Source organism: Rhinoraja longicauda, chromosome 36, assembly GCF_053455715.1.
Source record: "Rhinoraja longicauda isolate Sanriku21f chromosome 36, sRhiLon1.1, whole genome shotgun sequence".
In the NCBI taxonomy this organism is placed as follows: domain Eukaryota; kingdom Metazoa; phylum Chordata; class Chondrichthyes; order Rajiformes; family Arhynchobatidae; genus Rhinoraja; species Rhinoraja longicauda.
The window spans coordinates 19243949-19493287 of record NC_135988.1 but is presented as its reverse complement, the minus strand read 5'-3'; the positions used below and the strand labels follow the sequence as shown (position 1 = coordinate 19493287).

At 46.4% G+C, this 249339-nt stretch overlaps 7 protein-coding genes, 1 long non-coding RNA gene and 1 pseudogene across 10 annotated transcripts; 3 read left to right on the top strand and 6 right to left on the bottom strand.

The window, feature by feature from the left end:
- The first annotated feature begins 15186 nt into the window (after nt 1-15186).
- Nucleotides 15187-20772, top strand: LOC144610189 (heparan sulfate glucosamine 3-O-sulfotransferase 1-like). The gene is made up of 3 exons (XM_078428754.1): nt 15187-15247; nt 18890-19136; nt 20008-20772. The coding sequence occupies exons 2-3, from the start codon at nt 18993-18995 to the stop codon at nt 20770-20772; spliced, it is 909 nt and encodes a 302-aa protein (XP_078284880.1). The 5' UTR covers nt 15187-15247; nt 18890-18992.
- Nucleotides 20773-36652: 15880 nt separating this feature from the next.
- Nucleotides 36653-48835, bottom strand: LOC144610340 (histone H2A.V). Of its 2 annotated transcripts, XM_078428961.1 has the most exons (5): nt 48738-48831; nt 46496-46573; nt 41314-41427; nt 40132-40261; nt 36668-37023 (listed from the first exon to the last, which is right to left on the bottom strand). In XM_078428961.1, exons 1-5 carry the CDS (start codon nt 48738-48740, stop codon nt 36962-36964), a joined length of 387 nt encoding a protein of 128 aa, XP_078285087.1. In that variant the 5' UTR covers nt 48741-48831; the 3' UTR covers nt 36668-36961. The 2 variants fall into 2 exon arrangements, with proteins under 2 accessions (XP_078285088.1, XP_078285087.1); XM_078428962.1 differs by lacking the exon at nt 40132-40261 and having other exon boundaries at nt 36653-37023; nt 48738-48835.
- Nucleotides 48739-62719, top strand: LOC144610398 (uncharacterized). Its single transcript, XM_078429032.1, has 3 exons — nt 48739-48754; nt 48787-49008; nt 61768-62719. Exons 1-3 carry the CDS (start codon nt 48739-48741, stop codon nt 62337-62339), a joined length of 810 nt encoding a protein of 269 aa, XP_078285158.1. The 3' UTR covers nt 62340-62719.
- Nucleotides 62720-69497: 6778 nt separating this feature from the next.
- LOC144610316 (U5 small nuclear ribonucleoprotein 40 kDa protein-like) lies at nt 69498-76247 on the bottom strand (annotated as a pseudogene).
- A 102-nt stretch (nt 76248-76349) lies between these two features.
- LOC144610341 (uncharacterized) lies at nt 76350-199485 on the bottom strand. The gene is made up of 3 exons (XR_013549407.1): nt 199426-199485; nt 88411-88534; nt 76350-76453 (listed from the first exon to the last, which is right to left on the bottom strand). It is a non-coding gene; the product is annotated as an uncharacterized LOC144610341 (long non-coding RNA).
- On the bottom strand, nt 127375-137244 carry LOC144610354 (transcriptional regulator protein Pur-beta-like). The gene has a single exon (XM_078428978.1). The coding sequence runs from the start codon at nt 137242-137244 to the stop codon at nt 136369-136371; it is 876 nt and encodes a 291-aa protein (XP_078285104.1). The 3' UTR covers nt 127375-136368.
- LOC144610339 (uncharacterized) lies at nt 195133-203825 on the top strand. 2 transcript variants are annotated; one of them, XM_078428959.1, is made up of 5 exons: nt 195133-195178; nt 195447-195672; nt 200593-200719; nt 202882-203000; nt 203350-203825. In XM_078428959.1, exons 3-5 carry the CDS (start codon nt 200611-200613, stop codon nt 203542-203544), a joined length of 423 nt encoding a protein of 140 aa, XP_078285085.1. In that variant the 5' UTR covers nt 195133-195178; nt 195447-195672; nt 200593-200610; the 3' UTR covers nt 203545-203825. The 2 variants fall into 2 exon arrangements, with proteins under 2 accessions (XP_078285085.1, XP_078285086.1); XM_078428960.1 differs by lacking the exons at nt 195133-195178; nt 195447-195672 and adding an exon at nt 198259-198629.
- A 2483-nt stretch (nt 203826-206308) lies between these two features.
- ckap2l (cytoskeleton associated protein 2-like) lies at nt 206309-222558 on the bottom strand. Its single transcript, XM_078428753.1, has 9 exons — nt 222367-222558; nt 216002-216074; nt 215524-215590; nt 213040-214394; nt 209031-209229; nt 208440-208598; nt 208233-208305; nt 207627-207774; nt 206309-207058 (listed from the first exon to the last, which is right to left on the bottom strand). Exons 1-9 carry the CDS (start codon nt 222410-222412, stop codon nt 206842-206844), a joined length of 2337 nt encoding a protein of 778 aa, XP_078284879.1. The 5' UTR covers nt 222413-222558; the 3' UTR covers nt 206309-206841.
- A 9997-nt stretch (nt 222559-232555) lies between these two features.
- il1b (interleukin 1, beta) lies at nt 232556-236425 on the bottom strand. Its single transcript, XM_078428986.1, has 6 exons — nt 236312-236425; nt 235648-235714; nt 235048-235318; nt 234508-234672; nt 233913-234046; nt 232556-232908 (listed from the first exon to the last, which is right to left on the bottom strand). Exons 1-6 carry the CDS (start codon nt 236365-236367, stop codon nt 232696-232698), a joined length of 906 nt encoding a protein of 301 aa, XP_078285112.1. The 5' UTR covers nt 236368-236425; the 3' UTR covers nt 232556-232695.
- Between the last annotated feature and the right edge of the window lie 12914 nt (nt 236426-249339).

The following is a 249339-nucleotide window of genomic DNA, read 5'->3' as shown; positions in this document are numbered from 1 at the left end:
ATGACCCAGTGCCATCACCAGGACATGGGCCTTTACGACCGAGGTAAGACTCAATATTTTTAAGAACTGGAGGTGTGAAAGGTGCAAAATGCAGCAGAATGATGGAATGACCTCCACAGGAACGTATCGTTACACACCAGTCCTTCCAGTCTCATGTCTGATGGTGATCATGTTCACCATGATGTGCAAAACACAGAACGTCACTGTCTCCAGGTACATGTGACATCAAAGAATGGTGGTCTGTTAACTATCGGCCTGTCCATCCCCTCCCTCCACAGACACTGCCCGGCCCGCTGAGTTCCTCCAGCACTTTGTGTTTGGCCCATGGTTCCAGCGCCTGCAGTTCCTCCTGACTCCACCTGTGAACAATATTTGCTGAAACTTCAGTTTCACTTTCAGATTCCTGGGGAGTTTTTGTTGCGTGCCAAGACCAGGCCACAGAGTACTTTCAGTTTAGTTTATTGCCATGTTTACCAAGGCACAGTGAAAAGGTTTTGTTCCGTGCTATCCAGTCAGTGGAAAGACAATATGTGATTGCAATCGAGCCATTCACAGTGTACAGAATACAGGATAAAGGTCAGGATGGGGGGACCAGGTAGAGTGCAAGGTAAAGCCAGTAAAGTCCAATCAAAGATACTTTGAGGGTCACCAATGAGGTAGATAGCAGTTCAGGACTGCACTCTGGTTGTGGTAGGATGGTTCAGTTGCCTTATAACAGCTGGGAAGAAACTGTTCCAACTACAAGTGGAGACACAAGGAACTGCAGATGCTGGAATCTAGAGCAAAACACAAAGTGCTGGAGGAACTCAGCGGGCCAGGCAGCGTCTGTGGAGGGGGAAACCGTGGTGGCCTTTCAGGTCGTTGAGTGGGGTTCCTCACCAGCTGAATGTTTCTAGGGTTAATGCCTGGGTTTCAGCATCCTCACCCCCACCCCCCGTTCTTCACCGTCCACAGCTAAGTCAGGGTGTGAGCAACCTGGTGGCGTAGCGGGTAGAGCTGCTGCCTCACGGCGCCGGAGACCCGGTTCGATCCTGACCTCGGGTGCTGTCTGTGAGTTCTCCCGGACTTTCCCTCCGATCCCCCCCACACCCCACAGGTTGGCAGGTGTCTGTGGGCGTGAGTGAGAGAGTCTGGGGTGGTGATGAGAATGTAGAGTGAGGTGTTTGATGATGGGCCAAAGGGCCTGTTTCCATGCTGCCTATCTCTATGACCTGCTGTGCTCCATGGCCTTAAGATCCCAGCTTCACCTCCTTTATAAAAAGCTGACAACCCCAACTTCTCTCCACTCTACCTGGTCCCCCCTTCTTGACCTTCGTCCATTCTGGGCCCAAGTTTCCAAGGCCATCCGTCTTCTTTGGCCAGCGATGGCCCTTCAAAGGCACATCCCAAGTTGCCAGTCTCACCTCCACCCAAGAACGTCTTGGACAGGTCGCCAGTTGCTTTTCCCACCAAATCCTCTCCCCTAACTTCACAACCCGCCCTCCTCACCAGTATTTGAGTTACCACAAGTGGGCAGCACAGTGGCAGAGTTGCTGCCTCACAGTCCCAGAGACTCTGGTTCGATCCTCACTAGAGCCCTGTCTGTAAAGAGTTTGTATGTTCTCATTGTGACCGCGTGGGCTTTCTCTGGGTGCTCCGGTTTCCTCCCACACTCCAAAGACGTTCAGATTTGTAGGTTAGTTGGCTTCTGTAAATTGTCCCTGGTGTTTAGGATGAAGGTAGTGTACGGGAGATCGCTGGTCAGCATGGACTCGGTGGGCCGTTTCCACACTGTATCACAAAACTCAACTAAACTCAACTCAACAAAGACGTACAGGTATGTAGGTTAATTGGCTGGGTAAATGTAAAAATTGTCCCTAGTGGGTGTAGGATAGTGTTAATGTGCGGGGATCACTGGGCGGCACGGACTTGGTGGGCCGAAAAGGCCTGTTTCCGGCTGTATATATATGATATGATATGATAAACTAAGCTGCTTTCTGATTGGCAGCAACCCCAATGTTGTGAATCCCCAGCAAACACCGGCAGCTCCAGCGAGCGGAATGGGTAATGTTACACTGTACATAAAACACACACGCGTGTCGCACAGGAACAGGCCCTTCGGCCCACAATGTCCGTGCCAAACATGAAGCCAAGTTAAACTAGCCCTCTCTGCCTGCAGGTGATTCATGTCCCTCCATTCCCTGCATATCCATGTGCCCATCTAAAAGCCTCTAAAACACCACTATCGTATCTGCCTCCACCCCCACCCCTGGCAGCGCCTTCCAGCCCCACCACCCTCTGTGTAAACAACCTGCCCAGCACATCTCCTTTAAACTTTGCCCCTTTCACCTTAAAGCCACGGCCTCTAGACTTTGACATTTCCATCCCTTGGGAAAAGGTTCTGAATGTCTACCCTATCTGTGCATTTTACAATTTTATCAGCTTCCATCAGGTCTCCCCCCAACCTCTGGCGCTCCAGAGAAAACCCACTGATCCAGGCAGCGCTCTGGTAAACCTCCTCTGCCCCCTCTCCACAAAGCCTCCACATCCTTGGGATGTAATGGGATCCAGAACAATACACAATACTCTAAATGCAGCCTGACCAAAGGCCTACAAAGCTGCATCATGACTTCCTTCCACTCAATGCCCCGACGATGAAGACAAGCCTCCCGCCACACCCTGTCTACCTGTGCCACACCACCTCTGTGAAGTAAATAACCAATAATAAACCTCTGTTGCTATAGAGACCAGGAAAGCCCCATGAGTTTAAAGGGACAGCCCGGCTTTGAACCGTGTCATTCCTGTATTTGGAAATGCCCAAAATTTCCCAACAATATCACACGTGCGATCCAGCTCTGGAGACTAATCATCACCAGTTAATCCTTCCCTGACACGCACACGTAAGCACACGGACACACACGTATGCATACACACATACGCACGCACACACACACGCATCCACACTCACACACACTGGGGGAGGGAGTGGGGGATGGGGTGAGTGGGGGGTGAGTGGGGGAGGGAGTGGGGGATGGGGTGAGTGGGGGGTGAGTGGGGGTGAGTGGGGGAGGGAGTGGGGGATGGGGTGAGTGGGGGTGAGTGGGGGATGGGGTGAGTGGGGGAGGGAGTGGGGGATGGGGTGAGTGGGGGAGGGAGTGGGGGATGGGGCGAGTGGGGGTGGGGGATATACAGGTGTGTGTGGACAGAGTGGGTCCAGGGTTGGAGAGGGCAGGGGGTTTCCCTGAGATTAGATCATTCAGTGTCCGTGCCTTTGGCTGGAGACGGACACATGGAACATGCGGCGCTGCTCCACTGGTTTGCGAGTGGCCTCTCTGACTGTGTTTGGTTTTAACGTCCCACAGAGTTAGTTACACGGTGGCTTTAAATCCAGGTGTGGGTTTCAGGGGGGCTGAGCCGCAGTACCAGCCCCCGCCACAGGAGGGGAGCCACGACCGTGAGCTGGGACTTTGTACAGAGGATGGAGAGACACAGAGTGCAGGAGTAACTCAGTGGGTCAGGCAGCATCTGTGGAGAACATGGATAGGTGACGTTTAGGGTCGGGATCCTTCTTCAGACAGGGACAGAGGATGGAGTCTGAATCAATTTACCCAAACTGCAGGCTGCACATTAACTGTGTGCGTTTGAATGATTGCGGTAAATGTAAATTTAAGCCCAGATCAGGAGTGGCAGAAAATTCTGGGAATTACAGACGAATGAACCTTGCGTCAACAGTGAGCGAAATGTTGGAATCAATTATGAAAGTTGCAATAACAGCACTCTTGGAATGTATGTGCAGCGTTGTGCAGTTGTGCAGTGTTCCAGACCTGATGGTTGCTGGGAAGAAGCTGTTCTTGAACCTGGACATCACGGTTTTCAGGCTCCTGTACCTTCTTCCCGGTGGTAGCAGTGAGATGAGAGTGTGGCCAGGGTGGTGTGGGTCAGGGAGAGTGTGGCCAGGGTGGTGTGGGTCAGTGTGTGGCCAGGGTGGTGTGGGTCAGTGCGTGGCCAGGGTGGCGTGGGTCAGGGAGAGTGTGGCCAGGGTGGTGTGGGTCAGTGAGAGTGTGGCCAGGGTGGTGTGGGTCAGTGAGAGTGTGGCCAGGGTGGTGTGGGTCAGGGAGAGTGTGGCCAGGGTGATGTGGGTCAGTGAGTGTGTGGCCAGGGTGGTGTGGGTCAGTGAGAGTGTGACCAGGGTGGTGTGGGTCAGGGAGAGTGTGGCCAGGGTGGTGTGGGTCAGGAAGAGTGTGGCCAGGGTGGTGTGGGTCAGGGAGAGTGTGGCCAGGGTGGTGTGGGTCAGTGTGTGGCCAGGGTGGTGTGGGTCAGTGCGTGGCCAGGGTGGCGTGGGTCAGGGAGAGTGTGGCCAGGGTGGTGTGGGTCAGTGAGAGTGTGGCCAGGGTGGTGTGGGTCAGTGTGTGGCCAGGGTGGTGTGGGTCAGGGAGAGTGTGGCCAGGGTGGTGTGGGTCAGTGAGTGTGTGGCCAGGGTGGTGTGGGTCAGTGAGAGTGTGACCAGGGTGGTGTGGGTCAGGGAGAGTGTGGCCAGGGTGGTGTGGGTCAGGGAGAGTGTGGCCAGGGTGGTGTGGGTCAGGGAGAGTGTGGCCAGGGTGGTGTGGGTCTCTGATGATGCTGGCTGCCTTCTTGAGGCAGCGCCTCCTGTAGATCCCTTCGATGGTGGGGAGGTCAGTACTATGATGGACCTTCGATGGCCACCACTCTGTGCAACACTCTCCACCCCAGGTCCCCGATGTAAAAGGGGAGGATTTCCTTATAGAGAGACCTCCGCTGGGGACCGTCCCACCCTCAGGTGTAACACAGACCCCCAGGGCGGGTCCAGACGGAAGATGAGGGTGAGGAATTATTTGATGATGGAATTGGTAGAATGGATGAGGGAGAACTGGTACAATTGATCGAATTGGACTTTCAGAAAGCTTTTGCAGAATGGTAGCATTCGAAATTAAAACACGTAGGTGTGTAAAAAGGAACTGCAGATGCTGGTTTCAACCAAAGATAGATACAAAAAGCTGGAGCAACTCAGCGGGACAGGCAGCATCTCTGGAGAGAAGGAATGGGTGGCATTTCAGGTCGAGACCATCAAGGGCCTGCCTGTCCCACTGAGTGGATGTAATACACTAGTCTGGGATGTGTGTGCGTGTCTGCAGTACTGGCAGCAGCCACAGGAGGGGGCCATGAGCTGTGAGTAATGACCACAGTGGTCAGTGCTGACCATCACGGTCTGATGGTCTGGGCAACACCGTCCTGCAATGCTGCTCCCCATGGGAGAACTACGATGCAGTAACAGCAGGGACGGAAATCTCGATAAGGAGCAGTTCACAGTGGGTTGTTTAGTTTACTTTAGTTTAGTTTAGAGATACAGAGCGGAAACAGGCCCTTCGGCCCATCGAGTCCGCACCGTCCAGCGATCCCCGCACACTAACACTATCCTACGCACACTAGAGACAGATTTTACATTTATACCCAGCCAATTAACCTACAAACCTGCACGTCTTTGGAGTGTGGGAGGAAACTGAAGATCTCAGAGAAAACCCACGCAGGTCACGAGGAGAACGTACAAACTCCGTACAGACAGCACCGGTAGTCAGGATGGAACCCGGGTCTCTGGCGCTACGAGGCAGCAGCTCTACCCGCTGCATCACCGTGTCACCTGTCGTAGTTATGGAGAGTTGTTTACTGAACTGGATGAAATGTTTCTTTCCCTCTGGTCAGTACCAGCAACAACATGTAATCTATGAACTGGACTTGACTTGAGTTCAGACACAACCTGGGATTGTTTCTTCCCTGCTGTTATCAGACAACTGAACAGTCCCCTGTAAACTACGGCTTGGTCCCAATCTCCCAGCCTACCTCATTGCAGACCTTGCACTTTCTCTGCAACTGCAGCAGCATAACAGTGTTTTCTACACTCTGGTATTTTTCTCATTGCACCACCTATTGCTGTAAGTTGGCACAGTAATGCCCATTTAACTATACCCACAGTGCTGTTTCAGTCGACTAAAAGTGTGGCCGAATGCACATCATGCAGAGGTAGGAGAGCAGTAGGGTTCAGGGGGCAAAGGAACTGGGGGAGTATTCGAGGGGAGGTGGTCAAGATTGTATTTTGCAACAACAGAGCCAGGATTTTATGGTCCTACATCCTAAAATGGAACAGTGAAATTCTTACACAACAGCACAATAGATATGTAAAGATAGTACTCAGAAGGGACCATAGTAAACAACAAAATGTGGATCAATAAATTAAGAAAAACACAATATAATGCAAACAAACAAAATCAAAGCCCAAAGTGCCTCATGCAATGAAGGAGGTTTGTAGTTTAGTTGGAGTTTGTCGTGTTTAATACTCTCTACCTTGTGGGGAGAAGCTGCTCCTGAACCTGGACGTCACTGATTTCAGGCTCCTGTATCTTCTTCCCGATGGCAGGAGTGAGATAAAAGCGTGGCCAGGGTGGTGTGGGTCTCTGATGATGCTGGCTGCCGTTACGAGGCAGCGACTCCCTTTGATAAATCCCTTTGATGTACTTGGGGAGGTCAGAACCCGCGATGGACCAGGCAGTGTCCACCACTCTCTGTAGATCCCTTCCATGGTGGGGAGGTCAGTACCTGTGATGGACCTTCGATGGTGGGAGGTCAATACCTGTGATGGGCCTTCGATGGGGGGAGGTCAGTACCATGATGGACATTTGATGGGGGAGGTCAGTACCTGTGATGGACCTTCGATGGTGGGAGGTCAGTACCTGTGATGGGCCTTCGATGGGGGGAGGTCAGTACCGTGATGGGCCTTCGATGGTGGGGAGGTCAGTACCATGATGGACATTTGATGGGGGAGGTTAGTACCTGTGATGGGCCTTCGATGGTGGGGAGGTCAGTACCATGATGGACATTTGATGGGGGAGGTTAGTACCTGTGATGGACCTTCGATGGTGGGAGGTCAGTACCCGTGATGGGCCTTCGATGGTGGGGAGGTCAGTACCTGTGGTGAACTGAGCAGGTGTGGAGCTATGGGACAGGGACTGGAAGAGATGTATTTCAGTAGCTCCAGTACTTGTGCTGTGTTGAGGAGTGGTCACTGGCATCCAGGAAGTGGAGCAGGAGACTGATCTCTCCCTGTTTAAATCACAAAGTGCTGGACAATCATTCCAGGCAGAACTATTCATCATGCAGTGCCTCCACTCCAGAGTGACTGTATGCCCTTTAACACACATTGATCTATCAGCAACTTAAAAACAAATTAGTTTCACAAAAAAAGTAGGTGACTGCTACTCTTGTTATTGAAATGGGTAAGTGCAGATTAATATTCCATATGCCTCTCTGTCTGACCCTTATATTTAATATTAATGACAGAATTTATTCAGAAAGCATACAGCTTTTGTAAAGTACAAATTGAAATTTGGCTTTTATTTGACCTTTCACAGCGCGAACATTTCCCTTGATTTAATGATGACTATGACAACTTTGAATATTTTGAAGCAACTATTTTATCCCCTGTAATGTCAACGGACATCATGGGATGGAAACGTTTTCAAGATATGACTGACGGTTGCAGGATATTGGTGTTGCTAACCTATTTTGTTGTATTCACTTATCTTTCTAATTCTCTAGTTACCCTTTCCCCTGACTCTCAGTTTGAAGAAGTGTCTTGACCTGAAACGTCACCCATTCCTTCTCTCCAGAGATGCTGCCTGTCCTGTTCATGCAAGTATGAGTTTAATTGTTCTGTTTCGGTACATTTCAAACACTTTGGTTGTAATCTTCCCCACCCTCGCCCTGGTTCACCATTACACAAACCCACCTCCCCGATCTACCCTGGCCCTGCACTGAACACCTGCCACGCAGGTCGACACTTGCTACATCGTCCCCTCTACCAGAGAGGCACCTCCTCACCTCCATCTTAAAGGGTGCTCCTTAATTCTGAAGCTCTGCCCCGTTTCAGTCTCGTCTGGGAGGCAGCATGCTGTCCCCTGGAATCCTGACCAAAACACAGCGGGTAGTTACTGCCTCACAGCGCCAGAGACCAGCTTTGACCCTGAACTCAGGTGCTGTCTGTGTGGAGTTTGCTCGTTCTCCTTGTGACCGTGTGGGTTTTCTCCGGGTGCTCCGGTTTCCTCCCAAGGCCCAAAGACGTGTGGATTTTTAGGTTAATCGGCCCTCTGTGAATTGCACCTGGTGTGTGGGGAGTGGATGAGAAAGTGGGATAATGCCGAACTAATGTTAATGGGTGATCGTTGGTCGGCACGGACAGTGGGCCGAAGGGCCTGTGGCCGTGCTGTATCTTTCAAACAATCCCTTCAATCAGCCACCTTAATGGAAAGGTCTGCTAGCAGTGGAAGGATGCAGATGACGATGTGGGAAGTGAGATTTTGACTACTGAAACATTTATGATCATTTCTATTTCATGAGAAGTGCTGAAGCCTTTATTAATTGACCAGGTCTCGGCTTCTCTGCTTGTGTGGAGTCAGCAGGGACACTGGTCCATGAATCATCCTACGGGAGTGATGGGGCAGGAACAGAGTGCCAGAGAACCAGGTGGTTTGTGTTAAACTCCCTGAGCCCACAGGTTATAGCAGTAGAATTAGGCCATTCGGCCCATCGAGTCTACTCCACCATTCAATCATACCTGATCTCTGCCTCCTAATCCCATTTTCCTGCCTTCTCCCCATAACCCTTGACACCCGTTCTAATCAAAAATGAATCTATCTCTCCCTTAAAAAAATATCCACTGACTTGGCCTCCACAGCCCTCTGTGGCATTGAGTTCCACAGATTAACTACCCTCTGACTAAAGAAGTTCTTCCTCTCTAAAAGAGTGCCCTTTAATTCTGAGTCTGTGACCTCTGGTCCTAGACCCTGCCACCAGTGGAAACATCCTCTCCACATCCACTCTATCTATGTCTTTCATTATTCCGTAAGTTTCAATGAGGGCCACCCTGAACCTTCTAAACTCCAGCGAGTACAGGCCTAGTGCCGACAAACACTCATCATGTGCTATCCCACTCATTCCTGGAATCATTCTTGTAAACCTCCTCTGGACCCTCTCCAGAGCCAGCACACCCTTCCTCAGATATGGGGCCCAAATTTGCTCACAGTACTCAAAAAGAGGCCTGACCAGCGCCTTACAGAGTCTCGGCTCTGAGGACAGGCTCCCAGCTCACAACCACCTCCGCTGGTCAGATCCAGCAAGAAGGCTGATGGCAAGAGTTCTCATTGTCCCTCGCTCTGGTTTCCAATCTCATTTGCTCCTAACATTCTGCTGATTGCTGAATCAGCACATCCTTCCTCAGATATGGTGCCTAAAATTGCTCACAATATTCCAAATGTGGCCTTACCAGCACCTTATAGAGCCTCAGCATTACATTCCTGTTTTTGTATACAAGCCCTCTCGAAATAAATGCTAGCATTTCCTCCCACATCCCAAAAACGACATGAGGTTGTTGTGTGAATCTGCCGCTGTAGACTATCCCAGAACGTTGGAGTCGTGCAGTTACTGGGCCATTGCGGCACTTGGGCCACCTGCCCACATGGGAAGGGTGCGGAGGAGGTTTACAGAACAAGGCCAGAGGTTGTGGGGACCTGATGGAAGTGAATAAATTCATGCGAGGCGTGGATAACGTCGTAACATGCCGTAACATGTTTCCCACGATGCAAAAATCAAATGCCAGAGGGCACAGCTTCACGGTGAGAGGGGCTGGTTTAAAGGAGATGTGCTGGGCAGGTTGTTTACACAGAGGGTGGTGGGTGGGTGCCTGGAACGCGCTGCCAGGGGTGGTGGTGGAGGCAGATACGATAGTGGCGTTTTAAGAGACTTTTGGACAGGCACACGGATATGCAGGGAATTGAGGTATATGTGTTATGAGCAGGTAGCTAAGAGATGGCCTTTACATCATGTTTGGTACAGGCATTGTGGGTCAAAGGGCCTGTTCTTGTGCTGTACTGTTCTATGTTCTACGTGCTATGTTTATGTTCCATGTTCCATGTTCTAGATCGACAGTAACCATTAGGTTTCCAGTTGAATACAGATCCAAACTTCTGTTTAACCCTTTGATTAATTTTTGATTGATTGTTTTCCAAGGTACTGGGGCATTAATCTCTACGTTCCTGCTTGTTCTGACCCTGCTACTGTTGTGTTCAATGCCAGCAGGCTCAGCGCTGCACTGGGAGCTAGTGATGGGAGATGTTAGACTTTATTGGAACAAACTCTCAAAGTGAGGATCAATAATTCAAAAGGTTGAGCTGCACTCTGGGGAGGGTCAGATGGAGTGTAAGGCCGGGGTCACCAGCAAAGCTCCAGCCTTCTGGCAGCCAGCCCCAGGGCACAGAACAAGCACATCCCCACCAAGTTACGAAACCCGCACTGACTGCACCTATAGTTTAATTGATCGAACCAAGAACAGTAAAACTCTGATAATCCAGTGTATTTTGGCCTTTGGTAGAGTGGGACCATGTGACAGCCTGTTAATATTCAACACGTTTTCTTATGTGTCTGAAGGGTCTCGGCCCGAAACGTCACCTATCCATGTTCTCCACAGATGCTGCCTGACCCGCTGAGTTACTCCAGCACTCTGTGAAACATCACCTATCCATGTTCTCCACAGATGCTGCCTGACACACTGAGTTACTCCAGCACTCTGTGAAACATCACCTATCCATGTTCTCCACAGATGCTGCCTGACCCACTGAGTTACTCCAGCACTCTGTGAAACGTCACCTATCCATGTTCTCCACAGATGCTGCCTGACCCAATGAGTTACTCCAGCACTCTGTGTCTTTTTATGTAGTTCCTTGTTTTTTTAATACTTTTTTTAGATGTTATGCATTATTACAATAAAGTTTGCAGTAAATGTGGTAAATGTAAAGAGAGGGCAGGAACCAGAGGCCTGGAGAGTTGGATGGGAACTGGGCCTTGGACCGTGATAAACAAGCACAATGAACAGTACATTGTGGGCAGGTTTGGGCCCCATATCTGAGACTGGCGTTGAAGAGGGTCCAGAGGAAGTTTACGAGAACGATCCCAGGAATGAGTGGGTTAAGGTCGGACGAGTGTTTGATGGCACTGTCCTGTACTCGCTGGAGTTTGGAAGAATGAGAGGGGACCTCATTGAAACGTACCCATATAGTGAAAGGCCTGGATAGAGTGGATGTGGAGAGGATGTTTCCACAAGTGGGAGAGTCTAGTACCAGCGGGCACAACGTTAGAATAAAAGGACGTACCTTTAGAAACGAGATGATGTAACATTTATTTAGTCAGGGGTGGTGAATCTGTGGAATTCTTTGCCATAGAAGGCTGTGGAGGCCAAGTCATTGGGTATTTTAAAACAAAGATTGACAGATGGTTAGTATAGTTGTGGGGAGAAGGCAGAATGGGGTTGAGAGGGAGAGATGGATCAGCCATGATTGAATGGTGGAGTAGACTTGATGGATCGAATGGCCTAATTCTGCTCCTATGAAATGAACATTACCTGGTGAGGCATGGAGGATTTCTGACTTTTTTTTCCAGATTATCAGAATTGAACAGCGTCCTTCTAATCGAAGGTCTGAAGAAGGGTCTCGACCTGAAACGTCACCCATTCCTTCTCTCCTGAGATGCTGCCTGACCCGCTGAGTTACTCCAGCATTTTGTGAATAAATACCTTCGATTTGTACCAGCATCTGCAGTTATTTTCTTACGCAAAATGCTGGAGTAACTCAGCAGGTCAGGCAGCATCTTGGAGAGAAGGAATGGGTGACGTTTCAGGTCGAGGCCCTTCTTCAGACTGATCCTTCTAGTGATAACATCTCTTGGTGAGTTAGGAAAGAGGTACAAATGTGATGGCAAGTGTGGTGCAGCGGGTAGAGCTGCTGCCTCCCAGTGCCAAGGACCCAGGGTGAATGCTGACCATAGCTATTGCCTGTGTGCAGTTTACACCGCTCTGTCTCTGCCTCTCCCCCCCCCCCCCCCACCTGCCTACCTCCTCTCCATCTCCTTCCCTGCTTGATCCTCCCTGGCCCTCAACTCCCCATTCTCCATCCCCTCCTCCTATCCCAGTCTCCAAACTCCAAACATGCTCCAGCACTTTATATCTTTTTTTGTAAAGCAGCATTAGCACTTCCTTGTGTTTCCATTGGCTCTGCATCATCTCTGCTGCCCTGTCTCCTCTGTCCACCACCCTCTCCCTCCTCTGTGCACGGCGGTCAGTGGGACAGTGACTGACCCATGGGTTTCTGTGAGAGCTGTGGCCATGACAGAAGAGGATGTTATCAGCAAACCATCACTGACATTGAGCGGTGCTGTGGGAAGGTGAGCCATTAAATACTGATGTAGTTATTCACGTTTTAATGGTGATGTTTTTATTGCCTTTGATTTATGGGCTTGCTGTTTGTCCACTGGCCAGTGGGTTGTATAGCTGGAGATGTGGATTAGGGGGTAACCCATCCACATTAACCCTTTGTTAACCCAGGCCCCAACTTGCCCATGCCACCCAAGATGCCCACATTTAGCCCAAATCCTTCTAAACCTTTACTGAACTTTACCTTGCACTAGGTATTTATTAAACGTATCACTAGAGTCATAGAGTGATAGAGTGTGGAAACAGGCCCTTCAGCCCAACCTGCCCACACCAGCCAACATGTCCCAGCTACACTAGTCATAGAGTGATACAGTTTGGAAACAGGCCCTTCAGCCCAACCAACCAACATGTCCCAGCTACACTAGTCATAGAGTGATTCAGTTTGGAAACAGGCCCTTCAGCCCAACCTGCCCACACCGGCCAACATGTCCCAGCAACACGTTCCGGTGCTGCCTCGAAGGGCCGAGTGGCCTCCTCCTGCACCTATTGTCTATTCCACCTGCCCGCGTTTGGCCCATATCCCTCCAAACCTGTCCTGTCCGTGTACCTGTCTGTTTCTTAAATGTTGAGATAGTCCCTGCATCAACGACCTCCTCTGGCAGCTCGATCCGTACTAATCACTAACTGATTCAACAGCCAGAATCCCATTTCCCTGCGTTTCTTCCTGTAGGCAACGCTATTCTCTATCACTCTCCAGAGATGCTGCCTGTCCCGCTGAGTTACTCCAGCATTTTGTTTATGTTCGGGGTAAACCAGCATCTGCAGTTACCTCCTGACCGCGGTTCTCTTGTAGCTGGCTGTTTCTGGCAGTGCGTGGGAGGTAGGCGATGACCATGTGTGTGTGTGTGTGTACCTGTGTGTGTGTGTGTACCTGTGTGTGTGTACCTGTGTGTGTACCTGTGTGTGTGTACCTGTGTGTGGGTGTGTGTGTGTGTATGTACCTGAGTGTGGGTGTACCTGTGTGTGGGTACCTGTGTGTGTGTGTGTGTACCTGTGTGTGTGTGTGGGTACCTGTGTGTGTGTGTGTGTGTGTACCTGTGTGTGTGTGTACCTGAGTGTGGGTGTGTGTGTGTATGTACCTGAGTGTGGGTGTACCTGTGTGTGGGTACCTGTGTGTGTGTGTGTGTACCTGTGTGTGCCTGTATCTGTGTGTGGGTACGTGTGTGTGTGTGTGTGTGTGTGTACCTGTGTGTGTGTGTACCTGTGTGTGGGTGTACCTGTGTGTGTGTCCCTGTGTGTGTGTATGTACCTGAGTGTGGGTGTACCTGTGTGTGTGTCCCTGTGTGTGTGTGTGTACCTGTGTGTGTGTGTACCTGTGTGTGGGTGTACCTGTGTGTGTGTACATGTGTGTGGGTGTACCTGTGTGTGTGTACCTGTGTGTGTGTACCTGAGTGTGGGTGTGTGTGTGTGTATGTACCTGTGTGTGGGTACCTGTGTGTATGTACCTGTGTGTGTGTGTGTGTGTACCTGTGTGTGTGTACCTGTGTGTGTGTGTACCTGTGTGGGTACCTGTGTGTGTGTGTGTACCTGAGTGTGGGTGTCCCTGTATGTGTACCTGTGTGTGTGTGTACCTGTGTGTGTGTCCCTGTGTGTGTACCTGTGTGTGTGTACCTGTGTGTGTGTATGTACCTGAGTGTGGGTGTACCTGTGTGTGTGTACCTGTGTGTGTGTACCTGAGTGTGGGTGTGTGTGTGTGTATGTACCTGTGTGTGGGTACCTGTGTGTATGTACCTGTGTGTGTGTGTGTACCTGTGTGTGTGTTTGTACCTGAGTGTGTGTGTGTGTACCTGAGTGTGTGTGTGGGTGTACCCGTGTGTGTGTGTACCTGTGTGTGTGTGTGTGTGTGTACCCGTGTGGGTGTATGTACCTGAGTGTGTGTGTGTGTGTGTGTGTATGTACCTGTGTGTGGGTACCTGTGTGTATGTACCTGTGTGTGTGTGTGTGTGTGTACCTGTGTGTGTGTACCTGTGTGTGTGTGTACCTGTGTGTGTGTACATGTGTGTGGGTGTACCTGTGTGTGTGTACCTGTGTGTGTGTACCTGAGTGTGGGTGTGTGTGTGTGTATGTACCTGTGTGTGGGTACCTGTGTGTATGTACCTGTGTGTGTGTGTGTACCTGTGTGTGTGTACCTGTGTGTGTGTGTACCTGTGTGGGTACCTGTGTGTGTGTGTGTACCTGAGTGTGGGTGTCCCTGTATGTGTACCTGTGTGTGTGTGTACCTGTGTGTGTGTCCCTGTGTGTGTACCTGTGTGTGTGTATGTACCTGAGTGTGGGTGTACCTGTGTGTGTGTACCTGTGTGTGTGTACCTGAGTGTGGGTGTGTGTGTGTGTGTATGTACCTGTGTGTGGGTACCTGTGTGTATGTACCTGTGTGTGTGTGTGTACCTGTGTGTGTGTTTGTACCTGAGTGTGTGTGTGTGTACCTGAGTGTGTGTGTGGGTGTACCCGTGTGTGTGTGTACCTGTGTGTGTGTGTGTGTGTGTGTGTGTGTGTACCCGTGTGGGTGTATGTACCTGAGTGTGTGTGTGTGTGTGTACCTGTGTGTGGGTAGCGACAAAGTGCTGGAGTAACTCAGCGGGTCAGGCAGCGTCTCTGGAGAGGAGTGGGTGACGTTTCGGGTCAAGGAGGGTCTCGACCAGAAACGTCGCCCATTCCTTCTCTCCAGAGACGCTGCCTGTCCCGCTGAGTTACTCCAGCTTTGTGTCTATCTTCGGTTCAAACCAGCATCTGCAGTTCTTTCCCACACGCTGTGTGTGAGAGGGGTTACCCTGCATTAAATCATCACAAACCAGGAGGGAGCGCTGTGTGTGTGGAGGCTGCACCTGATGTTGGGGATGTAGGGGATGTGTTTGTCTGTCAGGAGCCTCACTCACTCCGTGTCCGCGGGTCCCGGGAACGGCGCTCAAACTGCTGGCGGCAGATTCCAGCTCCGCGACACAGGTACCTGCACCCCCCACCCCCCTAACCCCACCCCCGTCTCTCCCCCCCCTACCCCCCACCCCCCTAACCCCACCCCACCCCCGTCTCTCCCCCCTAGCCCCACCCCCGTCTCTCCCCCCCTACCCCCCACCCCCACCCACCCCCCTCTCTCCCCCCCTACCCCCCTCTCTCCCCCCCCCTACCCCCCCCACCCCCCTAGCCCCCCCCCCCCCCCGTCCCTACCCCCCACTCCCACCCCACCCCCCTCTCTCCCCCCCCCCTACCCCCCCTCCCATCCTCACCATCTCCCCCCCTCTCCCCCTCACCTGCACCTCACTCCTCTCCCAACATCCCCCCCTCTCACACCCACCCCTTTACCATGTCCTTTCCTCCCCCCCCCCCCCCCCCCCCCCCGGTGCGGCTGCGGTGGGGGGGAGGGAGGGAGGGGGTTGGGGTGGGGGGGGGGGGGGGGTTGAGCATGGAAACAGGCTCTTCGACCCCACTTGCCCACACAGGCTAACCTGTCCCATCTACACTAGACCCATCTGCCCCCAAACATGTCCTATCCATGTACCTATCGAAATGTTTCCTAAATGTTGCCTCAACTACCTCCTCTGGCAGCTCGTTCTATACACCCACCACGCTTTGTCTAATAATGTTACCCCTCAGGTTCCTATTAAATCTTTCCCCCTACACCTTAAAAAGAAAATTTAACCGTTGTGATTTTCTTCCAGTTGTGTTTACAAAAACCTGCCAGATCGCTGTGCAGAGGTGGTGCTGTTGGTTGTAAGGGCTCTTGTGGAGAGGTCAGTGTGCTAGAGTCACTGTCTCACAGAACTGGAGACCTGGGTTCAATCCTGACCTCGGGTGCTGTCTGTGTGGGGTCTGTACATTCTCCCCGTGACCGTGTGGGTTTCCTCTGGGAGCTCTGGTTCACCGCATATCGGCCCTGGTGAAGCACGGCAGGCACAGATTCACCACTTTGTGCCAAATAAATCAGCCTGTGTGTGCCCCCCCCCACCAGTGTGCCCCCCCACCAGTGTGCCCCCCCTCACCAGTGTGCCCCCCCCTCACCAGTGTGTCCCCCCTCACCAGTGTGCCCCCCCTCACCAGTGTGCCCCCCCCTCACCAGTGGCCCCCCTCACTAGTGTGCCCCCCCCTCACCAGTGTGGCCTCCCTCACCAATGTGGCCCCCTCACCAGAGCGGCCCCCTCACCAGTGTCCCCCCCCTCACCAGTGTGCCCCCCCTCACCAGTGTGCCCCCCCCTCACCAGTGTGCCCCCCCTCACCAGTGTGCCCCCCCTCACCAGTGTGCCCCCCCACCAGTGTGCCCCCCCCTCACCAGTGTGCCCCCCCCTCACCAGTGTGCCCCTCCCCTCACCAGTGTGCCCCCTCACCAGTGTGCCCCCCCCTCACCAGTGTGTCCCTCCTCACCAGTGTGCCCCCCCTCACCAGTGTGGCTTCCCTCACCAGTGTGCCCCTCCCCTCACCAGTGCCCCCCTTCACCAGAGTGGCCCCTCCCTCACCAGTGTGCCCCCCCCTCACCAGTGTGGCCTCCCTCACCAGAGTGCCCCCCCCTCACCAGTGTGCCCCCCCTCACCAGAGTGCCCCCCCCTCACCAGTGTGCCCCTCCCCTCACCAGTGCCCCCCCTCACCAGAGTGGCCCCTCCCTCACCAGTGTGCCCCCCCCCTTCACCAGTGTGCCCCCCCCCTCACCCAGAACAATTTCAGCTTCTTCTCCCTTCCTCTGAGCACAAAAGCAACATCTGGATCTCCAGTTAATGAGGAATGACCAGCCTTTTAGTCTGTGTGTAAATGATTTATGGAGTGATGTTGAGAGCCCCCTTCCCTCCATGTGACAGGGAATCTCCCCCGTGGGGCTGCATTACTGTTGCCAGTCTGGTTGAGGATCTATCTCGTGGGGTGCAGGTACACTGTCGTGTGTTGTGGGGCTGCATTACTGTTGCCAGTCTGGTTGAGGCTCTATCTCGTGAGCTACACTGTCGTGTGCTGCTTCCACCACATCACTCAGGGGCATGGCCTGTAGTGGTCGTGTGTGTGTGGTATCAGTGAGTGGCGATGGAGATACCGGCCCCAGTCACGTTAAACACACACATGTGGTGAGTTAGTGTGAAACGACTGCCACCTCTGCTCATTGCTGGCTCTTGGAGGTCTCCAAGGTCGATAATGTTAGGGGAGCCATCTAGGAACAAGTAAGTGATCAGTGATAGACACAAAAAGCTGGAGTAACTCAGCGGGACAGGTAGCATCTCCAGAGAGAAGGAATGGGTGACGTTTCGGGTCGAGACCCGGTCCAAAACGTCACCCATTCCTTCTCTCCAGAGATGCTGCCTGTCCCGCTGAGTTACTCCAGCTTTTTGTGTCTATCTTCGGTTTAAACAGCATCTGCAGTTCCTTCCTACACAAGTGATCAGTGATATCCTTCTGTGGGTGGAGAGAAAGTAAACAGGAAACTTACCAACCTGACCAGACATTGGAAACATTCAGAATAGACTGGGGGAGATACAGCATGGAAACAGGACCTTCGGCCCACTGAGTCGACCCCGACCATCCGTTCACACTAGTTTTGTTTTCTCAAGTCTTGAAGTCACACCAAGGAACCAGCAAACCCATCAATAGTATGTTTAGCTTAGATTACTTTAGCTTATTCTCAGTTGTACATTGTACATTGTCCCTAGTGTGTAGGATACTGCTGGTCAGCATGGACTCCGTGAGGCTGAAGGGCCTGTTTCCACACTGTATCTCTAAACTCAACTGTTTTTCATTGATCTATCTGCCGTTGTAAATGAGCTGTGGGATTGCAACAAGCTTTGTTCCCCAGCTATATGCTGTTGTCTTCACCAGCCTAAGCAACAGGCTGTGGATTACTTTAAAATGATGTTGTAGAGACCTCTAGGGACCATTCCCCACAAATCCCGACTGAGACCAACGATGATGGAATTATCCAGGGTGTTAATTAAGGGGCAGGTAGCAGGAAGTTCTCTTGTGATAATGAATGATCATGGAGAAAGGACCAATTAAGACCACGAATCATTTCCAAATCCCTGATGCAGTCAACATAATGACATCATAGCTTTTCTAGTGAGGAACAAATTAATCTCCTGTTTACTCAAAAGGACACAAAGTGCTGGAGTAACTCAGCGGGTCAGGCAGCATTTCTGGAGAACATGCATAGGTGACGTTTCACAGAGTGCTGGAGTAACTCAGCGGGTCAGGCAGCATCTCTGGAGAACAAGGATAGGTGACGTTTCACAGAGTGCTGGAGTAACTCAGCGGGTCAGGCAGCATCTCTGGAGAACATGGATAGGTTAAAGTTTCGGCTCAGGACCCTTCTTCAGACATCAAACCCAAAGTGTCACCTCTCCATGATCACCAGAGATGCTGCCTGACCTGCTGAGTTACTCCAGCACTCTGTCCTTGTGTTTTAACCAGCATCTGCCGTTCCTTGTTTATCCAGAAAACCTGTGATCTTGGGTTTGAAATAGCAGCTACAAGTTCACAAAGACACACCATTGTGAGCCTCCAAATTTATAAATAGAAACACTCCAACTCTAGAATTGTAGTTATATGCACGAGTGTAGTTCAGACATTTAACGGAAAGCACATCCATTAACTTGTCATTTTAACTATTACCTTTGACAGATGAGACTCAACTCTGTTGTGTCACCAGGAGTGTGATGTGTTTGGGTGGTGAGACCATGATCTTGTTTGGAGCTGCTCTGTGCTGACGTGAAGGTTTGTCCCAATGTCGTCGGGACTGACTGGAGTCCTCCTCCTTCTACTGGAAGTCCCCCTGTTCCTTTCCAACGCACGGGACTCAGGTCTCTGGCTGCAGGGAGCAGTTCAGAGAAAGAACCTTCCGGCCTTGGGTGTTGATGCCACTCGCAAGGTACGTCCCTGTTCTCCAGTTTGGCCCGTGAAGCATCTACACTGTTGGCCTCCTGAACCACCTGCGACCGGGTCTGCTTTCTTATCACTCTTGTGATAATCACGCATTCCCAATCTCGTTGTACCCCTGTACAATGACAATAAAGATATATTGTATTGTATTGATGAATTTGCAATGATCAAATTTTATCCTTCAACTAGAGTTTGAACTAAAATTTACTACCACTTGGTTGGAAATCATTTATACTGGGTTCACTGTCTGTTTAGTTCATTATTATCACATGTACAGTGAAAAATTTCCATAAGGTCCCACACAGGAGGTTGGTGCATAGATGTACATCGTTGAGGTCAATGTTGGGTATTGTTCAAGATGGTTGTTGGGAAGAAGCCATTTTTTAATCCATTTTCACACTCCTGCACCTTCTTAGTTTAGTTTAGAGATACAGCGTGGAAACAGGACATTCGGCCCAACAAGTCCGTGCCGAACATCAGTCACATTATCCCACATTCGCATCCTAAACATTAGGAGCAATTGACAGAAACCAATTAACCTACAGACATGTATATGTTTGAAATATCAGAGGAAACAGGAGCACCCGGAGAAAACCCATGGAGTCTCGGGGAGAATGTGCTAGCTCCATACAGACAGCACAAGTAGTCAGGTCTCTGGCACTGTGCTACTGTGATGGAAGGAATGAAATGAGAGCGCGGCCAGGGTGATGTTTGTCTCTGACACTGGCTGCCTTTTGGAGGCACTGTCTCCTATAGAAAGAGTACTTATCTCTGTGGTTGGTACAGACACCACCCACAATTTTCATGTGCTGTGTGCTTTAGTGTCGGTGCTCTAACTTTGCTCACACCATTTGTTACAGGTTCCACAGGCCATCATCATTGGCGTTCGGAAAGGAGGCACCAGAGCTCTACTGGAGATGCTGAACCTCCACCCTGATGTGGTGGTGGCCAGGGTAGAGGTCCACTTCTTCGACTGGGATGAGAATTACCGCAAGGGCTTGGACTGGTACCGCCAGCAGATGCCAGTGTCCTTGCCCCACCAACTGACTGTGGAGAAGACCCCCGGCTACTTCACTGCGCCAAAGGCGGCCGAGAGAGTCCACTCCATGAGCAACTCGACCAGGCTGCTGCTGATCGTTCGGGATCCGGCTGAGAGGGTCATCTCGGACTACACGCAAGTGTTGTATAACAGGAAGGAGCACCACAAGAGTTACCGGCCCGTAGAGGAAATCCTGGTGCGCAACGGACAGTTAAACGACAAGTACAAGGCCGTCCAGCGCAGTCTGTACCATGTCCACATGGAGCGGTGGCTCAGGCACTTCCCACTCCACCACATCCACCTGGTGGATGGTGACGTCTTGGTCAAGGATCCTCTCTCACAGCTGCAGGAGGTGGAGAGGTTTCTCCACCTTCCGCCCCACATCAAATCCTCCAACTTCTACTTCAACCACACCAAAGGTTTCTACTGTCTGCACGCGGTGGGCCGCGAGAGGTGCCTTGACCAGTCGAAGGGACGGCCTCACCCCTCAGTGAATCAAACTGTGCTGCATCAACTGTGCCGTTACTTCAGGGAACACAACAAGAACTTCTTCAGAATGGTGGGGAGGACATTTAACTGGTGCTGATGACCCACCTCCCCACCTCCCCACCGGAGTTTAGAAACAAGGAACTGGAGCAAAAAAAAAGTTGCTGGAGGAACTCAACGGTTCGGGCAGTGTCTGTGGACGAGATGGACAAACAACATTTCTGGTCTTAAGACTGAACTACTAGATATCTTTAAAAAAAGACACCAAGTGTTGGAGGAACTCAGCAGACCAGGCAGCATCTGTGGAGGGAAAAGCACAGGTGTTTTGGGTTGGGACTTTTCTCTCTGTTATTGTACTCAATAACTGCATCTGGAAAATGCCGCTGGACAAATGCCTTGACAGGCCACAACATTCCACAAGGAACTGCAGGTGCTGGAATCTTGAGCACAACACAAAGTGCTGGAGGAACTTAGCGGGTCAGGTGACATGTGTGGAGGGAATGTATAGGTGACGTTTAGGGTCGGGGCCCTTTTCAAACCAGACCCTGGAAGGGATGTTGTGCTATTTATTATATACTTTTATCAGCGAAACCTGGGTCTGATCTTTACATACTTTTCTATGAAGACTATTTGCAGATTTTGTAGACTATAGATAGTAAATCACTTTCCATGAATAAAGGCGAAAAGCCGTTTTGTTAACGTGAATAAAATCACAGAGTAAGATGTAATGATTGAATCATTTGGAAAATTTCTGAACAAGTCAGTTGATAATGTGATTGTTATGTAGTTGTCGATATCTTAGCTGAGGTTGAACACGTTGAAATCACATTGCACTTCCACACAGTTACTGTCAGGCATTCCGAGTGACTGTAGTTACAGCTCAGTTACATTCAATAAAACCTGTATCTATGTGTATCTTAAAAACAGTAACCACATAAAAATGTTTGATATGGTGAATTAAAAGATACTGGTGTCTCTTGTCTTGTTGTGTTAGAGAGTGGGGCCTGCCTCGGCATAAAGTTGCCAAGATACAAGGGGATCCCAATCTAGATGACTAATTTGCGCTCTGTCCTCGATGCCTGAGCTCCCACCTCCAGGCCCCTTCCCATTTCAATTCCCACACCGACCTGCATGTCAACGCCCTTAACTACTGCCGGGGTCAGGCCCAATATAAACCAGATTCCTGCACAATCGCTCCACTTTTAAAAATCTTTATTTTGGTAAATGTTATCCCCTTTATCTGTTCACTGTGAGGAACCATGTATAGTCTTGTCGCTGACTGGATTGCACACAACAAAAAAGTGTTCGTCCGTACACGTGACAAAAATAAACAAAATACCTTTTACCTCCACAGATGCTGCTCGACTTGCTGAGTTCTTCCAGCATTCTGGGTTTTTGTCGTTGCTGGCACACAGGACCCCATATCTCCCCACCCTGCACCCCTCAGCACGCACCTCCCACCCACACTGTCCCACTGTACCTCCCACCCACTGTGGCCCACCTGTACCTCCCACCCACACTGTCCCACCTGTACCTCCCACCCACACTGTCCCACCTGTACCTCCCACCCACACTGTCCCACCTGTACCTCCCACCCACACTGTCCCACTGTACCTCCCACCCACTGTCCCACTGTACCTCCCACCCACTGTCCCACTGTACCTCCCACCCACTGTCCCACTGTACCTCCCACCCACTGTCCCACTGTACCTCCCACCCACTGTCCCACTGTACCTCCCACCCACTGTCCCACTGTACCTCCCACCCACTGTGGCCCACCTGTACCTCCCACCCACACTGTCCCACCTGTACCTCCCACCCACACTGTCCCACCTGTACCTCCCACCCACTGTCCCACCTGTACCTCCCACCCACACTGTCCCACCTGTGTCTCTCCGCCCCTCCCTATGCCCTACCTGGCCATGCCACCCACCCCCGCCCCCCGGGATGGGCCCGTTATCACCGGCTCCAGTTCGCGCCGCGATGTCCCGGGGACGCGGATCTCCCGCTCCGGCCACGGTTCAAACTGCGTCCAACCCGGGCCCGGCCTCAGCGTCCAACCCGGGCCCGGCCTCAGCGTCCAACCCGGGCCCGGCCTCAGCGTCCAACCCGGGCCCGGCCTCAGCGTCTCACCGGGGCGCGAAATGGCGGCCCGGCGGCCATTTTGTGTGAGCAGCGGGAAGGAGGGTTGGGCCTAGGGGACAGGCTCCGGCCCGGGATGTGGCCTGGGGGGGGGGGGGGGCTGAGGCGGGGGGGGGGTCAGGCCTGTGGAGGGAGGGGGGGTGAGGCCTGGGGGCGGGTGAGGCCTGTGGGGGAGCGGGTGAGGCCTGGGGGCGGGTGAGGCCTGGGGGGGGGTGAGGCCTGGGGGCGGGTGAGGCCTGGGGGCGGGTGAGGCCTGTGGGGGGGGGCGGGTGAGGCCTGGGGGCGGGGTGAGGCCTGGGGGCGGGGGTGAGGCCTGGGGGCGGGTGAGGCCTGGGGGCGGGTGAGGCCTGGGGGCGGGGTGAGGCCTGGGGGCGGGGTGAGGCCTGGGGGCGGGGGTGAGGCCTGGGGGCGGGTGAGGCCTGTGGGGGGGGGGGGTGAGGCCTGGGGGCGGGGTGAGGCCTGGGGGCGGGGGTGAGGCCTGGGGGCGGGTGAGGCCTGGGGGCGGGTGAGGCCTGGGGGCGGGGTGAGGCCTGGGGGCGGGGTGAGGCCTGGGGGCGGGGGTGAGGCCTGGGGGCGGGTGAGGCCTGGGGGCGGGTGAGGCCTGGGGGGGGGGTGAGGCCTGGGGGCGGGGGTGAGGCCTGTGGGGGGGGGTGAGGCCTGGGGGCGGGTGAGGCCTGGGGGCGGGTGAGGCCTGCGGGCGGGTGAGGCCTGGGGGCGGGTGAGGCCTGTGGGGGGGCGGGTGAGGCCTGGGGGCGGGTGAGGCCTGGGGGCGGGTGAGGCCTGTGGGGGGGGGGGTGAGGCCTGGGGGCGGGTGAGGCCTGTGGGTGGGGGGGGGGGGGGGGGTGGGGCTTGGGGCTGCCCCCCACATCTACCCTATGGTCCAGGCATTGACATAACCAGTGGCCCAGGCTGGCAACACAACAACTCAGCTGCAAAGTGCTGGAATAACCCAGTAGGCGAGGCAACATTTGTGAGGAGAAAGCTGTAAAGAGTGCAGAGAAGATTTACAAGGATGTTGCCAGGACTCCGGGGGGGGGGGGGGGGGGGGGGAGAGGATGAGGGGAGCTCTTAATGATAGCGGAGTCAGGGGATATGGGGAGAAGACAGGAACGGGGTACTGATTGTGAATGATCAGCCATGATCACATTGAATGGCGGTGCTGGCTCGAAGGGCCGAATGGCCTACTCCTGCACCTATTGTCTATTATAGAGAGAGGTGCACACGTTCATGATGGGAATAGATATAGTAAATGATAGTCTTTTACCCAGAGAAGGGGGAATCCCTTCAGATCCCTTTGCAACCTCTTCGGTCCCTAGATTTCTCCTCCATCACTACGTAACGTTCAGTACGTATATAAAATTCTGAAAGGTGTAGATAGGGTAGACAGAATATTTTTTCCAGGATGAAAAAATCAACCACTAAAGGGCATAGGTTTAAAGTGAGAGGAGCAAAGTTCTTGATTGTGCATGTCTATTTTGGTCATGCTCCCTCTTTGCTTTGTTAATTTCACCCTGCTCTTCCTCTGCACTTCTCAGCTCTTGGTATCTGCCATGAACTCCTCTTTTTGCCCATTTCCACCCTGTACGTTCCTCAACAGTCAGAGGGCTCTCTCGTAAAGGCTCAATGAAGGAAGGTCGGGACTACACCTATAGCTTATGGGAGGACCATTTAGTGGTCTGTTAACAGTGGGGAGAAGCTGTTAGACCTACAGCTTGGATGAAGGGGTTGACAGGTGGACACAGGTTGAGTAGGTCCACTCTGTACTCAGTGGAGTGAGGTAGAATGAAAGGTGATCTTATTGATCTGAGAGGTTGGTTGTCGGGAGGATGTTTTTCTCGGGGAGTCTACAACTGGGCATTGTTGCAGAATAAGGGGGTCACCCATTTAAGACAGAGGAGGAGGAATTTCTTATCTTCGGGGCTGTTTGGAGTTGTCTTGCCCCGGAGAGCCGTGTATGGACACACAGCCAGGGACAACTCCTATGGCCACTCTGAGTGCTGGTCCCACAGGAGAATCTAATCTCATCCATTACAATCTCCCCACTCCTAAATCTCTTTCCACTTGTAAAACTAACAATGCTGAGAACTATATTGTACACATTATATCTTACTCCTCACTTTACCTATTCTAATTGAGTTTGGCTTGATTGTATTCATGACTCCGATGACGTACCTACCCTCCCTTTCACCACACCGATCCCACTGCCGACCACAGGGATTGAAACATCAAGTCCTATTAGCTCTAATGTATAGGGCCGTACAGTGGCCCAACAGTAGAGTTGCTGCCTCACAGCACCAAAGACCCGGGTTTGATCCTAACCATGGGTGCTGTCTATACGGAGTTTGCATGTTCTCCCTGTGACCATGTGGGTTTTCTTCGGGTGCTCTGGTTTCCTCCCACATTCCAAAGACATACAGGTTTGTAAGTTAATTGGATTCTGCAAATTGTCCCGTGTGTGTAGGATAGAACTAGTGTATGTGTGATCGATTTTTGACGTGGATTCAGTGGTCCGAAGGACCTTTCTCCATGCTGTATCTCTAAATTAAATGAAAATAGTATTATCTGATTTGAGTAGCTAGCATGTAAACAAAGCTTTTCCCTGTACTTTGGTACACATGACAATAATGAACTCAACCATTATCCAAGTCACAGAAGGATTCCAACTGAAGAGAGCCGACCTAAATCATCACCTATCCATGTTCTCCACAGATGCTGCCTGACCCGCTGAGTTACTCCAGCACTCTGTGAAACGTCACCTATCCATGTTCTCCACAGATGCCGCCTGACCCGCTGGGTTACTCCAGCACTTTGTGTTTTATTTTAATATTTCCCCAAGCATCGTACATTTGCAATGTTTTCTCCATTCCCCTTTAAATAACAAGCAATTTTTGCTTTGCTCCGTTTGTATCCCATCCTTCATTTTATTCCTTAATCTGTGAGGATCACTCATACAATGTTCACAGACCCTTGGCGTCCCGAAATCTGTGGACTGAAATCTGTCAGCAGGAAGGCAAAGGGCTTGGAAGTGGCTGAGGCGAGAAGGGTGTGTATATCGTGGTAAAACCTGACACCTGCTGGTCACTGGAAGTAGTGGTCAGATCTGATGGACCTTGGGCTTTAAGAGGTCAAGAGTGTTTCATTGTCTTATGTACTAACAATTTACTTGCAGCAGCATAGCATGCTTGTAAACACAATACATTTAGATAATATATAACACAAAAATTCAATAAATTAATAACCCCAATACTAGTTCAAAAAACACCCCACAGTTTATTTATTTATTCACTTCCCTATGTTCTCTAAATCCCTGTAAAGCGTCTTTGAGTATATGAAAAGCGCTATATAAATGTAATGCATTATTATTATTATTATTACAGTCCTCATGTAAAAACAAAGAACTGCAGATGCTGGTTAATGCATGAAAGGACAGAGTGCTGGAGTAAATCAACGGGGCAGGCAGCATCTCTGGAGAACATGTGTTGAGGTGGATAGAGAATTGGTTGGCGGACAGGAAGCAAAGAGTAGGAATAAACGGGTCCTTTTTGGAATGGCAGGCAGTGACTAGTGGGGTACCGCAAGGCTCAGTGCTGGGACCCCAGTTATTTACAATATATATTAATGAATTGGACAAGGGAATTGAATGCAACATCTCTACGTTTGCGGATGACACGAAGCTGGGTGGCTGTGTTAGCTGCGAGGAGGATGCTAGGAGGCTGCAGAGTGACTTGGATAGATTAGGAGAGTGGGCAAATGCATGGCAGATGCAATATAATGTGGATAAATGTGAGAATATCCACTTTGGCGGCAAGAACAGGAAAGCAGAGTATTACCTGAATGGTGGCCAATTAGGAAAAGGGGAGATGCAATGTGACCTGGGTGTCATGGTGCACCAGTCATTGAAAGCAAGCGTGCAGGTGCAGCAGGCGGTGAAGAAAGCGAATGGTATGTTAGCATTCATGGCAAGAGGATTTGAGTATAGGAGCAGGGAGGTTCTGCTGCAGGGAGGTCCGGTCGCAGGGCCTGGACTTACCATCTCTGAGGCTTCGGCCGTGGGCCCTGCAGACCGCAACATCGGGAGTTCGCAGGTCCCTGGCTGGCGACCGGCTTTTGGGAGCTCCAGCCACCGCAGCTTCGACCGCCCCGAAGCGCGAGGTACGATCGACCCGCCCGCAGGCCCTTCATCGCCCTGCGTGGCTCGGCCGCAGCACTTTCCATCGCCCGGTGGGGGCTCAGGACTTTCATCGGCCTGCTCGGCTCGGCCCTGGGACTTTCCATCGCCCGGTGGGGGCTCAGGACTTTCATCGGCCTGCTCGGCTCGGCCCTGGGACTTTCCATCGCCCGGTGGGGGCTTCAAAAAGTTGGGAGCCTCGATCACCTCGTGGCACCACGGGAGAAGAATGAGGAGGAGATAAGACTTTGCCTTCCATCACAGTGAGGGTATGCCTAGAGCAATCACTGTGATGGCTGTTTGTGTAAAAAATTATATCTGTGTATCTTGTGCTTTTTAATGTCTACTGCCGGACCCTGACGTGAGAGGACGCTGGCGTTGTGTATTCGCCGCTTTTCCGTCAGGATAGTTTGTCTGTTTGTTTCTATGTTAATTGTTTTTGTAAAGCGCTTTGAGCATGCGATAAGGCGCTATATAAAATAAATGAATTATTATTATTATTATTACAGGGCCTTGGTGAGACCGCACCTGGAGTATTGTGTACAGTTTTGGTCTCCTAATTTGAGGAAAGACATTCTAGCCTTAGAGGGAGTACAGAGAAGGTTCACCAGATTGATCCCTGGGATGGCAGGACTTTCATATGAAGAAAGACTGGATAGACTAGGCTTATACTCGCTGGAATTTAGAAGACTGAGGGGGGATCTTATTGAAACATATAAAATTCTTAAGGGGTTGGAGAGGCTAGATGCGGGAAGATTGTTCCCGATGTTGGGGAAGTCCAGAACCAGGGGTCACAGCTTAAGGATAAGGGGGAAGTCTTTTAGAACCGAGAAAACATTTCTTCACACAGAGAGTGATGAGTCTGTGGAATTCTCTGCCACAGAAGGTAGTTGAGGCCAGTTCATTGGCTATATTTAAGAGGGAGTTAGATGTGGCCCTTATGGCTAAAGGGTTCAGGGGGTATGGAGAGAAGGCAGGTACAGGTTACTGAGCTGGATGATCAGCCATGATCATATTGAATGGCGGTGCAGGCTCGAAGGGCCGAATGGCCTACTCCTGCACCTATTTTCTATGTGACGTTTATATGGATAAAGGACAGGAGCAGGCACAAACTAAACTTTTTAGTTAAGTATATTTCTATCCATTTCTCCAAGCTTAATTTCCTTACTAAATGAATTGTCTCACCCATTTTCAGATTTCCTTTTCGAGTCTTTGTTAAGCTTCCCACCCCCACTAGTTTCTCAAACCATCCTTACTAACATTAGCAGTCCTATCTGTGAGGGCATTTGAACAAGCATTTGAGTTTGGGGGGGCCACTGTCTTAAACGAAACAAAATTAACTTGAGGCAAATACAGAGGCCAATATCCTCACTTTCATTTGGAACCTGAGCCAAAGATTCAGCAACAAGAAGGGTCTTGATCCGAAACGTCACCCGTTCCATGTCTCCCAAGATGGCTGCCTGACCCGCTGAGTTACTCCAGCATTTTGTGTCTACCTTCGATTCAGCAACAATCCAGTGAATTTAAGAGGATTTTGTTTAGCTTCAGAAACCAGTTTCAATAAAAGTACCCAACTTCTTAAATAAATTCTTTATTTTTTAGGAAGACACTCCTGTCCTTCAAAAATGCGTTTCCTTATAATGGTTGACACCTAGGTTCTAACCACACTTTGACATGCCCTGAACATTATATTGAGTAGAAGTTACCTGAAACCAGACAGAGCATTGATAGCAATGATATCAAGTGGCAGTTTAATGTTGATCGTGCCAGCCATTTGTGTGAATACATCAGTATTTGGTAAGAAACTATAGCTGCACATCATAATGGAGCGGTCGGTGTGTGTATTGCAGGGTCCACCATTGTGTGTTTGCTCCAGATGTTCCAGTTTCCTCACACATCCCCAAATAGGAGTGGTTGGTGAATGAGCCCTTTGATATCCGGTTAAAATCCAACAAGATGGGGTGGAAGATAAGTTAGTGTAAAAATGTGGAGAATAGCAATCATTAGTGCATGATAGTTGGCACAGTGCACTGATGGTCTGATTTCCACACTATATCCCTTTATCAAGCTATTGTAGTGAGTCCAAAACGAGCGTTATTGTTCAAAGGTCTTTATTCGTAGGTAACCGTAACAAACTGCAACAGCTTACTTTGGACACACACTACTTAACTAGCCAATACAATCTAATCTCATCTCTCCAGCTTGGCGCCAGACACAACTATACCTCGCGCTCCCGCATCTCGTGACTCGTTAGCCCAACCGAGGGTTCGAGACCCCCCCGCTAATCCGTATGTCCCTACATAACCCCCCCCCAGAACCCTCGAAACCGTACCTCATGGGTGCCCGAACCTCCCTCCCTTACTAAAGGGAAACCGATACCGCCAATGCGACGGGAGGCAGGGAGGTCGCCGCCGCCGGAGGTGATGGAGGGGCCCCGGAAGCAGAGGGCGTAGGCGACGGAGAGCGCTTGATCGGGAACGGGGGCCCGGGCCCAACCTTAGGCGGCGGGGGGCTGAGGGGTGGCAAACAAGGCGCCGCTGGCGGCACCAGGGGGGCGGCCATAGGCCGGCCCCTGCGCGGCGGCTGGGCCACCGACACAGGGAGGTCCTGGTCCAAATGGGCCGGCTTGAGCCGGGATACGGAAACGAGTTCCTGGCGATTACCCACCTGTAAGGTAAAAGTGACAGCCCCTCTCTTCAGTACCTGAAACGGGCCCTGATAAACCGGCTGAAGAGGGGGGTGGTGGGAATCTTTACGCAGGAACACAAAATCACAGTCCCGCAAGTCCAACGGGACGTGGACCACCGCGCTTCCGTGCCAGGAGGTCGGGACTGGAGCCAGAGAACCTACCCGTGCCCGGAGGGAACCCAACACCGACGTAACGGGTGGTGGCAAAGCGGGGACGGAAGGGAGGATGTCACCTGGTACCCGCAGGGGTGAACCGTAGACGAGCTCGGCCGAGGATGTGCCTAACTCGGCCTTTGGGGCCGTACGAATGCCGAGGAGGACCCAAGGCAGCTGGTCAGCCCAATCGTGGCCGGTCAGTCGGGCACAGAGGGATGCCTTACGCTGCCGATGGAAGCGCTCAACCATCCCGTTGGATTGGGGATGGTAGGCGGTGGTCTGCTGTAAGCGAGACCCATACAACTGTGCCAGCGCGGCCCAGAGGGAGGAGGTGAACTGGGCTCCCCGATCTGTGGTGATGATAGCCGGTACGCCGAAACGGGCCACCCAATGCAACGCCAGGGCCCGTGCACAGGAGGCCGCCGAGGTGTCCGACAATAGGAGCGCCTCCGGCCAATGTGTAAACCGATCCACCACCGTCAGGAAATGAGTATAACCCCTGGAATAAGGCAATGGACCCACCAAATCCACGTGGATGTGGAAAAAACGGACTGGGGGAACCTCGAAACTCTGGTATGGGGGCTGGACATGGCGATGAACTTTGGAGGTTTGGCACGGAATACAGGCCTGTGCCCAGGCCGCCACCTGCTTCCGCAGGCCGTGCCAGACAAACCGGGCGGCCACCATGGCTGAAGTCGCCCTGATGGACGGATGTGCCAGGCCGTGAATGGCCTCAAAAACCTCACGTCGGGGTCACCAATGTAGTGAGTCCAAAACGAGCGTTATTGTTCAAAGGTCTTTATTCGTAGGCAACCGTAACAAACTGCAACAGCTTACTTTGGACACACACTACTTAACTAGCCAATACAATCTAATCTCATCTCTCCAGCTGGGCGCCAGACACAACTATACCTCGCGCTCCCGCATCTCGTGACTCGTTAGCCCAACCGAGGGTTCGAGACCCCCCCCCCCGCTAATCCGTACGTCCCTACACTATCATTTTATGCGCAGGAGAAACTTGTTGCATATCAGTAAATTAGGGTTCTGCATCTATAGCCTATCACAGATGAGATTTAAAAAATCATTCATTTGGCATGTCAGAATTGACAATTTGTACCAGAGGAAAAATAATAAATGTGTTAAAAAAACACGGATTCAGGAAATAAAACAAATACAAGTTTTAGTTTTAATATTTGAGATGCAACATGGAAACATGCCCGTCGGCCCACTGAATACGCGCAGACCAACAATCCCCTGTACACTAATCCTACCCTGCACACTAGGGACAATATACATAAGCCAATTAACCTACGAACCTGCAAGTCTTTGGAGTGTGGGAGGAAACCGGAGAAAACCCACGCGGTCACGGGGTGAACGTGCAAACTCCGTTCAGACAGCACCCATAGTCTGGATCAAACCCGGGTCTCTGGTGCTGTTAGGCAGTAACTCTACCGCTGCGCCACTATGCTGCCCCACATCATAATTTCGTTGGGCAAATAGTTGCTTCATCCTGCTATAGTGAAGAAAAATCAGGAAAGATAGCCTGCACTCGCATAATGGGGAACCGATATCATGATATTGCGTCTTGATACGTCCGGGTGACAGAGGCTATGGGAAGAAGGCAGGAGAATAGGTTTAGGAGGGAGAAATAGATGCTCCTACTCTTATGAAACAGTCTTTATTCTTCCCAGACCAATAATTGTTTTTCTGTAATCTGCAAATTTGGCTCCAAATTCCTTAGATTTGCAATACATTTGAACTATTCCCAATGTAGGAGACATTTATTTTTCATTCACAATGCTGAATTAGAACTTATTTCATACTATAACCCAATAGATTGTAATAGTAAGTTGTACCTAACAAAATCTTAACCAGGTATAAAATAAACAGTCCAAATGTCTTTTTAGATGTGTGACAAGTTAATTCAAGTGAAAATAGGCTATCATTTGAAAGTTGCAATGGTGTGAAAATTCCAAAAGCCCTAGTTCCTATTGCAATTTAGTTTCAGATACCGATTCTGGAAGAACTCAATTGCAAGTTTTCTAATTGTAATAAATTCTTCCATCAGTATTGGTTCTTGAGGCAGCCACGTGAACCTCCATCTTAAAACTGCAGCACTTTTGGAGTGCTGCATCCTGTCCTTATATGCTCACAATTCTAAGGGGACTTGACAAGATCCTGAACCATCCTACCGCAACTAGAGAGCAGTCCTCTACTATCTGCTTCATTGGTGACCCTCAGAGTATCTTTGATTGGACTTTACTGGCTTTACCTTGCACTAAATGTTATTCCCTTATCATGTATCGTCGGTACACTGCAAATGGCTCAATTGTAATCATGTATTGTCTTTCCGCTGGTTGGTTAGCATGCAACAAAAGCTTTTCACTGTACTTCGGTACACGTGACAATAAACTAAACTGAGTCACATTCAAACCTAGCACAATTACTTACGCAATCAATAAATTCCTTCATCTCTATTCTGCACTCATGACATGCATCACAAGGCTCCTCTTTCAATGGCAATAAGTATGCTTTTATTCTCATTAATTCTTTCCTTAAAATAAAAACTGTAAAACTATTAAATGTGCTTTCAGGTGCTGTTCAATTGAATTTAACATTTCAAGGACTCATTTAATTTTCCAATTTCTGTTTTTGATAATTCTTCCGTAACTGTTGCCAAATACATATATTTATGAAAGTTGTCTATTGTAAAGCTTATTTTTTAAAGTTGTCAATTTTTAACTCAGTTTATTTTTGCGGACATGCTCAAACTGTTAAGCATATTTAAAAAAACATAATTCTTAAACATAAACTGAGAATTAACATTAAAATGGCAAGGATGACTTGATGGCTCAGGAGAAAATCAGATAAAACTCAATCTAACAAAAGCCTAAACTAGAAAGTCAAAATTAAAAGAATCTGCTGCCAAACAACTAATCCACATTTTCCTAACTAAATTTTGAAAGATGTCTTGAGACTTCAGGTATTTCAGTAATTACAAGTTACAGGAAAATATATGCAGGAAGTCCATAAGACGCAGAGTCAGGCCATTCAGCCCATCGCATCTACTTCATTAGATCGTGGCTGATCTATTTTTCCCTCAACCCCATTCTCCTGCCTTCTCCCCATAACCTACAATTCCCTTGCTATTCAGTCCGCAGGTTGCAAAAGGGTTCCATTCCTGAGAACTGTTTGTAACCTGATTTTTTTTTGTTAGTTAGAAATCAAATATGGGAAAGGATCACAGAAACACCAGTAACAAGAGAGCCAGTCGGCCTCATTGACTCAGAGTAAGCCAATGTGTTTGATCAGCTCTCCCATCTGCCATCCCCAATTGTTGTTGAAGACAGGCAGATATACCATGTTTCCATCTGGCAGAAGATGCATTTCCATCCATCACACTGGTCTCCCAAATGCCCAGGGAAGTACCCACTTGACTCCAAAGACTGCCTACAACCCTACAGCGGTCAGTAAATCCATCCTTATACTTGTCCAAACAGTGCACATCAGCTCAAATCACGTTTGAAGCTGTGCTATAAAGTTAGGAAAGGTTAATGTTTCAGAATATGTCTTCAAAATTAATCGGGTAACTTCAAGTCAAAAATTCATAAATCATGACTTTTATAACCCAGACTACTCCCGCTAACACCCAATCCTGGAACTACTCAATGGTTAAATTATTTTACCTTTACAGACAAGGCTTTTGCTCAAGAAACTGAAAATGAAGGGGCATCAACTTGTTTATTCCCCTCTCCACTGTTATTTGAATTAGGGGAGCCAATTCAACTAGTAAAAACACAGTGATGGCTTCTACTCAGGGTTTGGAAGGCAGCAAATGGCATCGCATTGCAACCACTGACTTTGACCTATGGGGCATACAGGGAGGAGAGATTGTTTGTAAGACAGCTCACTCCTTCCACTACTACCAATGTACTGCGTCGAGCCACATCACACCTTTACCAATGACTCTCTACTTTGAGCAGAGTTTGTCAATGGACACATTGCTTTCAGCAAATCTTTTTCACTGTCCACCTGGTAACCTCTGAGCTCAAAGCATGTTTCAGAAATTGTGCGAAAGATGTGGTCTACACACTGTGGTTGACAGAGTAATGAGGGGCTCCATACTGGGGATGTCCAAGCAGTGAGGGGAAATTGGCATTACAACTGCTTGTTGTTCCAGCAAACAAATATACATCTGTAGCAATTGCTTATGCAATCTGAGCAGAGGTTTGCACAGCTAAGAATATACTTGAGCATTACTAAGCAGGACACAGGCTCCCCAAAGCAACAATTAGGTTGTTGCATAATTCAGGAGTCCAGCGTGCATTTAAATCATAGACCATGCAACCCCTGCAAAGAGATTGTTGTGAGCTCAAAGCTAACCACAAACCATGTTAAGCAACCACAGTGCCAGAGACCTGGGGTTTGATCCTGACTACAGGTACTATCTGTACAGTTCGTATGTTTTCACATGCATTTTCTGAGTGCTCCAGTTTCTTCCCACAATCCAGACGTACAGGTTTGTAGGTTGATTGGCTTCGGTAAAATTGTCCTTAGTGTGTAGAATAGTGCTAGCGTACGGGGTGACCGCTGCTCAATGTGGACTCGATGGGCCAAAGGGCCCGTTTCCACACAGCATCTCTAAATTAAACCAGCAGCATAAAAGGCAGAGCGTAACTTAGGTGTTGTGTTGATTTGTGTCAAATACTGGAAAAATGACGAGCGAGAATTGAATGTACATTGATGCTTGCAACGAATATGATACAAAGGTAGACACAAAATGCTGGAGTAACTCTGTGGGATAAGCAGCATCTCTGCAGAGAAGGAATGGGTGACTTTTCAGGTCGAGACTCTTCTTCAGACTGATATCAGGGGAGTGGGTAGGACAGAGATAGAATGTAGTCAGAGACAGTAAGACTGGTGGGAGAACTGGGAAGGGGAAGAGAGGGAAAGCAAGGGCTATTTGAAGTTAGAGAAGTCAGCGTTCATACTGCTAGGGTGTAAGCTACCCATGCGAAATATGAGGTGCTGTTCCTCCAATTTGCTCTGGGCCTCACTCTGACAATGGAGGCAGCCCAGGACAGGTCATATTAGGAATGAGAGGGGGAGTTAAAGTGCTGAGCAACTTGGAGATCAGGTAGGTTAGGGCAGACTGAGTGGAGGCACTCAGAGAAACGATCACCAAGCCTGTGCTTGGTCTCGCCGATGTACAGAAGTTGACACCTGGAACAGCAGATGAGGTTGGAGGAGGTGCAAGTGAACCTCTGCCACATCTGAAAGACTGTCAGGGTCCTTGGATGGATGGAGGGGGGCGATGACGAGTGTTGCATCTCCTGCGGTTGCTGGGAAAAGTACCTGGGGAGGGGGTGGTTTGGGTGGGAAGGGACAAATTGACCAGGGAGTTACAGAGGGAACAGTCTCTGCAGAAAGGGGTGGAGATGGGAAGCTGTGGCCAGTAGTGTTGGAGGATTATATGCTGTATGCGACGGCTGATGGGGTAGAAGGCGAAGACAAGGGGGACTCTGCCCTTGTTGCTAATGGGGGGGGGAAAGCAAGAGTGGAGCTGCGGGATATCGGTGAGAGCCTCATCTGTAATGGAAGGGAACCCCCGTTCCCTAAAGAATGAGGACATCTCTGATGATCTAGCATGGAAAACCTCATCCTGGGTGCATCTACGCCGCATTCGCGGCCAGGATGAGGTTTTCCGTACTAGATCATTGAAGATATCCTCATTCTTTAGGAAACAGGGGTTCCCCTCTTCCATTTATAGACAAGGCTCTCACTAGAGTCTCCGATATCCCGCAGCTCTGCTCTTGTTCCCCCTCCCCCCATTCACAAGGACAAAGTCCCCCTTCCACCCCATTAGCTGTCGCATACAGCATATAATCCTCCAGTGGGATCCCACTACTGGCCACATCTTCCCATTTCTACCCCTTTCTGCTTTCCGCAGACCGTTCCCTCTGCAACTCCCTGGTCTACTCGTCCCTTTCCACTCAAACCACCCCCCAGGTACTTTCCCCTGCAACCGCAGGAGAGGCAACGCCTGTCCCTTTACATTTCCCCCCTCGACTCCATCCAAGGACCCAGACAGTCTTTGCAGATGAGGCAGAGGTTCACTTGCACCTCCTCTAACCTCATCTATTGTATTCTAGGTGTCAACTTCTGTACATTGGCGAGACCAAGTACAGGCTCGGCAATCGTTTCGCTGAACACCCGCGCTCAGTCCACATTAACCTACATGATTTCCCGTTGCTCAGCACTTTAACTCCTCCCCCCCCCATTCCCAATCTGATCTTTCGGTCCTGGGCCTCCTACATTGTCAGAGTGAGGCCTAGTGTGAATTGGAGGAACAGCACCTCATATTTTGCTTGGGTAGCTTGCACCCCAGCAGTATGAACATTGACTTCTTTAACTTCAAATACCCCATGCTTTCCCTCTCTCTCTCCATCCCTTCCCCCACCAGTCTTACTGTCTCCGACTACATTCTATCTCTGTCCCGCTCCTGACATTAGTCTGAAGGGTTTCGACCTGAAACGTCACCCATTCCTTCTCTCCAGAGATGCTGCTGAGTTACTCCAGCTTTTTTGTGTCTACCTTCGATTGAAACCAGCATCTGCAGTTCTTTCCTTCACATGAATATGATACATCCAGTTATCACATTAGCTGCTTTGCAGGGGCATTCATCTCCAAATAGGATAAAAGGGAAGAAACCAGAAAGGAAAAAGCACATTTGTTTTGTTCAACCAAAGGAATAGAAAACATCAATCGAGAATAATTAGACAACCCACATTGGTTTACACAACTTCAATAATCTTTTGAAAGAAGATGCAGCAAACACAATATTTTTATAAAATGGTTTTATGAATTGTTTTATTGTATAAAACACACTTATGTAACCTAATTGTTGACAAACAGCTGTATTTTCTAGTTATATTTTCATACAGCTTCAAATCTAAACTGTCGGACATACAAACAGATCTTTCAGATTATATTGAACACTAAATTTATCTGCTAAAACTCTCCCATTTCATTTTAACTACTCTTTTAAAAAAAATATGCCAAGTATCCCCAGGTTTCTTCTGTCCAAATTACAGTACGACAGCAGGGAGGAAGAGGGTAGGTTCAAAACTGAGCTTTATGCAGTTTTCTGCTGGCCCTTCTTTCCAATCAGAGACTTGTGAATGTGAGGGATCACACCTGTAACAGAAAACAAAATAACGTACAAATGCAACAGCTTAAAGCACATAGTTAACTACTTTATGAACTGCATTTAATTGAAAATGGTCTGTCCATCTTGTGAGATACCAGCCCAATGTATTGCAGTAAAAATTGGACACTGAACAGTGTAGGTGGGTGTCTGGAGAATGGGGAGCGGCAAGTGTAGTTGATGGGCAAACGACAGAATAGATGAGAGGGAACAGGACTGATGGTAATGCTCCAAGACACAGTATAGTTTCACTGGGCCACTACAGTGCTATGCCGTACAAAAATGGGACGACTTGATTCGAAGCGTTCCTGGAATTGTTTAATTTTGTCCTCGTTATAGGGATAAATCAGTAGGCGTGATGTTTTTCCAATGACCCTTCTCTCCAACAACCAGTGCAAAATCAAAACCCAGCAAAGCAGTTATAGAAATTGTACTTCTATTCCAATGCTGGAGTTACCAGGAATCCTGAAGTCCTCTGCACATTCCTTTCTTAAATTAAGAAACTTCAGTACTGCATTTCACATTCTTAATGGTAACTAATTATCTACAACCAGGGGTGACTAACGAGCCATGGACAATTTAAATACAAAATGGTATTAAGTTACATTAGAAGGAAATGCAAAAACTCAAACTATAAAAATATCTTGGCATTCTACAACTGGTATTTTAAATGTCATTTTCAAGAGTTATTTTTTGGTGCAAAGGAAGGAATGGTAATAAAATTATGAGGAAGCAGTGACATTTTGTATTTGGAAAGATCAGGTGTCAATGTGCAACAGAGACAAAGGGCATGCAACCAGTTGACATACTGGGCTTGGCCCATGGCCCACACCGCTCTAAACCCTTCCTATCCCTATATCTATCCAAATCTTTTTTGAAAGTAGTAATTGTATCTGCTTCAATAGCTTCACCAGGGAGTTTATTCCTGATACAGACTACCTTCTGAGTGAAGGAGATACTCCCAGGGTTCTCTTTAATCCCTCCCCTCAAACCGATTCCCTCAGTTTTATAATCTTCTGCTCTGGGGAAAAGTCAGTGTTTGCTTTATCATTAAGCTCCTCATAATCTTGTATATTTCAATTACATCACCCCCATAGGCTCCTACAACTCTTGTACAAGTTCAGATTAACATCCTAGTTCATGTCCCTTTGCACCTATTCCAACTTAATAACATCCTTCTTGTAGCCAAGTAATCAGAACCGTACACGGTACTCCAGTGTGGTCACACCAACATGTACAGCTGTATCATGATATCCCAATGTTTGTACACATTATCGTTCCCTATAAAAAGTGTGCCTAACCATATTCACCTTCCTGCCCACCCGAATCACAACTTTCAGAGAACCATATACCTGTACTCCCAAATCTATTGGGAATCACTCCAGGGTTTTAGCTTTTATTGTACAATGCCTGGTCTGGTTTGACATACTAAAGTATATCACCTCTTACTTGCCAGAGTTAAATTCTATTTGCTTTTCCTTGGCACACCTTCCCAACTGATCTAGACCCTACTGTAGACTTAAATATCTTTCCTCACTAACCACTATACCGCCAATTTTGGCATCACCTACAAATCTACATGCAATGTTAACTACATTGGCATCCAAATCATTAATGTGGATAACAAACAGTGGACATAGTACTACCCTCTGCAGCACATCACTGACCAGACATCCAATCAGAGAAACAATCCTCCAAAGGACCCCTTGATTGCTCCCTCCATGTGATATGGATAGAAACACCAGCAACAGTTTCAGCCCCTGAACTTCTGCTCCAGCACAAAGGTTTGGGCATTCATAATCTGCATGCTAAATGGATGAACATATAGAAATAGAAGTCACACTGCTCCGACTGACGAGGCAAAGGTCCAGATTCAGAGCCATTAGCATTGTACCCTTATTACATTTTTGGATGAGCATGCAGAGGCTTGGATCTTTAGAGATATTCCAAACCTACTAATTGCAATGTGACATTTAGTTCAATTAATGTCTGTAATAAAAGGTGTAAATGTTGACCATTATAAAACGGACTAGCCTACATGACACAATCCACTAACGCCATTTGTCTTAACTACTTTTAACAACTGCACCAATTTCTTGTATTCTTGCAGTCATCTTTTCATCGACAGGTAGAATGTGTGTTACTTATCTACAAATTATATTTTTCTGTGTAGCCCGAGATTAAGTGCCTATGAGGTTACTGCTGCAAGTTTTTCATTGTACCTGTACCTTACCATGCTTGTGTAAGACAAGCTTGACTTGACTACTTCAGTTCAGCAACAGCTGGGAATTGGCAATCAACTGACCATACCAATGATTTTTGTGTCCTATGCATGAACTGAAGTAGTCAGAGGAGTCTTTCAACTGCTACACTCAATAAGCTGATCAAATGATACAACCTTGTTCTTTCAGTACCAAGATAAAACCTGGCACTTCAAATTTCTAATGCTTTTCCAACCCCCAAAACTTCAATTGAATGGTATCCAATAGAAGAGATATGCTCTAAATAAGATCTATCCAAAAGAGCACAGCACGCTGCTTGTAAGCGTCAAAGCTTTCAGTTGAAGGACACTGGACACCTCACTTGGAGTTGTATGGAAACCAAAAGCTGGATTCACATTTGAGGCCAGCTCAAGAGCAACAGAACATCTACTTAAAAGAGGATACAATAAGGACGCTTTAAGTGCAGAATAATTTTTAACGAATATTTTTCCATTTGATCAACATGAAGCCAAGTTTAGCAATGGATTAAAAAAATTACCTCCACCCATCCCTAATAATTCCAACACTGCAGACAATATCTTAAAAGTAAACAGCAGAACTTATATCTTCTCTAATACAATACAACAGTAAGAGTCAGGTAATGGCTTCAAAGTATGCAGTGTGCACCACCTTGTCCATTCTCCTGACCAAGCTTACAGATCTTAAGAGCACGTACCCTCAAGTTGTACTAGCAGCTTCATTTACATTAATTTATACTTGCAAACTATACAATTAATCTAGGAAGCAATGGTTTATCCAAATCAAATGCGCATCCCACTCTTATTCTGGCAAACAATTGCTTTCCTGAAGAACAATTACTGTTGCATCAATACATACCACCACCAGCAATGGTTGCCTTGATCAGTGAATCCAGCTCTTCATCACCTCGGATGGCCAACTGCAAGTGACGTGGCGTAATACGCTTTACTTTCAGATCCTTAGATGCATTTCCTGCCAACTCCAATACCTGGAGAATATCAACAAAATTCTATCTAACTTTTGAAGGTACAAATTAAGCAATTTTCAGCTTTGTTAAATGTCATGGTGAATATGATAAAACGTCCAATATTGTGAAATTTTCACTTTTTGGAAGGACTGGAATGGAAAGAAAAAACCCAACATCAGGCACTCAATCTCCTCAAATCCCAATCTCTCCACTCACAATGAATCATTTGTTTTCAAATCTTTTCTAGCCTCATATCGAAGCTGCATCTGTGCACAAACTATTTTGCTTTCAGTCACCAGACTTTAAATCTGGAATTCTCCAATCAGATCCCTCCCCATCGTTCCTTTTGAGTAATACAGCGTGGAAACAGGCTGTTTGGCCCAACATGACCACACCAACCACCATGCCCCATCTACACCAGACCCACCTGCCTGTGCCTGGCCCATACCCCCAAAAACCAACCCTATCCATGTACTAGTCTTTACAATGTTGACATGTTTTCGTCTATTGAATTGAAATAATCTAAATATCTCACACTCAGTATAAAAAGTGATAGTTATAACATTGATTTAAAAACCTCAAATTCCTTCCTTTATATATAAATATCTGCAGAAACAATGGTTGCTCCTAAGAGTGCAAGAGACTGTTGGCAAGCAGCCATTAAGCTGCCATCTGGAATTGTTTGTTGAATTATTTCTGCTTCGCAGTACCTGGGTTCATAAAAGTCCCTCTTATAGCCTGTCATTCCCCAGCCTTAATTTTAGCCAACTCTGATGAAATGTCATCAACCAAAAGCATCAATAATTCTTTCCCAGATGCTGCTTGACCGATCGAGTATCTCCAGTTTTTTTGCTCATCAATTTCTCCCTAGTCTTTGTCATCCTCAATGAAAAACCACTAATTCTCCGTGCATGCTATAGAAATAGTGTTTGAGAGAAAAAAAAGAATCACATGGAGCAGTTTAGATCAAGAGAGCTAAAATCATCTAGATAAAAGAGTGAACTAGACTTTATTCATACTTATCCCAATTCAAAGGTATTTGTGATAAAACACTTATCAATCGCATGACCTACCTCAGCAGTGAGATACTCCAAGATCGCTGCACTGTACACGGCAGCTGTAGCACCCACCCGTCCATGGCTGGTAGTGCGAGTCTTCAAATGCCTATGAATACGACCTACAGGAAACTAGAAGAATACCAAGCGCCAACTGTCAACATGGTCCAAAAAAAAATCAAGAATCCTATTGGTAAGCTAATATTGTTACTTTATATATTCATACTCCTCCAGTCCTGTTAAAATATAGGATTTTTTTAAAGAGCATATTAGCTGATGAGATCCATGCCTTTCCCTTGAAAGAAGCTTCTAAATTCAACCATTTATCTCCAGCTTCCTCGCTTAAATCTCATGTCCTCAAGTTTCTTTCCTGGAGATAACTCATGCTACAATAATTGTTCAGTAGACTTCACTGCTGAATTTCATCTCATATCTTTGTGCTACCCTCCATAAAGTTAATCATTCAAATCAAAGTTAACAATGCAACAAAAATTCAAACATAAGCTGACTACAAAAAAGTCCCATTTATAGCTTTGAGCAGTCCAAAAATGTCTTCAAAAAAATATATTTGTTAGTTTAAAACTACCATATAATGGATTTTCTTCCGTGCAAAATCCCTTGCACTCAATGGCACAGAAAAAAACAAAACTTGCTTGCTCTCAGCTGAACTACAGCCCCCAATCCCCAACAACTGCTAGGAATGATGGCAAGAAGGTATTGCAGATGTTCTACCAATCGGTGGTAACCAGTGCCACCTTCTTCACCGTTGTGTGCTAGGGCAGCAGGGCGAAGGCCGCCAATATGATTGACAAACTCATCAAGAAAGGCGGCTCCGTCCTGGGGGCGGAGCTGGTTTCATGGGAGGTGGTCTTGGAGGGGAGGATGCTCTGCAGTTTGAGGAGCATCTTGGACAATACAGCTCATCCCCTCCATGACACACATGTAAACCTGAGGAGTGCCTTTAGCAACAGACTGGTTCCACCAAGATGCAGCACCGAACGCCACAGGAGATCCTTCTTACCTGTGGCTATCAAAGTGTATAACTCCTCCCCCTTCTGTTGTGGGGTAGACAACCCCCCCCCCCCCCCCAAATCTCTGCACATCCCCAGTCATTTTTTCTCATCACTTTAATTTTATGTTTCATGAATTTTGTGTTTTATGACTGTTGGAAGATCAATTTCCCTCCTGGGATAAATAAAGTTCTATCGTATCATAAGATCCTAAAGAATGATGACACCATCATGAGGAACCAGCCATAAAGTTAGAATTCTTACATATCTTATAAAGCTAGAATTCTCCTTTGAGAAGGTTAAGGGGTGCTGTACAAAATTTCGAAATTTTGATAAAGCACACAGGGAGAAACAGCTTCGATTTACGACAAAGGCAGCAACCTGGTCACGTTTATAAAAATAATCAGCGAAAAGGTCGCAAATAAGAACCCGAATTACAATCTAGAATCTACCGCAGAAAGATTGGTGGAAACAAATTGCAACTTCCAAAGGAACTGACAAAATAAAGTTTAAGGACAGCCAAGAAACAACGGATGGGATTACTTCAAGAGATCAACACACAATTAAGATACATAACCCTCCTGTACTGTATGCTTCACCAATTCTATAATTATAGAATTCTTCCCTTTTGTCAACTAAAGTTTACGAAAATCATTTTGTCCATTATGGACAAAGGGAGATAACTAGAAAGGGGTGACAGATCAGTCATGCTTGAAGTGAATGCCAGATTGAGTCAAGATAATGCATTACCCAGTCTTGCTCCTGAAGGATTCATACCCTAGGATTTCCCAAAATTAACCTGTTTAAAACTGTATTATCCTACTGAGAGTTTAAGGGCAAAAGACAGTAACCCTGTTATAACCAGAGGCTATGAGATTCAATGTAACTCACTAAAATATTGGGGGGAAAATAGTGCTGAAAGTTTCCAACATATCCTATTGCACACTGAAGAGATATTAAAGCAGGTAGACACAAAATGCTGGAGTAACTCAGCGGGACTGGCAGCATCTCTGGAGAGAAGGAATGGGTGACGTCTCGACCCGAAACTTCACATTCCTTCCTCTTCAAAGAAACTGCCTGTCCCGCTGAGTTACTCCAGCATTTTGTGCCTACCTTCGATTTTAACCAGCATCTGCAGTTCTTTCCTACAGATATTAAAGCAGTCTGGCTTCTAGTATAAATTTACATTTTAAAAATCTTGTCATAAATCTGGTTGTGTATTTGGATTTTTTAAAAACACTCAAGGAAATAATCTTGTAGCCATGCAAGGGAAAAGCAGGAAAGATTAATAATTCTAAATTGAACAAGCAATTCAACAAAATTAAATCTCACCCAAATCGTTAAGAATCCCCACAAAGTTTAAGAAGCTGTTTCTGAACACAATAACTTATTTGTATTTTCCCTTTAGTCCATACCAGGATATCTGATCCACAATTATCGTTACTGAATAGAAGACTGACAAAATTATTTGAAAACGCACAGACCGTGGCGAGATGTTAAGTTTCAAATTGACACTAGATGACACCCACAATGCCTTTCAATGTTGCGTAATTTAGCTCACTTAATTTAACCGCTGCTTCCTGGAGGATTTTCAGAACCTTTAGACTTCAGAAAGGAGTAAACCACGGAATTCTGCCAACTTCTCTAGTACGTTTCCCAAAACCCCAGGATTGTAATGAACTTTCTTGCAAGAATTGAGCCAACCTTCAGAGCGGGTGAGAAATAGTTCAGCCTAGAGCAACCATACCCCAGATCCAAAGTCACTAGAAGCTGCATGCAAACGGCAATATGCAGATGATCAGTATGTTTGTGCTTCGCGCGTGGAGGCAGATTTCCAAGACATTATTGACTTGCTCACTGAAACATGCAAGGCATTGGGCTTTATACCTAAGAATTAAATGCCCACAGTCCCCTACTGACCTGCCATGCCTACAAAACACTGCCTTCCAACTATGAAGGTTCACTTTGAAATCTCGGCAAGCACAACCCACATCTTGGGAACCACTGCTCAGCAAAGGCAGACACCACTGCCATTGGTCAATGTGGAAAGGGGCATTTGAAAATCAAAACTTCAACTAGACAAAATAATCTACTGGGCAGCATGAATCCCTACCCTAATTTCTGGGAGCTTGACAACAGGCATCTCAATGCACGACAAAAACAAATCCACGACTGTCTCTACCAAATTCTCAAGTTCAGTGGAATAAGCAGGCCAGATTCCCAGGTAGTCTAGGCCAGCTACACTGGGCTAATCACATTTCTGTTACTCCTTAAAGAGACAATACCCAAGCTGTTATGTGAGATTACCAGGCAGACAGAATTCAAGAATGTGCTCAAAGCTTCCTCAAAACCTCAAAATCCATTTGAACACTTGGGAAGCTCTGGGCCATAACCCCTCAAAAGAGGAAGAGCATTCAGGATAGGGCTGAAAATTATGCACCAGTAACACAGTCCAGCATCAGCACACACTACACCTTTCATAAACTACTGAACATAAGTCCCCATTTGTGGAGGAGTCTGCAGTTCCCACGTTGGCCTCATAACTGCCTTACTTTCAAAACAAATTCAGTTATCCTCAATCGCAAGGAACTGCCTAAAAAGACATTGTGATGATGCTCCTGCTCTACAACGAAGGTATTCTGCATTGCATAGTGGCACCAATTGTGGTAAACTGAACAAAATAGAGGACTGATCTAGTAGCCCACAAGCTCAACAAGAAATCAGAGGTGTAGGAAGGAACTCAGATACACACAAAATGCTGGAGTAACTCAGCGGGACAGGCAGCATCTCTGAATAGAAGGAATGGCCGATGTTTTGGGTTGACACCCTTCTTCAGACCTTAAGGTTTTTTAAGATATCAGAGGATTCTTCACTAATTCATGGGGAGAGTAGAAGGTTACATCAAAAACATTAAGCATATCTGAAGTGAATACCATTCTAATGAATTAATAGCATCAAAGGATATTTAGCAAGCAATATGCAAGCAAGCATATTTAGCTAAAACTAGTCAGTGAACAATTTTTAAAAATCTCCTTCCTTCTAGGTTGCAAATTCCAGAAAATCATTTGACTGACATTGAGCAGCCAGCTGGAGCACTCACCAAGAAGAATTTGGGTTGAAGCATTACTATTACAGGAATATTAATATCCTTTATGGGAAGAAATTTGTCGACCTTCCCAGGTCTAGTTTATATGCAATTCTCAAATGCCTCTGACATAGCGAGCAGAAGACTTAGCTCAAGGACAATAAATGTGGCCTTACTAGTAGTGTCCAGTCCTATAGAATAATTAAAATAGATCTACTGGTCGTCTTTTTAGAATGAAAATGAACACAAAATATATCCAAGATGGTAAATCCACAATCCATCTTTCTCCATTCACATTTTCCTCTCCTTATATTTTCATCAGCCACGTCCTTGTCCATTAACCAAGCTTGTTTGTATCCAATTGCAGCCTCTGTGTTCTTCCCATAACTCACACACATCAGCAGCAAGCTTGTATTATGGCATATTTGGTGTCCTTGTCCAAAATCACTCAATATCTGCAGCTTAAGGTCTGATCTTTGTAACACCTAATTAGCTATAGACTCCCATCCTCAAAAAAAGCTTTCCTGTCTGTTAACAATCCTCACTCCAAACCAATATTGTCCTAATCTCATGTGGTCTCATTTCATTAATTTACGTGGGACATCTTAAAGCCCTTCTGAAAAGTTAAAACACATCACACCCAATGGTCCACCTTTTTGATTTCTGCTAGTAACCTCAAAATTAAATGCATCTTTTGCATAAATCTACGTGAACATTGCCCTATTCTATTATAATTTTCTCAGCATCTTACCACATTCAATCCTGATGTGAACTGGGGTACAAAAACAGCCTGTCGTAAATAACACAGCATCAGAGCCTCTGCAAAACAGATAGAAAGAAACCAGTGACTGTTGACACTCCTGACACATAAAGTAGTTATTTGTTGGAGGCCAATCATTGAAGTCCAGGAACTGTTGCAAGTTCCTCTGGAAAAAGCCCAAATTATCTTCAGCTGCTCCAAGTAGGGCTGTTCATTGACGATTTCAAAATAAAGCCTCATAAGAAACATTTTTCTCATACTATAAGTAACAACTCAATTATTTGGAAATGTACCCAGTTCTGAAAAACTATTTTGTTATATCCTATTTTTAACAAAAAGGCATACCTGTAATCCTGCTCTTTGAGAGCGGGAAACTGCTTTAGCTTTAGCCTTTCCCGAATCCTTCCCAGCTTTCCCGCCAGCCTGTCAAAGAAAGAGGGGAAGATGAGAACACCAAAGTTCCCCCCATACCAATACAATGCCTGCAGAATTAAAGGCTAACTGTACCAAAATGTTTGTGGCAGTTAATAGTTAATGCAGATTTCCTCTTGCACTTATTTGATTATCAAATACATTGTCTCATGATATTGTACCCTTTGCCGAACGTAGTACGATGAAGTTGTACATGCTGAAATTAAGAACATGCCGATTTAATGATATTTAAATAGATCATTGGCGAATTTAAATTGAGACATTATGAAGAGTTTAAAAGAGGAGCATTTAAATTATTGCTTGTGACATCACATGGAAATTGAACACTAACTAAAGTAGCACCAAGAAACCAAACTGGAAAGCATATGTGGTCACTGTTACTACACAATTAGGCATATGATACATGTGCCTGGTCTTCCAAATTAGGTATTCAAGATATATATGTATGAATCTTTCTCAAATTTGCATTTAATTCATTCTTGAATTTATTGTAACTAATTGTATTTGATCCACACTATGATGATGCACTTTCACCCAAATGATGTTGTTTTGGTTAAAAATCAATCCCTTGCTCAAAATATTCTGAACTTGGTTTCTGAACCCTACTGTGTTCTACATAACAACAATGACTATAGTTTCAAGTACTTTAGCCTACATATTGTTTTGAGACACCAAGATTAATAAATATTATGTGCAAGATTTCCCATTGATTCAATCCTTTGCCTCAAAAGTTAGCTCACAATCTCATCATGTATGGATTGCAAACACTAAGATGTTAAATATTGAATAAAATATTGATCTTGTCACACATTTGTTCTGGGTTGTCAGCCTTCACTAAAGATGCTACAAAATATTTATTTCCAAATAGTAAAATTTGTTCCATGTCCAGACTAAGTTTAATACTGGATTAACTTTTGTTTTAAGAGTATTCTGGCAGTAAATCCAAATAAATAAAGCCAACTAAATGTATTGTTGTTGATGCTCTTCACTAATCATTTAGCATTAATCCAGACCCACACTCCACCATGAGCCAATGCCATCCTCCAAGTGCACAGCAGTAAATCTGGAAATGGGACAATTTAATTCAGCTGCTTAAATTCATCACCATTAAATGATTTAACAAAAGAGCATCAGTTCCATACGTCAATGTGTCCTGGAACAATTCACAAACATTGACAAGTAAAAGCAATTTATCCTCTCATAGTAATCCCTTGAGTGACATACCTAAAATTGCAGATTGCCATCCATTCCCACAAGTTACCACTGATATTTAAATTCTAATTTATGATGTCTGGTTTATTAATCTCAAAAACATGAAACATATGGCAGTACAATTTATAGGCAAAATAGTCGAACACTCGATACTTTGCAACACCCATTTTAATCTCACTGAAACCAAAAGAACATCTTTATTGAATCTGTGTAAAAAAATTGTGATTGCGCTACGACTTAATTCTTGCCAAATATTCTGCAAATTGTTTAGGACGTTCACAGCAAATATAGAAAACACTTTTTTAACTACAAAGCGAGATGTGCACGCTGAAATGTACACCCCAAACTCGGGGCGAGTTGCTAAAGTTGGGCTGCAGATCTGCACAGCCCGCTCTCTGGACAGCGTTTCCCGCCACTCAGCTGTCACTCAGCCCCGGGCACGGGAAAGCCCTGGGGCTGGGGGAGACGCCCCTTCGGCCCTTCTCCCCGCCGGGTGTCCCTCCACCCACCCCCTCGGGTATCCCTCCTCCTCCCCTCCCGCCGGGCATGCCCCAGCTCTCCCCCTAGATGGTCGGGAGCAATGCCACACATCCCGCGCTCGGGGGGAATTGACGCCGCGGTGGGAGAGAGATCGGATCCGGTTAAATATACTCTTTCCCCTCCCGCCGCCCCGGCCGAATCCAAGCCCGGAGATAAAGGCAGCGGCGTGAAGGAAACCAATGCACGGACGCTGACCCGAGCGGCGGCTGTGGGTGCCCGGGGAGCGGCGGCGGCCGGGCTGCTTCGCTAAACGCGCGCCTTCTTTCCTCCCTTCAGCCGCCCCGCCAAAAAAAACCCAACGTGCCCGACAGGAGGGCGCAGGTGGTGGATGCGGTGGCGCGGCGGTATATGTGTGTGTTTGTGTGTGGGGGGAGGGAGGGAGATGGCGGGCGGGAGCACTCACCATGTCCGCTGCTGTCCGCTCGCTCGCTCTCTCTCGCGCCCACTCTCAGCTCAAACAATAACCGTCGCCCCGCCGCCGCGCGCCCGCGCCCCGCCAATCGCCGCCGCGCTTGCTCATTCAAACCCGCCGGCCGCCCAATCACCGCCGCGCTTCTTCCCACGTCCCGCCCCCCGTCCAACGGCTGTCGGGCCCCCGTTGGCGCGCGGAGGCGTCCACTCGCCCGCCCGCCCGCTCACTCACTTGCCGGCCGGCGACGGCTGCAGCGGCTCAGGTAAATCTCCTCATACATACACACACGATGACTACACTCTTCTCTTCTTTTTTTCCCCCCCCAAACAAACCACGACTAAATAAATGCCCGTGTGAAGTGCCGCCAATTAGACCAGGCCGTGCACACTTGTCCCGCCCACTCAGCGCTCTTTACCAGTTACTGATGACACGGGGTGTGCAGTGCTCGCTTAAACTAGCCGACTTCGTCGATCTCATCCCGTTTTTGTGAAGTTGGGAGGTCAAGTTACTTCAGTGAAACGGTTTGGCGGGAGAGGAGGTGCGAGGGGCAGCCCGGCGGCGGGGGCCGCTGATTGACAACAGCACCAGCCAGTGCAAAGCAGAATTAAATCATCATCGCAGTTTGAAACTCATTTTTGAAAAACAACAATATGTGCATCCTTCCATTCGCGTTGCATGCTGCATATTTTCAGGTTTCTTTCAAATCTGGCCATGTCATTCCCCCAGCAATGATCGCTACGTATTACTTAATATGTTAACTGTTTATAAAGTTGACCAGCTTATTAGCCTTAGGAAGATTGATTTTAAAATTAGTGTACGACAGTTTTGATGGCATATTTTTTTAATTGGATTTGCATTAACTTCATATGCATAAAGCAAACATTTGGCCCCCTCAACAGGTTGTCTTAGACAGTTTGTACCATCTGGTCCTCCCAGTTGGGAGCTGTGTACATTAAGCATAAGGTTTTCAAATTGCGCCATAACCACACATTTTCCAAAGGCAGGGACTGGTGAACTGCTTAACGCGTTTAAACGTGATTTCTTGAAAGTTGCATTGGCACTTTTATTCTGTTTTTAATTTCCTGTTTGCATCTCAAAATAAAAGTTTCCCATGAACCTTCCTGTAGCTTCTATCAATTACTGCAGTCAGATCTATGCCTCTGCTTACCTGCCTTTGCTCCATTCCCTTGACGAAACATGATCTATCAATTGCAGTTTGGAAAGTTTTAACTAAACCAGCACTTGGGAAGAGAGTAATAATTTCTACTAAAGAGTGAACGAGTGTTTTCTGATTTGACCCCTGGCTAGCCTGGGTAACATTTTAAGATTCTGTTATCTTTTGGGGGATTTCTGTCACCACAGAACATAATTCCTCTACATCTTTCCGATTTAATAATTTCATTGTTTCAAACACCACTGTTAACAGATTGTTAGCCTGATTTAATCCTCTACTGCAGGGTGTATCAGACAAGTGCATCCACCTGAAATTCAGAGGTTGCAACTCTGATCACTTGCTCCCTCCAACTGTCTGGATTGGGCCCCAGTCCAGAACTTTACATTGTACAGGCTCCTTGATCGCTTCTTGGGCTGGATGTAGTATGAAGCAACACAAACCAGCATTCCCATACTGGAGCCCTGAGGTAGCTAATCATAACAATAACAGTAATAAAGGTCCAATACATGACTTAAATGGCCTTACACAAGTAAACCAAATTTGTCCTTGTTATTCCTGCAGAAAAAGCACCTCAACGATATGGTACATCACTAAATACATGTCAGATATGTAGAACCGCTTAAAAAGATTGATTTTAAATTAGCATAAGTTGTTTTTTTGGTTATATTTTGCATATTTACATTAACATCATGTACACAAAGTAAGGATATGGCCCCTTAAATCAGGAGTTCCCAACCTTTTTCATCCCATTTACCCCTGGCAACTTTTTGAAAGTAAATTTACCTCCACCCTGTTTTGTTCAGTAATTTGAGTTTACACTTCTACCATAATAACACAACCGACAAAGGGGAAATTTTAAAATACTTTTTAAAACTATTATTTTGTTCAAATTTACCTCCTGGGTAGGTGAAATTTACCCCCTGGGGGTAAATTTACCTCAGGCTGGGAACCCTTGCCTTAACTGGTTGTCTTTTAGACAGTTTGCACTGCCTTTGGGCCCAAAGACTTAATAAAAGTCAAGTCAAGAATCCTGGGACTGGAAAAATGAAATTCTTACTTGCTGTAACTTTACACATTAAATGCAACAATTCAGCAAATGAATATTCTGTGTTATACAACATAAACAAAGTCACAATAGTGCAAGCCAACATACGTGGTGCAACCTCATACTGAGTCCATCATAGTTTGGTGCTGAGGTTGGGTTGCAGTTAGGGATGCACAGGGTGGTTCAAGAGCCTGATGGTTACCCATGGTATTCCAGCAGACATTTAACACTAAATTGTTAACCAGCAGAGGCTTGTTACTCTGAGAAATATAGTCAAGGACTATAAACATTCAAGGACTAAATATTCAAGGACTTTAAACATCGCTACTGAATCTGCTCGAGGATGTATGCTGAAATTAACAAATACTCGCCAAATTTTGAATATAATTGAAACAACAAATGCTGCAGGCAAGGGAGGACCTTGTGAGCACTTCTATTGTGAAGGAAATAAGCAATATGGAAACATGGAGATGCTGATCGTACAAGCCAACCATGTCTTCCCCAGGCTCATCAGTTTACCAGGATTACCTGGGAGCATCACTACTGCAAATAACTGATCAACTGCTAGTAGAGATAAAAAGAAGTTGAGTTGACGTTGTTCAGACCTTGGTCAGACTGTCTGAGTAGCTCCATGGTTTATGTCGATCCTTTTCCCCTGAACAACAAAAAAAAAACTTTCTTTAAGTCTTCATTCAATCTTCAATCTTCTTTTCATACAAAACTTTAATTTTCTTACAGGGAGACAACAAAAGCTCTGGCTTTTGATCACTGAATTGGTTCATGTGAGTGGCATCTTATTCGTTATTCACAGTAGGCATCACAGATGGAATCAGATGACCTTTGTCCTCAATCATATTTCTTGGCATAAGCAACAACAAATGTAGTATAAATTTATACAGCACAGAAATTATCATCCCATCAAATCCAAGATGACCATCAGTCACCCAATCTTTACACTAATTTTACTTCATCTGTTTTGTTCTCTATACATTCCCATCAACTGCCCCACCCATCCCCCACTCAAGATAGACACAAAAAGCTTGAGTAACTTAGTGGGACAGGCAGCATCTCTGGTGAGAAAGAATGGGTGACGTTTCGGGTTGAGACACTTCTTCAGACTAGAGACCCTTTGGGTTGAGACCCTTACCTTAGTTCCTACCACCCTTCTACACACAAGGACCAATTTACAGCAGCCAATTAACCTACCAACCCATATATCTTTGGGGTGTAGGAGGAAACCCACACGACCTTAGGGAGAATGTGCACACTCCACTTAGACAGCACTCCCGGTCAAGATCAAACCTGTTCCACTTATGAGGCAGCATGTCTACTAGCTGTGACACTGCATTAGTTTATTATAGTCATGTGTACCAAGATCCAGTGAAATACTTTGCATGTTATCCAGTCAAATCATACCAGGTACGAGTACAATCAAACCATGCATGACTGCAGAAAGAGAAAGGAGACAGAGTGCAGAATATAATGTTATAGCTGCAGAGAAAGTACAGTTAAAAAGTATCTTTAATTGCCACCTGAACCTGGGAAAGCAGTTCATTTGCCACAATTTTTTTTCCTTAATAAGGAGGTTTTATTCAAATAATCACAGTTCCAAAATACTGGAACGATCAAAACTACCCAGCAGTTTGCAAGCATCTATTAATCAATCATCAAATTACATCATCATCCTTATCCATAATAATAATAATAATACATTTTATTTATATAGCGCTTTTCATATACTCAAAGACGCTTTACAGAGATTTTGAGAACATAAGGAAATTAATAAATAGATAAATAAGTAAATAAATAAATGAACAGAGAAAGGAGACAGTAGGTGAGGTGACCTTCAGTGGTTGAAGGCAGTGCTGAACAGGTGAGACTTCAGCGATGTTTTGAATGTGGTGAGTGTGGGGGAGTCTCTAACGGTTTGGGGTAGTGAGTTCCATAGGGTGGGAGCAGCGATGGAGAAAGCCCTGTCCCCCCAGGATCTGAGTTTAGTCCGGATGTGGGGGGATAGGAGATTGGCAGCGGCAGAGCGGAGGGTGCAGGTGGGAGTGTGCCTGTGGAGGAGGTCGGTCAGGTAGGATGGGGCCAGGTTATGGAGGGCTTTGTAGGTTATGAGGAGGATTTTGTACTGGATTCTCTGGGGGATGGGGAGCCAGTGGAGTTTATAAAGGACGGGGGTGATATGGTCACGGATCGAGGTGTGTGTGAGTAGACGGGCAGCGGAGTTTTGAATATTGAAGTTTATTGATGATTTTTGAGGGTGCGCCATAGAGGAGGCTGTTGCAGTAGTCCAGACGGGAGGTGATGAAGGCGTGGATGAGGGTTTCTGCAGCTGTGGAGGAGAGGGATGGACGGAGACGGGCAATGTTTTTGAGGTGGAAGAAGGCTGTCTTTGTGATGTGTTTGATGTGTTTGTCGAAGGAGAGGGTTTGATCAAGGATGATTCCAAGATTCCGGATGTGAGGTGAGGTGGATACTGGGAGACCATCAATGTTGAGGATGAAGTTTTGGGTGGATTTGGTGAGCATTTTTGGACCAATGATGATGATTTCAGATTTGTTGCAATTGAGTTTGAGGAAGTTTGATTGAAGCCAAGATTTTATTTCAGTAATGCAGTTTGTCAGTGTAGAGTGTGTGGTGGAGGAGATTGACTTGGTGGAGATGAGGAGCTGGATATCATCGGCGAAGCAGTGGAAGTTGAGACCATGACGGCGGATTAATTGACCAAGGGGGAACAGGTAGAGGATGAAGAGGAGGGGGCCAAGGACTGAGCCTTGGGGGACACCTTGGGGGAGGGGAGCGGTGGGGGATTTACAGTTGTTAATGGAGATGAACTGGTGTCTGTCAGAGAGGTAAGATTTAAACCAGGATAGGGCTGTGCCGGTGATGTTAAGGGAGGTTTCAAGTCGGGTGAGGAGAATGGAGTGATTTATGGTGTCAAAGGCGGCGCTGAGGTCAAGTAGGATGAGGATGTTGAGGTTGCCAGCGTCGGAGGAGAGGAGAATGTCGTTTGTGATTTTGAGGAGCGCAGTTTCAGTACAGTGGTTTGAGCGGAATCCAGATTGGAAAGTTTCATACAGGTTATCCATGACACATTCAATCCCCTACGACGACCGGTGTTCACAGAAGGCTTCCAGAGTCCCCGTGGATATCGCGTGTTCCCTCTCCAGGGACATGCGAGCACGGACATAAGCCTGAGAGAGGGGCAGGCAGTTGACTCGGCAGAACCCTTGACTGCCTGCTACCTGGACCCCTGAAAGATCTTCTTGGCCCTCCCCAACCAACCAAGGGCGGCACGGTGGCGCAGCGGTAGAGTTGCTGCCTTACAGCGAATGCAGCGCCGGAGACTCAGGTTCGATCCTGACTACGGGCGCCGTCTGTATGGAGTTTGTACGTTCTCCCCGTGACCTGCGTGGGTTTTCTCCGAGATCTTCGGTTTCCTCCCACACTCCAAAGACGTGCAGGTTTGTAGGTTAATTGACTGGGTAAATGTGAAAATTGTCCCTGGTGTGTGTAGGATAGTGTTAATGTGCGGGGATCACTGGGCGGCGCGGACTTGGTGGGCCGAAAGGGCCTGTTTCCGCGCTGTAGAATCTAAATCTAAAATCTAAACCTTGCCCCCTCCGTACCGGGTGACCAAAGACCAAAAGCGTGGGGTTGAAATGCAGCTAAAACTTGAGTAGCAGCCCCTTCAGATATTTAAATAGGGGCTGCAATCTCTCACACTCCATAATTTGCCACAGTAGACAGGGCAACAAAGCGGTGGATTACTGAAAATAGCTGGGGCAGTGGAATGAATGTCCCATACATTTCACTGACTTTATAATTTGTAAATTCTGTTACATTGGAGAGATCGAGGTTTTCCAGCCAAAATACACTGGCTAACAATAAGAAAACAGGAATCTGGTTAGTTATACCCTCTTTAATCCAGTAGAGGGTGATGATAGAAATATAATGTAGCATTCCCAATTCTTGCACCGATCAGAGTTCATTCAACTGTAACACATTGGTCTCCTTCCACAATACACATATATGTGTGTGTGTATTTATATATATATATATAGCCTATCCCCAGAGGTAATCAGTTTTTTGCAGGCATTTTTGTCTCAGTGACAAGGAATTGCCACAAGTTTAACGTTAATCTTTAGTTTTTTAGAAATACAGCTTGGAAACAGGCATTTGACAGCACTGGGCTTGTACTCGCTGGAGTTTAGAAGGATGAAGGGGGACCTCATTGAAACTTGGATAGAGTGGATGTGGAGAGTCTAGTGCTAAGAGGTCATAGCCTCAGAATTAAAGGACTTTCCTCTAGGAAGGAGATGAGGAGGAATTTCTTTAGTCAGAGGGTGGTGAACTTGTGGAATTCTTCGCCAAACAAGGCTGTGGAGGCCAAGTCAATCGGGATATTTTTAAGGCAGTGATAGATAAATTCTTGATTAGTATGGGTTTTGGGGTTATGGGGAGAAGGCAGGAGAATGGGGTTAGGAGGGAGAGATAGATCAGCCATGATTGAATGGCGGAGTAGACTGGATGAGCCAAATGGCCTAATTCTGCTTCTATCACTTATGAACAGGCCCTTTGGCCCACCAAGTCCATGCTGAACATTGTTAGCCTGTTTAAAAGTTCAATGCTATCCCACTTTCGCATCTTACATACTAGGGACAATTTTAGAGAAGCTTATTAACTTACAAACCTGCACGTCTTTGGAATATGGGAGGAAACCCATGCGGTCACAGGGAAAAGGTAGAAACTCTGCGCAGACAGCACCTGTAGTCACGATTGAACCTGGGGCTCTGGCACTGTAAGGTAGCAGCTCTACCACTGTGTACCACTCCTAATGTCCATAATCTCTCCATATTGTCCATCCATAACTTTGATGGTAAGTGGTAGACAGTATTTCTGCCCAAAAGAGACAAAGATCTTACTAAATACAATCTGTAGATACAGGTTCTTTTTAAATTTTGATTTGATTCCCCAGACTCTCAGCGGAATCCTGTGATGCATGGACAAACTTGTTGCACAATTTTTTTTTCTCTGGCCTGTACACCTCATTTATGTTCAGCCCTGCTTCCCGAGACTGCACCCCACAATTGGTTTGCCTATCAGATCACTGGTAGCTCTTCAGTAAGATCGAGATAAGGATTTACCACACGATAAGAATCTGATCCTCAATAGTGCCAGGCCATTACAATGGATAACTCCCACTCACAGCACTATTGAGAAATCAGGATGAGCCAAAGTGGCTTAATGAGGACAGTGATCTGTCTGCATATTCATCCTATCATGTGCAGCCCCTTTATTCTGCACACTACTTCCCCACTTACTTTCCAACTGAAAACTAACGCATTTTGTTTTTTTCCCAGTTCTGATGGGTCAACAACCCAAAATGTTGACACTTTCTCAATAGAGGCTGCCTTACCTGCTGACATATTACAGAAGTTTCTGTCTTTCTTTCAGATTTCCAGCATCTACAGTTTGATTTTGAAAGAGTGAGAAATCTCCCTCCTGATGCCTGTATAACACCAGTATAACATCTTTGGTTAGGGGATTAGCTCAACCATTTATGGCATAGCCTGAGTCCTCTACCCTTTCTTGGCAACATACATAGGGTTTGCTGTACAAATAGGTTGGCAAGGAAAGACACTCAAGTAGCAATGGATTATGAGGGATTACACAGTGGAATAAAATATGAGAGGCCGCAGTTGAATGAGAAGGGAGAGTGTATTTTCCTCAGCAGAGAGGTCAATAAATACAGGACATATCTATATAGGGTAAGAACATAGAAACTAAGAACTGCGGATGCTGGAGTAACTCAGTGGGTCATGCAGCATCTATGGAGTACATGGATAGGTGACGTTTGGGATCGAGACCCTTTTTCAGACCTTTATCTTTATATATAAGGTAACTTGCTAACAGAATTAGAGGAAAGTGCAGGAACAAATATTTTTCATCCAATGAGTTTGGACTCTGGCACTTACATTTAAAAAGAACGCTGATTGGAAGAATAAATACAATTAAAATGAACATTTTGCCCAAATTCCTGTTTCTGTTCCAATGTCTCCCCCTTTTCTTGTCGAAAAGTTTATTTAAAACGATTAAACAAGCTATTTCTTCTTTTTTATGGAGTGGAAAGGTACCCAGAATCCGTAAATCTGTACTTCAGAGATGCAAATTCAATGGCGGATTATCTCTTCCCAAATTTCCAATTGAATTATTGGGCAGCACACATCCACAAAATTTTGTTTTAGTTGAAATCCATGGATCCACCATGGTGTAAGTTAGAGGCACAATCATGTGTTTCATCTTCCCTAATGGCTCTCCTTCTTCTATTCCAACTAACCCCTCTGGCTTTACAAATAACCAAGTGGTAAGTTCCACTCTTAAAATCTGGTACCAATTCAGGAAGCATTTTAATCTTATTTCACCATCTACTTTAGCCCCTTTACTGAGGAATCATTTATTTAAACCTATGTTTATAGACTCCACCTTTTTTGATTGGCACGATAAGGAGGGCGGCACGGTAGCGCAGCGGTAGAGTTGCTGCTTTACAGCGAATGCAGCGTCGGAGACTCAGGTTCGATCCTGACTACGGGTGCTGCACTGTAAGGAGTTTGTACGTTCTCCCCGTGACCTGCGTGGGTTTTCTCCGAGATCTTCGGTTTCCTCCCACACTCCAAAGACGTACAGGTATGTAGGTTAATTGGCTGGGTAAATGTAAAAATTGTCCCTAGTGGGTGTAGGATAGTGTTAATGTACGGGGATCGCTGGGCGGCACGGACTTGGAGGGCCGAAAAGGCCTGTTTCCGGCTGTATATATATGATATGATATGATATGACCTGAAATATTTTAAGGACCTGTATAAGGATGGCATTTTTCGTAGCTTTGCAGACTTGTCAAGTGAATTTCATCTCCCACCGTCGCATCTCTTTCAATATTTTCAAATTAGACATTGCGTTAAATCTTTGTTTCCATCTTTTCCTTCCTCAACTGTGGGATGAGTTTCTCACTTTTGACCCCTTTCAAAAGTCACTCAACGGTTTACCAGCTACCAAAGTCGAGACTGCCTGGGAGCATGAAATGGGGTTGAACCTGGAGGATAACTGGTGGGACGCTGCTCTTAATAAAATTCACACAAGCTCGACTTGCGCTCGTCTCACTCGCATACAGTTTAAGGTACTCTTTAGAATTCATTTTTCCAAAGCTCGACTCACAAATTTCTCCCAATATCACCGTAGGCTGTGACAGATGTCACGCTTCATCCTGCAATTTAACCCATATGTTCTATTCTTGTCCATTATTACTTTGCTTTTGGCAGAACTATTTCAATACTATGTCAAAAATACTTTCGATAACTATAAACATCTCTTCCCATATTGCCATATTTGGGCTTCCAGAAGACTACAACCGTTACACCTCCATGCAATTAGACATTCTTGCTTTCACTTCCCTACTGGCAAGACGGCATCTTCTTCACTGGAAGTCTACCAAAGCTCCCTCCAGCTCTCAGTGGATCAGTGATATCATGTCCTTTCTAAAGTTAGAGAAGATTAGATATTCACTGAGTGGCAATTCTGATAAATTTTATAATAAGTGGCAATCTTTTTTAACGTTTTTCCACTCTCTGCAATCTCTGTCTCCTGACTAACGGATCACCCCTTCCCCCCCTTTTTTGTATTTTGTTTTGCTTTGTTTTGTTTTATTATATCTTTGAAACACAGAAAGTATGACTAGTTTTTATTTCAATCTATTGAGATACACAGTACTTTGATTGTAGTATTGCCACTTTTGTTTCTATCCTTTGACTGTGATTCTCATCATTGAACTGACAATGTTTTTCATTTTCATGTGTCATATTTCTTAATAAAAATATTTAAAAAAAAAAAAAAGAACCTCGAGAATATGGTTGATGTTTTATATTCAGCATGGTTAGAGAGTGCAATCACAGGAAGTCCCTTGGTTACACCAGGGTTCTATTCCTGTGAACTGTTCGTAACCATAGTTTTTCATGTTGGAAATGAACGAGAACAGTGTGCGGAGAGAGATCACAGAAACAGCTGTAATGGGAGAGCAACCAGACGCGGGAAGAGCGGCCATTAACCAGCCTCACTGACTCATTGAAAGAGTCAGCTCAGCGTTCCCAGCGCTGCTCGGCTTATCCCAGACCTTGATCATTGCAGCTCGGTGAGAGACGGCAAGCGGAGATGCTTGGCAGAGGATGCCAGCAGCTCCGCAGCAGCCAGCCAATCCATCCTTATCCATTGCACCTTCCCTCTATTATCAAACCTGAACGGTCCTGCCATAGGCTGGGGGACTGTTCGATTCACCACTACCCCAATGAGGACATTGAACTTTGTCTAAGGAACTGATGCGTTACAATGCTGAGAACTATATTCTGCACTCTGCTTCTTCACTTTCCTCTATATATTGAGTTTGAATTGATTGTACAGTATATCTGATATGTTCCTATAACATGCAAAACAATGGTTTTCACTGTACCTCGGTACATGTGACAATAATAAACCTAAATCTAAGAGTCACATGTGAGCCAGTATGGAATTTTGTTCTCTGAGAGACTTTTTATTTTCATTCATGGGGTGTTGATGCTGCTCGCTGTGCTGATATTTATTTCTTACCCCCAATTGCTGCACTCTGTATCTTCCCCTTTGGTCTCTATATATTATACTTGAGTTTGAATTCATTGCATCTATGTATGGTATAGGTAGAAATCTCCATGTCTTTTGAAAGCCTTCAGGAAACAGGTAAGAGACAACCACATTGATAGGTCTAGAGAGTCGCATACTTACCAGACACATAAAGACAGCAGGTTTTCCTCTCTAAAGAAAATCAATGACGTAGAGTAAAACACAAAGTGCTGGGGTACTCTATTGGGTCAGGCAGCATCTCTGGACCACCTGGATAGGCGATGTTTCGGACTGGGACCCTTCTTCAGAATGATTGTGCTTGGAAAATAATTTGAGCAGAACAAAGCCTGGGTTTGATTGGCAGATGATTCTGCCTCGTCCATGCCTTCAATCAACATTTCTCATCTGCCAATCAGTTCCCCATCGCCTGTATCCACCTATCACATGCAAGGGTTTGTTCAGTCCCCACCTCTGGCTGGTATGTGACTGTGACTACCCTGGTCATTCATTATCACAGCCATCTTCTGTCTCAATGCAACACTCCTGAATAGGTTCCCAAATTCTTAACATTTCATCCAAGTGTGGTTTGCGGCGATCACAACTGCACACAATATTCTTAAGTATAGTCCAACCAATGCTTTATGAAGACGTACTGTGATTTCCCAGTCTTAAATTATAAGCCACGTTCAATGGAGCCAAGCATCCGAAATGCCTTCCTCACGATCCTATAGTTGCATCTGCTGTGGCTCTAGGTGTGTCACAAATATCTGCCTCTAACCAGTTATCCACTGCTCCCCAGCTTACTCCAGCCATTTCAGACATTTGAAAACCCTATTTCCAGCCTGCTCTCCAGTGTAGTACTCACCACATTTGGAAAACTTGGTGCAGATTAGTGTTGGAGTGTGCACCCAACCAGCAAATGCCCATACAGAGGTCATGCCCACGGTACCATGAACTGAATAGGAAGATTCCAATCCGGCACAACCCAGTTCGTGGATGTCAGGCTAGAAAGGATGCAGAGAAGATTTACAAAGATGTTGCCAGGACTCAAGGGCCTGTGCTATACGGAGAGGTTGAGCAGGCTAGGACAGGCTGCATTCCTTGGAGTGCAGGTGAAGAAGAGGTGATCTTATGGAGGTGTACAAAAACATGAGAGGAATAGATAGGGTAAATGTACAAATTCTTGGCCCAGAGTAGGGGAATCGTGAACCAGAGAACATAGGTTTGAGGTGAGAGGGGAATGATTTCAAAGGAACCTAAGGGATAACTTTTTCATACAAAGGGCGATGGGTGTATGGAATGAGCAGCTGGAGAAGGTAGTTGAGGCAGATACTATCATAACATTGATGAGATATTTGGAAAGGTAAATGGATAGGATGTTTAAAGGGGTTATAGGCCAATCGCAGGCAGGTGGAACTAGTATAGATGGGGTGTAGTGGTTGGCGTAGGCAAGTTGGGTCGAAAGGCCTGTTTTCACAGATTATACTGTAACTATGAATAGACTTCCTACATTCTTCAATGCACTGCAATCTCTGAATAGCAAGGCAAGAAATTTCCAAGCAAGATTTCAGTGAGAAATATAGGAAGTTGTAGATTGAACTCATTCTGAGTTCATTCTGAGCTGCCTCAGGCCCCATTAAACATTGATTCATTTGAGAAAAGGATTGATTTAAAGTGCATCGTCTTGTACACAAAAGGGGCACTGTTGCCCAACACACAAACAATAAATTTTAAGAGCATCCAAAAAGCTCAGACCATATGTGATCTGGCCCAGTAGATACTGTTCATTGCTCACGGCTTTGGACAGGGTTGATGCAGATTCTGAGCAATTCTGAAAATGTGGATCATACTAAAAATAGTTCAACATATACTGCTGAAGAAACAGCAAAATCAAACTACATTTTCAATCAATATTTCTCCTATTACAATGAGCCTCTTATAGAATAAATCAGCAATTTTCACTTAACTCAATCTTTTTCATCCAAAACCTTTGCTGACTTTATCTGGACACATAAATTCCTGTGATCATCACTAACTTTCAAGCATTTTCAGTAAAAATTCTCACCTTTATTATCAAATCCTTCCAATACTTGAACTTTCTCTATCTCCACAAACTTCCTAGCCTATAATAGTTGATCCCTCTGTTCCTCCAGTTCTAGAAACCTGTGCATCCCTGATTTTCCTCGCTGCCAACAGAGTGCAGGCCTCGCTGCCAACAGAGTCCAAACTCAAGCTTCGCATCGTGCCCATGAGAAGACACCAAGGTCAGAAGACTGTAAAGAGGCTCAACGTCTCCAAGCTGAAGAGCAACAAAGTTGCAGAAGAAATCTCCAGAGACCTTGATGGCAAGCTGGTGGACACACCCCATGATGACCAGGACAGCACTGACGAACAGTGGGTGGCCTTCAGAGATGCAGTCTACTCCATTGCCCTCAAACACCTTGGGCCAGCACCCCGCAGAAACCAGGACTGGTTCGACGAGAACGATGAAGAGATACAGGCACTGCTATCAGAGAAACATCAACTGTTCAGAGCACACCAGAACGACCTCACATCACAAGCGAAGAAAGATGCCTTTGCCAGTGCAAGACAAAAAGTACAGAAGAAACTCCGTGAGATGCAGGACGCATGGTATAGCAAGAAGGCCGATGAAATCCAAGGCTACGCAGACAGTCACGACACCAAGCGTTTCTACGACGCATTGAAGGCTGTGTATGGACCCTAGTCCTCTTGCTCCTCAGTGCAGACGGGACCCAGTTGCTGACAAGAAGCAGATTCTGGAGAGATGGGCTGAACATTTCAACCAGTTCCTCAATCGCCCTGCTAATATCAATGATGAGGCCATCACTCGCCTACCTCAGATGGAGATCAACCAGACCTTGACAATGTCCCGACAGAAGAAGTCACAAAGGCCATCAAGCAACTTTCCCGTGGCAAAGCACCAGGATCAGATGCAATTCATGCTGAAGTGTACAAAGCAGGAGGCCCTGTCATGATGCAGAAGCTGACTGAACTCTTCCAGTCCATGTGGAATGAAGGGAAGGTCCCACAACAGCTGAAAGAGGCCAGCACAGTCCAAGAGGTAGTGTAAGAAAATAACTGCAGATGCTGGTACAAATCAAAGGTATTTATTCACAAAATGCTGGAGTAACTCAGCAGGTCAGGCAGCATCTCAGGAGAGAAGGAATGGGTGACTTTTCAGGTCGAGACCCTTCAGACTGAAGAAGGGTCTTGCTCGACCCAAAACGTTACCCATTCCTTCTCTCCTGAGATGCTGCCTGACCTGCTGAGTTACTCCAGCATTTTGTGAATAAATACCAGCATAGTCCACAGCTACAAAGGAAAGGCAACCGCCAGTCTTGCGACAATCATCGAGGCATCTCCCTCCTGTCCATAGCTGGGAAGATCTTGGCTCGCATCCTTCTCAACCGTCTCATTCAAGACCTTTCTCCTTCCAGAAAGCCAGTGCGGTTTCCGTGCTGGACGTGGAACTGTCGACATGATATTTGCTGCACGCCAACTCCAGGAAAAATGCCAAGAGCAGCACAGCGACCTGTTCGTGACCTTCGTCGGTCTGACAAAGGCCTTCGACACTGTCAGCAGAGATGGCTTGTGGAAGATAATGCAGAAGTTTGGCTGTCCCAGCAAGTTCATCATGATTGTCCGTCAGTTCCATGACGGCATGATGGTGAAAGTGCCAGATGATGGAGACGAGTCGGAAGCCTTTCCAGTGACAAACGGCGTGAAGCAAGGTTGTGTTCTTGCCCCTACACTCTTCAGCATGGTCTTCTCTGCCATGCTGACTGATGCCTTCCATGACTGCCAGGATGGAATACACATCAGGTACAGGACTGACAGCAGGCTGTTCAACCTCAGGTGCCTGCAAGCTGTTACAAAGGTGAAGGAGACCATCATCAGAGATTTCTTGTTTGCTGATGACTGCGCCTTCAACGCCAGCACAGAGCAGAAGATGCAGCATGAAATGGACTGCTTCTCACAGGCCTGTGACAACTTTTGGTCTCTCCATTAGCACCAAAAAGTCTGAAGTTATGTACCAGCCTATGCCTGGAAAGCCCTACCAGGAACCACACATCACGGTGAAGGTGCAGAATCTACAGACAGTCGATAGCTTTACCTATCTGGGTAGTACACTCTCGCGAGTGGTGAACATTGATGCTGAGGTCAACAACAGGATTGCCAAGGTCAGCGCTGCCTTTGGGCGACTCCGTGAGAATGTTTGGGAGCGGAGAGGACTCAGCCTTACCACCAAGCTAAAGGTCTACCGTGCAGTGGTACTCACCACTCTTCTCTATGCCAGTGAGACCTGGACTGTCTACAGCAGATATGCCAAACAGCTCAACCACTTTCACTTGAGCTGCCTACGCAGATTCCTTCACATCAGGTGGCAGGACAAAATTCCCGACACAGAGATCTTGGAACGGGCCGGAATCCCCAGCGTCCACACCCTCCTACGGAAAGCCCAAGCCAGATGGGCAGGCCATGTCATCAGAATGCCCGATAGTCGACTGCCAAAACAGCTTCTGTATGGAGAACTGTGTCAGGGCAAGCGCTCAGTAGGAGGACAGAAGAAACGGTTTAAGGACTGCCTCAAAGTGTCCCTCAAAGACTTGGACATCAACCTCAGCACTTGGGAGTCTCTTGCTCTGGACCGTCCAACCTGGCGTAGCAAGCTCACCACAGGAGCCCGTGCAGCAGAGAACAGATGCATTGCAGAGGCCCAGAGGAAATGCACCGCGCGCAAGGCCCGGGCTAACTCCACTTCCACTGCAGCACCCATCCACTTGTGTCCTACGTGTGGGCGTGCCTTCTGGGCCCGGATTGGCTTCACCAGTCACTTCCGGACCCACAGTCACCAATCCTCCAACTGAAAGTGAAGTCATGGTCATCTTCGAACCCGAAGGACGAACAACAACAATCAGCTGTTTATAATCTACATTAATGACTGATGGTAAAGTGGTTCTGGTGATGCATATGTTGATGGGTAAGTGAGGAGAGGAATACAAAGGCCGAAAACATGCTCCAATCTTTTTTTGGAATTAAAATAACATTGAGGGTCACCCTTTTACTATTTGTGAATGTTGCGTAAAGAGTAAGATTTGCAGAGCAGCAATGTCAAGTTTCCCTGTGCAAGGTTGGACCCTCATTGGCATTGCTGGCTTCCGTATCAGTATGTTGCATGCTCTCACATCTTTCACTAATTAACTCAGCAAATCTGAGTTAACCACTTAACCTTTGACACCCTTACTAATCAAGAATCTGTCAATCTTCATTTTAAAAATACCCAATGACTTAGCTTCCACAGCTGTCTGTGGCAATGAATTCCACAGATTCATCACCCTGTGACTAAAGAAATTCTTCCTCATCTCCTTTCAAAAGAAACATCCTTTTATTCTGAGGCTGTGACCTCTGGTACCAGACTCTCCCACTAGTGGAAACATCCTCTCCACATCCACTCTATCCAGGCCTTTCACTATTCAGTAAGTTTCAATGAGGTCCCCCCTCATCCTTCTAAACTCCAGCGAGTACAGGCCCTGTGCTGCCAAACGCTCATCATACGTTAACCCAATCATTCCTGTGATCATTCTCATAAACCTCCTCTGGGCAATCCCCAACACCAGCACATCCCTCCTCAGATAAGGGGTCCGAAACTGCTCACAATGCTCCAAAAACAGTCTGGCCAGTGCTGTATAATGCGTCAGCATTACATTCCTGTTTTTATATTCTAGTCCCCTCAAAATAACTGTTAACATTGCATTTGTCTTTCTTACTATCAATTCAACTTGCAAATTAACCTTTTGGAAATCCTGCACCAGCACTCCTAAGTCCCTTTGCATTTCCAATTTCCGAAATTCTCCCTTGGAAGGATGAGAGAAGATCTTATCGAAACGTATAAGATTATTAAGGGGTTGGACATGTTAGAGGCAGGAAACATGTTCCCAATGTTGGGGGAGTCCAGAACAAAAACTTTTTCAGTCAGAGAGTTGTGAATCTGTGGAATTCTCTGCCTCAGAAGGCAGTGGAGGCCAATTCTCTGAATGCATTCAAGAGAGAGCTGGATAGAGCTCTTAAGGATAGCGGAGTCAGGGGGTATGGGGAGAAGGCAGAAACGGGGTACTGATTGAGAATGATCAGCCATGATCACATTGAATGGCGTTGCTGGCTCGAAGGGCCGAATGGCCTCTTCCTGCACCTAATGTCTTGTCTATTAGTTATTTCAACATTTATTTATTTCAACTACCAAACTGCATGACTCCACACTTTGCTACACTGTATTCCATATGCCACTTCTTTGCCCATTCTCTTAACCTGTCCAAGTCCTTCTGCAGACTCTTTATTTCCTCCACACTACCTGCCCCTCTACCTATCTTCGGATCATCTGCAAACTTGGCCACAAAGCTTTCAATTCCCTCATTCAAATCATTGATATACAACGTGAAGAGTAGCGGCCCCAACACCAACCCCTGCGGAACACCACTAGTCACAGACAGCCAACCAGAAAAAGCTCTCTTTATTGCCACTCTTTGTCTTCCACCACTCAGCTAAACTTCTGGTATCTTCCCACTGATTCCATGGGCTCTTATCATCTTTAGCAGCCTAAAGAAGGGTGCTCCGGTTTCCAAAGACATGCTGGTTTGTAGGTTAATTAGCTTCTGTAAAATTGCCTCTAAAGTGCAAGGAATGAATAATAAAGTGGGATAACATAGAACTAGTATGTATGGATGATCGATGTTTGCCGTGGACTCGGTGGGCTGGAAGGCCTGTTTCTATGCCATATCTCTAAAATTAACAAAAACCTAAAACCTCTGAATGCAGGAGAGGCTGGGGAGAGGAACATGAGAGGAAGGTACATACAGATATGTTATCCTCATGGGCAATTGGTGTGTGGCACTTGAAACCCTGATGTACTGCACCTTATTCTCCAGTATTCTCCAGGTGATGGGGCTAGTGAGCTCAGTCGCAGCTTCCTGTCTAGGCTAATCCAGTTACTTCTAGCTTCTGCAAGAGAGATGGGTGTTAATGGGCGTTACAATGTTCTTGCACGGTGTGCCTGCATATCTGGATTAAATATCTGGAAATAACAAAGGTGTTAGCACGTGGGGTTTTCACTTTTTCCCTGGCGTGTCAGAGGGAGCGCAAGAACAGGAGCCCCTGTGTTTTAAGAGCGCTGGAATCAGGACCAGTAACAAAGCATCAGGATTTGCAAACAGCGGGAAAGTGGATTACAGTGACAAGTTTATGAGAAAGCCATTGTGATCGGTGTCACAGAGGCACACAGAATTGACACAAGGTATAGGCATGTAAATCATGTATTAATGACACAGGATTAAACTGACCTCAGATCCTTGTACATTGCCATTTTACTACAGGTATAATGGGCAATTGAATTTCTGGTACAGTGTTTGAGCCCGACGTTCTAACTTGAAGAACATTGGGATCACTCAATCTTGATCCTGTGTTCAGTCAATATATACCAGCAGGGGATACTGGTTAATGATGAGAGCCTTTCCAATAAGGGCACCAAGTACCGAATGCTTGGTGATAATCAGTTGATAGATATGCCATGCCTTTATCACTCAGAGTAGAATCAATAGCACACCTAGGACTTGTTTTAACTCATCGCTGACTGGAGCCTTAGAGGCATCATGAGCAGATAGGACCATCCAAGGACCCAAACAGTCTTTCCAGGTGAGACAGAGGTTCACCTGCACCTCCTCCAACCTCATCTATTGCATCCGCTGCTCTAGATGTCAATTTCTTTACATCGGCAAAACCAAACGCAGGCTCGGCGATCGCTTCGCTCAACACCTGCGCTCAGTCTTTTTTTAAATTTTTAAAAAAAAATTTAAACCTTTTTTTTAAATATTAAAAAATACTTTATTCAAGTAATAAATATTTACAAAACATCTTCTTTTCAAAAACCTCATCCGACATTTCCAGAGGTTACACGTTCAATGCAGATATTCATTTCCAAATTTACACAGAATCCCTTATTTGGAGGGGCGTCTCCACCACACCCTGCCCCCCAGCGGAAGGACCCTAGACTGTGGTCCTCCTCCACAGAGCCTTGGAGTTGGCTGCACCGAGCTTCAGTGCGTCCCTCAGCACGTACTCCTGCAGTCTGCAGCGGGCCAGTCGGCAACATTCCCCGACGAACAGCTCGCTCCGCTGGGAGGTCAACAAAGCTCGGGCAGACCAAAGAGCGTCTTTCACCAAGTTGATGACTTTCCAGCAGCACTCGATGTTAGTCTCTGAATGCGTCCCTGGAAACAGTCTGTAGATCACAGAGTCCTCTGTGACGGAGCTGCTCGGAATAAATCGTGACAGGGACCCCTGCAAACCTCTCTTGGCAAATCCACACTCTGTGAAGAGGTGGGCAACCGTCTCCTCTCCATAGCAGCCGTCCCGAGGACAGCGTGCGCTGGTAGTGAGGTTCCGGCGGTGCAGGAAGGATATGACTGGGAGGGCTCCCCTCACCGCCAGCCAAGCCAGGTCTTGGTGCTTGTTGGTGAGTTCTGGCGATGAGGCATTTTGCCAGACAAGCTGGGCAGTCTGCTCTGGGAACCACGCCACAGGATCCATGGAGTCATTTCCCTGCAGTGCCTGCAGGACGTTCCGTGCTGACCATTGCCCGATGGACGTGGTCAAAGGTGTTGGTCCGGAAGAACCTTTCCACGAGCGACAGATGGTGCGACAATGTCCAGCTGACTGGCACATTGCGTGGCATCTGCGCCAGGCCCATCCTTCGCAACACTGGGGACAAGTAGAACCTCAGCAGGTAGTGGCCCTTGGTGCCCACGTGCCTTGGCTCTACGCTCCGCCTGATGCAGCCACACACGAAGGTGGCCATCAGGATGAGGGCGACGTTGGGCACGCTTTTACCCCCGTTGTCTGCCGACTTGTGCATTGTGGCCCGTCGCACCCGGTCCATCATCGACCCCCGGATGAAGCGGATGACGGCCCGGGTGATCCCCGTGGCGTAAGAGGGAGGGACGGGCCACACTTGCGCCAAGTACAGCAGCCCCGAGAGCACCTCACACCTGATGACCAGATTTTTCCCTGTGAAGGAGAGGGAGCGCTGTTTCCACACCTCCAGCTTCTTCCCCACCTTGGCTATCCGCTTCAGCCAATTCCTGTCACAAGCCTCAGCCTACCCGAACCAGATGCCCAGCACCTTCAAGAAGTCAGGCTTGATGGTGAAGGGGATGGAAGATCGGTCGGGCCAGTTGCCAAACACCTCCGCTCAGTCCGCCTTAACCAACCTGATCTCCCGGTGGCTGACCACTTCAACACCCTCTCCCACTCCCAGTCTGACATTTCTGTCATGGGCCTCCTCCAGTGCCATAGTGAGGCCCACCGGAAATTGGAGGAACAGCACCTCATTTTTCGCCTGGGCAGCTTGCAGCCCAGCAGTATGAACATAGACTTCTACAACTTTAGATAGTTCTTCTGTCCCTCTCTTCCCCTCCCCCTTCCCAGATCTCCCATTGTCTTCCTGTCTCTACCTATATCCTTTGTCCCGCCCCCCTGACATCAGTCTGAAGAAGGGTCTCGACCCGAAAGGTCACCCATTCCTTCTCTCTTGAGATGCTGCCTGACCTGCTAAGTTACTCCAGCATTTTGTGAATAAATACCTTCGATTTGTACCAGCATCTGCAGTTATTTTCTTACACAGATAGATCACAGTGGTGCAAAACAATTCACCCACAAATCAATTAGAAAAAGACATTGAGGTTTGTTGCAAGGGAACAAGTTCAAGGATCTGACTAGTAGAACAGAAAAAGGCTCACTCGTCTGTTTAGTTACAAATCAGTTTTATTGGCAAGAGAGAACAAAAACAATACTTGTCTTGGTATGCGCGGGGTCCGGTTTACAGCAGCACACCTCTCTCTCTCTCCATGCGTCCCTCAGCCCCTCGGTGAACCCCCTCTCATACATGAACACATCAGATTTATTGGCAAGAGAGAGAACAAAAATAATACTTGTCTTGTTACACGCAGGGTCCATTTTACAGCAGCATACCTCTCTCTCTGCCTCCGTCCGCGGCGCTGATCGCGACTCAGCCCGTCGGTGAACCCTTCTCATGCACACACTTACTTCTGGCTTACTGGCGCCTGCCTTAGTACAAGTAAATCAGCTGTTGAAATAACCGCCGGTATGTCTGGCCAATAGCGTTGCTCCCAAATGCAAACTATAACCAATGGTAGGGGATTGCATCCAAGCGAGCCCCCCCCCCCCCTCCTTTGGGAACACAGAGCTATCAGCTGCAGACTGGCGCGTAAAGCAATACAAAGCGCTACAGACGCGCAAAGGTTTAAACAGCCCTGTCGGCTTAGTGTGTGGGAATTTAAACAAAGCATTGTCGGCTGCAGCGCTATGGGTTCTAAATATAGCGCTACTGGCTACAGCGCTATGGGTCACAGACTGTTCGGAAAAAATAACATTCCACTCCTCGAACAGTGGTTACCGTCACATCCGACCCGCAGGCATTACCTCATTACATCCGGCCCGCAGGCTGTAGTAAAGTTTACGCGGTTGTGATGCCAATCCGCACATAAATTTGTAATATTATGGCCAACAAGATTGTCCCAATGGTCTGTCCCCAGTGCACCACTGTTGTTCACCTTCCTCCCGAGGGATTGTAGTCGTGGTACTGTTCTCCGACCCTTCGAATCTTCACTAAGGCTTCCTGGATGTGGTGAGTGAGGTTGGTGATGTTCTCTTTTATCCCACTCAGGATCAAACCAGTCACTGAGTCTGTATGACCGCGCATGGTACAAATTAACATGTTTTGTCGGAGGTCCCAAACCTTAATGCTGTCATCAATACCACCAGAGATAACCTGATCCCGAGTCATTAAGCGTTGCTGCCAGTACTTGGTACGTGTTTTCAAACGTATGGATTGCAGGCTTCTTCCTAATGTCCCATAGTTTCACTGTTTCGTCGTCGCTTCCTGGACAGACCAACTGTGGTCCCCGTTGGGCTGGATAACATGAATTCACAAAGGATGTGTGACCTTTAAGTCTCTTGATTTTTTCACCCGTTTCACTGTCCCTAACTGCTACAGTTTTGTCTGTTGATGCTGGAAAAAACATGCTGCTATGGCGAGTCCGAAACTTGTTGGTTGTAGACGAAGTTTATTGCAGCCGCAATACACGAATACAGAGTTAAACAACAAGGTACAGGACAACCAATACAAACTTACTGTCTTCCTTGAAGACTTCGCCGAACTGACTAAAACGGGCGCCAAACGCGCACATAATAATAATAATAATACATTTTATTTATATAGCGCTTTTCATATACTCAAAGACGCTTTACAGAGATTTTGAGAACATAGGGAAATTAATAAATAGATAAATAAGTAAATAAATAAATGAACAGAGAAAGGAGACAGTAGGTGAGGTGACCTTCAGTGGTTGAAGGCAGTACTGAACAGGTGAGACTTCAGCGATGTTTTGAATGTGGTGAGTGTGGGGGAGTCTCTAACGGTTTGGGGTAGTGAGTTCCATAGGGTGGGAGCAGCGATGGAGAAAGCCCTGTCCCCCCAGGATCTGAGTTTAGTCCGGATGTGGGGGGATAGGAGATTGGCAGCGGCAGAGCGGAGGGTGCAGGTGGGAGTGTGCCTGTGGAGGAGGTCGGTCAGGTAGGATGGGGCCAGGTTATGGAGGGCTTTGTAGGTTATGAGGAGGATTTTGTACTGGATTCTCTGGGGGATGGGGAGCCAGTGGAGTTTATAAAGGACGGGGGTGATATGGTCACGGATCGAGGTGTGTGTGAGTAGACATGACATCGCTGGCCAATCAGCGATGTCGTTCCCTGGACCAATCCTCATGGTCGCGTTCCCACGTGACCTCGCTGGCCAATCCGAGGGTTCGACGACCTGGACCATTCTCTATGGTCGCTACATGACCCCCCCCAGAACCCGAGGTGCGGAACCTAGCTGGGAGCCGGATTTCGCGACCATAACGAGTACGGAGAGGGACAGCCTGAACCACAGGAGCCGGAGGTTCCGGACTTGGTGGAACAGCCGGAACGAGAGGTTCTGGAGGAACTACCGGCACGGGGGGTCCTGGAGGAACTGCCGAAACGGGGGGTCCTGGAGGAACTGTCGGAACGGGGGTTTCTGGACTGGGCGGAACTAACGGAGGTCGGCCTCTCCTAGGGGTTTGACCGACCAGGACTGGTTGATCCGGGTCCAAATGGGCAGGTTTGAGCCGGGACACCGAGACGAGTTCACTCTTGCCGCTCATGTCTAAGGTGAAAGTAGCCGTTCCCTTACGTAAAACCCGGAACGGCCCTTGATAGACCCTCTGCAACGGGGCGCGATGGGCATCTTTACGCAGAAAAACAAACTCACAGTCCTTCAGGGAAGACGGTTCATGTACCATGGGACACCCATGACGTGAAGTCGGCACTGGAGCCAGGGAGCCCACCCGTTCCCGGAGAGATGCTAACGCTGATGGGAATGTAGGGAGCAGGGCTGAAGGGTCCGGAAACAGATCTCCGGGTACTCGAAGTGTCGAGCCATATACTAGCTCTGCGGACGACGCACCGAGATCTGGCTTAGGAGCAGTCCGGATGCCCAAAAGAACCCAAGGGAGTTGGTCTACCCAGTCCGGGCCTTCAAGCCTTGCACTGAGGGACGCCTTAAGTTGGCGGTGGAACCTTTCTACGAGTCCATTTGCCTGGGGGTGATATGCAGTTGTGGGTTGTAACTTGGACCCGTACAGTTCCGCCAGCGCGGCCCAGAGGGACGAAGTGAACTGTGGCCCTCTGTCAGTTGTAATAACTGCCGGGACCCCGAAACGAGCTACCCAATGAAGGGCCAAAGTCCTAGCACAAGACGCTGACGAGATATCAAACAATGGGAAAGCCTCTGGCCACCGGGTGAACCGATCCACCACCGTGAGGAGGTGGGTGTAGCCCCGGGAGGAAGGCAAAGGCCCGACCAAATCCACGTGGATGTGGAAAAAATGAAAAGCCGGGACCTCGAAATCCTGTACGGGGGGCTGGACGTGGCGCTGGACTTTAGCGGTCTGACAGGGCACGCAGGAACGTGCCCACCCCGCTACCTGTTTCCGCAGGCCATGCCAGACAAACCTCGCTGCTACCAAGGCAGAGGTGGAGCGGATGGACGGGTGCGCCAGCCCATGAATGGCATCGAAAACCCGGCGCTGAAGGGAGGGCGGTACTACCAGCCTGGGACGAGGAAGAGAAACATCGCACCAGACTTTCGTGCCCTCCGACCCACAAGCTACCTGGGCCAACTTCAATCCCGAAGTGGTGGACTGGTAAGCCGAAACGGTATCCGCTAGGAGCTGTGCCTCCGCGAGCTCCTGGGGATCCACTTCGCAGTCCACCGCCGAAATAGGGGGAAAAGCAGGTCTAGACTGGGCGTCAGCAACGGCATTAAGCTTACCCGCGATATGACGGACATCTGTGGTAAATTCGGAGATAGCAGTCAGGTGCCGCTGCTGGCGGGCCGACCATGGGTCAGACAATTTCAAAAAAGCAAATGTTAATGGCTTGTGGTCCGTAAATGCCACGAATGGGCGGCCCTCGAGGAAATACCTGAAATGACGGACAGCTAAATAGAGAGCTAGAAGCTCTCGGTAAAATGCGCTATATTTCAGCTCGGCCGAATTTAGTTGCCGGCTGAAAAACGCTAAAGGCTGCCAACGGCCACCGACCTGTTGCTCCAGAACCCCACCCACCGCCACGTCAGAGGCGTCAACCGTCAGGGCCGTGGGGGCGGAGGGGCTCGGATGGACCAACATGGTGGCGTCTGCCAAGGCTGCCTTAGCTGCCGTAAAAGCCGACTCTGCGGTCGGGGACCACAACAACTCTACCGGATTCCCTGCAAGGCATTGGAAAAGCGGGCGCAGGACTCGCGCCGCTGCCGGAACGAATCTATGGTAGAAATTAACCATGCCTACGAACTCCTGCAGCCCTTTTACTGTGGTGGGCCTGGGAAAAGCCCGGATAGCTTCCACCTTCTCGGGCAAAGGGGCGGCGCCGGCAGGAGTAATTCTGTGCCCTAGAAAATCGAGGGCAGGCAGGCCGAATTGACATTTGGAGGGTTGGATAATGAGCCCGTGGTCTTGGAGCCGCTGGAACACAGTCCGCAAATGGGCCTGGTGTTCCTGCACTGAGGGGCTGGCTACCAGGATGTCGTCTAAATAAATAAACAAAAAGGGTAAACCCCGGCCCACGCGGTCCATCAGTCGCTGGAAAGCCTGTGCCGCGTTCTTTAAACCGAAAGGCATACGCAACCATTCAAACAACCCGAACGGAGTAATAGTTGCAGTTTTTTGTATGTCCTCCGGTCGCACCGGAATCTGATGGTATCCTCGCACCAAATCGATTTTGGAAAACACCACCGCTCCTTCCAGCCCAGATGAAAAGTCCTGTAGGTGCGGTATGGGGTAGCGATCAGCCGTGGTGACAGCATTGAGACGCCGATAATCGCCACATGGCCTCCACCCCCCAGATGCCTTGGAGACCATGTGTAACGGCGAGGCCCACGGGCTGTCAGACTGACGGACAATTCCCATTTCCTCCATCTTCCTGAACTCCGCCCTTGCCACCACCAGTTTGTCTGGCGGTAGTCTCCTGGCCCGAGCGAAAACGGGAGGGCCTTCGGTGCGGATGTGATGGACCACACCGTGCTTAGCCGAAGGTGCGTCAAAACGTTGGACGAGCAGCTCTGGGAACTCTGCCAGAATCGCAGCATACGAGTCGGGGGCCGCGACGACGGCCTGGACAGTAGGGCTGGGCGAGGAGGCGATTGTCGGAGCGACGTGCTCATCTTCGGCGGAGGGTCGGAGGTCGTTACCGCGGACATCAGGAACCAGTGAAAAAGCCCAGAGAAAATCTGCGCCCAGGATCGCTTGTTTGACGTCGGCTATGATGAATGGCCATTCGTACGTGCGGAGGCCTAACACAAGGGACATCTTCCGTGTACCGAAAGTGCGAATTGGGCTGCCATTAACCGCGATGAGGGTGGGACCTGTCTTACCCGATCTGGTTTCGAGGTCGGTCGGCGGCACTATGCTGACGATGGCTCCCGTGTCTACCAAAAATTCTGTGTCCGTGAATCGATCATGGACATAGAGGCGCCGGTTCTGGCCAATCGTAACTGCCCCTATGTACGATCGGCCGAGGCATTTCCCGCGAAGGTACAAGGCAAACGACAGTTGCGGGATTCGTTACCCCATCGTAGGTGATAATAGCACCAGCCGCGCTTGTGCGGATCTTTTTGGCGGGCTTTCGGAGAATTGGCGGGAGACGTGGCGCCATCTTGCCGTCGCTGTGGCGTGGTCACCGATGTCGAGACTTTGTTGATTGAACCACTTGCCTTGTTTTTTGCCGCTATGAGCGCGTCCGCTTTCGCTGCATATGCTTCGGGGTCCTTAAAAGAACAATCCGTAAGCAGCAGTCGGACATCCTCGGGAAGTTTCTCGCGGAATGCCTGTTCAAACATCGGGCAATCCGTATGCTCACCGGCTAGCATCATCATTTCGGCCATGAGGACGGAAGGCAGTTGGTCTCCAAGATCCGGTAGGTGCAGAAGTTTTGCCGCACCACCATGCTTATTCAACCCGAAGGTTCGCAGTAATACCTTCTTCATGGCCTCGTACTTGTCTTCCGCAGGTGAATTTACGATGAACCGCATCACGCGCTTGGTTGTGTCCGGCGATAGAGCGCTGACGAGGTAGAAGTACTTCGTGGACTCGTCCGACACCTTCTTTATATGGAATTGAGCCTCGGCGTGGATAAACCAAGTTTGCGGTGCGTACGTCCAAAATAACGGAAGATGAACGCCTGCCGCGCTTGACTCCGGTGTGCCCTGCTCGGTCATCGTCAACGAGGCGTCGGGTTCCTGCTCAGTCGGTGATCGTCCAGATCACGTCGGGGTCACCAATATGGCGAGTCCGAAACTTGTTGGTTGTAGACGAAGTTTATTGCAGCCGCAATACACGAATACAGAGTTAAACAACAAGGTACAGGACAACCAATACAAACTTACTGTCTTCCTTGAAGACTTCGCCGAACTGACTAAAACGGGCGCCAAACGCGCACATGACATCGCTGGCCAATCAGCGATGTCGTTCCCTGGACCAATCCCCATGGTCGCGTTCCCACGTGACCTCGCTGGCCAATCCGAGGGTTCGACGACCTGGACCATTCTCTATGGTCGCTACACTGCCATCTGTGTTGTAATGCAATTCCATCACTGCTCCACTGTGACCTTCCAATGTAGCATAATTATCGCAGTTGCCATATATATTCCAAACCAATACGAATCGATCAAATCCTGCAGTTGCCAGTGTTGATCCTTTCGAGTGAAATTTACAACAATAAACTTCTCCCTCATGACTCGTTAAAAGCATTAGAGCAGCTTTAAGACTCAAGGTCCCACCGGTAGCAGGGCCTGCTGCGGGCTCTCTACCCTGGGGCGGCAGCTTGTTGCAGGGGTGCTTGGCCTGCACCAGCGCCATCTCATTTGAATATTTATTTTTACCAAACATTTTCTATTCTATTCGTCAGATCCTGCCGACTACGCCAAATGTTGCAAGGGAACGGGTTCAAGGGTTGACTAGTAGAACAGAAAAAGGCTCACTCGTCTGTTTAGTTACAAATCAGTTTTATTGGCAAGAGGGAACAAAAACAATACTTGCCTTGGTATGCGCGGGGTCCGGTTTAGAGCAGCACACTTCCCTCTGTCTCGGCCTCTGTCCGCGGCGCTGATCACGACTCAGCCCGTCGGTGAACCCCTCTCGTGCATAAACTAACTTCTGGCTTACTGGCGCCTGCCTTTATACAGGAAAGAAATCAGCTGTTGAAATAACCGCTGGTAAGTCCTGGCCAATAACGCTGTTCCCAAATTCAAACTATAATGGTAGGGGACCGCATCCGCGCGAGCCCCCCCTTTTGGGAACTAAGCGCTATCAGCCCCAAACTGGCGCATAAAGCAATACATAGCACTACAGACTTGGTGTGCAAATCAATGCAGACAGCGCTACAGACATGGCCCTTAAAGGTAAGACACACAGCGCTGCTGGTTTGGCGCACAAAGGTTTAAACAGTGCTGTCGGCTTAGTGCGTGGGAATTTAAACAAAGCGTTGTCGGCTGCAGCGCTATTGCTTCTAAATATAGCGCTACCAGCCGCAGCGCAATGGACTTCGGGAAAATTTCTCGTATAACAAGGTCTCAACTGAAACCCCAGCATGTTTATCAGAGACAGAAATGCAGCCACAAGATACGATAAATATAACTAATGGTGGGCAGGGGCCATTTTAAAATGCACTCTTCTGTGGTTAGCAGCTGTTGGGAATCTTTCAGATTTAAAATCTCTTTTTGCTGAAATAATAACATATGAAATATTTATACTTCAGTAAATTTTAAAGGATTAATGTGCCATCAGAAAACAAATGTGTATTAGCTGAGATAAGGAAATGTTTGTTTGGGAGCCTTGCACAGAACAGGTGCGGGTGAAAGTCGTTGCAGAGGAGCCTTTTCTACCGATGCCTCTCCAAACAGGCGTCTGTGCATCTGCCATCAAAACTCGAACTCCCAAAGAGCCAGGGCGGATCGTGCCACAGAGGTCAGCCGCAGCCAGGCATAACACAACTACACAATATAACATAAGAATAAAATGGTGTTAAAAGCCATAAAGAGCATGGAAACAGCCCCTTTGGCCCAACTTGCCCATGCCGACCAAGATGCCCCGTCTATACTAGTTCCATCTGCTCATGTTTGGCCCATCCCCCTCTAAACCTTAGATAGACATAAAATGATGGTGTAACTCCGTGAACCAGGCAGTATCTCTGGAAAAAATGAATAGGTGACATTTCAGGTTCAAAGTCAGTTTATTGTCACCAATTAAGGTACAGTGAAATTCAAATTACCTTGAAATTACATGTACCTGTCCAAATGTCTTTTAAATGTTATTTTAGTAGCTGCCTCAACTACCTCCTCTGGCAGCTCCTTTCATACACCCACCACCTTCTGTGTGAAAAAGTTGCCCCTCAAGTTCCTAACCTTTCCTCTCAACTTAAACCGTATACATGGTAGGTATAGATGCTGGCATGGAACCCACTGCCTGTCAGGGTGACAGGAACAGTCTGGGCGTGCAAATTTGACCCTGATAGGCGCACCGGGGAAGTAACACAGTGTTGATGGAAGGGGCAGGAGAAGGGAATCCATATGGTTCTCTTACGGAAACCAGTCTATTCAATGAGCTAATTGGTCTCTATCAATGCTGCAACAATTCTACAATTCTTAAGCTAATACATAGAAGGTAGAACATAGCACAGAACTAGCACAGGCCCTTTGGTCCACAATGTCTGTGCCAAACATGATGCAAAAACAATCTCTTATCTACCTGCTCATAATGCATATATCCATTCCCTGCATATCCATATGCCTATCCAAAAGCCTCTTAAAACTCCACTATCATATGTACATCAACCATCAGCACCTTCAGCACGTTCCAGGCACCCATCACCCACTGTGTAAAAAAGTTGCCCTGCATATCATCTTTAAACTTTGCCCCTCTCACAAAGTTATACCTTCTAGTATTTGATTTTTCCATGCTGGGAATAAGGTCTGAATGTTGACCCTATCTACACCTCTCATAACTTTATATACTTCTATCAAGACTGCACACAACTTCCAGTGTTCCAGAGAAAACAATCCAAATCTGTCCAACTCTCTCTGTAGCTAATACCCTCCAACGCAGGCATCATTCTGATAAACCTCCTACGCACCCTTTCCAAAGCCTTCTAATCCTTCCTGTAACGTGGTGACCAGAACTGCCCATAATACTCGAAATACAGCCTAACCAAAGTCCTATGAAGCTGTATTTTGACTTCCTAACTCTTATACCTAATACCCTGAACTATGAAAACAAGCAAAGCAAATGCATTCTTTACCACTCTGTCTACTTGTATTGCCACTTTCAAGAAGTTATGGCCTTGAACACCAAGATCCCCCTGTACATCAATGCTGTTAAGGGTTATGCTATTAATTGTATATTTTCCTTTTACATTTGACCTCCCAAAGTGCAGCACCTCACACATGCTTGGATTAAACTCCCTCTGCCATTTCTCTGTTCATTTCTTAGCTGATCTACATCCTGCTGTATACCTTGACAGCCTTCTTCACTGCCCACAATCCCAGTAATTTTGGTGTCATCTGCAAACTTACTAACCAATCTGTTGATGTTTACATCCAAGTCATTTATATATATCACAAACAGCAAAGGCCCCAGCACAGATCCCTGTTGAACTTTGTGTAAGAAGGAACTTTGTGTAAGAGTGGCACGGTGGTGCAGCGGTAGAGTTGCTGCCTTACAGCGAATGCAGCGCCGGAGACTTGGGTTCGATCCTGACTATGGGCGCCATCTGTACGGAGTTTATACGTTCTCCCCGTGACCTGCGTTAGTTTTCTCCGAGATCTTCGGTTTCCTCCCACACTCCAAAGACGTACAGGTATGTAGGTTAATTGGCTGGGCAAATGTAAAAATTGTCCCTAGTGGGTGTAGGATAGTGTTAGTGTGCAGGCATCGCAGGGTGGCGCGGACCCGGTGGGCCGAAGGGCCTGTTTCTGTGCTGTATCTCTAAATCTTAAAAAATCTAAATAAACTGCGCCAGGTGCAACGAGATGGGGCTCCTAAGGGACCATATTAGGAACCTGGAGCGGCAGATTGATGACCTCCGTCTGGTCAGGGAGAGTGAGGAGGTTATAGAGAGGAGTTATAAAGCGGTGGTCACTCCAAGACCAAGGGAGGTAGACCAGTGGGTCACGGTTAGGGGGGGCAAGGAGCAGAGGCAGGGACTAGAGAGTACCCTAGTGGATGTACCCCTTGGCAATAAATACTCCTGTTTAGGTACTGTTGGGGAGTACAGCCTACCTGGGGGCACGGAGTCCGGCCCTGTTGCTCAGAAGGGTAGGGAAAGGAAGAAGAGAGCGATAGTGATAGGGGACTCTATAGTGAGGGGGTCAGATAGGCGATTCTGTGGACACAGTTGGGAGACCTGGATGGTCTGTTGCCTCCCTGGTGCCAGGGTCAAGGATGTCAGGGAACGGCTGCAGGGCATCCTGAAGGGGGAGGGGAACCAGTCAGAGGTCATTGTACACATTGGAACCAACGACATTGGTAAAACGAGGGATGAGGTCCTGAAACAAGAATTTAGGGAGCTAGGTAGAGGATTGAAGTGCAGGACCTCTAAGGTTGTAATCTCTGGATTGCTCCCTGTGCCACGAGCTAGTGAGTATAGAAATAGGAGGATAGAGCAGCTTAATGCGTGGCTCAGGAGATGGAGCAGGGGGGAGGGATTCATTTTTCTGGATAATTGGGCCTGTTTCTGGGAAAGGTGGGAACGGTATAGGCCGGACGGTCTCCACCTTAATCAGAGGCGGACCAATATCCTGGCGGGGAGGTTTGCTAGCACTGTTGGGAGGGTTTAAACTAATTTGACAGGGGTTGAGATACAGCATGGAGCTAGTATAGGGGGTGAGGAGAAGGTAAATATAGAGGAAAAAAATGGTCAGATTGGGAGGCAGAACAAGAATGCCCCAGCACAATGGGGTAGGGCAAGTCTGAACGGCATTTATTTTAATGCAAGGAGTATTGGAAGCAAGGGGGATGAATTGAAGGTGTTACTGAACACATGGGAGTACGACATTGTTGCCATTACGGAAACATGGTTGAAGGAAGGGCAGGACTGGCAGCTCAATATTCCAGGATATAGAATCTTCAGGAGAGACAGAGAGCAGGGAAAAAGGGGAGGGGGTGTTGCAGTATTAATCAAAGAATCTATTTCTGCTGTAAGAAGGGATGACATATTAGCGGGTTCCTCAAATGAGGCTATTTGGGTGGAATTGAGAAATAGAAAAGGGGCATGCACCTTACTGGGTGTTTACTACAGACCCCCAAACAGTCAGAGGGAAATAGAAGAACATATTTGTAGGCAAATCTCGGGGGGGGAGGGGGGGGGGTGGGGTGAAAACAACAGGGTAGTAATAGTAGGGGATTTCAACTTCCTGAATATTGATTGGGATAGCCAAAGTGTCAAGGGCCCAGAGGGTGCAGAGTTCCTAAGGGTCATCCAGGAGGGCTTTTTGAGCCAATATGTTGAAAGTCCAACAAGGGAGGGGGCGGTATTGGACTTAATCTTGGGAAATGAGGCCGGACAGGTGGCTGAAGTGTCAGTAGCAGAGCACTTTGGTGACAGTGATCACAATTCAGTGATATTTAAGGTGGGAATGGAAAAGGATAAAGAGGTACCAGAGGGAAAATTTCTAAATTGGGGGAAGGCCGATTTTAATCTGATAAGGCAGAAGTTGGCCCTGGTGGACTGGGGTCAGCTTCTCGTGGGGAGGACCGCATCAGAACAGTGGGAGTTATTCAAAGGAATAATTGAAAAAGTACAGAGGAAGCATGTTCTCCTAAAGTTTAAGGGTGGGACAAACAAGTCCAAAGATCCTTGGATGTCGAACGATATAGTAGGATTGATTCGAAAAAAAGGGGGGCTTTTGGAAGGAATAAAGAACTTAAGGCACAGGCATCATTAGAGGAATACAGAAGGTGTAGGGCGGTTCTTAAAAAAGAAATTAGGAGAGCAAAAAGGGGCCATGAGATAGCACTAGCGGGCAAAATAAAAGAAAATCCCAAAGTGTTCTATAAGTATATCAAGGGTAAGAGGATAACGAGGGAAAGAGTGGGGCCCATCAGGGACCATAGTGGAAAGCTGTGTGTGGAGCCAGAGGATGTAGGAGATGTTTTAAATGATTTTTTTGCATCTGTTTTTACGAGGGAGGAGGGCGATGCGGACTTAGAAATGGAGCAGGAGGGTTGTGATGTTCTTGAGCATATTGCTATTGACAGGGAGGCTGTGCTAGAGGCTCTGGCAAGCTTAAAAGTGGATAAATCTCCGGGCCCTGACGAGATGGATCCCAGGATGCTGAGAGAGGCAAGGGAGGAGATTGCGGGGGCTCTGGCACAAATATTCAGAGCCTCTCTTGCAACAGGGGATGTACCGGAGGACTGGAGGATAGCTAATGTGGTGCCATTATTTAAAAAGGGCAGTAGGGATAAACCTGGGAACTACAGACCGGTGAGTCTGACATCGGTGGTGGGGAAGCTACTAGAAAAGATTCTGAGGGACAGAATCAGTCTTCACTTGGAGGATCGAGGGTTAATTAAAGATAGTCAACATGGCTTTGTTAATGGAAGGTCGTGTCTGACTAATTTGATTGAATTTTTTGAAGGGGTGACCAAGGAGGTAGATGGGGGTAGTGCAGTGGATGTGGTATACATGGATTTCAGTAAGGCTTTTGACAAGGGTCCCACACAGGAGACTAGTCAAGAAGGTAAGAGCCCATGGGATCCAGGGCACCTTGGCAAAATGTATAAAAAACTGGCTTAGTGACAGAAGGCAGAGGGTGATGGTAGAAGGTTGCTTCTGTGACTGGAGGCCGGTGTCCAGTGGAGTGCCGCAGGGATCGGTGTTGGGTCCCTTACTGTTTGTAATCTACATTAATGATCTGGATGTCAACGTACAGAGCATGATCAGCAAGTTTGCAGATGACACAAAGTTAGGGGGGTTGGTGAATAGCGAGGAAGGGATCTGCAAGCTGCAGGAAGATATAGATGAGATGGGCGGAGCAGTGGCAGATGGAATTTAATCCTGAAAAGTGCGAGGTGATGCACTTTGGCAGAAATAACTTGGAGAGGGAGTACACCATGAATGGAAGGACCCTAGGGAAGACAGGGGTACAGAGGGACCTTGGAGTACAGGTACACAAGTCCTTGAAGGCAGCAGGACAGGTGGACAGGGTGGTCAAAAAGGCATATGGGTTACTGGCCTTCATTAGCCGGGGCATCGAATATAAAAGTAGGGGGGTAATGATGGAATTGTACAGAACACTGGTGAGGCCGCAGCTGGAGTATTGTGTACAGTTCTGGTCACCACAGTATAGAAAGGATGTGATAGCTTTGGAGAGGGTGCAGAGGAGATTCACCAGGATGCTGCCAGGGATGAAGGGCCTCGGCTATGAGGAGAGACTGAGCAGACTGGGGTTGTTTTCCCTGGAGCAGAGAAGGCTGAGAGGGGACATGATCGAGGTGTACAAGATCATGAGGGGCATAGATAAGGTAGATGGCGGGGAACTTCTTCCACTGGTGGAAGGTTCAACAACGAGGGGACATAGATACAGGGTAAGGGGAGGGAGGTTTCGGGGGGATGTGAGAAAGAGCTTTTTCACCCAGAGGGTGGTTGGAGTCTGGAACTCACTGCCTGGGGTGGTGGTGGAGGCGGGAACACTCACAACGTTTAAGAGGCATTTGGATGGGCACTTGAAATGCTACAACATTCAGGGCTACGGTCCAAATGCGGGAAAATGGGATTAAAATTAGACTGTGTTTGGTAACGGGCGGCGCGGACATGATGGGCCGAAGGGCCTCTTTCTGTGCTGTAGGAATCTATGACTCTATGCTCGTTTAAACCGAAGATAGACACAAACAGCTGGAGTAATTCAGAGGGACAGGCAGTATCTCTGGAGAGAAGGAATGGGTGACGTTTCGGGTCGAGACCCTTCTTAATTCCAGAGTAGCTGCCTCCATGAGTCTCCCTGTTGAACTTCACTGGTCACAGACCTCCAGCCTGAATATTGTCCTTCCACCATAACTCTCTTCGATCAGTAAGCCAGTTCTGAATCCATACGACCAAGTCACTGTTAATCCACAGCATCTTAATATTCTGGATCAGCCTACTATTGGGGACATTATCAAATGCCTTACTTAAGCCCATGTACCCAATCCTCATCGATCATCTTCATCACCTACTCAAAAAAACTCAATCAAGTTAGTAAGAAATTACCTGCTGCAGGCTGTCACTAATTAACCCATTCCCTTCCAAAGGGGAGTAAAACCTATCCCGAAGAATCCTCCACAATAGCTTCCCTACCACTAACGGGGGAATCACCAGCATAAAATTCCCTGGATTCTTTCTACTTCCTTTCTTAAATAAAGGAACAAAATTAGTTACTCATGATCAACATTCTGGTCACCACCCTTGAGGTTCACTTTGTTGGCACAGCAGCGCTTATTTATATCTGGTTGCATGAAACACTTCTATGAAATGTTTTCAAATATTTCACTCAGTTAAGGGTGTCATAGAAATGCAAGCCATTGTTGTTGGGATACTAAAAACCACTCCAATTATGCCCACACACTGACATCTTTTGAAAGGAGTTACCAAAACAAAATTAAATGAATTGTTCCACCTTATGCAGTAACTCTGAGATCAGTGGTGGTGTCCCTGCCTGAGCCTTTATCTGCTGGAGGATTATAAGCTTATGTGAGCAAACGCACCAATCCGGGGAAGTGGAACAGTTGGCCAGAGCAGAATTCCAGCTGTGGAGTGGTTTGGAGTCGTATTGCATTGTTTGATAACGAGGCACCAGCTTAATGCTCCAGATATAATCAGATATAATGACAGAGGAGTGCAGAGACTGATGTCTCATTAATAATGCACTCACAATACAGCCCTAACAGGTGCCCATCCCAAACCCTCCTGGGTATGCTCCCAACGGGAAATATGGTGTGTAAAAAATGTGAACTAAGAAGATAGTAGCTTGGAAACCAAAACAATGAGGAATCACTAGACTAATTGGTTCAATCAAATAGAAGCAGGAGCAGATCATTCAGCCAGAGCCTTCTCTACCGTGCAATGTGATCATGGGCTAATTCAGTAGTCTGTACCAGCTTCCTCCCTTTAACCCTTGATCCCTCTAGATCTGAGAAACACATCTAATTCCTTTGTAAATGTGTTTAATGATTGACTTTAACTGATTTCTGTGGTAGAGTTCCACAGGTTCACCACTCTTTGGCAGAAGACATTTCTCCTTATTTCCACTAGGAAATGAGGAACTCCTAAAGGACACAAAGTGCTGGAGTAACTGAGCTGGTCAGACAGCATCTCTGGAGCACATGGATAGGTGATGTTTCGGGTCAGGACCTTCGGACTGATTAAGGGGTGTGGGTGTGGGTGTGGGGGTGGGGGGGGAGAGAGAAAACTGGAAGAGAGGCAGGCAAAGCATAGCAGGTAATAGGTGGTGACAGGCGAGGGCGGGTTTGATAGGCAGATGGTTGCCACAAAGGCCAGAGATTAAAACAGAAGGTATGAGATAGGATTGAAGAGTTTTATGATGCGAATTATAAAGCCAGAGAAAGGAATGTAGGGGGAGAGGGAGGAGAGAAATTGTTGGGAGTCCAGGAGGTGCACAAGCTGGGGGTGGGGGCCACATTGGGGGGGAAATGGGAGGGAGGGGTTGTTAGAGGTTCCCGAAAATTGGAGAATTCCCGAAAATTGGAGAATTGAATGTTTATTCTTTTGGGTTGCAAGCGATCCAAGCGGAATAAGATGTGTTCCTGTAGTTTGTGTTTGACCTCACTCTTTCAATGGGGGAGGCCCAAGACAGAAAGCTCAGTATGGGAATGGGAAGGTGAGTTAAAATGGTTGGCAACCAGGAGATCCAGTAGCCTTGCCGGACTGAGCACAATTGTTTAGTAAAATGGTCATGGAGTCTCTGCTTAGTCTCATATAAGAGGCCACATCGGGAACACTGGATGTAATAGAAGAGGTTAGAGGAATTGGATGTGAACCCCTGTCTCACCTAGAAGGACTGCTGGGTGCCTGGATGGAGTTGAGGGAGGAGGTATAGGGGCAGGTGTTACATCTCCTGTGGTTGCAGGGAAAAGTACCTGGGGAGGGAGTGGTTCGGGTGGGAAGGAATGTTTGAACCAAGTAGTTGCGGAGAGAGTGGTTTCTGCAGAAGGCGGAAAGGGGTAGAGATGGGAAGACGTGACTGGTGGTGAGATCACGTTGGAGGTGATGGAAATGTCGGAGGATGATGTGTTGGATGCAGAGGCTGATTTGGTGATAGGTGAGATGAAGAGGAACATTATCCTTGTTTCGACTGGGGGGAGTGGGAGCGAGAGCAGAACTACGGGACATAAAGGAGACGTGGGTGAGGGATCCTCGTGTCTTTATCCTCAGATTGTGACCCCAGGTCTTGGATTCATGGACAATCAGGAACGTCCTTCCTGCATCTTAGTCAAGTCCTGTTCGAATTTTGTAGGTCTCTATGAAATGCCCTTCTCATTCTTCTAAACACGAGCTAACATAAGCCTAACTGACCCATTCTCTCTTCACGTGTCAGCCCTGCTGTCCCAGGAATCATCAACGTTCGTTAAACTGCTTCCAGAGCAAGACTTCCTTGCTCAGATATGGAGACTGGAATCGTATGATACTCAAGGTGTGACCTCCCTCAGGCCCTGTACAATTACATTAGACAAGGCAAGGCTGTGTATTCCTATATCACGGTTTTCAGTTTACTGGTTCTTCTTGCATGTGTGAGAGCCTTATACAGAGAGAAAAGAAGAGGCCTTTGTACCTGTTCTGCTGCTCAATGAAATGGTTCATCTCTGACTCAGCCCTATAAAGTCATTGTGGCTCTGTTACCCTCTTTAACAAAAATCATTCAAGTCGGAGGAGGGAGTTGGGCAGGAACAATAACAATATTTTAAAGACATTTGGACAGGTACATGGATAGGAACAGTTCAGAGGGATATGGGGCAAACATGGGGAGGTGGCACTAGCTTGGTTGGGGCATCTTGGTCAGCATGGATAAGTTGAGCCAAAGGGCTTATTTTCATGCTGTGACATGATGACTATATTTAAAATGAATAATTCCTAGTGCTAGTTGCTGTTTGCAGAAGAGAGTTCCACCATCTACCATCCTTGCACAGAGAAATGTTTCCTATCTTAATTCTTGAAAAGCTAGGCTTTAAATGTTTGACTATTCCTCTCTCGGCATCTTAAAATCTTTGATCAAACCATCCTTAACCTTCTAGCCTACAGGCAATGTAGCTCGAGAACAAGAAAATAGGAGCAAGGAAACTACCAACTGTACAAGCCTCCCCTCCATTCAATGTAATCATAGCTGATCTGCCCCAGGCTTCAACTCCTCTTCTGTGCCAGTTCCCCATACCCCTCAATTACCTGATCTTTGAAAAACACATCTACCCAGCTTCATCAAATACTTATGACCTAGTCTCCACAACTATACGATAGGAAATTGCAGAGATTCTGTGGTACAGAGTTCAACAGGTAGGTTCACCGCTCCTTGGGAATACATTTTTATGCACCTCTGTTTTAAATGATGGGCTTCTTATTGTGAAATTATTTTCCCTGTTCAAAATTCTCCCACTAGCAGAAGCATTTCAACATCTATCCTGTCACACCGCTTAAGATATTACATGTTTCAATATGACCAGCCCTCATTTTCTTCCCAGGAATAGCCAGGTGAATCTCATTTGCACAGCTTCCAATCCTACAGCATGCTGTCTCAGGTCAGGGGACTAAATCCATGTACAATATGCTTGGTGTGACCTTGCCAACATCCTGTACAACAGAAAAAAAATCTCCCTATTTTTTTTAGGTAAAGACCAATATAACATTTGCCTTCTTAATTACTTGCAGCAACTGCCAGCTAGCTTTTGTGATTCATGCACTTGAACACCTAGACCCCTCTGAACTCACTCGTATTTGCTCTCCATTTAGATAATAATCTATCTTTTGATTCCGAAGTGCATGACCTCACTTTCCCACATTATGCTGCATTTGCCAAGGTTTTGCTCGATTGCTGAAACTACTCATACACTCATTACATCCTCATTGAGCAAGTACTTCTACCTACCTTCCTGTCATCTGAAAACTTGGATACCTTACATTCTGTCCCCTCTTCCAGATAACGTCTTATACTTTATTTCTGAAGTGCAGATTATCTTTCTGACCCCAAGGCCAATATATCTTTCCTCATAGACACAAAACGCTGGGGTTACTCAGCGGGTCAGGCTGTACCTTCGGAGATGCAGCCTGACCGGCTGAGTTATTCCAGCATTTTGTGTCTATCTTCAGTGTAAACCAGCACCTGCAGATCCTTCCTACACAACTCTTTCTACAGCTGTATGTCAGAACTGTTCAGAGTGCTCCAGATTTAACTTGGAGAAAAATACGCGTGTGGCCTCACTGGCAATGGAAGAGGCCCAGGACAGAAAAGTCAGTGTGGGAATGGAAGGGGAGTTCCAACCCAACTCAGTACAACCCAACGCTAGGAATATTGAATTCTCCGATTTTAAGTTCGAACTCACAAACAGCCCCCTTCCCCCTCCCCTTTCACCCCATGACACCCCCCCCCCCCTGCTTCCCCCATCCCTTCCCCTGAACTCTAGCTAACCTTACGCTGGTTTCTCCCCTCCCCCTGCATCCCATCCACCAGCTTCACAATTTGCTACTTTTCTATCCTTGAGCTTTACAATTCACAACTCATAATCCTTTTGGGCTCACACCTGTCTTTTCATCTCTGGCCTTTGTCCAACAATCTGCCTATCAACCCCCCCCCCCCCCCCCCCCCCCCCCCCCCGCCCCGCGCGGCCTGTGTTCACCTATTTCCAGTCATGTTCTGTCCTGCCCTTCCTTTCAGCTTTCTTTCCCATCTTCCCCGTAGTTAGTCTGAAGAAGGGTCCTGACCCAAAACGTCACCTATCCATGTTCTCCAGAGATGCTGCCAGACCCGCTCCAGGTTTAACAAGGGCTTTGTATAGTTTTGTTGTATGCAGTCCATTGTAAGTGAAGGCTGTGTGTGATGCGAACACATTCATGTGTACGCGGCGGAGAACAAAGAATAATTGTTTACTAACCAAGCCGACCATTAAGATCATAACTCCGAAACATCTTCAGATTTCACTTCCGAGTTCCAAGCACAGGCTGGCTGACCGGATTAGGTGTGTCACATGACTCTCTCCTCCAAGGAGAGCAGTTTGTCTGCAGAGGGAAAGACCACAAAAGTCAGCATTTCATTCAGCTTTTCATTTTCTTTCTGCCCTTAGAACAAATATGTGAAACACAGGACACACACAGACTGACAGCAGTCAGCATGTAACACATCTCTGGAGCGTTGCCAGGAGTAATCTGCTGTGTTTATTTTTGGTTTAGGCACTTTCCCAGCCTCTCACAGGGAAGCATCTTACATACAGTTCCATTCAATGCAGCTGCACGCTTTAAAGTGCCATCCACATGACTAACACTGCTGCTCGAAAACACTAGAGATAGCCTGACCTTTCTGGAGGCTGCCACAAATTACTGGGCTCTTTCCCTTCTCTACTTAGATTTCTTCTCTACCCCTGTACAATGACAATAAAGATATATTGAATTGTATATTGTATTTTCTGTACTTGTAAATAAGGCAATGCATTTGACTTGGCTTGGACCACAATAGAAATACTGGAGCACCATCTTGCCCCAGCATTTCCACACTGCTGCCAAGTCAAGCCAAATTTATTGTCATGTGCACAGGTACAGTAAGGTACAGGCACAATGCAGCAGTATCACAGGCACACAGGCTCAGACAACACACAAAGACACAAATTAGATATATAAATAACACATTAATTCTACAAGACTGACAAAGGAAAAGGCTGTATAAAACAAAAGAAAACAAGTTCACAGGAGTGCAAGAAGTGGCCTGTTGTGTTCCATTGCCAGGGCAGCATTGCAGTGTGCAGGTCGGTTCAAGAATATGATAGTTGTGGGAAGGTAATTGTTCTAGAACCTGGTGATGCGAGGCTTCAGGCTTCTGCACCTCCTGCATGATGATAGATAGACGCTGCCTTCGTGAGACAGCATCTCACTTGCACACGTCGATCATGGGGAGGGAAGAGCTTGAGCTTATACTGTACATCCCTTTGACTATCTGACTATCTCCCTGTCAGTCTGAAGAAGGGTCTTGACCCGAAACGTCACCCATTCCCCCTCGCCTAGATGCTGCCTGACCTGCTGAGTTACTCCAGCATTTTGTGATACCTGACTATCTCCCCACTTCTCTTTCAGTCCAGATGAAGGGTTCCAACCCAAAGAGTCATCTGTCCATTTACCTCTGCAGATGCTGCCTAACCCGCTGAGTTCCTCTCGCATTTTATATTTTGTACATGGTTTGAGATCATGTGATAATACAGTGTAAATATAGCTTTACATTTTATCTTAACTAAACCATAACTGCCCTGGGAGTGTTTGCCAGGATAGTGTAAACACAGCTTTATTCTCCCTCTAACCTGCTCTACAACTGCCCTGGGAGTGTTTGATAGGGCAGCTTCACCCTCTGTGTAACATGGGCTGCACCTAGAAATGTTCAATGGGCCAGTATTGGATACGCTTTACTTTGGGAGGCAGCACCTGCTAAAATGGAAGGCTCTATTCTCCACTCCTGACACCTGTTTGCTTTGAGCACAAAAGTCACACATCATTAATTGCATCATTAGTTGCACAGATCCTCTCTGAGTGCTTGCTTTACTAATCTCACCATTCTCTATTTTAAATTAGCCAATGATTTAATGTGAAACCTCAATAATGACTCATTTGTATTCTCAGCCTCAAAATTCCTCAGAGTTTTGAATTATCACACAGTCCCCCAACCTTTATACATTTGCTGAGATTGGTTTCCTCTGGTCTCACTTTTCAACTGGGGGTAGGGGGGAGGAGGAGGGCCAGAGGGCCAAAGGGCCAAAGGGCTGGTCACAACTTTGTCACCTGTCCTGCTGCACTTGGCTGCTGTGCTTTATGATTGGTCAATTAAGTCATCCTCTGGCCTCCACCAATCACAGCAATGTGCCTGCAGTTCCTTTAACTTAGCAAAATAGTTCAACACCTTTCAATGTTGTGTAAAGTTGGGGAGGGAGTTCCAAAGCTTCAGGTTGGTAAAGCTGAAGGCACAGCTTCTAATAATAGGGGGAAGGAAATGGACCATGGCCAATAATGGAGGAAGAACGAGTTCTTGGAGGATTGTAGAAGCAGAGATTACGAGGATGGGGATGACAAGGTCACACAGGCAACTACTGGCAAGAAAGGGAGGTTTGACTTGTAGCCATTGGTGGCCAGATAGAGAGCCAGGACATGTCAGTGAACACCAAAAGGAAATGAGCATTTAAATGCCAATGCTTGCTGTTCCTAAGGGAATACTGTCAGCCACCTGGAAAATAACTCGAAGATGGTGTTGACAATGAGTTTGTCATTGGTGTGGAGTAAGTACTTCTCTTTGGCCTGATATAAATCTTCCTTCGCACCATGTCCTATCCACCACGCTCCCATGGCAATCCGTCTAACCCTCACAATGTTCCCAGTTTCAACAAACAAAATCACAGAGCAACTATCCTGACCATTGACCTGTTCATGGGAACCTCTCTTTCATCTCCTCACCCTTGTGAACCCCCAAGTTCCTCTGCCGTGTTAAAAACCTCTGTACCTTCACAGGAGATAAATATCCTATCCCAACCTAAACCTTTCAGGAAACCTATCCTCAGTTTCTCCTTAGCTAGCTAGATAGAGCTCTTAAAGATAGCGGAGTCAGAGGGTATGGGGAAAAGGCAGGAATGGGTAATGATTGTGAATGATCAGCCATGATCACATTGAATGGCAGTGCTGGCTCGAAGGGTTGAATAGCCTACTCCTACACCTATTGTCTATTGTCAATTAAGTGGACTTTCTTTGCCCAGTATCTGCCCAGTAACTTTGAGGGTACGAGAGTAACTTTGAGGGTATGAGACGTGAATTGGCCAAGATAGACTGGCAATTGATTCTTAAAGGGTTGACGGTGAATATGCAATGGAAGGCATTTAAAGCCCGCATGGATGAACTACAACAATTGTTCATCCCAGTTTGGCAAAAGAATAAATCAGGGAAGGTAGTGCATCCGTGGCTAACAAGGGAAATTAGGGATAGACTGGGAGAAATTCAGAGTCCAGCAGAGGAGGACAAAGGGCTTAATTAGGAAAGGAAAAATAGATTATGAAAGAAAACTGGCAGGGAACATAAAAACTGACTGCAAAAGCTTTTATAGATATGTGAAGAGAAAAAGATTAGTTAAAACAAATGTAGGTCCCTTGCAGTCAGAAACAGGTGAATTGATCATGGGGAACAAGGACACGGCAGACCAATTGAATAACTACTTTGGTTCTGTCTTCACTAAGGAAGACATAAATAATCTGCCGGAAATAGCAGGGGACCGGGGGTCAAATGAGATGGAGGAACTGAGTGAAATCCAGGTTTGTCGGGAAGTGGTGTTAGGTAAATTGAATGAATTAAAGGCCGATAAATCCCCAGGGCCAGATAGGCTGCATCCCAGAGTGCTTAAGGAGGTAGCCCCAGAAATAGTGGATGCATTAGTGATAATTTTTCAAAACTCTTTAGATTCTGGAGTAGTTCCTGAGGATTGGAGGGTAGCTAATGTAACCCCACTTTTCAAAAAGGGAGGGAGAGAGAAAACGGGGAATTACAGACCAGTTAGTCTAACATCGGTAGTGGGGAAAATGCAAGAGTCAGTTATTAAAGATGGGATAGCAGCACATTTGGAAAGTGGTGAAATCATTGGACAAAGTCAGCATGGATTTATGAAAGGTAAATCATGTCCGACGAATCTTATAGAATTTTTCGAGGATGTAACTAGTAGAGTGGATAAGGGAGAACCAGTGGATGTGTTATATCTGGACTTCCAGAAGGCTTTCGACAAGGTCCCACATAAGAGATTAGTATGCAAACTTAAAGCAGACGGTATTGTGGGTTCAGTATTGATGTGGATAGAGAACTGGCTGGCAGACAGGAAGCAAAGAGTAGGAATAAACGGGTCCTTTTCAGAATGGCAGGTAGTGACAAGTGGGGTACCGCAAGGCTCAGTGCTGGGACCCCAGCTATTTACAATATATATTAATGATTTGGACGAGGGAATTGAATGCAACATCTCTAAGTTTGCAGATGACACGAAGCTGGGGGGCAGTGTTAGCTGTGAGGAGGATGCTAGGAGGCTGCAACGTGACTTGGATAGGTTAGGTGAGTGGGCAAATGCATGGCAGATGCAGTATAATGTGGATAAATGTGAGGTTATCCACTTTGGTGGCAAGAACAGGAAAGCAGACTATTATCTGAATGGTGGCCGATTAGGAGAAGGGGAGATGCAACGAGACCTGGGTGTCGTGGTACACCAGTCATTGAAAGTAGGCATGCAGGTGCAGCAGGCAGTGAAGAAAGCGAATGGTATGTTGGCATTCATAGCGAGGGGATTTGAGTATAGGAGCAGGGAGGTTCTGCTGCAGTTGTACAGGGCATTGGTGAGACCACACCTGGAGTATTGCGTACAGTTTTGGTCTCCTAATCTGAGGAAAGACATTCTTGCCATAGAGAGAGTACAGAGAAGGTTCACCAGATTGATTCCTGGGATGGCAGGACTTTCATATGAAGAAAGACTGGATAGACTAGGCTTGTACTCGCTGGAATTTAGAAGATTGAGGGGGGATCTTATAGAAACTTACAAAATTCTTAAGGGGTTGGACAGGCTAGATGCAGGAAGATTGTTCCCGATGTTGGGGAAGTCCAGAACAAGGGGTCACAGTTTAAGGATAAGGGGGAAGTCTTTTAGGACCGAGATGAGAGAGTTTTTTTTCACACAGAGAGTGGTGAATCTGTGGAATTCTCTGCCACAGAGGGTAGTTGAGGCCAGTTCATTGGCTATAATTAAGAGGGAGTTAGATGTGGCCCTTGTGGCTAAAGGGATCAGGGGGTATGGAGAGAAGGCAGGTACAGGATACTGAGTTGGATGATCAGCCATGATCATATTGAATGGCGGTGCAGGCTCGAAGGGCCGAATGGCCTACTCCTGCACCTATTTTCTATGTTTCTATGTATCAGTTAACATCAGTTGTTCGCTTGACATAAAGTACCAGCTCACCCAGTCGGTAGCAGAGATCTCATAGCATCAATGGGTGATTAGTTTAAGTACAGATTGCAGACTGATTTGTGAATGTGGTTTAGCATTGTGGCAATGCAAAAGCAGGAGTACTATATTCAAAGTACACCCGGAGTATAACATTCAATGTCTGGTGTGTAATCTCTGAACTGGACTGTCACGGACTGTCTGTGGCCGATATTTACAGAGGATGTCTGGTTTATTCACATTAAAAGGGAATATGTCAGACTCTGGCAGTGCAGTATGTTAACACACAATGCTCAGAGCTGGAGGCACAAAGAGACAAATGGGAGCACCGTGCTGTGACGTAGCTCGAATCAGTAAAGGATTGGGTACCAGATATCACAAGATACAAAGTGTTCACGAATGGTCGGGGAGGAAAGAGGATGCTGCAGCAGCATTGATGAAGGTGAACGCTTTTCATTGGAAAGGGAGGATGTCCTTGAGGGGTCATGGATAAAATTCACGCGACTCAGAGTTCAACTGCAACATGGGTGCCAGCAATTGGGTGGAGACAGGAGTGAAATATTTAATTAGTACTTTGCATAGACTGCTAGCGAGGAACAGGAAGCTGCTAAAATCTCAGCAGTCGGGAAGGTATAAATGATAATAGAATTATAGTCATAGAGCATAGAAACAGGCCCTTCAGCCCACTGAATGCATGCCGACCAGCAACCACTCAGCCACAGTAATCCTACATTAATTCCACTTTTTATTCTACCTACATACCTTTTGATTGGCCGATTCTACCACTTCTTTACACACTCAGTGTTCTGTACAACGGCCAATTAACTTACCAATCCACACATCTTTGGGATGTGGGAGGAAAGCGGAGCAGCTGGGGAAACCAAAGCAGTCACAGGGAGAACATACAAACACCACACAGCACTAGTGGTCGAGATTGTACCCGGTCCAGACACCATTCATTCTGGGCTGTTGGGAGAGGGGGGGACGATGATTACAGAATGGTTTGCCAGCATCTTCCTCTTCTCCCCGAGATCCAGGAGAGATGCAATGGGAAAGGAGAATTCCAAAGGGAGAGGGGGGGAGGGAGAGGGGGGGGGAGGGAGAGGTGGGGGGGAGGGAGAGGTGGGGGGGAGGGAGAGGGGGGGGGGAGGGAGGGGGGGAGGGAGAGGGGGGGGGGAGGGAGAGGGGGGGGAGAGAGCAGCCCCTGCAAGTGGCGGCGCCCTTTCACCGGACCCTCTGACACCGACACCCTCCCCGTGCTCCCGCTCTCACCCGCTGCTCCCTCTACCCCGACTATCTCCCCCTCTCTCTCTCTCTCTCTTGTCCCGGCTCTGGGTCGGTGGCGATCCGCTCTCCGGTGAACCTTCGCCGGCAGCTTGTGCCTCCAGTCCCCGCCACTGCAGTCACGGTTCCACGGCTCCGGGTCAAGTTAAAGAGTCGGGGAGAGTTGAGGGGAACTCGCCGCATAAAGCAAAAAAACTTACGAAATCATCGTAGTTTTTACTAATTAACCGTATAATCACCAAATTAACAGTTTTGAAAACAGTATTTTCTTACCTATACGGAGAAAAACTGGAAAAACCCATCATTGTTTGCTGGATTTTGGTCCTTGAAAATGGGATTTTTGGACCTTGAAAAGTCCTTGAATTTTTTGCTGTTCCAAGTGTACGAACCCTGCTCCCAAATCCCAAAGACGTGCAGGTTTGTAAGTTAATTGGCTTCTGCACGGTGTCCCTAGTCAAGTCAAGTCAAGTCCATTTTATTTGTATAGCACATTTAAAAACAACCCACGTTGACCAAAGTGCTGCACATCTGATTAAGAAAAAGAAAGAAACATACAGTAGCAGGCAGCCAAACACAACGGCGTGGCCATCTTGAACAAATTGTGTTTAGGATTTTTTTCAGTGCCCCGCTCACGCACTCCTTTCCCTCCTCAATCCCCCTTAACTCCCCCAAACCTGTGCTGCATTAATTTAAATTGGCTTCAGGCTTTTTTAAGAGCCGCACTCACCCACTCCATCCACACCCCCTCAACCCCACTTATCATCCCCCACACAACCCACAAGCACCCGTAGTCAGGATTGAACCTGGGTCTCTGGCCTGCAAAGCAGCACTGTGCCACTGTGCCGCCCTGAATAGGCTGGTAAAATAGATCAGCCTGCAAAATTGTTAGTTGCAAGCTGTGCTTTTTGTTTCCTCGTTTGCTGCCTGTGAGAGCTCTTTAATGTGATGGGTGCCATTGATGCCAGATGCCAGGGATCACAAGAACCAGATCACAAGATCACAAGATTCTTGGGGGTGGAAGAATCCTTGCGCAAGAGACAGCTAGATATCTTAGCCAAGTTCAAGCACTGGGTAGGATAGTGTCGTGTACGGGTGATTGTTGGTCGGTGTGGGCTTGGTGTGCTGAAGGCTATGTTTCCGCGTTGTACCTCTAAACTAAACCAAAAAAATCATGGCTCACAGTGCGTTTCTGAGCCTCCTGTGCTCCTTGCTTAGTTCCTAGGTCTTCTGTTGGACCTCTGTGTTTAGGTGCCTGCAAAACTGGTGGATGGATGGGCTTTTAACCTGGAATGCCGAACATCTGTGGTTATTCAGCCCCTCGATATCCTGGTCATTCCCAGCTCTTCCTGTAGTGAAGCCAAGAGCATCTTGGCAGGAGTAACATGTCTGTCATACTACCAGCTGCACCCTTTACTGTGACCTCATTCACCATCTTCTGCACTGTTTACCATACTTGGCATTGTCTGCAAACTTTGGAGTAGTGCAGGTCCAGGTCTTTATATAAACATTGAAAGAAGCAGCAATTTAGCTCCAGCCTTTGGGGAGCACCACAACATAATGCAGCACAGGAACAGATCCTTGAGCCCATAATGTCTGTGCATGGTAGGGTCACAAAACAGCAGTGTGAAATGGCAGGATAATTAAGGGATATGCATTGGTCATAACGACATGGTCTAAACTGTCGAGTAACATGAAGAGAAGCTTCACGTTGATAAGACATGGACACTTACCTATGTCCCAGAGCTGCCCAATCGCCTGCCTATCCTTTGCACAAATATAAACCAATTGCCAAAAGAAATAATTACTTTTATTAAACATGAGCAGCAAGTAACGCAGGCAGGTAGTGTGAGTGAGCGCGGGATGGTGCAGGAATTCATTTACCCCAGACCGCGATGACTGCTCAGAGTGGCTCATATCTTCTTCCAATAAGTAACTATGCACCTTGTTGTAGCCTTCTATCCCTTAAATCGTCAAAAATCATTCATTAATTCTGCCTCCCTCCTAACCCTCTGGATTCCGCCCAACAAAGGTGTATCCTTATCTGAACAATAATGCGGAGATAGGTAAGTGCAGACCTGTGTCTGATACTTTAACAGGAATTCAACCTTCTGAATTCCTTACTGATTTATTGCACTTCTGCTGCCAAGTACACCTTCAACTCATTCCCAGCACCAAACCCAGTCATGCAGTTCAGCAATTTGAAGGAGAAAGTGAACAAATGGTCACAGAGTCAATACTTCATCGCCTCGGCTGCTTTTGAAAAGTATGAAAATAATTCAGCCAGTTTTGGGGCAGAACAGTGCAAAGCCCAGGCCACTGTTCTGAGAATGACAAGGAGATCACCGCAGGGATTTGACATTACGCAAATAGTCAGCATTGCGTGGGGTATTGGTTGGGGAGATTCGTGTGATAATATTGTTTCTAACATTGCTAGAAACCTACAGCGTATCCAGAGGGACACAAGAGACTGAATCCTGAACATAACACAAAGTGCTGGAGGAACACCGTGGGCCAGGTAGCATCTGTGGAAGAAAATGGATAGACAAGATTTTGAGTCAGGACCCTTCAGATTGAGTAAAGGAGAGATGACTAGTAGAGAGAGGAGTGAGGGGAAGAGGTTGGGCAAGAACTGACAAGGGATAGGTGGATTCAGGAGAGGAGGTGAGTCAGGTGAGGGAGATAGAGATGGGTGGAAGTGGTGGAGGCTGCACCAACAGCAGTAGGTTGACTCGCGACCAGGGGGATGACTATGATCCTGACAGACTCGCTTGCCTGCGTGAAGATGCCTGATCACCGTCAACTGCTCTCTGATCCCACCTCCCCCATGGTTGGAGATCATGCGATGGTCTGCAGAGACCCAGTGAAAAGGAAACAATGAGCAACCTGGGAGGAGCAAGACACCAATAGGCAGAGGGCACTTTGTCTTTGAAGCTGTAAAGAGAGAACAGGGAGTTGTTCCCAGACTGCGGGCATCTTACATGCCAGGGGACCTCTGCATCTCGACAGCAACGTAGTGGTTTCAGGATCAATGTTTCATAACTCTCGAGATCACCGTTGAATCAATGGATCGACAGCAAAGAGAAGAAATCAAAAAGCCCTGCCAATGCAAAAATGTCACCCCTTTGCCTGATTAAGCTGATCCTGTTTCACTTGTTGTAAAATCAAATCGACATGAATGAATCTTGTATGAGATGTGGGTCAGAGTGCTTGAATTCTGTAACCTCGTTTCTGAGCAGTCCGTCGATTCACAATTGAACGACGTAGCATTTTTTAAGTGCTCTGGAACTGAGCTGTGTGTAAAATCTAGCGTGCACTCCCTTGGCAAAATGAAGCACATGCATTACCTGCAAGCACCTGAAGCAGGGATGACGTCAATGCACACTTGATACTTTGTGAAACTGATACTCGTGTGCACTAAAGCGCATGGAAAGCAGGTCAGGCAACAGAGGAAGAAACCCAGCACCTGTGCTGTTTAATGCTACAATCCACACACGTTGGTTCAGCACATAGGCCACCATCTCTGGCAATTTCAGTACACCTGCGAGACAAAGCCTATTTTCTCAAAGCAATAAGAGATGCTATTTGGCCCATCAAGTCCATGTTAGCTCCGTATTGAACAAACCCATTCCCTGCTGGTTCCCTGTGGCATTGAGAATTTGGCCATGTTTCTACTGGACTTTCAGGCTGATTAGGAGCAGCAGGTCAACGGCAAGTGTGATTGTTGAAGATGTACTCGGGCAGGGAGAAGAGTTCTGGCCAAGAAATGCTACTCTGGCTGTCAGGTCAGCAGTGGCACAACACTCCCTCCAGGCATTTCTGCTCTGACTTCCTTTGCCACTGGATCATCCCAGAGAGTGTAGCATAGCAACTCAATTCACTCAACCAATTTAGGCCTTATTCTTGTGATTTGACTTCCTTTTCCCTGTGGCTTCCTGCTGTGTAATCTACGCACATGGGTATGTGCTTCACAACGGTGTCGGTGGTGGCACTGATGTAACCACTGCCTGTTCATGTGTGTATTTATGATGCTCATGTACAAGCCATTACCCAGTGTTTAAGTTTGCAATGAACTGTTCCACATTGCAATCCCCTCAGCCATGTCCCCTACTCTTTCCGCAGAGCCCTGTAAATTGGATTTCCTTAAGTGTCTGTCCAATTTTGAAAGCCCTATTTGCCTATTTCCACAGGCAGATCATACGTACTCTCTACAGAACCACTTCTCCTGTATCTGCCAGCCCCTCCCTCCCCTGCCCCTATCACACTTGGTTCTTGGTCCTCCAAAATATTCCAAATGGAATTTAAACTGGAGGTGGGCCTCTTGCTCATGACAACAGTTCCCCTCTATGCCTTCTATTCCAATCAGTTCTGATGTGACACGTCTATTAAACCTTCTCCGTTTTCTTTGCTCCAAGGAACAATCACATCTTCTCTGGCCTATCCTTGTGGCTGCATCTCTCACCCCTTCAATCATTCAAATAAATCCTCATTCCACCCTCACTAGGCTGACAATTCTTCCAGAATTAGATGCAATGCTCCATTTGTGTCTTGCCAGCGTTTTATAAAGACCCATTGGATCTTTTATTTAATTTAAACGTATGCCTCGAAGAAAGTGGAGCCCATGTCCGGGGCTCTGGGTGGGCCCGATCCATCCGCCGAACAACCTCACCACAAAACATGCCCCGGTCGCCCCGACTCCCCCCCACAGGCCTCCCAGGGGACTGCAGTGAAGCCGGGCGGCGAGGTCTGTCTGGGCCGAAGGAGCCTCTGAGGTGACGGTGATGGGAGCCTCGACGACAGTGGGAGCCTCGGCGACAGTGGGAGCCTCGGCGACAGCGGTGGGGCCTCGGCGGTGGTGGGCCCTCGGCGGCGTTGGGGCCTCGGCGGCGGTGGGGCCTCGGCGGCGGTGGGGCCTCGGCGGTGGTGGGGCCTCGCGGTCGGTGGGGCCTCGCGGTCGGTGGGGCCTCGGCGGCGGTGGGGCCTCGGCGGCGGTGGGGCCTCGGCGGCGGTGGGGCCTCGGCGGCGGTGGGGCCTCGCGGTCGGTGGGGCCTCGGCGGCGGTGGGGCCTCGGCGGCGGTGGGGCCTCGGCGGCGGTGGAGCCTCGGCTGTGGTGGGGCCTCAGCGGCGGTGGGGCCTCGCGGTCGGTGGGGCCTCGCGGTCGGTGGGGCCTCGCGGTCGGTGGAGCCTCGGCTGTGGTGGGGCCTCAGCGGCGGTGGGGCCTCGCGGTCGGTGGGGTCTCGGCGGCGGTGGGGCCTCACGGTCGGTGGGGCCTCACGGTCGGTGGGGCCTCGGCGGTGGTGGGGCCTCAGCGGTGGTGGGGCCTCGCGGTCGGTGGGGCCTCGGCGGTGGTGGTGCCTCGGCGGTGGTGGGGCCTCGCGGTCGGTGGGGCCTCGGCGGTGGTGGGGCCTCGGCGGTGGTGGGGCCTCGGCGGTGGTGGGGCATCGCAGTCGGTGGGGCCTCAGCGGTGGTGGGGCCTCGCGGTCGGTGGGGCCTCACGGTCGGTGAGCGTGAGGGGGGATGGGAAGACAATGGGGACCCGGCTTGGGGGGGCCCAGTGTGGGGAAACACTCTAGTTTAGAATCCTCTGCATAGGGGATAAGTCGGCGTTCGTTCGTTCGTTTGTTTGTTTATTCATTTGTTCCGGTGAAGGCACTGTACACACGGCAGCCAGCCAACAGTCGCTTGTCTTTTTAATTTTGTTTTCACTTTTAATTTCAGGTTTCTGTGTACCTTGTGTGGTGTGATTGTCAGCAGACCAATTTCCCTCCGGGGATGAATCAAGTTTTATCATATCGTATCGTATATTCTGGATTAACCAATTCACCAAAAACCTGTACATCTTTGGATGTGGGAGGAAAACAGAGCACCTGGGGAAAACCCACGCGGTCACAAGGAGAACATATAACAACAACTACAGCATGGAAACAGGCCTGTCCGGCCCTACCAGTCCACGCCGACCATTCTCCCTGACCTAGTCTCATCTACCTGCACTCAGACCATAACCCTCCAATCCCCTCTTATCCATATACCTATCCAATTTACTCTTAAATAATAAAATCGAGCCAGCCTCCACCACTTCCACCGGAAGCCCATTCCATACAGCCACAACCCTCTGAGTAAAGAAGTTCCCCCTCATGTTACCCCTAAACCTTTGTCCCTCAATTCTGAAGCTATGTCCCCTTGTTGGAATCTTCCCCACTCTCAAAGGGAAAAGCCTACCCACGTCAACTCTGTCCGTCCCTCTCAAAATTTTAAAAACCTCTATCAAGTCCCCCCTCAACCTTCTACGCTCCAAAGAATAAAGACCCAACCTATTCAACCTCTCTCTGTAGCCTAAGTGCTGAAACCCAGGCAACATTCTAGTGAATCTCCTCTGTACCCTCTCCATTCTGTCGACATCCTTCCTATAATTTGGCGACCAGAACTGCACACCATACTCCAGAACGTACAAACTCCGCACAGACGGCACCCGTAGTCAGGATCAAAGCCAGGTCTCTGGAGCTGTGAGGCAGCAACTCTACTCCTGCGCCACTGTGCCGCCCACCACCGGCTCATCGGATTTCTCCACAGAAAACTGCCGGGGATATGATCTTCCCTCTGTGCTGTCAGGAACCATCAGTGCAATGCTGAGAAACGATCTTAGCTTGTCAATGATAATGATGTAGAATTAGAATCAGTTTGGGCCAAGGAACAAATGGCAAAGGCATTGTGAGAAGCTATTTATAGTCAACTAAACAGTAGCTGTAATATTGGGCACGTTATACATCAAGAAATTGGAGGTATGCCTAGTCATTATGGGAGCGTTTAATCCAAATACCTCCCTCCAACAAATCCATGCTGATTCTCCCTGATCAATCTGTGCCTTTCCACAGAAAGATTTATAATGAACCTCCGAACGGATTCCAAAAGAATGCCTGCCACTGTCATGGTCAGTTTCTCTCTTCCTCACCAGCAGCCAGGGAGCTCAGAGACTTTGCAATTTCCGCTCTTCCCTCAATCTTGACATTCTTTGATTCTCATCGAGGCTTTTCACAAGCGCCCTGCATGTAACAGCTGCTGCTGATATCTGACGACACTGCAATCCTGACAGCAGCCGACTGCTTCTTCCCGTTGCTAAAGAAAGTTCCCTCTGTGTCCTCCCCACAGCCAGTCTATTCCCCGAGTCCAAAGGGATCAGCCTCCTGACCTGGAACACATTTTGAGCATCTGCTGTCTCTCTCATAGCAACATTTGATACCCATCACATTCTCTACCACATCCGTTTACTGGTGAAATTCATCCTCTGCCGACCAATCATGGCCACAGGCTGTGGAGGCGAAGCCAATGGATATTTTTAAGGCAGAGATACATAGATTCTTGATTAGTACGGGTGTCAGGGGTTATGGAGACAAGGCAGGAGAATTGGGTTAGGAGGGAGAGATAGATCGGCCACGATTGAATGGCGGGGTAGACTTGATGGGCCGAAAAACATTTCTATCACCTGCTTCTTTCCTGGTATTTTAATTCACGGGGCTCCTGTTGTACAGCTTCAGCTGGCCACGGGCAGTATTAGAGAGAGGCACCTCTGTAGCTGCGCCTCTCCACTCCCATGTGTCGCCTGGTTTCAGAACGAGTCTATTAACTCTGTGCCAAGTTGGCCCAGGAGATGGATGAATGAATGAGATTCATTGACCAGGAGCTGTAAGGATTGTTTGCAAGTCAGAGTTCAATCTTATCAGCTAAACATTAACAGAAAGGAGTGGCTTTTAGGCATTCAATAAAATTCCTCAGTTCATGTTCTCAGTTCTCAGCATTTTTAGCTGAGGTTTCTCCAGGACGTTTTCAGAGACTGTTTTTCCAACTATCGGGTGCATGGGACTGAGGAGGATGATGGGTGCAGTGAGGATGCCATCTCTCTGGCTCTTCACACTGTCCTGACTCACCTAGAGAGACAGGGCACGTACGTGAGGATGCTATTCATAGACTATAGCTCCGCCTTCAACACGGTCATCCCCTCCAAGCTCATCACCAAACTCCACCAGCTAGGCCTCAGCTCATCATTATGTGACTGGATCCTGGACTTCCTGCTGGAGCGACCGCAGGCAGTGAGAATGGGCCCGCACCTGTCCTCCACTATCACCCTGAGTACCGGCACACCACAGGGCTGTGTTCTGAGCCCCATGCTCTACTCCCTCTTCACACACGACTGTGTTCCTGCATTCGACACCAACACCATTGTCAAGTTTGCAGACGACACAACGGTGATCGGGCTTATCACCAACGGGGATGAAACAAACTATAGAGCGGAGGTGCAGAACCTGGCGGACTGGTGCTCGGATAACAACCTATCCCTAAATACCACCAAGACCAAGGAGCTGATCATCAACTTCCGTAGGTCACATAACGGGGAATATGCCCCGATCTCTATCAACGGGGACAGTGTGGAGAGAGTGGCCAGCTTCAAGTTTCTGGGCACTCACATTTCGGAGGACCTAACATGGTCCAATAACACTGCTGCGCTGGTCAAGAAGGCACAACAAAGACTGTTCTACTTAAGAACACTGAAAAAGTCTGGTCTACCCCAACAGCTGCTGACGACCTTCTACCGCTGCACCATAGAGAGCATCCTAACGCATGGCATCCCTGTGTGGTACCTCAGCTGCACAGAGGCAGAAAGGAAAGCTCTACAGCGGGTAGTCCATAGAGCTCAGAGGGCCATCGGAACACAGCTACCAGACTTGGAGGGCATCTACAACACACGATGCCTCAGAAAAGCCACCAGCATCCACAAAGACTCTTCACACCCCTGCAACAGTCTGTTCGAACTCCTTCCATCGGGCAGACGATACAAGGCCTTCTATGCCCGCACCTCCAGACTCAGGAACAGCTTCATCCCCAGGGCCATAGCTGCTATGAACCGGTCCTGCTGAGCAGGATGGTCACAACGCATAGATCAACTTGCACTTTACCCTGTCTAAACCTGTTACATTTGTTTCGTTGGGTTGCTGTTGTCTAAATTACTTAAATTATTGCATCATATGGGAGGCGCATTCCCAATCTCGTTGTACCCCTGGGTACAATGACAATAAAGATATATTGTATTGTATTGTATTGTATTGTATGAGCGGAGATTCAGGAGGAATATTCACAAAATGCTGGAGTAACTCAGCAGGTCAGGCAGCATCTCGGGAGAGAAGGAATGGGTGACGTTTCGGGTCGAGACCCTTCTTCAGACTGATGTCAGGGGGCCTGGACAAAGGAAGGATATAGGTGGAGACAGGAAGATAGAGGGAGATCTGGGAAGGAGGAGGGGAAGGGAGGGACAGAGGAGCTATCTGAAGTTGGAGAAGTCGACGTTCATACCACCGGGCTGCAAACTGCCCAGGCGAAATATGAGGTGCTGCTCCTCCAATTTCCGGCGGGCCTCACTATGGCACTGGAGGAGGCCCATGACAGAGAGGTCAGACTGGGAATGGGAGGGGGAGTTAAAGTGCTGGGCCACGGGGAGATCAGTTTTGTTAATGCGGACCGAGCGCAGGTGTTCAGCGAAGCGATCACCGAGCCTGCGCTTGGTTTCGCCGATATAAATAAGTTGACATCTAGAGTAGCGGATGCAATAGATGAGGTTGGAGGAGGTGCAGGTGAACCTCTGTCTCATCTGGAAAGACTGTTTGGGTCCTTTGATGGATTTGAGGGGGGAGGGGTAAAGGGACAGGTGTTGCATCTTGTGCGGTTGCAAGGGAAGGTGCCCGGGGTTGGGGTGGTTTTGGTAGGAAGGGACGAGTGGACCAGGGAGTTACGGAGGGAACAGTCTCTGCGGAACGCAGAGAGGGGAGGGGATGGGAAGATATGGCCAGTGGTGGGGTCCCGTTGTAGGTGACGGAAATGTTGGTGGATGATATGTTGGATCCGCTGGCTGGTGGGGTGGAAGGTGAGAACGAGGGGGATCCTGTCCTTGTTGCGAGTGGGGGGAGGGGGAGCAAGAGCGGAGCTGCGGGATGTAGAAGAGACCCTAGTGAGAGCCTCATCTATAATGGAGGAGGGGAAGCCCCGTTTTCTGAAGAACGAGGACATCTCGGAAGCCCTAGTGTGAAACACCTCATCCCGGGCGCAGATGCGGCGTAGACGGAGGAATTGGGAGTAGGGGATAGACTTTTTGCAGGGGACCAGGTGGGAAGAAGTGTAGTCCAGATAGCTGTGCGAGTCGGTGGGTTTGTAGTAAATGTCCGTCACTAGTCTGTCTCCTGTGATGGAGATGGTGAGGTCCAGAAACGGGAGGGAGATGTCAGAGATAGTCCAGGTATATTTAAGGGCAGGATGGAAATTGGAGGTGAAGTGTATGAAGTCAGTGAGTTCTGCATGGGTGCAAGAGGTAGCACCAATGCAGTCGTCGATGTAGCGGAGGTAGAGTTCGGGGATGGGGCCAGTGTACGTCTGGAACAGGGATTGTTCGACGTACCCGACAAAGAGGCAGGCGTAGCTAGGGCCCATGCGAGTGCCCATAGCTACGCCTCTGGTTTGGAGGAAGTGGGAGGAGTCAAAGGAGAAGTTGTTGAGGGTAAGAACCAGCTCTGCTAGGCAGTGGAGAGTGTTTGTCGATGGGGATTGGCTGGTTCTACGGTCGAGGAAGAAACGGAGGGCTTCGAGACCATCCTTGTGGGGGATGGAAGTGTAGAGTGACTGGACATCCATGGTGAAGATGAGGGAGTGGGGGCCTGGGAACCGGAAGTTATCCAGGAGATGGAGAGCGTGTGAGGTGTCTTGGGCATAGGTGGGGAGGGATTTAACCAGGAGGGATAGGATGGAATCGAGGTAGGTAGAGATAAGTTCGGTGGGGCATGAGCAGGCAGAGACAATGGGTCTGCCGGGACAGTTGTGTTTGTGGATTTTGGGTAGGAGGTAGAATCGGGCCGTGCGGGGCTGGGGAACTATGAGATTGGAGGCACTGGGGGGTAGATCGCCGGAGATGATGAGGTCAGTGATGGTGCTGCTGATAAAGGTCTGGTGTTTATCGGTGGGGTCATGGTCCAGGGATAGGTAGGAAGAGGTGTCTGATAGTTGTCGTCTGGCCTCGGTCCGGTAGAGGTCAGCACGCCAGACTACCACAGCCCCTCCCTTGTCAGCGGGTTTAATGATTAAGTCCGGGTTGTTGCGGAGTGAGTGGAGGGCTGCACGTTCAGGAGGGGAGAGGTTGGAGTTAGTCAGGGGAGTGGAGAATTGGAGGCGGCTGATGTCACGCCGGCAGTTTGAGATAAAAAGTTCTAGTGAAGGTAGTTGGCCACACGGGGGGGGGGGGGGTCCAAGAGGAGGGGGTCCATTGGAGACGGGAGAAGGGGTCATCAGTGGGGGGTCGGGACTCCTTACCATGGTAAAAGGCTCGGAGGCGGAGGCGGCGGAAGAAGAGCTCCACGTCATGGCGGACGCGGAACTCGTTGATGTGGGGGCGGAGGGGAACAAAGGTAAGGCCTCTGCTGAGGACAGACCGTTTGGTGTCTGAAAGGGGGAGGTCAGGGGGGATGGTGAACACCCGGCAATGGTGGGGGTTGGGGTCGGATGGAGGCAGGTGGAGGGGATGTATGGTGGGGGGGTGGTGGGTTAGCATGGCAGAGGGGGGCATAAGGACCGATGAGGGGAGTACTTGGGGTCAACTGGAATATGCTGGCCCAAGGATTGCTGCTGATCAGCTCATGGCACAAGCAGTGTGGAGCTGCCAGCTTCAAGGCAAGGCTCCACCCACTGCCCACCCCCCCCCCACACATACCCACACCCTCTCCCCACCCCACACATACCCAACACCCTCTCCCCACCCCACACATACCCAACACCCTCTCCCCACCCCACACATACCCACACCCTCTCCCCACCCCACACATACCCAACACCCTCTCCCCACCCCACACATACCCACACCCTCTCCCCACCCCACACATACCCACACCCACTCCCCACCCCATCACATGCCCACACCCTCTCCCCACCCCACACATACCCACACCCACTCCCCACCCCACCCCACACATACCCACACCCACTCCCCACCCCATCACATACCCACACCCACTCCCCACCCCACACATACCCAACACCCTCTCCCCATCCCACCCCACACATACCCACACCCTCTCCCCACCCCACACATACCCACACCCACTCCCCACCCCATCACATGCCCACACCCTCTCCCACCCCACACATACCCACACCCACTCCCCACCCCATCACATGCCCACACCCTCTCCCCACCCCACCCCACACATACCCACACCCACTCCCCACCCCACACATACCCAACACCCTCTCCCCATCCCACCCCACACATATCCACACCCTCTCCCCACCCCACACATACCCTCACCCACTCCCCGCCCCATCACATGCCCACACCCTCTCCCCACCCCACACATACCCAACACCCTCTCCCCACCCCACACATACCCACACCCTCTCCCCACCCCGCACATACCCACACCCTCTGCACCCACTCCCCTCTCCACACCCCACACATACCCACACCCTCTGCACCCCCTCCCCTCTCCACACATACCCACACCCTCTCCCCACCCCACACATACCCTCACCCTCTGCACCCACTCCCCACCGTGTAACAAAGGCATTCGAGTTACAGTCACACAAAACAGAAGAGGCCACCAACCAGCCGTGTCTCTGCTAACCATTGGGTCCCTTTCTACACTTGCATTTCGTCTGCAGTCTTCTCTGCCTTTGGCATTTAAGTGCTTGCCCAGATACTTTACAAATGTGAGTATATTTTCATCCTCCACCCCTTAAGCAGTGAGTTCCAGATTCCAACCAAGGCCTGGGTGAAAGAAATCCTCCTCAGATAGCCTCTAAACCGTTACTCCTTAAACTTAACAGAGTTTGTATGTTCTCCCTGTGACCAAGTGGGTTTTCTCCAGGTGCTCCAGTTTCTTCCCACACTCTAAAGATGTACAGGTTTGTAGGCTAATTGTTTTCTGTAAATGTTAACCTTGTTCTGAAAACCAGTTTCGGCCCACTTCTCCAACTGAGCAGACAAGGGTGAGGCCACAATTATCATGAGGTTAGGAGGTTGTGGAGTCTTGCTCACAGAAACTGGTCCTTAGGCTCATCATCACATTGGTACTCCCTCCCCCACTGTCCTGTATGAAGTCTGGTGTCACGCACAAGGTGGGGTAACACAGTGTGTGCAGCTGCTCGAACTGCTCAGTGGCTGCCTGACACTGGGAGTTTTCTGACCCGTGGCACTGTCTGACCCTGGGCACAGTCTGACCCTGGGCACTGTCTGACCCTGGGCACAGTCTGACCCTGGGCACTGTCTGACCCTGGGCACTGTCTGACCCTGGGCACTGTCTGACCCTGGGCACTGTCTGACCCTGGGCACTGTCTGACCCTGGGCACTGTCTGACCCTGGGCACTGTCTGATCCTGGGCACTGTCTGACCCTGGGCACTGTCTGACCCTGGAAGTTGTCTGTGTGGAGTTTGCACTTTCCTCCAGGTGTCCCAATTTCGTTCCACATCCTGAGGACGTACAGATTGGTAGACTGACTGGCTGCAACTAACCAACAGGTCTCCCTGAAGCAACTGTGTTCCGCCAGATGAGATGGAGATGACAGATGAGATGTATGACACACACACCCCAAGTTCGCAACACCAGTGGCAGACACCCAGTCCTCATGCTAATGAACCTTTGCAAGCATACTTGGTTAGGTTTAAATTAATTATTACAACGCATGCAGCCAAATAGCATCAGTTGCAGAGTTTGCTGATGGAAGGAATGTGATAGAAACATAGAAAATAGGTGCAAGAGTAGGCCATTCGGCCCTTCGAGCCTGCACCGCCATTCAATATGATCATGGCTGATCATCCAGCTCAGTAACCTGTACCTGCCTTCTCTCCATACCCCCTGATCCCTTTAGCAAAAAGGGCCCCATCTAACTCCCTCTTAAATATAGCCAATGAACTGGCCTCAACTACCTTCTGTGGCAGACAATTCCACAGACTCACCACTCTCTGTGTGAAGAAATGTTTTCTCATCTCGGTCCTAAAAGACTTCCCGCTTATCCTTAAGCTGTGACCCCTGGTTCTGGACTCCCCCAACATCGGGAACAATCATCCCGCATCTAGCCTCTCCAACCCCTTAAGAATTTTGTATGTTTCTATAAGATCCCCCCTCAGTCTTCTAAATTCCAGCGAGTACAAGCCTAGTCTATCCAGTCTAGGTGCTCCAGTGTTAAAGTTCATCCGTAACAGATCCCTGACACACGAATCCTGCTCTGGACACATATCCTCATTCTGTTGATTGCATGCATTAGTTTATCTGCTTCTGAACCAGGCTTGCAAGATAAATCAATATTACAATGCAGAAACATACCTTTCAACCCACAATGTCCATGCTGAACATGGTGGCAAATTAACTAATCCCTTCTTCCTGTATGTGATCCATATCCCTTCATTCCCTGCATATCCATGCGTCTACCTAAAAGCCGCTTAAATGTGTGTGCACTGCAATCACCACCCCGGCTTTGCATTTCAGGCTCCTGCATTCTCTCTGCAAAATATGGCCTACACTCCTTCAAACTTTCCACCTCTGACCTTTAAAGCTATGCCCTCTAGTATTTAACATTCCCACCCTAGGAAAAAGGTTCTGATTGTTTACCCTGTCAATGCCTCCCATAATTTTCTCCAAAGACATACAGGTAGGTTCATTGACTGGGTAAAAATTGTCCCTAGTGTGTGTAGGATAGTGTTAGTGTGCGGGGATCGCTGGGCGGTGCGGACTCGGTGGGCCGAAGGGCCTGTTTCCGCACTGTATCTCTAAATCTAAATCTAAAAAATCTAAATGCAGCCTAACCAAGTTTTTGCTTCAAAAAGGCCGCTATCATCCCAGTGCCAAAAAGGTAAGTAGCGTGCCTGAGTGACTCCAGGCCAGCGCCCTGACATGCACCATCACAAAGTGCTTCGAGACTGGTGAAGGCACATATTAACTCCAGCCTCCCAGCCAGCTTTGATCCACTGCAGTTTGCTTATCATTGCAACAGATCAACAGCATCAGCTCCCTGACCTTAAACTCATTTCATTACCAATGATCTGTCATGGACTAACCACATTGATCCGGCAACCAATGCCTCTACTTCCTGAGGAGACGGGAAACTTCCCATGTCTCCTGGAATTTCCCGATTTTCCTTCTTCAACAAAGGAACAACATGAGCTATTGGACCTTGCCTGCAGTTAGAGCAGATACAAAGATCATTCTCTACGCCGCTGCAATCTCACCTGTCACCTCATTAACCAGGGATAGATGGGGATTTATCCATCAATGCTTTATGAGACCAAACACCTCCTCCTTCTTGATCTCTTTATCCTGGCACATTAGAATACCCCATCGTGATCTGTCCTCCATGTCCTTTTCCTTGGTGATTACCGATGCAGAGTACTTGTTTTGTATCTTGCCTCCAACCTCTGACTCCAAACATAAATGCCCTCCTTTATCCTCGAGTACTCCTCCTATCCCTAGATACCTTGAGATTTTCTGTAATCCTACTTGTCAAGGACATTTCCTGGCCCCTAATCCCTTTGTGATTTATTTGTTATATTCCTCAAAGCCCCTGTCTGATTTCATAAATGTTACATATGTTTCCTTTCTCTTTTTGACCAAATTTACAACCTTTCTCGTCATCCAAGGTTCCCTTACCCTGCCATCCTTCTCCCTCCTAACCAGACCATGTCAGTCCTGCGCTCTGACCAGCTGGTCTTTAAATAACTCCCACGTGTCAGATGTGGATTTGCCCAATAACAGCTGCTCCCAATTTGCTCTCCCTACGTCCTGTCTAAAACTTGTAATTTATCCTCCCCCAGTTTACTTATTTTCCCCCAAGGTGTTGACTTATCTTAATTCACGACTGCCCATTTCCTCCACAGATGTTGTCTGACTCATTGAGTTCCTCCAGCACTTAGTGCTTTGCTTAAAGCTTAAGGAGTTGTGATCACTGTTCCCAAAAGACTCTCCCTCTGAAATCCCTTCCACTGGTCAGGCTTGTTTACCAAGATGTGGCATGGTCCCTCCTCTGCTTGGACTATCCATATAATGTTTCAAGAAACCCTCATGGATATATCTAACAAATTCTGCCCCGTCTAAGCCTGTTGCACTGAGGAAGTCCCAGTCAATGTTGGGCAAGTTCATGTCACCCACTACGGCAACCCTGTGCCGTACATCTTTCCATAATGTGTTGAATATCTGTTCCTCTATCCCTGCTGGGTATTGAGATGCTTCAAGTGTAATCCCATCAATGTGATGTACTTTTTTTATTTTCGGATTCTACCCATATTATCCCAGTTGATGAGTCTCAGTAAGTGCTCTCTGGGTGTAGCTGCACCTAGATTGTTGATTCATTTTTTGTTCATTCCACTCTATCTCCCTTTCCTTTTCTTCCCTTTCCTTATCACTCTGCTCTTCCCACTCTTCATGGTTGTTACTCTTACACTGACCAACCATCAATCCTGCATTCTCAAAGTGCTGTACGTTTTTGGGTCAGACAGTATTTGGGGACAATTAACATTTCCATGCAGCAGTCATCAGTTAGAGCTGGAGAGGATGCAGAGAATGTCAGAGAAGGGGAATCAGCAAACTGCAACTGACTGTATATATTGGCACAATGCAGGAGAGATTAAATATTAAAGAGATAATGGTGCAAGCCTAAGTGGTGTCAATGGGGCAAATATTTGTCCAGCTATTCTTTTCACATTGGACTCCATTATAATAGCAGCATAGATTACAGTAAAAGCCAGCCAAAGCAGGCTAGGCAACAGGAACTTCTGCAGACACCTCCCCCCTTACCCCACTAAACGTCAGTTAACCAGCTCCACAGTTCACAACCTTGTATCCTTCTTGGGCACACTTGCTCTCTCCAATAATCAGCCTATCAGGGAACCTCCTTGCCTGACGTCATCCGTTGCCAGCCTCGATTTGTTCTGTTTTTTTTCTGCTTCCAGTGTTTCCCCTCCATTATCCTTACTACAATCAGTATGAAGAAGGGTCCCTATCCAAAACTTACCCATCTATTTTCTCCAGAAGCTGCCAGACCTATTGAGTTACCCCAGCATTTTGTGTCTATCACAGCAAGACAAGACCTTAGGGTCCAAGGGAGAGTGCCCAATTGGATTCCAAATTAGCTCAGAGGCAGTAAGCAAAGGGTAATGGTTGGCATGTGGTTCTGTGACTGGAAGGTTACCAGAGAGGCTCCACAGGACATAGTCCCATGCTTTCTGTAATACATATTAATTTGCAGCAGCAAACTGGCCAGCTAGCAAGGTAGTTGCCTTTGCACCAGAGACCCAAGTTCAACCCTCACCTCAAGTCTGTCTGTGTGGAGTTTGCACGTACTCCCTATGAATGATTGGGCTTCCTCCTGGTGCTCCCGTTTCCTCCCATATCTCAAAGATATGCGAATTGTTACGTTAATTGGTCTCCGCAAATTGCCTGTGGTGTGGATGTGTTGAATCTGTGGGGGAGTTGATGGGGATGTGGAGAAAATAACTGGGAATACAGGGATTGGTGTAAATGGATGGTTGATGATAGGCACAGACTAGATGGGCTGAGAAGCCTGTTTCTGTGCTCCTTTCAATGACTCACACTATGATTTTGTGAGGACAAATGCAAGTACAAAATGTGTAAGTTTGCAGATGATCAAAACTGGTTGTGTGATTGACAGTGAGATGGAAGTGGTAGATTGCAGGAATATAGAGAAAATCTGGTCAATTGGCAGAACAGCGGCAAATGTAATCCATAGAAGTACATTTGGGAGGAACCACATGGTAGGGGAATGTATGCTAAATAGGGGGGGTTGGAGGAACACAGGGAGCAAATATCCTGAGACCTACAAGGGTAGCAGGGCAGACCAATAAAGTCATCCCAACTGGTTGCTGCATTACAAGAAAGGTGCAATTACACTACAGACGATGCAAGGGGGACTTATTTCCAGCCTTTCCAATATTTATGTGGGAAGAAATCTCCACTCATCCATTCAGGGGTTACCAAACGATGTGGTGCGGTATGATTAGTTGTCATTGTGGTGCTGGCCAAACTACCATTGTGGTCTCAGCTAATGTTGCTGTGGATGGCAGCTTCATGAGGAATAGAATGATGTCAAGGGGAGATGAATGGAACGAGCCTCATTCTCTATCTAACTGTGCTGTACCTGCTCTGGAGTACCTGATGAGGTACCACGATGCCAGCAATGTGGACAAAGTGGAGGAATGATCGTTCTGCATCTTGTCCAGGAGGTAATAAAGGGGTCTGATGGAGGTTTAAATAGAGGAAAGGTATAGACAAGGTGTTTCCCCATTGGTGGACGGTCCAAGAACCGCAGCGTGAAGGGAATTGGCAAAAAAGAACAGAAGTGAGATAAGGAGAATGTTTCTATGCAGCAAGTGGACGGAGTGTGGAATGTAGCCATGGGCCATGTAGTGAAGTTATAGGCACTGTAGGAAGTTGGAGCATCAGGGACTGTGTGGAAAGGGTGGCCCAGTGTGACTGGCTGGACTGTACTTGCAATGTTTATTTTAAAGGGAAAAACACATCCATTGAGTCTTTAAATCCATTGAGTCTGTGAATTAATTACAGTCCAATCTATAGCTGTCCCTGCCCAAGGTTTGAAAAGGCAGCCTAAAGGGAGCTCCAACTCTTTGTCCAACAGATCTATCTATGTTTGACAGTGGCACTGAGACTGAGAAAGAGGCAATCATGGTCCACCTGAAGACCAGATCTATGTGATGCTGCACTGGATGATGAGCTGAGTGGTTACACAGGGCACCATTGGAAAGGGCAATGAACTGATGATCTAATGAAAACTGAGTATTTAGGTTGACAAATTAAATCACTTTCAGATTTTAAAAAGTTTTTATTTAATTTGTAGGTACGTAAGATTTCCCACACCAGAAATAGTCTCGAAAATGATTCTCAGGAATACCCATCTGTAGTTTTTATGTGTGTGTGTGTGACAGTTTCGGTTTTGTGTTTGCAATCCTGCAGTTCCTGTGTGGTGAATTATCTTGCATTTAATGTGTATGGAGGTTATCAGACTGACAATTGTGGTTTATTTCAAGACTTGGAAGAGGAAATAGTACAGAAAAGGCTGTTGGATTCTCAGTATAATTAGCACTTGAATCAATATTTATTTAATCAGAGTCAGTTCCTGCTTGTACTTCTGCTCAAAACCATGGACAAATCTGCTTCAGTGGAGTTTGATGGCATCCACTCATACATGTGCTCTTTGAACACGGCAGGGAAAAGGATCATGGCATTCGTAAGCAGGAGTACAGAGCAATAAACCTATTTGTGGACTGCGAGACTGTACTGAACCTGTTCAAAACACCGATAGGGCCTCAACTGGAGTATCGTGGCCAACTCTGGTCGGCAAAACTGAGGCTTGTCAACAATGTAGAAATGATTTATTGGAATGGTTCGAGGGATGAAGGATTTCAGCTGCTTGGTTCTTGGAGCAAAGGTTGAGTGGACATTGGATGGAACATGATCCACCTTGGACATTGGATGGAAGCAGACAAGATCGTGACAGGTTTGGAGAGGGGAGATAGAGAGAAGCTGTTCCCACTCATGGATAGCTTGAGGGCTGGGACACAGAATTGTGGGTAAAACAAATGCACGAGTGGATGTGCAAAGCCACGAGGAAAGAGTGATCCTCAGAACTAATGGATTACGCTGCAAGGAGCTGGCATCTGAATGGTCACAGCAATTCTACAAGGAGCTGGCATCTGAATGGTCACAGCAATTCTACAAGGAGCTGGCATCTGAATGGTCACAGCAATTCTACAAGTTCTTATTCTCAATCTTTTCACAAAATAGGATTGTTTTTCCAGTTACTTTTATGATTGAATAGGAAGTTACTTACAATTAACACATTAATAATGTACTAAATCTCCTGCAGCATCTGACAGATTGTATAATGCCTTGAGCAAAGTGTTAACTGCATCTGGGACACAGTAAAACTTAGTTAATTAGATTAATTTGCAAACAGCATCCTTCCAAAACACTTTCCTATCCTAACTTCAATCTCTTATGCTTGTCTGTAATTGCAGGCTCCATTGATTTTCTTCTCCTTAACTAAAGATAAACCACAAAATAAAAATTAAGTTATTTTAGAGAACACAATGTGGATTGACATGTTTCATGGATGGGGTCTTTTTTTAAACCAGAATAAGGAACCGGAATAGGAAGAGCCGTTGTTCACTTCAAGAAATGAACTCCTCCTCTGCCAAGACGTTTAGAATTTCTGGTGAATTTAGTGGCCTGGAGCAAGCCACGTAATGGAGCAGCAACAAGCAGAGACGCCATGGATGTGTATAGATGGGTATTCACCACGGCATCGACACGGCATTGAATACCCATCTACATGCATCCCAAACAAAGGCCTGTTTCCTAACTGGACGACTCCAAAGTGTGAAATAATGCATTTGGGGAGGTACAATAAAGAAAAGAACTAAATCAAAACTACCTTTATAATGAATGGATTGATATATATGAAATGCATTTGATATATAATAGAGCTTTCAGCGAACTAATGTGGATTAGTGACTGCACCATTTGGAGTACTTTGTGAAGATTTACCGAGCCAAAAGCCCAAGCCAATGAGTCCTGTTAACTTAGCTGAAGCCTGATGGACATTGATGTGGAGAGCTGTGTGGGGTCTGGCTGCGTACATTCATGCCCCTCGCCGAGGTAGTGTGGGTGAGTAGCACTAGTAGTTCCGGGTAAACTGAAATATGTTTAGTGTACGAGAACAGTCTGACTGAAGAACACTGACCATAAAACAATCTTTTTAAAAAGGACAAATGTTTTTGAGCTGGAACTCCATTATAGATAATAAAAGGTTAGATCACAAGCACCTCCCAACCACGCTACAACCCTTTGCCTTTCCAGCGTACAGACATCCTACACTAAATGCTCATAAACACTGCTGGTTTAGAACAAAATATTAAAATAAAATTTCAATACCAGTAAATTGATTAAGGAATCAATACGACATTTCAGTGTTAAAGAACATTTTATTTTAGGAACATCGCCTACTTCTCCAGTGTTCATGAGGACTGTTAACTTGTACAGTGTGATCAAAGGCATTCTTTATCTGCAGAACTATATTAAGAACTAAAAATGGCTCCTGTGGACCTAGCCTGGTAACCATGGGAAACTGCATGGAATCTCACCTACAGCCAGTGGAACTGTCCCTAGAAAGGATGTGCAAAGAAGGGAGTTTCCTTAAAAACATTATTGGCCATAATGTATTGGCTGCATCGACTCCATAAACAAATGTTTTATTTAAGATGTTGACCAGTCTTTCCTTCTGAGCAGAAGAATGTGCAGCTGTAGCTGAGCCCTACCATTGCTGGAGGCAGACCAGGCTTCTGCACGTTTCTGTCATAGCAACTGGGCTAAATATAGAAAATGCTGCACCACTCTCTCAGCTGCTCATGAATGGCTGAGCTTAACATTCATCAAATCCACGTTAACAAGAGCTGGAGAAATGAACGAGTACAGCCGTCACCTGCAGTGAAAAGTCCTCGTTTTCTCAAAAATGACAACTTGAAGAGTAGACCACCTGTTAAATGAGAATTGAAATTACCCAAATGCAGAACTGTGCTTAAAGCTCACACAGGATTTATGATTTCTGCATTTTTTTTCTTAAAGTTCATCTCTGCGCAAAATGCAATCAGAAATCTGTCATTAACTTTTAATGGCTACTAGGCATGAAAAACCCGTTGTGTTCCCGTTGTGTTGCCAGTCAAGTACTGTGTCATTTCATCATCTCTGTTAACTCCAAAAAACTGCCTGATCACTCCCCTTCAAGGTGTAGTTCATCACATATTTAATCGACTTTACAGAGGAGCATATTTCAACGGTGAGGTGACACTTGAACAACTTCAATAGTTGAGCATTATAGGGCACCATCCAATCAGAGGTAATGGGTCGATTCTGGCTTCCTTCTTGATGTCCCTGAAATCCTCCCGTATCTGGAGACCTTCTCCTGTACAGAGGATATGAATCATCTCCACACCTTGTTCTCTCGCTAAATAGCTTTGGGAATCTCTAACTGCAACCTCCATTCTTCCAACATGGAGGTGTTGTTGCAGTACGGTCCATGAATCATGTGCTTCAGTAGCAATTCATGCAGCTCAGGGTCTGCTCGTGGGTCGGGTATTTCAACTTGCACTAATCTGTCAAAATCTTGTGGTCTTGGCTTACTGGCTTCATCAAGCCACAGCAGACAGTGCAAATGTGTATACAAGATGACATTTTTAGTGATATATACTAGACCAAGTGGACCCGTTAGGCCCAAACCTCTCCTGCATTAGTGCGCAGCATCCTCCCCTCCCCCCTCCATTGGAGTTGTGCTACTCGCCCGCACTATCTCAGTGATAAACTCCGACCCAGATTCACCCAACTTTCTGACCGCCTTGTCATCAGGGGGAATTTTTTTTTTTTTAATGCATTTAGAATGAAACTGGACAAAATGTTGTTGGATTTTATACACTAATAATGGCTCTGCCTCCATTCCCCAAATGTCGGCGTTTGTAAATTAGCAGCTTCTCTCTCAGAACAGATCACTGTGGAATCTTGGAAATGTTACAGCATTTAGGTGGCTATTCAGCCCATCAAGTCCATGCTGGCTCTTTGTAGAGCAATGTATTCAATCTTATTTAGGGGAGCTTTCTGCATTGTCTATGTAAAATTAGCGCTCTTATTCACTCAAGAAATTCCCTTCTGAAAGTACCGATTGTCTTCCCCATTGTTGGGGCAGTGGGTTCCAGATTAGAACTAGTCTCCATGATAGAAACCTCCCCCTAGATGCTATTTTCTTTTCAAAAATTCACATGATCAAAAATTCACAGCATTCTTCTCCATCTGCCAACAAGAACAGCTTGCCTTAATTCAAACTATTCATGCTGCTGTCCACTTCTACCCGACCCCCCACCCCCACGAAGAGTCACTCCAGCTGAAACTCCTTATCCCTGGCTCTATATTAGTCAATCATTTCCACCCTCAGAGCCTTCTAGAAAACAGACTGACGAGAATTAGATCAAATCTGCTTTCATAGCCTAACCACGTGCTTTATGGACATAAGCTATCCAGATCTTTACACCTGCTCTGATGTTGAGAATAAGGTTGACTTTCCATATCCATGACCACATTCCAGCATGATCCCAATATCCAATCATTTATCAATATGTTTTGAATATTTTGTAATATTTTGTAAATTTCCCCGGTGTGGGACGAATAAAGGAATGTATTATATAATGACTGAGCTTCCAGTCACCTGGAGTAGAGTATTCCAAAGATTCACCAGCTCTTATATTTCTCCTCATTGCCAAACAGAATATCCTTTGTTCTGAAGCTCTCTGAGACTCTTCGGGCTCTCCCTCTATTTTCAGCCAAAATGTAATAATTTGCATTACCCTGTATTAAATTTCAACTGTCATCTGCCTGTCCACTCTGCCAACTAATGTTCTCAGTCTATTACCATTACCCTTCTCCCTTATTTATTGCAAACACAAAAGGAGGCAATCTGGCCCATCAGATCCATGTTGGCTCCCAACCAAGTACTCCCATCAGCCCCATTCCAATTTTTGTTGCATTCCTGTTCTCTGCAAATTCTCTTATACCTACCCATCAATTTTCCTTGGATTCACCTGTCCCTTGCCTACAGCAAGGGATAATTTATAGTTACCAATTAGCCTACCAGCATGCCTCAACAGCGTGGAAACATGGAACAATGTGAGAGAGGTAAAACTAAAGTCAATGGAAACACGGGAAAACACCAGACTAAAGATATTGGATCTGGAGCAAAAAAACAATCAGCGGGCGCAGGAAGAGGAATGGTTGCTATGCCAAGACCATGCATTATTTATTGATATTTCATTATTCCATCAGGGTCTCAACCATCATTTTGCCTCTACATGTGCTGCCTAATCCACCGTTCCTCTAGTTGCTTTTGGCTCAGTGGAAATAGTCCACTGGCTAGAGCTATGGAGAGCAGGAAGCATCTATTGTTGGAAGTCATTCATCTTAACTCCAAGTCATCATTTACGATATTCATTGGGCCGTGTCCTAAGCCAAACCATGTTCAGGTGCTTTAATAGTGTGATCTTTCTGTGAGATTAGAGGTGAGGACGTAGTCAATTCTACTTGAAGCAACGGGGACAGGGAGATTAATGGGAGACAGATAAAGTGAGAGTGTGTCCAACTACTTAATCCTCACATTAAATGGATTAATATCACCCAGCACTTCACTTCATCAACATATTAGGGGCATTACTGAGCAGAAACTTAACTGGACTAGTTATTTAAGCAGCATGGCTATAATAGATCATAGGGTGGTATCCTACTGCGGGTGATCCACCTTCCATCTGAAATAGGCCGCGGGATTTTTCTCTGCCCGGCGGGGGCTTCAATGTCGGGAGCCACGACCGCTCCGACGTGCAGCAGCAGCGGCAGCGTCTTCGCCTGCCCCGGATCGCGGGGCTGGGGTCGGCCCGCTGTGGACCTTTCACCGTCCGGCACGGCCTGGAACGTGGCAAGTACAACAGCCTGACCGCGGGAGAAGACGGCAGGAGAAGAAAAAATACATTCTGGCCTTCCATCACAGTGAGGAGGGGACTGGAGGAGACTCACTGTGATGGATGGTTCTTTTTTTGTGTGTTTTGTGTTGGTTGGGGGTTGTGTAATTTGCTTATTTTATTGCTGTTATTGTTGGACTGTGTGTGACGAAATCTCGTCCAAAAGACTTGTTTTTTGGATGACAAATAAAGATATCCTGAATCCCAAAGGCAACAGCAAGAGTGATGAAATAATCATCACTTGTCTGGATGAGTGCAGTTCCAAGAACAAGACAAAGCAGTTAGCATTACCCGGGACAAAGCATCCCCCCCATGACTGGCAAATGTTCTTTAGCATTCCCCTCTTCCACATATGGCTACTGTGTGTATATCATTTACAAAATGCACTGCAGTGACACATACCTTCAGCCGCTACCAAAGGACAGCTCGCACATCGGAACACCACCGTCTGTAGATTTTCCAAGTCATACGCCATCCTGCCTTGAAAAATTCCCGATTCCTTGCCCACGCTGGTCTAAGTCCGAGGAATGTTTGCCAACAATATTCTGCAAGTACTTTCACCAAAAGTTCAAAGCAGCAGCTCATCACCATCAAGGTTAATTAGAGAGGAATAAAATCCATCCTTGCTAATGATGCACAAATCCCAGAAATGAATAGCTAAAGCATGGATCTGGGTTTCAGCAGATGAGTAACATAAGAGATTTCTGGAGCTGGAATTGAATGGTGTGAAAAAGCTCATCTCAACTTGTCCTGGTTCAGAACCAATGCCGGGAGAGGGAATAGGCGCTCAGCAGGTCTGGAGTTACCTGGCAGGTTGATCATTTTGAATCAAACCTAGGGAGATAAAACAGGGAAATGGGAAAAACATGACGTTTTGAGATGTGGAGAGTAGGAAAGATTAAATAAGCGATGATAGTACAAAGTTGAATAGAGCAGTCTGGAAGAGGTCTGAATGGAGCTGGACAATGATCAGCAATGACAAAAAAAAGCTGTGATTCCATTAAAAAAAAAAAATGCTGTAATGAGTCCAGAAGGCTTGTCAGGAATTAGGATGTTCTTGAAGCATGTGTTAAGCTACACAGATGTAGTGCAGAAGATAGACCGGGGGGGGGGGGGGAAGAGAAGGGTCATCTTTATATCTGAATGACTGCATTCAAAGGCATTCACCCAAATTCTATTTGGTTTCCTCAATTTAGAAAGGACCTCAGCATGTGCAGCAAGTTAGGCTTGCTTAAATAGAATTGTAATTTGCTGCTTCATCTGAAGCATTGTAATCCTGGACATTTGTGCGTACGTGGCAAAGGCAGGTAGTAACATGGCAGGTGACCAGATAAGTGGTGGTTAGTAGTCCTGCTGCCTCACTGCTCCAGTAATCCAGGTTCAATCCCAAATTCAGATCCGATCTGCGTGTTCCTTCTGTGACCACATGGTTTTCCACTAGGTAAATTACTCTCACATCTCAAAAAATCTGGGTTTGGGGGAAAATTATGAGAATGTGGGGAGACTCAGTGGGCCTATTTCCACATGTATCCGACTCTTAAGATGCATAAGAAGCTGTCATAGGTAGGGGAAAGGTTAACATTAGTTCAGCCCTCACTTCTCAAGAGGGAAATTCCTTTAGCATTCTGAAAAGTGAAGTGTCTGGTGGTGGCAGCATGCAGAATACGATAAAAGTATTTGTTGCCACACCTCCAAACCAGATGATCCATTGAATGGGGAAGGATCTGAAGTAGAAGATATGGACAAGGGCAACCCTATCCTGATTCCAGTTTGGAGATGTGGTAGCTAACATTTTTCCCCCCCACTGCCAGCTCCTTCACTGATCACATTGTACCAATGCTACCAAGGATGGCAATGTCAGAACAAATGGAAGAGGGGTGGAAAGATTGGGAGGAAGTGGGAGGAAGTGGACTCAAGTCAGATGTCAGTCAATATTCCATCCCTGATATAGATTTGAAAAATTAGGGTGGACCATTTTGAAAGGGAATGCAGAATGAAAATCTGCAAAAACGAGAACATTAGGTTTGAGTGAATAGAAATCAGCACTATAATCAACAATACACTGGAAAGAAGTGGTAAAAGTATTGAATCAAAGTATATTTTATACAATCCAGTTAGGTTTGGTTCATACCCGTTAAGATCCCCATAGCTACATCTTTTATTTGGAGGAAAAATATGGAATTAAAACGTGAAAAGGTCAGTTAGGTTGAGGAGTGCTTGAAGCTTGATTCAACGACAAAGCTCATCAGCGCAGGATGTCAGACAAGTAACACAAGAGGCTGTGACGGGGCGTGGAGATACATGCCATTAGCAAACAATGGGAACTCATTGCCAATAAGCAGAAGGATCTAAACATAGCACAAAAAGTAAGGAAATTTGTGTTTGGTAGATTATTTCTTTGTTGTAACAATGCTTGGCAATAAATCTTATACCGTTGGAAAGCCTGTTTATTTCCCTTTTAAATGGTGCCACATTTGTAAGGAACATGCATTTGTGGGATGAGCAGCAGAGCTGAGTATGTGGGTTGCGCCCATGAAAAATCTGCCAAATCTTCTCTGCTAATGCCAAACAGCTTATTCTGCCATTGACTCTTGTTCGGTGTTGTTTGGTGGATTGGATGATTGAAGTCTGAAGAAACAAGACATATTGGCAATTTAACAATTTATTCATTTAATAAACAGGAGCCTCAGTAGCGTGTGGAAGAACCATACACAGCCACAACAGCCTGGCACCTCCTCCTCATGCTGGTCACCAGCCTGGTCACACACTGTTGTGGGATGGCATCCCATTCTTCAACCAGCATTTGTCGCAAGTCAGCCAACGTGGTTGTGTTGGTCACTCTGGCACGAACAGCACGCCCAAGCTGATCCCACAAGTGTTCAATGGGGTTGAGGTCAGGACTGCTGGCAGGCCATTCCATCCTCTCCACTCCCAAATTCTGGAGGTAGTCTCTGAGAAACCCTGCTCTGTGGGGGCGAGCATTGTCATCTTGGAGGATAGAGTTCGGTCCCAGACTGTGGAGATATAGGATTGCCACTGGTTGCAGAATCTCATCTCGATATCTCTCTGCATTGAGATTGCCGCCAATGATGACAAGCCTCGTTTTCCAGTGAGGGAGATGCCGCCCCACACCATCACACTGCCTCCACCAAAAGATGTTACTCTATCGGTGCAGCAATCAGCATAGCGTTCTCCGCGTCTTCTCCACACTTTGACCCTATGATCCAACTGCCGTAGGCAGAATCTGGACTCATAGCTGAACACAATGTTCCTCCACATGTTCAGGTTCCAGTGCACGTGTTGCCGACACCAGCGCAAACGGGCCTGACGGTGAAGGGCAGTCATAGCAGGCCTCCTGGCAGCCCTATGAGACCGGAGATCGGCTGCGTGCAGTCTGTTCCGAATTGTCTGGGCAGAGAGCCGTCGGCCATATCGTCCTGCAAACCTTGACTGCAAATCTGTAGAAGACAGCCTACGGTTCCCAAGTGCTGACAGGGTGAGGAAACGGTCTTCTTCGGGTGTCGTCTTCTTGGGACGCCCACTTCGCGGTATGTCTCTGACATCCCCCGTTATATGGAACTTGGCCTTCACTTTGGAGATGGTACTAGGGCTCACTCCAAATAATGCCGCAACTTGGTTTTGCGGAACACCAGCTTGAAGTTGCCCTATCACACGGGCCCTATCCAGATCAGTCAAACGTGGCATGCCGATTCTTGGAGCAGACACCTACTGACCACTGTAGCAGGGCCCATGCTCACAGATGCTGCCAATCAGGTGCCAATCAGGCACCTGATTGTCAGCACCTGGGGGTACCAGAAGCTCAAAACAAGAGTCAATAGCAACAGCAGAATAAGCTGTTTGGCATTGGCAGAGAAGATTTGGCAAATTTTTCATGGGCGCAACCCATATACTCAGCTCTGCTGCTCATCCCACAAATGCATGTTCCTTACAAATGTGGCACCATTTAAAAGGGGAATAAACAGGCTTTCCAACGGTATAAGATTTTACTGCCAAGAAGCATTGTTACAACAAAGAAATAATCTACCAAACACAAATTCCCTTACTTTTTGTGCTATGTTTATATAATCAGAGGTGCCTAGTCGGTGGGGACATTGTTGGTAGTAGTCAAAGCAGTTTTCAGCCATCTGGTACATGCCGACTCTTGATAGCTACGGCCTCCAAATGGGAACTGCCCTCCAGGAACTTACCCATGTAGCCAGCCATAGGCTCTCAACAATGAAGGTCATCACCAAAGATTCCAATAGGCAGAACGGCCTTGCCGGACATGGGTGATGCAAGGTTAATGTAAGGGGATGCCTCTGCCTACACAGAGCGATGTTTGGAACGAGAGGGCTGCGCTATTGACTCAACGGGGCTCTGGCCTACCCCTCTCCAACAAGTTTGTGTACCTGATGTTTTTCTACCCTTTTAAACTATATACACTCCCTTACGCTTGCTGGTAAGGAGGGTATGATCAGGATGGCAAAAGAAACATGGTGGCATCCCAAAATTCACCAGGAGGCGTTAAAACAAGCCTCGGATTGTGAAATTTGCAGGTGAAGCAATCCCGGAAAGACAGTAAAATGTCCAAAGGGAGTGACACCAATACCAGGCTGACCCTTTGAGTGTATACAAGTAGATTGTATAGAGTTGCCACGTGCACATTGTTTTAAGTGTTGTTTAATTATTGTAGATTTGTTTAGTCAATGGATTGAAGCCTTGCCAACTATAAATGCACAGCTGAGACTATGACCGCCGGAGTGGTCGAGAGGGCAAATGGAGCCCTAAAGATTAAATTGGCTTAACTAAAGGAGGAAACAGGGCAGTTGGGTTAAGGTCCTTCCCTTGGCCCTCTTTGAAATGAGGGTTACCGTTTACGGAGCTACTAAGTTATCACTGGCCAAAATAATGTACGGTCTGCTGGTACGTAGCTCCTGGGGTGCGATTAAGAGTATGGAGGTTATTTTGACCTACACGCCCTCAGCGATCAATTATCTATGCACAGCAATTAACCCATGCTTTTATCAGTCCTGCATTTCCAGATACAAGAGGCACAGAAGCCACTACCAGTTACACACAGGGACGAGTCCATAATACCAGGAGACTACGTGCTGAAATCTCTCCTCAGAATAGTATTAGTTTACAATGAAAGTGCACCTGGTGATCATCTGCCTTGGGGCCGGAGACGTACTCCAATGCTGAAAAGGAAAGACATTCTTGCCATAGAGGGAGTACAGAGAAGGTTCACCAGATTGATTCCTGGGATGGCAGGACATTCATATGAAGAAAGACTGGATAGACTCGGCTTGTACTCGCTGGAATTTAGAAGATTGAGGGGGATCTTATAGAAACGTACAAAATTCTTAAAGGGTTGGACAGGCTAGATGCAGGAAGATTGTTCCCGATGTTGGGGAAGTCCAGAACAAGGGGTCACAGTTTAAGGATAAGGAGGAAGTCTTTTAGGACCGAGATGAGAACGTTTTTTTTCACAGAGTGGTGAATCTGTGGAATTCTCTGCCGCAGAGGGTAGTTGAGGCCAGTTCATTGGCTATATTTAAGAGGGAGTTAGATGTGGCCCTTGTGGCTAAAGGGATCAGGGGGTATGGAGAGAAGGCAGGTACAGGATACTGAGTTGGATGATCAGCCATGATCATATTGAATGGCGGTGCAGGCTCGAAGGGCCGAATGGCCTACTCCTGCACCTATTTTCTATGTTTCTATGTTAATGCAACGATGATAACCCAGCAGGATTTGGAAAATGGAAAGGCACCCGACTGAAGGGCTGTATCGGACTCTTGAGGCATCCTCACTTTTCGTTACTGTTGAAGGATCGCCATCATAAAATATTACTCTGTTATTGGACTAAGCGCTTGTGATGAAGTAATTTTTACCTGAACTTGAGCAGCCAGAGGAGGAGAAAGTCAGATGTATTAATTCCTGACAATCAAAATAGTAGACACAGGAGAGCTGCAAAATTTGCCATCAGTAATCTAGAGAATGGGGTGAAATCTGTTAAGCCGCAGAGAAATTTACCAAGAATTCAGAAAAGTGACAGCAGCGATTCTGATAAATCGAGATCCTCAGACAGCCAAAGTGCTCGGCGGAAGCGATGTCACTGCAGTGACAAATGTGGACAATTGGTCTGAGGAACTGGAAAAGGAGGTTTCTCTGCCACAGAAGACTGCGATTGTTCGACCAAAGCAGACGTTTCCTCCATACAGTCCAGAAGAATCATTTGCTGATGACTATTTCTGTTAGTTGTACTGTGGTGTAGTCCTTCATTAAACGTAATACTCCGCTGAAAGTTCACCCCATTGACCCCAATGAAACATCTGGAAAATCTGAAGAAACGGGAGCAGGAAGAAGAAAGAATACAGAAAGTGGAGGAGCAGAAGCACAAAGTGGAAGAGTATAAAAGAAACAGGAAATGCAAGTGAGAAGTGTTTTAGAAACTCATCCCGGAGTTCAACAGCTGGAGAAGAAAAAGAAAATTGAGGAGAAATTTGCTCAGATTGATGGGAAGAATGCAAAGGTACGTGAAGAGTTTGAACGACTAGGAAAATTATTAGATTAGAAGTAACCCCAGAAGATTAGAAGGTAGGGTAAGATGAAGTGGGTTTTGAGTGACCGACTTAATAAAATAGGTGTAGTTGGATATGTTGCCTTTGGAGGGCGAGACTAGGAGGATGATGCGTGTGAGGAGTTTTGGAACTGAAAGAGTTAAGGAGATACAGGTAAGAAGCAGCTAATTGCAAGAGACATTATCGCAAGGAGTGAGTCTTTCTGGCACCAGTAAGCCATTATTTAAAAGTGCTAATGATGGACTAAGCATGGATGTGACCTCCCACTCTGTATAAATAAACAAGGTTTGGATCTGATCTTTTGTGAGGCCACTTGAGATAGCTTTATATCTCTGGTTTTACTCAAGGGTTGCTTCCTCCATCCACATGAATGAATACAGAGGCATTGTTTTATTCTTAAGGTATCTAATGTGGTTTATTGTTTTAAAGCAGGGATTGAACTTTAATGGTTATTACAAATGATAAAAGGAGGGAATGAGATTATATAGGATTAGGAATGCTAAGGGGTTATAAAATGGATGCCCTGCTGTCGTTTTCAGCAAGTAAAAATGGATGCCTTTCTTATGTTTGCTTAGTTGGAATGGAATGTTGTCTTTATCAGCTAAGAAGTAAAAGCCTGCGAAAGCTGCAGAATAGTGCAAAACTGTAGAGATAAGGTATGACTCCTTATTGGAACAAAGCCTTATATGGATATGTATTGAAAAGTTAAGTGTTAAGTTTCATTTTCTGAAACCCTGTGACACATTTCTCTGTAACCATGTGATGCCTGCTTTGGACATGCAGGATTGTAATTAGCTGTCGAGTAATAATGTGCCACCCCCTTTCAACTGTATAAAAAGCAATCAATCTTGGGATAAGTTGCTTTTTCTCTGCTGAAAACTTTCAAGACACTTGTTTGAGTCTGGAGAGATATTTTAGAGGAAAAAACCCCACGGTAATAAATCTGTCGAAACTCAGTGTATTCGATATTATTATTATTTTATCGAGACTGAAGGTAAATCAGGATTATCAGGCAAGGCTCTCTATAGAACATCGTCCATGCAGACTCTAACGCGTGCATCACATAGTGAATCCTTGCAAGCCACCAACATTATACAAATGCTCTTACATTTATATTGAATTGTTGATTTATCCATTAGTAAGGGACGTATAGTGAACTCATTTCAGGTCAAACAAGAGAGTGGAAAGGATATATACTGGAGTGCAGTGCTTAGATTGACAAACAATGTGTACTCCGGCCCAAGTGAAATCTGCCGAATATATGGCATCTATAATGGGCTCTGTCAATACTAAGAAACCTTAATATTGGACATTATCTCAGCACTACACCATCAATTACTATGTCAAATTGAGATCCGTGTTCTAAATCAGTGATTCATACGCGTGCAAGACCACCATGCTCAATGATATTGCTTCAGCAGAACTCTCGTTGTAAATGAAACACTTCCTTTGTAATGCCGGTTTTATTAGTAACAAATAAAGTTGGATCATTGTTAACAAAAACTTGAGTTAGAGAATAAATACTGCACACTGTTCAACAGGCAGCACTCATTTACACCAGCGTGCAAGCCCAGAGTTAATATCTGTGCACTCCCCATGCAACATCATGCACAATACGCTTCAGATACACTTTACAAACAGCAAGTCACTGCTCAATTTAGGATTTCTTTTTATGAGGCAACACATCAAAACCACAAGGTTTCTTTTTTGGAAAGTCACAGGCTTAATTTGGTATCACTCACTCTCTTTACTTTACACCCATTTGTAACAAAAAAAAGACCACCTAATATCAGATACCAATTAGACAAAATTGTAATCTAAAGCGATATGGGATCTCATCAATTTTATTCCCACTTCAATCAAAGGCAGGAATAAAATGGGACTCTTAATTTTTAAAACCATATGGTTTTGTTTAAATAAGGGCATCTTTGCAAAGGCCAAACCACTCAAGCTACCTGAGCCATCTCCCACTAAACTTGGTCAGGTCCTAATTCTCAAGTGCCCTGGTCTACTGGACCCATGCATTAAGACTGTGGTTCACTGCACTGTGCTAAATTTTGCGACTGAGGGTAGTCTTGTAAGTTTAACCACCTGGTAAAACCCCTCAGTCTCAAAATGCAGCGGTATTTTATAATCATTTAAATTTTAAATGGAATATAATATATTTTACTTTGCACAAATTCAACAATGTAAAAAAATAAAGATTTGTCTGGAAAGACAGGTTCGTACGTCAGGACTTCTTTCTCCCATTATAAACGATGCCTGTTCGCTTGCACACCTGAGTTACCCTACCGGGGGGCAATTTTATTTTATTCTGCCCTCTTGTGCTCTTATTGTTTGTCTGTGCACAGATACGTTTATTGGCATAACGCAAGTTGAGTCACCCTGTAGCCAATGGCAGGATGTGCGGCATGTGGGAGGGACGCAACACTAACACGAGCTATATTAAAGTGCAAGGCGCTCAATGCAAATCAGAGAATAGCTGATTTCATCTGGATAGTCACATTAGTGTTTGAAAAAAGTTCCTGCAGACAGGAAGAGCCTGTTAATTCTGGCAATTTGGGGTAGGGGAGTAAATTTTGTCAGGTGAAATGATTTGTAGTTTGTGAAAGATTAATTTGCAAATACAATTTGAAGTTCAAATGTAAAAATAAATGGGCAGCAACAGTGCAACCTGCCCTTGTTCACTGTCCAACTGATTTGAAAATACATCAAATTGCATTTAGCATGGAATATACGAGTCCGGAAATTTCCCATTTGTTATTTTAACTAATTGCTCCAACCAAGCTATAGTTTAGACAGTGGTATACTTTTTTTGTATTATGCCAAATATGAGAGGAAAACTGTTAATTCCACAAGACCTTCTCCCTTAACACACCCCTCCCCAAACTCTCCCAATAACTGTGTTGCAACAGGTTCTGCACATGCTTTCAATCATACTAGAGTAAGTAACCACACTATGAACAGCAAATCCAGAAATACTTATTCAATGCAGCAATCTCTTTACATTAAGCTAAAGTGGGTGCAAGGACTAAGCAACTGACAGAAATAAAGATGCCCTATTACTCCTCTATGCATCCAAGCTTTACGGAAGCCTAATTTCCCATTCAGCACAGTAGGCACTTCAAACATTACAAGCAAACAAAACATGGAGTAGGTTAGAACTTAAAAGGCAATTTTGTTAAAACAAAGTTTAGTTTTCTTGAAAAAAATTGCAAACAGAAATTTATAGCTACTAGTGTTTTAAAGGTTAAGTGATAAAATGCCCATTTTAAAGGTCAAGTAAAAGTTTTTTCCTTTGTGTTTAAACAAAAGCCTTGCAAATAAGAGCCTAAAAATTGGGCCAGCCATCCAAATCCAATAGCTCAAGTGAATTTTATACAACCATTGTTGGACATGAATCTACTAAAACTCACTGATCGAAGGTTATATGCAACATGATTCTCCAACAAATCTAATAGTGAGAAAATCCACACACACATACAACCTGCAAGGTGAAAGGAGTCTCCTTTAAATGTTATGGTCTTTACCTACTGAAACAATAATCAAGTAATTAAGTGATTGCACACTGTTACTTTTAGTTGAAAGATAATTAATTTCATGACCATTGCTAGAGTTCTAACTATTTATAGATTATGTCTTTCCCGGGCATTCAATCCTCTCCCTTCCATATGACAGGAACATTTTCTTAGGTCACAGGTTCTCGGGTTCTTGATTTAGCATCCACAGGTTACCCAATTTACTGTTTTTCAGATAAACACCAGCCAAAATTGGCTTCTCCTGACATCCATATTCACTTCCATAGGAACCCAACCTGAATTCTACCCTCTCAAGCCCTGGGCATAATTTATTCAAAAATATTCCCATAGATTAAATCACCTTGTTGAGCAAGAAATCCGATGTGGATAATTAAACCTAATGAACACGACTTCTAGCAGATAACCCAGAGCTTGTTAACGTCCTGGAAGATTGGACAGTCTGGCATCAAGCTGTAAGAGAATGAAGACCCCCCCCCCCCCGGCTCTGGTTATTCAACCAGCTTGCAGAGCTAGAGTTGGAGTAAGAGGGCAGCCAACCACTTTGTGGCCCTTCTACAATGACGTACTTGCTCGTGGAGTACCAGTGGGTAGTGGACAGGTACCAAAATACAAATATGCTTGGCTTGCTGATTGTCAAAATTAGCAATTCATTTTGAAAAAGGCCATGATGTTATCCCTTTTCTAAATATCAACATTTCAAAATTGTCGGTAAAGCAGACAATATCATTCCACCTACAAAGCAAGGTTTTCAATCATTGGCATTTCATCCTCACTTGTTAATTATGCACCTGCCCTTTTCCTTGACCTTTAAGTAAACGGACCATCGACGCATCATGTAATGACAGAGGTGGGTAACAAACTCAATTTAAACAAAAAATATATAAAAGACTCACAGTACATATTTAACTATATTATGTAGATATTCATCATTTTTGTCACCAAGCAACTATTGACTTCTCACAAATCTTGCCACTAATTTAACTGCATTAGTCCGAGTCTAATGTACATGGCAAAACAATACAAGCAGATGCGACTGTACATTTATTTCAAGTGAAATATGTAAGGAAATCAGAGAGGTAGCTAGGCACACAGCTTTACAAAACCATCTCAGCTGGGTAGGCCCAAGAAAACTCGGGACATCGTGTTACACCAGCATGACAATAGAAGACCTCGAAATTTGAACGGTATTGACTGCTTTCAAATGCTGAGAAGGTTTCTGGCCATGCCATGCAAAACAGATAAGTTTGTTACACGACTAACTTGCCCCCTTCCTATCAGTGTTACTCACAAAATTAAGACATAACCATTACTATGCATATTTATTGTTCGCCAAGAACGAGGATCTCTGTCCCCAGCTGTTCCTAAAGACTTTAATTCTTTTAACAATTTACTGACTGCTAACATACAACTTGTTTTACTTTGATGCCATATACAAGCAAGTAATGATTTAAATAAGCTGCCCCGATATTATGAGTAAGAATGGGCACTGGATGTTTGTACCAATTGCCTATGTGGGAATGGTCCTGGGTAAAGGGGAAACTAATTTACACAATGAGCTGTTAGAGATCCATGAGAGGCAAAGTGCTCCAAAGTACCAAGGCAGCTTCTGGACTCTGGTTTATTTATTTTTTTCTATTGTAAAACATGATTATGACAGACCAATGCAATGGGAAGGAATTGGAGCACCAAGGGTGAGTATCCGCAAAAAGTAGATGGCAAAAATTGAGATCAGCAGACACCAGAGTAATAACCATAAATAAGGCAGTGAACAAATATACTGAATTGCCACCTTGTACAGATTGAAATTAAAATGCTGCAGGGCAAGAGATTTCAGTTACTAGCTCACAAAAAATCCTTCCAATGATCAACCATTGAGGACCAGCTACATGGCTTTCAGGGACTATGCCAGATGTCACAATCACTATCTGTCCATACACTCAGTGCAGCAGCATCTTGGTCCACACGTATGATTCTAACCAAATCCTCAGTAACAAAGGCCAAACAAAATGTAACTCTGATGGATACAAATTCCAAAGAGAGTGGAGCTGGTCTATCAAACCTTCTTGTAACTGTTTACAGGAAAATTTCAGAAGGAACGGGCTAATTGGTTTTAAGCTAGTTAACAATGAGATACTTGAAACTGAAAAAGCAAAACCCATAAAAACTAGTTAAATAATAAATTGAAACAAAGAATATCAGTTTTAATTCAAAAAATCTAGAATTGATAAACTATAGTTAATATTTTTCATGGATAGGCTATGAATCCACTTACACATACTGATGCCTTTCCACATGTCAAAATTCAGCATAAAATTACAACCTTGAACTTCATAATCAATTTAGACAAATGTGGGTAAAAGCTTACTTCATTAAAGAAACCACTGGACAGCACGACAAACTGTCTGTGCCATTACTTGGTAATAATGCCAAAAGGTTGAGGCATTAAGAGCATTGTGATGATGCAGAAGAATATGACTAAATTCTAAATCTCTGCTCTCTTGCAGAGCACCCAAAAAGTAATCAAATGTTTATCAGAGGCAAATATTGAATAGAAGCACTGGTCGGTGTTAGTATTGACTTGAGTGTATTTATCTGTTCAAGTCACCAGACCAACCATCTGCAAACAGAATCTCATCCCCAAAAGGTATAGAAGAATGTTTATGTAGTCTTAATGAGAAATAATCAACTGCATTGGCCAGAGGTCATATCATTACTGTCATGAGATTGGCCATACCACTAGAACTAAAGAGGCTCCTCACTGTCAAATCACAAGCAGCCCAACCTGATGAGCACACAAAACTGAGTGAACTTAAAAACAAAAACCTGTCTGGAAAGTCTTACACATGGTTAAAATAAAATGACTTTGGGAAATGGAAAGCAATCTTAATCAGAAGAATTTATTTCAGTGCTCTGCCCAAACCATAAATGCACAATGTACATGTTGGCAAGGACAGCTGAAATGATTACCTTCTTTCAAAACAAAAGAATAATATTTTCAACATTTTGCATTAATAACTTCAATTTTCTTTTATTCTAAACAACCTAGGGAAAAATTATCTTCATTAATAAAATAAAATGGTTGTAGATTTTCAGCATTCAAAACAACAAAGCACCAGGTTGGAAAGCTCTACATCAAGTCCAGTTACTCAACATGGGCCACTTTGGTGTCCAATGGCAATGGCCTCCCTTTCTGTTAATAAGTTCAGTTTACATTGAAAGCACGATATCCCATCAAGACTGGGAAACATCAATAACCACAAAAGCCTTTTCTACACATTAGTTCTCAGTATGAAGATTACAGTATTACTGAAATACAGTAATTTAAACTGTAGCTCTCTTCACTTGGTTTAAGTACATAATCTACAAGATTCATTACTCCCCCCCCCCCCCCCCCTCCCTCAAATCATAAATTGGATTCTGAAAAGGCTTGTCCAATGAGAGACATAACTTCATTCTGCTTTGTTTCCACACAGTTTAAGACAATCAAATTTAATTGCTTACTTGCAGTATCTGGACCATGGAAGTTCAATTAATTTTCTAAACTGTATAGGACGTCTAAACTGGTCTGTATTGGAAGTGGGACAAATGAGTAATAGTCAAGTTTCCCCTCTGCATGTCATTTTTCTAAGTCCCACAGCTAATCAAATGGTTTCTTTCTGGAATTACTTCCCTTCATAGAAAGTTTAATATTCTTCAAACTGAACTATTCAAATTAAATGCTTTGACTGCTGGCTCATGAATCAGCAAATTGAATAGGTTTCACCTGAAATCAGATAAGCCCAAACCATTCTATTTCCACCCAGCCTCGTTGACCTGAGATCGAAACAAAGATCAAACACATCTGTGCTAGAATGACAGTTCCTACTACTTCTGCAGACATGGCCCGAATGGTCACTCACTGGGAATTGGGAAAGAGAGGTTTGTACAAAGTCCAATGTACACTAAAGATTATAAAATGAAGATCAAGAACTGGATTCTGATTGCATTCCCTTGCCATGACCAGGAAAGCTCCAGTCCCGACGGCACAAATCTACAAGTTGTCATTTCCCCAGTTAGTGCTCTTCGCTTTAAAAAATAAAACAGACGTTTTTGGTTGGACCGACTAAAACAAGCAAGGGTTTCAATCCTCATGCTTGCCTATATCTGTTCTTCCAGCACCTATAACATGGCAATGCCTAAACAAACATGGAATGTTATCAATCTGGCTTGATTGCCTTGCAAATCATTAGCCATGATGGAGAAAAAAGCCAAAGGGCTCAATTGTCAGCAAGTTTTAATTTTAAAAATACCTTAAAATGAATCTACATTAATTTGCAAAAAATATATCCTATACGAGTCTACAAAAGCAGGAGGAAGTTAAAAACTCAACATTAACAAAAACCTTAAAAAAATTAATTATCCACTGTGAAGAATTAAAATATTTGTTCACATTTGCAATCACAGCAAAGTGACAAAGATTGCAAGGAACAGCAGCCTTACTGTTACATAGAAACACTCAAAACCCATTTCAATGTTAGAGGCACTCACTGCACCATGCATTCAGAAATATTTTCTTCACTGTGGAGAATAACAGGACCTTTCACTTTGTATATTTTAATTTCTAATAAATTTTAAAAACAAAAAGATATTACACACTGAATAAGGAGATAATCAGAAAACAACTCAACAAATAAGCAGGCTATAAAATTCTCCTTCGAATAAAGATTACCAAGCTGCATGTTTTGTATTCCCAAGCTCTCCGCTAATTTTCCTCCTTACATCAAGAGTCCATTTCATCGACCCAGCTAATCATGTTTGAACCAGCCAACTTACAGCACATTGAAACAACTCCAAACAGGTGTGGATTGCTATGCTCAACACAGGTGACATTTTATACAGCTTAGAAGTTGCATACTATCTCATGCCATTTACAATCTACAACCAGGTTATGAAGACTCCAATCTACTTTCTCATTTTCCTTCACCCATGAATTTAATAGCACACAAAAACCAAAATATGCAAAGTGTAAAGGACCGTATCTGGTGGAGATAGTCCCATCCCCACCAGAATTATATATCTATACACACACGCACACACATACACAATATTTGCCTAGCAGCTTCTCCCAGTTATCCTTGAATGCTAGCTGGCAAGAGGTTACTTTTTTTTTCCAGTCCAGATATTGTTTACATCAGCATACATTCAGACTGAAAGCTGTTTGATTGCAAAAGTGATATCTGAACATCCTGGCTTTGATTCCTCCCCTTTAATGCACCAACACCATCCCCCCCGACTCAGTTTAAACGCAATTGGATAACATGTCACAACTTTGACAGCTCATGAACGGCATAAAATTAAATTGTGGATAAAGAATAATGAGTGGCCTATAATAGATGCATATATAATGCAATAATTTTCAAATGTGTGACGAATGTTTTATATCAGACTCACCGGCTACTTGGGTCAATCGGCAGGAAAATGCTCCAGTTATTTGCTCTAATAGCACAGTCCGGAGCCTTTAGAGGGGAAAATACTGCAAAATATAATTACTGTTTCTAATAAATAAATAGACAGCTTAAAAAAAATAACATTAAAAGCCTAAATTCCTGCACGACTTAAATGGAAAAAACAGCAAAGAGCTGTACGACCCTTTTCCTTAGTGCCGGTTTTTGTTAGGTCAATAATTTTACTTCTCATCTATTCTGCCCAATAGCTAACAATTTTGTGTACATAAATAATGTTTCTTGGGAAATTGTGGTTCATTGTGAATTTTTTTATACAATTATTCTACTTAAAAGCAAATGCACATTCTCAAGTCTGGAAAAGTCAGATCGTACGTCGTGGATAACTGACTTAAAATAAAAGTAAAACAGAAACACTCCATTGAGCATCTCTCAACAAGGCTCGACATGTCATTTGTTGTCGATAATAGCACCTGGGCTAGTTACAAGTAGTCTCTACTACAGGGTAACAAGTTCACACTAGCAGAATTTCTGCTGAAGATTTATACTGCAACGATATTACAGGATGCACATAACACTGCCAAAAATACTGGGGGGGAATGCACTACAACTAAACAAAACACAAAACAAAATGGGACATTACTTTCAAATGGATGAGTTGCAGTCAATCTGTATGCTAACCCTGGCAGTAGATGTCATGTGAAACTAGCACTGTATTCTGCTATTGAATAAGTCAAGCCGTCATTTGTTCCTATTTAAAAACATTAATTTTCTACATCAGAAACGACAGTTTTATCAAATATATTTGAAATATTTAGAATGAAAACAAATTTTAAAAATGACTCTTGATTGTCCAGTATTTAAAATAATTTAAAAAACTTCCATAAGAACTTTCTAAATATACGAAAAGAACTTTTTTGAAGTGTTGCTGGCTTCAGTGCCTTGATGGTGGCTCTCCAAATCATTTTTACTCCAGGTGGAGGTCATATTTTGTAGCTTCTTTCTCTTCCCGTGAAACTTTTGGTTGTGCCAACTAATCTTTTTTTTACTGAATTGCTGATGGTTCAGTGATACGACGCTTTTCCACAAATAACAGTGTGTATTTTGCAATGAATCGTCCATCCAACATCTTCCAGAAGAACTTGCTCCATTTCTTTCCCTTCACACATTTGCATACATATACCAATGCAAGTCGTTTCCACTCCTCAGAAGATGCATTTTCACTTATGTAACTGCGTTTCCCAAAAAATACTATTCAAAACATTTTCTCGGTTTTATTTTTGTAAATCTTCTTTACAATCGACCCAATTTGTTCTTTTTAAAGATTTTTAAAACGTCTTTCTTTGCAATCGACACGACACCAATTTACTCGATAATTTTTTTAAAACTTTTCCTCAATCGATACAATTTGCTTTTATTTTCTTTTTTTTTTGTTTCTTCTTCTCTTACTGAATAGCTTCAATCGTCGTCCACATCTTCCCCATCCGATTCGTCGGCTCGCCTCTCGAAGAGCATCTTGTCCCGATGCTTGTCCTGGATCTCCTTCATCTCCTCGGCGTACTTACTGAAGGCGCTGCCGAACTTGGACCAGGCTTTGAACGGGATGGTGATGGAGTTTCTGTACGACGGCTTCACCTCGCTCACCCGCATGAACACGCCGTACTTGTTGGAGCCCACGTCGAAGAAGAAGCGCTTGCTGTCCACCGTGATGGACGTGCCCTCGGGTAGCTCGGCCTGGCCGCACGGCTCGTCATCCACGCCGTAGTCGTCGATCAGCTTGGCCAGCGCGTCCCTGAACTCGATCAGGCCTTGCGCCGGCAGGGCGATGGTCTGGCCTTGCGTCCCTCCTAAGCCGGGGCCTCGATTTAAGGTCTGGCGGATGCGCAGGAAGCGGCCGCGCTGGTTCTCCTTCAGGTCCATGTAGTACTTGCGGTTCTCCCTCACCAGGAACTCGCTCTTCAGCGCCCGCCGGGGCTCGTCCGAGGCCAGGCCGGCGGCCGAGTCCGTGTCCGACGGGCCGAGCTGCGCGTAGTGCTCGATGAAGTCGCCCAGGTAGTCACGGAACTCGGCCGCCACCGCCATGGAGAGCGTGAGCCGGCTCTTGTTGCCTCCCGCGCCCACCTCGGCGATCTTGATGAAGCGGCCCTTGGCGTTCTGCTTCACGTCCAGGTAGAAGCGCTTGTTCTGGATGTCCACCCGCTTGGAGGCCAGCTCCTGCGTCTCCTGCTGCTGCTGCTGCTGTTGCTGCAGCAAGAAACCGCCGCCACCGCCGCCTCCCCCGCCGCCACCACCACCACTACCACCTCGCTCGCTCCCGCTGTCACCCTCCGCCATCTTGAGCCACCAGCCTTCCCTCTCCGTCCGAGCGGCGCCGCTCCTCGCGAGATCTCCCCAGCCCGCGGCGGGGGCGCGCGCGTCACGCACGACAGGGCAGGGCGGGGCGCGCACGTCGAGAAGCGGGCGCGCGCCTGGGCCGCACCGTTGGAAGGGCGGGAAGGTCGGCGCCCGCCCTTTGTTCAAGAGTCGACAACATTGCAGCGCAGAACAGTCAGTCAGTCACATTCACCTTGCTCAACGCCAGCAACTCAACACATGCCATTGGTGTACAGATCTAAAGCAAATCAAAGGGCTAAGGTGAGAGAAGTACATACAAACAATAGGTGCAGGAGGAGGCCATCCGGCCCTTCGAGCCAGCACCGCCATTCAATGTGACCATGGCTGACCATCCACAATCAGTACCCCATTCCTGCTTTCTCTCCAAATCCCTTGATTCCTTTAGCCCTTAGAGCTAAATCTAACTCTCTTGAAAACATCCAGTGAATTGGCCTCCACTGCCCTCTGTGGCAGAGAATTCCACAGATTCACAACTCTCTGGGTGAAAAGGTTTTTCCTCATCTCAGTCCTAAATGGTCTACCCCTTATTCTTAAATGGGAACCTGTTTCCTGCATCTAGCCCGTCCAATCCCTTAATAATTTTGTATGTTTCTATAAGATCCTCTCTCATCCTTCGAAATTCCAGTGAATAGAGTTAGATAGAGCTCTAGGGGCTAGTGGAATCAAGGGATATGGGGAGAAGGCAGGCACAGGTTACTGATTGTGGATGATCAGCCATGATCACAATGAATGGCGGTGCTGGCTCGAAGGGCCAAATGGCCTCCTCCTGCACCTATTTTCGATGTTTCTATAAGCCCAGTCATTCCATTCTTTAGTAATAAGAACCTGAGGTGTTTTTTTCCACAGAGGGTGGTGGATGTATGATGCTGGAGGAGATAGTTCAGGCAGGTACTATAAACTATGTTTAAACGACATTTGGACAGTAACAGGATAGGAAAGATATAGAAGGATAATGGTCATGCAGGCACGTGGGACGAGTGTAGATGGGGCATCTTGGTTGGCATGGATGAGAGGGGCCAAAGGGCCTGTTTCCAAAATATATGACGCTCGCTATAAATAATTTTGTGGTACTTTATTTGTCACATGTACCAAGGTACAGGAAATTAGTTTTTGTTTACAGTTCAGTACAAGTACCGAAGATAGACACAAAATGCTGGAGTAACTCAGCGGGACAGGCGGCATCTGGAGAGAAGGAATTGGTGACGTTTCAAGTTGAGACCCTTCTTCAGACTTCCATCCTGCTCAGTGCAAGTTTCTGTACATAAGCACTTAGATACATCTTGGATAAGTATCTAAGATACAGTACATGTACAGTATTGGCACACTGAGACATTATACAGTCACCAGATTTGGTGCCATTTTCAAGTCCCAGTTATTGTAATTGCAGGGTTCTTAGCCTGACCAAGACAGCTTGTCCTGGTGGCATTGTAGGGTCGGCCTGGCTAAGTGATGTCCTCCACCGCTGTAGGCCACGTGCGGTCCACATGCTCGGCTTCTTGGAGCAGCTCCTGAGGCAGTTGAGCCCCAGGCTGTAGCAGGGCCTCCAGCAAAGGCAGATTTCAACTAATTCCTGTGCTGTGGCGTGGAGCCCAAGACAGTGGTCCTTCCCTAAAGAATCTCTGCAGCGGCTGCACCATATCTGGACTTTGCCATGGACAACGTCTTGTTTGGGAACACCAATGAGTTTAGGGCAGACCAAAGTGTGTCTTTCACTGCATTGATATGTGTTTCAGTCCTAGGGAATTTCTTCTTGTTCCGCAAGAAATAATTAGTACTAGTTTGAGACCTGATATCGTGTTATGGTCAGTTAGTCAGCGGGTAGTGTATTTTAATAGAACTGACAGTGCCTTGGGAGAACTTAGTGGATGAGGCTTATGAAAGGAAATAGCTTAGATATGTAGAGTTGGCAGCAGACGTTGAGCAGTGAGGATGGAGAGCAAGAATATGTCCGGAAGAGGTGGGTTGTAGGGGTTTCGTAGCGAGATCGACCACATCGCTATTTGGAAAGCTAGGAATTTGTGGACAGAGTTTGCGTCAGGCCGTAAAGCAGATGTCAGAGACTAAGGCCCACATTGCAGGATACCATGACCTCATGGAGATGATTGTGCATAAATATGACCCCTGGGCTATGAAATGGACTAGTATAGTCAGTCCGAAGAAAGGTTTCGGCCCAAAACATCATCTGTCTATTCTCTCCTCAAATGCTGCTCATCTAGAAGGGATAAGAGAGTAAGGTCAGGGCCAATTGTGACCGGTGCGAGAGGGGAGGTGAATACCGAAATTAAAGTGTTGTATTTAAATGCGCGAAGTATAAGAAATAAAGTGGATGAGCTTGAGGCTCAGTTAGACATTGGCAAGTATGATGTGGGAATCACTGAGACATGGCTACAAGAGGACCAGGGCTGGGAACTGAATATTCAGGGGTACACAACATATAGAAAAGACAGACAGGTGGGTAGAGGGGGTGGGGTCGCTCTGTTGGTGAGGAATGATATTCACTCCCTTGCAAGGGGTGACATAGAATCAGGAGATGTATAATCAGTATGGGTAGAAATGAGGAATTGTAAGGGTAAAAAGACCCTAATGGGAGTTATCTACAGGCCCCCAAACAGTAGCCTCGATATAGGGTGCAAGTTGAATCAGGAGCTAAAATTGGCATGTCGCAAATGTAATGCTACGGTGGTTATGGGAGATTTCAACTTGCAGGTGGACTGGGAAAATCAGGTTGGTAATGGACCCCAGGAAAGAGAGTTTGTGGAGTGTCTCCGAGATGGATTCTTAGAACAGCTTGTACTGGAGCCTACTAGGGAGAAAGCAATTCTGGATTTAGTGTTGTGTAATGAACCTGATCTGATAAGGGGACTCGAGGTAAAAGAGCTATTAGGATGCAGTGATCACAATATGATGTTTTACTTTACAAATTGAGAGGGAGAAGGGAAAATCAGAAGTGTCAGTATTACAGTATAGCAAAGGGGATTACAGAGGCATGAGGCAGGAGCTGGCCAGAATTGACTGGAAGGAGGCCTTAGCTGGGAAGACAGTGGAACAGCAAAGGCAGGTATTCCTGGGAATAATGCAGAAGTTGCAGGATCAATTTATCCCAAAGAGGAGGAAAGATTCCAAGGAGAGTAAGAGGCACCCGTGGCTAACAAGGGAAGTCAAGGACAGCTTAAAAATAAAAGAGAAGAAGTACAACAAAGCAAAGAAGAGTGGGAAGCCAGAGGATTGGGACTCTTTTAAAGAGCAACAGAAGATGACTAAGAAGGCAATACAGGGAGAAAAGATGAAGTACTAGGGTAAGTTAGCCAATAATATAAAGGAGAGTAGTAAAAGCTTTTTTAGGTATGTAAAGAGGAAAAAAATAGTCAAGGCAAATGTGGGTCCCTTGAAGACAGAAGCGGGGAAATTTATTATGGGGAACAAGGAAATGGCAGACGAGTTGAACCGGTACTTTGGATCTGTCTACACGAAGGAAGATACAAGCAATCTCCCAGATGTTCTAGTGGCCAGAGATCCTAGGGTGACGGAGGAACTGAAGGAAATCCACATTAGGCAGGAAATGGTGTTGGGTAGACTGATGGGACTGAAGGCTGATAAATCCCCAGGGCCTGATGGTCTGCATACCAGAGTACTTAAGGTGGTGGCGCTAGAAATTGTGGACGCATTGGTGATCATTTTCCAATGTTCTATAGATTCAGGATCAGTTCCTGTGGATTGGAGGGTAGCTAATGTCCCACTTTTTAAGAAAGGAGGGAGAGAGAAAACGGGAAATTATAGACCAGTTAGTCTGACATCAGTGGTGGGGAAGATGCTGGAGTCAATTATAAAAGATGAAATTGCGGAGTATTTGGATAGTAGTAACAGGATTGTTCCGAGTCAGCATGGATTTACGAAGGGGAAATCATGCTTGACTAATCTTCTGGAATTCTTTGTGGATGTAACTAGGAAAATTGACAAGGGAGAGCCGGTGGATGTGGTGTACCTTGACTTTCAGAAAGCCTTTGACAAGGTTCCACATAGGAGATTAGTGGACAAAATTAGAGCACATGGTATTGGAGGTAGGGTACTGACATGGATAGAAAATTGGTTGACAGACAGAAAGCAAAGAGTGGGGATAAATGGGTCCCTTTCAGAATGGCAGGCAGTGACCAGTGGGGTACCGCAAGGTTCGGTGCTGGGACCCCAGCTATTTACGATATACATTAATGACTTCGATGAAGGGATTAAAAGTACCATTAGCAAATTTGCAGATGGTACTAAGCTGGGGGGTAGTGTGAATTGTGAGGAAGATGCAATAAGGCTGCAGTGTGACTTGGACAGGTTGTGTGAGTGGGCGGATACATGGCAGATGCAGTTTAATGTAGATAAGTGTGAGGTTATTCACTTTGGAAGTAAGAATAGAAAGGCAGATTATTATCTGAATGGTGTCAAGTTAGGAAGAGGGGATGTTCAACGAGATCTGGGTGTCCTAGTGCATCAGTCACTGAAAGGGAGCATGCAGGTACAGCAGGCAGTGAAGAAAACCAATGGAATGTTGGCCTTCATAACAAGAGGAGTTGAGTATAGGAGCAAAGAGGTCCTTCTACAGTTGTACCGGGCCCTGGTGAGACCGCACCTGGAGTACTGTGTGCAGTTTTGGTCTCCAAATTTGAGGAAGGATATTCTTGCTATTGAGGGCCTGCAGCGTAGGTTCACTAGGTTAATTCCCGGAATGGCGGGACTGTCGTATGTTGAAAGGCTGGAGCAATTAGGCTTGTATACACTGGAATTTAGAAGGATGAGGGGGGGATCTTATTGAAACATATAAGATAATTAGGGGATTGGACACATTAGAGGCAGGAAACATGTTCCCAATGTTGGGGGAGTCCAGAACAAGGGGCCACAGTTTAAGAATAAGGGGTAGGCCATTTAGAACGGAGATGAGGAAGAACTTTTTCAGTCAGAGAGTGGTGAAGGTCTGGAATTCTCTGCCTCAGAAGGCAGTGGAGGCCAGTTTGTTGGATGCTTTCAAGAGAGAGCTGGATAGAGCTCTTAAGGATAGCGGAGTGAGGGGGTATGGGGAGAAGGCAGGAACGGGGTACTGATTGAGAGTGATCAGCCATGATCGCATTGAATGGCGGTGCTGGCTCGAAGGGCTGAATGGCCTACTCCTGCACCTATTGTCTATTGTCTATTGTAAAGCAAAGAGTGGGGATAAATGGGTCCCTTTCAGAATGGCAGGCAGTAACTAGTGGGGTACCGCAAGGCTCGGTGCTGGGACCGTAGCTATTTACAATATACATTAATGACTTGGATGAAGGGATTAAAAATACCATTAGCAAATTTGCAGATGATACAAAGCTGGGTGGTAGTGTGAACTGTGAGGAAGATGCTATGAGGTTGCAGAGTGACAGGTTGTGTGAGTGGGCGGATGCATGGCAGATGCAGTTTAATGTGGATAAGTGTGAGGTTATCCACTTTGGTGGTAAGAAAATGAAGGCAGAGTATTATCTGAATGGTGTCAAGTTAGGAAAAGGGGACGTACAACGAGATCTGGGTGTCCTAGTGCATCAGTCACTGAAAGGAAGCATGCAGGTACAGCAGGCAGTGAAGAAAGCCAATAGAATGTTGGCCTTCATAACAAGAGCAGTTGAGTATAGGAGCAAAGAGGTCCTTCTGCAGTTGTACAGGGCCCTAGTGAGACTGCACCTGGAGTACTGTGTGCAGTTTTGGTCTCCAAATTTGAGGAAGGATATTCTTAATATTGAGGGCGTGCAGCGTAGGTTTACTAGGTTAATTCCCGGAATGGCGGGACTGTCATATGTTGAAAGACTGGAGTGACTAGGCTTGTATACACTGGAATTTAGAAGGAGATCTTATCGAAACGTATAAGATTATTAAGGGGTTGGTCACGTTAGAGGCAGGAAACATGTTTCCAATGTTGGGGGAGTCCAGAACAAGGGGCCACCGTTTAAGAATAAGGGGTAGGCCATTTAGAACGGAGATGAGGGAAAACTTTTTCAGTCAGAGAGTTGTGAATCTGTGGAATTCTCTGCCTCAGAAGGCAGTGGAGGCCAATTCTCTGAATGCATTCAAGAGAGAGCTAGATAGAGCTCTTAAGAGAGAGCTAGATAGAGCTCTTAAGGATAGTGGAGTCAGGGGGTATGGGGAGAAGGCAGGAAGGGGGTACTGATTGAGAATGATCAGCCATGATCACATTGAATGGCGGTGCTGGCTCGAAGAGCCGAATGGCCTCCCCCTGCACCTATTGTCTATTGTCTATCTACTGAGATCCTCCAGTAGTTTTTTTTACTCAATTGGACTGGTACTCTTTACCAAAAGTTGACACTGTACACTGGATGATACTGTACACTGGATGATACTGTACACTAGATGATACTGTGAGACAGGTAAACGAATCAAATTTTCAAATGCCTGTGACCAACTTGCATGGAGGGTAAATGGATCATTAGTTAGGGTTGTTATTAGTTAAACAACTGATGCAGTGGAGCAAAAAGCTTTAAAGGAACCACAGCCTTTCAACAACAGAATGTTGGATGGGTAAACAATGTGTTAACAGGGATAAATCCAGGGAGCTTGATAGTTAGTGTGGCGAATTTTCCAGTGAATGCAACAAGTTGATAGAGAGAACGGGTAATCAAGGCCCCAATAAGTTTAAAGGGAGCATAGGAAACAGAATCAGGTGAGTACCCAACATCAAAAGCATCTGTTTGAGGTTCGTTCATCAAGGATCCCCACCATTTAGGCCATGCCCTCTTCTCGCTGCTACAATCGGGCAGGAGTTACAGAAACTTGAAGTCACACACCACAGGGTTCAGGTGTATTACTTTCCTAGGACCATCAGGTTCTTGAATGGACCTGCACAACTCTCCTACCTTGGCAACAGAGCACTACGGATACCTCTTGCACTACCAAGGACTTTAGTTTAGTTTAGAGATATCGCGCGGAAACTGGCCCTTCGGCGCACCGAGCCCGCACTGACCAGCGATCCCCGCACATTAACACACATTAGGGACAATTTTTACACACACCAAACCGATTAAGTCTTTCAGCTGTGGGAGGAAACCGAAGATCTCGGAGAAAATCCACGCCGTCACAGGGAGAAAGTATAAACTCCATACAGATAGCACCCGTAGTCGGGATCGAACCCGGGTTATGTTTTTTGATATGTTGTCTGAGTCTACTACAAACAACAGAGAACTAGGGCCCTGATAAGTGGAATGTGTGGGAACTAGGGCCCTGGTAAGTGGAATGTGTGGGAACTAGGACCCTGGTAAGTGGAATGTGTGGGAACAGGGGCCATCGTAATTGGAAATGGAATGTGGGAACAGAGGGCCCAGTGAGTAGGAAAGGAGTACATGAACTGGGGACCCAATGACTGATAACCAGTATCACCCGGTGGGATATCTGACTGGTCCGACAGCAAATTATCAGAGTTTTTCTGTACAACCTTTACAATTTTAGTATCATCAATAATGGATAATTTTCACGTTTCCCTAATAACACAAACAAATTGAACATTTGAGATCAATTCCAGAATCAAACTATGGTCATTAGCTCCTGTAATTGATGACTATGATTGATTAAGGAGATTTGTGTCCAAAATTCTACATGATCCAGGGGCAGCAACATTCCCAGACCCTGTCTTCTTATTATAATGCAATTTCTCATGATTGATGACTTACTTCCACTCTGAAAGATACAGCATGGAAAAGGCCCTTCAGACCACCGAGTCCGTGCTAACCATTGATCATCTGTTGACATTAGTTCTATGTTACCCCACTTCCAACAGAGCGGTCAATTTGCAGAGGACAATTAACCTACAAAGCCTCTCGTCTTTATGGTGCAAGGAAACAGCACCTGGAGGGATAAAAGACACAAAATGCTGGAGTAAGTCAGCGGGTTAGGCAGAATCTCTGGAGGAGAACATGTATAGGTGATGTTTCGGGTCTGAAGAAGGGTCACAACCCAAAACGCATAGAGGAGCACCTATTCATGTTCTCCAGAGATGCTGCCTGACTCACTGTTACTCCAGCACTTTATGATTTTTTTGGAAACTAGCATCTGCAGTTTCTTGTTCCTCCACTCGGAGGATCCCATGCAGTTACAGGGAGAGCATGCAATCTCCACACAGACAGCAACCAAGGTTTGGTTTGTCCTGAGGTAGTTGATGAGGTCAGTGTGGGTGGCTGTCGATCACACACTGAGGCACCACGCTATCCTTTGGCTGCATGCACCCTCCTTCAGCAGCAAAGGAGCTGTCAAAGTTCTGAGATCCCAGGCTCAGCCTGGAGGCGGCAGCAAACACACAAGGATGAGGTCTTCAGCCAATCCACTCTCCTTTAACCTAAAGAAATACACAGAGTGCTGGAGTAACTCAGCGGGTCAGGCAGCATCTCTGGGGAACATAGATAGGTGACATTTTGGGTCTGAAGAAGGGTCCCAACCTGAAACGCAAGCTATCCATGTTCTCTAGAGATGCTGCCTGACCCGCTGAGTTACTCCAGCACTTTGTGACTCTTTTGTAAACCAGCATCCGAGTTTGTTGTTTCTCTACTAGCCTAAATTGGTTTACTCTATCAAAGCTTAAGATCACTGAGACACTTATTCAACAGAATTTGCAGAACAAAAGTTTTGTTCGAGCATGGTTCTCAAACTGAGCAGCCATTGCAGAGTTTCAGTAGGAGTGGTTGAGGTACGGGCCAGGAGCCTGCTCTTAGTCATTGAATCTGAGATACTAGTTTGAATCTCACCACAGCAGCTAAAGAATTAAATTAACCTGGAGTTGATACTTACCTCAGTTTAAGTAACTGTGAAATCCCAAATTCTCTTTAAAATGTATTTTTCAGGGAAATAAATCTGCTATCCTGATTTGGAATGGCCTGTGTGTGCTTGAACCTTTCACTGAGGAAGGATGAGGGTATAGAAAAAACATCAATGTCAGAGCCCAACATTGTGTGGATGTGTACATACTGACAGGCTCCTGTGTGCATATCCACTTAGTGTTAATGTTCATGCAGCAGAGCCTTGTCACTGGAACAAGCCCCAACTCCATGGTCCAGACCATGGTTGCTGGTTGCACAACTCGATATGGAGAAACCTGATTGTGGTATCTGCTAAGGATTCTCCCTACCATTTCCACAGGGAGAGTTGTCACCGTGGTTCTCCTCCCAGTGACAGAAGAGTTGATTCTGTCCAACCAGAGGCACAGTGAACATAAACCTCACCACATGCTAACCTCGAGAAAATTTAGGAAGCAGAATAAACCACACCACATAGGCTTTAACCTCACAAATGCTCTGACTCCATCAGTCCAGGCAGTCGCTAGAGCTTCTGAAAGTTGTCTCCATCCTGCATTGGCTATGTGATGACATGCAAAGTTATGGGTCCACAGCAAACTTTTTTTAAACCTCGTACCTTGATTGATTTGTGATTTTTTTCCATACTGCATCTCTGTCCGCACTGCTGGAGACGGACTTTGGGGAGCTCCAACCGCAGGAGTCTGTGGACTTATCTTCGTGGAGCTGGCGATCCCTGTTGGAGATCGACCTTGGAGCTCCAACCGCAAGAACCTGCGGACTTTAACATCGTGGAGCTCGGCGTCTCTGGTTAGAGACCGACTTCTAGAACTCCAAGCCGCAGGAGATTCGAAGATTCGACCTCCCCCGATAGTGAGAACTTCGATGGCCCCGACATGGAGGCTTCGACCGCCCGCTGCGGGAGCTTCGATCACCCCGACGCGGTAGCTTTGACCCTCCCGACTGCGGATGGTTCGACCGCCCCGACTGGGAGAAAAATGAGGGAAGAAGATTGGACTTTATTGCCTTCCATCACAGTGAGGAATGTGGGGAATCTGCTGTGGTGGATGTTTATGTTAATTTTTATGTGTGTCTTGTTGCTTTTTTTTTAGTATGACTGTATGGTAATATGAATATCACTGTACCTTAATTAGTACACGTGACAATAAAAGACTTGAAACCTTTGAGTGGGATGAAAGCTGTTTTACTCCAGCAACATCTTTCGAAATCTTTTTCACCACCGTGCTCCAACAAGCTCCCCACTGGACTCGAACTAATCACATAGTCATTGAGTGAGGAAATTCAGAATGCCTCTGATGATTCTTACAAACTTTTTACAGATGCACCAGAGGAAGCATGCTGTTGGGTTACATTATAGATTGGTTTGGGAAACAGTTCTTCCCAAGACCACAAGAAATAACAGAGATTTGTAGATGTAACTCTGTCTATCATACAGACCAGACTTCCCACCACTGACTACATTTACACTTCACACTGCGTTGGAAAAGCAGCCAACATAATCAAAGACTTGATCCACATCGGTCATTCCTTCTTAACCCTGCTTCCAACATCAGAAGGTACAGAAGCTTGAAAGCACGCACCACCAGACTCAGGATCAGTCTCTTCCCCTCTGTTATCAGGCTTCTGAAAGGACCTTCCATAAGATAAGATGCTGTCCAATTCACCTCTACACCATTGCAGACATTGTCTATGAAACTGATGCACTACAATGCTGAGAACTATATTCTGCACTCTGTATCTTGCAATCGATTGCACGCTAGTTTGATTTGATTGTATTTATGCATAGTATTATCTGATCTTACCCTGCATACAAAACAAATCTTTTCTCTGTTCCAATGCACACGTGACAATTATATACCTAAACCTAAATGAGAAGCCTTCCAGAACCAAAATATCCAAAACCTAATCTATTTGGCTACAGTATATTGTCTCTTTACAAATTGTGGCAGGAGTGCACAGCCTTCCAACTATTCACCTCCCTGCTACGCCAAACACCACAAACGCACTGAAACATTCTGTAATTATCAATGAACGTTCATGTCTGACCTTATGACAAGAGGAAGGTAATGGATCAAGCAGCAGCTGATCAACGGCATCAGTCACTACTTTGACAAACTTCTGCAAGAATGTCCTGGGGCTAGATTGATTGACTTTCTATAAACACAACCATCTTCCTTTTAGTGATGCAAGACTCATTCTCCACTTAGTATGTTTCTTCCTCTTTGGGATGAAAAGATCCTGCATCTTCTGAATTCCAAAAACTCCTGTCATTGTTGCTCCACCATCATTCCTGCTAAGGTTATCCTCCAATCAACTTTAGCTATCTCCTCCCTCATGCCTCTGTACTTACCTTTACTCAACGGTAACACCAATACATCCAATCTCAGCTTCTCCCTCTCAAACTGCAGGTTGAATCCTATCAGGTTATGATCATTGCCTCCTTCACCTTTAGCTCCCTAATCAAATCTGACTCCAACCTCTGGAGTGTTTTCTTTTTAATGTCCATTGACTTCAATTTTATCAGGGCATCTTGATATCGAGGGACAGTCATTCACCTCACCCCTGGAAATCCATTTACTGGACAGAGGACTATGATGAGGTCTGGAGTCAACTGACGCTGCTCTTTGTGCAAAGGACTTACATGGGCATTGTTACATTGATGCCAGTATTGGGACTGTACAGGGACACTAAGTTAGAGACAAATCTGGTTCTGGAGCACAGGTCTTGGGTACTTTAGCTGAACGTAGTGATGTTGACTTTTGCACAGTAAGTGCATTCAGCCATTTCTTGACAGGTGGATTTTGCTAATGCACAATGTATTTAGCAGTGTTTCACAGACTATTACTTCTGGTATTTTGTTTCTATGTGGCGAGTTTTTCTAATAAAAGCAGTTTCTCAATATACCTCAGTTCTATGGAAAACCCATCCTATGCCATGTGGGATCTTCTGGACACTCCAGTGTCGTACATAAGCAGAGTGTAGGAAATGTCATCAGGTGCTTGTTCAATGGCCCCAAGTTTAATGTCCCCTTCTAAATTCCAAAGAATATATAGATAATTTCTTTAGTCACTCACGAAAGCACAAACCCCTCATCACAGGAATTAAGCTGGAATTAACATTTCAGGTCAAGAACTCTTCATCAGAACTGGGGAACTGAGAAAGCAAGTTAGGTTTAAATTGCAGAGAAGGTGGGAAGGGATGGATAGGCAAAGGGAATAGCTCTGGTTTTGCGAAGTTAAGGTTTTCTAGGTGAAGGCAATATTTACAGGTACATCTGTAATAAATAAATTGGGGCAGCACAGTGGCGTATCAATAGAGTTGCTGCCTCACACCGCCAGTGATCCGGGTTCGATCCTGACTACGGGGTGCTCTCTGTGCAAATGGTGAATAGAAAATGTTATACCCTTGCTCAACAGGGGATGTAATAACATGCCAGACAACAACATCACAACCATTTTAATCTCAGCTATAGGGGAGACTTTAGTGATATTCATCAGAGAATATGCTAAATCAACTTGGTGAAAGATGCTCTTTGGTCTGCTCGAGCTTTGTTGACCTCCCAGCGGAGCGAGCTGTCCGTCGGGGAATGTTGCCGACTGGCCCGCTGCAGACTGCAGGAGTACGTGCTGAGGGACGCACTGAAGCTCGGTGCAGCCAACGCCAAGGCTCTGTGGAGGAGGACCACAGTCTAGGGTCCTTCCGCTGCTGGACATGGGGGGCAGGGTGTGGTGGAGACGCCCCTCCAAATAAGGGATTCTGTGTAAATTTGGCAATAAATATCTGCATTGAATGTATAACCTCCGTGAATGTCGGATGGAGTTTCTGAAAAGAAAATGTTTTTGTAAATATTTATTACTAGAATAAAGTATTTTTTTATATTAAAAAAAAAGAATATGCTAAAAGTGTCAGGGGTTATGGGGAGAAGGTAGGAGAATGGGGTTAGGAGGGAGAGATGGATCAGCCATTATTGAATGATGGAGTAGACTTGATGGACCGAATGGCCTAATTCTACTCCTATCCCTTGTGACCTTAAAAGTGCTCATGGTTGTTTGAGTTAATAAAATGCGATTTTTTTGTTAAAGGTTGTTTAAGGCAATCATTTCTGACTAATATGATTTAACTAGTTGATGAGGTAGTATGTGGGTGAAAAGGTTGATGACGTGAGTGCAGTTAATGTCATCCACATGAATTTTCAGAAGTTGATCAAACCACACAAAAACAGCTGACTAAGTAAAATTTAGTCCCATGGACTGGTAATGTGTCAGTGGGAGAATGGAAAATAAAGATTGGAATAAAACAACATTGTGAATAAATATAACCTCACTCAAGAACTGAAGCATAGAAAGCAATTGTTTTTTCAAACTAGTGGATGGTGATATTTCTCACAGTTTAATGCTGAGACCACTGCTCTCTTGATATACACGAATGGATTAGACAAGAGGCTTTCCCTTTGAGAAGGTGGTAGTGAACCACCTTCTCTAATAGCTGGTAAAGGTGCTCTCATTCTGCTGGGATTTGGGGTGATCAGAATTTAGACCCAGCAACAATGAAGCACCTGCAAAGTATTTCCAAGTCAAGATGGTGCGTCATTTGGAGGGGAAAAATCTGAACAACACCTCATCTTTCTTGGCATGTTGAAAGTCATTATTGAATGCAGGCATTTCAAATAATTTGCTTTTCCTGTTTCTATTAGAATAGGTCAATTCCATCTAATATTAACTCGATTTTAGAATGTCAAATGATAAAGGGAGTCTGACAGTGTTTAATGGTATCAACTTAAAACTAAGGAGTTCAGTGAACAGGGCAAATGATCTGAGTGCACTGATGGAAGTAAGATTTTATAACTATTCCTGAAACAAGACTTAAAGAGCACCAGAACCGGCAGTTTATCGGTTACTGGTCTTTCAGCTGAGCTAGAGAAGAGATGAAAAAGGTTCAATTTTAATTCAATAAAGCTGATATTTTAAAGGATCATCAGATGAGGTCATGTGGATTGAACAAAAAGGACAATCAAAGTTGTAAATGTACAATAGATTTCAAGCACTCCAAAGCAACTGCACAGTAAAATTCATTTCACATATATTACATGTGTGGGTGCCACCATTTTTGGCACCATTATTCAAAGTCCATAGTCTGGTCAGTTGGTCCGCATGCCCGCCGGGAGTTGTGGGTGTGGTTCAGTCCATCAAACAAATCAGACACATCACCCTTGTCTCCATCTACACTTCACTTCACTTTGCCTCAGGAAAGCAGCCAACATAATCAAAGTCCTTTTCCTCCCGGGAGATTTCTTCTCCCTGGTCCCATTGGGCAATAGATAAAGAAACTTGAAAGCACTCACCATTAAACTCAGGAACAGCTTCATCCCCTCTGTTATGACCAGTTGCTCCAGAATACAGCTAGCATCCCAATTCTCTAATCTATCTCTTTGTGGACATTTTACATTTTCCTCTGGAAATAGTAATTGGATGCATCTGCAGGCAATTGTTTTCTAACGAGAGCAAGGAGGCACAATTAATAAGGGACTTCCTCTTTCTCCTTGTTTCTGCCTTTCTTTCTGTTCCTCTCACTTCCCCCTTCCCCTCCTCTACCTGGAAGTCCTGGGTTAACAAGGAGTGGTGCTGGCGAGTTGCTCCAATAACCACTAATGGGACCCCTGTGGCCACAGCTCAGCCCAGAGTGCTGCTGTTTCCTGGCACTAAGCTTCTTCTGGCCTGTTTGCGACTGAAGAAGGGTCTCGACATGAAAAGTCACCCATTCCTTCTCTAGAGAGATGTGGAGTTACTCCAGCATTGTGTGTGCGCGCGCGTGTGGGTGTGTGTGTCAACTGCGTCATCATAGCAATTTTGTTTTAATTATTTTATGCAACAGTTGTTTGGATTTGGTGGCGAGAAGATTGAAGGATGCTTGAAATTGTCATGATGATGAGTCATGATAATGATTTGCAAATATCTTGACTGTTGTATCAACACACTTGAAGGCCGGATGGTGTGTGCGCTGTGGCTGGATGGTGTGTGTGCGCTGTGTACGCCGAGGTCGGAGGCTGCGGTCAGCAGAGACAATAAACATAGAGACTGAGGAAGGATATTCTTGCTATTGAGGGCATGCAGCGTAGGTTTACTAGGTTAATTCCCGGAATGGCGGGACTATCATATGTTGAAAGACTGGAACGACTAAGCTTGTATACACTGGAATTTAGAAGGATGAGAGGGGATCTTATCGAAACATATAAGATTATTAAGGGGTTGGACACGTTAGAGGCAGGAAACATGTTACCAATGTTGGGGGAGTCCAGAACCAGGAGCCACAGTTTAAGAATAAGGGGTAGGCCATTTAGAACGGAGATGAGGAAGGTGCTTGGCATTTGGAACGCATTACCTGAGGGTGTGGTGGAGGCTGGTACTCTCTGCAGCATTTAAGAAGCATCTTGATGACTACTTGAATTGCTAAGGCATTGACCCGGTGCTGGTAAATGGAATATACTATCACTGACGTACACACGATGGGCCAAAGGGTCTATCTCTGTGAAACGTGTGACACCATGACTCAAAATGGAAGCTCTGTATGTACTTTTTTCACAATCATTGTGGTCTCATGAAATTGAAACTGATAGGAAGGGAAAGCAGGATGGAGATCAAGTAGTTCTTCATTCCTTTGTGTCGCTAGCAGCTTTAGACAAATATCTGCATGTTATATCCTGTCTCGCCTTTCCCTGCAGCGATCAAAATTGGCTCAGTATCATTTTTTTGATGACGTCTATCACATTATTTTCTGCATAATTGAACAATTAATGATTGATTTGTTTGCGGTGATGCAAATCGTCACCTGTAAAGGATTAAGAAACTTGTCTCTGCTGGGTGAACACCAACACCACAACTGACTTTATAGAACCATAAAATGGTTACAGCCCAGATTCCATCCTTTCAAGTCTGTACTGTAATTCTCTCAGTCCCACTCCTCTGCTCATTCACCTGCAAATTATTCTTCCTCTGGTGCCAATCCATTTCACAGTTGAATGCATTGATCAATTTTGTTCCCACTCCCTGAGTTCCAGAACAGAATTCGCTTCCTCTGCCTTCTCTGTTGCTCCACAGAAAATCAGACTAGTCAATCATGATCTTCTTTATCAATCAAACACCAATTGCCTATTAATTACTTCCCTGATTATTACTTCTAGAATCTTCCCCACAAGCAAGGTTCACTGGCTTAGGATCACCATGACCGATGGCCATGGATGGGCCCATTCCATATTGAGAGAGCTGTGGACGATTGTCAAATACTCAGACAAAGACAGAGATTAACTGACTGGCCTACTGGTGCTGGGCAAGTTCTCACACACTTCCCATTACCTAGGGAGAATTGGAAGATTATTACATGGCCTTCACACACCTGTCTTATGCCTTGTTGATGGTGGAAAGGTTTCTATTGTCAGGAAGTGAGAGATTCACCGCAGGATACCCAGTACAGCAATATGGCCAACCTGTAAATCATATACAAACCATATACAAACCATATACAAACCATAAACGATACGATAAAACTTTATTCATCCCCAGAGGGAAATTGGTCTGCTGACAGCCACAACACATAAGATATACGAAAACTTTAAATTTAAATTAAAGTAAAAGAGAAAAAAAGAAAAAGACAAGCGACTGTTAGCTGGCCGCCGTGCGCACAACGCCTTCACCGGAACAAACAAACAAACAAACAAGTGCACGCTCATCCCCTGGACAGAGGATTTTAAAACCAGAGTGCCCCCCTCCCCACGCTGGGTCCCCCTTTGGTCTCCCACCGTGCCTCTCGGTGGTCCTCCCATGCTGGGTCCCCATTGTCTTCTCCTCCCCCATTCACGCTCATTGACCGCTGATTGCGTGTTGATTGCGAGGCCCCACCGCTGCCGAGGCTCCCGCTGTCACTGAGGCCCACGCTGCTGCTGAGGCCCACGCTGCTGCTGAGGCCCACGCTGTCGCTGAGGCCTGCACTGCTGCCGAGGCCCACGCTGCTGCCGAGACTCCCGCTGTCGCTGAGGCCCACGCTGTCGCTGAGGCTCCCGCTGTCACTGAGGCCCCACCGCTGCCGAGACTCCCGCTGTCACTGAGGCCCACGCTGTCGCTGAGGCTCCCGCTGTCACTGAGGCCCCACCACCGCTGAATTCCCACCGCTGCCAAGGCTCCCGCTGTCGCCGAGGCCCCACCACCGCTGAAGCCCCACCACTGCCGAGACTCCCGCTGTCGCTGAGGCTCCCTCTGTCGTCGAGGCTCCCTCTGTCGTCGAGGCTCCCTCTGTCATCGAGGCTCCCTCTGTCATCGAGGCTCCCTCTGTCGCCAAGGCCCACGCTGTCGTCGAAGCTCCCTCTGTCGTCGAGGCCCACACTGTCGTCGAGGCTCCCTCTGTCGTCGAGGCTCCCTCTGTCGCCAAGGCCTACCCTGTCGTCGAGGCTCACTCTGTCGTCGAGGCTCACTCTGTCGTCGAGGCCCACGCTGTCGTCGAGGCCCACGCTGTCGTCGAGGCCCACGCTGTCGCTGAGGCCCATGCTGTCGATGAGGCCCAGGCTGTCGTTGAGGCCTACGCTGTCGTCGAGGCTCCCATCACCGCCGCCGCTGAGGCTCCTTTGGCCCAGACAGGCCTCACCGCCCGGCTTCACTGAGTCGTGATCTACCGGTGCATTAGTTCGGTGAGTGGATCGGGGCTCGCTGGGACAAATCATATTAGCAAAAGAAGCCAACACAATTGTGAGCTCCAATACAATGGAAGAAGGGAAGTAAAACCAGACCACTGATTCAATTGAGGTCTGGTCTAAGAGAAATTAAAGCAGACAACTTGTGCAATGACAATAGACAACAGACAATAGGTGCAGGGGGAGGCCATTCGGCCCTTCGAGCCAGCACCGCCATTCAATGCGATCGTGGCTGATCATTCTCAATCAGTACCCTGTTCCTGCCTTCTCCCCATACCCCCTGACTCCGCTATCCTTAAGAGCTCTATCTAGCTCTCTCTTGAATGCATTCAGAGAATTGGCCTCCACTGCTTTCTGAGGCAGAGAATTCCACAGATTTACAACTCTGACTGAAAAAGTTTTTCCTCATCTCCATTCTAAATGCCTACCCCGTATTAGGCATTTGGGCCCCTGGTTCTGGACTCCCCCAACATTGGGAACATGTTTCCTGCCTCTAACGTGTCCAACCCCTTAATAATATACGTTTTGATAAGATCCCCTCTCATCCTTCTAAATTCCAGTGTATACAAGCCTAGCCACTCCAGTCTTTCAACATATGACAGTTCCGCCATTCCGGGAATTGACCTAGTAAACCTACGCTGCACGCCCTCAATAGCAAGAATATCCTTCCTCAAATTTGGAGACCAATGGACCAGATATATATTTTGTTTACAAATCCTTGAACAGATCTCACAATTACCAAGTTTCTGGTAGGGTCACCCAGTCAATATTCTGGATGTAAAAGGAAGGATATCAAGGAATAAGCAGCAATAGCAAGACCAACTGTTGCGAAGAAGAGGACCTTGAACTCAGCTCTGATGAGGTCGTTTCTGGGCCCAAACCCAAGAGAAGTTTGCTAAAGTCTAATGTTTTAGAAGAGTTTAACTAAGTAGATAGTAGTAATAATGAGCCTTAAAGTGCAATGGAGTTGAGAGGCCTTTATCCAATGCATAAGTTAACCAGAGATGGATCAAGATGACCGATTGCCATGGATGGGCCGTTTTGCCATTGAGGAAAGCTGTGAAGCCTGCCAGTTCTATTAGATCAGGCAATTCCAGGCCTGGGTCAGCGGTTGTTACTAATGTCTACCAAGTTGTGGAAGGGTCGTAATAAAGAGCCTGAAAGTATAATTAAGTTAAGTGGTCCTTTGTCAAGGAAGAAACACAAATTGGAGGAACAGCACCTCATATTTCACTTGGGCAGCTTGCAACCCAGCAGTATGAATAGTGACTTCTCTAACTTGCTGTTACTCTCTCCATCCCTCCCCCTTCCTAGTTCTCTGACTAGTTTGATTGTCCTCCTGATTAAATTGTATCATTGTGTGCCTTGTTGTCATCTTCCCCTAGCTAACAATGATCCATTCCACATTTTCCTTGAACTCATCTCCTTTGATGTCTCATTTTTACACTTTACCCTCAATATCTGTGTCTCCCTCTCCCGTGACTCTCAGTCTGAAGAAGGGTCGTGACCTGAAACGTCACCCATTCCTTCTCTCCAGAGATGCTGCCGGTCCCGCTGAGTTACTCCAGCATTTTGTGTCTGTCTTAAGTGGTCCTTTGTCTGGAGGGTTAATTGATCTGCCTCCAACCTGCACATGTAGCCATGGTATTTCTGTGGATGGGACTGTTGAGTGTTTTGTCAATGATAACATTGGTGGTGGGAGATTCAGTGATTAAACCCCATTGAATGTCAAGAATAGGTAGTTGTGTTTTTTGCAGTTTCAGATGGTAATATGATGTGAACATTACTTGTCAGAACATTACTGGAGGAACAGCACCTCATATTTCGCCTGGGCAGCTTGCAGCCCAATGGTATGAACATCGACTTCTCTAACTTTAGATAGTTCCTCTGTCCCTCTCTTCCTCTCCTCCTTCCCAGATCTCCCTCTATCTTCCTGTCTCCACCTATATCCTTCCTTTGTCCCGCCCCCTTGACATCAGTCTGAAGAAGGGTCCCGACCCAAAACATCACCCATTCCTTCTCTCCCAAGATGCTGCCTGACCTGCTGAGTTACTCCAGCATTTTATGAATAAATACCTTTGATTTGTACCAGCATCTGCAGTTATTTTCTTATACTAACTGTTGCCAGGCCAATAGCTGAGTTCTCTGAATGTAATACTACGCAGCTATGCGCCCCAGGAATACATTCAAATAAAATTCAAAGGACTGAAACTATAAACTATCACAAGAAATGCTTTGGGATAAATATCACATGTAAATGCCATATGCAAAATTAGAATAACTTTTAAAAGGTCAGCAATGAGATAGTGGAGGATATTTTTAATGATGTTCTTTTGTGGGATGATAACAGCCATGATACCAGGTAAACTACTTGTGCTGCTTTTGTAAAAAAATAACTGCAGATGCTGGTACAAATCGAAGGTTGGCTGATCTCCCGGTGGCTGAGCACTTCAACTCCCCCTCCCACTCCCAGTCTGACCTTTCTGTCATGGGCCTCCTCCAATGCCATAGTGAGGCCCACCGGAAATTGGAGGAACAGCACCTCATATTTCGCTTGGGCAGCTTGCAGCCCAGCGGTATGAACATTGGCTTCTCCAACTTTAGATAGTTCCTCTGTCCCTCTCTTCCCCTTCCCAGTTCTCCCTCCATCTTCCTGTCTCCACCTATATCCTTCCTTTGTTCCGTCCCCCCTGACATCAGTCTGAAGAAGGGTCTCGACCCGAAACGTCACCCATTCCTTCTCTCCCGAGATGCTGCCTGACCTGCCGAGTTACTCCAGCATTTTGTGAATAAATACCTTCGATTTGTACCAGCATCTGCAGTTATTTTCGTATATATTACTTGTCAGGCCATGTCTGAATGGTATCGAGGTCCTGCTGCCTTCAGGCATGTGATGCAACATGCCTGAGGAATTTTAACTGGAATTAAACATTGTGCAATTATGCACTGCCAGCATATACCTACTGCTGAAACAGATGATAGTGGTTGAAATGAGCTTCAAGGAATCTGAGTAATTGGTGCAAGAATGCGGTTGGAATATGGGAGAATATTATTTTATGCATGATATTATTTGCTAGTATTTTATACATTAGACATTGTTACGGCATTATTTTATACATTGTTGTTTAAGGTTTGTAACTGCTTAGGCATTAGGCGCCTGTCTGTAACTGATTAAGGCGTTCTAGACATTCCGTACCCTTGACACGTCTCTGTAACATAACACTCCTTTGTATAACACTCCTTTGCTTTAGCTTGTACCTTTGCTTTAGCCTTGATGATAAGGGTAGCAGAATCCGAAGGGATGCGGACATTCATCAATGAGTAGGATTTAATGGTGGCAAGAGAAGAGATAAGGAAAAACATAGGCCTTGGGGGGATGGATGGATGTGAGGGATGGACTAGCAGGAAATAAGGGAGGCGAAATATGAAGGGATGTGAGCATTGAGATAAGGATATATTACTAAATGGGATTTAATGGTGGCGGGACAAACAGGTACTACAAAGCAATGAAGGACTGAAGAAAGGGAGTGTGGGAGAAAGGGAGTGTGGGAGAAAGGGAGTGTGGGTATGAGGTAATACAAAGGAGATAAGGTTTAGAATAACCCTATAAAAATAGGCTGCCCGGTGTACTAAGTGGGCAGTCAGATGGTTGACATCCTGATTGTTCCAGCCGTTGTTTGCAAATAAAGGCTTTTAACTTCTTGAAGAATTCTCCGTGTCATCTGCTTCATTTCGAACACCGGTAACCACGACAAAATTGGCGTAGTCGGCAGGATCGGAAAGAGGCCCGTTCGATAACGGACGACCAGCTAAGGGCGCTTCCTAGCCCCACGGGGGCTCCCCGGAACAACAGGACAAGGGTGGCCACCCGCTAAAAGGTAGGCGGTTTTCCGCTTCATTCGGACTTATAACCTGTTGAAACGGGGGGCTGCTGGTGACACAGAAGCGTCTAGGCGGTTAAAGGGCCTCTCCGATCCAAAGAATCTGTCTAAACTATTCTGAAAAGAGACCCGGAGGATTGCTCAGGAAGGCTGCGCAGTGGGGTAAATAGAAAATAGATAAGTTAAGAAAGTAGATTTAGTTGAGTAAGAGTTTGTGACGTCACGAAGACCTCGTGGATACCGCCCTAAGAGGATAGGGGACTGAATAGACGAGGCGTCCTGTGGATACCGCTCTAGTTAGCTAGGGATCTCTGGTTGGCTAGGGGTCTGTACGGGCAGGATAAAGCGTCCTGTGGATACCGCTCTGGTTGGCTAGGGATCTCTGGTTAGCTAGGGGTCTGTACGGGCAGGATAAAGCGTCCTGTGGATACCGCTCTAGTTAGCTAGGGATCTCTGGTTGGCTAGGGGTCTGTACGGGCAGGATAAAGCGTCCTGTGGATACCGCTCTAGTTGGATAGGGATCTCTGGTTAGCTAGGGGTCTGTACGGGCAGGATAAAGCGTCCTGTGGATACCGCTCTGGTTAACTAGGGATCACTCTGGTTGGCTAGGGGTCTGAATAGACAAGGCGACCTGTGGATACTGCTCTAGTTGAACCGGGGATTACTCTGGTCGGCTAGGGGTCTGTACGGGCAGGATTAAAAAAAATTTTAAAAATTGGAATAATTGGATAACATAAAAAATAAAAATTGCAAAATATTAAAGGAATATAGTAGAACTGTAGAAAATAGAAATAGCGTAATAGGTACCATAGTGACTATAGAGACGGAACGGAGTGAAAACAAGGACTGACCAAGTGCACTAACATAACATAAGACGAGTACAATGAATAAAATAACTGCAGTTGAACTACTAAGTAAGAAATTCCCCATATCCAAAGAGGATATTAAAAAACACTCTGAGAAATGGGAAAAAAGGACGAAAAAATTGATTACGAAATGGCCCACGGAATGATATAAATTTTGATATATTTGTATTTTGATATAAACATGTGTGATGAAATGGAAGTGTTAATTAAGAACTATAAGCCTAAGGATAAATCAGAAACCCGATTAACGAAAAAGGAAAAAGAACTAGACGTACTTAAATTGTTTAGAATAGAAGGAGAAAGGCTGAGGAAAGCATACCAGGAAAAGAATACCACCCCAAACAAGGGTGAAAACCCCCCAAAACAGCATGAAAATCAGGAGCTTCAGGGGAAAAAATCAACTCTGTACCCCAGCCTAAGGGACCCTGGGTATCCCCCTCCCTATTCCGGACAGGACGGAATAAAACAGTGCCCTTTGGTGGAAGGGATAGTGGAGATAGAGGGAGAAGTCGAAGTTTGGAGGAATGGGCAAGACATAAAGGAATATAGACAGAGAAGGGGGCAGCGAGAAAAGGAAAGGATGAAGCAAGAAGCACGGGAACTAGAAGCAGACATTAAAAGGTTGCAGGTCCTCAGGGATCTCAGGGACAGAAAGATTTGTGAGATCCGTCAGGCAGCAAATAAGGAGTATGAGGGAGACTGCAACGCAGAAACACAGGCAAGTAATCAACAGGCATCAGAGAGAGGGCAAGACTGTGAGAATTAAGCAGAATTAGAAAGTGATGGGGAAAGAACAAGGGAGTGTAGAAGGGAAATAGAGGCATCCATAAAGCGCTTAGAGATAGAGATAAGGGAGATGGAAAAATATATGGAAAGAAAAAGAAAGGAAAGCCAGGGGTATGCCCAGGAAGGAATGAGGTGGGAAAGCATACAGGTAGAACTACAACAAGAGATGGCAAACGAGAGACAGGAGCTGAAGGGTGGAATGATGCCATTACTTGTGAAAAAGGCAGGACAAACCCAGTATATTCCTTGGGTGACCCGAGACCTAGAGGGGCTGAAAAACACCTTGCCCAACATATATAACGGGGCAGGAAAATGGATTAGGGCCTTTGAGGAGGAGACTACAGGATGATTATTAGCTATGGGAGATTTGAAGGCACTACTGGTGAAGGTAATAGGAACCACGAAATTAGCAGAACTATTTGAAATGGCTGGGATAAAAAACGCAGCAAATAACCCGATGATTGATGGCACGCCATTTGATCGAGTCAGGCAGAGGGTATGGCAGGCCCTCAGAGACTGTTACCCACTCAAAGTGGACCTAAAGACATTGAAAGGAGACCCGCTGGGGGACACGGAGAACCCAGCGGCTTATCTGGAGGATCAACTGAAAAGTGGAGACTTGAAACCGAACAAAACATAGACGGTAACGAGTTGATGACCGCTTTGTTTCGGACCGCTATAGTGGACGCAATGTCTCCTCGAGTTAAGTCCAGACTGGAGGAGGTTCAGGGACCACCTGGTTCATGCAGTCGACAAATGTCGTAAGGAGAGACAAAAAAATGGTGAACCAACAAGAAGAGGTGCAGAGAAAGTTGATGCAAATGCAACTAGAAGAACTAAAAAAGAAAGAGCAAGAAAAAGGAAAGAAAATGCTGGCAGTAACAGCAGACCTGGCTGAAACAGCAGAAGTGAACGATACACTGATGCAGAGTGAGTCCTATGACAGAGCCAGGCAGAGGCCAGAGAATCCCATGCCAATAATAAATGTCTTTGGGGGAGCTTCTCCTCAAATGTCCTATCAGGGGCAAATCAGATCAGGGAATCAGCCCCGACAGGACTGGGGCCCTCAAGGGGGAGCACAAGGAAGGGGAAGAGGAAGGCCAGTAGGCAGACAGGTAGTTGATAGAATATGTTGGGGATGCACCGGAGGCAGCTTACTTTTCAGTGATTGATCTCTGCTCAGCATTCTTTAGCGTGCCGTTAGTTTTTGTTTGCGTTTACTTACAGGGGCATTCAATATACTTATACTAGGATACCGCAGGGATTTAAACACTCGCCTCATGTTTTCAATCAGGTACTGAAGGCAGATTTGGAAGGTGTATCCCTACATAGTATGTTAATACAGTATGTGGATGATTTGTTGGTCTGCTCTGAAAGTGAGGAGCAATGTGAGCAAGACACCCTGACTCTTTCAGAAAGGCTGGCGCACGGAGGCCATAAAGTGTCCAGGAAGAAGTTGCAGTTTTGTAAGCGAGAGGTAGAATATTTAGGACGGTTGATCTCCAAGGGAGTAAAAGCTATAGCACCAGATCAAATTGAGGCAATAATTAAAGCTCCCAAGCCTCAGACAGTAAAGCAAATGATGACATTTTTGGGAATGTCTGGATATAGCTCAGACTGGATTGGAGAATATGCTGAAATTGTGATGCCATTGAGAAAAATACTGAAGGAAGCGGGACACACAAATTTGAGAAATGTTTTACAATGGAATGAGGAGGCGGAGACAGCTTTTAACACCATTAAGCGAGAGTTACAGTCAGCCCCAGCCCTGGCCCTGCCAAACTATGAGAGAATCTTTCACTTGTACGTTTCAAACAGGCAGGAGGGCTACGCTGCAGCAGTACTGATGCAGGAAACAGACATAGGTAAAGCTAAGCAGCCTGTAGCATACTACAGTACAAAATTGGACGAGGTGGCACAGGGTTACCCACCCTGCTATCAGGGACTGGCTGCATTGCACTATGCGTACAACAAAGCCTCATCTATAACCATGGGCTATCCTGTAACTATATATACACACCATAAAGTAGTAGAGCTGTTGGAGAAGGGGAAGTTTGTGTTAACACCGGCCAGAATAATAGCATTTCAAATGCTGTTGACATTCCCAGACATTACAATACAAAGATGCACCACAAGTAACATAGCTGATTATGTTCCGCTTGACTATGAGGGGGAACCCCATGATTGTGTTGGGGAAACTATGTTTTTTTCTAAATTAAGGACGGACTTACAATCAGAACCACTGAATGATGAGGACAAGAAAGTTTTGTTTGTGGATGGTTCATGCTATAGGGATTATGATGGCAATCATGCAGGATTTGCAGTAGTGCAGCAGGACCAATCAGGTTTTCAAACAATCAGATTAGAAGCTTGCCCACAACCTTGCTCAGCCCAGTTAGCAGAGATTAAGGCTTTAACAACAGCGTGTGAAATGATGGAGGGTGAGAAAGCTGACATTTACACAGATTCAGAATATGCACATGGGGTCTGTCACCTGTTTGGGGCAGTATGGAAGCAGCGTGGCTTCAAGAAAAGCAATGGGGATCCCATACAGCATTTTCAGCAAATTTCAGACCTAATAAAGGCACTGACTAAACCTAAGGCACTAGCTATCGTTAAATGCCAGGCACATAAAAAGGGAAATGACATGATCACAAAGGGCAATCATGCCGCAGACGAAGCAGCCAGAAAAGCATCTGGATGCCAATCAGCCATTATTGCCCCTCAGGTAGATTTGAACCTGCAACCCACACAGGAGGATATAGTTGCGATGCAAGGTAGGGCTACTTTAACTGAACAAACAATGTGGAGACAGAGGGGAGCCAAACAGAATGTAGAGGGCCTGTGGACTACGGATGAAGGTTTACTGGTAGCACCTACACCTCTGCTGACCATTCTCATCTCAGAAGCGCATGGGCTAGACCACTGTGCAAGGGGGGAGGTGTTAAGGAAGATAAAGAGAGATGGATTTTGGTCACCATATCTACAGGCTTCAGTAGAATACATTTTGTCACAATGTGAGATATGTGCTCAAAACAATGTTAGAAAGGGAATAGCAACACCTATAGGACATATACCTGTGCCCGAAGGACCATTTAGACACCTGGTTATTGACTATGTGGACATGTTGAAAAAAGTAAGAGGGAAAAGGTATATGCTGGTAGTAATTGATAGATTTAGCAGATGGGTGGAGGCAGTACCATCTAAGGATTTAGGTGCAGGAACTGTAGTCAAGTTTCTGACAAATGAGGTCATCCCACGATTCGGCATACCAACCGAAATCAGTTCCGACAATGGAGCGGCTTTTATTAAAAAACAGTTAAGTTGGTGCTGCAAGCCCTGAGAGTGAAACAAAGATTTGGGTGTGTATATCACCCTCAATCTCAGGGCATGGTAGAAAGAGTTAATGGAACATTGAAGGCTAAATTGAACAAGATTTGCGCAACTACAAAGTTAAATTGGATTGATGCCCTGCCATTGGCATTAATGAGCTGTCGCATGCAAACTAATCGAATAACTCATTTAACACCACATGAGATGCTCACTGGCAGACCCATGCCGATGCCCAAATGGAGAGGTCCTTACAAGGGACCAAGTTTGGAGCAATTAGAGGTAGAACTTAAACAATACATGCAACAGTTAACTATGATACACAAGTCTATTTACACACAGGAAAAGCAAAAGGAGCCAGAGGCGGACCAGGACGAAGGACCTATTAAACCCGGAGATCAGGTCTGTGTGCGAGCCTTTCGACGAAGGTGGAATGAGCCAAGAAGGGAAGGACCGTTCACAGTAACCAAGGCCTCACCGACTGCTGTTCAGGTAGAGGGCCGGTCCACGTGGTACCACGTGGTACCAAGAGGAGTTGAGTATAGGAGCAAAGAGGTCCTTCTACAGTTGTACCGGGCCCTGGTGAGACCGCACCTGGAGTACTGTGTTCAGTTTTGGTCTCCAAATTTGAGGAAGGATATTCTTGCTATGGAGGGCGTGCAGCGTAGGTTCACTAGATTAATTCCCGGAATGGCGGGACTGTCGTATGTTGAAAGGCTGGAGCGATTGGGCTTGTATACACTGGAATTTAGAAGGATGAGGGGGGATCTTATTGAAACATATAAGATAATTAGGGGATCGGACACATTAAAGGCAGATAACATGTTCCCAATGTTGGGGGAGTCCAGAACAAGGGGCCACAGTTTGAGAATAAGGGGTAGGCCATTTAGAACGGCGATGAGGAAGAACTTTTTCAGTCAGAGGGTGGTGAAGGTGTGGAATTCTCTGCCTCAGAAGGCAGTGGAGGCCAGTTCGTTGGATGCTTTCAAGAGAGAGCTGGATAGAGCTCTTAAGGATAGCGGAGTGAGTGGGTATGGGGAGAAGGCAGGAACGGGGTACTGATTGATAGTGATCAGCCATGATCGCATTGAATGGCGGTGCTGGCTCGAAGGGCTGAATGGCCTACTCCTGCACCTATTGTCTATTGTCTATTGTCTATCTCAATCATTGTACAAGGACTGTCCCACAGGCACAACCTGTGAATGACCTCGAGGTAAACGGGAAAGAGAACGAAAATACAGGAGAAGAGGTAAGCGAGCATGAGAACGAAAACGCAGGGGAAGGATCAGGCATTGACCAGATCATAAAGGAAGTCTTTGGGGGCATTAGTGACTCTGAGGTTGTTGAAGATGAGGTTGTGGGCGTCTGTCCTCCTCGCGACAATGTGGACAGGGGCGACGGGGTGGGGGACAATAGTGCTTCTCCCGAATCAGATCTGGGAGCCCTCGATTTCACAGCTTTGGACTGGGTGGAACCAGACTGGTCCTAATACTACCCTGTTAGAGTTAGGGGAACAGAGGCGAGTTCGAAGGAACGTTGAGGATAGGGATGGCGATGACTCACATAACTTAGTCGCATGGCGCACAGCAACCACTAATGATTGGTATAAGTGGGCACAGTACACGGCACATACTATGCAACAATCACAATGCATCGTGTGCGCAAAGCCAAGGAACAAATACTGGCTATACCAGACCCTCACAATTATACGCATTGATCAAGATTAGACTCTTCAGAGGTTAAACAGAATGCAGGTTACGGGCACCAACTCTTTGGCTGGCTAGAAAACATTCTAGGCGGATGGGGAGCGTGGTTAGTTAAAATCGGGGTGACTATCGGAATCACCCTGCTTATAATTGCTATTGTGCTGTGTTGTGTTTTTCCATGTATTAAATCTCTTCTAGTGAAAGCTACTGCGAATCAGCTGCCGTTGCTCCAGGATACGGGCAAATTTCACCTCCAAGAGAAACAGATCTCTCCGATAGAATACTATACTGATGAGCAATTTACTCTGGAAGATTACTAAGAACGTAGTTGTAAGGGAAGCTGGGTCTTTTTTCCTACCCTAGACATATGGGGGTAGGTTTTTGGCTGAGTGACCCAGGATGTTAGCATGTTGGAAGAAGAACACTGACAAACTGCACGTTCTTTATAAAATCCTAAGTTGGGGGGCTAATGGTTGAGAGTGGATTTATGATTTGAGTTAACAGCATGTGCGTTTTTTGGTTTTCTTTTTCTGTGAGACCGTGTAGGTCTCAAAGGGGGGAATATGGGAGAATATTATTTTATGCATGATATTATTTGCTAGTATTTTATACATTAGACATTGTTACGGCATTATTTTATACATTGTTGTTTAAGGTTTGTAACTGCTTAGGCATTAGGCGCCTGTCTGTAACTGATTAAGGCGTTCTAGACATTCCGTACCCTTGACACGTCTCTGTAACATAACACTCCTTTGTATAACACTCCTTTGCTTTAGCTTGTACCTTTGCTTTAGCCTTGATGATAAGGGTAGCAGAATCCGAAGGGATGCGGACATTCATCAATGAGTAGGATTTAATGGTGGCAAGAGAAGAGATAAGGAAAAACATAGGCCTTGGGGGGATGGATGGATGTGAGGGATGGACTAGCAGGAAATAAGGGAGGCGAAATATGAAGGGATGTGAGCATTGAGATAAGGATATATTACTAAATGGGATTTAATGGTGGCGGGACAAACAGGTACTACAAAGCAATGAAGGACTGAAGAAAGGGAGTGTGGGAGAAAGGGAGTGTGGGAGAAAGGGAGTGTGGGAGAAAGGGAGTGTGGGAGAAAGGGAGTGTGGGTATGAGGTAATACAAAGGAGATAAGGTTTAGAATAACCCTATAAAAATAGGCTGCCCGGTGTACTAAGTGGGCAGTCAGATGGTTGACATCCTGATTGTTCCAGCCGTTGTTTGCAAATAAAGGCTTTTAACTTCTTGAAGAATTCTCCGTGTCATCTGCTTCATTTTGAACACCGGTAACCACGACAGGTCCAGGCTGATTGTCAACAATCAAAGCTACATTCTTTTGTGCAAGATATGAAGCAATCTTAAGAAGGAGAATATTTATCATGATTCATTAATTTCAATAGAGAACCAGATAAGAGAAGATCCACTTCTAGGTATAGTTCAACTATTTTGAAACACAGAACTTTAAATTTTCTGTTTCTGATCATGACTTGGTTTTGGTATCGGTTTATCATTGTCATGTGTACCAAGATACAGTGAAATTATTTATTTTAAATGCTATTTAGGCAGATCATACCATACCTGGAAGTACAAAAAAGAAAATCAACAGAGAGTATAATATAGTGTTGAAGCTAGACAGAAAGTGCGGATAAAATAAAGTGCAAGGGCTGCAATGAGGTAGTTTAGAAGATTGGGAATACATCCTAAGCAAATGAGAGGTCTTATCTCTAAAACCTCATAATTCTTCGCATTGGTAAAAATACACGAATGTTGTATTGGTACTGGTTGTACAGTGGCACAGTGGTGGAGTTGCTGACTACGGGTGCTGTCTGCACGGAGTTTGTATATTCTCCCTGAAACCATGTGCGTTTTCTCCGGATGCTCCGGTTTCCTTCCACATTCCAAAACATACAGGTTTTAGGTTGATTGACTTCAGTAAATGGTAAATTATCCCTAGTATGTAGGATAGTGCTCGTGTACGGAGTGATCCCTGGTCATGGAGTCAAAGAGTTATAGAGTGATACAGCGTGGAAATAGACCATTCGGCCCACTTGCCCACACCGGCCAACATGTTCCAGCTACATTAGTCTCACCTGCCCATGTTTGGTCCATATCCCTCCAAATCTGTCCTATCCATGTACCTGACTAACTGTTCCTTAAACTTTGGGGTAGTCCCTGCCTCAACTACCTCCTCTGGCAACTTGTGTAGGAAAGAACTGCAGATGCTGGTTTCAATTGAAGGAAGTCACAGAATCCTGGAGTAACTCAGCAGAACAGGCAGCATCTCTGGAAAGAAGGAATTGGTGATGTTTCGGGTCAAGACCCTCTGGCAACTTGTTCCTTACAACCACCACCCTTTTTGTAAAAATGTTACCCATCAGATTCCAATTAAAACTTTTCCCCACTACCTTAAACCTATGTCCTCTGGTCCTCGATTCACCTTCTCTGAGCAAGAAACTGCATCTACCCAATCTATTCCTCCCATGATTTTATACACCTCTATAAGATCACTTCTCATCCTCCTGCTCTGAGGAATAGAATCCCAGCATACTCAACCTCTTCCTGTCATTCAGACCATCTAATCCTGGTAACATCCTCGTAAATCTTCTCTGTACCCATTCCAGCTTGACAACATATTTCCTATAACATGGTGCCCAGAACAGAACACATTACTCTAAATGCGGCCTTACCAATGTCTTATTCCACTGCAACATGACCTCCCAACGTCTATACTCATAGTCGACGCGGGTTCGATGAGGTGAAGGGCCTATTTCCATGCTGTAATGTAAGGGTTAACATTGGGTAAGTAGCTATGTGGGTGCTATTTGTAGGAGTGTAAAATGTTCCAGCTTGGTTATATTGTTGAATCATCCTGTTTGTCAGCATGTGGCACGGTTTATGGCTGATCGCATCCTTTGATATCAGCAACCGGTTCAAAGCTTTGAAGTGTTAAGAAGAACATCTTGCCACATGGACTGTATAAAGTGTATAAAGATTTATAGGACATTGTAAACTTGCCGTATAAGGCAGCGATGGAAAAGTACTGGCACATGTATTACGGGTATAAAATGTCTATGAATCTGAGTTTTCGGAGAAAGAGGCCACACTAGCTGCCTGAGCGTTTCTGAACGCTCTGGTGCCTAGGCTCTCCGCCACCTGGGTTAGTAGAATAAAGAGGTTAAACGAATACGGTTGTCTGACTGTTTCTGTTAATAGGTCACGAACTACAACATTTGGCGTAGTCGGCAGGATCTCTTTGGCACCGTCAACCACGAACGACTAAGAGGCAGCGGTGACTGAAACACGTCCGCAGGGCACTTCTCGACCGTTGTTCGAGACCCCGGACGTTGACGTCTTTCAGACACTGAAGTCCCTCGTTTAGGGTTGATTTCGTGTTCAACTGAGATCCACAGATGAACCGATAAGGATAAGGATTAGGAAGGTAAGGGGCGGTCACTCTTGTTGACGTTGTTCTGGTCTGGGTAAATTGATCGTTTGGTAAAATTTATTGGTAACGTAATTTTGGATAATTGGATGTCAGACATAATGGGACAGACTTTGGATAAGAGTGATGGTACAACATATGTGTTTTTTGGATATTGAGGTAAGGGTCTTTATCGCATGAGTAAATTTAAGAGTAATTTCATAACGTGATATAGTGCTTGGTTGTCAGGCCAGGAATGGGACAGGCTATGGATATAAGAGCGGCGGAACAATTAATGTGGAACGAGAAGCGGTGAAGAAATAGAAAAAGAGGATTAAAGAATGGAAAGAGGGGGTGCAGAAGCGCCATCAGGAGTCGAGGGAGCGAAGTTGGAGGGAAAATGCAAGTAGTAGAGGGATATCAGTGTGTGATAGGTCGGGAATACCGAAAACATGAGATATTTTGCAAGCGGAATGTAAGGTGTATGATGTAAAACTTGAACATGCTACCCGGTACCAAAGGGATATATCCCACCCAACAACAACAAAAGTCAGAATCCGAACCACTGGAGTCCATAGCGACTTTATTAGGTAATCAGGAGTCCGAGGGTGACGAGGAACCCCGGACACGTCCGATCCCCACAGCCCCACAGGTAGAGCTACCGGCTGCAGTGGTGCCAGTCCCGGTCCTACCCTCCCCGCCAGGATACTCAGGACTACCCCCCGATTATGAGGCAGCATCAGGGAACATGGATAGGTCCCAGACAACCGTTGGTGAAAGGGTTAAGTTGCGCCACGAACAAGAATCCGCACGATCGGCGCTAGAGACTGAGGATACTGCCTACCCTATTGGCATGGTCCCCAACCCACAGCTGGGCAGGGTAACCAACCCAAAGTGATTCCTTTTCAGTCCCCGTGGAAGCTGTATGACCTGATCCTCATTGCCCAACAGACGCCGAATGAACAAACAGATGCCCAGGGGTTTGTTAGTCATTTCCGCATTATGATGCAAGTTTACAAGGCAAGTCCCAAAGACCAGGTTGACGCCCTGTCCCTCCTCCTCACCCCTGCCGAGTCCCTAAAGTGGAAAGTGGCGATGGCACATCGGGCTGCGACAGATCAGGTTACCTTTGCACAGATAAGGGAACCCCTAAACCAAGAGCCCCAGCAGGTTGAATTATTTGCCCTCACGGGGGCCTGCCACCTTTGCGCTGGCCAACGTGCTAATATTTATACCGATTCACAAAATGCCTTTGGGGTTGCACATGATTTTGGTACCCTGTGGCAGCACAGGGGCTTTTTGACTCCAGCAGGAACTCCTATTAAAAATGCCCAGTTTGTCCAAAATCTGCTGGCGGCTTTGACTCTCCCGAAAACCTTGGCTGTCATTAAATGTAATTTGCATACATCTGCCAAGGATCCCATTTCTTTCGGGAATGCATTGGCTGACACGTTGGCACGCACAGAGGCCCTGGCCCCTACCATTTTAGTTCCTTCAGGTGAACAACAGCAGTTGTGCCCAGTGTATCGGAACTCTGCCAGCTTCAGGAGGACGCCCCGAGACTGAGAGACAGCAGTGGAGCCAGGATGGGTGTTCCCCTCGCAAATCTGACTCGCTTTGGGTTACTACCTCTGGCAAAGTTTGTGTCCCTAACACGCTTTTACCTTTTTGTTGCATTATGTGCACTCTCTTGCCCATGCTTGTAAGAGGGGAATGTTGGATGTAATTAATCAGGGGTGGCTCGCGAGCTACAAGCGGCTCTTTGACCTTTAATATGCGGCTCGTGGAAATATGTTGGCTGAGCTCCTTTTTTCATCACAGTTAATATAAAAGGTAAATAAGAAAAAATTTAAAGCTTTATAATTATTTACTGGGTATGAATTGAGACCCCATTGGAATAAAACGTAAGTTTAATGTTCATGGTTAGTAAAAATATTTAAGAATTTAAATCCTGATTTTAATGCTAAATCTGAGTGAGGCATTGTTCTTTTGTGCTGGGGGAGGGACAATTTTCAGCTTTCAGAATAAAATAAGAGTTTTTCAAAGAGACATATTGTCAAGAAAATTCAGTCAATTTTGTAAGGTGGTATCTGATTAAAATATCTCTAATTTTATTGGTTTGCTTTTTTTTAAACATATTTTCCTTCATGTTTTGACCTGATATTTACTAAGACAAATAAATATCATTAAAAAATATAATGTTTTCCTTTTTAGTTTTAGTTTTGGCAGTCTAATTTTATGTTACTGAAATGCAAATTCGCACATTTTTCTTAGAAGTTCCCGTAGTTCATTACCGTATTAAATACGCTCAATATAGTTAAAACAATCATCAGTCAAGATTTTGAAAACATTTGGTATATATGTGTACTTTCTGATTACTGAAACTAATACAAATTAACAGTTTAAAAAACTGCATACATGAATAAATATTATTGCATACATGCATTTCTTAATATTTATATAACATTTTTGTAACAAAATGTATATGTAACAATAAAAACGTATGTGTAAATTTTGTTCATGTCTTGCGGCTCTCAAACATCTGAACTTTATCGTATGTGGCTCTTACATTAAGCAAGTTTGGCCACCCCTGCTACATGGTACATGGTACATGCTACATGGTACATGGTATCACCCCAAAATGAATAAAGGGGTGACAGGAATTACTGCTGAATGTGCGATTTGTGCAAAGAACAACCCGGGTCGTACTGTTCCAACAGAGCAACAAACCACGCCACTATCCTGGCGACTGTTTGAATGTTTACAAATTGATTTTATTGAATTGCCACGTGTACATAGTTATGTAGAGACGATCAGATGATGTGCAGAGGAGGCAATGGCACAATACCCTGGAAGGCAGAAAGAATAGGACCCTGCTCAGGATAGTTTAATAAGACCAGAGCTAAACAATTGAGAGACCAAGCCTATTGGGTTGTACCCTGTGGACACGCTTTGTGCCAGTTTAATTTCCAATGCCTGACAGATGAATTTAGTTTTCCATGTAAGAAGCAGCAGCCATATCAGGGTCGGTCTAGACGAACTCGAGGGTTACATCAGCCGTCCCTACGAGAAGAGATGAGGGGAAGAAGAGACTGGAGAAGGGACTCTTGCAGTAGAACGCAGGAGAGCTTTACATGTCCAGCCAACACAGCATGCGCAGTAGGGAAGTATGAAGTACAATGCCCTGAGGGGTGCAGAGGGTATGCAGCAAAAGGACAACTAATGGTTATTACACATAACCAAGGGAAGGTCAATTTGACCACTAAATGGAATGTAAGCATGACTTGTGAAAGAGGAGATGGAACCGCATGGTTGAGTAATCAAACTGCGTTAAGGGAATGGAGCAGAAAGGGCTGGATCCGCTGGGGGACAAGTAGCAGCACTTACATTCTGAAGAAAGATGATTGGCTGGCGTGTACCAATGCTACCCAGATAGAAGGAAGGCACCCCCTAGTAATAATCTGGTCAGTACGAGAGACTACCCAGGATGAATCCAATGTAGGACATTTAAGGCGAATGTATACAACTTGTACCCCAATGGTTAGATCCCCGAATGTGTTAAATTTGACCGTCAGGATAGAATATGAATCCAGGAAGCAGAGTGAATGTAACGTTGCTGAAAGTACAATGGAGGTGTTGGAACCGCAATAGGAACGTTAAATTCCTTCGATATAGAGACCCTACAAAATAAGATACAACAGTAGGAGGATTGATGGGAGAAGGAATAAGACTACGAAATGCTTGGGATAAAGGATTACAAGAAATGCAATTTTCAGGATGGTTATCTGATGTAATGACTTGGGGACAGAATGAAGAGGTAGAAAAAGAACTGGAAGGGTAATGCAGAATCAAACGGAATTAAATTCGAATTACACCCACTGTATGATGAAAGAAATAGTGCTGAAGTTTGGACTACTGTGTACATTGAGCTCGGACAATGGACCCCATTTTACAGCCAAAGTTAATGAGGAAATGTGCAAACAGTTAAATATCTGCCAGCAATTCCACTGCGTACACCATCCACAGGCTGCAGGTAGAGTGGAACGAGCAAATGGCACACTAAGAAATAAATTGGCCAAACTCCAAGAGGAGACTAAGTTAAATTGGGTCCAGGTCCTGCTGATGGCTTTATTCTCTATGCGTATAACCCCTCACTCTACTACAGGATTAACCCCAGCTGAGGTATTATACGGGAAACCACTCCGAACCCAATCTCGTTGTACCCCTGTACAATGACAATAAAGATATATTGTATATTTTATTGTATTGTATTGTTGGGGGGCAGAGGAAAAGGGGTGCATCAACCTCCATGAACTGCACGCCCTGGATGAGCGTTTCATTGAATATATGAAATTATTAACCCAATCTTTATCAGCCTTGCATTCTCAGGTCCGAGATGCCCAGAAACCACGGGACAACATGAGGCTAAGATGGGGATTGTGGATTATATTGACCCTCGGTAGTCAGATAGAAGGACGAACCTCGGGTCTCTGGCGAACCAATCTTTTCCTCTCTTTATGTCAGACATACGCTTCCCAGGTGGAACAGTCTGCCTTGTTGGGTGTGCACCCAGGTACCAACACATGGTAGAAGCATGATGCCTCTTTACCCGGTCCCCTTCACTCCGAGTGAAGTCAGGTCTGCCCTCTTCTTCTTAAATCAATCACAGAGCCCGGGTCCCAATAATTGGTGTACAGATTATGACAACCGATCAGATGACTGTGGATGTCAGTGTTTTAAAGGTGGTCCTTGAGACCCTATCTTAATCAAACACAGGAGAATTGGCCCCGGATACAAGTTAATTCTCTTTATGACTCTCCAGAAATGGCGATAAATACAACCTGTTTCTGTAGAATGGGATCTAGACCAAATGAAGTTAGCCTGTCTGTGGGATTCAGCACATGCACCCATATAAGTACTGCAGGTCCCCAGAGACCTCTTAATGGGACTTACTTAATATGTGGGAGCTGGGCATATGTCTGGTTACCAGCACTTTCGCCACGGTATGATCAGGGATCTTATGAGACCTGGACAGGGTGCTGTTATCTAGCTTTTGCAATCCCTCATCTACGAATCATAGATCACACACTACAGCATCCAGAGAGGCGCTCTAAACGAACTGTATCGGAGAGGTTTTGGTGGATAATATTCCCGAGATGGGGAACCGCTCGGGTGGGAACTGAAATTAGAAACTTAGCTAGTGCCCTGGAACAATAGACAATAGGTGCAGGAGTAGGCCATTCAGCCCTTCGAGCCAGCACCGCCATTCAATGCGATCATGGCTGATCATTCTCAATCAGTACCCCGTTCCTGCCTTCTCCCCATACCCCTTGACTCCGCTATCCTTAAGAGCTCTATCCAGCTCTCTCTTGAATGCATTCAGAGAATTGGCCTCCACTGCCTTCTGAGGCAGAGAATTCCACACCTTCACCACTCTCTGACTGAAAAAGTTCTTCCTCATCTCCGTTCTAAATGGCCTACCCCTTATTCTTAAACTGTGGCGTATATCGTAAATAGCTGGGGTCCCAGCACCGAACCTTGCGGTACCCCACTGGTCACTGCCTGCCATTCTGAAAGGGACCCATTGATCCCCACTCTTTGCTTTCTGTCTGTCAACCAATTTTCTATCCATGTCAGTACCCTACCCCCAATACCATGTGCTCTAATTTTGCCCACTAATCTCCTATGTGGGACCTTGTCGAAGGCTTTCTGAAAGTCGAGGTACACCACATCCACTGATTCTCCCCTGTCAATTTTCCTAGTTACATCCTCAAAAAATTCCAGTAGATTTGTCAAGCATGATTTCCCCTTCGAAAATCCATGCTGACTCGGAATGATCCTGTTACTGCTCTCCAAATGCTCAGCAATTCCGTCTTTTATAATTGACTCCAGCATCTTCCCCACCACTGATGTCTGACTAACTGGTCTATAATTGCCCGTTTTCTCTCTCCCTCCTTTCTTAAAAAGTGGGATAACATTTGCTATCCCCCAATCCACAGGAACTGATCCTGAATCTATAGAACATTGAAAATGATCTCCAATGCTTCCACTATTTCTAGAGCCACCTCCTTAAGTACCCTGGGATGCAGACCATCAGGCCCTGGGGATTTATCAGCCTTCAGTCCCATCAGCCTACCCAAAACCATTTCCTGCCTAATGTGGATTTCCTTCAGTTCCTCCATCACCCTAGGTTCTCCGGCCCCTAGAACATTTGGGAGATTGTGTGTATCTTCCTCAGTGAAGACAGATCCAAAGTAACGGTTTAACTCGTCTGCCATTTCTTTGTTCCCCATAATAAATTCCCCTGCTTCTGTCTTCAAGGGACCCACATTTGCCTTGACTATTTTTTTCCTCTTCACGTACCTAAAAAAACTGTTTCTGTTAATAGGTCACAAACTACAACAGTATCTCTAAAGAAAAAGCAAAGTCTAACGTTTAAAGGTAAGGTTTCATCCATGATGGGAGATAAATAACTTTAAAAGTAATTTAAAAAAAATTAGTGAGCTAGTAGTTCTGTCTTCATTAAGGAAGACACAAATAATCTCTCAGAAATACTAGGGGACCGAGGATCTAGTGGGAGGGAGGAACTGAAGGGAATCCATATTAGTCGGGAAATGATGTTAGGTAAACTGTTGCGACTGAAGGCAGATAAATCCCCAGGGCCTGGGTCTACATCCCAGAGTACTCAAGGAGGTGGCCCTAGGGGGTGGGGGGAATTTTTTATGTGCGGTCATACCCATGTAAGAGTACAAGAATGCATAACTTGTTTATTGTGTATTTATAATATAGTTTATTGTGTATTATATGTCATAACTGCTTTCTGGCATCCCTCTCTCTCTTTTTTTTTCTTTTTTTTCAAAGACTTTATTCAGCACAAACACATGATACATCACATCAAAACCACATTCAGAGGTTACAAAACATCAAGTAATCATTATAATACAATGTTGCCTTCATTATTTACAATGCTCTCAACCCCCCGCGGTGACCAGCGTTCACGGAAGGCCTCCATAGTCCCCGTGGTCACCGCGTGTTCCCTCTCTAGGGACACGTGCGCACGGATGTAGGCCCGGAAGAGGGGAAGGCAGCCGACTCTGGCAAGACCATCGACCGCCCGCTGCCTGGACCCGCGAATGGCCATCTTGGCCAGGCCCAAGAGCAAACCGACAGGGAGGCCCCACCCCCCCGAACGACCCTCCCCACTCCCTGCCTTGTGCCCAAACACTAGAATCGTAGGACTAAAGTGTAACCAAAACTTGAGGAACAACCCCTACAGATATTGGTACAGGGGCAGTAACCTCTCACACTCCATATACACGAGGAACACGGTCTCTTCCTCACCGCAGAAAATACAGGCGGCCGACGAGCCCGTGAACCGACTCAACTGTTTATTACACGCCACCGCTCTGTGCAACACTCTCCACCCCAGGTCCCCGATGTAAAGGGGAACGACTCCCTTGTAGAGAGACCCCCACTGAGGTCCGCCCCCGCCTTCAGGTGGTAACACAGACCACCAAGATGTGTCAGGACGGTAGACGAAGACAAGGAGGTGCAGAATGTGCAGGAGCATTCTGTACAGTGTGCGTCTCTTCGCATCACGAAACGGCATGCTGGGCATCTGGGAAAGGCGGCTCAAGTTGTGCGGAGCCGGCGCCCGAGAAAACTCCCGGAGTCTAGGCCCGATGAGCAAATCTGACAGAGCGGGGGTAAGCTCAGTCAGAACCACTCTAGGCGCACGCCTCTCCTCGACACCCGCCATGACAGGGTGAGGACCGGCTACTCCCGCAGCCACGACGTCCCCCTCCCCTTGTGGAGCAACACGTCGGCTGAAAACAACCAAATTCCTCACTCTAAGCATGTCACGATAGAAACTAGGCAGACCCTGTAAGGCGGGTCGACTGATGCCCGCCACCGGGAGCCGCGAAACCCCCCACAGGCAACAACCCCGATGGAAAAAATACGTGGCCAGAGCGTGCCACCTGGGGGGGTTCTCCGTATACATGTACCTCCGCAGAGTCCTGAGACGGAGAGCCGCCACCTGGGTACGCACGCATACCAAGGACTGGCCGCCCTCCTCTAACGGGAGACTCAGGACCCTGCGGAAACACAATGCTTCCTATTTCCCCAGAAGAAGTCCACCAGCTTCTTCTGTAAAGTAGTTGCAAAGATGGAGGGCGGGACAAGAGTAGCCAGCCGGTACCACAACATGGAGGCCACCAGCTGGTTTATGACCAGCACCCTCCCCTGAAAAGAAAGGACTCCAAGCAGGCCTGACCAGCGCCCCAGCCGGGCCACGACTTTCATCTCCAGCTCCTGCCAGTTCGCCGGCCAAGCATCCTCAGTGGGGCTCAGGTACACCCCCAGATAGAGGAGGTGCGTGGTGCTCCACGCATACAACGCCATCTCCTCCGGCAGGGAGTCTACCTGCCACTGACCCACTAATAGTCCAGAACATTTACTCCAGTTAATCCTGGCAGATGATGCAGCCGAGAAAATCTTCTGGCAGTCACGCATCCTCCGCAGGTCACCAGGGTCAGTGAACGTAAGGAGCACATCATCGGCATAAGCCGAAAGAACCACCTCCACCCCCGGACCTGGTAGAGCCAGGCCTGTCAACCTCCGAAGAATAAGACACAGGAATGGCTCTACACAGACCGAGTACAACTGACCAGACATGGGACACCCCTGACGAACCCCCCTCCCAAAATGAATGGGAGCCAACAACACACCATTAACCTTCACAAGGCACTCCACTGCAGCGTACAAGAGCCGGACCCTGGCTACAAAATGCGGTCCAAATCCAAACGCTTGCAGCGTCCCGAAGAGGTAGTCATGATCTACCCTGTCAAAAGCCTTCTCCTGATCAAGAGACAGAAAGGCTGCTGACTGACCGGTGCCCTGAGATAGATGAATCAGGTCCCTAACCAGGTGGATGTTATCCTGAATGGACCGACCAGGGACTGTATAGGACTGGGCAGGGTGAATCAGTTGAGACAGCACAGAGCCCAGGCGATTTGCCATCGCCCGTGCAAAGACTTTGTACTCTGTACAGAGGAGAGAGACCGGGCGCCAGTTCTTCAACAGGCGGAGTTCGCCCTTCTTGGGCAGCAGGACAACGACTGCCCTGCGCCACGAGAGGGGCATCTCCCCGGTCGCCAGGCTCTCCCCCAGAACCTTCATGTAATCATCCCCCAGGACATCCCAGAAGGCTCTAACAAATTCTACCGTCAACCCATCCAGCCCAGGGGACTTGCCCCTCCTGAGCTGTGCAGGGCACGTGTCAACTCCTCCAATGATAAGGAGTCATCCAGAATATCGGACCCTTCCCTATCTACAGTGGTTAGACCCTCCCACAGGACCCGCTGAGCCTCCCCGCTGCAACCATCTGCGGAGAACAGGGTCCCATAAAAGGACCGGACTAAAGCACTGATCCTCTCTGGATCTTTGACAGAGGAGCCATCGTCCGCGAGCAGCTCTACGAGCTGTTTGAGGGCTCCTCGCCCTTTCTCCAGAGAGAGAAAGAAAGGTGACGCTCGGTCCAAATCGTGCAGCATTTGGACCCGCGACCTCACGTAAGCACCTCGGGACCGCTCAAGCAGCAGGTTCCTCAAGGCTTCCTTCTTCCCCTGAAACTCTCCCCATTCACAGGAGTCCTCACCAATCCGACCCAGGACAGACTACGCCTCTGATAGCTCCCTCTCGAGCCTCTCAACCGCTGAGTCCCGCCTTCCGGTCGACCCCCACGTATATTCCTTGCAAAAGAGACGGATGTGAGCTTTCCCCACATCCCACCACTGCCTAAGGGAAGAAAAGCTCCCCTGCCTCTCTCTCCACTTCACCCAACCCCGTCTGAATGACTCCCGGAAACACCGATCCTCCAGCAGCCTGTTATTGAAATGCCAGTAAGCAGACCCAGCCCGTGTGGGCCCTGGATTGAAGTCCACACGCACCAGACAGTGGTCCGAGCATGGCACCAGTCGCATTGAGGCTGCTGAGACACGGGAGACAAACGCACCGGAGATGTACATACGATCAATGCGGGAACCGCCCCCCTCAGACCTCCGCGTTTGAGTCAGGGTGGAGGTTCCGCCATGCATCCACTAGCTCAAAGGAATCAATCAAGCCTCTCAGTTTCTTTGCTACAGCAGGGGCACACTGAGTACCAGAGCGATCTCGCACCTCAAGTGTGCAGTTGAAATCTCCCCCCAGAAAGACACACTCTCCGCTATCAATAGTGCTCAACAGAGCAGTCACCTCCTGAAGTAGGCAGGTCTGCATCGTGCCGCTGCTGGGGGCATACACGTTAATAAAATGCAATGGCATGCCATCCAGGCTCACGGCCAGATAGAGCAAACGACCTGGCACAACTTCCTGCACCTTCAGGATCTCTGGCTGAAAAGTCGGGGCCAACAGAAAAGCCACCCCTATGGCGAGTCGTAGGCGAAGTAAGTTGAAGTAGCCGTTTATTATAACATTAACAACCGTGACAATCAACGCATCAAACGACAGACAACCATAAATCTTACTGTCTCCGCTGGAGGACTAAACGAGACTGCCTCCTTCCCTTTACCTGCGTACCACCTCACCCGGTCTACCAATCAGAGGGTTCGATGGCCTGGACCAATCCCTGTGTCCCTACATGACCCCCCCCCCAGAACCCTCGGTGCGGTACCGGGCAGGTGTCCGGACCACCCGACCGGAGCGGGTGCGGAGAGGAGAGGGGGGCCTTGCCGGGGGTGGGGATGGGGAAACCGGCACGGCGGGAGAAGGTGAAACTGCCGGATCCGGAGGGGGCTGTGGCAAGGAGACCGGGGGAAGCGGGGTCCCGAACGGGGGCAGCGAGGGGGAAAACTGCTGTACCGGAGCCGCGGCCGGAGGGCGGCCTCTGCGAGGAGGTTGAGCCGCTGTGACGGGCTAGTCTGGGTCTAAATAGGCAGGCTTAAGGCGGGACACCGAGACGACCTCTTGTCTTGTACCCACTTCTAACGTGAAGGTGACTGTGCCTCTCTTCACTACCCTGAACGGACCCTGGTAAACTGGTCGGAAAGGGGGGCGGTGGGCATCGATGCGCCGGAAAACGAACTCGCAGTCGCCCAAAGCCGGCGGGACGTGTGAAGGGGGATCCCCGTGACGAGAAGCAGGGACCGGGGCTAGGGACCCCACCCGCGCTCGGAGTGCAGCTAAGAGTGCTGTCATGGAGGGAGGGGGGGGTGGAACATTGGGGAAGAACGTCGCCTGGTACTCGCAGGGGCGAGCCATAGACCAGGTCTGCCGAGGAAGCTCCGAGATCGTGCTTTGGAGCCGTGCGGATACCCAGGAGAACCCATGGGTGCTGGTCGGCCCAGTCGGGGCCGGACAGGCGGGCAGTGAGGGACGCTTTAAGCTGCCTGTGGAACCGCTCCACCATCCCGTTGGCCTGGGGGTGATAGGCGGTGGTTTGTTGTAACCGGGACCCGCACAGCTGGGTCAGAGCCACCCACAGGGATGAGGTGAATTGGGCGCCCCGGTCGGTAGTGATGACGTCCGGGACGCCGAAACGGGCAATCCAATTTAGCGCCAGAGCCCGCGCGCAGGAGGCTGCTGAGATGTCGGACAACGGGAGCGCCTCTGGCCACCGGGTGAACCGCTCGACTACCGTGAGGAGGTGGGTGTAGCCCCTGGAGTGGGGTAACGGGCCGACGAGATCCACATGGATGTGGAGGAATTGGACTGCGGGGATCGTGAACTGTTGGACGGGAGGCCGAGTGTGTCGGTGGACCTTGGAGGTTTGGCACGGAATGCAGGCGCGGGCCCAGGAGGCCACCTGCTTCCGCAGCCCGTGCCAGACAAATCAAGCCGCAATGAGAGCCGAAGTGGCCCGTATGGACGGGTGTGCCAGGCCGTGAATAGTGTCGAAAACCTGGCGCCGCATGGAAGTGGGTACTACCGGGCGGGTGCGCGGCAGGGAAACGTCGCACCAGAGTTTAGTACGCGTGGGACCACAGGCTACCTGTGCTAACCGCAACCCCGAGGTGGTGTGGGGGTACAGGGAGGGGGTGTCTTCCAGGCGCTGAGTCTCCGCGAGCTCCTGGAAATCCACCCCGGAACTTACCTCGGCCACCGGGGAAACCGCCAGTCTGGACAGGGCATCCGCGACGGCGTTTAGTTTTCCCGCAATGTGCCGAACGTCGGTGGTAAATTCCGAAACGTAAGTGAGGTGTCGCTGCTGGCGGGCCGACCACGGATCGGAAACCTTCGAAATAGCAAACATCAGTGGCTTGTGGTCAGTGAAAGCCACGAAAAAGCGACCCTCTAAAAAATAGCGAAAATGACGGATCGCCAGGTAGAGGGCCAGGAGCTCCCGATCAAAGGCACTGTAAGCTATCTCGGGGCGAGTAAGCTGGCGGCTGAAAAAGGCCAAAGGGTGCCAGAGGCCGTTAACCTGCTGTTCTAAGACGCCCCCCACCGCCACGCCGGAGGCATCGACGGTGAGGGCGGTGGGGGCAGAGGCGCGCGGGTGGACGAGCATGGTGGCGTTCGCGAGGGCCAGCTTGGCTGCTGTGAAAGCCGCGTAGGCAGCAGGGGACCACACGAGCTCGGTGGGGTTACCCGCAAGGCATTGGAAAAGGGGGCGCATGATCCGGGCTGCCGCCGGGACGAAGCGGTGGTAAATGTTTATCATCCCTACAAACTCTTGTAACCCTTTGATGGGGTCGGGGCGGGGAAGGAGCGGATAGCAGCCACCTTCTCGGGCAAGGGAACAGCACCTGCCTATGTGATCCGATGGCCCAGGAAATCTACTGAGGATAGTCCGAATTGGCATTTGGACGGGTGTAGGATCAGACCGTGGTCCTGCAACCTTTGGAATATGGAGCGCAGGTGGGACCGGTGTTCGTGAGCCGACCGACTTGCCACGAGAATATCGTCCAGATAGATGAACACAAAAGGCGACCCACATGATCCATGAGGCGTTGGAACAAGCGCCTGGGCGGCGTTTTTGAGGCCGAAAGGCATCCGCAGCCACTCGAAAAGCCCGAACGGGGTGATGGTGGCGGTCTTAGGGATGGTCTTAGGAACGGGGTGATTGTGGCGGTCTTAGGGATGTCTGCAGGGCGAACCGGGATCTGGTGATACCAATAGACAATAGACAATAGACAATAGGTGCAGGAGTAGGCCATTCAGCCCTTCGAGCCAGCACCGCCATTCAATGCGATCATGGCTGATCACTATCAATCAGTACCCCGTTCCTGCCTTCTCCCCATACCCCCTCACTCCGCTATCCTTAAGAGCTCTATCCAGCTCTCTCTTGAAAGCATCCAACGAACTGGCCTCCACTGCCTTCTGAGGCAGAGAATTCCACACCTTCACCACCCTCTGACTGAAAAAGTTCTTCCTCATCTCCGTTCTAAATGGCCTGCCCCTTATTCTCAAACGGTGGCCCCTTGTTCTGGACTCCCCCAACATTGGGAACATGTTATCTGCCTCTAATGTGTCCAATCCTCTAATTATCTTATATGTTTCAATAAGATCCCCCCTCATCCTTCTAAATTCCAGTGTATACAAGCCCAATCGCTCCAGCCTTTCAACATACGACAGTCCCGCCATTCCGGGAATTAATCTAGTGAACCTACGCTGCACGCCCTCCATAGCAAGAATATCCTTCCTCAAATTTGGAGACCAAAACTGCACACAGTACTCCAGGTGCGGTCTCACCAGGGCCCGGTACAACTGTAGAAGGACCTCTTTGCTCCTATACTCAACTCCTCTTGTTACGAAGGCCAACATTCCATTGGCTTTCTTCACTGCCTGCTGAACCTGCATGCTTCCTTTCATTGACTGATGCACTAGGACACCCAGATCTCGTTGAACCCCCCCTCCTCCTAACTTGACACCATTCAGATAATAATCTGCCTTTCTATTCTTACTTCCAAAGTGAATAACCTCACACTTATCTACATTAAACTGCATCTGCCATGTATCCGCCCACTCACACAACCTGTCCAGGTCACCCTGCAGCCTTATTGCATCTTCCTCACAATTCACACTACCCCCCAACTTAGTATCATCTGCAAATTTGCTAATGGTACTTTTAATCCCTTCGTCTAAGTCCAGTTTTGAGAAAACCGTGGCACCCTCTAGGCTGGCCGAAAAATCCTGAATATGCGGGATCGGGTATCGGTCAGCCGTGGTGATGGCGTTCAGGCATCGGTAATCGCCACATGGTCTCCACCCCCAGATGCTTTTGGGACCATGTGTAACGGTGAGGCCCACGGGCTGTCTGACGGGCGTATGATCCCCAGTCGTTCCAAAGTGAGGAACTCTTCGCGAGCGACTGCCAGCTTATCGGGGGGTAGGCGTCGGGCTCGGGTGAAAACAGGCGGTCCCTCCGTGGGGATGAAGTGTACGACTCCGTGCTTGGCAGCAGGTGTGTCGAATCGCTGGACTAGGAGCTCCGGGAAATCAGCGAGTATCGCAGCAAACGGGTCGGAGGTCGTAGTGACGGCCTGGATGGTCAGGGTGGATGACACGGAAACCGAAGGAGCGGGGGGGTCAACACTACTGGACGACGGCTGCAGGGTCTTCCCGCGCACGTCAGGGATTAACGCGAAAGCCCAAAGGAAATCCGCGCCCAGGATTGCCTGGCCTACATCTGCGATGATGAAAGTCCAGTTGTAGGTCCTGGAACCAAAGGACAGGGACATGTCCCGTGTTCCGTAGGTACGGACAGGGCTGCCGTTGACCGCAATGAGTGGGGGGCCGGTCTTACCTGATCGCGCTTCTTGGCAGGATGGGGGCACAATGCTGACGATCGCCCCGGTGTCCACGAGGAAAACGGTGCCCGTATGTTGCTCCGCCAGGTAGAGGCGATGGTTGTGGCCGATCGAGATTGCCTCTACATTTGATCGGCCGAGGCATTTCCCGAGAATGTGCAGGGGCTTCTACAGTTGCGTGCCGCTGCTCCCCATCTTCTATGAAAGAAACACCAGCCGCGCTGGTGTGTTTCTATGTCGCGGGCCTGCTTCAAAATGGCCGCCGTCGACGTAGCAGCTTGGCGGGCTTTTTGAAAAGTGGCGGGCGGATGGGCGCCATCTTGGCCGCGCGGTCGGTCGCTCACCTGTGTGAAACCCGATTTACTGACCCGGGGCGCCTCGCCTTTGCCGCGACCAGTGCGTCCGCCTTTTCTGCGAAATCCATCGGGTCCCAGAAAGTAACGTCTGCTAGGACTACGCGGACGTCCTCTGGCATCTTTTCGCGGAATGCCTCCTCGAACATGAGGCATTTGGTGTGTTCTCCCGCTAGAGTCATCATCTCCGTCATGAGGACCGACGGCGGTCGGTCCCCGAGCTCGGGTAAGTGCAGGAGTGTGCTGGCCCGCTGTTGTTGGCTGCGCCCAAAGGTTTTCAGCAGCAGCGACTTGAGGCCCGCATACTTATCGGTTTCTGGCGGCTCGGTGACGTACTGTGCGACCCGTGCGGACGTTTCCAACGGCAGGACGCTTAGTAGGTGGTAGAACCGGGTCGCGTCCACCTGTATTCCCCGGAGGTGGAACTGTGCCTCCGCTTGGGCGAACCACAGGCATGGTTGGTGGGCCCAGAACGGGGGCAGATGAACGCCGACTGCGTTTGGCGTCGATGCCTCCCGATGGGACATCTTGGTGATCTGTGATCACGTCGGGGTCACCACTATGGCGAGTCGTAGGCGAAGTACGTTGAAGTAGCCGTTTATTATAACATTAACAACCGTGACAATCAACGCATCAAACGACAGACAACCATAAATCTTACTGTCTCCGCTGGAGGACTAAACGAGACTGCCTCCTTCCCTTTACCTGCGTACCACCTCACCCGGTCTACCAATCAGAGGGTTCGATGGCCTGGACCAATCCCTGTGTCCCTACACCCCACTCGAATTTGTGCTGAGGTGGCATCATGTAAACCCCCCCTTCCCACTCCAGTCGCCAGGTGGGTTCGTCACTGACAACAGTGTGCGTCTCTTGCAGAAAGCACACTGCATATTTCCCGTCTCTAAGGACTGATAAGTGCTGAAATCTACGAAAGCTCGCTCTACTACCATTTAAATTTAATGTGGGTACTGTGAATGTGCAAACACATTAGAATTGTTTCCTCACATTCCTCGTGGACACAGAAACTTTCACCCTGAGGAAAGTTAAGAATTCCCCAAGCTGAAGCCTGTCAGACGCAGGAAGATCACTACCCTTTTGCTGCCAAGGATACTATCAAGATCCTTAATAAATCCTGGCAGATCTGCCCACCACCTCTGCGCCGCATCAACTTTAGTCCTGGCACATCTATTTATTTTTAGAAAGTCCCGAATCTCACAGATAAAGGCTGCGTTAGACACAGCCCTGGAGTCTGGGCACTCCGCCAACCCACTCACACCTGGAGCAGCAGCCTCCTCTGCACATCGCTCAAGGCCAGTGTCAGAGTTCGTGGGACTACAGCTTGCTGAAAGCTCACTCACCCCACTGCACAGGCCGAGCCCATCACTCTCCCCCTCCTCCGGCATGACACCACCCCCAAGATCAATGCCGAGGGAGGGTCCTGATACCTCTGACAGCAACAAGCTGTCCGGTGAAAGGCCAGGCTCCTGCACTCTCCCATCACCCCCCACGTCTGGGTCTGGGGAAGACAAAACAAGAGGCACCCCCAGGGTCCCGGGTACGCAGGCACCCACAAGATCCAAAGGAGGGTCACAACCCATAACCGCCCCGCCCCCCACAGCACCCAGAGTTTCTGCACCACTGGCAGCACCCAGAGAGTCTCCACCCTCCACCACCTCACCAACACCCACTGAAAGAGCTGGTGTTCTTGGAGTCTCCCCTACTACCTCAACCGGTGAGGCATCACACCCCTCATCACCTCCACTGGCTCTAATAAGGAGCATAGAGTGGAACATTTGATCTCCCGAGCCTCCCCCCTCAGGCTGACTCTGCTCATCCCCCATCCCAGGGGACACATTTCCAGGGGAGCCAGTCCCATCAACTGGCGTGCCAACACCCTCAGAAGGCCTCTGAAACGAGGGGACCTCCTCCGACCCAGAGGACACGCTCCCAGGGGCACAACCCCACTACCCGATGAGATGACTCCCTCGGAAGGCCCCTGAGACGAGGGGACGGCCACCAACCCAGAGGACATAGTTTCAGGGGAGTCGATCCCAGTAACTGATCTGGTAGCACCTGCAGAAGGTCCCTGAACCAGAGGCCCATCCTCCGGCCCATAAGTCACCAGTCTGTGGTCACCGACCTCGTCAGGGGTGGAAGGTCTCGAAATATCCTTTCCCTTAATTTGGCTCCACGATCCTGCTCTTCCTCGCCAAGCGCACGCCTTCTTTTTGTCCCGGTGACATGCGGAGGTACGGTGACCTCCATAAAGGAAGGGTCCTCCGCCTCCACACCACCCGCTGCCCCCTTTCTACCCCCACGTTTGCCCCCTCCTGCCCCCTTCCGGTTCACCTCAGCTCCTTGCTGAGCCACACCAGGTGTGTCCTGGACCTCACTGGGCCCAACAGGCACCCACCCCTTGGGTGGTCTCAGGTCTAGGCAAGGGCCCATCCGCTTGTGATTGACTCCCTTGGAGGGGCTTCTTCTTATTCTTATTCTTCCCCTTCTGCTTCTCCCAACCTTCCTCCCCCCCCTTCGCCCTTCCCCTGTGCCTCGCCATCGACCACCTCCACAGGTTCAGGGCGTAGGGGGCGGGGGCCCTCACTGCTCCGGGTCACCACGGCAGTACTTACAGCCCCTGATGGGTTGGCAGTGCCGTCCCGGGTCACCACGGCAGTACTTACAGCCCCTGATGGGTTGGCAGTGCCGTCCCGGGTCACCACGGCAGTACTTACAGCCCCTGATGGGTTGGCAGTGCCATCCCGGGTCACCACGGCAGTACTTACAGCCCCTGATGGGTTGGCAGTGCCATCCCGGGTCACCGAGGCGGAGCTAGCAGCCCCAGCCGAGTCAGCAGTTCCACCCCGGGTCACCGAGGCATGGCGGGCCGCCCCGGATGGGCCAGCACTGCATTCCTGGGCCCCTGTGCTAGAATTTCTAGCAGCGGCCCGGCTCTTAGGACACTCTCTACGGAGATGTCCAAACTCTTTGCACGCATGACACTGTGCCTCTCCCCAGCTCCAATACACGCGATTGGAGAGACCCTTATGCTCCACAACGAAGCTCCCCTCAGCACCCAACCCTGCTTCCACCTTCATAAACACCCGCCTCTTGAAGCTCAAGACCCCTTTCTCATACGGGTCATTCCCGGGGTGCATAAGCCTAGTAAGCTTAGACCGCACCTCCCCAATCTTCACCAAGTGTGGAAGGAGTTTTGCATCCCGGAGAAACGTGGGACAATTCTGCAGGAGAACCGGTTTCACATTGGACACCCACGGTTCCACCTGTAGATGGACCCCCTCCACCGTGAGTCCCTTCTCCAACACTTGGGCCACATCCTCCCGGGACTTTAGTATCAACTGAACCTTCCCTCCTGCACTCTCAGAAGAGGCAATAACATCCCTCTTGAACAGATCGTGCAAGCCCTTTGCAATTGCAGCCCTGCTCCACACGAACCCGGTTTGAACCGAGATCCCGTAAATATCCCAGTGCAAGTCAACATGAGGCTCATCCATAAGTGGCCTCGAAGCCGCCGTCGAAGCCACCACTGCGTAACTCTGAACCTTATGCCGAGCCCCCGCCATCTTGACAGTGGCACACCCCAGCTCCATGGACAGCAGCACCTCAGCTCAAAAGCGAATCTCAGAGACAGTCACAGTCTGGATAAGCAGCAGAAGCTGTTTCCTCCAGCCGAAGAAAGGAAAGTCCCCAAGCTCAACTCCACAGTCCAGAGCAGCTTTTGGAAGGCACTTCAAAGCCCTGACGGAAGCAAAAGGTACCCTCTTCACATTAAGCCCAGGCAACTGCACTGTGCAAAACGGTATTGGGGCAGAGAGTCGGTGCCATAAATGTCAAAGACACCGAAATCATTCCTACCCACGATCTCCAGGCAATCCGCCAGCCACGGCCGCTCCCACCGCGGTGCAGAAGAACTCAGGAATTCCACACTAAATGGAGAAATCCTTAAACAAAGGAAAGTTTCTGCAGTCCGACGTTCGGTCAAACTATGAAATCTCACTGCATCTGTCCCTCTTCCTTCGACAAGAACCTTGAAAGGTTGCTTCAAAACTTCTCAGTCGCCGGAGCAGAGAGAAACACAACCTCTCTCTTTCTCTCTCTCTCTCTTTCTCTCTCTCTCTCCCGTTTCTTCAGCATGCCTTCTGCCACTAAGAAACCATGTCCTCACATATTCTTCGGGGTTGAATTTTGACAGAGGAGGTCCCACCAACTTAATAAGTCAAGTCAAGTCAAAGTCAACTTTACTGTCAATCCTCAGCCAGTTTACACAGACAGAAAATCGAAATACCGTTTCCCACAATCCCGAGGAACAAAGTGCATAAAATTAAGTTAAAATTAAAAAGGCACAGCAAACAACAATCAACATAAAATATAAAATATAGTCACTTCAATGACTTCAGATGAAGATGAATATATTACAATACAGTAGTGCAAAGCCTGTCCATAGCAGCGTTAAAAAAAAGTGTCTGGTGCTGGATGTGCGTGTGTGTGGGGTGTTAAAGTCCAGGTCCAATGGGGGCAGGGGAGAGAGGAGGAAGGGAGGGGAGAGAGTTCAGCATCCTGACAGCCTGGTGGAAAAAACTGTTCTTTAGTCGGGTGGTGCTCGACCTCAGGCTGCGAAACCTTCTCCCTGAAGGCAGGAGGGTGAAGAGGCTGTTGGAGGGGTGGGAGGGGTCACCCACAATGCTCAATGCTTTGCGGGTGAGGCGGGTGGTGTAAAGGACCAGGAGTGTTGGGAGTGAGGCGCCAGTGATCCTCTCAGCAGTGTTCACTATGCGCTGCAGGGTCTTGCGGCTGGAGGCTGTGCAGCTGCCGAACCACACAGTGATGCAGCTGCTGAGGATGCTCTCAATGGCGCCTCGGTAAAAACTGTACATGATGGGTGTGGGGGCTCCCGCTCTCTTCAGTTTGCGGAGGAAGTAGAGGCGCTGCTGGGCTTTCTTGGCGATGGACGTGGTGTTGTTGCTCCAGGAGAGATCCTCGGTGATGTTCACCCCCAGGAATTTGGTGCTGCTCACCTGCTCCACAGCAGCACCATTGATGGTCAGTGGGTAGGGGTGTTGGGTGTGCGTTCTCCTGAAGTCGACAACAATCTCCTTTGTTTTCTCCACATTCAGGAAGAGATTGTTGTCTGTGCACCACGCGGCCAGCTGGTTCACCTCCTTCCTGTAGTGGGTCTCGTCGTTGTTGCTGATGAGACCCACCACGGTTGTGTCGTCCGCAAACTTGACGAAGTGGTTTGAGCTGTGGGTGGGTGTGCAGTCGTGGGTCAGCAAGGTGAAGAGCAGGGGGCTTAACACACATCCTTGTGGGGCCCCCGTACTCAGCGTGATGGTGTCCGATGTGTTGCTGCCGACCCGTACAGACTGGGGTCTGGCAGTGAGGAAGTCCAGCAGCCTGTTGCAGAGAAGGGGGCTGAGGCCCAGATTTGTTAGTTTACAAACCAGCTGCTGGGGGATGATGGTGTTGAATGCTGAGCTAAAGTCTATGAACAGCATCCTAACATATGAGTTTTTAGTGTCCAAGTGGGTGAGGGCTGGGTGTAGAGCAGAGGAGATGGCATCCTCAGTGGACCGCTTAGCTCGATATGCAAACTGAAACGGGTCCAGGGAGGGGGGGAGGTTGGATCTGATCTGCTTCATGACCAGCCTCTCGAAGCACTTCATGATGGTTGAAGTCAGCGCTACAGGGCGGTAGTCGTTGAAGCAGGATGGAGAAAACTTCTTGGGCACAGGTATGATGGTGGTTTCTTTGAAGCACGAGGGAACAACAGCCTGGCTCAGGGAGATGTTGAAGATGTCTGTGAGGACATCTGTGAGCTCAGCTGCGCAGTCTTTTAGCACACGACCAGGAATGTTGTCAGGTCCAGAAGCTTTTCGGGTGTTAATCCTTAACAGTGTGCTCCTCACACTGCCTGGAGACAGACAAATAGCCTGGTCGTTGGGGGGGGGAGTTGTTTTCTGCGCACGTGTGTTGCTCTATGCTTCAAAGCGTGCGAAGAAGCCGTTGAGGTCGTTCAGGAGAGAGGTGTCACTGTCACAGGTCTGTGGTAAGGGTTTGTAGTCCGTGATAGTCCTAATACCCTTCCACAGGCTCCGTGTGTCTCTGCTGTCACTGAAGTGGGCTGTGATACGCCGGGTGTAGTGTTGTTTGACTTTCCTGATGCCACTGGAAAGGTTGGCCCTGGCTGCTCTGAGACCGGCTGGATTGCCCTCTCTGAAGGCAACGTTGCGGACCCTCAGCAGCCCATGGACCTCCCCTGTCAGCCATGGCTTCTGGTTAGCTGGGATGGTGATGGCTCTGGTGTGGGTCACATCATCAATGCATTTGGTGATGTAGCCTGTAACTGTCTCTGTGTATTCCTGAATGTTGGTTGTGTTGTTGTATGTTGCTGCCTGCTTGAACATGTCCCAGTCTGTAGTCTCAAAGCAGTTTTGGAATGCAGCTGTGCTGCCCTCTGACCACACACGTACCTCTTTTGAAACCGGTTTGGTGACTTTCACCCGGGGTCTGTATGCCGGTTTCAGCAGAACGGTGAGGTGATCAGAGAGGCCGATGTGGGGGAGGGGGGAAGCCTTGTATGCTCCTTTGATGGTCGTGTAAACAAGGTCCAAGATGTTGTTTTCTCGTGTTGGGAAATCAACATGCTGGTATACTTTAGGCATGACAGTTTTTAGGTTAGCATGGTTGAAGTCCCCAGCTACGATGAGAAAGCCATCTGGGTGTGCTGTCTGCTGCTCAGAGATGGCCCGGTACAGTTCACAGAGTGCCTCCTCTCTGTCCTTGTTGTTGGAACTGGGAGGGATGTAAACAGCGACTAACAGGATAGCTGTTAGCTCCCTCGGGAGGTAGAAAGGCCGGCACTTCACAACCATAAACTCCGCCAGCGGTGAACAGTGTTTGTAGACCAACACAGCGTCCCGACACCAAGCATCACTGATGTAAACAATTACACCGCCGCCGCGAGTCTTCCCCCCGCTAACCGTAGCTCTGTCCGATCGGTAGCATGTTAGCCGGTCGAGCTGAACAGCGGAGTCCGGGATGTTGTCATTAAGCCATGTTTCCGTGAAAACGTAAACACAGCATTCCCTCACCTCACGCTGGGTCGACCGGAGAAGTCTTATAATGTCCATTTTATTGTCCAGTGAGCGTACATTAGCCATTAGCATGCTCGGAATAGCCGGTCTGTGTGGGCTAGCCGCTAACCTAGCCCGGATGCCTCCGCGCTTACCCCTCTTCTGCTTCCTCTCACACCGCCTGCGGCGTCTCCTTTCCAGCCGGGGGGCAGCACTCGAGGCCGAGGTCGAGGTCAGGCAGAGTATTCTGAGGCCGCTAAGTTCCCCTGCAAGCGTAGCGTCCAGTGTTGATGATGTTGTTTTCTTGTCCAGCAAGAACTCACGACTATACTGTCTACTGCTGACTGTCCAGAGTTGTTGAAGTGACAAACATGACGAACTTGAAAAAACATTAAAAACACTCGAAAAATCGGGAGAGCGTGGGGCCGCTGCGTCTGCACGCACCGCCAAATAGAAGAGTTGAGAGATGATCAGTTTGAAGTCTTGCACGTTGTGGTGACATGCAGAAATTCATGCCTCTGAAGCTCCTTTCACATTCTGCTGTTGATACCGGAATTGTACTTACAGCCGTTACCAGCTGCTGAAAATCTGCAGAAACTATCTTCCCTTTAGATTCCTTCAATTCTCTGAAGGCTCTGACACAAAGCCGACCATTTAAGCCAAATTGTTCTGCCATTTCTTCCACATCATTATCCCCAAAGGTAAAAAGTGAATCTTCTGGAATATTGTTAATATTTATCTATTTCGACTTGTTAATTAACTTTTTACATTTATCATTGGAAGCTGTTGTAGATTCAAGCAGCCTGGATTTCTTATTATTGACCAAACTCCTCAAAAACTGTTGTCTATGTATAGTAGGTACTTTACCAGCTCTCAAATTTATTCCATTAAATATCATCTGGCTTGTTGGTTTCTCCACTTGAGTATAAAATTTTGCTGGCTTCTCTATTTGACATTCAAGAACCTTGATCGTTCGTTTAATTTCCTCATGTGCCTTTACTAAGTGTACAATTTCGGTTCTGCAGTTCAAGTGACAGTTCAGACAACTCTAGCAAACTGTCCATCAACAAGCCCAAATTATTTACGAAAGCTGATGACTCTAATACTTTTTTCAGCCCCTCGTACTTTGCCCTCTCTGCACTAGATCTTGAAGCATCACAGCGTGCTTTTCCAAAATGCTCCCAAATCTATATACTAAAACTCGTTTGTTATCTTGTTTGTGACTGAACTTCAGCCAAAACGGTACACAATAGCATGACAATTTTAGGCCCACCTTACTCACCGTCGTCACTTTAATGATAAAAATGGTAGTTTAATTGAAATTGCTGTTATATTTTTTAAGTTATTCACATTTTAAAGTGAACACGAGGAAAACTGGAGGCCCAGATGGTATATCTGGGCGAGTACTAAAGTCTTGTGCTACTCAGCTTGCTCCAGTGCTCACCACAATATTCAACCTCTCCTTGGCCAAGTCCATGGTCCATGCATGCTTCAAAAGATCCATTATTGTACCGGTGCCAAAGAATGCCTCTCCAGCTTGTTTGAATGACTACCGACCGGTGGCCCTCACCTCGGTTGTCATGAAATGCTTCGAGAGACTAATCAAGAACCACATCTGTGCCCTCCTTCCTCGCAACATGGACCCACTACAGTTCGCATACCGTCCGAACAGGTCCACGGATGATGGGGTCTACCAGGTTCTACACACCGCTCTCTCCCATCTTGACAGCCAGAAGGGGGGCTATGTGAGGATGCTGTTCATTGACTTTAGTTCAGCTTTCAACACCATAGTCCCCAGCAGACTGGCTGAGAAGCTGCTGGAACTGGGGCTTAGCACCTCTCTGTGTGCCTGGGTCCTGGACTTTCTCACCGCCAGGCCCCAAGTGGTCAGGATGAGGGAACACACATCTAGCCTCCTCACCCTGAACATAGGATCGCCCCAGGGTTGCGTCCTTAGCCCCCTACTGTACTCCTTGTACACACATGACTGTGTGGCCAGGTTCAGCTCAAACTCCATCATCAAGTTTGCTGATGACACTGTGGTGGTGGGCCGGATCTCCAACAACGATGAGAAGGCCTACCGGGAGGAGGTGGCTGATCTGGCACTCTGGTGTCAGGGCAATAGCCTCCTCTTGAATGTCAAAAAAACTAAGGAGCTGATTGTGGACTTTAGAAGGGCGTACACGCCACTGGAAATAAATGGGTCTACCCACAGGCCATCAGGACTGTTAACTATTATAACTCCAGGGACTAAATTTTCTTTTCTGTATTAATTTTAATTTATATGCTGTAATTGTAACTTTTTTTGTTGCACAATCTGCAGGCATTGCCACTTTCATTTCACTGCACATCGTGTATTTGCATGTGACAAATAAACTTGACTCGACTTGACCTGAAATGTATCCTAGGGAGGGAGGATGGGGGAAGGGAGGGAGGTGGGAGGAGGATAAGGGGGATGGTGTGGGGGGAAGGGAGGGGAGGGGCAGAGGAAAGGAGGGGGAGGGGAGGGGAGAGGGAGGGAGGGAGGGGGAGTGGGGGAGGAGAGGGAGGGTGGAAGGGGGAGGGAGAGAGGGAGGGAGGGAGGGAGGGGGAGAAGGGAGGGGGAGTGGGGGGGAGAGGGGAGGGGGGAATGGGGGAGGGGTTTTGGAGAGAGGGGGAAGGGGGAGGGAGAGGGGGAGGGGGAGTAGAGGGGAGGGGGGAATGGGGGAGGAGAGGGTGCTGCACCAATGCAGGAGAGGTTTGGGCCCAACGGGTCCACTTGGTCTAGTAGCTTTATAAGACTGCCACATTGCCTTTACAGTTCGGTAAGACGAAGTAACCCATCTCACACTGCAAACACGACCAATTTTCAAAAGTTGACAGTGAAGAGCCTCAGCACATGCAGTTAACTCATCCTGATTATTAGGAGACCTATGATATAAGGAATACAATTTATCACAAAATATCTGAAAATGATTCAGACCTGCAACTTCATTTATAGCATCACCTACACTGAGTTCAAGCCTGTGACTGGCACAGTGCCAAACAGTTGCATTAGGGAAATCATCAAGAAATAGTTTTGCAACCCCTGCATTTCGTCCTAACATTACTACCTTGAATTTTATTCAAAGGGACGCGGTGTCATTAATACATGGTCAAAACACAATTACATTTACTGAATAAGTAAAGAATAAGGGGTAGGCCATTTAGAACTGAGATGAGGAAAAACTTTTTCAGTCAGAGAGTTGTGAATCTGTGGAATTCTCTGCCTCAGAGGGCAGTGGAGGTCAATTCTCTGAATGCATTCAAGAGAGAACTGGATAAAGCTCTTAAGGATAGCGGAGTCAGGGGGTATGGGGAGAAGGCAGGAACGGGGTACTGATTGAGAATGATCAGCCATGATCACATTGAATGGCGGTGCTGGCTCGAAGGACCGAATGGCCTCCTCATGCACCTGTTTTCTATTGTCTATTGTCTATTGATGTATTGATGACACATTGTATAACTACTACCTGTGCTAACAGTGCTAACTACTACAGTGCGAACAGTGGCAGTTAACAAATTGTTTTTGTCTGAGTTGAATAAAGTGATAAACGACTCGAATCTTTCTGCAGTGCTCATTAAACCCGAGCTGGAAATTGAAAACTAGGGGAATGCCGTCCCCCTGCGTAACCCCCCCATTTCCATCACTGACGAGGACATTCCAAATAGACTAGCAAATGATCCTGTGCTCAGACGAGAGCAGCAACCATTTTCAGCTTGTTTTTTTTTTGTTTTGTGATTTTTTACACAAGGCTACAGTTGAGATATCACTTTATTAACAAGGTTTTAACATAAAAACCCAAGTTAAGTCATCCGGCACAAATGCCAAACTGCATTTCATGGATAACAAATTAATTTATTTTTGTTTTTCTTGGATCAGGATGTGTGGAAGGAATCAAACAAGAAAAGTATTGCCATTGACATTGCACAACTTGTTTGAACACAACTACTTGTTTATTGCTTATCATAAATATTATCTTGATTGACACTTGATATAGCGCCAGAGCATTTTGATTTAAACTGATTATTACACAACAAGAAGTCAGACAATTGGTAGTTGAATGCCTCACCATTATATATATAGGTATAGAGGAGGAACGTACCAGGCATTAGCTGGAGAGCATCGGCGAGGCAAAGCTCAATAATTCCTCGAAAATTAAGTGAGTATGTCTTTGTACAGTAGGGAATTCTGCACTCAGCTGGGATAATGTTATGGATACATACTTCTGCGGGACAGTTCACCATTTATTTGTTTTAATTTTGGGTTTCACCTTCTACCTTCTAATATCTGTTTATCATCTGGCCATGGTTCGTAAGATTAGATTTTTTTTTAGATTTAGAGATACAGCGCGGAAACAGGCCCTTCGGCCCATCGAGTCCGCGCCGCCCAGCGATCCCCGTACATTAACACTATCCTACACCCACTAGGGACAATTTTTACATTTGCCCAGCCAATTAACCTACATACCTGTACGTCTTTGGAGTGAGGGAGGAAACCGAAGATCTCGGAGAAAACCCACGCAAGTCACGGGGAGAACGTACAAACTCCGTACAGACAGCACCCGTAGTCAGGATCGAACCTGAGTCTCCGGCGCTGCATTCGCTGTAAGGCAGCAACTCTACCGCTGCGCCGCTGCGCCACCGTGCCACCAACGTAAGATTTAATTATGAATGCACTTTTCTTCTTGATTGCTGTTGATGGTCAGGTTTAGGTTTATTGTTGTCAATGTGCCGAGGTGCAGTGAAACGCTTTGTTTTGCGTGCTATCCAAACAGATTACAGAACCAAAAGTAAATACAATCAAGTCAAACTCTAGTACAAAATGTAGAGCAAAGGGGTAGATATACTGGATGAATTTGCTACTCATTTAGTAAAAAAGAATGTATTTACATTAGTTCTAATTGCAGGAATATTTGCTGTCAATTACCTACTTATCGTCTGAGAATGGATCCGAGAGTTCCAGGTCTTAGATGCAATGAAGAAAACGCAATCTATTTCCTGGTCAGGATGGTGTGGAACCAAGAAAGAAATAGCAGGCACCTATTGCCATTACTCTTGATGCCTGAGATTGTGGATTTGAGAGCCGCTGCATTCATTATGCTGAGTGATTAACTACAGTGTATTTTGTAGATTGTACACTTTGCAGCCACAGTTTGTTTAGAGTTGTCAGTAAAATGCCAGTCACCCTGGATGGTGCTAAGCTTTGTGAGAATACTTGGAGCTGCATGCATTCAGGTGATGGGAGAATAATCCTGATTGTGGATAGGCATTGGCGTGTGAGGGGGTGAAACACCCAGCCTCTGACCCACGCATGTAGCTACATATTTATGGTTCAGTGGAGTTTCTGGTCAGTGGTGGTCCCAGCAGGTTCATGGTCTCGGCTATGATATGACCACTGAATGGTGATTGGATCCTGTCTGGTTGGAAATGCTCATTGTCAGCATTTTATAGCACAAATATTACTTGTCTCTTATCAGGCCGGAATGTTGTCTAGATCTTGCTGCATGCAGGCATGGATTGCTTCATTATACGAGGGTTTGTGAATGGAAATGGACACCATAAATCATCAGTTAGCGATTCCAGTTACGATGTAAGGTAAAGTCATTGATCAAGGAGTGGAGAAGGTTGGACCTCGGCTTCTGCCAGAGGAGGTTCTGCAGAGATATCCTGGTGCTGGAACAACGGACCAGCAACCACCACGGCTGTCTTCCTTTGGGCAGTACATGACTCTACCCATTGGGGTGTTCTCTGCTGGGAGCCCAATAACATCAATTTTACCAATGTTCCTTGAATTCACGGGCAGTCGTTCTCACCTCACCTCTGCAATTCAGCTCTTTAGTCTGTGGTTGGACAAAGTTTGTGATAATGCTTGCAGTTGAACCCAAGTTGGGTGATGGGGAATAAGTTCTTGGTGCGTTTCACTGCAGCTTTCATCACTGATGATGATTGGGAATAGCCTGAATAGTAATGAGCTGGATTGGATTTGTTCTGCTTTTTGAGAATACGATATTCCATGGCAATTTACCAAGTTGACGTTGCAACTGTACTGAAATGGTTTGGTTGGAGCCGCAGATAGTTGAGGAGTACATGTCTTCAGTGGGACAGTGGGATGTTGTCTGGCACATGGATTTTCTTGGTTCAGGTTGGATCAGGTTTAGGTTTATTATTTGACGTTTATTATTCAAACGTTTATTATTTGAAACGTTTCTGAGGTATAGTGAAAAGCTTTGTTGTGTATGCTATCCAAACAGAGCAGATATACCATACACTGCAAACATGCCAAATGTCCTGATTCTCTCCAGAAAATAATCTGCATTGGTGTGCCTGCATAACTGCTGCCCCATGACAGATAATTAGTAATATTAACAGCCAGGAATGTGAAGTACCGAACCATTCCCATTAAGGATGCAGAAAATCTGTTGGGGGGGGGGGGGGGGGGGAGGGGGTTATGAGGAAAAAAAACCTCCACAATAGTCCAAAAAGAAAACTTTGCAGATGTTGTTAAGCTAAAACAAAACTAGACAAGGCTGGAAATACTCAGTAGGTCGTGCAGCTTGTGTGGAGAGAGATTTGTAGTTTTCCTGCTACAGTAGGGTTCCTCATTTGGCACTGACCCAAGGGGGTTTCATCTTTTGTTCTGAAAGGCCATTCAACCAGGTGATGCCGAGAGTCAGCGCCACATCCACTCGCTGTTATTTGGTCAGCGACTGTCACTGGCTGGCGATTAATACAAGGACGGGCTTCTTAAATGGTTTAATTCAAAGAAAGACCTCTAGTATTGATTATGATTGTCCTTGAGATGTTTGGGACTGGGTACCTTATGGTGCTGTCAGGGAAAGGAGTTGCAAGGTTTCACCAGCAAGGACCGAGGTAACGCTTGCACAAGGAGAAACAGTTGGCTTTCCACCCCCGCGCCTGTCTCGGGTTAGACACAGTTGGAGTAACTCGGCGGGTCAGGCAGCGGCTCTGGAGAACGTGGATGGGTCGGGACTCATGTCCCTGGTCTGAGGGTTGGCGGAGGGGGATTTGTCCTGCCCGCTCGCTTTCACTTACACGACGGGATGGGGGGGAGGGGGGGTCCGGTCGGAACCGGGGGAAGGGCGAGTGTCCGAGGGTTGGGAGAGTGGCTGGACTCGGGAGTTGTTGCAGGGAGGAGTGGTCAGGACCGAAGATAGACACAAAATGCTGGAGTAACTCAGCGGGACAGGCAGCGGCTCTGGAGGGAAGGAATGGGTGACGAGACCCTTCTTCAGTCTCTGGTCAGGGCCTGTGTGGACGAAGAGGCTGAGTGGGGGATGCGAGTTTGAATGAGCCCTTCGCCACTTTGCTGACGGCTAAAAGGCGACGTTTTTGACTTCTAACATTTCCCGAAAAACCCCCAACTCTCCCCGCTTGAAGCTGGGATATTGTGATCGTTTCACTCTCTGTCCCGCGGAACTCATCCTGCAACAGCTTCAAGAACCCAGTGTTCGTTATTTGCCCTGGGCTCACAACAATGAATCTCTCGCTTGCTGTGGCTTTAATCTGGCGTTAATCGCAATACGGGGTAAACCAGACCACGAGAGCACAAAGCCCTGGTGATGTTTGCTGAGCCTAACCGTAGACCTGCAGGTAACCGTTCTCTTTCGGAGGTAACAACAAGGTGGGTGGGTGTCCCTGGTGATGTGAATCTTTGATATAAACTGCCTACTTGTTGTGGTACCTTTTCTAAATGCCGTTGTTGGCGAGGCTACCTGTGATGGGCCAGGCAATGGCCACCAACTTCTCATCACCAAACGAGGCCATATATAAGAAAATAACTGCAGATGCTGGTACAAATCGATTTATTCACAAAATGCTGGAGTAACTCAGCAGGTCAGGCAGCATCTCGGGAGAGAAGGAATGGGTGACGTTTCGGGTCGAGACCCTTGAGGTCATATATAACCAGTCTGCTCTCTACCACACACCTGTAAAAGATGCGGAATCTCCTTAAATATCTATGAACGTTGGGAGATTCATACCTTCCAGCTCTCAACCTGGCCTCTCTAATTCTCTCCTTGCTGGCTCCCATTGATGGAACATACATAATAATATCACTTTCTATTAGTATTACCCAAACTGGCTCCCTGTCGAATCTAAGCAGTTTTTAAAAACTTGATCCTGCACACGATCAGACCGCTTCCTGCCATAGCAACTCCGGCAGCCCATCGTCCTTACAAATCGCAGCCTTCCTCCGCACTTAACTCTTCAACCATTGGCAACATCCTTAGCACTGGAATCACCTCTCCCTTCTCTGCTCTTTGAAAAGCTTCTTGACATCGTTACTGCTCCAGAGCTAATCACCGGCTGAGTCACTCCAGCATTTTGTGTCTAACAACGAATTGTATGATCTGCTCTCGGAGGCAAAGTAAAGCACTGGGTAGCTTACTGTTTGGTGATTATGGAGCCAGCCGTTGCTGGTAAAGTCCAGTACTCCTCTACCTTCTGGTCTCCCCGTGAAGAATGGTTGTGTGACAATCAGTCTTCTCTGTTTGTACTGCCCACTGCATTCGTTCCTGCCTGTAGGTTCTATTAATAGATTCAACACAAGCCTAGCTCAATGCTCAGTTTTAACAGCTGCAAATAAGGTGCGAGCATTTGCACATTAACGCGGACCCGACTTGCATTCATGTCATCTGTCACCCAGGCTCTACACATCCCTGACTGCATCTGCAGCCATTTTGAGGAGTGAGGTGTCAGCCTAGATCCAGTAGAAATCCTTTTTTCCCTTGAGCCCAGTGGTGTATAACACATCCAACCTTAGAAGGAAACCATTCAGTCCATTGAGTGCATGTCAGCACTTTCAAAGAACCATTTACCACCATGCCCCTCCTCCCCCGCATGTCCCTGCAACCTTTCTTAGATATTTACTTGGATTCTGCTTGAAGACCGCTGCTGAATCGCTGTCCATTGCCCAATTGGCCAGCGAGTCTCGAACCCTGACACTATTAGATAAGGTAGATGGCGGGGAACTTCTTCCACTGGTGGAAGGTTCAACAACGAGGGGACATAGATACAGGGTAAGGGGAGGGAGGTTTCGGGGGGATGTGAGAAAGAACTTTTTCACCCAGAGGGTGGTTGGAGTCTGGAACTCACTGCCTGGGGTGGTGGTGGAGGCGGGAACACTCACAACGTTTAAGAGGCATTTGGATGGGCACTTGAAATGCTACAACATTCAGGGCTACGGTCCAAATGCGGGAAAATGGGATTAAAATTAGACTGTGTTTGGTAACGGGCGGCACGGGCACGATGGGCCGAAGGGCCTCTTTCTGTGCTGTAGGACTCTATGACAGCCACTTCAGTGGCTTCAGCCTTTGGCTAGCCAAATGCACGTATTACACAGCGCATGACTTCAGGGTAACTGGGGCAGTACTGTATTGCAGTGGAGACTAACAAACTTAAACTAATGGGAATATAAGTATTACAGTCATAAGTATAAACATTACAGTTGTAGTTTAATTACAGCTTTATATTTCGTTGAATTATTATGTGATTGCAAATAAAATGGTCACTTAATCTTCTGGGCTATGACTCTAAAATGTGTTTTTTTCCACAGATAGAAACCGTGGGAAATATGGATAGTGAATGCGGCTATTACATTTACACTTCCGATAACAGAATCGTGAGGACATACAGATCTTTAAACAAAGTGATACTGAAGTCCATGAATTCTAACCGCAAAGGTAAGCCTTAGTTTGTTGGCAATATTGATTTACTTGTGCTAAAGGTTTTGACCAGAATCTTGGCCCCCACATCTAGGAAGTAGTACCAATCATCTCAAGAAAACATATGTGCCAGCTGGCAAAAGAATCTGTGCACATAACCTAGTAACTGATCTACTCTTAACAGATAGTATATCTGAAGAAGGGTCTCGACCCGAAACGTCACCCATTCCTTCTCTCCTGAGATGCTGCCTGACTTGCTGAGTTACTCCAGCATTTTGTGAATAAATACTCTTAACAGAAATATCTGAAATCAATTACAGCACCTGATTAAACTAATGAGTTTCATCTGCCTCTCAATCTCTAAAATACTGGAATATAGCTGGTAACTAAAGTTAACAAAGGTATTTTATTGATTTCTTTTTTTAAAAAGGCCACAGTGTCAAATTAGCAGCTCTTCCCCATGTTTTCTCAATGGATACGGGCGGTCTCTAGCACTTGCTAACTAAATATTATCGCAACTGAGAGTAGGTGGTCAATTGAAAAGAGGCACAGCTTTAAAACAGCAATAACCAGTGTGCCATTTGTTGCACATTACATTCTTACTGTTATGGCAGGAAACTAAAAAAACCCTAAAAATATCTCTTCAGTCTCCATAAGTTTCACATCGGCTCGTTCTTCTTGCCAGTTTGGGTCATTGGGCTTGTCCTGAACTCAATAGACAATAGACAATAGGTGCAGGAGGAGGCCATTCAGCCCTTCGAGCCAGCACCACCATTCAATGCGATCATGGCTGATCACTCTCAATCAGTACCCCGTTCCTGCCTTCTCCCCATACCCCCTCACTCCACTATCCTCAAGAGCTCTGTCCAGCTCTCTCTTGAAAGCATCCAACGAACTGGCCTCCACTGCCTTCTGAGGCAGAGAATTCCACACCTTCACCACTCTCTGACTGAAAAAGTTCTTCCTCATCTCCGTTCTAAATGGCCTACCCCTTATTCTTAAACTGTGGCCCCTTGTTCTGGACTCCCCCAACATAGGGAACATGTTTCCTGCCTCTAATGTGTCCAATCCCCTAATTATCTTATATGTTTCAATAAGATCCCCCCTCATCCTTCTAAATTCCAGTGTATACAAGCCCAATCACTCCAGCCTTTCAACATACGACAGTCCCGCCATTCCGGGAATTAACCTAGTGAACCTACGCTGAACGCACTCCATAGCAAGAATATCCTTCCTCAAATTTGGAGACCAAAACTGCACACAGTACTCCAGGTGCGGTCTCACCAGGGCCCGGTACAACTGTAGGACCTCTTTGCTCCTATACTCAACTCCTCTTGTTACGAAGGCCAACATTCCATTGGCTTTCTTCACTGCCTGCTGTACCTGCATGCTTCCTTTCATTGATTGATGCACTAGGACACCCAGATCTCGTTGAACTCCCCCTCCTCCTAACTTGACACCATTCAGATAATAATCTGCCTTTCTATTCTTACTTCCAAAATGAATAACCTCACACTTATCTGTGTTCTCACTAGTTGCACCAGCTTACAAACCCTTCTGTCGTGGGGTAGACTGACTCCACTTGGCAGATCAATTTCCCTCCTGGGATGAAGAAAGTTCTATCTTATCATAATCGACACAAATGGGTTAAATCAACACTGGAGGTGATTAATGTTGCAGTCATTAGATGATTGCGGATTGTTGATTTCTCCTGTGTCAACAGTGACATTAGAAAAACTGGGGTGCAGCAACCATGAGAAACTAGCACCAGAATGTGTAATTTCTTATTCTGTGTTGAACTGGGCAAAGCTCACTTAGAGTGTAGAAACAGGACCTTTGCGCTGACCAGCGATCACCCCGTACACCAGCACTATTACACAGAAGCCAATTAACTGCAAATCTGTAGGTGTTTGGAGTGTGGGAGGAAACTCCGACACCCGGAGAAAACCCACAGTCACGGGGAGAATGTACAAATTCAGTGCAGACAGCACCAAACCCAGGTCTCTGGTGCTGTGAGGCAGCAACTAACCCAGGTCTCTGGTGCTGTGAGGCAGCAACTCTACTGCTATTGTACCCGTAGCAAGTATTTCTGGGCAATTAGGTGCAAACCCTGCTGCCAACAAGCAATTGCAACAGAAAATGAACGGCTGGGTCTCACTTCTTTCTTATCTGATTTCCAGCCAAGGTAAACATCACCACACATGGAGAAGACATTGTATCTCTGCATTTTAGCGATAGATCCAGGACATACTCGTGTTGCTGCACCGGTTGGGGAAACAAGCGACAGTTGAAACTAGAGGTAAATACAGCTTGGTTGTGCACTTATTGAACAGTCTAGAGGGAATTAGACCGTTATCTATTTTCCACAACTTTCCCAACCCTCACTTTCTCTGCACCATTCAAGACCTACAGGTGGTCGAGCTGCTGCTTTGCCGCGGCAGAGACCCAGGGTCAGGCGGGTGCTGTCTGTACGGTGTTTGTACGTTCTCCCCATATGTCTACAGGGCCAAAAATCTAATGCTTTTGGTCCTCAAAGCAGCAGAAACACCTCTGACAGGAAGGGATCTGCTGTAGTGTTTCTACCATTATATGCCTGCTTACTTTACAAATACAGTCAGTGGATAATTTGGTGTTTTTCTTTATTCCAGACCAAAGGAACAAGCATGACCGAGATGGCTTTCCGTTTTAAAAAGGTGGTGCAGTCAGATGAGCGAATGTATTTTGAGTCATGTGTCGCAACAGGTTGGTTTATCCACCACGCAAAAAACAAACTGACAGTAGACAATGACAAAAATAACATGGAAGCCAAATGTTTCAAAATTCAAAGAATAGATTCAACATAGATGGAAGATGACCAGTAATCTCCCCGAATATAGCTTGCAGGAGCCATTTTGCATATTATTATATTACTTTGTATTCTACTGTGTTATTTTTGGACACCAGGGGGTTGTCCTGAGGTGAATGTTGGAGTTTACGTGGTCAGTGCCAGAATTATGAGTATAACTTCCCCAGCACCAACATAATGCTTCAGTGTGACAACGTCAAGCCTGCTGACATAGGGTTAGCAGGCCATTCATGTCAATTAAGATAATAGGGTTTTAGCAAATAACAGGATACGAAGGAGTGTCAGTGAGAAACTAAGTTCTTACTACAAACAAGTTAGTTAACGACGGGAGATATACTAATCTGTTTTGTATTTTGCTTCAATAAACGACTAACTAACCGCAACGTTGTGAAGATCTCTTGTTGTTGTTGTTATTTGAGTCAAGTACCACCGCTCCCATTCCTTCGTCAAACAGTAAGCTTTGGGGCTTTAAAGGGAAGCATAAAGCTGGCTGCTACACAGCTGTTGGCCAAACTACTTTCTGCCTCATTCAAGGTTTAGTCACTGTGTGAAATAACGCGCTATCTGCATTATATTTACTTTTTTATCAGTTTGATTCATGTCCTCTTTTCCTAAACCCAGCATTTAACTTAAAAGCAATATTTTAGATTGACAAGTGTGGTCATAGTTAGTGTAGCAACTTTGAAAAATTCTGCATAAATTATTCCTTGGATGCAATTTTACTGGAGTTTACATAATCCAAATCCCTGCTTCTTAATGCAGCATAAAAATAAACCTTTAAGTTAATTGCATTTGTGTTGACCATCAAATATTCATCTCTCAACGTCAGCAAGACAAAGGAGATATCCCAGTTTGGGATAGGACATATCCCAGGAGATATCCCAGTTTGTCGTCAGGACATATCCCAGTTTGCAGTGACGGTGCCGAAGTAGAGATGATCGAAAACTTCAAATTCCTAGGAGTCAATATCACCAACAAATTTTCCTGAATCACCCATATTGAAGCAACGGCCAAGAAAGCATACCAAAGCCTCTACTTCTTTAGAAGGCTTAAGAAGTTAGCATGTCCCTTACAACTCTCACCAACCTCTACAGATGCACCGTAGAATGCATTTTATCAGGATGAATCACAGCTTGGTTTGGGATCAGCTCCATCCAGGGCCGCAAGAAATTGCAGCGAATTGCACTGCAGCCCGGACCATCACACAAGCCAACCTCCTTTCTATTGACTCCATTTATACCTCACGCTGCCTCGGCAAGGCCAGCAGCATAATCAAGGACGAGTCACACCGCAGTCACTGCCTCTTCTCCCCTCTCCCATCAGGCAAAAGGTACAAATGTATGAAAACACACACCACCAGATTCAGGGACAATTTCATCCCAGCTGTTATCAGACAACTGAATCATCCTACCACAATCAGAGAGCAGTGCTGAACTTTACCTTGCACTAAACGTTATTCCCTTATCATACTATACGATGAAACTGTATTCATCCCGGGAGGGAAATTGGTCTGCCAAGAGTCACAACACACAAGGTACACGAAAACCTGAAATTAAAAGTGAAAAAAAAAAGAAAAAGACAAGCGAAAGTTGGGTGGCTGCCTTGTGCATAGCGCCTACACTGGAACAAAGACAAACAAACGCGGAGCTATCCCCTGGGCAGAGGATTCTAAACTAGAATGCCCCCCTTCCCATGCCAGGTCCCCATTGTCTTCCCTCCCCCCCTCATGCTCATCGACCATTGATCATGGGTCGATGGCGAGCCATTCCCCCTGCCACTGAGACTCCCGTTGCTGCCGAGGCCCATGTATCTGTACATTGTAAATGAAGCGATTGTAATCATGTATTGTCTTTCTGCTGACTGGTTAACATGCAACAAAAGCTTCTCGCTGTACCTCGGTACATGTGACAATAAACTAAATAATAAATCTACATGGACCTAGTTTTTCCCTTTCATATCCTCATCAACTCCCCAATTCTCTTTCACACACCTGCTCCAGGGGCAATTTACAGTGGCAAATTAACCCATCAGCCAGTGCATGTCTTTGGCATTAGGGGGGAAACCAGAGCATCTGGGTAAAACCCTGATGGGCACATGGAGCACGTGCAAACTCCACACAACAGAACATCATCCAAAGTCAAGATCAAACCTGGTTTCTGGAGTTGTGGAACAGTAGCCCAGGTAGCTACCACCACCCCTTTTAGGTCGTGCCTGCCTTCAAACACACATTGCATATCAGCATTTAGACATGCAATTTGGCTAATGCACTTTAGTTTTGATCTGTTGTGTAAGTTAAGCATATTGTTTGTTGATTGATGCATCAGTTTTCATCTTGGTTCAGAGAGTAACACCATGGTCACTTCTCACTCCACTGCCCTGAAAATAACTTGGATCGCCCTGGCCAATATTTATCTCCCCAGCCAACATCAAAAATGCTCACCCATCTATTTTTTCCATGTTGTTTGGGAGGCCAACAGTCACACCGAACTACTAATTTGGCATTCTAACTTTGATAATACACTGAAACTGCAGACAATTTGGAGCTTCCAAGGGATTGCACAAACAGTGGTATGCTTTCTAATAATAGATATTGCATACTCCAAAATCAGTTTTTGGGTTAGTTGACAATTGTTATTGAAGCTTGGTGTCATCTCAACATCTATACTAACTTTCCTGATATGGAAGGAATAGAAGGTCATGAATGGATATCCTCCCCAACAAAGAAAAACTCAGAGATGTAGGAATTGATTTTAATTTGTTGTTTTAATAAGTTGGGCAGTGATCATTGTGATTGTACCTTCTGCTCAATTAGGCAGTAAGTATTTAACTTCTGCCCACTCTGGAACTTAGTGAAGCAGTTAACTAATTGATCACCCGATCAATAAAGCCTTTATCCAATATTCCAATTACACACACAATATTTTTTATAATAACACCGTGGAAGTCGATACGTAACTTGCAATTCGATGTCGGTAATTCTAATTGCATTCTGTCCAATTCTCCACAATTGGCAAATTTAGTTGTTCCTTGTAGTGCTGCTTTCCTCATCTCGATGTACAGCAATAGGCTTTTGCAACAAGTAAAAACAAGCAGTAGAGTATTGGTGTTTGTGAAGATAGATTGGCAAGGAGACATTAGCACATTTAAATATATGGGAAACTACTTTTTTCATATGCCTTTTGAAGTTTCAGAATCCAATAGTTTATTAAAAACATTCTTAAAGCAATACAAATAAGCTGGTAGCTAAAGTGGATAGTATGTGAAATGCATTTAAAGGATACCAGTGTAATTTCTGTTATTCTAGCAGAGCCTTGTTTTCTCTATAAACAAATGTTTCAACCTCCTCCTCAGCTAAAAGTTCATTCAGGGAGGTCACACAGCAGTCGTGCTCTCTCAACATCTCAGGGTGCCAAGCAGAAACATGCCCAATGCGAACCGAGCGCCGCACTGGGGTGAGAAACTTCAGATTTTGCTTCCCAAGAGATCGGATTTTGCTCTGAAGTTCATTTGTTCTGCAAAGAAAGATGCATTTTGAAATGTTGAAAACATGTCACCTCTGATTTGATTCTGTACAGTTGCCACCTGTGTGGGCACGAGTGAGGTGTAAAGCCCCAAAGTGAGGCTACACAGATGGGTCAACGCAAAATGAAATACCTTAGAGCTAAATTAATTAACACTTCCAGAATGTGCAATTAACATTTTAAACAGTAACAGTTTGGTTAATATTTAAAAGATCCAAATTAGTTTTGAATGTTTCCCAAATCCAAAAACATTTAGATACTATTTTGATAGCTTGATATTTTCTAAGTACTTCAGGAGCAAGATGGTAACGAGGGAATGAGGAGGTTCATTTGGCGACTAAAGAGGCAATTTGTGGTTGGAATCTAGAACAGAATAGGTGGTGGAGGCAGATACACTTACATTTCCAAATCATCTGATTTGTCAAGGCATGGCAGGGTATGAGCAAAATTTGAGTTAAAGGGATTAATATAGACAAGTACAACGGCCAACATTCATGATACTTTCCGCTCTCATTTCTTGGGGGGAGAAGGGGGAAGAGTGTTGATGACAAAACCTTACCTGAGCACTTGGGGTGTTGTGGTCACTCTGTATTTGATCACGGATGAACCATGCCCATCTATTTTGCTGTACAGAGACTCCACTACTGTTGTACGAGGCGTGGCAACAACTGATTTTTCAAAACCTTCAGTTTTAACATCTTCCTTTTCTATCAGAATATAAAAACACCGGGCAAATTAAAAAATGGTCAGTCGCCATTCATAACTGCAGCATCTCTACTCAATGCCGTCCATTCACATGCTCTTACAGAAATGGAGGGTTCAAACCTCCCTCCAGCGATCAGAGCACAAAATTCTAATGAAGAGTGTTCCACTGACGCTAGAGATGCCGGTTGGACAGAACATTGATTCCAGGTATCTTGGCTGATATTTATCGCTCAATGTACATTAAGCAAATCAGCTAGCCATTATTACATTGATTGTGGAACCTAGGTGTGTGCACAAATTGGATACCATATATCCACCATTAGAAAAGTGACAATACAACACAAGAACATTGGTTCTAAAGCACTCAAAGAAGCCACACATAAATGCAAATATATATTTTTCACCATTTTAAATTTACAAATCCAAAGGAAACTCCATTTTCTAATGCCAGCAGATTTACCTGTACAGGATGTGCGAGAGTTTGCATTCCTCATGATGGTTTCCACAAGTGCAGATCGCAGCTCTTCAACAGGCTGTGAAAGAGTTAGTTTCTCATTGTAAAGCAACTCACCAGAGAGGAATTAGGTAAAGATCAAAGCTTAAAACATTTTAATCTGTAATTTTGAATTCATCAAATACATTAGTTTTTTGTTACAAATATAGTTACCTCTGCACCACTGTGAACGGCCTGCTCAAACAGTGCAATGATGGCCTCTATCGTACCAGTTAATTCTAGCAGATGTGCGCGGCAAATCCAGTACTTGGCAAACTTCTCACCCTCAGGAATATTCCGCAACGCTTCAGACACTTCTTCAGGCGAAGAACCCTAAAGAGAAACAAAGTGAAGTTTTTACAAATGTAAAACACAATAAAGCAATAAGTATTTTGCAGCTATTTGAAAATACCAAATGGATTGCCATTTGGGAAAAGAAAGAAAATAATCCCACAGCATGCAGTTCGTACCTACACTATCATAAAGAAAATAACTGCAGATGCTGGTACAAATCGAAGGTATTTATTCACAAAATGCTGGAGTAACTCAGCAGGTCATGCAACATCTCAGGAGAGAAGGAATGGGCGACATTTCGGGTCGTGACCCTTCTTCACACTATCGATTGATTGATTCCAAGATGCCCTTCCCATAACAAACCTCTATTTGTATACTCTACAGCACTTCCAGCACTCATCCTGGAGCAGGGACAATTATTTTTTTGGGGAAGCATTAATCTCACTGTCATTCCTAGTAAAGCTTCCATACCCTCTCTAGCAGCTTCATGCAGTCATCCAACATGTGGTGCACCCGGTCTGCCAGGCTCTTTGGTTCTTCTTCCATTGCTTCCAAGAAAGAATACTCCAAATTCTTCTTAACAGATTTGACAACTTTCTTCAAAGGGGTTGGCAAGGGAGGGCGTTTGTAGGTCTTCCCTTTAGAAGCTAACCACTCTTCAAGTTGTTTCCTGAGCCAAAATAAGAATATGAATAGTACCGTGGAAAATAAAATAAACCATGATGGTGGACATATTAAGAGAACCTCAGCAGCATCATCATGGCACCAATTGCACGTGAAGCAACGTGAACGTGTGCACACTCTGTCCCACAAAGCTTCAACACAACTTCCATGCTTTTATATTCTGTGTTTCTATTCCATACATTTTACCATTCATATTATTTTGTTGCGTTATTAATAAAGTACTTATACAGACAACAACTTTCAAAATGTTGTAACAAGCTAAACACCAATCATTGTTGTAGTGTAGAACTATGTCAACCATTTTGATTACTATGGGTGTCAGGGGTTATGGGGAGAAGGCAGGAGAATGGGGTTTGGAGGGAGAGATAGATCAGCCTCGATTGAATGGCAGACTTGATGGGCCGAATGGCCTAATTCTGCTCCTATCACTTACGATCTTATGACTTTCTGCAAAGCAATCCCACAAAAGCAAGTATCACAAAATGCAGTTGTATAAGACGTGGTGAGGCTGCATTTAGAGTATTTTGTTCCGTTCTGGGCTCAATGTTTTAGGAAAGATGTTGTCCAGCTGGAAAGGGTACAGAGAAGAGTTACAAGGATTTTGCCAGGGCCAGAGGGTCCAAGCTATAGGGAGAGGCTGAGTAGGCGGGTACTCTATTCCTCGGAGTGCAGGAGGACGAGTGGTGATCTTATTAAGGTGTATAAAATCATGAGAGGAGTAGATCAGGTAGAGACTCTTGCCCAGAGTAGGTAAATCTAGGACCAGAGGACATAGGCTTAAGGTGAAGGGGAAAGATTTCATAGGAATCTGAGAGGCAACATTTTCATACAAAGGGTGGTGGGTGTATGGAACAAGCTGCCAGAAGAGGTAGTTGAGGCAGGAACTATCCCAACATTTAAGAAACAGTTGGACAGGTACATGGATAGGACAGGTTTGGAGGGATATGGATCAAACGTAGGCAGGTGGGACTAGTGTAGCTGGGACAAGGTGCAGACAAGTTGGGCTGAAGGGTTTGTTTCCACATTGTGTCATTCTATGATGCACGAGATGTCAATCAAGAGTGTTGCTTTCCCTTGGTTAACACCAATCTTTGAGTATTGATGGATCTACATTCACAAAGGCAAATAGAGAATAAGTCTTATCACTTTTTACAAGGTATAAATTAAGAGTACCTTCACAGCAAAGTACCCTTAACTTGCATCTTGTAAACAGTGGCAAGGTTTAGGAGAATCAGAAGACAAGTCCCTCCCCACAGGATTGCAACCTTTGACTTGCTTTTTTAAACCAGTGTTTATTTGGATTTGTCCCGATAAGCTCTTGCTCAATTCAACCCCTTGTGGTCAGCTTAGCCAAGTGATTCCATTAAATGAACCTGATAAGGATGGCAGATCTCCTTTCCTGAAGGACATTAGTGGAACACATATGGTTTTAAAACACAATCTGGTATTTTCACAAACATTGCTATGGATACTCTGGTGATTTAAAAAAATCTGCAATTTATAATCCTTAGCTGCCATGGCAGGATTAAATCTTATTTTCAGGTCAACACTTCAAACCTCTGCATACAAATTCAATAACCTAATCGCTATACTATGGCACTCTGATTAGCTGTTTCATTCTCTAATCATAACTCAATATGCGATAGACAATAGGTGCAGGAGGAGGCCATTCGGCCCTTCGAGCCAGCACCACCATTCAATGTGATCATGGCTGATCATTCTCAATCAGTACCCCGTTCCTGCCTTCTCCCCATACCCCCTGACTCCGCTATCCTTAAGAGCTCTATCCAGCTCATACCCTCTCTTGATATTTCAGGAATACAGAGTTTTGACTGTGGGATCACACAACATAGTTATTGCACGTGGCAGCATCTCTGGAGGAAAAGGATGGGCGACGTTTCGGGTTGGGACCCTTCTCCAGACTGAAAGTAAGAAGTGTGGGGGGAAGGATGAAGAGCTGGTGATAAGAAAAGAACAGGACCAATCAGCGCCAGCCACAAATTACATCAGGCAGGGCAGTGGTGGCCGGGGAGAGTGTGATCGCAAGAGGGAAACAATGCGGAGAACTGTGGAAATGGAAAAAAGGACTAGGATGGGGGAAGAGGGAAGGGGAGTGTAAGTAGAAATTACTTAAAATGAGAGAATTCAATGTTCATACCGCTGGGTTATAAGCTACCTAAGCGACATGTGAGGTGCAGTTTCTACAATTTGTGTGTGGCGTCACTCTGGCAATGGAAAAGGGCAAGACAGAAAGGTCAGTATGAGAATGGGAAGAGTTGAAATGGTTGGCATCCGGGAGATCCCATATTTTAGACCAATCGCAACGATGAGGATGGGTTTTAATTGCCCTCTTTCAGTAAGAGAAATAGTTAGAAAAGAAAATACATGGCAACCTTGCTTGTTACTAAATACCCTGAAAAATAAATAATTAAAAAAAATCAGGCCTATATGGTAAAGGAGAGGAAACTGAGAAAATGACAGCTTTAACATAAATGAGATTTATCTTATCATTCATAGATTTGTTAAAATCAAATTTGACTAACCCCCACTTGAACCATTTAATGAAATAGCAGAATAGTGAAAGTAAATACATGCTATTGATGTGGATTTGCAGAGGCATTTTATAAAGTCCCACTTAAAAAGCTATTTATAACAAGAGTCCACCTTCAACCTCCCCTCCGTCCATTTTATTGCCTGCTTCCACCTATCACCCTCTGCCTGTCTCCCAACTCCACCCCTCCCCACTCCATTGTCCCATCACCCTTCAACCCTCCTCAGCCCATATATCGCCCATTTATCGGTTCATCTTACCCCCCCCCCCTCCCCCCCACCTCTTTATTGACACTTCCCTCTCCACTCTCTGAGGCAGGGTCTCAATGAGAAACCAATATTCTCGGTCCCCAGCCATATTCCAGCATCTTAAAACTTTCACCCTCCACCATCGGTGCAATGTCTGCAATGTGCCAGCTGTAAGACAAGTCTCATCAGATCCTCTGTGGGGATTGTAAGATAACCCTAGTCTTCTTTTGGAAGTACCTATTTCACAGATCTACAAACCTGATTATTTACTCAACAAATCTATAAATTCAGAAGATTAAAGGTACTACAGATGTCCTTCACAAACAAAAAACTCTTCATCACCTATTCAACTGGACACGTTTCTCAGTGTTGAGATTTATTACATCCACACAAATTTACAGGGCAGCAGAGCTCAACATCAATATTTATGTTTTTGACAATGCAACAGAAGTTCAGTTGTAAGAGGGAGCACTCTATAAACTGGATCCGCTCAGGCTGCTCAAATGCATCATCTCTCAGACCAAGACAGAATCTGAGCTGGCACAGCTATGCTATCATATCATATCATATATATACAGCCGGAAACAGGCCTTTTCGGCCCTCCAAGTCCGTGCCGCCCAGCGATCCCCGTGCATTAACACTATCCTACACCTACTAGGGACAATTTTTTACATTTACCCAGCCAATTAACCTACATACCCTGTACGTCTATGAAAACAGAAGAACACAAATAGACAACAAAAATTGAAGCCCTACAAAGATGCATCATGCTTTCTTGACTCCTATATTCAATGGCCCAACCAATGAAGGCAAGCAAACCATATACCTTCTTTCGCACTCTATTTACTCATGTTGCTGAACATTTTGTTTAAAACTGGAGAGACAGGAAGCTTCCCTGGCAAATAGATAATGAAAAACTTTTTTAGGACAAACAACAAAGTTCAAATTAAAAGCAAGTCAAATCATTTTATGCAGTTTCAGACAACTTTACATTTACCTTCTTTCATCTTTTCCTTTCAATGTCTTGGTAATGGAACTTTGATCATCTCTCTGCTTAGCTGTGCTCATTACTGATGCTGCAGATTTGCTTATGTTTTGTACTGCATCTTTATTTCTCTTTATATTTCTTCGAGGAGACATCAAAGTTGGATGTAATCTTTGAGCAGATCGTTTCCATGTTGTCAGTGATCTACTTGCAATAGAATTGGATCCATTCCGTCTGCTTGCAATACATGGAGATTTCCCCGTTTTTTCACTTTCAAATTGTCCTGTTTTACTCAATTTCCCACAGCTCTTTACCACCTCTGCTTTTAAAGGCTCTTTTGGAACAGTCATTCCACCTGTAGATTTAGCTGCAGCTGCCCCAGGCTTAGCTGCACGGGGGGATGCTCTGGAGCTGCTCAGCTGCTTGGCTGCATGAGGGGCTCTCCTAGACTTGGTTGCACATGGAGCTGCCCCAGGCCTGCTCACGGGCTTGGCTGCACGGGCCGACGGTCTGGCGCCACCCATCACTTTGGGGACGGCGCCAGATTGTGCCACAGCAGGGGGCGCCCTGGACCTGCCCACTGGCCCAGCCCGAGTGGGGGCCGCTCCAGACTTGCCCACTGGCCAGGTCTGAGTGGGGGCCGCTCCAGACTTGCCCACTGGCCTGGTCTGAGTGGGGGCCGCTCCAGACTTGCCCACTGGCCTGGTCTGAGTGGGGGCCGCTCCAGACTTGCCCACTGGCCTGGTCTGAGTGGGGGCTGCTCCAGACTTGCCCACTGGCCTGGTCTGAGTGGGGGCCATTCCAGACTTGCCCACTGGCCTGGTCTGAGTGGGGGCCGCTCCAGACTTGCCCACTGGCCTGGACACAGCAGGGACCGCCCTGGCTATATTGTCGCTACCAATGGCCCATGAATGATTATCTGAAGCAGTCCCCTTTAATCTGCCAATCTGAGTATTATTCACCTGTTGTGTAAACTGATTAATTAAAACTGTACTGGTAGATTGTCCAGCAATTTGGGCTGTACCTAGTGTACATTTATTTTCCTTTTCTTCATTGCTTGATTTATGATTACATTCATAATGTGTTGTATTTTCAGGTTTTAAGTTTCCTATGCATTGTATTCCTTGAGCCAGCTCATCAACAATAATTTCCCTTTCTGCATTTGGCTCCATTGGGAATAACGTAGTTGTAACATGCAGAAACATAGAAGCTGTTTGAGTGAGGGCAGGATTTTTTCCAGCTGTTCTTGAGCAGCATTGAACTTGATTCCTCGCAGCCATTAATTTGACATGATTAGTACGCGTTGAGTTGTTCGTGCTTTTGAGTTCAGATTGCTTTGTATGAGCATCATGCTTCTGGGCCTTTCCCTGAAACAAACAAAGTTCATGCAACATCGTCTGAAGCAATGAATAAACCAAGGTCGTTTTTTAATATTTTCATTTTCCAAAAATTATAAAACTGGAAAATGTCACATGTTTTATTTTCCTGATCACTCCCCCCCTCCCCCACTTTATCTATCCATGACAATATCTATTTCTTGTGCATCAATTCATAACTTTGTAAACCTTTTTGCTGTCAAGCCTACGTCGCTTAAATTCATGTTATTCTCTCTTCCTGGCTTTCCTTACTCTAACCTCAATTCCTGCAAGCTCTATTGTATGCTGATGTACCATACTAATCCAGCTCACTAACTAATATTGTACTTGCTAAACTACAAAGCCTTTTTATAAAACTATGCTGTTGAATTTACTCCATATCATATTCCCAACCTGAAAATCATCTTTTCAAATGATTTAATTACTGTCTCCAGTTCATTTTCTCCTCTGAAGCCAATTAAAAGAATTAACACAATTAAAAGAATCACATTCTGTCATTCTTTATTGTAGCGTTTTCAATTACTACTTGCTTCCCAGCTTTGTTTTTCCTCACCCCGCTCTTTAAAAACAAAAAAAACCCTAAAAATTAAGGATCAGAGAAGAGGTCAACTATTAAACACTGTTTTGTGATAATAAATTTAGCCACCCCAGGGATTTGAACACAACGGTTCCCAGCTCTCGTTCAATACAGAATTCAAAACATGAAAAGACGACAAAATATGTTCAATACTCATCCCATAAATGTCACAAACTATTAAGATTAATCTAATATATCTCCATGTCTTTTAGCACAAATGGAATAGTTTAATAATCAAAAAGACCGCAGGAATACTGCGGTGATGTATTAATTTTTGGGCGCTGCAGATTTTCTAATGAAATACCAATCACTTCCATATCAACGGATGTAATCCCAATATTTCTGTTATTGTTCTTAATAATCAGCAGTTGTTCAATCGGCAAAAGATGGTAATTATCAATAGATAAACTACCACTAAAATCTCTGGGATAAGATCAATGAAGTTGATTAACCAAATGCAGTAGTGCATTACAAACCTAATGTAATTTAATAAAAATAAGTTTAATCTACTTAGTTTGAAAGGGATCATAGGTTCCTACTTACCAACCCAACTTTGAATGGAGCAGTTCTTTGTTGTATTTTCCGATTGGTTTTGTCCCCTAAATAATACCTGAAAAGACACATTTTTAGGTGTAAACTACAAACTAAAAAGTTAGGAACTATTTACTCAGACAAACACACAGTTAAAATGGACAATGAATGAATAAACCTATTTAATTCAGAAAATTAACTTTTATATTATCCAGGTACGTCAATCAACATGGTGGATTACAGATTATGGCTGAAGATTGTAATTAGAAAGATTAATCAAACACTACTGTTCATTGCTCGGGTAATTGATTAACAAATTAAAATAGTACAGAAATAGGCCGATCCACGTCACCTTTGGTCTGTGGGCGGCGGAGGCAAATCTGTCAGATAATTAGCACACTTCTATGACTCAAAGGAGTGTGGTTTCATAATTGATAAATTTTATGTTGAAATTGCAGCAAGAAAGTTTTCCTAAATAACAAGGACAAACCTATCAGTCAGACTTGGAACCTTCAATTTTCCTTTTCTCTGGAGATAAGCTTCAAGTTGTTGCCTTCGAAGTTCTGTTTTGGAGAGAAAGAAATTGCTATAGATTAAATTTGTACTCATTCAACCAAACCTGAAGACACACTAAATTGCAACAGGATAGAGGGCTGACTTCATATTGCAACTACTACGAGAGTCAGAAACACACAACTAATTAAATTATAAACTAGGCAATATAAATCTTTCAGAGCAGTTGCCATATACTAATAGGATGCCTTTTATGGGGCATCTGTAGAAATTAGTTAGTCATTGGAAACATACCAGATTTCTGTAGTCTGGTGAAGTAATGGCATGTTTTTGTGGCTGTAGCATTAATATGGTACTGTTAAAGTTTCATATTAAAAATATGGTACTGTTAAAGTTCCATCTTAATACAGACAACAACATAAACAGTTAAAGGTAAACCAAGCAAAGCTTTAATTATCATCAGACAGGAGTGGGGGGATCAGTGCTAAGGGTGTATGACCATACCCAGCACTCCCCATGCTTCCACTCAAAGATACAGCATTTTCGCAGCATTTTTATACAGAATTTGCAGCAAGAATGTTTAACACAACATTTCCTTCAAATCAATCACATTGTATTAGAACACAATATACTTGTCACCCTAAAGTCATAAACTATTTTACACAATAAGTCATTAGTCGAAGGTAAGGACCCTTATCATACCACAGAAGGTCTTGTTTTCACACTCCCACAAATAGTCAAGAGTTAACCACATCCTCATCTTAACGAGAGCATTGTCCATCGTCTTTCCCGGACATCTTTCCCAGGGATAACAGGATATACCACTCTATAAGCTTTAGGATCACATGGTCATATCGTGCCTGGTGCAATTTTGCAAACATCAGCTATTCAGGACCCAAAGTTCATGCTCATCCTGTTCCAGGGATTGTAAGTTTCAGCTACCAGACACATCGTTATGCGCAATTAGCATTCCTTCACTTACAACAATATAGAAGCTCCACAAGCATACAAACAGGTTTGCAGACAATGGCCAAGCATCCCATCATGCAAAGTTAATAGCTATTAACTCTTTCAGTACGACCAGGAGAAATTGTTGGTGCTGATTAAATATAGGAATTTGATTCTCTCCTTCATCTGCATTTCAGCACCGTTGATGGCGATTATATTGTGTAACTCCTGAAGTCAATAACCTACTCTGTTATTTTGCTGACGTTGTTGTCTTGACACCATGCTACTAAGTTCTCCATCATCTTCCTGCACTGCATCTCGTCGTTGCTCAAGATCAAGCCTGCTACAAAGCAGACAGTCCTTTCAGGTTAGGCAGCAGTTCACCATTTCATTTCCCTGTGCTGCCATCTTCAGGGAATGCTCTGTGCCACAGCACAGGTCATTCTTCAAAATCAGAATAGGAGTATTACATAGAAACATAAAAAATAGGTGCAGGAGGAGGCCATTCGGCCCTTTGAGCCAGCACCGCCATTCATTGTGATCATGGCTGATCGTCCACAATCAATAACCCGTGCCTGCCTTCTCCCCATATCCCTTGATTCCACTAGCCCCTAGAGCTCTATCTAACTCTCCCTTAAATCCATCCAGTGATTTGGCTTCCACTGCCCTCTGTGGCAGAGAATTCCACAAATTCACAACTCTCTTACTGAAAAAGTTCCTTCTCACCCCAGTTTTCATTCTTATGATACTCCTACAACAATAAACCACGCTCGGAGGGCCGAGGTGGTGGGATTGCCGTAATTCACCGACAGGACTTCAAGATCAGCCTCATCTCCATCTCATCTGCTCCTTCATTTGAACACCTGGCTTTCAAACTCTCTGGCCACACACAATTAGTCATGGCAGTTGTCTACCGCCCTCCCAAACCACACCCATCATTCCTTTCTGACTTCTCCGACTTTCTGACCCAGTTCTGTTCTCTCTCCCCCTCAATCCTCCTCCTCGGTGATTTCAACATCCATATGGACTCCACTGACTCCACAATAACCGCTGACTTCACTGAAATACTCAACTGCTTTAACCTCACTCAACACGTCAATTTTCTCACCCATAACCGTGGGCACATTCTGGACCTTGTCTGCTCCACTGGACTAAATCTACATCACCTCTCTGGCTCCGACCCCACCCTCTCTGATCACTTAGCCATCACCATGTCCGTCAACATTCCCACCCCAGCTCCAAGGCAAAAACGCAAAATCAACTTCCGTAAGCTGAACTCTGTTTCACCTACCTCGTTCTCATCCTCCCTCTCTGAAATAATGTCCGCCTCTCCCTTCGTTGACCTCCACAGCCCCTCTGACCTCACTGACTACTACAACCACTCTCTCCTCCTGCCTCGACCAGCTTGCACCTATAAAAACCAAAACAGTTTCCTTCACCCACTCTGCTCCCTGGTTTACCCCCGAACTCCGCATGATGAAAACTCATGCCCGCCAACTTGAAAGACTCCGCAACAAAACAGGTCTCACAATTCACTCCCAAGCCTACAAAGACCACCTGCAGCACTAACAAGATGCCCTCTCCCGCGCCCACTCCACCTACTACTCTCAAATAATTCATTCTGATTCCGGAAACCCAAAAGCACTCTTCTCTACAATAAACAAACTCCTCAGCCCCCTGGACACCATCTCTCAGTCATTCACAGTTGACAAATGCACCACTTTCCTCTCATTCTTCCAAAGCAAAATAGACAGCATCTACAGCACCTTAACCACCAACGCACCTGCTCCCCCTCAAACCACCTGCTCCCCCTTATCCTGTCAACCCCTGCCTCAGTTCTCCCCAGTCTCCACCACCGACCTCTCTGACCTCTTCACAGGAATAAAAACTGCCACCTGCTCTCTGGACCCCATCCCCTCCAGCTTTGTCAAGGCCTGCCTTCCTGCTCCCTCTCCACTTATCACTGCAACAATAAACTCCTCCCTGTCCACTGGCATCGTCCCGCCATCCCTCAAAATCGCTGCTATCACCCCCATTCTGAAAAAACCTGGTCTCAACCCTGACACCCCAAACAACTTCAGACCAATCTCCAACCTACCCTTTCTGTCCAAAGTTTTGGAACGTGCTGTAGCTTCTCAACTCAAATACCACCTCTCTACCAATAACCTGTATGAAACTTTCCAATCCGGATTCCGCTCCAACCACAGTACTGAAACTGCGCTCCTCAAAATCACAAACAACCTTTTCCTCTCCTCTGACGCTGGCAACCTCAACATCCTCATCCTACTTGACCTCAGCGCCGCCTTTGACACCATAAATCACTCCATTCTCCTCACCCGAATTGAAACCTCCTTTAACATCACCGGCACAGCCCTATCCTGGATCAAATCTTACCTCTCTGACAGGCACCAGTTCATCTCCATTAACAACTGTAAATCCCCCACCGCTCCCCTCCCACAAGGTGTCCCCCAAGGCTCAGTCCTTGGCCCCCTCCTCTTCATCCTCTACCTGTTCCCCCTTGGTCAATTAATCCGCCGTCATGGTCTCAACTTCCACTGCTTCGCAGATGATATCCAGCTCCTCATCTCCACCAAGTCAATCTCCACCACCACACACTCTACACTGACAAACTGCATCACTGAAATAAAATCTTGGCTTCAATCAAATTTCCTCAAACTCAACTGCAACAAATCTGAAATCATCATCATTGGTCCAAAAACGCTCACCAAATCCACCCAAAACTTCATCCTCAATATTGATGGTCTCCCAGTATCCATCTCCCCTCACATCCGGAATCTTGGAATCATCTTTGATCAAACCCTCTCCTTCGACAAACACCTCACAAAGACAGCCTTCTTCCACCTCAAAAACATCGCCCGTCTCCGTCCATCCCTCTCCTCCACAGCTGCAGAAACCCTCATCCACGCCATCATCACCTCCCGTCTGGACTACTGCAACAGCCTCCTCTATGGCTCACCCTCAAAAATCATCAGTAAACTTCAATACATTCAAAACTTCGCTGTCAGTCTACTCACCCACTCCCCGATCCGTGACCATCACCCCCGTCCTTTACAAGCTCCACTGGCTCCCCATCCCCCAGAGAATCCAGTACAAAATCCTCCTCATGACCTACAAAGCCCTCCATAACCTGGCCCCATCCTACCTGACTGACCTCCACAGGCACACTCCCACCTGCACCCTCCGCTCTGCTGCTGCCAACCTCCTGTCCCGCCCCCCATCCGGACCAAACTCAGATCCTGGGGGGACAGGGCTTTCTCCATCGCTGCTCCCACCCTCTGGAACTCACTACCCCAAACCGTCAGAGACTCCTCCTCACTCACCACATTCAAAACATCACTGACTTCTCACCTGTTCAGCACTGCCTTCAACCACTGACCGTCACCTCACCTTCTGTCTCCTTTTTCTGTTCGTTTACTTATTTATCTATTTATTTTCTTCTCTATGTTCTAGTAATCTCTGTAAAGCGTCTTTGAGTGTTTGAAAAGCGCTATATAAATGTAATGCATTATTATTATTATTCTTAAGAAACCTTGCGCTATGGAAAATTGCATAATAAAAACAACATGTGTCAAGGGGGAAAGTGGTTTCAGAGCCAAAGTGTTCTAGACTGGCAATAACAAAGTTATTTTTCACCACAGAATTTTCAAAATTAAAAGTCTTTTTAGTATAATTTATTTTTGTAACTGCAAGCTAAAGTTACTGAATATGTTACATTGTTTAAGAGTCTATCATTGCCCTTGTGTCGATTGCTGGTCAAATTCCAGTGAGCACTTGTGGCAAAAGTAGTAGATGTGTACTTGTGCTCGATTATGCTCATGAATGGTATAATTCGACTGGATAGCTTGTAAAGCAAAGTTTTTTCATTATATTGCTGTATACGTGACAATAATAAACCAAGCCAATACCCTGCCGGGTATATGCCTGTTTCTTTCCCATTGATGCTCTTTGCCCATCTGGGCGCTTCCAGCGTTGTGTTTTTGTAATAGTGCTAATAACTCATCTCACCTAATGCCCCAGGTAGATCAAGCATCAAAAGCACGGACGTCACCACCAAACAGCTGTCCATACCTCACCTAACAGCTGTCCATACACCCACCAACCCACCCATCGTAGGTATTTATTCACAAAATGCTGGAGTAACTCAGCAGGTCAGGCAGCATCTCAGGAGAGAAGGAATGGGTGACGTTTTGGGTCGAGACCCTTCTTCAGACCCATTTTGTGAATAAATACCTTCGATCTGTACCAGCATCTGCAGATATTTTCTTATACTTATATATAACCCATCCATCGTGATCATGGGGGGGCTGGGATCAGGCTTAGCCAAGCAGGCAAAGATAGGCATTAAAAGCTGGAGTAACTCAGTGGGTCAGGCAGCATCTCTGGAGAGAAGGAATGGGCGACGTTTCGGATTGAGTCCCTTCTTCAGATTGAGTGAGGGGGGAGAGAGACAGAGATTTAAAAAAAGTGTAAGGTGTGAAAACGAGACATCTAAGGGGATGCAGCTCAAGGAAAATATAGAATAGATAATTGTTAGTTAGAAGTTGACATCGAAGCATACAGAGATAACATTAAATCAGCGGGACAGTCAGACTGGTCGAGAACTGGGAAGAGGAGGGGATGGAGAGAAAGGGAAAGCAAGGGTTATTTGAACTTGGAGGTCAATGTTCATACGCTGGGCTGCAGGCTGCTCAAAGCAAGCGAAATATCATCATCCAATTTGCGTTTGGCCTCAGTATAGCAATGGAGGCAGCCCCCCCCCCAGCCAGAGTGGGAGCTGCGTCCCGCTGTCAGTCTCGTCTCTCCCCCCCCCCTCCCCCCCCGGGCCCGGCCTGACCTCACCCCCCCCTGGCCCGGCCCGGCCTGACCTCACCTCACCACCCCCTCCCCCCCCCCCCGGCCCGGCCTGACCTCACCCCCCCCCCTCCGGCCTCACCCCCCCCCCCCTGGCCCGGCCCGGCCTGACCTCACACCCCCTCCCCCCGGCCCCGCCTCACACCCCCCCCCCCCGGCCCCGCCTCACCCCCCCCCCCCCGGCCCCGCCTCACCCCCCCCCCCCCCCCCCCGGCCCCGCCTCACCCCCCCCCCCCCCCCGGCCCCGCCTCACCCCCCCCCCCCCCCGGCCCCGCCTCACCCCCCCCCCGCCTCACCCCCCCCCCCCGCCTCACCCCCCCCCCCGCCTCACCCCCCCCCGCCTCACCCCCACCCCCGCCTCACCCCCACCCCCCCCCGCCTCACCCCCACCCCCCCCCGCCTCACCCCCACCCCCCCCCGCCTCACCCCCACCCCCCCCCGCCTCACCCCCACCCCCGCCTCACCCCCACCCCCCCCTCACACCCCCCCACCCCCGCCTGACCTCACACCCCCCTCACCCACCTGACTCCGCCATCCGGCCCCGGCCGCTCCGCGCTGCCGCCGCCATTCCGCCACCGCCGCCCAACCGCCGCGCGATTCAAATCCCCGCCAATAGCAGCCGCGCGGGCCACGCCCTCTGGCGGCGGAACCCGGGAACGGCGGCGTCAGTGAAGGGCGCGGCCCTGCCCGGTTAATGTGGACACCTCTGCCCGGTTAATGTGGACACCTCTGCCCGGCTAACATGGAACACTTCACCTCACCCTGGCGCGGCGCGGCGCGGCTAATGAGGACAACTTCAACTCAGCCCGGCGCGGCTCATGTGCACAACTTCACCTCAGCCCGGCTAATGAGGACAACTTCACCTCAGCTCAGCTCAGCTCAGCCCAGCCCAGCCCGTCTAACGAGTCAAGACAATTTTATTTGTATAGCACATTTAAAAACAACCCACGTTGACCAAAGTGCTGTACATCAGTTCAGGTACTAAGAAACGAACATACAATGGCACACAAACATAACAGCACATACATAAACAGTTCACAGCGCCCCCTCAATGGGCCTCAAACGCTAGGGAGTAGAAATAGGTTTTGAGCCTGGACTAAAGGAGTTGATGGAGGGAGCAGTTCTGATGGGGAAAGGGATGCTGTTTCACAGTCTAGGAGCTGCAACCGCAAAAGCGCGGTCACCCCTGAGCTTAAGCCAAGACCGTGGGATAGTCAGTAGCCCAAGTCGGCCGACCTGAGGGACCTGGAGATAGAGAGGTGGGTTAGAAGATTTTTGATATGTGTGGGGGGGGGGGGGGGGCCTCTTTGTATGTGAATAGGAGGAGCTTGAAGTTGATTCTTTACCGTACAGGGAGTCAGTGTGGAGAGAGGTCAGAATCGGGGTGATGTGGTCCCTTTTACGGGTACCCATCAGGAGGCTCGCTGCGGTGTTTTGGACCAATTGTAGGCGGGACAGGGATGATTGGCTGATCCCAGTGTATAGGGAGTTGCAGTAGTCTAGGCGGGAGGAAATGAATGCGTGAATTATTTTTTCAATGTCGTCAAATTGGAGGAATGGTTTGATTTTAGCTATGGTACGAAGCTGGAAGAAGCTGGCTTTTACCACAGCGTTGACTTGCTTGTCAAACTTTAATGCAGAGTCAAATATCATGCCCAGGTTTTTGACTTGCGGTTTGACCAAAGAGGAACACCACTTCACCCTGGCGCGGCTAACGTGTACAACTTCCCCTCCACCCGGCAAACATGGAACACCTCACCTCAGCCCGGCCCGGCGCGGCTAACGTGTACAACTTCACCCTACCCCGGCTAACATGGAACACCTCACCTTACCCCGGCGCGGCTAACATGGACACTTCAGCCCAGCCCAGCCCAGCGCGGCTAACGTGAAACACCTCACCTAACCTCACCTCAGCGCGTCTAACATGGAACACCTCACCTCACCCCGGCGCGTCTGACGTGAACACCTCAACCCAGCCCGGCGTATGTAGCATGGAACAGCTCGGCCTGGCCCAGCCTGGAGTGTGTGGCATAGAACACCTCACCTCAGCCCAGCTCGGTGTAGAAAGGAACAGCCCAGCCCCGCAACTCTAAGGTGGGACACCTTATCTCAGCCCAGCTCAGCGTGTGTAGCATGGAACAGTTCAGCCCAGCTCGGCATGCGTGGCATGGAACAGTTCAGCCCAGCTCAGCGTATGTAGTAGGGAACAGTTCAGCTCAGTGTGTGTAGCATGGAACAGTTCAGCCCAGCTCGGCGTGTGTGGCGTGGAATACTTCAGGCCAGACAGCAATTGGTGAAGGAATGAACAGACGACGTTTCGGGTCAGATCCTTCCTTTAGAGTTTAGCCTGTGTATTTCCCTCCACAGATGCTGTTTGACTTACTGAGTTCCTCCAACACTTACTGTTTTGCTCAAATTTCCAGCATCTACAATCTCCGTGACTCCATTCCATGCTCTATTGCGGGAAGGAATTACCAGGTAGACAGAGATAAGATTCAACGATGTACTCAACACCTCTGTAGGAGTCATTTTGCATATTATTATATTACTTTGTATACTGCTGTATTTTTGGACACTAAGAGGTTAATACTATGCTATATGGGCTGGGCGGAGGCAGAGAGCGTCCAGCTTCGACGTTTTGTCGGCAGTTCAAGCCAAGAAGCGGCTGATAGAAGTTCAGCCTAAAGAAGTAGCTGATGTGAATTGGCTAAAAAGCCTACTGACAGAAGATCAGTAAGAAATCTGAGCTGGAAATAAGATCTGGCAGTTCGTATAAGTTACATAGATTACGGTAGGATAATAAATTTTTACCAAGCTAATCAATAACAAGTCGATGACAAGAGATATGCCAATATGTTATATTGCAACTTCAAATAAACGACTAATTGATTTAAACGTCATGGAGATCTTTGTTGTTATGTTGCTTGCGTCAAGAAAATAACGTTCCAACTAACCTACATCAAAACGGCAGCTTGGAGCTAGCTAAGATAGATGAGAAGCTGGCCGTAATAGCCTCCTTGAAGGGTTGTAACATCAAGAGTCAAGAGAGGATAATTGTCATATGCACTGGGACCAGAATAATGAAATTCTTATTTGCTGCAGCTTCACAGGCCATTAAACTCAACCACACAACAAATAAATATACAACAAAATATCAGATATACTGGGTAAACCAGACCATGATAGTGCAAGCTAAAGTACGCAGAGAAACCATAATAATGTACAGTCTTACACCAGCATTTTGTGCCTATGGTGTAAACCAACATCTGCAGTTCATTCCTACATATTTTGTTTGCTCCACTGCAAAATCTCCTTGAGGTATGCCTACTTTGAAAACATTCTCTCTCTGATGGAGTTCTGCAACACCCTCTCTCTTTGCTTCCCCTCTGTGATTCCTCCTGCGGATCCTTTTCATACAACTACTTTCCCTTTCCCTGACTCTCAGTATGAAGAAGGGTTCCACCTGAAACATCACCTATTCCCTTTCTCCAGAGATGCTACCTGACCCGCTGAGTTACTACAGCATTTTGTATATATCTTTGGTGTAAACCAGCATTTGCAGTTCCTACATATACAGTCCATAATATTTTGGTGCTGAGGTAGAGTTATGGTTAATGTTGTGCAGTGCAGTTTAAGATCTGATGGTTGATAGGAAGAAGCTGTTCTTGAACCCGAGGGCAACGATTCCCGGGCTCCTTGACTTTCTTCCTGATGGTGGCAGCGTGATGCCAGTATGGCTAAGTCTTTCGTGATATTAGCTGTCTTCTAGTGGCTGGGATTCTGGTAGATTTTCTTCAATGACGTGATGGACTGGGCAATGTCCACTGCTTTCTGCAGCCTCCTTAATTCTGGGGCATTTGAATTGCCAAACTCGGCCATGATGGAACCAGTCATTATGCTCTTCACCGCTCACCTATATGAAGAACGAGATTTTGAGGAAGTTGTGATATTGGTGAGTTTTTTTTGTAATGACATCAATGAGCTCTGCCCAAGTTTGTGGTCCTGACCTCCCATCTACCTCATTGGTGACCGTTGAATGATCTTTAATGGACTTTATCGGACTTCAAAGTTATATCTTGCACTAAATGTTGTGCACTTTATCCTTCATCTGTGCACAGTGGGGGATTGACTGTATTCATGTCTAGTCTTTTTGACTGGATAGCATGCAAATAAAGGCATTTCACTGTACCTCGGAACACGTGACAATAATAAACTAAACTAAACTAAAAAAAACCAAGATAAGTCATCAGAGATGTGTATGCCCAGGAACTTGAAGTTGTTGATTCTCTCTATCATTTTCTTCCGATGAATTCAGGCGCATGTGCAGGGAGCATATGAAGGAGATAGAGAACTCAGCAAGGAAATAGAGAACTTTGTGACATGGTGTCAGAACCACAACCTCTCCCTCAATTTCAGCAAGGATGGGCCATAAGCCCCAATCTGCATCAAATGTGAGGAAGTAGTAATGGATAAGAAATTCTGGTTCCTTGAATTAATATTGCCAATGATCTGTCATGGACCAACCACATTGCTGTGAATGGCACACACATCTATTTCGTGAGAAGACAGGAAATTCGGTATAACTCCAGTGACTCTTCCAAACATCTCCAGATGCACCATAGAAAGCATTCTGTAGAGTTGCATCACATATTGGTTTGGGAACTGCTCTCCCCTAGACAGCAAAAAAAAATCAGAAAGTTGTAGATGTAGCCCAGTCTATCACTCAGACCACAGGTCATAGCCTCAGAGTTAAAGGAGGTGCTTTAAGAAGATGAGGAATTTCTTTAGTCAGAGATGGTGAATCTGTGGAATTCTTTGCCACAGAAGGCTGTAGAGGCAGTCAATGGATATTTTTAAGGCAGAGATAGATAGATTCTTGATTAGAATGGGTGTCAGGGTTATGGGGAGAAGGCAGGAGAATGGTTCTTGGTTCTTGGTCCTCCAAAATACACTGGAATTTAGAAGGATGAGAGGAGATTTTATCGAAATGTATAAGATTATTAAGGGGTTGGACACGTTAGAGGCAGGAAACATGTTCCCAATGATGGGGGAGTCCAGAACAAGGGGCCACAGTTTAAGAATAAGGGGTAGGCCATTTAGAACTGAGATGAGGAAAAACTTTTTCAGTCAGAGAGTTGTGAATCTGTGGAATTCTCTGCCTCAGAAGGCAGTGGAGGCCAATTCTCTGAATGCATTCAAGAGAGAGCTGGATAGAGCTCTTAAGGATAGCGGAGTCAAGGGGTATGGGGAGAAGGCAGGAACGGGGTACTGATTGAGAATGATCAGCCATGATCACATTGAATGGCGGTGCTGGCTCGAAGGGCCGAATGGCCTCCTCCTGCACCTATTGTCTATTGTCTAAAATATTCCAAATGGAATTTAAACTGGAATGGGGATAGGATAGAGAGGGAGATCAGCTGCTGTACCACCATGCCGATTAATAGTGGCATAAAATTGCAAGTATTTTATTTTATAATCATCCCAATTTCCTTTATGTGTGGTCCAGTGTCATCAGTGAAAACAAATTTTCAGCAAATGATCCAGCTTCCAACACCCTCTAGAGCAGAGAATTCCAGAGATTCACAATTGTCTAAGTGAAGAACACCTAAAATCATTGATGGAAAGTGTGGATCCGGCAGAGGTTGGAGAAGGATTCCGTTTAAACATTGTGGAAGGTATATTATAGGGAAAGTGCAAGGAAGTAAACTTATTTAGATAGTTCTTTCAAAAGTCTAGCATAGACACAGAGGCCGAATGGTTTCTATCAGTTTATGATTCTATAATTATACGGGTGTCAAGGGTTATGGGAAGAAGGCAGAAGAATGGGGTTAGGAGGGAGAGGCAGATCAGCCGCGATTGAATGGCGGAGTAGACTTGATGGGGCGAATGACCAAACTCTGCTCCTATTACTTATGACCTGAAAATTTTGCATAAGACTTGGCACTGAGTGGCACTGCATCCTGCCAAATGCATCAGGATTGTGATTGTAGATTTCAACAGAACAGATCTTTGGAGGAGCAATCCAGTGGGTTTAATTCCCCGTTCTTTACCCATATTCATATGATTTGTTATTCCTTTGAGTATTTATCCAATATCTTAATGAAAAGCTGCTATAGAATTTGTATCCGGAACCATTTCAGACAGTATTCCAAATCCTCTTGATGCAACAAGCATTTTTTTCCTGATAATGCTTTTGGATGATTTACCATTTACCTTAAGTCTGAGCCATCTCATTTTTAACAGGTTGTGAATTTCTCAGCTGAAACAATTTTCCCTTCCTTTAATCTATCTAAACGTTTCATGATTTTAACCATGTATCCAATCTTCAGCTTCTCCAATAACTCTAATCCCTCATCATTGGAACCATTGAAATTAATTTCATCATAAAATCTGTAAACAAAAGATGGTCATTAAGTCCAGTGAATGTATGCGCAGTTGAAAGGTAGTTTTGCAGCCTAATTCCGTGTACCGGCACTGATTCATTAGCCCAGGCCAGGCTCTTCATAGCCCATACTTACTTAAAGGCATTGAGGCTTGTGTAATGAACAACAGGAAGCTAACTGAGCTGCAGAATGTATTTCACCATTCAGTGACATCATAAATCGTCCCGTCTTTAGCTCAATCAACACTTTCCCACTCACTCCTAATATCAATTGATTCCCTTGTAGTTCTACCATTTCATTTTCTGCCTTTAATATGTTCAGTGATTCTACGTCCACAGTTCTCTGTGCTAGAAAATTCCAGAGTCACAACTATGAGAGAAGAAACTCCTCATACCTGTCTTAAATGAGGAATCCATTGTTCTGAAAGTATGTTCTTTGCTCTCAGTAGCCTCACTAATGGTATCTGCTCGTACAACCCTTTCATCCAATGAGTTGCAGACACCTCTACGTGACAAGTGTTTTCCCCATCATTCAACCTTGGAGTGAATGCTTTAATTCTCTGCCCACTGATTTTGGACTCATTCTCAAGATGTCTATAATTTTATACATTTCAATTAACCCCTACCTTGTACTTCTCCTTTCTGAAGAAAGTAATTCCAGAAAACGAATTTTCCCCTCAGATGATGTTTTTTTCAATGGTGCCAGTTTTCCAGCAGGGTGGCATTGTGTCACACACAGCAAGTAGGGTTGCTGCCATCTAGCTTCAGTCACCCAGGTTTGATCCTGACCTCAGATCTGTGTGTATGGAGTTTCCATGTTCTTCGTGTGACCACATGGAATTCCTCCAGGGTGCTCAGGTTTTCTCCCACAGCCTTATGATATACTGGTAGGTGTTAATTGCCATTGATCCTCAGATCAGTGGCTGATTCGAATTACTAGATCATACAATTCAGAAGGTTCACTCAGTAAGTGAAAATTGAAAAAATACTGCAATTTTGACAAAGGATTTTATGAGGATGTTGCCAGGACGCAAGGGCCTGAACTATAAGGAGAGGTTGAGCAGGCTAGGACTTTATTCCTTGAAGCGCAAGAGAAAGAGGGGTGATCTGATAAAGGTGTACAAAATCATGAGAGGAATAGACCGGGTAAATGCACAGTCTTTTGCCCAGAGTAGGGGAAAACCTACAGAGGATGTAGGTTTAAGGAGGGGTGGGAGATTTAATAACTTAAAGGATAACTTTTTAAACAAAGAGTGATGGAAATGTACAACACAAAAACGTATGGAACGATCTGTCGAAAGAGGTGGTTGAAGCAGGTACTATTGCATAATTTAGGAAACATTTAGGCAAGTAAACGGGTAGGACAGGTTTAGAGGGACATGGTCCAAACGCAGACAGATGGGACTAGTGTAGAAGGGATGTTTGTTGACGTGGGAAGGTTGGGCCGAAGCTCCTGTTTCCACACACTATTACTGATCTCTGACCTGAAACGTTGCTTTTCTTCCCACAAATGCGGCCTGACCTGCTGAATGTTTCCAGCATTTTTGGTGTTGCAGGAGGTTAACTCCATGATAGCAATCTTCTTGCAAATATTTTCTTAATGCAGACCATTACTCGCCTTTATGTAGTTATCTGCAGATGCATTGGTGATCACTTTCCAATGTTCTATAGATTCAGGATCAGTTCCTGTGGATTGGAGGGTAGCTAATGTTGTCCCACTTTTTAAGAAAGGAGGGAGAGAGAAAACGGGAAATTATAGACCAGTTAGTCTGACATCAGTGGTGGGGAAGATGCTGGAGTCAATTATAAAAGACGAATCTGCAGAGCATTTGGATAGTACTAACAGGATCGTTCCGAGTCAGCATGGATTTACGAAGGGGAAATCATGCTTGACTAATCTGGAATTCTTTGAGGATGTAACTAGGAAAATTGATAGGGGAGAGCCGGTGGATGTGGTGTACCTCGACTTTCAGAAAGCCTTCGACAAGGTTCCACATAGGAGATTAGTGGGCAAAATTAGAGCACATGGTATTGGAGGTGGGGTACTGACATGGATAGAAAATTAGTTGACAGACAGAAAGCAAAGAGTGGGGATAAATGGGTCCCTTTCAGAATGGCAGGCAGTAACTAGTGGGGTACCGCAAGGCTCGGTGTTGGGACCCCAGCTATTTACAATATACATTAATGACTTGGATGAAGGGATTAAAAGTACCATTAGCAAATTTGCAGATGATACAAAGCTGGGTGGTAGTGTGAACTGTGAGGAAGATGCTATGAGCTTGCAGGGTGACTTGGATAGGTTTTGTGAGTGGGCGGATGCATGGCAGATGCAGTTTAATGTGGATAAGTGTGAGGTTATCCACTTTGGTGGTAAGAATAGGAAGGCAGAGTATTATCTGAATGGTTAGGAAAAGGGGACGTACAACAAGATCTGGGTGTCCTAGTGCATCAGTCACTGAAAGGAAGCATGCAGGTACAGCAAGCAGTGAAGAAAGCCAATGGAATGTTGGCCTTCATAACAAGAGGACAATAGACAATAGACAATAGACAATAGGTGCAGGAGTAGGCCATTCAGCCCTTCGAGCCAGCACCGCCATTCAATGCGATCATGGCTGATCACTCTCAATCAGTACCCCGTTCCTGCCTTCTCCCCATATCCCCTCACTCCGCTATCCTTAAGAGCTCTATCCAGCTCTCTCTTGAAAGCATCCAACGAACTGGCCTCCACTGCCTTCTGAGGCAGAGAATTCCACACCTTCACCACTCTCTGACTGAAAAAGTTCTTCCTCATCTCCGTTCTAAATGGCCTACCCCTTATTCTTAAACTGTGGCCCCTTGTTCTGGACTCCCCCAACATTGGGAACATGTTATCTGCCTCTAATGTGTCCAATCCCCTAATTATCTTATATGTTTCAATAAGATCCCCCCTCATCCTTCTAAATTCCAGTGTATACAAGCCCTTCTGAGTTGAGTATAGGAGCAAAGAGTTCCTTCTGCAGTTGTACAGGGCCCTAATGAGACCGCACCTGGAGTACTGTGTGCAGTTTTGCTCTCCAAATTTGAGGAAGGATATTCTTGCTATTGAGGGCGTGCAGCAAAGGTTTATTAGGTTAATTCCCGGAATGGCAGGACTGTCATATGTTGAAAGACTGGAGCAGCTAGGCTTGTATACACTGGAATTTAGAAGGATGAGAGGGGATCTTATCGAAACGTATAAGATTATTAAGGGGTTGGACACGTTAGAGGCAGGAAACATGTTCCCAATGTTGGGGGAGTCCAGAACAAGGGGCCACAGTTTAAGAATAAGGGGTAGACCATTTAGAATGGAGATGAGGAAAAACCTTTTTAGTCAGAGAGTTGTGAATCTGTGGAATTCTCTGCCTCAGAAGGCAGTGGAGGCCAATTCTCTGAATGCATTCAAGAGGGAGCTAGATAGAGCCCTTAAGGATAGCTGAGTCAGGGGGTATGGGGAGAAGGCAGGAACGGGGTACTGACTGAGAATGATCAGCCATGATCACATTGAATGGCGGTGCTGGCTCGAAGGGCCGAATGGCCTACTCCTGCACCTATTGTCTATTGTCTATTGTCTATTGATGTTGGTTTAAACTGAATATACTTTTAATTTTTCTATGTTGTGATAATTGTTTTAATCCCCTGACTATTGTAGTCTCCCCTTTGATCCTGAGGGCTATGTATGAAAGGATCAAATCACATTTTTTGTCTCCAGGTAGTATATAGATAAAATATAGTTTTAAATCATAATTTAATACTATATATGAATAAGATAATTACTGTCAATTAACCACAAAATGTACAGTAGTATGCCTGTCTATTGTCATCTAAATTGTTAATGTACATAGGAACCAGCACCCAACCCAGCGACACACCACTGGTCACGGGCCTCCAATCAGAAAAACAACCTTCCACAACTACCCTTTGACTCTTTCTTTCAAGTCAATTTTGAATCCAATTGGCCAGCTTGCCTTGTGTTCCATTCGATCCTAACCTTCTAGACAAGCTGACTTATGGAACCTTGTCAAAAGCCTTGCTTCACCCTCTTCACAGGTAATTTACAGAAATGTGTGAAATAAAGTAAACTATTTGTTTGAAAAGAACACAATAATTTAATCAACCAAGGAAACGCTTTCTCCAGTACAGTAATGAATTAAATAATAATAACAATAATAATAACAATTTAAATAATAATAAAATATTGAACATTTATAATAATTAGTATTCAAGTTACAAAACACATTTTTGTTATTTTCACTAATATTTAACTCCAAATAATAAAAAGTAAAACAGGAGCAAATATTGCTACCAGTACATCTCAGTAATTTGAAGACAACTCTATCAGCGATAAATCGTATCAATGGACAATGTAAAAGTCTGTACTCAGTACATACACACACTCTTTAAACCAACAATTCCTGATTTGTGTTCTAAACTGCACAGAGATCAAAATTGCCTCATTTAGCTGTAAAGATTGTGATTCTCTTGTGGTGCTCTTTCACATCCATTTCAACCGGCTGTTTATTCTTGTGGGAGGTGCTGATGTACCATCCACGGTACATAGCCGATTCAAACTCAAAGGTGTGGCCAGCATTCGAAACCTTCTTGAAGAACACAAAGCGAAGCAGGTCAGTGGCACTACTGATATTGTGTAGAGTCTGGTCCCATTTCTGTGCAAATAAATGGCAAAAATAAATTTAAACAAATTTGTATTTCAAATTCGAAAACTGTAAATAATATTAGTTCAAGACCTGTTGACCGCACAGAGCAGATTTACTGAGAGGAGATCTGTGCCAGTTACAGATTTCTACATTCAGCCCTAATATTGCTAAACCCTTTAGTGTTCATACCCTTCTTGAGGAATTCAGCTCTGTGGAGGGCTGGTACACTGTTTAGGCTCCTCATCATTTAACTATCTGTAAATTCATAAATTGCTTGCAGTTCAATTTTGGAACTATGCTGACCTGGCTAACCTTGGCTGGGAAGGGGACATACACATCAGGATTTCAGGATTGGGCACAAAGGTCCAGAGTACTGGCTACTGACCGCACATTTAGATATTGTGAGGATTCAGTAGTGAGCCACACTCCAATCTCTCAACAATCCTGCTGAAAAGCTTTCTGGTGCATTAGGTAAGGACGAGCTCTTGGGAGAATGTATTATTGCAACTGTTCTTATAGCAGAGAGAGAGAGAAGCCATTTGGCACATGAAATGGTCCCATTTCCCACTTATTTCTCTGTAACCTGTTCTCTTTTACCCCCCTCCTGCCATCCATCTACACTGGGGGCAATTTACAGTAGCCAATTAATCTTTGAGATGTGGGAGGAATCCAGAGCACTGGGGAAATTCATGCCAATACTGGAGGATGGTCAGTCCCTTGGAATGGAAGTTGTTCAAGGGGACTACAGATGTGCTGAAAGTTATGTGAAGACATTTCACTGAGGTTGTGGAACTAGAATATACGGGACTCTGGGGCAGATATAGGCTTCCTAATCCAGAGTGCGGGAGTCATTACAAAACATGGATCAAACAATTAAACTAAACTAAATCCACTGTTGCATTCTGTTTGTAGAAAGTACGAAGACACGGTGGAAGGAGAAGCAAATTCTGCAGAAAGCAATGATAAGGGGCTGTACAACTATCAGTTAAACGTGAGCACGTATGTGATCTTACCTCCACCTTCAGCCTGGGATTTTCCTGTGATCCCGTGCAAGAGACAAATAGATTCTCATTGTTGATTCCCAGAACAACTGGCAAATGATTATATTCACTGGCAGTCGCCTTGTAGTATCTCATGTTGAGTGTTACTGTAAGCAAAAGGAAAAATATTTTAGCGCTATAACCAAAATACATAAAAGTTCATTTTGTTAAAAGTACTGCAATACAGTTTTTCAGGGTAAATGCTTTAACTGGATCATAACCAAACCATCTATAGCCATGGGGTCAAGGTTAGACAAATAGCTAATTTACACAACACCAGGGGACAGAGGAACTATCCAGGCTCCAATAACTGCTCCTAACCCAGTTGTCCAGCAGGAATGCATATTTTGGCTTAGCTTCATGTGCTACTGATGTTAGATTAGCATGACAATACTGATCCTGTGAAGAAAAGTTCCAGACTAGGGTCAGTACATGTCCAGGATCAAAAGTGAAGGGAAATTGAATTCCTTTTCCTGTGAGGTGTTCCCTTCCATTTACCTTAACATCTTTAAGATTTTAATATATTTTTCCAATCTTCCTTTACTTTCCCTTACTATGCTTTACTCACCTTCATCATTTGGCTGCTGCAAGAACATGGCCATGAGCTGGAGATTGTCTGACAACTTCAGGGATTTGTCGTGATCATCCTTCACCTGTTGACACTCGCTCTGCATGAACCTGTAAGAACCGACTGCCATTTCAGCATCTTCATAGCTGGTGTAGCTGATAGCTTCTGTTGGCACAATTCAGAGTGAGTTATTAACTTTCGCAGATTAACAGAGTTTAAACTGGAATAAAATCTTGGACCATAATGTTTCTTTAAGAATTGTTCTCTGAATATTGGAGGCTGGCAAATCTGTGTTTATTGACTCTTTTTGATTGCTCTATTGATGGGCTTTCTACTCAGATCTTTCGGATAATGGCATTCTCCGCGTTTGATAGGTAATCCCACAACACTGAATAGCAACAGTTAGAATTCAGTGTGAACAGAACCACTGGGATTATCAGCAAAATGCCAGCTTTCAGACTAAACAGTAAGCACATTGCTGTCATTTGTAACCAATTACTGCTAACAGAATGGTAACACCGGAAACAAAATTCAGCTCACCTTCTATGAGTGCATTGAAGTTCCCGACCAAGTCGGTATCCTGAAAGCAACTGGCCTCACAGCCCCAGCCATCCCGGCATGGCCGCCCCAGCCTTTTCTTGAATCTTTCAACAGCAAGGGCTAACATGACAGCCTTTTCCAGAGTGAACTTGGCAGGGCTGGTTGCGGTAATGGATGATGATTTCCCGGTGATTTTCAATTGGTAACTCTCTGCCAGGGGACAGGCAGGTTTCGACTCCATTGGGCATGATAAACCTTTTTGAAATGGGCTCTGCAAAATGAGAAACCAACATTAAATCCATCACTCAAGTGGCTACAGTATTGGTAAACAATGCCAGAGGGGCTGATAGTTTGGCGTAGCATAATTGATACCCAGAGAACTCTACAACCTAGGACAGGTGGGCTAAACATCAGACATGTTTAAGAATTGAAACTCTGCGCTTAGCAAGTATTTATTTGAAGTTCCTGACCTCATACTTTATCATCATGAATTCTGGTCATGCATAGCAGCTGAATATTTGTCTATTCAAGCTTGCTCTAATTTTAACAAAGTGAAACAATTCCCCCAAATATATTCTGGTGTAATCTCAAATGTCTTACCTTGACCCGCGGGCTAGAAGTAGGAGAAGTGATGTGAAAATCCACACTATGCTGGTAATGCAAAGTTCTGTTGACAGAAGAATTGTTACAATCATTTTATGGGGAATAGTGTAAATGGAAGTTATAGCAGATGGTGAACTGAAAATACCTCTCGTGGTATAAGCATTTGGTCTGTACTTTTATCTTAAAAGTACTCAATCTTGTGTTAATTGCCTGATCGCTCAGCATTAGGATCCATGCTTATCAGCCAATACTTATCAGCTAAACATCGATGTCATAAATCAGAACATTTATCAAATAAATCCTTATAGGTGTCTTCATAACCAGTGTGAATATCATCACAGTTGCCACGTTTGATAATTGATATGCAAGTAAATCTCTTTGTTATCTGTAACATGGACTCTGACATACATTTAACCCAAGGTCCACTTCCCTCTCAAATTTTGCAAGGACCATTAAAACTAGATTATTTCTTCAAATCGAATTTCTATTTTTTCGTGATAAGAAAATCACTGTCGGTTGTTTTGGCCAGAGATCTGACATATTTAGCAGCTGTAAACATATCTATAATTCAAAAAGAGCTCTGCTGTAATAACGCGGCTTGGGTTTAATGTTAAGTAAAAAATGTTAAGTAAAATTAATGTAGAGTAAACTGTGGTCTCACCTCATGGATTCACTCTCCGCCATTGGAATAGATATGGTTCCATCCTCAGTCCGCATTTTCACGAAGATCTCCGAAGTAATATCAGATTACAACCAAAAGATTGTTAGGATAGTTCTACCAGAGTTCTGAATGTTGCTGTGCTGACAAGCAGCCTCCAGCCCTTATTTAAAGTGTGCTTGCCTCCATATGCTCCTCCCTCTAGGGTGTGTCCCTGTGGCTGGAAATTTTATGATTGCACAGTATTTGGTAAATTTTCCTTGTCCTTCCTCAGCTGGTTAACCTTGCCAAAATTACGATGCTGTTGTGGAGTTTTTAACATTTAAATCCAAATCATATTACTGATGCTCTGCTGCAAAAGTATTTCAAATAAATCTCCATTCTATATATTTATTGACAATATCTCAGCAGCAGCAATTTGATACTGTTACATAATTTTCTTGAGACTGAGAACCACACTGGTATGGTGACAATGCTGGAGAATATGTCTTGTTACAGTCCTGATACGCGACTCTCTATCCAGCCTGGTCTATTTCAATTGTATGCCAAAAGGAGCCAGTGCTAGTTTTCCCACTAAAGCCACAAATCTGCTGAACATTTACATCATTTTTTTCTCCAGATTTCTGGTTTCTGGAGTTTTTTTCCTCTGTTGCCAGTGGGTGCAGATCAATAAATCGAGCTGCGCTCGTGATGAATGTGATTTGTTCCATGTAGAATTGATGCCTCAGGTGGGAGGACAGTCAAATCAAAGCCACTGCATGTGGGCAAGAATGAATGTGGATAGTTAAATGGGACAAGGAGGTTTCATGGATATTCCCATGCTCAATAATGACAAGCCCAAGTGTTTGGAATTATTATTAAGTTCCTAGTCAATTATGCATCTCAGCTTCCTTATAAGGTCCATTATTCAGCCATTAAACAGTTGAATTTGAAAGGTAAGAGTGAAAGCTTTTGACATTATGAAAAAATGCCATATAACAGGTTGATCATTTAAGTGAAACCCATGGGATACAAAGGAGAGAAAGAAATTGGATCCAAATCCCCCCAAAATTGTAGGGGCAGGAAGCAAAGGGTAAAAGTTACCGAGTATGCTGGGGCTGGAAGACTGCTCCCTCTGGGGTTCCACAGGGCTAAGAAAAGCCTTGCAATATTTAGAAATGATTTAAAAATACAGGCATGATCAGTAGTATGCACATGACTGAACATTTGATTGTGTGGAGGAAAGATTTATACTGCAACAAACTGGATGGTCTGGTCAGTTGGACAGGAAAAGGGAATTTTAATCCAGAGAAGTGTGAGGTATTACATTTGGCAGGTGCAACGTGATAAGAAATGAATGAATGAATGAATAAGTTTATGAATAAGTTTATTGGCCAAGTATGCATATACAAGGAATGTGCCTTGGTGCTCCGCTCACAAATGACAACACAAACATTCAGTTAACAATTAAGAATAAAGCATAACACATCAAACCAATAAGGATAAACATTATGGTCTAAACATGTGGGTGAAAATAAACCAGAGCAAAAAAGAGACTACAGACTTTGGTTATTGATTATATCATCAATGTGAGAATACCAAGTGGTGTGAAGGAAAAATACCTGCGTGTTTCATTATTTAATACCGTATTTCATTGTAAAAGTAAGAACTTCATTGTTCTGGTCGCAGTGCATTTGACAATTAAACTCTCTTGACTCAACTTGACTCTTGGTGTCAATGCTCATCACATTTAAACTGTACTCGAATGTGTTTTTGAAGAGCCATTGGCCAGTCCTGGAAGGTGGGATTATATTGGGAAACTGTTTTCAACTGGCACATAATGAGCTTGATCAGGGGCCCACTGTAAACACTCACTCTACCTTCAGTGGGTTAGTGTGGTTACAATAAGTACCATCAACAAAATGTGCCTCAGCAATTAATCAAGGCTCCTTTGGATTTGAAAGCACTGGACAAAAGATGGTGGAAGCAGATTTAGCAGCAACATTTTCAAAGCGAAATTTGGAAAATTTCCAGAGGAACTATGTTGTGTGAAGGGGAAAGAACAGACCATAGATTGTTCTTTAAAACAGCTGTCATATGCAAAATGGATGAAACCTAAATTATATTCTGGATTTTTTTTGCCCTTTTCTTTAGACTAACTCTGAAGACAAACATAAAACAGGGAAAAGAATGAATGTGCAGGCCAACAAAAGGTATGGGTGAACTGTTACGTCAAGTATGATAATGCACAAGATAATTTCCCCCCAGGTGCACATTTATGTTTTCCCAGTGCAGGAATATATCCGAATATTAAACGCCAGGACCCCACCTTAAAACACCCAGTCAAACTTCCTCTCCCATTTCATAACGTGGGCAGGGGAAACGTGTAATGCTCAATATTGATCATTATCTTTGAACTCTCACTCTGCAATTTGATGCAATGTTTTCAGCTGAAATTCTTTCATGGGATTACGAAGGTGAACAATACAAACTAAATTCACTTTGAGGGAAAGTTTCAGGATGTAGTGACATATCAGTTCACTATCTCAGTGACTGCATTCACAGGAAACATTGCGAGCTCACAATGAACACCGGAGTACTTACGGTCAACTACTTTATATAGCGAAGATAATAAGATTGAATTGGACAGGGTGATGATGTAAAACGGGAGCGGTGGAATACAGTGATTCTTGTAGTTCCTCTCGGGTAATACTCAGGCGAGCATATTACTCTTCAGTGACTGATCTTCTATGTGATATTCTATGAAATAGCGCACCAGAAAGCTTCTGGATCTCTTAAGTGTTATTCTTGCTCACCAGCACAAATTACTGTAGGGATCCATGCTCTCCAAACTGCTGAAAGTTTAGGGAAGATTGGAAAACACAGAACCCAGGAAGAAAGATTAAGGGGCAAAATTCATTATTATCAGGAAAAAAAACTTGCAGAACACCAGATTACCATTGCAGAGTAGATGGAGAGGGTGAAGTTCTTGGATACAAGAATCAGAGGTCATTAGTTCTGACTCAAGTTTGATGCCTGTCTGAAAACTTTACACCCAATGAATCTGGTTTTGGATTCTTCCAAGACGATACAAAGTAATGTTTTGTGATGCAGATTTTGTGAAGGATACACAACTCAAAGGTTCAGAAAAATCATGAATCTGTGAGATACAGCAAGTAGACCCATTGTCTCACAGCTCCAGAGACCTGGGTTCAATCCTGACCTTGGTTGCTGTTTGTAGGGAGTTTGCACATTCTCCCTGTGAATGCACGGGTTTCCTTTGGGAGCTCTGTTCCCTTTCCATCCCCAAGAGGTGCGGTATGCAGATTAATTGGCCACTGTAACTTGCCCTGACTTTGTCAGTGAGTTACAGAACCTAGGGAAGCAATGGATGACTATAGACGGCAGCGGCAGTGGAATAGGGAAACAAAAAATGTGGTTCTTACCTCCTGTGCCCTCAAGAATGCTCTGAATGTGATGAGATTGGCGGGGGACAAAGATTGAACTGTGATCAGGTGAGGTGAGGGATGACGGTTCATGAGTTGATGCATCGGTGGAGTGGGCCGCTACAGATATTTCAGCAGCCGGGAGCGCGATTGGATCGGGCGCCACACTAAAAGGCCAAGTGCACAGATTGGACATGACCTGCTGTGACATGGAGTGATGCCGCAGCGGTAGAGGATACCAACAACTTTGCTTGGCCAGGCCAAATCTCCAATTACTCCAGGACAGCAGGCCTTTACGGCCAAGTTAAGATCTCTACATTTACAACTTGGACTTGAATCATGAAGAATGACGCTAAAAATAGCAACTGTTGTATACAATCTCAGTGTGCTATTCCTATACACTTGTACTTAACTAAGTTTGTGCTCATGGATAGTAATTATTTTACTGAACTGTATTCAAATACGGAATTTCTTCTTTTTTTTACCATTGATCCATTGAGATAAAAGGAGAATAAAAATGGGATGAATGTGGTGTTTGGTATTTAGTATGAATGGTGTTTGGCATGTTTCTGTGCTTTGTCTCTGTATGACAATCTCAAGAATCTGATACAATCTGAGACTAAAGCTGAACATATTTTTAAATAGTCAATACATCAGATTTCTTCACTTTAGGCACAGAGTAGTATTCCAGAACATTCCTTCCCCTTTCACATCTATTTATTTATTCTGAGACAACTTTTACGGTTAATCTGACCGGAGATAGTGCTTAGATTGGAACTTGCATTGCATCATTGTGAGTATTACTGAAACAAGGGGTATACAACTGGAACTCAGTTGTAAGGGTAAGATTTCCCATATGTGTTCTCATTACTTCCCAATGGTGAAATAATTGTCTGTTCAGCACAATAATAGATAGAAAATTAGAGAATGGGACAGGGCAGTGTTTGATGATTATTCCTGACTTGTGGTAAAGATCAGGTAATTTATTTAATTGTTTACCTGATATCAGTAAAATAATCTCTTCAAATGAAACTCAAAATGATGGAGTGATGCTGTTTTTGCATGTGGCCTCAATCTAGTTTCTAATGAGTAAGTTTTTGCCTGACTTGTCAATGATTTACAGTTTCACACAGTTGGGTATCAGGATGACTGTTATGATGAAAAGATGAAAGTCCATTGGAGCAGTATTCTCTGCTCTACATTTCTTTCTTGACAGTCAATGGCATTGCTATGGCTGAGTGCCCCACCATCAATAGCCCATGGGTCTTTATTGACCGGTAACTCAACTGTAAAGGCATCTAAATAAAGGGAATAATATCTGTTGTGAGTGATTCACATAACCACCCAAGGCCATTCCACTATTTTCAGTGCACACATCAGGAGCAAGCCAGATTATTCTTCATGTGCCCGAATAGAAACATAGGAAATAGATGCAGGAGGAGGCCATTTGGCCCTTCGAGCCAGCACCACCATTCATTGTGATCATGGCTGATCACCACAATCAGTAACCTGTGCCTGCCTTCTCCCCATATTCCTTGATTCCACTAGCCCCTAGCGCTCTATATAACTCTCTCTTAAATTCATCCAGTGATTTGGCCTCCACTGCCCTCTGTGGCAGAGAATTCCACAAATTCACAACTCTCTGAGTGAAAAAGTTCCTTCTCACCTCAGTTTTAAATGGCCTGAATGTGTGCGGACTCAACAGCATCCAGGTGACAGCTTGACTGGGACCCCCCGAAAATTCCCTTCACCGCCAATGTACAGTGGTCGCAGTGTGTTCCTTTTACAAAATGCATTGTTGTTACTCCCAACAGCAATGAAAACAGAGGAAAAACACTCAGCAGTACAGTAGCATCCGCTGAGGGAAAAAAAACAAAGTTAACATTTCAGATGACACTGTTTCAGGAGCTCTGTTTCTCTTTATACAGATACTAACGCATCCCAAGCCCTTGAATTCTGCTATCAGGAAAGCTGCTGGTTCCACTCCATATCTTGCAAAACCTTGATTTGAAAATATTAAAAAGGGAGGGAGAGAGAAAACGGGGAATTATAGACCAGTTAGCCTAACATCGGTAGTGGGGAAAATGCTAGAGTCAGTTATTAAAGATGTGATAGCATCACATTTGGAAAGTGGTGAAATCATCGGACAAAGTCAGCATGGATTTACCAAAGGCAAATCATGTCTGACGAATCTTATAGAATTTTTCGAGGATGTAACTAGTAGAGTGGATAAGGGAGAACCAGTCGATGTGTATATCTGGACTTTCAGAAGGCCTTCGACAAGGTCCCACATAGGAGATTGGTGTACAAACTTAAAGCACACGGTATTGAGGGTTCAGTTTTGAGGTGGATAGAAAATTGGTTGGCGGACAGGAAGCAAAGAGTAGGAATAAACGGGTCCTTTTCGGAATGGCAGGCAGTGACTAGTGGGGTACCGCAAGGCTCAGTGCTGGGACCCCAGTTATTTACAGTGTATATTAATGATTTGGACGAGGGAATTGAATGCAACATCTCTAAGTTTGCGGATGACACGAAGCTGGGTGGCTGTGTTAGCTGCGAGGAGGATGCTAGGAGGCTGCAGAGTGACTTGGATAGATTAGGCGAGTGGGCAAATGCATGGCAGATGCAATATAATGTGGATAAATGTGAGGTTATCCACTTTGGCGGCAAGAACAGGAAAGCAGAGTATTACCTGAATGGTGACCGATTGGGAGAAGGGGAGATGCAACGTGACCTGGGCGTCATGGTGCACCAGTCATTGAAAGCAAGCATGCAGGTGCAGCAGGCAGTGAAGAAAGCGAATGGTATGTTGGCATTCATAGCAAGAGGATTTGAGTTTAGGAGCAGGGAGGTTCTGCTGCAGTTGTACAGGGCCTTGGTGAGACCGCACCTGGAGTATTGTGTGCAGTTTTGGTCTCCTAACCTGAGGAAAGACGTTCTTGCCTTAGAGGGAGTACAGAGAAGGTTCACCAGATTAATCCCTGGGATGGCTGGACTTGCATATGAGGAAAGACTGGATAGACTGGGCTTGTACTCGCTGGAATTTAGAAGACTGAGGGGGGATCTTATAGAAACATATAAAATTCTTAAGGGGTTGGAGAGGCTAGATGCGGGAAGATTGTTCCCGATGTTGAGGGAGTCCAGAACCAGGGGTCACAGCTTAAGGATAAGGGGGAAGTCTTTTAGGACCGAGATGAGAAAACATTTCTTCACACAGAGAGTGGTGAGTCTGTGGAATTCTCTGCCACAGAAGGTAGTTGAGGCCAGTTCATTGGCTATATTTAAGAGGGAGTTAGATGTGGCCCTTTTTGCTAAAGGGATCAGGGGGTATGGAGAGAAGGCAGGTACAGGCTACTGAGCTGGATGATCAGCCATGATCATATTGAATGGCGGTGCAGGCTCGAAGGGCCGAATGGCCTACTCCTGCACCTATTTTCTATGTTTCTATGTTTCTATTAGTTTTAGTTGAGAGATATAGAGTGAAAACAGGCCCTTCAGCCCATGGAATGCACGCTGACCAGTGATCACCTGTACACTGATTCTATCCTACACACTTGGAACAACTCACGGAAGCCATTAACTTACAAACCTGCACGTCTTAGGAGTGTGGGAGGAAAGCAGAAAACTCCGAGAAAACCCACACAGTCACAGGGAGAACGTACAAACTCCGTGCAGACATACTCAGGATCAAACCCAGGTCTCTGGCGCTGTAAGGCAGCAACTCTACTGCTGCACCACCGTGCCGCCCAATATGTCGCCATCGGTTTAAATCCTGAAACTCCCTCTCCAACAGCATTGTGGGAGCAACTTCCCTAGAAGCTCACCACCACTTTCCCAAGGGCAATTGTGGATGAGTAATAAATCTAGATCCAAAAAAAATGTGTCTCAGATCCTGAGTGGTATAGATAGAGTAAATGCAGAGTCTTTTACTCCGAGTAGGGGCATCAAGAACCAGAGGACATAGGTTTAAGGTAAGGGGGGGAACGATTTAATAGGAATCTGATGGGAAACTTTTTTTATACAAAGGGTGGTAGGTACATGGAACAAGCTGCCATAGGAGGTAGTTGAAGCAAGGTTAAACCATCACAAGGTTTAAAAGACATTTTGGATGGGTACATGGATAGGATAGGTTTAGTGGATTATGGGTCAAACGCAGGCTGCTGTGACTGGTATAGATGGGGCATATTATTTAGCATCGGCAAGTTGGGCTGACGGGCCTGTTTCCACACTACATGACTCTATGAATGAAATGGGCATGAATACACTCAGAGCCAATAGGTGTATGGGCACTGGAATATCCGCAAATGCAAACAAAACTGGTCAGTTTTCTCCCAGAAACTATTAGTCATTGAAAAGGTTTAGTCAAATAGTTTAATCACGTGAGATAATCTGATCAAAAGCTCACTGTGTTTTAATCATGCAGAATAGATGAAACACAGGCTTATAAGAAAATAACTGCAGATGCTGGTACAAATCGATTTATTCACAAAATGCTGGAGTAACTCAGCAGGTCAGGCAGCATCTCGGGAGAGAAGGAATGGGTGACGTTTCGGGTCGAGACCCTTCTTCAGACTGATGTCGGGGGTGGGACAAAGGAAGGATATAGGTGGAGACAGGAAGATAGAGGGAGATCTGGGAAGGAGGAGGGGAAGGGAGGGACAGAGGAGCTATCTGAAGTTGGAGAAGTCAACGTTCATACCACCGGGCCGCAAACTGCCCAGGCGAAATATGAGGTGCTGCTCCTCCAATTTCCGGCGGGCCTCACTATGGCACTGGAGGAGGCCCATGACAGAGAGGTCAGACTGGGAATGGGAGGGGGAGTTGAAGTGCTGGGCCACCGGGAGATCAGTGGCGTTAATGCGGACCGAGCGTAGGTGTTCAGCGAAGCGATCGCCGAGCCTGCGCTTGGTTTCGCCGATATAGATGAGTTGACATCTAGAGCAGCGGATGCAATAGATGAGGTTGGAGGAGGTGCAGGTGAACCTCTGTCTCACCTGGAAAGAATGTTTGGGTCCTTTGATGGAGTTGAGGGGGGAGGTAAAGGGACAGGTGTTGCATCTCGTGCGGTTGCAAGGGAAAGTGCCCGGGGTTAGGGTGGTTTGGGTAGGAAGGGACGAGTGGACCAGGGAGTTGCGGAGGGAACGGTCTCTGCGGAATGCAGAGAGGGGAGGGGATGGGAAGATATGGCCAGTGGTGGGGTCCTGTTGTAGGTGACGGAAATGTTGGTGGATGATATGTTGGATCCGCTGGCTGGTGGGGTGGAAGGTGAGAACGAGGGGGATCCTGTCCTTGTTGCGAGTGGGGGGATGGGGAGCAAGAGCGGAGCTGCGGGATGTAGAAGAGACCCTAGTGAGAGCCTCATCTATAATGGAGGAGGGGAAGCCCCGTTTTCTGAAAAACGAGGACATCTCGGAAGCCCTAGTCTGAAACACCTCATCCCGGGCACAGATGCGGCGTAGACGGAGGAATTGGGAGTAGGGGATAGACTTTTTGCAGGGGACCGGGTGGGAAGAAGTGTAGTCCAGATAGCTGTGCGAGTCGGTGGGCTTGTAATAAATGTCCGTCACTAATTTTTCTCCTGTGATGGAGATGGTGAGGTCCAGAAACGGGAGGGAGATGTCAGAGATAGTCCAGGTATATTTAAGGGCAGGATGGAAATTGGAGGTGAAGTGTATAAAGTCAGTGAGTTCTGCATGGGTGCAAGAGGTAGCACCAATGCAGTCGTCGATGTAGCGGAGGTAGAGTTCGGGGATGGGGCCAGTGTACGTCTGGAACAGGGATTGTTCGACGTACCCGACAAAGAGGCAGGCGTAGCTAGGGCCCATGCGAGTGCCCATAGCTACGCCTCTGGTTTGGAGGAAGTGGGAGGAGTCAAAGGAGAAGTTGTTGAGGGTAAGAACCAGCTCTGCTAGGCGGAGGAGAGTGTTGGTCGATGGGGATTGGCTGGTTCTACGGTCGAGGAAGAAACGGAGGGCTTCGAGACCATCCTTGTGGGGGATGGAAGTGTAGAGTGACTGGACATCCATGGTGAAAATGAGGGAGTGGGGGCCTGGGAACCGGAAGTTATCCAGGAGATGGAGAGCGTGTGAGGTGTCTTGGACGTAGGTGGGGAGGGATTTGACCAGGGGGGATAGGATGGAGTCGAGGTAGGTAGAGATTAGGGTTAGGGTTCGTTACTTCGTTACTTCCAAGAGTCATGTGAATTAAGAACTGAAACTAGAGCAAACTTTGAAACAAGGAAGCGGTTGAGCACTTTGGAAATTTTTGGTCAAACTGTTCATTACAAATTCCATTTCAAATCCAAAGTAATTTGATGAGATGAAGTACTGTCAGATTATAGCCCTTTCACGTTATGCCAGTGTATAACCACACACATTTGCTTGTAACTTGTCTTGGGTGTTTGTTCCTTGTTCTAATTTTCTGTGGTTCTTGACTCTCCACACTTTTCCTTTCATTCATCTAGAGTTGCTCGATCATTATGTTCAATGACTGCAGATCACTGAGGAAAACAGACAGAAACAAAACGATAGTGATTTTATTTCACTAATACCCTTCTCATTATTGTATACTGATTTACCATGCACTATGCCCTGCTCTTTACAGGTTTAACAAACATTTTTATTTATTTGTTTCTGGGATGCCTTCTGTACTATTTGCTGAACTAATTATAATTAGCTAACAATGCCTGTGTTTTCCCTTGTTCAACCGGTTGGTAAAGCATGCTGAATTAGCAAACTGCATGAACTTGTTTCATGAAGCTAAAGTCTTGTCAGAAAAGGTGGTAAAGTCCCATTACTGATACTATGATACTCTCAATCATAAATGATTTATGTTGACCTGGAGTTGAAATAAGAAGTATTGATCATTTTTTACCAACTCCACCCCCCACACTATATCTTTTCAGGGGGATTCATATCGGTTAAAATGATGAAGAATGCAAAAGATTCCACGTTACAGATATCAGATTAAGGTTGGAATTTAAATACTGGCCATCAGACGTAGTCTGCCAAAGTTCAGTAAAAGCATACAAATCGGTTCTTCAGGCATCTGCTACAGAGTGCAAACTCATTGGGAGATACTTGAGAGCAGTTTGTATCATTAGAATGGTCCCATGCCCCCATGGTTACAGAACCTTCAGACTATGCTTTCATATTTCCACAAATGATTCTTTCCCCGTGCTTATAATTTTTCTCTCGTTTCTTATTTTATTAATATTTCTGTGGTTCTTCTTTACACTTCTCTCTAATATCCAGATTTTGTTAAATCATTATGTTCCATCTCTGCTACTCACCAAAATCAACGAAGGTGACTTCTAAAAAGGACACAAAGTGTTGGATTAATTCACTGGGTCAGGCAGCATCTTTTTTGTTTAATTTATTTTAGAGATACAGCGCGGGAACAGGCCCTTCGCCCCCCCGAGTCCGATCCGAAAAACGATCCCCGCACATTAACACTATCCTGCACACACTAGGGACAGACTTTGAGAATGTTATGATGTGACTCATCTACTGACAGCCCAAAGACTTTCTTCCATCACTAAAATGTAAATCACTTGGAACTTTCCCATCTTACGAATGAATGTGACTGAACAATATCAAAGATACCTAAAAGCCTCATGACTGCCATGTCACTCCCGTTCATAGTGGCTCATTGGGGCTGCATTATTTGGATAATTATTTCATCACATTTGTTAGGATCAGTCACCAAGGCCCGTTCAGTAACACATCCCAAATTCACTACCTCTACCACCTAGAATAAAAACACCTTGTGTTTTCTTAAGACACAACCCAGTCCATCACGCAAACCAACCTCCTTTCCATTGACTCCATTTACACTTCATGTTGTCGCGGGAAGGCCGGCAGCATAATCAATGAGCAGTCTCACCCCAGTCACTTCCTCTTCCCCACTCCCATCAGGAAAGAGGTACAGAAGTTTGAAAACGCATACCTCCGGATTCAGGGACAGTTTCTTCCCAGCTGTTATCAGGCAACTGAACCATCCTCTCACCAACTGGAGAGCGGTCCTGACCTCCCATCTACCTCATTGGAGACCTTCAAACTACCTTTACTGGACTTTATCTTGTGCTAAATATTATACCTTTTATCTAAGCCAAGCTTAACCAGGAGGCATATGGGATAAGGATTGGCCTGCAAGTGCCTTCCAAGTCAGACATCCTCTTGACATGGAGATATTCTCTCATCAACAGTAGGCTAGAAACATACTTATCACCTGCCAGAATTGCAGCAGTTCAGGAAGAGATTGCAATGAAGACAGGATATGTCAATGACGTCCCACATTCCGTGAGGGAATAAAAAACAACATATCCTACCAAATGAAACCTTTGCCTCAGGCACTGTTATTTCATCACAATCCACCGCCATTCACGTATTAATGATCCCGTGCAAAGAGAACTTGTAATAATATTCACCACACCTGTGTGTATTGAACACTGTTGCAAATTGCACATTTACATAATATTTTGTACACTTTGGCATCTTTTCTCCCATGCCAAAATGTTGCACAAACATGGTTTTTGTATTTAATTAAGTCACATAAATCTGGATGGCAGTGTGTCTCTGTGCCCGAGACTTGATGGAGGATATGGTGTTGGCCATCACACATTTTATGTTGCTGATGCTGTGCCAATAGTGTGACTGAAATCACTGACGGTGCCATTCCCACGTGTAACCCTTCCTCTAACAATGCTCTTTCATCTCAACCCCAACTCTTCTGATTTATGAGAAGCTATTGGCTTAACTATACACTAAAACCGATACCCCACTAATGTATGTTCACAGAATCCTTATGTGTCTCTTGATTTTGTGACTATTTGTAATGTATTTTCTTTGCCTGTAATCCCTAAAGCATCATTTTTCAATATTGTTATATTCCGTCCCTTTTCCTTGATTGAGAACTGTTATTTAACTTGAAAATCAAGAAAAACTGCAGATGAAAATCTGAAATAAAGAACAGGAAGTGCTGGAAGAAGTCAGTAGGTCAGGCAGCATTTATTGAAAGATCTTATGACCACCCTGCTAGGAATCTGGTAGAAATGGAACCCACTTGAATGTTGCAGTTCCTCAATGTTCCAGCATTGGTGTCGTGTGGCATAGCAAAGGAAGTGCTCTTTTCTGCACCACTTCTTCAATCTTGTGACAATCAAACCTTTTAGAAAAAGAGATTCTGGACAAATGAAAATAAAAGTTGAAAATGCTGGAAACACTCAGATGTTCAGGCAGATTTAAAATTAAAACATTAATTCTGTTTCTCTTTCTGTAGATGCTGCCCATCCACCCACACCTATCCAATTCTTCAAGAAAGAGTCAAAAGTGTTTTATTGTCATGCGTCCAGAAATTTAGTTTAGAGATACAGCGAGGAAACCCTTCGGCCTACCGGGTCCGCACTGACCAGCGATCCTCGCATATAAACACTATCCTGCACACACTAGGGACAATTTTTACATTTACCAAGCCAATTAACCTACATACCTGTACGTCTTTGGAGTATGGGAGGAAGCCGAAGATCTCAGAGAAAATCCACGTGGGTCACGAGGAGAATTCTGTACAGACAGCACCCGTGGTCGGGATCAAACCCGGGTCTCCGGC

Coding starts and splice junctions, on each gene's coding strand:
- il1b (XM_078428986.1), bottom strand. CDS start 236,367: ATGCGGACTGAGGATGGAACCATATCTATTCCAATGGCGGAGAGTGAA. Junction 235,319..235,647: donor CTTCTAGCCCGCGGGTCAAG/GTAAGACATTTG, acceptor CTCATTTTGCAG/AGCCCATTTCAAAAAGGTTT. Junction 232,909..233,912: donor ATCCCAGGCTGAAGGTGGAG/GTAAGATCACAT, acceptor TTATTTGCACAG/AAATGGGACCAGACTCTACA.
- LOC144610398 (XM_078429032.1), top strand. Junction 49,009..61,767: donor CGACGGCTGCAGCGGCTCAG/GTAAATCTCCTC, acceptor CTGTTCCTCCAG/TTCTAGAAACCTGTGCATCC.
- LOC144610354 (XM_078428978.1), bottom strand. CDS start 137,244: ATGGCGGAGGGTGACAGCGGGAGCGAGCGAGGTGGTAGTGGTGGTGGT.
- ckap2l (XM_078428753.1), bottom strand. CDS start 222,412: ATGGCGGCGGCAGCGCGGAGCGGCCGGGGCCGGATGGCGGAGTCAG. Junction 216,075..222,366: donor GGGCCGGATGGCGGAGTCAG/GTGGGTGAGGGG, acceptor TCTCCAAAACAG/AACTTCGAAGGCAACAACTT. Junction 208,599..209,030: donor GCATGAAGCTGCTAGAGAGG/GTATGGAAGCTT, acceptor GTTTCTCTTTAG/GGTTCTTCGCCTGAAGAAGT.
- LOC144610340 (XM_078428961.1), bottom strand. Junction 40,262..41,313: donor TGGAGTATCTCACTGCTGAG/GTAGGTCATGCG, acceptor GATATTCTCCAG/GTATTGGAGTTGGCAGGAAA. Junction 37,024..40,131: donor GGCAACCATTGCTGGTGGTG/GTATGTATTGAT, acceptor TTTCTGTTACAG/GTGTGATCCCTCACATTCAC.
- LOC144610189 (XM_078428754.1), top strand. CDS start 18,993: ATGTCGTCGGGACTGACTGGAGTCCTCCTCCTTCTACTGGAAGTCCCC. Junction 19,137..20,007: donor GTGTTGATGCCACTCGCAAG/GTACGTCCCTGT, acceptor CATTTGTTACAG/GTTCCACAGGCCATCATCAT.
- LOC144610339 (XM_078428959.1), top strand. CDS start 200,611: ATGGATAGTGAATGCGGCTATTACATTTACACTTCCGATAACAGAATC. Junction 200,720..202,881: donor CATGAATTCTAACCGCAAAG/GTAAGCCTTAGT, acceptor TCTGATTTCCAG/CCAAGGTAAACATCACCACA. Junction 203,001..203,349: donor AGCGACAGTTGAAACTAGAG/GTAAATACAGCT, acceptor TCTTTATTCCAG/ACCAAAGGAACAAGCATGAC.